Genomic DNA, 288,358 nt, shown 5'->3' on the forward strand with positions numbered 1-288,358 from the left:
ACTTCAAAGAGACTAATATGAAAAACATGGGAAAAAGGTCTTTTTCGACTGTTTCCACATAACAGGGTAAAAAGCAGCCCTCAAATTTAAAACAGCTCATGAAAAATTATCAATAGCGGATGAGGCCCCTCAACATTCCTCCGGTTTTAGCGAGTGACAGAGGGTTTTCATTACCTCACTGCTCGCAAATCTCAAACATCAACTTTGATTATGTTTCATAGAAGCTGGAAAAGGGACAATTAGAGGGTGCTGTGGGCAGGTCTCATGGTCAGTGCCACTTGGTAAAGTAATAGCTTTATGTGCTTTTTATTTTACGTACTGTTTAGAGGGCAGATAAAAAAAAAACAAAAAACAAAAAACAAAAACTACCTTGCTTTCACTGACATGTGGCAATCTGAATGGGTGATCCTAGTTAAAGCTCCTCAGCTGTGTGGAAAGAGGAACTTGTAACTGAGCATACACAGCTCTCTTGGCTAAAACACCCCACCCCATCTACCCTCCCCACAAACACCCCATCTCCTTGTGCTGTTTGGCGTCAGCTGCAATGAGCTCCAGATGTTGCCTGGCACCCCTCCAGTTACGGCATGGATGTGGTTTGAAGGTAGTTTGGAAACACCACCCACCAGCAGACCCAATGAAAGTTCCTCAGACTTCGACGAGAGCTTTCTCTCGTAGGTTCCTATTTATGTAGATTGTGGAAAACAGACTAAGAGTGGTAACGCTTCCACATCTATGAAGGGCTGAGGGGGAAAAGTATCTTCCTTCTGCATGTGTTACCTATGGAGCAACCTTACTTTGAATGAGTATGTAAAGTGCCTAAGGGAAGCATTTCCATCTGTTTCAGGTGACAAATATGAATATAAGTTCATTCTTTGTCCCACTGTGTTATAAGCCCATGCATCCTGTAACTGTTTTAGACAAGTCACTTCAGTAAGAGTGGCAGGACAAGATTTGATCAAAGGATATCCAGGTTAATGAATACATGGAGGTTATAAATAACTTCACTAAAATGAGAAAAAAAACATTAAATTTTCCAATCTGTATCAGGAATACTTTTGCATCAGCTGCAGTGCTTTACATGGAGAGATAAAGATGCAACTGTTACACAGATCCCTTTCTCCATTTTAAACATTTACACTGTTTAGTTTTCCAACAGTGTGCTGGGAGGATCGAATGAGGTCACCCTGTGTGCTGCAATCACACAGAATATTTTCTTTTTCCCCCCTTTGGTTTTTGAGACAATAGCGCCCCCTAGTGCCAGAGATTTTACAACCTTTCCCCTCCATCTTCCTGCCTGTGACCCCCAAATCGTTCAGAAAAAATAATGTTTTAAACTACATGTAAATTCCCAAAATACACCCTAAGGTGTCAGGAGATTTCTCCGTAGTGCACTGGTATACTGTTTGTGGAATATTTTGTGGCATCTGTGAAGTGTGATGGGGTGTAACGCATTTTCCCACATTTTAAACTGAATTTAAAATAAATATCTACATTTCCCTTGACTAATTTAATGCTTTTCTGATAGATGCTGCAACCATCCAGTATTTAGATGCAGCTGTGATTTTGATTTGGATTATAGCTTGGGAAATAGGAGGGGACAGATCTTACAAGGGTTTCTCAATAAACCAAAGTAGACATGTTGGCCTGTTAGAACAAGCATGACACATGCTCAGAACAAACAACCATTTCTGTTGCCAACTACTTTCAATGTGATTTAGTTAAAGGCTTTTAAATGAAATAACTTTCATTTACACCATGTCACCATGTTACATTTGCGTTCTGCTTGGTTCCAGTGCTGTACCTTTGTTTTTTCCTGTGCTATCAGTATACAAATCTGAACAAGTTTCAGAAGCTGAGCAATCAGAGCAGAAACCATGAATAAAACTTATTTTAAAACACACTGGTTTTCATGTTCTAATATCTGGTTAATCCTGTGCAGATATAAAACGAATGAAGAACATAGTTTTAGGACTTTGCCTAATCATTAGGTTAAGAAGAAATACAGAAATTAAATGTTTGTTGCCTTTTTAGAAGTTAGACTGGAGAAAAGTAAGTGAGCCAGAGGAGATGAAGAGTGCAACAGACAGCTGAAGAAGAGGAGGGTTATGGATGAATATGATACAGCCACAGTTCTTCAGTTACAGGGAAGAAACCCTGCAGTAAAATATATGGCACAGTTCTGTCATTTGTCAGGTTTTACAGTTTCCAGAGTATGTGAGGTGTAATTTTCCCTTTGTAAAATCAGAAATCAAAGCATGCCCCTGCTGCTCTGTATCTATCCTAAGCAGGATGGTTTTAAGAGTTCCTGTAGGTCTCCCTGCTGTGCCAGCTGGTAGGGTAGCTGAAGCCTCTTGTTCTCCTGATGACAGAGTGCTGGACAGTGCTCAAATAGCAGGCGACACACCTCATGATGACCACGTTCTGCAGCCTGTTCAAATATTTCACAGAAAGATTAACCAAGGCACTGATCAAACAATCATGCAACTCTCTCTGAAAAGGTTTGAAGTTATTGCAGGCAGTTTGTACCTTATGTAAAGGGGAAGCCCCATCATCGTCGCAGATCATTGGATCTGCTCTGTGTTGCAGAAGAAGTCTAACTACATCAATATGACCACAGTAAGCTGCTCGATGGAGTGGCGTGGCCCCGCCTGGTGTCTGAGGTGATGCACATGCACCATTCTCAAGAAGAAACTTGCATACAGCAAGATGAGCACTACGGCTTCCATAGTGCTAAAAGAAAGGACAAAAATAAGGCATGGTAAATTTGTATAAATGAGCACATTCTGCACAGAAAGAACAGCCAAAGATAATCTCACTAAACTTACCAGAGCTGTGTACCCAGCAGAATCTCTCAGGTTTGGGTCTGTCCCCTTTTGAACAAGGGACTTTACTCTCTTCAAGTCCCCATCCATTGCAGCAGACCAGATACCTGCAGAGGGATGACACACAGCTTAAACGAGAAGAAGAAGAAGAAGAACAAGAAGAAGAAGAGGAAGAGGAAGCAGAAGAGGAAGAAGAAGAAGAAGCAGAAGAAACAACAGGTAGCATATGCTACTTTTACTTTAGTAAAAACCTCGTTCAAAATCCATTTCACTCAGTGTCTGATGAACACTGGGAGATGAGGTAGGGTGGGAGCAACAGGAACAGTTGTGTTTTTCGGCCATGGCTGTAAAAAAATAGGATAATCGGATTTTAATCCAGTAATGAACGCTAGTTTAAATAGACATAAAAGCGGAAACACAATATCTGTCAGATATTAGTAGTCGACAACTTTGTCTTGCATTACGGACAAGTTTCCTAACTAATTCGCACGAAACAGAACTAAAGGCATAATGATGTTTAAGCCGGAAACACGAATATTAAATGTAAACTCATATTGTAAATGTTACAATGTGAACTACTGTTGTTTTGGCCATAAAAAAATAACTTCAGGGTGGCTACGCGTTAGCTCCAGTTACCATACCGCTTGACGCACAAAACGTGTATACGTAGAACTCGTTGACCAATTGCAGATTTGTAGGCGGAAAGTTCCCTTCAGGTTCTGTAGGATTTTTTTTAGGTTAGTTTGACTAGAATTGTTTAAATAAAAGACACAGTGGCATAACATATCAGGCTTTTAGATTGTATTAAAATGCTATTGCACTATGGTTTTATTTTACTAGTAATATTCTCATCATCAATTCTCTCATCACCTAATCTGACACTTTGATAATATTTGTTAAAACAGGGGTGTAAACAAATGTACATTTTCAATGTAACCAATTTTTACAATGTAAAAAAAACTTAATTTTGAAATAAACAATCTAAAACTTATTATATGCATTTTAGAAGCTTTTGCTGACAAAAATTTTAAAATATCTGCGAATCACTAATACGAACGTAAAAGAAATCTCCCCATCAATTTTGTCTTTTCCGGTAACATTTGAAGGAATCTTTTGTCTCGTGTTGCTGTCTGGTGCAGCTAGCTGGTCAGCTTCATTTGTCTCGTAGAGCAAATAGCTAGCTGACTAACATAACGTTAGTATTAAAATTATATGAAATTACCCCGGAACGAAAGCGAGTAAAGAATGAGAAGAGTTACCTTGTTTGTTAACGGGACATCTAAAAATGGCAAGGTGGGTAAGAAGTCAGGGTGTTGAGTGTGGGCACCTGGGCCGCAGAGTGACTATATTTTTCCACTGAACATATTGTACAGTAGATTTAGTATGATAATTAGTAATACAAGTATACGGCAAATGTTAACATTTGCCTTTATGACATTGTTTTTACCCAACCTTCTTTTTTCAGCTAACTCATTAATTTCCCATTACATTGGGGTGACTCATTCAGTTTTAGACTTTAACCCTTCGCTTACTTTTTTTTTTTTAATAGGTTGTAGCAGTGTATGGGACCTTGTCTGACTTGCTGTCCGTAGCAAGCAATAAGCTGGGAATCAAAGCGTCCTGTTTATACAATGCAAAGGGTGGACTTATAGATGATATTGCCCTAATTCGGTAAGCTAATTATGGCAACAACAAATGTTTCAACAAGATGAGTGTATTTCCTCACAGTGTGTTTGACTTTTCTATGTGTGACTGTAACAGAGATGATGACGTGCTGTATGTGTCCGAAGGAGAGCCATTCATTGGTAAGTGCAGTCTTTGCTGCAGGAGCTTATTGTCCAAGTGTCCACATGGTCTCAGCACCACTTAAATCTTTTTATGACAGACCCTCAAAATGAAGCCAAAGCTACATCTGAGCAGCATGGAGGCCACACTGACTGGCTAACCCTTAATATTGGTGGGCGTCTCTTCACCACCACCAGGTATTTGTGGTTGAAATGTTTTCACTAAATGTCAGAAAAAGGGAAAACGTAAGCATTAAAGTCCATGCATGTATACTGTAAATATGATTAATATTTGTGTGTTTAATGTCTTTGTTCTGTATCCAGGAGCACCTTGGTCAGCAAGGAGCCAGAGAGTATGCTCGCTCACATGTTCCGTGAGAAAGGTACCAGGAAATTGCTGATCATTAAACATTTAAGTCTTGTTTCACATTTTTTTAAAGGGTTTTGTCTGTGTTCACTTCAGATGTGTGGGGAAACAAGCAGGACGAGCATGGGGCTTATTTAATCGACCGCAGCCCTGAATACTTTGAGCCTATTCTCAACTACTTGAGACATGGTCAGCTCATTATTAATGAGGGCATAAATATACGAGGTAAATTTTTTTAAAGTGAGACTTAAATGATGAGGGGAAAAATCGCTTTATATAACAATCAGCTTTAGACAAACACAAGCTTGATATCTTTGTCATAAATGTCTTCTAGGAGTCCTCGAGGAGGCTCGGTTCTTTGGAATTGAGCAGCTGGCTGAGCAGCTGGAAGTAGCAATCAAGGTGGTATGAAATGTACTGCTAAACAACACGATGGCTCCTGTAAATCTGTCATGACTTACAAGTTCTTTTCTAAACAGAACTCACAACCACCTGAGGACCACTCTCCCATTTCCCGAAAGGAGTTTGTCCGTTTTCTTTTGGCAACGCCCACCAAGTCAGAGCTCCGCTGTCAGGTACAACCAGCTAAAACCGTTTCTTTACACCCATCACATTATCATGTGTAGTTAATATTTGACGCCGTTTGCTCCTACTGTTCTTAGGGACTCAATTTCAGTGGTGCTGATCTGTCCCGACTTGATCTGCGCTATATCAATTTCAAGATGGCTAATCTCAGTCGCTGCAATCTCTCCCATGCTAACCTGTGCTGTTCCAATCTAGAGCGGGCTGACCTCTCTGGAGCCAATCTGGATGTGAGTTTATTAGTATTAGCAGACAGACAATATGGTCTGAGGACATCTTGTCTTGCGGTCTTAAACTTGTGTATCACGTATATGTTTTTAATGGCTAGTCTAAATATTGCCAAGCAGTTTACTTGATTTTTAGTCACTTTTCAGCTACTGCCCCCTCAGTTGTATAGAAAGAGAATAATGATTTTTCTCAGATTTGTCTCATTGTCCAATATAAGCAAAAATATGCTGAATATTTTAGATCTTTGAATTGTCATTTGAAGGGGGCTAACTTACAAGGAGTGAAGATGCTTTGTTCCAATGCTGAGGGAGCTTCCCTCAAAGGATGCAACTTTGAAGATCCATCTGGACTGAAGGCCAATTTAGAAGGTAATTTGTCGCAGGTCTTTATCAAAGAACACACAGTCCCATATGTGTGCTCTCATTTTAACGACATGCTTTTGTCATCAGGTGCAAACCTGAAAGGAGTGGACATGGAAGGAAGCCAAATGACCGGTATCAACCTGCGTGTGGCCACTCTGAAAAATGCAAAGCTGAAGAACTGTAACCTGCGGGGGGCCACTTTAGCAGGGACGGATCTCGAGGTAAATTAAGCTTATCAGACATGATTATCTCTTAAAAAAAAAAAAAAAAAAAAAGGTCACTCGAGTTGACTCAGACAGCAGGCTTATTTATGGGAACTCATCAGAGGAAAAAGTGAAGAATCCTCATTATTACCCCCCCCCCCCCCCCCCCCCCCCCATCTTTATTTATGTTCACAAGATGTCAACTTTACGGCCTTAATGTTCACTTGCTGCCTTATATCTACAGCCAGGTGTTACTCTAACAAAGTGACATTTTTCATTTTAATCTGTCCGTGGTCGTAATGTTATGGCTAATGAGTGTAAGCCATAGATACGTATCTGTATAGAAGAATTGATGAAATAATAATTAAATGGTTGACCTTTAATATCCATCAGATTCTCTCTCTTTTTTTTTTTATAATTATATAATTCTTTACTTAATGTGTGGGGTCGTACAGTGATGTGGTTGTTTGCACTGTTGCTTCATAGCAAGATGGTTCCTGGTTGGAGCCTCAGCTGTGTGGAGTTTGGATTTTCTCCAGTGCATGCCTGAGTTCTTCAGGTACTTCATCATCCACCCACAGTCCCAAAAAACATGCATTTTGGCTTGACTGGGGATTCTAAATTGACCCTGGGAGTGAGTGGTTGTTTGTCTCAGTGTTGATTCTGTGATGGTCTGCAATCTGTCCAGGGTGTACCCTGCCTCATGCCTGATAGCAGAAACTTCAGCCCCCTTACGACCTTGAATTAAACTAAGCAGGCATAGAAGATGGATGGATGGTTGGAATTAAATATGTTAGGGGTTTGAGACTATTGCTTAGGTTAAACAAGCAATCTAAACAAGTAAGCTCTACCTCCCTGAAAAGATGTGTTAATATATTGTTACACAATGCTTGAGATTTAAATGATGAATCATGTAGAAGGGATTTAATCATTCATAATATCTGCAAGGTGTTGGCCATTTTAGTACCTCTGACAGGAATAAAATTCATAAATATTTTCCCAACTATGTCTGTATAACAATAATACACCACTGTCCTCCAGATTCTTTCCAGGTTTTTTGCTGACTGAACTATTGACTGTGGGAGCGCTGCTGTTTTAATGCTTTTTGACCTGCATGCAGTCGGGACAGTTTGTTGGTATCAAACGTTCAGTTCTGACTTGGTCAAATCAGACCACATTTTTTTCCTTTGTTCCTTTTCTACTACCTCTCTCACTATATGAAGGATCCTTCTTAAATCCAATGTTTTACAATTTGTATGTTTATCAGGTAACAACAATTCCTTTCTATGATGACCGGGTCTTGTCAGCTGTCTGTTCAGATTGCAGTGATCCACTGCAGTCGTGGCTGAGGGGAAAACCTGGATGATCTTTCCTCAGTTGTTAACTATATAACAAAAAGGGGTTTTATTTGCAGCTCTTTTAAATTGGATTAGCAAAGCCAACAAACAAAGCAAAAAACATTTTTTTTCTAACTTAATAATTGCCAAGATAAATCTTTTTCTTTCCCTTTAAAGAACTGGAAAAACTTTTTCTCACACACGTCGCCTCTCCACTACTTCGCTGTCTGATGGTTTGGATCCGTCTTCCCTGCGTCATTTACAAATTCTTCAGAACATGGCAGCTTGTCTTTTTACTACTTTGATGAAGTGTGAAGACGTAACTTCAGTCTTGGCATCTCTACGCTGCCTCCAGTCTGTTTTCAGATTGATTTTAAAGTTTTGTTGCTTTCTTTTAAAGTTTAAAGAGATTTGGCTCCATCCAAATTTTGAAGTTTGGATTAAAACACATAGATGCTTGTTCTTTTGCAGTGGCTGTCACAAGTCTGTGGAACAGTTTACCCCTCCATCTATTCACCACTCAAATTTTAGATACATTGAAGTTCCTGTTCTGGTCTCTCCATTTAACCTGCCTGACTCAGTTTTGTTTCTGCTTTTTCTTGCAGAACTGCGACCTGTCTGGCTGTGATCTACAAGAGGCCAACCTGAGAGGGTCGAATGTTAAAGGAGCCATTTTTGAAGAGATGCTGACCCCTTTGCACATGTCACAAAGTGTTAGATAACTCTCCCCACACACACCTGCACATCCAGCGGGCTTCTTTCTTGCTCTTTCTCCAGCCTATCTTATAGTATACTCCATCTTTTAGTCTTTCTTTACCTGAGTGTGGTGCAGGTAATTGTATGCACATCCCTGGCATTCCACCAATATTGTGTTAGCTTTAAAAAATCTTGCACTAGATTTTACCCAGGGTTGCCAGTGTTGTGGTTTATTAATGTTCAGCTGCATATATCACCAAATCAAAGTAATGTTTTTAGTGTGTGCGTGTTGTGTCTGGTTGTACTCCAGTGTTTATACTCATTTTATGTTTTGCATAATTAATATTTACTTCATAGTACTTGACATGTTAAGAGTTCAAATCCAATTACCCACAAGCAGTAAAGCTAAGCTTCACTGAATGCTGCTGTAGCAGAAATAGAAGGGGCTACTTTACCAATTACTGTGTTCATAGACAACATATCTCTCCTTGAATATTTAACTTCATTTTGCTAGATTTAACAAGCAATGCAAGCCAAAGCCATACAGTACAATTACAGTCTAAAAGACTCCAAGTGCTGTAAAACTATGCTACAGGCGACTTCGAAAGAGCTTGAGTATGCAATACATGATGAAGAGCTGCAGGGTTTCTCTTTTCCTACTTTAAGAAGTTGCTTCCTTTGTTTTGTGCTCTGTGAATCTACCTCTTTTATTAATCCAGTGTTTAAGTGATCCACAGTTGCATGCAATTGAACGAACCACATATATGTATGTCATCCGTTATTCCTTAGATTCCTGTGAGAAGATATTTCAGCGCTTTAACAGGAAGCCATTTTCATGTGTTCAAATTGATAATGACTTCCTCACGCATTTCACTTAATCATGCTTTAAAGTTATTTGCACATTTTTATGTTACATGGTATAAACTTTCACCAAAAATGCTTGGTGCTTTTTCTTATGTACTTTTATGTAAATCAAATCCTGTTCTTCCAAACCTTCCCCAAAAATGTCTTTGTTAGAGTAGTTGGATGTTTTTTATTTGTTGTTTGTTTCATTAAGGATCTCCCTCCCTCTGTTCCTATTAGACGGTGTCCGTTTGCATGTGTGAAGAGCTGTTTGTCTTTGACTGGTGAAGTTTCTCCGGCTGCAGCTCAAAGCTGCTCCAATGCAATATTATTCACTCAGTTAAATATTAGGTACTCAGCCTGTGAGAATGAATGATGAAGGCAATCTCATTATGTATTTCAATTTGAGTGTACAAATCGATGGAAGAGTTATGGTTATTTATTTTAATACATCTCACTGAATGCAATATGGGGAAGATGTTGATTTGTGTTGAAGACAGGGAGTGGTGTGGTTATCCCTGATTATTGCACTCAACCTTGGAAATGTGTTTCCGTAAATGACTGTTAAAAATAAACTGCAATGAAGAAGAAAAAGTCTTTGTTCTTTATTTTTAAGACATCTGTTGTGATTTTCTCATGAATGACTGCATGTTGGAGATGTGCTGGCTGAAAATGGCCATGTTTGTGGAACACACAGTACAAATCACGATGCAAGTGTTATCTTCTAAACAGCCCTGCAGGATGCCAGTGATGCCCCACGTTGCTTAATCCCACTTTGCGACTCCCTGCAGTGAAGTGCTGGAGGGAACAAAGCAGCGCAGGCTTATATAAACCATAGTGTGCAGCAGGCTTCACAAAGGACAGCAGAGCAGGAGAAGTTCCCTGGCTTAAGAACAAAAGGTAAAACAGTGAAGGGCTGAGAAAAATGAGAATTTGAGCTTAACAAAGACAATAAAGCTGACTAACATAGGTACGCGATTTGTATAATACTTTTTCCTCTCAGAATGGCTGTGATAATGTGGCCGTTGTGTCTGCTGCTGGTGGGGAGCCTATTGCTGCAGGGTAGCTGTCAGCACTGGTCGTTTGGGCTAAGCCCAGGAGGGAAGAGAGATTTGGAAAGTTTTACAGACAAGCTGGACAATGTAAGCATTTTTCTCAATTATTTGACATCTTTTTGATATTTACTGTCCTCTTTACTTATTCTTTGTGACTTTTTTTTCTCTGTCTTGCTTCAGATAGAGGGATTTCCACACATGGATGCACCTTGCAGTGTTCTAACTTGTGCAGAGAAGTCACCCTTTGCCAGAATCTACCGAATGAAAGGACTTCTTGTAAGTATTTTTTTAATTTATTTATAATTTGCTGATTAGTTTTATTTATGCATCTACCATTACTGTCAAAGACTGACAGAAGTTATTTACATAATGATTTTGATAAAATGTTGGATTTTTCTTTCCTTTCTTTTCTTTTTTCTTTCAGGCGAGTGTTACCGACAGGGAAAATGGACAAAGATTATACAAAAAATGATGTTTAATTCTGGAATAAATTAGCATATCACACTTGTTTGAATGACTTACTGTTTATTTAAATCGTGAATAAAAGCTATAAAATCTTTTGCTTTAAAATTTCTGCTTGATATTTTCTGCAACACATTACTGGAAATCCACAGACAGAAGATTTGCATTAATAATACTGATGTTAGCTTCATTGCCCTCAGTTAAGTGGGTTATCTGCATGACGTTAATAGAATAGAATAGATCATCATATAGATTAAATCAAAATCCTCACAAATTCATGCATGTGCACATGTTTTTCTAACCAGTTGCTGGTGCTGTGCCCCATATAATAGCTAGACGATTAGTATCACTCCATATTTAAAAAATAAAGAGCATCTCACCTGGTAGGGCTGAGGGAATGACTGGGATCAGGCCTGCTCTTCTTCACTTTCTAACTTTCTTCAAGTAGATCCCCTCCTTTCTTCTTCTTCAATTCTTAATACCCAGTCAATATTTTTTTTTTTTTTTTTTTTTTAAAGTTTTTAAATAAACTTGTTTCACCTTTATTTTACCCGGTTAAAAGGTGTGAGAACAAATTCTCATTCATAAACATGACCTGACCAAGAGGCCCCAGTAGAGAGAAAAATATGAAAATACAGAAACACATAAAAATACCAAATACATTAAAAACACACATCTTCTTAAAAACAAGCATGTAAATCAATGAACATAAAAATGACAAGACTAATTACAAAATGTATTAAGCTAGTATCAACAGGAAACAAGAGAGAAGAAATATCTATATATATATATATATATATATATATATATATTTATATATTTATATATGCTTGTGTGCATGTATGTATGTGTGTACACATGCAAGAGTGATCCGGGATGATTAGAAGGAGTAATAATCAGTTTTAATCTGTTGCAGTGTGAACTGGTAAAAGTGGTAAGAGATGTCAAAGTTGTGAGTTTGAGGATATTTTGTAAATTGTTCTTGTCATTTGCTGTCGCAAAACAAAGGGATGTGAGGCCAAAGATGAGGAACTGGGAATAAAGAACTTGATACATTTACCTGACCTAGTGCGATATGCATTACAGGCAAGGTGAAGAAGAGGTGTCAGGCATGGTGGTGTCAGGCCCAGGATTGACTCATAGACAAAGTTAAGCCAGCAATGGAGCTGGTGAGTATGAAAAGAGGACCAACACACCAATTTATAAAGATCACAATGGTGAGTGTGATCTAGTGGTAAAAGAAATACCTAAGTAAAGAAACTGTGTCTAGTTTATTGAGAGCTGTGTTAGATCTCATCTTTAGATGATGTAATATAGGCAAGAATTGGGAGTATTGTCATCTTAAAAAGGGTGTGTTTGGTAGTGAATAAAGAAAGCTTTATGTGGGAAAAGAACATCTTATCTAGCTTTGACTTTTGTCTGAAGGTTGTAGATGTGTGTGGAAAAAGACAGGGATGAATCCAACCAGATGTCTAGATATTTGTAAGTTTTAACATAATCCAGGGCCGACCCATCAGCACAGCAGGTCTTGGAGAGTTTTCGAGTGGATACTGCAGAGTGAAGAGAAGGACCAACTGAATATAAGACTGTATCATCGTCATATAGATGGATCACTGAACTGTTAACATCATTAATGTAGATGGAAACAAGGCTGGGCCCAAGACAGTTACCAAGGTAGCTGGCGAACCAGTGGCAGTTGGTAGACAGACCAATGTTAGACAGCCCACATAAAAGGATAACATAATCATCTGAGCCTTAGGCTTTAGCGAGGTCAGTGAAGGTGACCATGCAGACATGCTTACTGTCTATTGCTATGGTAATGTCATCAAGGACCTTCAGACACCCTTGTCCAGTCCAGAAACCAGATTGCAGGTCAAAGAAATTGTGATTTGAAAGAAAGAAATTACTTAGCTGTTTGTGAACCAGCTTCTTTAGGACTTTAGTTAAACATGGCAAAATAGAAATGGGTTGATAGCAGTTGGGGTCAGAGCCAGAGACACCTTTAAAGAGAGGTAAGAAAATGGCCATTTTCCAGACAGGAGAAAAGGCAGAGAGCTGTAGAGACAAGATTCTTGTAATGGGAACAGCAATAATATGAGCAGATGCTGTTAAGAACATGGGACCAAGCCAGTCAAAGCCAATAGATTTGTTTGGATCAAGCTTGGAGAGTTCATCCTGCACTTCAGAAATAGAGAGAGATTTGAAGGAGAACCCAGTACTACTGGATGGAGAAGTCTAAGTAAAGAAAGAGGTCACAGTGGAATATGGGATAGTGAAAACTTTGGTTTAGTTAACATAGAGATGCTTCAGTAGTGATTAAAATGCCATTAAAAAGCCATAGAGATTGGCATGTGTGGAAAGTAAATTTGTTTTCCATAGACTTGACTGGTTTTATTCCTACACTGCCTAAAGGTGAGCCAGTCCTCAGCAGTCTGAGAAGTAAGGCTTTCCACCAAAGGGTGTTCTTTTGGTGGATAAGTTTTGCCGAATTTTCAGTCCTAAATCTATTCAGAGGAGCATGTTTATCAATGATGCATTCTTAAAATAAAACCAAAGCATCATCTAAGGAAGGAATAGCATTGACATAGTCCCAAAACACAGCTGCGACATCTTGAAGAAATCCCTGCATGTCAAGGTTATTCAGGAAAGGCTTGGCCACAATCTCTGGGGTCTGTTAAACTGAGTAGCCAGAACATTTACAAGCAATGGCACAGTGTGCACTTTGAGGGGATGTTGGTAGGGATCAGGTCAGTCAGTGTGGAGGATGAGGGAATTTTGGGGATTGGGTTTGGTTGGCTCAGATATGATTTGGGAGAAGTTTTGATTGTTGCAATACTACATCTGGGGTGTTGATCATTTTAATTATTTTTTTCAGTGTTGGATTGTCTGTAATGTTGATGCACAGCAAATCTGAATATTTTTTCTGAAATGAAGTCATGTTTTTGACTCCAACATCACGGGCAGTAGAAATTGACTATAAGGTTGTATGTTTGGCCACCAGAGGGCAAAAGAAATCCACACTCAGACTCCATCCTTGAAGTTTCCTACCTCACATTGTGTTATTGTTGTCTTTGAGAAACAATTTGGCATAAACTAAAGAATCTCTGCGATCGGTCAACCACTGCTCATGTTTCATAGTAAGTATCCTCCATATTACTGGATCAGATTCTGTCAATAACAATTTACTGAAACTTCTGTCCTTTATCATGTTTGTTAATCAACAGAAAATGTCCCTGAAGCCAGTTCATTAGCACATTGCTTGTTTGGCTAATATCACATACACTTCCCAATCTCCTCTGGATTATAAAACTGTTCCATTATTATTGGACTGGACATGGCAATTATTTGAACAGGTGATGAGCATGTTTGCCAACAGCACATGGAAGTAAACAAACTGAATAAGAAATCGAAATTTATTCATCATGATGATTTGACAGGAAAACAACAGCCTGTGGGATCATGGTGACGAGCATATGGGGTGATCACACTCTTATCTTCAATAGAAAGTGTTTGTTTTATTTTTTTTTTCAGAGATGTTCAGTCTGTCAGGTGGCACTCAGAAAACACACGTGACGGAAAATTCTTTCTGTTGGTTTCATGTTGATAATGAGATTGTAGAGACTTTCACTAAACATGCACCAAACACTACACGAGTCATGTATTGCATTTTAATGGAAAGTGGCTTGATGAGCGATAAATATATGCAAGGCAACATCCCAGCAGAAGAGTGAGTTTCTGTACCAATATCATCTGTCTTAAATCAGAGATGTGTCACAAACATTAATGGCAGTTAATTTCAGACCTTAAATAATACCTTTAGACAAATGCAATGTGGTTTTGATGATTTCAAATAGCACCAATCTGGGAAATACATGCTGAAGATGCACACCCTGCTGAGCATTACTCCCACAGCTGCAAGGTCCACTAATTATTTCTAATTAGTCTCAGTGAGACCAGTCTGAGCACATTCAACTAATCAAAGATAACATTAATTTTGCTGCTTTGACACGCTGTGTGTGGATGAATTAGCAACATGTGTGTTACTACAATAAGAGATCAAATGGAAGTTGCAACCTAGTAAAACATTTTCGCTACATGTCTAAATTTATAATAAAAAAACAAACAAACAAACAAAAAACAACAACAACAACAACAAAACCAAACCAAACCAAACCAAAACAAAAAACAAAACAGACACATCCAGTGGAGTTAGCCTTGATTTCAAGTCAGAGGATTACATGTGTAACCCAGGTCTGGCTCATAAGCAGGCTTTTTATAAATGCAAAGTAATAGATCGATAGAAGCAGCAACGATAACCTGAAATAAACTCTGATGAATGGGGAATAACCTGATACAAGGTGGAACCATTAGGGCAATTCAATAGAAAGATAAGAGAGCAAGAAAATATTGACAGAGCTAATATGTGTGTTTGACCCATAAATGAACTACCCACCTGTTTGAGAGCCTCCTACAGATGTTAGTATGTATCATATGAAGATAAGAGGAGCACCGCGGATCACTGACCTTTTCATCTGCTTGTTTAAAAGGATAAATTTGTTCTTACAAGGATAGATAAGGTACATGTTCCCTGTCTGACAATACAAAAAAAAAAGAAGTTTCAGTAGTTTTTTTTAAATGTAAATATATATTTTTCTATATTAGCGTACATTTTAACAGAATTTTCAGCTCTGCACAGACCCTTCAGATTGTTTCTGTAAATCCTTTTACTATTTACATAAGCAAAAGTTGAAACATGATTAATGATTCCCTGTTTTTCTGAGAACAATTTAAATGCTCAGAACAACAGCTTGAGCAAATCTCTGACTGACTAGGTCGTGTTGTTCCTGTGATCTGAAGAGATGCTTATATGAGAGTCTCGCTAAATTAAAATGCAGGGAGCCAAGATGCTAATCTTTCTGGAACTGCTCCACTGACAGGGAGAGTTTGGCCCTGTGGACTCCTTAAGTGTTTGTCTCCAGCTGACTTTCATTTCATAGCACTGTAATGTGCCCCCAGCCTGGTTAAATGGGTACCGATGCAAAATGGTATAATTTGAGTTCCATTCGTTGCCAAGTTTCACTGGAGCACAACAGCACCTCCGGCATCTTTGTTAGAAACAAAATGAGCAGTGCTACTTCACTTTGTGGGGCTCTAAAAGGAGAGACAGGTAGGAGGAGTGAAAAATGAAGGAACAGAAAGGATTGAAACTGTGTAAAGGTCAGCTCAAGCCAGGACAGCGGAAGCACCCAGTTGGTTATGCTGACAAGGACCCACGAGAGCTTCCTTATGGGCTAAATTGCCTCAGGAGGCAGAAAAACAGGTTTTGCTTTCTATGCAGTACACTTGACCTCCCCACATGTCAAAGTTAAAAAGCAACCAGCCAGAAAAAAAAGCCCCAGAAACAAAAACTTACCTTTTCCTTTATCTATTTTCTTCTATTTGATCTGTTTTTAGACAGATGAAAATATTACAGCTAATGTGGTTTTCCCCATCATGAATATTAATCAACAATTCCCAATGAGCTTTCTTATTTTTTCCTCATGCTGGTAACATCTCCTGCACCAAAGAGAACACTGATGTATTCAACACTAGATGCACATCTAAAAATGTTGTGATCCCAGACATCGTCCTAAATAATGCACACCACGGCAGCGCACCAAGTTTGACCCCAGAACCGTCTTGAAATATTTATAGTGAGGAAAAAAGTGCTTGAATTTTGTATACTGCCATCCACGGTAAGATTTAACATTGTCATGTCATTTAGGTGATGACGGGTTAGTGGTGCAATATGTAAATTTGTTTTGGAAAAACATCACCACAAGGGGGCAGAGTTTTACCAAAGTTAATGTTATTCCTGTTCAAATTGATTCATTTTCAAGTCTTTCTGACTAAAACAAATCTCCAATAGGAAGACTACAACTAAGAATAAGACAAGGGTGCACTATTTTTTTACCTTAGGGGTGTTACTGTCCAGGCTGGTGTTACAGTTCCATCTCCCCCCCCCCCCCCCCCCCCCCCCCCTTTTTTTAAAGGTTAAACATTTGTGATTGATTGTTGCTAGCTATGAAAGCTCATGGATGCCACATAGCTCTCTTTGCCAACGCATTCAAGTATAGCGTGGTCAGAGGTCACAGCAAACTGTCGCATAGAGGAAATATTTAGTTGTATTGGCATTGTTGCAGATCATTGGGAGCCCAGTAAGCTACTCAAGTGTTCCAGTATCTAAAAGCAAGCACAAATATATAATTTTTTCCACATAAAAACAGGCTGAACTGTAACACCAGTTATGATAACACAACTACGATAACATACTGTATGCACAGTTTACATTATTATCCTGGTTTTGCACACAGTTGCAAACACATTAACACTGGCAATTTTCATATATAGTTTCTGCTTCATCAGCACAAAAAAGATTTCCCACCTTAACAATTCAAGCTACTGACTTGCCAGTCCAGAAAAAGGTATGCAAGCTCTGTAGCATCTTCACAGCCGAGCGGGTGCTGACAAAGACCAAGCTGACCTGCAAGGAGCTTCCACCGTTTTTGTAATTGTAATTGTTTTTTTCACAAACTTTTATTAATCTCATTGTTGTTAATTCACCGTTTGTTTGTTTGCTGCTTCTGTCCCCCAGTGGTTTCCTTTTCTTCTTCTATTGGCTCCCATTACGTCTGGTAGTTCAAGTAGTATTAGAAGAGTAGTATTAGAAGAAGATCTGTGTTGGCCAGAGTCAGCTGTTGAAAGCAGGTCCTTTTTAAACCCAAATATTACAAGACAAATATCACCAATAAAGTATATGTTTAATGCAATTAAACTCCACAAAGTGACTGACAACAGGTTACCAAGAGATACTTACTATGCTACAAAGTGAGCTTTATTGCAGATCCCACCATAAACTGGAACTCTGTTGTATGATATATATATATATATATATATATATATATATATATACAGCAGACGAGACCTGCTCTGCTCTGACAAAGTCCTTTACTGTCACATTTATTTTGTTTTATTGCAGCTGATATATGATTATTGTATGGCACATTTTACGAGACACCATCCCAAACATACATTCAGGAGTTTAAGACCTTGACTGACAGCATGAGATGTATGCAGCTCTTACCAAGGTTCTCTGCAAGAGTTCATTACAACAGAGGTGATTTTAGGTAATAAAAAAAGCATTAAGATGATGCAAGTTAAGCGACTACATCCAGTTCACTGATATGCTCGTCTCCAGTTATGTAATAAGCGTCTCTTCTGACAACCAGTAACACATCACAGTTTGCAAACCCCTTAATATTTCATTAATATCATTAACATAAAACAGCTATATTGAAAAGAACATTTGCTGTGGCTTTTGTTTCCTCCAGTACTTTCCGGTGGGTCACATATTTACTGCAGTTGAAGTGTAAAAAGATGGTGATATCAGCTGATTTTTATTTAAACATGACCTCTGGCCAGACTGCAGAGCTTCAGACAGAAAACACAACATAAGTATGACAGATTCAAGGCTGTCTCGTAATTTGTACTGTATGTTGTGACAGCCTGCGTGCAGACGACAGCTGAAAATGTGTTTATGTAAAGTGTCCTCCATTGTCCTACAATACTTAAACTTGTCCAACATTTGCACCATGATTTTATCTACTTCCTCTTCTGTGCAACTTCATAATGATTCAAGAACACTGTCCAAAGCTGAATAAGTGTCCCCAGTTAGCTTTGTTTGCACTGCTGTTTAGAGTTTTAAAGGTACAAATGTCAACTTTTCTCTTGCCTAAAAACAAAGCACAAGAAAGCTCCAAATGATGACATGATAGGGGTCAAGAGGCATCCTCTGCTTCCCTTGATTTTCACTTCAGACTCTTATCTATGTATTGATGCTGATAGATCCATTACCTGTCACTGACCCCTTGGTGACTTCTGTGCTGACAGTGGACAATGGAACAATCTCGTATCTCTCCGCCACCCCCCAGCAGCGACAGCGTAACAGGGTGGACTTGAGCTGTTTCTGGAAATTTCTGTTGAGGAAACCATAGATGATGGGGTTGACACAGGTGGAGGCCATGGCTGCGAGGTGACAGAATGAAAAGATGACGTCATGACCACAGGAAGGGATAGCCTCATGGTTCCAGTCAAACACAGTGTTGAAGATGTTGAGAGGGAGCCAGCAGAGGGCAAAGACCACCACTATGGAGAATAGCATAATGTTGATCCTTGCAGAGCCCTTGTTATTTTTTTCAGTTACGCTCCTGCCACGCTCCACCATATCCTTCCTCCTCCTGAGGCGTAGGTAGATTTGCAGGTAGCAGACCATGATGAGGGCAAGGGGGAGTAAAAATTGGAAAATGAGCAGGGAGGTGGTGTAAGCTCGCCGAACTTTAACCGATGGCCACAGCTCCATGCAAATAAGGTGGTCGCTGACTGGCAAAGGGATGCTCAGGTTCTGAAAAGGCAAGGTAAGCACGCTATACAAGAGGAAAGGCACTGAGATAAGGCAGGCTACAATCCAGGTCACAGCCACTGCCAAATAGGACTGTCTTACCAAAGGTTTCCATCCAGTCGGGTGGACAATCAGCTGGTAGCGCTCCATGGCGATGAGTATGAGGGAGAAGATGGAAACAGTTATTGAAATACACTGGATGTAGGGAGTGAGCTTACACAGGGTGTTTCCAAGGATCCAGTGATCCATGAGTGTATAGATAATAGTCACCGGCAGGCATATGATGCACATTAGAATGTCAGAACAAGACAGGTTGACGATGAAGATGTTGGTAACGTTGTGCATCTCCTTGTGCCGTGTAATCACGAACACCAAGCAAGAGTTCCCAATGAGACCCACGGCCAAAACTGTGCTGTAAGCAATGATGAGGAAAGTGGTGCCGCTGACTGAGAGCGAGCAGTCCTCAGTGAGATCCCATGGTATCTCTTTCCACAAGGCTTGGTTGTGATTGGTGCTGTGCTGCAGTTCCATGATGGCTTTTGTGGTCTCACCTCAAAGCCAGAGGACTAAATGAATTTATTTTGTCACACCTGCTAAAACTACTTCATGAATAACATTTACATCTTTCAGTTTTTCCTTATCCTTAATCTCTGCTAGTCCTTACAGCTGTCTTCATTTGTAGCCTGGAAGAAGAGAGGGGGGGGAAAAGAAATAAGTAAACTAAAACAAATGTATGTTTGGTTTATTCATCAAAGGTAAACTTGCCCTGACATACTGAAGGATAATTTAATCATTAGACTCACTCTTTTTTTTCCCTTTTCTTTTACAAATGAGCACAACTGATTCTGATGCTGCAGGATAGGATTTTAAAGTTGCAGCATTTTGGATGTACATCAACAAAGCTCTGCAAGTCGGTGCAGCAATTTGCTTTGTAGCCAAGTGTCACCTTTGCACAGACTGGTTCTGGATTTAATATCACAAAAACAAAAATTTATGAGGGAAATAATTTATGTAAGTTGGCAGATTTGAGGCTGTGAGCAGAACGCAGATTGTCTTTCTCCTCAAGAGCAGACTATGAGAATAACTGACGCACTCATGAAATATCATCAGCAAAGACTCTATAATAGCCTGCTGATTTAAATTTCCATCACAATAACAGTGATAATGACAGCTCTTTCTGAGACAATCATTTCCTCTCACTGTTTTCTTCCCTTTTCAGCGGTGAGAATTTAATCTGTTTCTGTCCATAAATGACACCTTTCATTGTCACTAAACATTCACAGCAGCTGCACACCCTTAGCAGCGCATGTGGTCTGTACAAGCTTCAACAGTACAAATTAATGTACCGGAAAACATTACAGAGACACAATTTCATTACACCATGGCCTAGAACATTTGAATAGTGTGTGTGTATGTGTCCATTTATGTGCATTTTTCTAAATGTGTGCACACAACGAAGAAAACAGCCCTGATTACCTGATATGGTTTGCCCTCGGCTCAACTCTCCACAAATTAGTTTTGTGGCACAACTATGCAAACTGAATTACATCTGGAGGATTTCAAGGATTTATCATTTTTAATGGAGGACTCTTTAACTATGACAAACGTTGACAGGTAGGACATTAATTACTTGTGGCTGTCTCTGTTATGAGCCCATAATATCCTGTTAGGATTTGCTGTTTCATCTATGGTGATTATCCAGCCTATTCCCAACAAAAGAAATAGTTGCACAAAGAACTTCAAGCACCAATTGCATTCCTTTGTGGAGCACAACATGTCTTCCTGGAGATTAATCCAGCTGATTTTTTGATTATGTGGCTCACACATATCCTGCAGCCTTGATGTTGATCATTTATGGCAGAATTTGGACACCTAAAGTGATGCACTGCGTGTTGGATGAAATTTACCAAAGTGATCACTATTCATTATACATGTTTCGTAACAAATTATACTGATTGCAACTTACACGATCATGCAGAAAAAGGTACCACACACAAAAACAACCTTTTACCTAATTTTTTTTTCATGTATATTTGATTTAATAACTCCCTTCTTTAAATCGACCACATGAAATAATTTGTATCCTACCCGTGGTTTCTGCAGCCGTCCTGGATCTAAATGTGGATTTGCTCCCACTGATTGAGGTGGACCCTACAGGGAGAGGGGAGACTCCTGTGTCCGCGTGGGCTCACTGCTCTCCTGTCAGGGAAAACTTAACATAATTTCCACCTTAAAAATATTTATATTTATAAAATTTAAACTTTTGTCTCATGATAATAATAATTAAAAAAATAAACAAGTCTCGTTTGGAATAATGAGCAGGTTGTGCTACAGTTATTAAAGACGGAAATAATCATTTCTTTAAGATAACCTACCCCACCAGTAACAGAGTCAAAGTCTAGAGCAAAACACAGCATCATAATAACCAAATATCAAATTTGACGTCGTTTCTTACCGAAATATTCTTCTTTATGGGACTTCTGGCGCTGTTGTGCATCAGGTGAGACACGGTGGAGGTTTTAAATTTTCTTCTTTTATTTTTTTCTGGAGGAGAAGCTGGAAGGTGTCTTGTCAGGACAGGAGCTCAGATATCTCTTAAAGCGACTTCAGACTCATGCGGCTTCAGACTCTCCGGCAGGGATGTGATTGGGAACATCTTACATAATAACTTCTGCGCGGCTTGCACGCGCGCTCGAGCGCACGTACATGCAGCGCGCGCCAGCATAAGGGGTCGACAGTGAAATTTAGTTATTTGAAATCTGTCTGTGTGCGGTCTGGTTCACCCACCTGAAATTCATCAAACAAAACAAATGTTTTAGTGAAGAAAGGATGATTCTTTAAGGAACATGCCGAGACTTCATGGACTGAGTTTAACTTTGAGAAGTTGCTCTAATATCCAAGTGATGTAATATTCATAAAGGACATTAGTGATTAAAAGTCCTGTGGGGCTCGCAGATTATATTCATAATAATAAGTCTGAAACAAATTTGGTGTTTTTCCTTTCCCCGTGTAGAGTATTTCAGAGAAAAGAACACAATCCTGTGGATTAAGAGATGGAGCTGCAGAGAAATTCAAACAGACTTAACTCATTGTTATTTTACAGAGGGAATGTGGGATTTATTTGATGCAAAACATTATCAAAGAAAAACACATCAACGCGATGCAAAAGCCCTAAAAGATACTGATCTTTATCTGGCAATATCTGAAACAATTATCCTTATCGTTCATAAAGATAATTAACCTTGACCAGCCATCCGGATGCAGTCTTGTCAGCTAATTTTTCAAATCCAGATCAAATGAAACATCATCATGATTTAAGTCCCAGTCCAGATCCCTCTGCTGCTAACACCTAGAGCTATTTAAACCCATTTTTTGCACCTCCTTTGCTTGTGCAACAGATTAACTGCTTCTTCACACTGTCCCCACACACTCCTGTTTCAAGCGGAGACTGTTTGAGAGAAAAGTAATAGCTTTTTGTCTGAGAGGCAGACCGGTGAGATGACTTGCCACCAACAACAGCTCTGTGGGTGTTTACTTGACATGAAGATATGGGCGTCAGGTTTAAGATGACAAATCTAGGCACAGAGTTCTCAGTGTACAGTAGGAATGAAAATACAGGGAGGGTGGCAAATCACTGGATGAGCTACAACTGCAGGATTCACAAAGGATGACTGTTGCTCCTCTCCCCTTGAGCAATCAACAGTGCCAACAATTAATTTTCTTTTTTTTTCACACTGGTGTTTTGATGAAAGGAGGGAATAAACATTTCTCACATGTCATGACAGCTGGACATGACGGTGAGACGAAATTGCTTGTTTGACAGTGTGTCCACCACTTTAATATGATTGAAAAGTGACAGCTTGATTGAGCACAGGGGATGGTGTCTGTGAGGTTTGTACAGTCTGAAAAGAAAAATGCTTTTCAACAAGGAATATTGTTTCTAAAAAGGAACATTTCTCTCAAAACAGAGAGCGGGTGGGCTTTGTCCAGCAATACTTGATAAGGTAAAGTAGTAAGAATATGTTCCAAACATTTTTGAGTCATTATCTCACTATTGCATGATACATCTTGATGGTTGATTGTATTTGGCACATCAGCTGTTTAGTTTCTCATCCAGTGTCCCTTTATCTTATGCCTAATGTAACCTGATTCAACATGGCCATATTTGGATATGGAGAGACACTTGTAAGGCCTTGGTACAAACCGTTCTTGTGGGAAAACTGTTAATAATCTTCTTTTTTGTGTGTGAGTGGCATTCTAATGTGCTCTGCCCCCATTAACAACAAATGGTTCCCCTGCTGTAGTTTCACATATTGTGGGGTTTAATCATGACTGGGCAGCCACAGAAGCTGTGTATGTGTAAGTTCATAGCCCTTTTTGTATGTGTGTGTGATTTATTTGTGTTGACAGAAACTCTCACTTTAACAGACTTTTAAAAACTGTGCTGTGCAGTGGGGCTGCATGAGTGTTTAACACTAATTAAGCCAAACAAATGGTAGCTCTGTGGAAAGAAAGACAGAGAAAAGAAAGAAGAAAAGAAAGATGCATTGTGCCACTAAGGCATGAAGACTTACATAAAAAAACACATTTGTATTTTAATAAAGATGAGCGAATATTCATCCAGACTGAAAACATTACTCATGGGTAAAAAAGTTCATTATTGCTGGAGCTCAAAAACATTAATATGGTTGTAATCAAAAGAAATTGCTTGTCAGGACATTGCAAAGACACAGAAGATAATAAAATGACATGATTATAGTGCAATGCAAATATCCAGTTCTTATGTGGGGGGCATCATAGCTCAGCTATGATGTAAATATAAAAAAGCTCAGAAAGATTTACAGTTTCTCATGAAAGCATAGGAATATTGTTCCAGTGCATAAAGTACATTATATAGAATTAACACTCCTATTTATAAGATAGTGATTGAGAACATACATACAGCAGATAGACTCATTTTAGAAATAAAGAAAATACAATTCCCTTCAAGCTCTGTCTATTTTGTACAACTCTGTCAGAAAATTGCATACCCACAATGAAACGAGTATATATCTGCACCTACATGGTCTATTTGAAAACTTCTGGTTTAATAGTAAAGGGAGTAAAATGTGTGATTATCAGTATATATCTTACTGGTGAAAAATAAATTGTGATTACACACAGCACGATTAAAAAAAAAGTTTCAGGCTCACCTGAAAGAAACAAGCACTTTAAGGATGAATATTAATTTAAAATGATGCATCTGTAACTCTAAATCTTTGACAAATCAGTGAACAGTATGTGAGCATTATGCCTGCTATGTCCAACTCTGATAAAGTGAAACAGATCAAAATTAGAAAGGTTTTAAGTCAAGGTCTCCATTGTAGACATTTTGCCACAGTTTGGCATCATCTGTTCTCAACATGCCACAACTGGAGACCTCTGGTTTTAGAAGGTCAAAGCATAAACAAAGTAAATGTCTGTTCACAGTTTCAGGCAAGTGTGGAAATGCATTATGTTTGTATATTTTGTGCATTGAGTCATACCGAACACTTGCTTCATTACAATATTTTATAAACATGTACACAAATGCACAGTTTATGGCTTTTGATTGCAATATTTTGCGAAGCAAAGCTTTGATCCCCTTTTTTCAAAGCAGTGCCTAAAGATAAAATAAACTCAAACATACCCACAAGAAAACATCAATATATGTAATATTGTTCTGTGGAGTAGCAAACTGTTATTAGGTTAAACATTCAACAGAAAAAAAAAAACGTTAAAAAGTCTTTATCACCACCATCTTTAGGAAAATTTTCAAAAGGAGTTTGTTTGAGTATCTTCCTGGATACTCTGCCTTCCTCCCACGATTCAGACATAGGAGTGAGTGTCTCTCTGTGTTGGCCCTACCATGGACTGGCGATCCAGGATGTAATAAACTACTTGCTTGCTAATTGCCGAGATAGGCTCAAACTAACTCATGATCCTGAATTGGAATAAGCGGTAGAGAAAATGGATAGATGAATGTATGGATGGAAAGCCTGATTAGTCACCTTTACAATGAGGTATAACATGAGGACCATGCTTTTGTGGAATGAGCAACACAGCCAAAGGTGTGGGTAGCACCTTCCCCACCAAAAAATGTACAAAATTACCTTGCAATATTATGCTGTTGGTATTCAGTCTTAGTTTGAGTTACTTGGTAGGTTGGATGACTACACTTTCTCACAGAAATATGGGGAAAACAACACATATTGGTCATTTTTACATTTCATTTCTTTGGGTCAGGCTCTCAGTAGCATGTAAAAGATCCATTTGCTGCCACAACAGTTCAGCACATGCTGGTCACTCCTCAGCCTGGAGCACTTGAATCAGCACTCACTGGAATTCTAAAACTAGAGTGAATACCAACAGGAGAATATTCCTGGGAATTTTGGTACATTTTTAGGGGAAACTACCCTGTTGTTTAGCTATGTCTTCACAAGTTGTACCTCATTGTAAAGATGAGTAATCAGACTTTCCAAAAATCAATAATTATACATCAATTGGTATCATTTAAAAAGAGAAATACTCCACCAAACACAAATGTCCTTACTTTTATTTTAAGATGGTGAAAAAATTCAATCCCTGCATGACTTAATACCATTCACAACCTATTTTTTCTGAGGGCCTTTTCAGAGCTTGGCATGATAACACCTCCCACTTTAATAGCAAAGATAACACCAAGTAATAGATGTCACAGGTTTACATGAAGGTTCACACTTAATCTGGGACCTCTGTTTCTAATTTATTTGCACCTGAAGGTGTGACATATATAACGGATAATACAGCAATGGAAATAATGTCAAATATAGGAATCAGAACTCTGTTTAATTTTAATGTGGGATTATGCGACCATGAACACTTTCTGTGAGCAGCAAGGAATTGGATGGATTGAAAGGCTGACAGCTAGAATAAAAAAAGTCTACATGTGGTTTAAGACTAAAGAATTCATTGTCACATTATTAATTCATCATAAGGAACAATTGTGCTTCCAACATGAGAAAACTACAGTGACAGACCAAGCCAGTACTTTCTACTCCCTTTCTCGTGCTTTCTATCCTTCCGCCTCACCTGTTTCCACTTTGCTCATCACCTCCCTCGACTTAAACCTTTTTAACCTTACTTTTTTGTGTTTTAAGTCTAATTATGTGCTCCTTTTTTGAAGTTTTAAAGAATTCCAAGTCCCCTAACCTCTTCAAGTAAGTCTTGGTTGTTTCTGGTGTCATGCTTTGAACTGTGACACAATCTCCCCTGCAGTATTACAACCTCTTACATGAACAAAGTTGAAATGATCCTTGACACCATCACAGCAACACAGTTCTATAAATCCCCTGGGGCTTTAAATAACCCCGGCCGAGAACAAATGCCACAATGCCTCAGGTAGTGTGGGATGACAAACAACCTTCAGATGCACAGATCAAATCTGACATGGAGCTCACCCTGATGCTCTCCTCTTAAAATGTGACATTTTGGTAGCAGCATGTACTGACGAGTAAAAGAAGTGAAAATGAAGGCTTTTTAATCACAATTAGGTGAAAATCTGCATATTTATACAAATAATGGATCAAAGTGTAATTAAAGTGTTATCAGTCTCACTTCTTGGGATAAACCTACAGTGCAGCTAGCAGATTTCTTGAAATTAAAACTAAGAACGATTTAGGTCGTGCAGATGGAATTCATGAAAATGTTAAACTGAAATATGAAAAAGAAAAGAAATTGCCATGAGTAAATATTAAACAGCACCAGGATTGAAACCATGAACAGGTGTGGTGAATATCTAGTTACAATAGCACGTGTCCACAGACAGCATAAATTATCTGTCTGAGCAAGTTTAGGACCAAGGACTGGGCTAGACAGCTGGAGGGTGGCAAGTCTGGTGTTTCATGGATGTTGTAGTTGGTGTCAACCAAAGGAAGAAGAACAGCTTTTGAACCTGTGTTGGGCATCCACAGCACACTAACAAAAGTGTAAACAGCATGACTGAAGGCTGTTTAGTTTGGTCAAGTCTAATAGAAAAGCTGCTGCAGCACAAGCTGCTTTAAACCGTGATGCATCGCTTTGACCCACCTGAGCTGCAGGTGGGTCTGCAAAAACATTTGGACAGCTTGCTACATGTGCACTATTTAACTGGGAGAGAGGTGGCAGCTGAATGCAATACTATGGGAACCAGGCATGTTGGGTCCTCCGCTGGCAAACAATGAGACAGATCTTGTAAAACAAGAAAACAGCTGCAGACAGAATCCTGGTTGTTGTGTTAACATCAAGAACGTTCCAGCCAGCAAAAGCAAGCGTTACAAAGCAATATTTATTTTAAATAAATACCAAGTGGACCAGTCGTAGTTATTGTGGTATGTTTTGCTGTGTTGTACAGCTATACCTCTGGAGAGGTGCGTTTCAGGTTGTGGGGAAGTTACGGTGCAAGTTTTGACATATACAGCTACACTGTTCACTCTCATTCTAAGGTTAGATTTAATGTTACAAGCAGAGGTTTTATATCATTTTATAACAACTATTTGAAATACAGATTTTACTGATTTTAGACATAATCAAGCTTTTTCTCCTGTTTCCATGTTTTTGTGCCATAAAGGTAGTTTTACTAATGTAGAGACATAATCACTATTAACTTCAGGGGGTTATCTAATCTTTCCTATTTCCTTAAAGCCTATTTCACACATGAACACCAGAGATCTTCGGAGGCGCACAGTTTGTTCTGGACTTTCTTGCAGTTGTTCACACATTTGCTTCACAGCAAGAGATTCTATGTTTGCGATGACGCACAGCTGGAAATGTGAGAGATGGGAGGTCTGGGCTGAATGCTCCAGATGCAGGATATAATGATGATGGATTTTGCTTGCGCCATGGTAAGATTCCCAAATTCACTCAGCAAGTGAAACCCAACAGAGCCTGCAGAGAACAATGACTAATAAATGGACTCTTACCTGCATATACACATGCTTACAGTAGATGCTAAACCTTTGTTAAATCTGACTATTTTAACCAGTGAAATTACAACAAAGCTAACAAGAAAACAATGATGGCAGGTGTAGCTAGATGGAGTTTCCATCTCAACATGCCACACAGCATGAAGACTGCATTTTCATTGTTACTCTGCAGTTTTCCAAATATATTAATATGAAGCTATCCAGAATTTCTCCATAATAAGTCTACAGAGAATTTTGCCTGTCCACCATAGTCTAGAGGTTTTGATTCTGTTTTGGTGTTGCCGCTGTGATCTTTGTATGTGCATTCTGTTATCTTAGGAGGCTCAAAAGACCAAGCTGTCGTCATGGGCATCTGATCAAACTACGGAACAAACAAATTAAGTGCTGTTAACAAGATTTATTTTTTAAAGGACAAAAAAAAGCCAAATGAGGCCAATAAATAAAAAAATAAAAAAATAAAAATGCCTAAAGTGCAGTCCTTAAATACTACCTACAGGTGGGATTAACCAGGGTGTGACAGGTAATGACACATATTTGCATGCTATCTGACAGTGTACACCAGTTAGGCACTTTTGGGTAGAAATATTAGAATGCCACATCCCTTTATCCCCACAAGGTTGTATCCTCTGTGATTTAGCAACACTACAACTGCCAAACAGCATGGCAACCAGCCTTGTGGCAGCTCTAACTATGGCCAAGAAAACAATTCTTTTTTGAATTTTTTGAAAAAAAAATATTCTAAATATTACAATGTGGGAAAATCTGCAAATTCAGTGGAAAAATTGTATGCCTCACACAAATGTATTTATTATTAATGGTGATAGAGAATAAAAAAATGATAACGATTGTTATTGCTATTTGTTTTTGTTATCATCAATGTTGTCCTTGAAATTATTGTTGTTGTTGTTACAACTATTTCAGTACTTGTTGTTATAGTTGTGATTATTATTAACGTACTCTTTTTACTACCGTAATGACAGTCAATGGGATGGTTGCGGAAGTAATTGTAGGGAAAGTGGTAATAATTGTGATTATTATTAACATTATGGTTATTATTATGGTTATTGTTAATCTCACCTTTATCTCATTTCATTTACTCTTTATTGAGCAAGGCAAATTTATTTGTATAGCACACTTCATGTACAAGACAATTCAAAGTGCTTTACATAAAACATTACAGCAGGGTGCAGAAAGCAATTCAAGCACATTTAAAAAAGAAACAAAGATTAAAAGAAATACAATTAATGAAATAAAAACAGAATGTCATATGCAATATCCCCTGGATAAGCTGAGCTACACACATACCCAGTTCACTAAACAACAGACATTAAGTAATTGCTGCTTATATATTTGGTTGTTTGTAGTCTTCTTTTTTTCTGTGTTCCTGTACATTACACGTATGTCTTGTCTTGTCATCTATGTGTTGGGAAAAACAAAAGGTGTGACAGGAACAGAAGGGAAGAGCTGATGGAAAAAAAGTTGTTAGGAAAGGTGAAAAATAAAAGGAACACAAATGTGAATATATACTTGTTTTCTGTTGAGTTTTTTTTTTTAGTTTATCTTGGGTTTTCTGTTTCATGTTCCTCTCCTTTGGGTGCTCAGTTCCCCCACACACTAGCTTCTCTGATGACCACACCTACTGTCTGTCATTAGCTCTCTGTATAAACACACCATCTTTTTCTTTGGTCCGTGCCAGGTCCTCTGCTGATGCCACCGGTGCTTTCAAATGTCAGCTCCATCTTGCTTTTCCTTGAGCCTGTATTTTTTTAAGACTCTTTATTTATAGGTTTTTTTTTGTAACAATAAAATAATAACAATTATCAGACCAACATGTCAAATATAGCAACTAGAACTGTATGCACTCCCCTCCCCCACTCCCACCACAGATAAAAGAAAATAAATAAGTAATATTAATAACAGCAATAAGGGTAAAATAAGTAAATAGGGACATGGGAAAATAAAAGAAAGAGAAGCTGGATCAGGTATATCACCACATCACAGTATGAGATGGCTGCCCACTCAGCATTTATCCTCAAACTGTTAAATCTAATCTGCATTTTTTTCAACAAATGATATGAATGGCTGCCAGGTCTCATAGAATCTGCTCCTTGGACATCTCAGTCTAATTTTCTCCAGATGCAAAACCTGCAGTAGCTCCTAAATCCGGTGACTGTGGAAGGGTGATTTCTCATCTTTCCATCTAAGATGTGAAGGCTATTCCATTTCATTTATATTTTGGATTGGCCTCATCAGGGGCCACTCCAAATAATGCTGTCAGCAGGGACAGAGTTTAAGAAATTTTAAATGCCCCTGAAAGAGGAGTAAATACTTCTCCCCAGTATTCAGAGGGTCTGGGGCAAGTTCAAAAAGTGTTCCTGGTTGATTTCTACACCTTGCACGCACCGGGTTCACATCAGAATATATCTTGGCTAATTTCTCTTTATTACAATATAAACGGTGGAGAATTTTGAATTGTGACAGCCCATGTCGCATGCAGATAGGAGAGGAGTGGACCCTGCTCAGGATCAGATCCCGGGTATTGTCACATTAATGCAGTTTTAAATCCTCCTGCCATGAGCTTTTGATTATAGATAAGCAGGGAATGTCAGAGCGGGAAATTGTTTAATAGATTTGGGTGACTACACCTCCCCCAAGCGGTTTTATGTCCAGAATGACCTGCAGGTATCTGAAAAACGGGTTATCAGCCAAAATATATCTCTGTTTTAACTGGGTGAAAGAGGCAAATATGCCATCAATGGACAAATCTCCAAAAGTGCTTAACCCTGACTTTTTGTGTGTAATTGTTCATGTTTTGGGTTCCCTGCGTCAGCTTTGTGATTTAGGTCTTGTTTAAATAAAGATAATTTCAGTTTCCTGCTTGTCTGCCTCCAGAATGCTGGTCCTGTGTTTGAGTCCTTCTAACACCTCTCCTCTGAAACATCGCTGGAAAATATCACAGCTGCTGTAAATGTGTGAAAATGGTTTAAGCATTTTACCCTTTCTTGGTGTTGAAGACATTTCTTCTTTGCCTCCCGGTCACACCAAACTGGAACATGTGCTAAGTATTATATTAAAAAACGTATTTCACTTTAGGAACATGCTTCCTGAAAATGTGGAATCAACAGATTTAAGTCTGGAAAGAGATGAGACACACAGAGCAAGAATCATAAGAAATAAATAAAACAGAGCCTGAAATTGGAGTTTATTAAACCACAATTATATTAGCGGACGGAAAGACAGAATCAATCCAGAGTTCATTAATCTCACTGATCCTTATATTTTAATTCATATAAATGGTCAACATGTCCTCCCTGCTTTCTTAATCCACATAAATATTCTGCTCTGTGCCAACACATCTATGTGCAGCAGGGTTTTTGCCCTTTACATTTTAGCTCAGTCCTCCCGACATACGGTAGATTTTATAATAACACTGCCACTGCAAATAGGATGGTAGATGTCACACCTCAGAAGAACCCATATCCCGATTTCAAGAGGTGAAAACTGATTGAAGTGATGGCCTAATGTGGCGGAAGAGAGACGCTAAATTTCCTTTAATCCCTAAATGCCTTGTTCAGTGTGAGCCCAAATACACTTCCACATGACTAATATGACCACTAATCCATTCAGGTTTTTGGCCACCATTCCAATTAAAAATTTAATCCCCAATCAGTCCCATTTCTCTTTGCTACTTTACAAGTGTTAAAGAAGATGGCAGTTATCATTAATTTGTCCATATATTGATCTGAAACACAAAGTCTCAGTAACACACATCCATCAGTCTTGCATGAGTGTAATGCAAATGAATTATTTCATCATCTCCATGAACATCCTGCAGCAGTGAGTGTAAAATGCTTGTGACAAGGACCAAAGCACCCCTTGCATGGCTGCTGTCAAGGCAGAGTCTAGCCAAGCTATCTGGTGCTATCATGTCCCTGCTTGCTGTCTTGTGTAATACTTTCCTCTGGGAGATGCCCAGCTTCCTGACGCGTGTAGGCCATGTGTGAAAAAGCGATGATCCACCCTCAGTCTGTCTCTACAAGAAGCAACAACACTGCTGCCCCAGCTTTTTGCAGTGTTTGCATGTAGAATATAGCATATAAAAGCTTGAATTTCTCCATATTTTTCTCTCAGTACTGTTAACAAGTTACAATTCAGCCAACCTCTAAAGCTCCACATATTGTGGGGAGGTTTAAATATTTCAGCAGCATTGATTTGTTTTCTCCGCCTCCTCAGTCAGGAAGGAAATCTCTCTGCCTTTTTTTTCTTTTTTATGAAGACTCTGAGAAAGACAGACATGCTGCTTTTGAGTGAATTGGGAGCTAACATGATGGTCAAACAATACATTTACATTATTTCTTATTTAACTGAGAGAATAATTTGCATATTTTTCTCTTTAAATGATTACACTATGAAGCCAAGTGTAATTTTTCACAAAATGATTCATAATAGCACCAATCGCTGAAGCAGATCTGTCTCATGGCAGAGTAAATGACCCCACACTGCTTATCATTTAGGCAGAACCATAAATTACCAAGTGGCTGCTGTCTTAAAGCAGGTGGCAGGCTTCATCAAACAGCAGCACTGGAAGTTGTGTTGCAGGACTTTAGTGTAAAGGAAAATTGATTGCTCCCTCTCACAATCACCAAGCAGCCCCAAGAAAATTGCACCTGCCACGGCTCCACCTACAGTAAGTCACTTTACAACGATCCTATTAACGTATGAGTCGCACACGAGGTGGTGTGTATTGTGTAGTATACTGCTTTCGCTCCTTTATGAGCTATCTAAGTTTGATTTTGGATGTAAGTAATTCACACTGTTTTGCTCCCTCCTTATTCTTCAGTTAAGCTTAAGGATTCTATGTGTGTGTGTCATATTTTGCTAGTCAGATTTACTGTGCCAGACAAAAGATGGATGTGAGCCAAATGGCTGTCACTGCTGGAGCTCTGCTGTCCCAAACTAATCAGCGATGTTGTCCTTGACTCTTATCAGATGTGGACCATGGCTGTTGCATTCCCTTTTTTGTTCTAACAGCATGCTATATGCACTGCACTTTTCCTTGTTATAGTCTGAATGCTCATTCCAGGCACACTGTACCCATCCTTTCTTGGAGTTTGTTGCTTCTGTAATGGCACCTTAAGATAATCTTCTTCAAAACTGATTTGAGTGGGGCCTAAGTGTGTACCATTAGCAGAAGAGCCCAAGGTCATGGACTGGGCTAATCTGTGTCTTGGCAAGTGCTGCTTCCAACATCCTTTTTAAATATCTGTGTGTGGTATAACTTGACAGCTAATTCTGTAAATGCTACCCACTTTGCTTTCATTTGTCATTTCTTCCTGCAGACTATGGTGCACCTTCTGCACAGCTCTTCCCTGATGAAAGGAGATACTCTGCTAATGCACTGGAATGCTGTAATTTCAGTAATGGCCAAATTAAACAGGCCCTTTCTGACCATTACAGTCCAATAACAACATAACAATAAGAACACAAATTTATTCGACCTGGCTGACTTCTTGTGAAGAGGGAACTTTAATCTGGAAGCCCTACATGAAAATTTGGAAAATGTGTATGTGTGTGCACATGTGTTATGATCAGTTACAACATATATGCTGATTTGTACCTGGGCACGACTGCAGTAGGGTGTCAGATTGAACATATAGCATATAAAAATGCTTTGATGTGCTTTTAATTGCAAAATTACAAAAGCTCGGCCCTTCTCTGCTTCTCAGTATTTCTTGTGTACTCCTCAGTTATGTATATTGGACTGGAAATTTTATCAAGTGATGGATTATTCTGACAGTATTTTCTGCAAGTGAGAAAAAAAATCTTTTTCCCATCTTTCATTTCAGAAAATGATGTATGCAAATTGAAGCCTTGACAAAAGATAAATGAGACTGTAAAGCCTAACCAACATGCAAACTGTAGCAATTAAAGTATGTATATTGAGGAGGAAAAAAACAAACAAAAAAAAAAACATCATGACTTGCTGTCTTAGGGAATCTAGGGAAATTAAGAAGCAAAAAGGACAATTAAATTAAATTAAATTAAATTAATTAAAAACTCTTTAGATGTAGTGCATCAAAATATCCTTATATATTATCATTATGATTTGATTTTTACCACTATGTAATTAATTACTTTGTGGAGTAACTTGTTGAGTTAAAAAAACAAAAATTTGTTTACCCCAAACTTTAAAAACCTAAAACTGAAAAGCCGCGAGTAAAAAAGAAAAAAAAAATATTTATAATAAAGTTATATGCACAGGGATCACTTTGTACAACTCTTCAGTATACGACAACCAAGTTTGACAGAGAAATAAAATTAATTTTGTTATCAAACAGCACCCTCTTGTGTTCAGTACAGTCACAAAACTAAATCCATTAAGTCGCTAATGGATTATTTCACCCACGTAAAACATCAAAAGTGAATCATAACTTAAGCAGAATATGATTATCAAGTCGACACAAGACAACACAAACACGTACTTTCGAAGTTAAACTGAAACTTTCATATTTGCTTCATGTAAAAGACGTTTCTGATTGGTTGATCTGTAGAAAGTGGGCGGGACAATAAGACAGAAAGGACCAATAATGTCTGAGCTCTCATTCTGATACCAAAAGTAAACAAGAGTTGTTTTTGACCTGCCGAAACAATCAAAAGGCTCTGCTAACTACACCGGACTAGGGATTTCGATTCTTTTTGACCAAGCTGTTGAGCGGGTTTGACTTGATGAATACGACGACATTCCTTTGCTATGTTTTGTGTTTTTAATGGTCTTGCTTGATTGCGTTACATCAGCCAAGAGGCTAACCAGCCTTTAGCTTGCATAACATTTGACATTAACTGACCCCTTGGCAGCGGAGTAACAACTAGCAGTGGGTTAATAGTAGGAAATATATACGTAAGAATACACTTTCAAAGCTATAATGGGTGGAAGGCATGCCATTAATCTGTAATGTCACACTGACTATGCACTTACGAAACGACCAGTCTTTAGTTGTTAGCTGCTGGGCTCATACTTCCTCTCTTTATTATTCTGCGTTCCGCTGTGACTTAACTCCGACAAAAGAAGAAGACTTTGAATAATGTTGGCGCTAGACATATGAAAACAATGAGACCTGAACGCCACTGCCTTGACATGGCTGAGGATGGAGCGCTGAGTCCAACGGGAGGACGTGCTGAATCATCATCAGGCCGTTCTGGTCGACAAATCTTCAGAAGTTCAGCCCATTTCCGCAGCCTGCTGGACGGCCTGCTCTCTCTCAGACAGGGAGACATCCTGTATGATGTTGAGCTGGTGGTGGAGGGTCGACCTCTCCGGGCCCACCGTGTACTTCTGGCAGCCTCTTGTGATTATTTCAGGTAAAACTCACCGAGACTTGTCACTGATGCTCAACCTGCATCTTCACTTTGCTTCACTTTGTGTCATTTTGATTACAATCAGGTTGTGCAACTGAGGCTGTATGATCAAAAAAATCTCTGACCTTTAGAGTTTATATTGTTAAATTTTTTCATATTGCATCATTTCCTTATGTTTCCCCTTACCACAATTCATAAAATGTATGAATTCAATCTAATCAGTTAGTGCAGGCTTCTGCAGCCCATTGTCACAGGACCTAGACAAGTCTTGGTAGAGCGACCAGTTTAAACAAAGATTATCCTTTTCTAGATAATGATGCAGCTTATCAACATTGTCATATGATAACCACATGAACATTTGGGTTCGGTCACCTCTGAGCTGTGATTCCAGTTTTCATACAGGATACTGAGAAGAGTTTTTGTCGGTCTTTATGTTTTTTTTGCATAAAAACAAAACATAAAGATGTGTCCTCAGAGGCTGGCATATAAACAGCTGAGATTTAGTTAAAAAAAAAAAAAAACAAACCCCTATAAACATAATTTTTTGAAGGCAGTAGTTTCAGAATGCATTACACGACATAACACCAATCACAAAGCAAAAAGACATAAAATGATCATATTAATTACAGCTTGTATGTGTGAGTATGTCAAACATACCTTAACTCTCATGTCTCTGCTTACATACCTGGCCTCAAACTGTTTGTTTAGCACTTCCCCTAGACCTACTGAGAAATATGTTCAGTAGGAGGTTTGTGTTGTCTTTTGTCCAAATGTAAGAAGCCGCTCATGATGCAGCATCATGGAAAGCAATAGCCAAAACCTTTACATATGTGTGTGTATATATATATATATATATATATATATATATATATATATATATGTATATATAAATAAATAAAGATCATAAAGTAGAAAATGATCCAGGGAGTAAGAATGGTGCATATTGTGCGTAAGTACATCGGCTAGAATTCCATTTGAATGCACTGTGACTGGATGGTGTGAGCCTCCTCATCAGTGGGAGACCAGGTTAAATTATGTTTCACCTTCTCCACTAGGGGGATGTTTACTGGAGGTCTCCGGGAGGTGCAGCAAAAGGAGATTCCAATCCATGGAGTGTCCTACATTGCCATGAAAAAAGTACTTGACTACATCTACACATCAGAGATCGAGTTAGACATGGAGTGTGTTCAGGAAGTCCTGACAGCTGCCACGTTAATACAGGTAAGCCGATTTGATCTAAGTCCATTTTCTTTGCTCTGCTTTGTTTAGCTTAACCTCAACGTTTTGTTTTAACAGCTTGAAAATGTCATCAGCTTCTGCTGCGACTTCCTGTTCTCCTGGCTGGACGAGAGCAACATTTTAGAGGTGCATCACATTGCCGATCTCTACGGACTGGAGCAGCTTAAAGCCAGAGTCCACTGCTTCATCCTCAGGAATATCCAGACTTTGTCTCAAACAGATGAGTATCGACAACTCCCACAAGATGTAGTCTTCAGAGCGCTAAACAGTGATGAGCTCCAGGTGACCAGTGAGAATGAGGTGTACGAGGCCGCTCTCCACTATCACTACAGTCCAGAGGAGGTGGAAACTGACCAGGTGTACTTGCAGGTCAGTCTAAAGGTGTGTCTTTATTTTGTTCTCAGCTGTTATTGAAAATAAATCAGTGGCATTTTTACTGAATGCCAGTTAATCATATTCATCTTTCTCATGCAAAAGGAAAATCTAAAGATGCTCCAAGCTGTACGTTTCTGCCTGATTGAGAAGCAAGTGCTGCAGAGACTGCACAGCAGACTGGATCAGTGTCCACTGAAAGACTCAGTTTCAGCTGCGCTTCGGTACCACGAGCAGGAGGTGTTGCAGCCCGTCCTGCAGAGTCCTCTCACACAGCCGCGGTCCACCTTCCACTGCATCCTGGGCTTCGGCGGGATGTTCAGCTCCAGCACCCTTGCAGAAAGCGAGCACCTGTTTCAGGTGTACCTCCCGAGCTGGGGGGAGTGGAGGACTCTCACTGCAGCTCATGCTCCTCGAATGTCCAATCAGGGCGTTGCTGTGCTCAACAACTTTGTTTATCTTATCGGGGGCGATAAGAACACCAGTGGATTTCGTGCAGAGAACCGTTGCTGGAGGTGAGAGCCCATCTGAATATTTTTAATCTACTTAACATCTTAGCTGCCTGTTCTTGTGATTAAATTTTAGATTTTAGTGACTTTTGTTTTTATAATACATCATCTGTAATCAGCTGGGGAACGTTTAACTGGGATCTTTCTCACTAAAAAAATGTTTCCAGTCTTGCAGCAAAGTTTGGTTAGCAGTTGTTTTTGTGCTTTTGATTGCATCCCATGATCTTCATCAGTGCATGGACTTGGTTTTTTTTAGAGCCAAGTTCCTTGTACACATTAGCTTAATAGAGTTTATTTCTGCTTTTGGAAATGGCAACTAGGAAACAGCTACACTAAAAGGTCAGTTTGTCATTACTTTGGAGCTTTTGATCATATTTCTTTAAGTAAAAGGTTCCATACACACCACAATGTCATTTTGTTCAGTAAACTGAGTAAAAAAAGAAAAAAAAAAAAAAAAAAAAAAAACAATACACTGGTGATCACTTGTGAGATGGAGAGATGTTTGCTCCTGCTCGGATTTTTTGAGTTCTTCTTTTCCTGATTGCTTGTCCACTCTCTTAAGATACGACCCTCGTCATAACAGCTGGTGCTCCATCCAGCCTATGCAGCAGCAGCATGCTGACCACTGTGTCTGTGTGGCGGGCGGCTATATCTACGCCATCGCAGGGCGAGACTACAGCAGCGAGCTGGACTCAGTGGAGCGCTACGACCCACACACCAACATGTGGGAATTTGTATCACCTTTGAGGAGAGAAGTATGAGTTTACAGGGTTGGAAGATAAACAAGAAAGTGCATGTGATGCCTCTGCTGTCCACATGATGGCGCCATATACTCATCTGTTCCTCTGTTGATTTCTTTTTTTTTTTTTTACTCCTCCTTAAATACTTTCTCTCCAGGTGTATGCCCATGCTGGAGCAGTGGTAGATGGGAAGATTTATATAACATGTGGGCGTCGAGGAATGGCATACCTCAGAGAGACCTACTGTTTTGATCTTGCAGCCAATGCGTGGACAGCATGTGCAGAAGGACCAGTGGAGCGAGCGTGGCATGGCATGGCTGCTGTTAACAGACGTGTGTATGTTATTGGCGGAAGTAATGATGAGCGTGGATATCGGCGTGATGTCCTAAAGGTACAGTGTCACCAGTCATCACTGCCGTTTACTACTGCACGATAAGAGCAGTATAAATGTCACCTGCACTTTTTAAACTGCCCTCACATTTTTCTGTCATATACTTAAAATAAAAATTTTCCATCCAGTTCAGCTTCTTTTAGATTATCTCAAAGCATGAGGGCTTTAAATGTAGAGCTAATCTGTTTAAACAATTTTTTCTTCTGTTTTTTTTTTAAAGTAGGGAGTCAATAATTTTCTTTTCTTTTTCAGGTGGCTTGCTTTGACCCTGGAACCAACTCTTGGTCTTTAATGACCCCCCTCCCCGCTGGACATGGAGAGCCTGGTGTTGCTGTGCTGAACAATCGCATCTATATACTGGGTGGGCGCTCACATAACAAAGGCAACAGGATGAATTATGTTCACGTGTACAACCCTGACACAGGCGAGTGGGAAAAGGACACTGAATTTAAAGAGCGCGTCTCTGGCCTGGCAGCCTGCGTGGCACTCATGCCCCCTGCTGTGATCGCTCAGGCCAGAAACTGGGAGCAGCGCACCAAGGCTTCATGGGAAGATGTGGACAGAGACAGCTCAGAGGACTCTATTGAGGACTGAAGCAGCTATGTTGAACTAAATCCCCCAACTCTCATGCACTTTTCTTATTGTAACATATGTTGTGACTGTGCTCGTGGCCACATTGTTCCCTTTATTTTTCGTTTGCATGTTGACCACTTTGAGTGCCTCCATACTAAAGTGTCTTTTAAGATCTTTGCACATGTTTTGTCGGTTTCTCAGATTTAAGAACTTGCACAAATGTTCTACCTTCATTCTTTCTATTTTTACCTGAATTCTGATGGCTATGCAAAACTGTGGACTACGTTCAGCTGCAGAGATTTATTATTACAGGACTTTTGGAAAATGGACCTTCTAATACTGGTTTTAGATGAGTTTTTGACAGGCAGCTGCTGTTGTTTCATAGTTTGCTACTTCAAAGTTATTTCCAGGATCTAATAATCATAAAAACCAGACTACTTTGGGGTATCTACACAAATGTTTCATTATGTGTGTAATCATCACATTTCAATGTTTAATTGTGGGCCTAATCCTCAGCCTCTTTCTTCTCTGTTATTGGAGCAGATTGAGATGAGCCTTAGATTTAATATAGTATTTACTGTATGTTTATAACTTGAGTGATGAGAAGGTGGTGCCAATGGGTGGAGATCTCACCTTATTTTATGTTGCCATGCCCATTAATTTCATGCAAACCAAGCCCCTCTTTTTGTGTGTCTTTTGATTCATTTTGTATACAGTACAACTGTAAATCTAAATGAATTTCTGTTGACAGAATCGGGCCGTACTTCTTTCTTCTGTGTTTTCTTAATGACATTTAATAGAGGCAGAAAGTAGGACAGATGACACCTCTGCCCTTATGCATCTACTCATGAAATATATTTTTCATTCTTAATATTATGTTTAGGTTTTTTTTAACCAGTGAGCATGGGGCGTGCAAGTATCCAAATCTTCATAATTAAATAAATGAATATAATTTTTTTTTTGTCTCACGTAATGTCATTAGGGACTGGGGATATAGTTATCCAGGGGTATTATGTTGGGTGTTTAAAATAAGACCTCAAAAACTCCCCAAAAGCTAAAAAGACTCAATTTAGGTTTGTATGTGATAATGATAACATTACAAAATGTCTTGAAATGGTCTAGGAAAGAAGCAATGAAAAATTAAGGCAAAGGCGATTATATTTCAGCTCGCAACAAGTTATTTAACCCCATATGATGCAATGAGCAGTTTCTCATTTCTTAAATAACCATGTAGAAAGACACATCCCGTAGTCATGGAGACGATGTTAGTCTGTTTAAGAAGAGTCAAATCAATGGCATCAAGCAGTGAAAACTTCTAAGGAGATTGCAGAAACTAATAAAAATTAAGTTAATAACTGTTCAACGCATTATTAAATACTGGAAGGATAGTGGGGAACCATTGTGTTCCAGGAAAAAATCAATTATCCTGAATGATGGCGATCGGCGATCACTTAAATCAGATGGAAGAAAAACAACAGTGGAACTCAGGGCTATGTTTAATAGTGAAAGTAAGAGCATTTCTACATGCACAATGCAAAGAGAACTCGAGGGATTGGGACTGAACAGCTGTGTAGCCATGAGAAAACCACAAATCAGTGAGGCAAGCTGGAGGAAAAGGCTTCAATTTGCTAAGGAGCATAAAGATTGGCCTCTTGAGCAATGGAAAGTCATGTGGTCTGATGAGTCCAGATTAACCCTGTTCCAGAGTGATGGGAGCATCAAGGTAAGAAGAGAGGTAGATAAAGTGATGGAGCCATCATGCACTCAGCACTACTGTACAAGCCTGTGGGGACAGTCTATGGTCTGCTGCAGATGGTCAGGTCTAGGTTCAGCAACATTATGTGCCCAAAGAATATCAGCTGATACTTGAATATGGTGAATGACCAGGTTATTCCATCGATTGCTTTTTTTATTCCTGGTGGCATGGGCGTATTATAAGATGACAATGCCAGGATTCATTGGTCTTAAATCATGAAAGAGTGGTTCAAGGAGCATGTCATTTTCACACTACAGAGTCTAGACCTGAATTCCACTGAGACTCTTTGGGATGTGCTGGAGAAGGCTTTGTGGAGTGGTTGGACTCTCCTACCATCAATAAAAGTTCTTGGTAAAAATGAATGCAGCACTGGATGGAAATAAATTTTGTGACATTGTGAAGCTTATTGAAACAATGACAGCGAATCCACGCTATAATTAAAGCTAAAGGAGGTCCAAATAGACCAATTAGAAGGTGTGACTGTTCTTTTTGGTGGCAACTTTTTTCTTTTTTTTTTTTTCGGACAGGCAGTGTAGAAGGTCTTATTATGAGTTTAGTGTGGCCGTTTATTCCCTTCAGGACAGTTTAATAAACATGATGTAAAATCTCCACAGCTGGTTGTCCTTGTTTGAACTCCTGACAGCAGTGGTTGTTACCATCCACCTTTTATTCCACCCAGTCTCCGCTAGTTCCTCTCCATTTGGCTCTAAACTCCATCAGCTTTATGAAGGCTGACTGCTGCTTTCCTCTCTCTTTGGCTGTTTCATCTACATCTGTTACCCCCCACCAGCTCTAAGTGAGCGCCCCCCTCCCTCCTTCTGTTTCACACTATTGTGCCAGCCCCCAGCAAGTTGTCTGGTAGGATCTGCTGACACCAGCACTGGGCATCCTGGATCAACACTCTGTTGTGTTTTATGCATCAGTCTTTTTATTCCAAAAGCTATAGTACCACCTGGGGGACACTTAAGACACGTCTTAACCACTTAACCAAGTCAGTGGTCTTTACAAACATCTGAGTGCTGGTCGATCTGGTGCTCTTTGTCACACCATTATCAGAGCAATTAAAAGGTCCACATTTGCCATTGATGTAGAGCTATGCAGATTAAACCCAGAGGAGTTGAGGATGTGTGGGAGTCAGGGGAATTTTTTAGTGCCCACTTTTACTCTTGTTTCTCCTGCTGTGCTGGAGAAGAGGAGGGGAATAATAGGAATCAGTAGAGAAGAAAGAATACCACTGGTGGATAGAAATCTATATTCTGTGATGTTCGGTCTGATTTACCTGGTGACTTCAAACTGGAACCTAGTCTGCAAAAGGTGTTTTGCATCACTTGAATTTTAACAGATGTTGAAGTTTGCTGTACATGTTCCTGGTGAAATTAGCCCAATATTCTGTTTAAATTGCATTTCTCACTCTCACTGTTCTTGTCCTCAAAAATAATACAGCCAAAAATGGTTCACAGTGGATTTTTTTTTTATCTATAATGTACAAACTGACCTCAGACTCTCTGGCAGCTTCTACCAGCAGCCTTTCGAAATAGGTTTTTACATCAGATCCATGTAATCAAACACAAGGATAACACAGTATTACCAACACAAAAAAGACCAACGGAATACACTTATGTACTGAGACAAATACTGCAATTAGGACTTTCTTCATATCATTTAAAATGTATAAAAACCTACAAAATGGTTTTATTTCAGGCTCAGTGACAATATCCTGTTGTCTCCTAAATATTTGTGTAACAACACTGGCTTTACAAGCAACTTATTGTGCATTGAATGTACGTAGGGATTACTTACATAAACAACATATAACAAATGTCTAATGTACTATTATGAATAAAGCTGGTGTAAAACTCTGTTGCAAAGCCATATTTATGTTTTAAAGATTTTATTTTCCCACGTCCAAGCAGTTTGACCTCAGATTTATTTAAGTCAAAAGAAAATAACATTTTCACAATGCCCCTGAATTTAAGCTTCTTCAGCCTGACCTGTTAAGATCAGTATAAAATGCTTGAATTAAGAAGTCAGAGTTAGGAAACGTTGCTCCAGCAAGGCTCTTAGATAATGAATAGCACAAAATAAAACCACACTAGATTGTTCCTGAAGGATCATCCCCTCCTCTTCCTACCCCCCTCTTTGGATTTTACAACAGTCATTAGCAGCTCATATCCACTCAGGGTGAAAGCGATAGACCCTGCCTGTGTTTTTCAGTTGTGAAAAGGAGCCGACTGCCCCCCATTTTCATGCTTTTTAAGGCTCATTGACATGGAGAACGAGGGTCGTGCATTGCTTTATGTGCCGGTGGGTAAACCTCAGCAGGTGAGCCGGAGTCACTATAATACAATGTCTTTAATGCATGCTGGGCCTGTCGAAACCACAGAGTAGTCCCCATTAGTGGAAACACAAACAAACAGCACCAAAGGCTGTGCTGCTTGACCCAGTAGAAGGCACGGAGATGTGCACCCACTCATATTACATTAAGTACTGCATGCAAAATATCGACTGGAAGGAAAAAAAAATCACTTTGAAATTACTTTAGAAACTTTGATCCACAATTTACAGAAAGATTTGTGACCGAATCAGAGACTCTGTAGCCTTTATATTAACAACTATCTGAAGCAACATATTTTGTTTGTGTGTAAACCAAATGAGGAATAAAGATGCAAATATGATACAGAAACCATCCAGTAACTTTTATGCACCAGAATAAGCCAAATATTATTTGCTTTAGGCCTATGTTTCAGTTCAGCCAGGTGATGTTGACCACTTTAATAACTGGTAACTATTTTCATGACTGTAAAACAAAAATAGAAATTCCAGATGATTTGAAGAAATGTACTGAAATATGTATTCACACTTAAGACAATGAATCTTGTTACTTTAGATTTTTATTCTTAGTTCACATCACAGTTCAGACAGGCATAAATTGCACACTTATGTTTGATTAATTTTTACAAAAATATTATTTACGCTAGGGGATGAGACAAAATACAAAATAAATAAACAATAAAACAGCATGGCTCAGCAAACTTTCACTCAAAACAAAAGAAGTCTGAAACCTGCCCATTTGAGCAAAATACAGTGGCAAGCTGCTATCCTCGCAGGCCCCTCAGCCTTGCTCGGGCATGCATTCGCTGCATCAGCCACAAGATGCAGCGGCGTTTTGTTAAGTCTCATCTCAGTCAGTTAACACCAAGGATCTCCTTCACCAGCAGGAATAAGAGAACAGCGGGTACTGGCTCCACTCAGTCACATTGCCATGGTGATAGCCATGGTGCACAGCTTGCGTGGTGTAATCAGCGGTCAGATGGTGAGGAGGGGGATACTGTGCCGGGCTGGGGCCGCTCCACTGGCCCAGGGGCTGCTCTGTGCTGTAGGGACTGTAAATGTGGTGGCTTATCACCCCTGGCTTGCCAGCCTGGGTCATGGCCATGTTAAGCACCCCGGTGTAGTCCTGGGGACCTGGAAGATGCTGGGGGCCACAGTGGGATGGATTAGCTTCATGTGATCGAGGCTTTGAAGAATCATGATCTGGAACAGTGGCGACATCAGGAACTCTGGACTCAAAACTGCTGCGTCCTGATCCACTGTTGCTGCTGCCAGTGCTGGAGGAGGGGGATGGGGACTTTCCATACTCGTGACCCCTGGAGTGTAAAATATATCGGTCAGTGTTTTCCCCTCTCAAAAAACACATCATTTGCTTATAAACTGATGTAGTATTTACCTGTATGGCTGGTAGGAGGCTGGAGCAGGGACAAGCTGCTCTGAGTTGTACACGTCTCTGGTGTCCACCCCAGCCGGAGAGTTGTTTCTCACATTTTGATCCGTCTCAGCACCCCATGGGGAGTAACGCTCCTCTTTGACGGCATCCTCATTTTTCCTTTTGGGCAAGTTGCCTTCATCTCCATCGTAACCATCATATGATGATGGGCAAAAATCTGAAAAGGCACAAATTATCAGAAAAACAGAGACAGAAAGGAAAAACATGAACAGAAGGAAAGTCTTAAAGTGGTACCTGGTGAACTGTCCTCTTTAGCGTCCCTACTCAAAGTATCTGATATCTTTGCTCTTTTCTCAAGGCACGCTGGGTTTTTGTTTGAACGCCTGTAGAGGAGAATCACCTTCATTAAAATGACACGGCAATCAGCATCTTCCAGGCTGCAGGCTTTTGCATCAGCATCTGTATGTGTCATGTATGAAACCCACCTTTTTTTATTTGTGCCCTCGTCCCTAAAACCTTTTGCAAATGGGTTGTGATCAATCTTCAACTTTGTAATCTGCAGGAAGAAAACTTCATTTAATACCTCAGTGATGTGTGGTGAGCTTGGCAGAGGTTTGTGTGGGTGTTTTTTGTGGCAGTAACTAACCTTGGTGTTCTGGTAGGCAGTGACTGCAGTGAAAGAAGTCTCTGGGAAGGTGAAAGTTTGGAAAACACTCCAGCGGACACTGAACAGGTCATCTGCTTGGACAACATGGAAGCGCGGGTGGTAGCGGTGCATAGAGTGCAAAATGATCTGCAGATGGAAAGATGATAGTTAACGGACTTCACACATAAAGCGTCCTCTATGACATCAATCCTCCAGCATCTTTCAATAATATATCCTGGATATCATTTGGTGTTTCTTGTGTGCTCACACTTACATGGCCATGCTGGTCAAGCGTATTGTTGGTAAGCTTGAGCTTGAGGAAAGACACGCTCTGCTTCATCCAGTGGCTCCCTGGAGCCGGAGAGTCGGGGTGAAGGTAGGTCCTGCAGGGAGGCTGGGGCTCTGCTTTTCCAGCCACCTCCCATTTTTCTTTATTCCACTGCAGAGTAGAGAGAGTGAGTAAAATGGTCTTAAAGGAAGCAGATTTACAGAAGAAACTTAGACTTTTTTTTTTATTTCACATGGTAGAGTGGACTGTGATGGATGGTTGATACCACCCACAGAGAAAGGGGTTGTACAGTGATCTCCCAGCAGGGGATACAAAAACAGGAAGAGATAGCACCCTTTGATGTACAATGTAAGGAGAGGGGTGGTGATAAACAGGGGTGATTCGTCTGGGGGTGCTTGAAGATATCTACAGCCAAAGGTGCTAAAAGTTAAGGCAAAGTAGAGGACTGTGAAGCTTTACCTTGTACCTGAAACCATCCTCAGGGACCATGTCAACTAATAAGATGTACTTGGCACACGGAATAAGACCAGATAGACTCATTTTACAGTGCGGAAACATCCTCCTGGAAAACAGAAGAGAATACATGAGCGTGAAGAAGATACAAACACAGAAACTGCAATTATTTTATATTTTTGGCATAGAATCTCATCTTTTGTTGTCTTACCTGCCAGGCTTAGTGATAATCATTTCTGTTCCTATTTCACTGAAAGTTTTCCAGAGTTCGGAGTCTTCCAGAGTCATCCTGATGTTGCCCTGGAGATAGGCTTCAGAGCTGGCAGCCATGGAGGTGGGAGGAGGACCACTAAAGTTGGACTTTAGGTCTGGAAAATATAAGATTGGCTTTAACCATGCATTGCTCAAAGTGATCACACTAACTATATATTCAGAATGTCTCTTGTTAGTAAATAGAAGTGTAGGCACAGCAAAAGTAAATTAACACTCACCTCTGATAGACTGCATTCTTCAGCTTCAGAACTGGAAAAGCTTGAAAAGATTTTTTGCATGAAAGGCTGACAAGAAATCCAAGAGCCAGCCTCTTCCAAGATATGACCTCAGCTCTGCGCTCGACCTCCTGTCTCATGTGTAGAAGAAAAATCCAGCAGCACAAAGAGGTCAGGCAGCTCAGTCCCTATGGTGGCAGATATTTTAGAGATATGCTGCAAGAGAGGGTGACCATGACTTTTAAGGGGAAACCTGGAGTAGGTGGGGCCAGATGGGCCATTCTCAGGCTTTGAAGTGCCACAATGATGAGTCAGTGTCCTGCTGTGATTGGAAGGAGCTGGAAATCAAAGAGACTTAACAGAGCCTTGATACCGTCCCCACAGGAAGGGGGACGGAGGAAATGCATCTTTATTAACTGCTAAGAGACTTTAAAACAAATATGGATGGACTTCCCTGCAGCAAATCTGATCTTGCAGCGGCACCAGAAGTTGTGTGAATATCATTGACACACACATAACTACACACAAAAATACTACTCAGAGTATTTGTGCAGTGTGGTTAAATTTATTTGACATATTTGAGACAAATGAAATCTAAAGTGCATTCAAATGTGAGGTATTCCCCAAAATTCCTCTCAGAGTTGAAAGATTTTGCTTGTGTTCACTGACAACACAAAACAGTGGCAAAATGAGCATGGATATGGAAGTGTGTAAAATTTCACATTACATAACGATCAGCTTTACACTTTTTTTGCACTCTCGGCTTTGACCATCAAATTACAGAGTGGGTGGGAAACCCAGTGTAAACCCATAATGGTGTGATGATAACATGTACTCTTTCTGCAGGTAACTTTTACCTGAGGGCATCCTCAGAGGCCGGCAGGGACTGCAGGGAGAGGGTGATGATGATGGTGGTTGTGTATTGGGCTGTCTAGACAGGCCCATGCGCTGCTAGATAATCTCATTAGGCTGGTTTCCCTTGAAGAAGTCAGTTTCTGCATGTGGAGAAAGGCCAGTGTATAGGTAGGCAATTAACAGCCAGTTAGCACCACAAGCTCAAGTCAACCATGAATGGGACAGGAGGGGTCAGAGAATAAAGACCTGGCACAACAACCCGGCCATCTTCCCAAACATCCACATCCAGGCAAAATCCACGGGTGTCACAATTCGTCAGCCTGCATCATACTATGTTTACTACATTCAAAGGCATGCATTAGCATAGAGGGAGGAAGAGTTAAAGCACAATTCCCTTTCTTGTTTCCACAGACATGAATTAAATCTGGTTTGAATCCCTCTAGCACAGACACACCACTTTCACACAGGTTTTTAATTGTATTCCCATGCCTGTGTGCTGAATACAATGCCTTCTGTAGGCACAGCATTTTAACACCCATGTACTAAGGAATGTTTCATGTAACCGTATGGGTAACAGGTTAAAAACCAAAGTAAGGGTTTTTGAAAGCAATGCAAAGAGCACAGTCATGCAGTTTACGAGTCATCACGGCTCTCTGTAGAGTTTGTGGCCAAGTGTGCATACAGAGGAGCAAGAAGTATTCCCTGTCAATATATTGACAGGCTTTGTGCTGGATCAATGTTAAATAAAAAGGTTAACACTCAGCTCTTAATGATGCACTTAAACTGGAGACATTTAAATCTGATCATTTAGCTGCTCAGATGCAGAACTTTACTTGCACTCTCCACTTCAATGTAACTCAGAGACACAAAACTGGCCCTAGAAGAGCCAAGGAAGAAAGAAGAGTTTTAATCTTGACATGAAACCAGTTGTTAAAAGCAGGGTTAGAGCAACTCTCCTCATTTAGCACTCAGTTGGCTCTTCTGATCCTACATGGGGGTCACGGAGGTCACAGTTTTTTTTTTTGTTATTTTATTATTTTTTTAAGTCTTTGGAAGCGTGCTGAGATAAATTAAAGAGCTCAGTTCCCTTCAGATGAGGTGCAGCAGAGTGCACAACAGTGTCAGAGCAGAGGTGTACATTTCAGCAGCGGCAGTGTCAATCCCATTATGCAGCGGGTCTGAATGTGACAGGTGTGACAGGAGAAGGCTTCTGTACATGGCCAAGGCACAAAGGCAAGGGCATAGAGAGCTTCCCTACCTAACAGCCGTCTGAAGGGGATTTAGGCTGGGTGCCAAATCAGAGAGGTTGTCTGGGTAAGACTGATAGAGGCTGCACAAAGGTGGATTTTATTTAAGGCTCAAATATACTGGAGTGTATGTTCGCAAATGATTTCTGGAGTCTCTCACTGCAAGATGTGTGATCAGAGGGGAGTTATGTTAAATGGTTAATCCCTCCGGGTTACACTGAAGCTCCATATCTAATGTCTGATTCCACTGTGGCTTATCTCCTTGGGCAAATTCACCTTCATCGGTGATGTTTCACCTCCCAGGTGTCAGTCCTTGGCCATTTGCTTTAACTACGCAGAACTCCATGTGCTTAACAGTTAACAGCTGCCAATATACAGCCAGGGCCTGGGGATCAGACGGCTCTCCAGCAACCCAATAAAGAGCCCCTGGAGTGGATTGACGAGAAATCTCACACCTTTTGCTCACATTAGCCATGCAGCATGCTCTTTTGATGCTTACAGGGCCACTTTGGCAGTACAGTGGCTGCAAACAACCTGATGTGGCCAGAGAGAGGGCTTTACCTGACCACAGGTTGATTATTATTTCATTTTTTATGCATGCAGATGCTGTAATAGGTGTAGAGTTTTTATCATAATCAAGCATAATGCGGCAGTACCAAGGAATACTGTGTTTCTTGGTATGAAGACATTCCCAATGAATCAGATTTCATAAAGGGAAGACATATGAATAGTTTTCTTTACCGGTTATTGAGAAAACCCTAATCTGAGAAAAATAAAATAAAATAAAAAACGTTTCCTCTTTCCTCTTTCATTGGTGTCCTGCATCCAGTGACCATGATCTGATATGCACAAACTAGGGGCTGGGTGAGCTCACATTTGGTCCTCCACATAAGAAAACAAACCTCACATTTAGTTTTCCTGGCAAAGTGGGCAAATGACAACTTCACAGCACTTCATAAGAAACTCCTGGAAGTTGCTAATGAAGACTAATGACTTCCCTCGTGTCAGAGAATTCACACCTGAATGTACAACCCCTTTGACCACAAACTCAGAGTGGTCAGCAGGAAGGTCTGCCAGCTTCAGGAGTTTAGAAACTCCTCAGAAACTGCAGGGTGATCGGAAGAAGATATGTTGTATTTCTAAGTTATTTGTTTTAGTTTTCAAGACAAGAAAGATGTACGCTGTACTGTGAACCTATTAGAGGCAAAAATTAGACAAGAACTGGCTCGTAATAATTCAGTATCACATGTTCTGAAGTGTGCCATGTATGTAGAATTTGTAAATTTGAAAACAAAGTTTTTGCAGAACATAGTACAATAGGTTCAAAAACTAAGTTTAAGGCAATTATTTGTTAAGTTTTTGATTTGTGTCCCTGTCCGCTGAGCTTTTAAGTTTAGTATTGTGAATAAATAATAAGTAATGAACACTTTGCATTTCCCAACTAGAAATAATTTCCCATAAGCCTTGTTTCTCAATAAAGAAATGTAAGAGAAAAAAATATATTAAAACATTAAAGCAATTCCTGGGACAGCCCTTAGCCTCAGGCCCCTGAACAGAATAGGCTTGTATGGAAAATGGATGAATGGATGGACAGATAAATGCAATAAAAGTAACCTAAATAGGAAATACACTTGTTAAATTCTGAGTGAAATTACCCTTGTTTAGAACCAGTAGTCTAAATGTTTAGAAGTGAAATGTCTACATACATTACTGCAAATTAAGTTCTTTTCTTTAATAGTAAGGAGGACACTACTATTGTAAAAGGTAAAACCTATGTCTTTTTTAAATAAGGGAAAACTAAAGTGCACCAGTTTGTTTACGGGAGAAAAATTAAACTCAAAGAAAACAGCAGCATAAAAAGTTTAAGTTTAGTCATGATGTGGATTGTTTCTGGGAGCACTAAATATATTAGAAGGACAACAAAGTCAGAGGATTTACAAAGGCATTTTAGAGATGTGTTATGCTAAATGGACTGTACTGTACCACTCAAAGGGGTTTTATACTACATGTGTGAGGCGATGCAGCAGAGAGCTGGGGTTCATTGTCTGGCCCAAGGACACTTTAGCGTGTAGTCCTGGGAAGTCTGGAATCAAACTACCTACTTTCAGGTTAGCAGGCAACTGCTCTTCTTCCAGAGCTACAGCCACCCCTGTCACTTAGCATTACAGGGGTGGGTCAATGACCCAACACAGTACAGGACAAATAAATGTCTGAGATGTTCAGGATGGACTGTTTAAAACTCAAGTCCTGACATGAGATCTGCCACTGAAAAGGTGAGCGCCGCAGACCTAAATGAGTAATGCGCAAAGAACAAACCAGTAGACGGGTGGCAGAGCCTTGTGGAGGGCTGCATGAAACTTCTTTCTTTAACAATTTGACATTTATAAATAGAAACTTGGTTCATTTACATGATTTTAACTTAAGATATTGTAAATAATGTGCACACACCTTAGAGTAACAATAATTTTGATCAGGATTGTTTGTGTTTGTTGCTAAAAAAGGTAAATTAGGGTCTAGCTTCTTTTGCATTCTGTCCACTTTAAACACAAAACACATTTTGTTGATAAAATAACCAGACAATGATCTCTCAATACTTCAGTTTAAAATCTAACGCACTGCATTATTGATGTTTAGAAATAAATAACAATAATGAAAGATTAGAGGTTTGCAGGTTTTATACTAAATCTTGGATATGGGAGTTGTCAGGTGGTCTTACCTTCGTGTTTTTTGACAAGTTGTGGAACATTTGAGCCCTACAAACAAAACCACCATATTATATGATGAAAAGACTCAAAACAACACATGCATGTTTCTGAAATATATTTTTGGTTTGACATTTATAATGCATTCAGTCCAGACATATAGAACATGTTCCACTCCAGGGGGGTCTGGGTCTATAACCTGGTCACCTTTTTAGATGTGGTACATTCCTAGAAGCCCACCAGAACGATTGAAAAAAGCTTCACATCTCTCCTCCCAAAAATAAGATATATAATAAACAAAAATACAAAACTTTTTCTTTTTTTAAATCAAGGGTAATAAGTTTACATTTTTTATTTGTGTCCTTTTTTCTAAAAGTGCTTTCAAGAAAACATAATCGGTAAATCTTTCTTCTTGTAGAAAACAACCTCTAAAAAACATTCTGCCGTCTTCCTCGGAGATACCCAGGAATTGTAATGAATTTACCCAAATATTTTCAATGAAAGGCATCACAATTAGAAAGTCATCATCATGCATTTCAAATCCTCAAATCAGGAAAGATCACATCAAGTGGCTGTAAGTGGTGTCGTTTCCTGAGCTGACCCTCACCTTAAAGTTCACACATTTCTCCATTCAACTCCTCAACCCATCAAAGCCAAAAATACTGGAAAGATTTCTGGATAATATGTACAAATAGTCATTTCTAGTAAGTGAAAGGCCCTCTTTATATCGTTCAGATCAATGCTGGTGACAGGAAGTCCTCCTGTAAAGAACCACTCTTCTTAGCTACAAATGCACATGAAAATTTACACAAGAAAAACAGTTCGTACAAAAATAGCACAAAGTGCAAACTGAAATCATCCCAAATGTTAAGTGTAAACATTTCCAATCTGCTACAGGTTGTGGGGCTTTGTCACCCACTTGCTCCACAGACGAATCCTGTCCTCATATCATCTTTCTCTTTAAAGAAATACATCATGTGATGTGTCTCAGAGAAAAAAAATGTCATGCTAGAGTAAACTATGAAAGTGGAGGACAGTAAGTGCATGCTGCTGAGTGTCGATCTGCACTGAGGCACCTCAGATGGGTAGGCTCTCTAAACGAGCATTTAGCTGCAGCTTGGAGTTAGAGTTAGCACGCAACATATGAACAACATACAAAAGATGCATAAACATGATGCTGGTAGGCTTTAAAGGCTGACACTTTTTTCCCAGATCCAGTGTACAGCAAAAGAGCTGAAGAAGCTGATGTGGAATATGCATAAAAATGGCACAATTCAGGCATGCTGTTCAGAGTCTGTCATACAGCATGACTGCAGACAACCAGAGCAACACGGTGGCCAGACAGATGATGAGAATACTGCATTTTCCGGTTTGAAATTTTCTTTTTCTTTTTGAGTGAACAAAAGCATTAATACAGAAAGCTGCAGATCGATCATTCCTTTTTTTTAAGACAAGCAGAAACAAGGTTTGGCAGAGTCAGGCCAGAATGTGACAAGAGTTTAGTTTCAGCGTGCACTCTGAGACTCAGATGTCCATGTAATCGTCCTCCTCGTCCGACTCGCTCTCCAGAGACGACTCCTGGCTGGATGTCTCTTGCACCTCCAGCGCCGGCTGGCTCAGAGTGTCCTTTTTGACTGTGGCAGCAGACTGGGACGATAAGATAACGTTCTGTACGAGAGCAGACAGCAGGGGTCACTGTTGAGTGTGAAATCAGACAGGCTACTGGTACAGAGAGCTTCATGAATGGTGTTCATATTCAGAGACAGAGCATACCTTTAGTCTTTGTTTGGTTTCCTCTGAAATGCTGCCTTTAGGGGAGAGAAGTGTGGGTGTGGGAGGTGTTACTGTGATTTCTGGTGGGAACTTGGTTACGGTGGAAGGAATAAAAAGCTTTGGCATGTTTGCTGGGACTCTGGAGCGGATTCGGCTGGGGTCTGGAAGCTTTGACAGCTCACTGCTGGCGTACACTTGTTGGTCTAAGAGAGGGATGTCAAAAGGATATTAATTCATGTTTGAACAAGTCTTAAAAAGTCATTAAATCTTCTGGTTGGCTGCGTTTTAAAATGAAGTCACATCCTGTTATAACCTTCTTCAGAAAGAATGCAACTGAAAGGCTCTGACCTGGACCGGGTTGTGTGGTGCTACATGTTGCAGTTTCCTCCTGGAACCAACCAGCTGCTGGTTCTTGCCCCTGGGAAACAGTGGCGAGTTTCATCTGCTGACAAAGGTGCGACTCCTGCTGCCGATACAAAAGTCCCTCCGAGAGCTCCTCCCGTTCCTCTGTGAGATGAAACAATGCATTACAGTCAACACTTCTGATATGTTTGGCTAATTTACAGTTATTATGTATTTATTTTTTTTATAATAAACAAAACTTGCAATTTAGTCTTTAAAAAACCCATAAAACTTACAACCTGATAGTTTGACTTGTGTTGTTATCTAATGACTCAAAGAGAAACTTAACTGGAAAGGAACTCAAGGCTTGATTCCCAGAACAGCTGATCCATAAAGCAGTTTTTAAAAAACATCCCACCATCTAAATGAAATGTATGAAATAACTTACACTTTCAATGCTGGTCATCACATAGATACATCATTTAGATCTTCAGTAAATGCTGTCATGTCAATTTTAGACAATAACTGACAATCATACTGAGCGTTTTGCATCTGACGGGGAATTTAAAGGCTTGTTTATTAGATAAGCATTTGTAACGACTGCATGAGAACTACCTGCAGAAATTCCCTGCAGCTCTGGCAGACAAATATGAAAACATTTCTACTCATTTTTCACACTTGTCCTGTAATGTTGCCTTGGAAACCATTGGTGAGGTGTTGCGTAATGCAAACCTACGACTACATGCATGTAAATGCTTAAGCAAACAAACATTTGCATGCATCCACACAAACTTCAAAGGTCATCAGACTTCAGGAAATTGATAGTAAGAAGGCAATGGTTGTAAACAAACTGGGTTCAATGATGTGAAACTGTAAAAACTAATTGTAGGTTTTAACAAAATGTTTCTTTTCTCTTCTTTGTGGCAGAGCTGGCTCTCAGCTTCTGCCAATGAGTCTAGCAGAGCTCCTCTGTAGAAGAATCAAGTAAAGGAACTGACTTAGAAAATGACTTAAGTTTGCTGTAATGATTCAGTCGATCATTCTACATGTGTAAACAAAATCAGAGACTGGTTTAAAAACCCATGATCACGTACTTATAATGACACATATAATAATAAAAAAAAGACACATCATCTGGATAGAAGACCTCCACTTAACATAAACAATAAAGGAGTTGTTCTAAAATGCACACAAATAAATGACAAAACAATATGATTATTAAATGTAGCATCATAAAAGAAGAGGATAGACCACTGAAAGGAAAATACAGCCAAGCATGTGCCTATTAGCAATTCTAGCTCACAGTTTCTCCAAGAATATGAGAGGAATTCCTGCTGCAAACACCGGGTGAAGGATTAGCATCTTTAGATATTGGCATAAACTAATTATTCATGATGAGATCAGTGATGGATATTCCAAAATCACTTGAGCTCATTAAGGTGAAAAGGAGTTACAATTTGGGGGATGAAATAAATAGCCAACAAAGCCCAAGAGGCAAAATATGAGCAGGACAGAGACTGGTGTTATGTAATATATTTGTGGAAGACTACAGACGCCCCCTACTGGTCAGATGGACTAAAGCATCTTATTTTTGCGAACACACGTCTGCAGCTCAACCTAAGCAACAATGTTACAGATTTGTACAAAAACAGAGTTTCATTTTAAAAAAATTACATAAGTGACAGAGGCTGGAGTATCATTGGTTAATGTGTTCACTGAGAGAAATACCAAGAAATAAACCTGTAGTGGTGAAATGTGGCTTGAGAGAAGGTTGCTGTACCTGTATGAGGTAGGAAGGCCATGGCTGCAGCAGCCTGGCCGGCTGTTCTCCTCGGCTGCAGCTGATCGAGAAAGCCTGAGGTGGGAGGTCTGGACAGCTTGCTCAGGGGCTCGTACAGCGCTTTGGCTTGGCTGTCCTGAGTGGACAGCGGGTGGCAGGTGGAGTGGCTGAGCAGGACGGGCGTCGGCAGGGAGGTGGGGAAGAAGATGTCTCGGTGCTCCTTGGTGTACTTTGGTGTGGTCGGGGCATCGCCTGCAGACTGCTGGAGACAGAAGAAAGCCAGCTTTTACAGCAGTTTGCCAAGAGGAGGTGAAACTGACACTGGAGGTCCTTCTGAAAAGCTAACCAGTGCCTACTCCGGCAGATTTCTGAGAACAGTACATCTTCTTCCTTTGAGACTCTGTCATGAAGATACAGAGTGATCCACACTCAATACTACAGCATCTTTTTAAACAACAAACATCTCCATTATTAGTCCAGACTCTTTCATATAAGAGGTAATGGTATCCCCTTACAGAGATGTGCTGTTGTCCCTCAGGGATTCAGACGCCTTCAGTACCTGGACAGTGTGTTGGGAGCTGGTGAGGAGCTCAGCTCTACACTACACTAACATCCCTCTGAGCTACTATCCTGGGTGTCCTTTTGAGGACCACTTATAAACACAAGAGCTGCACAAACAACCTGTGACAGCTGCCCTGCTTCTACAGCCGCTGTCATGGTAACAGAGGAGCACAGCAAAAATAAATGAATAAACCTTCTCTAGTTTTCAATTCAAAATGGATGAAAAGTTGGATGAAAATAAACCAGTCTAAGCATGAAAATCCAGCACCGCATTATGGCAAATTTAACAAGATGAAAAAAAAAAAGAATCTTTCATTGACTGAACGGCTAAACAGAATTTTACACAATTAATTAAGCAGGCTGTGCAGTAAGTAAATAAGACTTCAGATATGCCAGTGTGTTTCTTTAGCACAGGTTAATTAGATGATTAAATTCATTACAGATTTGTGAAGATGTTAAAAGCTTAGGGTCAATGCTCACATCCACATTCCATATGGTCACAATGAACAAGCTTTAACAGACGCAGAATGCACAAGATAATTAGCCAATAACAAAGCTCTTATATCATTTATTTCAGGCTGTCTGCTGGGAGTTAGAATGAAATTGTGCTCTGATTCACAGCTGCATGGACATGGGCAAATTAAACAGAGTGGCATTAGACAGGAGTAGATCCTCTAACCCAGCACAGAGCATGCACCAGCTCTAAAGCCAGCTTTGATGAGTCATGACTCATGAATTAAACATCACCAACTAAGAAACTAACAAGTCAGCTGGACTGTACACATTAGAGAAACACTGTACCTGAGAAAATTGAAGCACATATGCATGCAGAACGTAGCCTCACCGAGCACTGCTGAGTGATGTCAGCTAAACACAGGCCAACTATGTGAACATTTATGGATTGGGCTTTAAATCAGTCGGAGATGTTGTTGCTCATTTTTGTAAAACAATGGAAAGACTAACCAACCAAATGTTTAATTTAAGTGCTTGGCCAACCACAGAAAAAGTGAGTGACACTGGGGCTGCCTTGTGAAGAGATGACTACATTCTTTAATGAATAAACCTTAATAGTATTCAAACAGGGCGAGAGAAAACTGGGCATTTTAATCAAGTACCTCCATTTAGTCTCCCAAATAGCTAAAACTTACCTCATGCAGGGGAGTGTAAAAAGTAAAAAGATGATGAAATCAAACAGTGACAGAAAGACGAATGTTGTTCCTGATATAGCATCAAACAAAGCAAACACACACACATCATAGCAGCTGATTTTCCAGCTCAGCACTATGAGGGCTGATCTTTCTGTGGGACTTTTAGGAAGCAGGGATGAATTTTCCTCATCTTTGAGCTGACATCTCCATTACCCACTACATAAAAGTGCAGCCAAATGCAAACCGCAGCATGAGCTGGTGGCACAATAACAACCAATTAACAGAAGTTAGATAATACCACAAGATTAATATTTATGCAAAATTACCTTTTTTTTTTTAATTCACATTTTGGGTACAGATAAATATCGACCATCATACTATGCAGGATAATTATTCTAACACCTAAAACATCAGCCACCATGCCATCTATATGCGACTATTCTAACAGCAACGATGCTATATGACAGAAAGAAGACATAACTGCATCTCCTTACAACTCTGTGGTACTTTTACCTCCGTGTAAAGGATCGTATTCAAATAAGAAAATGACTCAAAACACTGTAACAAAATCTCAGCGAAAAATAAGATGGTGAGATCGCTGAGCTGGGAAAATGGATTTATTTTGCCCATATCTACTTCTCATGAGCCTGAGGTTCAGGGAACATCACCGTGACAACAGGATGTGGGCAGAGAGGCCCTTGATGACTGTGTGGGCAGGAGGAGGGATGAGAGGAAGAGGGAGACACCGACACAGAATGAGGCAGAGCGACTAATGAATGGATAAGGAAAATGGAAACTAAAGACAAAGACTGAGATAACTTTCTGTAACTCAAGAGTAATGCAGTAGATTTACTACAATGAAGACGTTCATATTTAGAGAATTTAAATGGCTCCTTCATTTGAACTTGAAAATTAGCTGTGCTTATAAGAAAACATGCATACCAGTGCTGGTCAGAAAACAATAATGAGTTTGGCTGAAGAATCAACATAAACCATGTTTTGGATTATATTTAGCATTGGCAGTCTGTGGCAGGACAGACTGTAAGTCTGGGAATTACCAAGTTAGCCAACAATTTGGCTAATTTCACAACAGAAGCTGCATTTTTAACTCCACAAACAACGCAGAACATCTGTGGTTAAACATGTAGCTATGAACTAAACAGCAGACAGGTAAAGGCATTTAACCTACTGGCTAAATTTAGGCTTGCTGGAAAAACAAAAGGTGTGCAAGGCTGATAATTAGCAGCCTTTTTAAGCCAAAACAAAAAACTTAATAATTTCAAGGCTACTTATGTCTTTTTATTAAAGTTTCTTTTTTTTTTTTCCAATGTGTAATCAAGTCAATAAAAATTTGAACCCAGTCTGTTATAATAAATCCTTAAATCCTTTTTGTTTCACTTTATAGACCAATTCCTCGGTTTAAGAAAAAAATGCATTAATTTAGACAAAGATAGGAAGAGACCTGAGGAGTGTGCTGTAGATAAATGTGTAGTGTAGTTAAATATACACCACAATGTGTGCTATGACTCAGAGAGGAAAGAAAGGAGGAGGTAAAGAAAATGTCAGAATACAACGAGCTACACAGCTTTACCTGTCTTTGTGCAGAAGTGGCCAGCTGTATCTGACAGAACTTCACAGCTTGGTCCAGAGCGACATCTTCATCAACCTGAGAAAAAGTCAGACATTACAGCAGAACATCATGATGCATGTATTTCATATTTAATAGTGTTCATAAATCACCCAATGAAACACCAAAGAATCTGGCAATGATTCCTCATTATGCACCAATGCCAAATCAACAAGTTAATCTGATTCTGGATCAAAAGCAGCAGGATTTCATCTGAGCTTCTGCTTCCGATAATTAGCACAGATAAAGAAAGGTCCACATCATGGCCCACTTCAGCTGCTGGTTGTGTGGGAGCTGGCAAGCTTTGCTACAGCACAACACTGCAGACCTAAAAGCAGTGAGAACATGATTACTGCTACATTCCCTCCAGCAGCCTGTTTGCAGCAGTTCACAGACCCCCAAAGGAAGGGATTTTACAGCATTCACGTTTGACTTTTTCAAACTGCTTCAGCTGTTACACGACCTGAGTCTAGTTTCAGGGCATCATGGCTCTGTGCTTTTATGTCTACCTTCCTGCAAGCCTTGCTTGTCTAACTGCACACACACACACCTACTGAGGACTTCTTAAAGTCACATGAGAAGTACTTTTATGAGGAAAATGTGGGGAAAAAAAAGACACGCAAACACACACACAGAGGAACATCATGGTTAGGCAGCAAATCTGAACTCTGTAGATCCACACAACCATTCCCAGAGAGAACAGACAGAGCTGCCTTACACAAAACTTTAAAAGGGATGTTGGATATTGTACTATGTAAATGAGATAAGGGGAAGTGAATGCAGGTTGACATTATCTAAAACAAAGACAGGCTTAAACAACAGTTGTCATCTGATGAATTTAACTGAAGAAAGTCCAAAGGAACACCATGACTTTCCAGAGATGGAATAAATGCCACACGTCATTAACGCACACAAGTTTGATATTACCCAAGAGCTTCATTTAAACTCTTTCTGAAGCAATAGTCTGGGCTGTGTATAGTGGAAAAGCTGCTTGAAGGACGTGTAGCTAGACTTCGATATTGCCAAAGTTGAGCAGCCTTTATTCTTACTTTCAAGCTGAAATACTTTGATGGCAGGAAATGCAAATGATTTTGTGGCTTTTTACTTTACCACCTTAGAAGTGCACCAAAGACAGAAGCACTGACATATAAAAGAATATAAACATTGCAAGGAACAGGTAAGAGGAAACCTATGTGCAGCTGTGCACAGCAATAGACCACAAAACCATAAAGCTTCTGCAGTTTGTACACGTAGGTACACAATAAGAAGATGGCTGAATAATATCCTTCTATATAATTTGCATAGTTTATTTGATTATAAAACAATACTATACTGTGGCTTCTTTCTCTTACAGGCAGTTTGTTGTTTTTTGCTTATCACAGGAAAAACTAGGGCAGTCAAATGAGTAAAATTTTTAATCAGATTAATCACAGCTTACAAATTAGTTAATCGTGATTAATCACTTTTCACAACTATACCTAAAATATGCCCATTTTTTACTGTATTGTATCAACAGAAAGAGCAAACCAATGCTCAAGTGGGTTTTTCTTCGTATTTTACATTAGATGATCACTATAGTTGTAATAATCAGTTCAATATTACATAAAATCAAGACCTTATAAAATATATCCCCTTCGTTCCAACCTTTATCTGGCCAGTGCCCCAGCCTGGCCCCCCATCTAAACTTTTCTAGACTAAATTACCAAAAATCCCAGGGTCACTCATTGCAGTTTATGAGTTTGGTTTGCAATAACTGATATCTCAACCCCTTAAGACTTAATAAAAAAAGAAGTCACGTTAAAAATACTAATTTGTACTCCATTTAGTCAACTACCTGTTTCCAGAGTAACCACAAAAAGACCAGTCACAGGCTGAATTTAGGTTGAGAGTAAAAATAACACCTTTTTTTTGTGGCAGTGCTTGAAGTGAAAAAGGGGGAAGCCCCTTTTCTCAGGTGACTAATTCTGTTAACAGAGGGGTTTCCCAAGTTTGAATTATTTGAGGGTTCATGCCAAACATGCATGACTTTGCAAATAAAAAAAGACAGAAAAAAAATGCATATAGCTGCAGTAATAATGTTATCCGTTTATGTGTCTCAGGTGTCTGCTGCGAGATTTACCTGTTTCATGAGCATGTAAGTCTCAGACATGATCTTCTCAATGCGCCCCAGGTCGTACGTCATGATTTTCTGGCCTTGCTGCCACACTCTATAAGCGTCAAGCAGGAGAGCTTTTCCGGACTCCACATCCTCAAGAAGTTTCCTTTTCCTGTTTGGCTTTCGTAGCACCCCCTGATCAGTCCCGCTGGCTGCCACAGTAACCTTTGGTGCTGAGGCTTGAAGCTGCTGCTGTCTTGAACTGATACTCAGCTCTTCTAGAGACAGCTCTGGTGTCCGGCTGCTTTCAGTCACTTTCTGCTGGGATTCCCCGCCACTCAGCGATGTCTCTGCCTCCGCCTGGTTGCCCTGAGAATCTGTGGTAGTAGAGGGCTTCCTCCAGTGGCCAGTGTCCAGCTCCATGGGTTCCTCTGGCCCTGCTTTGTGCCCTTCATTTCCAGTAGTCTCCACCTTTCCAGGGAAGCCCTCTTGAATTTTACTTCGTTTATCTGCTGACAGTGGTAGAGGGGTAAGTTGTGTCTGGGTAGCTTCCCTGGGGCCAGTGTCAGTAGCACAGGCTCCCTCTGTGAGTCCAGGCTTTTTAGGCATTGCATGTTTGCTGTCCTCTGAACTGGGCCTGTTGGATATGTCTGTTGTGGTCATCTCCCCCATGGAGGGCGCAGGCGCTTTGTGAAGCTGCTCAGACACCTGAAAAAGAACAGAACCTGTCAAACCATGAAGTGGGTGCATGCCAGATGTCTACAACACTGAGCGGCTCTCAGCTGTTAGTCTGTGTATACAGTGGGATGTGCCTCCTTACCCCTGTGAGACTGTTCAGATTGTCCTCCAGCACTTTTACAGTTAGGAAAAATGCTCTCTTGGCCAAAACCTGGCGATCAACATCTCGCAAATACTTCCTTCATGGAAGAGGAGGACAAATGTTGTAACACAAATGCATAGTACACAACGTAAATAAGAGTTTCATATAAAGCTGGTCCTTACTTTCCCTGGTCAGGGGTTCTGTGCAGCATAAAAGAGACTTTTAGAAGAGTATCGTGATCCTTGAGCTGAGACAGCACCTCCAGCAAAAGGACAATAGATCGGTTCATATGAGATGCAAAACTTCCTGGGCGATCAATCTCATCTACTGGAATACGCCAGATTCCCTTAAAAAACAAGAAGTAAAAAGAAATGTGGGTTAAGTTTTACTGTGCTAGTAAGATCAGTGTTTTTACTGTTACCGCCACTAGTATTATTTTTCAATCATTGTGAATTGCTGTAATAAAAATAACTACTAAGTAAAAAATACAGTGCAGCCACACAGAATTACTGAAAATTAATCAAGGTGGAGGAATGATCTTAAGGAAGAGATGCCAAAATGTACCTGATCAGTACCCCATCAGGCTACTTTACAATATTTGAAGTTAGTGTTTCAATATGTGCTCCCTGCTGCAAAGGCCTGGGGAGTGTATGACACATGGCAACAATTAACAGTAAGACATGGAAAAACTGAAAGGAAAGAAAGTAGTGCAGAAAGCAAGGGGAATTACTGAGAGTGCAACACATGGCATTCAGAGAAAGCCCTAATGAGGGGAAGGAAAGGCTGCAGGCCAGATCTGTGGACTGGCTGACCACATAGCAGGTGGAAAGGAGGCATATGGGGGGGGGGGGGGGGGGGGGGTTCTCTTTGGGTGCATATGATAGGCAGCCTCATTAGTGTTCAATTCTGTCCAAGCTGTGTAGCAGACCAGCGGAATAGCTGCCAAAACACTGTCCTGCTTTGCAGAATGCCTGAAGAGCTGTTTTTCTTTTCCTTCTCCTGATGGAAGAGTCCACCTTTTCAGTGAGCACATGTCCTCTCAGCAGGTAAACTCAAGTGAGGATCGTCACTCTGAAGTTACTGATGCAAGTGCAGATGGTGGCTTGGGCAACATACAGGCTACAGTCAGAAAGCACATGGCACGGAGCGCAGTCACGGACTCAAAATGTGTGTGAGACAAAACAAAGATGACCATATCAGGATGGAACTAAACAAACGAGTTGCCGGAGGCAAAGTGAGCTGGGTGCTCCTAACAGACAGCTCCAGTTTGTCAGATGACATTTTCAAAGTCAGTTAAGAAGAACACAACAAAGTACATTCCTGAGGATGGACTTTTATCTTTCAAACCAAAAAAGGTGTCAGATCTGGTCATCTAAAAGAAGAACACAGAAACTCCTCTGAGAAAACCCACACATTTTATTCTTCAGCCTTGGTCTTTATAGTAAGGATTAAAAACAAGTGGATGGAGTAAACTAATTTTTAAGCCAGATGTCTAATAAAACAAATAATTTAAAAGAAAGAAAAATCCTAAGAAAAATATGCTACTAAGGCCTGTATGAAAATTAGAAGATTTATTATTGTTATATAATGAAATAAAGGCTTGGAAAGGTTTTAATCCATCAATGCAGAGATTATGGAAAGCCCTCAACAGGGGCAGGAAAAGTATGAGGGGGGTGGTGCTCACTTAGAAAGACATCTCTAATGCAGCAGAGTTGTTGTTCATCAGAAAATCATCCAATGACAGCAAATCTCTTCAGGGAAAACCGAGCCATGGCTTTACACAGATTATGCTGCAGCACAACAGCTAAAGCAGATTTGTAAGACTTTAAATGCAATAATTTTAAGCATCTTTTTTTCCAATTTTAGTGACAGAAAACATAACCACGACTTGATATCTGGAGTGACAGCTTTGGAACACGTGACTGGAAAAATCACGCAAGTATCAAACTAAGATCAATATGCAACACAAACAAGGAAAAGATACAAAAAGAATCATTTGATGCAAAATGAATTTCTTCAAACTAGTTTAAAAAAAAATAAAAAAAATATTGAGATTAGGCAGAGGATATGATAAATCATAAATATGAGAAAGAGTTTTGATAAAGATTAACAAATAGGCTTCTTTATATTTCTAATATGGACCCTGAAAAACATTTAAAGAAAAATCCCTGATATTTTTCCTTCCCTAATTCATTAATTCATGTTTTAACATGCCACTCATGGCAAGAGACATGAAGCAAAAATAACAGTGGCAAAGTTGCACAACCTGAGTAGTGAATGTGTCTTGTAACAGCTAGCAGTCAAATGCACCACCGTACTTGTCAAAATCTTTTTACAATATTAATTAAAACGTTTGGAAAAGTTAACCAGTAAAAGAAAAAAAAGAGCTTTTCTTTGTGAGTTCTGTACGTTTCAGTGTATGTTTGGATCTTGTAAAAGTCAGTAGGAAAAAGAGAAAGCCACTCACCATCACCAAAGAAAGCTACTCCACGGTGCCTGTGCTAGTATTCTTTTGGACAGTTTACTGCTGGTCGGTAGCAGAACCAGCAGCGCCTCCACCCTGAACCAGGCTCACGCTCTGAGAGCGAGTGATGGGCTGCACTCGGGTGCTAGGGCAGCGAGAGTTGCTGGAGAGGAAAAGAGGGAAGCACAGCTGCACATGGCAGAGCAGGGATAGAAAGAGAGAATGGCAGCTGCCTTGGCAAGACGAGAAACAGCGCTGAAGTCAGGGCCTATAAGCTCAGTGTGCCACTGACAGACAAGCTGACTCGTTCCTCTCCCGTTTTCAAACCCTGCCATCTCAAAACAAAAACACCCACGCACTTAAGCTCAGCTCTCCCCCTGACCCCAGCCCGCTGGAGTTCTTCCCCCTCCTCTCTTTCTTTCTCTCCCACTATATACAGCACACAACCAATCACTATAGGCCTTCGTCAGCCAATCACAGGCTTTTGGAGTAAATCCCTCCCATTAGTGTACACCCACATAATATACACACAAACATGGGAGTGACAGAGAGAAAGTAATGAGGGGGAAAAAAACCAAGCTCAACACAGCGAGGAGATGAGTAGAGCAAAAAGAGCCAGTGGGAGGGGTAGAGCGTGAGCACCCTGAAGACTGAGCAACAGGAAAAGAAAGAGAGAACATAAACAGGCTGAAAAATGAATTCAGCACTACCTCATCTGTGTCGTGAAAGGCATCAAGATGATGAACAACCTTAAAACTTACGGGAAAATTAAAAATATTTACAGATAACTGCAACCCACATATTGCCACAGAAAGAGCAGCACTGCCTGAACAGGTTGTTCAGCATACACATTTCCTCCGTCAGACAGTCAGCCCTGCACTGACAGCAGCTCTCACCTTCCATTTCCTGTCTTTCAACTCTTGTCGTGCCTCTCCAGCTGGCCACCAAACACAGACAAAGCAAACACACCTTGTTTTTCCTACTTCGTGTTGTGTTAAATGCGTGAGAGGGGGGAAAAAGAAAGGAAAAAAAAAACAGGACAGAAAAATTCATTGGAAAACATACTGGCAGCCAGAGTTAACCTTCACAACATGCAAATCTAAATATCAGCTTAAACTAAATATACTGGCTTGACTAGAACTCCTCCTCTAAGAAAGAAAAACCAAACCAAAACACAAGGTTCTCCTGAGTGAGGCTCCACCTACAACACATGGCACAGCTGAACACACAAATGTTTGAGTCATACATCAAACCAAGGCAAAGTAATGCAAGTATAACTGTTTCTCAGAAGACTCGCTTCACCTAATGTAACAAGACACTCTGGCCTGCCTATAAGCAGCTTGATCAGTTATGGATGCTCACTGTGTTACGACACTAGTTGAAAATGCTCTGAAAAGACGAGAAAAGGAAAAGAAACAACAAACATTTGCATTGGTCTGAAAATGACGCAATAAGGACATCCATTTTCTGGAGCTGTGTGAGAGTGGGTGGAAGACTATGTAAGCAAGATGTAAGTATGTATGTGGGGTGTGCCACATAGGAGCTAACACTGTGCCTGAGTAAATGCACAGCAGCAACTCCTCAAACTAATGCTGAACAGCAAGAGGGCTGGTGTTACTGTTGTATTAAACCCAACACAATTAAATTTACCTCTGATATTCTGTTACAAAGACTGAGAATAAATGCATTACTCTAATTTTGTGTCATTTCACAACATTCATTTTGCTGATTCAAAACTTTGCAAGGTCTATATTACATAACTCTGAATGCATAATTTCAGAATGAAGCAATTCTACCAAAACATAATATATTCTGGGTTTTACTGAGTATTTTTAGCCTTATTGCAGGCAGAAAAAAAAGATGCTTCTTAACATGCATGACTACAAATATACATCCAATAGTAAAAAAGTAGACTTCAGATGACGGGTGAAAGGAGAAAACAGCTGCTAGGAGTACTACAATAATGTACTGAAATAATTTTCTATCAGCTGTCAAGCATGTTGACAATCAGGCAGATGGATTATGCAACACAACCTCATCTGGATCATTTCTTTACAGCAGTATGTAGGTTACTTCACGGAGGCCCCAGTTATTGTAACCCAGCCAAGGCGAGAAGGAAAAGTAGGGCATCATGACCTACATTGGGGAACTTACTATTAAAGCTCCAGTGCAAAACATTTAGGGCAACCTATTGGCAGAAGCTTGCACCTATGTTTTCATTAGTGTGCAATGTGGAAATAAGAATAGCAGTATTGTCATGACCTCACACTGCTTATTGTATAATCCAGAAACCCCTAGGGCTTCCAAATTTCTCTTCCATGTTACTAAAGTGAATAAAAAAGAGACAAACCAAATACTGGCTCAAAAACTAAGCTTGTTGTGTTCTATGTTATGTCAGTGGTTCCCAACCTGGGGTCGGAGCACAGGGGGTCCCAGAGACTTTGAACATTCAGAGCCATTGTAATTAATGTCCACACATTGTCCCCTATTTTAACAAAAAAAACAGTAAGGCTATATGTTGTTAATTTGCCAGAACACAAGGTGAGAATCTCACTTTTGAAAGCATAAATTCAAGCATGGTTTCAGCATGAAGTGGGGCAGGGGATCCATGGTTATGTTATGTTAAGCAGAAGTAACCCATCTGCCCCCAAGAATACCTGGGCGTAAGTGAAAGCAAACTATAAAAACATTCTTGAACTGGTAAGAATTTCTCATCTGCACCTTAAAATAGATCCCTCCATATTTCCATATTGCTGTAGGGCTCAGCGCAAAGGAGTATACCCATTTCACAGCCAACAAGAAGACATCTGCAACAACCCTTCACCCCTGTGGAGGAGCTCGCAGTGAGCAACAACTGGGCCCCCGATGATGACGGGCATCCCAGTTACGGAACAGGCCCAGATGACTGCAAAATAACTCCATAAATTCCACCTACAGAGCCAGATCGCAAAGGCAGACCTGGAAATTAAATACTTAAAACTGAAGATAAGAAATCCATGGAGACGTGAGCCAAAATGTCAGTGAATGATGAAGTGTTTCTCTTTTCAGGCAAAGAAGCATGCAATGGCGAAGTTGCCCGACAAAAATTGAAACAAAAAAATACTGAAAATGGAATTGTCTGTTCGTTTCTTTAAATCAAAGCAGTTTTGATAGATTTGATCATTCATATGGTGACCTTTCCTCAAATCATTATGCTAGAGATATGCTGGGCATAGCCTGAACAAAACCTACTCCCTACCAGGCTTTGTTCGCAGCATGTATTTCCCGATCAACTTACCTAGATTAGCCATTTTGGAACAGAAAAGCCAATATTACCATTTAGTCTAAGTTAACATAGCCAGCTAAACCTGTAAACCAGCTTTTTGAAGGAAGCTTTTTTTAAGGATCAGCAGCACATGTGCATTAAAACAGCTGACTGAAATTAAAGTACCTTTATGTTAAATTTAATGCTCCTAAAACAAAATAAATTAAAAATACTTTTCAATGACCATAACAAAAACACAGCTGTGCAAAATGCAAAAGAGAAGATGCTTTTCACTCAAAACAAGCCATCTCGATATAAACGATATTGCTTCCTTCTATATTGCATCTGATAAAGTCTCGATATAGTTGAAAATCTCGATATATTGCCCAGCCCTATTTGCAGCCACAGTAGTTTGGAAGTAAGGTGATGAGGTTTGATTGGCTGCAATTTGTGTCACTAGATGTCAATGCATCCTACTCTCCCTAGGAAGACATTTACCCACCAATGTCAGTATCTTACCCCAACCTTTCTGTCTGTAAGTGTAAAATCTGTTAACTTCAAATGTTTATTGGAGGAACAGTTGTTCATTTTTGTGCATGAAGCTTAATATGTTAAATCAGTTTATACAATGGATGGTACTATGTCTGCCCTAAACAGACTCAAGATTAAATTTTTTAAATATTTCCATTGTCGTATGGTGGAGACAGAGGCCTTGGTTTAAAGAGGACAGTAAAGCTCCAACAGTTGGTGTGCCACAGTGGCAGGTTTGCCTCCAGAAGGGGCTCTGTAAGAACCCAGTGGGAGCCAGAGCACAGCAGAGCTCTTCTCCAGCTTAGGCCTGGCCCACATCACGTCTATAGTCTGTTACCAGAATCCTTCTGAAAACAGCATTTAACTCTACAGTTCACAAATTCAACAGAATAAAAAAAAAAAAATCTGTTTTCTGCTAAAACATGCCTAATAATTGAATGACTGCATGAGCTTCTGACTTGATGTTATATTTTGCAAGCACAATCCTCTGTACTATGTATATAAATATATAAACCTGAGAACCCTTAGGGTGTGAGAAAGAAAACTGTGCAAATTAAATAGTTACCAAATTTCTAGAAGCACTGAAGTCATAAAAACTGCTGCAAGTGAAAAGATGTAAATAAACTAACAGAACAGAAAATGGATTCAGACAGTTAACGCTCCCACAGCAACCCTACAGAGCCTTTGTAATACTGAGACAGATAATTCAACAATCTCTCACTGTGTGATTGCAATTATAGATGTGTCTGCATCCAGTGATCCTTATAGAGGGATGATTTTTGTGCGTCCGGTCGATTTAAGACAATTATGAGTAAGAGGTTAAACTCGACTGTGGTAAGCCAGTCACTGACAGCAAACAAACAGATAATTAGACAAAACAAATATAACAATGGTAGAGTGAAGCAGGAAATTTCCAAAAGACACCTGTTTCCACAAAAACTGTTGGAAATTAAACAATCAATTATTTAGAAAACAGCTTGTAGCAGAGTAGCAGGTACCTCCAGTTAAATGCATCAATACTGCTACATCATAACCACCAACATGCTCACAATCTTGGAATAAAGCATTCCTAGATCACTTTCAGTTAATATTTAACTATTATAAGAATTAAGAAAAAAAATAATTAGAAAAAAGAACAAAGAAACAGCTATAAAAGAGGATGTTATGCTGGTTGCTTGGCAACAGTAGAAGAAAAGAAGTTGCGAGAGACTATGAGCCACTTTTCATTATGTGTGAAATTCATGAAAATACTCCAGAGTCAGTGGCTCATAAAGGGTAAATATTCAAGTGTGATGTAGCTGTGCACATGAACAGAAAAGGCAACGACATGAGGGTGATGGCATAAAAGTCACGGCAGAGGAGAAACAGAGTCTCCTTCCTAGCTGGACCTTAATGCAGGTATTTTAACCAGGCCCCACACTCAAATGAGCATGTTTGTTTTTTTGTTTTTTTTTTTTAAATCAAGAGCATAGTTTGATTTGGTGTAAATGCTGTGTGTGTAAGAGCTGACAAATAGCATCAGTAACAAGCATTACATGTATATATTAATTTGCTAATTATTTATGTGCTTGGTTGTCTCTACTGTACAAGTGATGTCTGCGACAGTTATGTGTGGTTGCAAAGGAGTCTGATAATGGTTTGAACTGAAAATACTTAACTCACAATTACATTATGTTGACTTCACTCGTGAGCTTCATATTTATATCTGGTTTTTGTTATGGATTTTTGGGTGACAATCAACTGGAAAACATCATTAATGGAAACTAATGGAACGAGTGACGAGGTTGTCCTCAATTATACCAGGAAGAACATTGTAAGAAAAGAATGACTCATGTTTATAAACACATTTGGCCACGTGTACAAGACCACCACAGAATGTGGTCTTAGTAAGCATTTCGGATGCACTTCAGATTCAGTTACTAAGTGCCTCTACACCTGTACTCAGCGCCATCCACTTATGAAAAGCACCCAGGATGCATGTTTGTACCTGGTTCAAATAGTCTGGGACAAGAGTTTGTTTTTAAGTGGTGAGATCAGAAAATACACAGCGACTGGCTATAGAGCCTAAGTTTATTTTATGTTATGTAAAAAGTGCTACTATTACAATTAAACTGAAGAATTTGAAACCCTCTAAGACTAAGGACTCTAGCAGTGTACACAGCTGACAAACTAGTTTAATGTCCAATCAAATGTTTTCCACAAAGTATATTTTTATTATTACAACAGATTCTGCTCAGTGGAGTTGACCAATTAGAGCAAGCTGGATTTCTTGGGAGGAAGGCATTCTCCTAGCTCTCTTTTATCAAATTTACACACGTAAATATGCAAAAGAGAATTTCCCTTTGCTAGCCCTAAAGGTTGACAAGAGTATATTCTTTTACAAAAGGAAAATTTAAAAACCAAATATATTCTAAGGCACAAACATGCAAAAGCCTCTAGTTACTTGAATGGCCTCCTGAGGTAAGTCATTTAAAGATATGGTGATATTTGTATTGTCAGTGTTATGAGTTATATGTTTTGGCACAACACTGGCAGGAATAATAAAAAATATTAATAATAAAAATATGCATGCATGTCAACTCTCACTTACATTAAACAGGTTTGTCTTGTTTCTTTCACAGAAAAGTCCTTGTGCTGGCATGTGCTTCAGCTGTTGCCATGGGACACTGCTTCCTAGCAACACATCTCTGGCCCACTGTAGGTTCTGCAATGAAAAATAAATAAATGAAAAAAGGAGGAAAAAAATAATGCATTTGCATGTACATTTTATATAGACACACAAACAAATTGTAAGTCTTAATGAGAAAGGGGCATATTGCTTATTTGCTATCAGTAAAAGGCAGACCTCTCCACAGCACAGTGACTCATAAATCAAGTGTCAATACGAGGGCTCTGTTAGAAAAGATAGCAAGCCAATGCCACTTCATGTTATCTTACACAATGCTACTGGCCTACAGCATGAAATCTTCCTCTACTATCTTTGGAAAAAAGGATAAAAATGTCCAGCCAGTGTAAGTGGAACAGTTTCCCTGAGAACAAAAAGAGGCTTTTAACACTGCATGAGTTTGGTCTGAGCAACCTGTGTCAACAGCAGCACATAAAACAACTCTTCCATCAAGTCAGTACCAGCGTACATTTCCCTTCATCCAAGCTGCTGGAAATTCAGGTGAATAAAAGAAAAAAAAAAGAAGAAGGAAGTATTACCAACAATCTCCTTGAACTTTACACTTGTACACTTTATAAATTAATACACTTTATAGGAAATCTTTATAGCACTTAACCCCATTTGACCACAAATAATAGAGTAAAAATAGAAATGCAGACAATCGCCAGATATCATGAAACCACAATGCTGCAGAGAAACTACCTTGGCTAAATGAGCATAATACAAAAGAGAAAAGACCTTTCCAAGCCCAAACATGCCCTTACTGAACACAGGCAGAGGCTGTATTAAATTCAGCAGAGTGCTGACAGAAGGTTGCCATCACAGTAAAGCTCAACGCTGTCTCCCTGTGCCAAACTGGCTGAGAGAGCACTGCGCTACCACCCACACACACACCTCTGCCCACAGAGCCTTATAGCCAACACAGGCTGTTTCAGCCACTCATGCAACACTGCAATGCTCACAAGAGGACTAAATAATGAAACGACCATCAGGGATCTGATATGCTTTCACAACAATAACACACTTTTGTGACTTTTGAGGAGACTGTGAGGAATTGGAAACACACTCATCTTCTGTAAATGTCATTATTATTGACGGGGATACTGATTATAAGTGCATTAACCTTTAAATGAAATATGAATGAAGTGCCATGAGTGAATAGTGTTGCACTGACCTGATGGGTCTTACTGTTAGTATAGAAAAAGGCCAGGCGGTAAAGACTCTTGTAGTGCTGAGGGAAGCGGCTGAGGCAGAGAAAAAGAGCACGGACACACATTTCCACTAGCATTCGTCTCTGATCTGCTCGTTCTGCAGGGAGGGCTTTGGGCACTTCGATCACCTCAGCAGGGGGCTCTGGCTTCTTTTTGCCCTCACAGGGTAGAATCTGAGTATTGGCCTGCTGAAAGGGAGCTGGCTTCGGAGGAGTGATGGGGACAGGAAGAGGTTGCAGACAAGGATCTGCAGAGACCTTAGGGACCAAAATCTCAGGAACCACCAGCACCACAGATCCTACTTCTTCTTGAATAATTTTCTCTTCTGTCTGAGTGCCAGTATGATCTTTATGTGGAGCTAGAGAATCAAATTCAAAACATCAGGGTTTGACCTTATCATTTTACTAAATCAACACGATTGCTTCTATTTGAGCTTAGTAGTCTTCCTGACTACCTGTATCCTCAGATGTTGGCTGTCCATCTTTCACAAGGGTTGTGTTTTCTGGCGACGATAAACCAGCTTTGACAAAGGCAGGTTTGTGACTACTGTCTTGAGAGCTGGCTGGATCAGTGAAGATGTCCTGGGTGGAGTTGGAGTCAGAAAGCAACACCACCTCACTGTCCTGACTGCGCTCTGCCAAAAACAGAAAACATAGGTTATGCATCATCATGCACAGAGAAATAATCTCAGCATCAGGGATATCATGAACAAATACACATAATTATGATATTTCTCTAAAAAAAAATAAATAAAAATAAAAATGAATTCACATAATTTTTTTGAAAAACTTTGGTCATTTTCGATGGGACAGTCTAATATGTAAATAGCTGCAATTTATTCCTTTAGACAAGGGCTACTCAATTCGGTCCTACGAGGGCCGCAATCCAGTAGGTTTTCCATGTATCCCTGCACCAACACACCTGAGTCAAATTAGGTGGCTCTAACAGCCAATCAGGTTCTACACAATGACTCATTAATTTGACTCAGGTGTGTTGGTGCAGGGATACATGGAAAACCTGCTGGATTGCGGCCCTTGTAGGACCGAATTGAGTAGCCCTGCTTTAGACCAATTTTTCTGGTTGCGTAAACTGCTGTGTATGCCTTTATTTTAAGCAAAAAAAAAAAAAAAAAAAAACAAACATTCCCTGCTGTAATGTGGGGGGAAAAAGAAGATATAATTATTTTAATAAAATAATTTAAAGGTCACAAATCTTTATTAATGCTGGTTGGGGTATAAGGTGGAACTGATATGTGAAAATGACAATTATTTAAAAGGTGAAATGGTTTGTTTTTGCAAATGGTCCAAAAAACAAACTGCCAGCATTCCTCTCAATTGCCATGTTTTGCAGCCTCAGCAACAACATCCTTGGCAGGGAACTGTTAATAAACAAGCAAGTCACTTTTGCTGTTCAGACAGTAATGCACACAAGGGGCTTTTCAGGAGATTTACAGTCATGAGTTAACAGCAAAGTTACTATGGTACTGTAAAATCTGTGTAAACTGACAGCTGTGTATTCAGTGCTTCCTACTAGACAGCACTTTATTTCGATGGGTTAGAAGAGCAGTACCATTGAGTGAAGCCAGCCATATTGCAGACCTGGGCAGGCAGTAATCATGGTCAAACTCTGGTGAGGCTGTTGAAGATATGAGGAAGCTGGTTTAAAAATAATAATAAAACAAAATTGCACCTCTAAATTTAGTAGAAAATATGATCTGCAATAGCCTTAAATGCAGTTATTTTTATTTGTTAATGAAGGACAGATTTGATGCCACACCCTTTGAAAATGTAGAACCTAATTCAGACAAGCATCTCCTCATATTAGACTACATAATCATTTCAGTGGTCTTCTCTGAATATTAAAAAGCCATTATCTTAGATATAAAGAACATTAAAAAGTTGATCATTTAGCAACTTAAATGTCCAAAACTGCCTTTCAATGATTTATAACAAGCATTCAGGTGGAATTCTTACAATGTAGACAATAAACATGTCAGAAATGACTATTTGTCCTCGATCATATTTTGAAAATGCATGTCTAAATCTGGTTCTACAGTTTAATCAGCTTGCTGCACTTTCAGCAGGACTCAAGTCAGAGATTAGACACCTACCAGCAACTATGTGCATAGTGGGGTATTTTCTGACTTCAGCCACAGAGTTGTGTTCCAATAACAAGGCAGCCACATTCTTTCTGACATTTTCAAACTAATTGGTCGTGATTAGAAATTGTATCCAATTAGGCAAAAAGAGCAAACATGATTCTTGTAAGAATTTGAAATATTTCCCATCACCCTTTCAGTAAAAATATCCCCCAAACCAAACAATGTGGTTGTATGATACACCAGACAGTTTAGTGGATTGTTATAAAAGGCTGACTTTGTCCACCTGTGAAAACAATCACCCCACTAGAACTACATGCATATAAATGGCAAAGCAGGTGGTAAAAGCAAGCAGGCAAAGAGGTAGCAGGCAGGTAGGTAGGTGGGTAGGTAGGTAGGTAGGAAGGAATCTGGAAAGGGGGACAAAACTGGCAACATGGGCAATATGGCTGCATCATTTGCACATTAAAGCGAAACATCATTTATGGATGGGGTGGGTGGACAAGCATTACCCTTTTTTAATAAAAAGTATGGCAAAGACTGATTTCTTCACACAGAAATTTACTTGTTAATGCCAACAATTGAAAATAAACTCTGCTGTATTCTTAGTGTGTAAATATGTTGCACAAACAAAAGCCCTCTTCTTTGTTCTTCCTTTAAAATCAAGCAAAACAGTTATGACCACAATATTTGCAAACATAAGAGATCCTGAATGTTTAATCTAAGAGATGTACAGTATCCAGAAGAATGTTGTGCATCTAACACATTTTACATCTAAATTTCAAATCAGATTTTCAGGAACAGAGATTTTCTATTCCAATCTCCAATCTTTTAACTGTGCAATACTTAACCAAAAACATTATGTACCCCATTTAGGCAGATATTCTTAAACTGACTGCAATCATTCAAGAAATTATTGATTTTGTCTGAAAGATATATAGTTTTAACAAAAACTTTATCACTGATATAACACTCAGGACAAGCCCCTGGAAACATTTGGTGTGGTGCCAATTCACAGCACATGAAGGATGCTGAAAAAAAAAACATCACAAATGCCTGCAACTGTGCCACTAAAGATATAAAGAAGCTTAAAAGAAACACCAATCTTAACTTACCAGGAGAGGCAGGATGAGAAAATAAGAACTTAATAAAGCAGCCAAAACACAGTGATGCTATACCACTAGCACACACTTGCACATGCAAACACACAAGCTCTGATGCTCTCAGGAAAAGCTCCACTTAGAAATCTGCTTGCTTTAAAGCTGGTGCCTTATCATGCAAATCAAATTAGTCAAATAATCAGTAGCCATATTGCCCATTTCACCACATCCCAATCAACCAGTGCACAGGGACCATAGTAACTGAAAAATGAAGCCATTGAGCATGGTGATTAGCAATCCCTGCACTCCCCAGTGGGCTTCCTGTCAGAGTGCGAAAAGGGCAGAGAGCCCAACCCCAGAGACAGTGTCTAGGACTGGGACTGTACCATCAGCCTGCTGCTCCTCATGCCGCTGCTGCTGCCACTGCTGCCTTCGGAGTGTTTTGCGTTTGGCGTAATCATGGTCAAATGGCGTGGCCACGTAAGGAGGAGATGTCAGACCTGGAGTGGCAACTGATGGAAGTGAGGAGCTGAGGACATTTCCTATGCAAACTGAGGAACAATTAAAGTCTTCGTCCATCATCAAGGAGGGTTTCTCTCTAAAAAGAAATGAAAATATATATTAATGTTCCACTGGAACATTTAAAAAAAATGAAAATTTCTTTTTTTTTGTAGGTTTTGTTGTGTTTTATTTATGCATTGCTTACTTTTCATGAGACCTTGGAATGGTCGGCATACTCTTTTCTTCCCCCCGGGCAAATGGCCCTGTAGCTGCCTCAACCAACAAAGTAAACAGGAGCTCGTGGTCCAGATCAGGCACCTCCGCCTCTAGTAATTTAAGGATTGTGGCGCTCAGACGAAAATGCAACTGGAGGAATTTAGAAAAGTAAGTTCAATGTTAAGAAGGTTAAAATATGACTCTAAATACAACTGAGCTACAAGTGGCACACAGCTTACCTCCAGTGCTTCCATGGCCAAGTCAGGAGGATTATGGTAATGGATTTTCCGGGGGTATCTGGCAGCTTCTTCATGCAGAAAGTGGGCTGCCTGTAAATACAATGGAGAGAGCAGTTAAGAGCACAACACAATCATCTGTCAATATGAATGAACTTCTAAGCTAGTAAAATGGAGTGTGAAAAGTAGAAGACAGCTACATGCGCTCACACCAGGTTTCACCGCATTCACAGTGCTGACCCATGACAGCACATTTCATATAGCTCACCTGCCTTCAGTGATCTAATCTTAGCAGCAGAGCAATGTCCTCTCATATATTGTTTATATAGAGGTAAAAGTTTGCAGGAGTGCAAAGACAGGGACCTTTGTTTCTGTGGGTGTATTATGAAACAACTCCATCCAACAGGTTCTGCGAATCAGATTGGTTCTGGTTGATTAACTGATATTATTGTGGATCGGGTGGAGCGGACTGGCTCCAATATCGTGACGAGTAGGTGGAGATAAAAAAGATTAAAAAAAAAATAAAAAAAAAACCGAGCCCACATATCACTAACAGCCACTGTATGTAGTTCACATTGAGGTCTGTAGCACTGTGTTAAAGATGTAAACGTAAACCACATTTAAAGCTTGAAAGCAGCATTTATTCACCTACTCTGAAACAGACCTGCAATTCAATTACAAAATTATCTAAATTGATGATAAGGACTTTTACCTTTTTGTAAAGCTGCAGATATTCCACAGGAGGATTTTTGCGCTTCGCTGCTATCTTTCCCAGCATGTAATGAATGAGCCACTCTTCTTCATCACTGTCACCCTCACAGCGGGAGGCACCTTGGAAACACTGAAATGCTGTCTCCAACATGGCATCTCTCCTTTCTTCCATCTGAAACAACGCAAACACACACAAACACACGAGGACTATGAGTAATTTATTTCAAGGTAACAGTTTAACTCCAAGAAAACTCCAGTTTTGTACAAGCAAAAGTGAGGAAAACACTGTCAAACTCAGAGATCTGACAAAAGCTGACATAAACAAACTTAAAAAGATTCATACTTCAAAAATATTTATTGTCATTGTCCAGAGAACGAGGCAGCAAGGCAACTGCTGGGCAACACCAAACAAGAAGAGCAATAAAAACAAAACAAAAAAAAACAAAAAATGACAACAATAAAAACAGAACAACACACACCCACGCACACAAGAATAAATAAAAATAAATACAAATAAACAGTATTACAGTTGGAGCAGATGTACTTTAAAAGCAGCATGAAGAAGCTTATGTATTAAAGATAAAGTGAATGCTGGTATGCAAAGATGTGACAATCTTAACTAATGCAGGGGGAATAAAAAGAATTAAGAGCTACAGGTGCCTCACCTGTTTAACAACCTCAGGCGGCAGCTCACTTTGCCACTGTTTGAGCTGTCGTGAGGCAAATGAATGCAGCGCATATGATATGGTGCCGTATTCAATCCACAGAGAAAGGTTGGAGATGTCTATCTCCAGGGCCCTTTTAAAGCAGTTAAGTACAGCCTGGGAGTGCTTCCATATGGGTACATCACTTTTCAGCTCATTGGAATTTAGTTTCTCTTGGATGCGGCTGGCCCTGGCTAAAGCCATACCTGCCCAGGAGTCAAACCTAAGGAGAGACAGTTCCTGCGTCATTCCAACTGAGAAAAAAAAGACACTGTACACTCTGAGAAAATTTCGTAGACTGGTGTAAATACTGAAAGCAGAATGAAGAAATGAGTTACCTGTTGGGACAGACACATATGTCATGCATATAGAACTTGATAGCTTTGGACTGCTCCTTGTTCTTGAAATGATAATCAGCTAGCAGATAGTAGATTTCGTTGATGATAGGAGGTGCAGGGGCACTACCCACAGGAAGGCAAGGGGTCTTACAGAAATAAAAATTCAACAAGTTTAATAATTATCTTTACAACAACAAACTTGAACTGAAGAAAAAAGTAATTTAAATGCAGATGTAAAACATGAAAATAAGGACAATGTTTCTTGTTTTCAGCATGGTCTCACTGACCTTTTCCGCCATGCCCTCAATGTAGGCTGCTACTTCATCCATGGTGAGGATGGGACCGTCACTTGAGGGGGCAATGCCGGCAAACCTCCTCAGGAGATTGGCCAGTTCTGCAGACACTGTGCTTGTCTTATAGCTGTCAAACTCAGGAAGTGACTTTGGTTTGAAATATTGGAACATAAAGACGGTGTCACTCCACAGAAGCTCAACCTACAAAACACAGATCAATTTCACAGTAATCTTTAGTGCCATGGTCCATTGAATTATGTGACTACAAGATGTAGTACCACAGAAATTTAGCTGTAACAAGCAGATTTCACTCTTGCACTGTGTTGGTCCATAACTAGTCAGTTTTCTGTCTTGAATGGACTGACACCCACCTGGTGGTTAGATACAAGAATTACAAAAATAGACAAAAAACACATGAGATCAGGGGCTGCACACAGAAGCCTGCAGACACCTTAAAATGACTTTCATTTCTAAACTAAAACTGAACAAACTTTCGATAGCAAACACATTTTGAAATATGAGATATTATAAGGATAAGAGTGTCAAATACTATAAACAGAACTGACAGAGTATTTGCAGTTAATACTATAAACCAATACTAATATTTCTCTATATTTGTTGGGATTTCTCAGTCACTGAATTAATGCTTTTATTACAACAATGCTATTACATGGCCTCAATTTATTTCAGTGACACCAGATATGTGTACTCCACCAAAAAAACATTAATGGATACAGCTGCCCCTTTTTATGTCATGAGGTTTAGTCAGAGCTAAGGTTTGCGTCATCAGCAGTCTGCTCCTTTTCATGGACTCTCCTAAAATAAGTTTGGTACAATTTCTCAATAGTATTGGCAATTACTCAAAGCCTTGAACTACCTCTTCACAACCATGCAGCTATTATCCAACCAGAAGCTCAGCTGAATTTGCTGTTTTTGTTTTTACATTTTCACTTAGATAACAAGCTAGTTAAACTGGGTCACACTGTACATGACTAAACTGATTCAAGACCAACTGGCAGAAATCTTTCAAGCTCTAATGATAAATTATAAAAGCCAAATCTAAGTTAGGACCTGTGGAGATGAGTGGTCCTCAAGGTAACGGGCCTTGCTCTTCTTGCTGGGGTAGGCATATAGACAGAAAAAGCATTGTTCCAAGGCCATTTCCAACTCTTCTTTATAGGGATGAGAGTCACAGCTGGAAGGTGCTGCAAACGCTTTTTCCAAAACTTGAACCTATAAATATTAAAACAACATTGCACAGCAGACAGAATAGTCACAGAGAAAACATTTAATTTCTTCTTTAAAATTTGAAACAAACATGCAACCTGTTGATTATCATGTAAAGTTTTTGATAAAATAAAATAAAAAAAAAAAAACTTACAAAAAACTTGAGGAGTGCACCATCTGAGCTGCAGCACAAGGAGCGGCGGCCAAGGTATTCATGAGCTGTGTTCAAAAGCATCAGAGAGGAGGGCAACATGGGGGTGTCTGCCTCATCTAGAAAAAAAAACATCACAAAATGTATCAACTGGCAACGTCATAGCAGTGTGAGAAAGCTACAGCATGAAAACCATGCACAAATACCTTCATCATCATCCAAAGACATATGCTGTCTGAGCATACAGTCAAATGCAGTCTCCTCGTGTTTGATGATGCGATACAGAATAATCCAGGGCAGAACTGAGAAGAAATAAGGCTCCTTGGGATCATCAGAAATGGTCATGCTAAGGTCAATCAGCTGGAAGGGGGAAAAAAAACAAAAAACACATTAATAAGTTTAATCAGTTTCCTATATAATCAGTTTCTTATTGTAGCACCAGTCAGTGTTTTCATTCTCTCCAAACCTGAATTAGATTGTTTGCCAGTCGGGCCATACAAGAGAAGTGAGGGACATTGCTTAGCAGCTCAGACTCTTTGGTGAAGCAGACTTCAATGCCATCTAGCAACTTTCCAATGGTGCTGACCCACTCCTCCTTGCTTGGGGGTGAACCGGTTGGAGCAGAGTTAAGCTGCTGCAGGGCTTCATGTAAAGCCAGCTCGCTGCACTCCAAACACTGCTGGTAGTCCTGCAGCTTTAAAAGCGAGTTCTAGGGTAGAGAAATAAAACCCAGGATGTCAACATGACAGCATACGAATACATATATCAAGATTTAGAGACCAAGTGAATATTAGACCCCTTTCCACACCAGGATCACAGGGCAGATATGAGGTCATTTATAAAGACCCCCTTTAACTTTTCTATCTTCTTTAAAGCAGATACGATACATGAAGCGTGACAAAATCTACAGAACTATGGATTGGTGAAACTAAAACAATGACAATAGAGGATGAATAGACATTGCTGTTTGTTGTGTAAGCCTATGAAACAAATTTTAGTTAAAACTGCCCACCCATTCCTGATGTAGGTAAGTCTTTTGTTGTGGTATTTCAAACCTGTAGCAGCATCAGCTGTGCAGGACGCTCTGGTGCTGAGCTCACAAACTCCAGAGTTTTGCTCCTGTTTCCATAATTAAGGGTGGGCTGCAGCAGGTGCACAACAGACTCAAAGTCTGCAGACTCAAAGAGACGCTGGATCTCTTCTAAAGACTGACAGCGCTCCAGAGATTTCAGCCTCTTGTCAATCTGTCCATGGGGAGAGAGAAAACAGAGACAAAAACGGCTTCAAAAGCTCTTCTTATAAACTTAAAAAAAATTACAGCAACCATCTCACTATTACAAAACTTTTTTTAATGGATTGGACAATAACAACAACAGATTACAAGTGACAGATACAATGAAATAAGTAATGTCTTCTGGTCCACTACACTGACCTCCTCCACAGATATGGCTGCATCAACACATAGGTTGGGCAGATTGATTGTGTAATGTTTTCCATCTGCAGTCTTTGGTTTGCTCTGCAACAGGCCTATACATACATCATAGCTCTCAAGGGCCAATTCCATGTCTCCCTAACAAGAGAAAAAATATAGTCTTACAGATCACATCTTGGCAAGTTGTGTGAAAAGAACTCACTCAAATATTGAACAATAACAAACAAAAAAAACTTTACCTGGAGGGCCAAGAATCGTGCCTTTAGCCAATAGACACGCACCATGACATCTAGCCAGTCATCTTCAAACAGATCCTTTTGGGAAGAACCAAGGGCAAGGAGTAACAAATCACCCTGGAAGTGCTGCCCTGGGAATTCTGAGTCAGTTGCATCCTTGCTGGGACCACCACAGCTTCTTCTTGGAGTAACTATACAAGGTTTTAAAACCAAATAAGAATAACTGAGGATATGCAGGTAAATCCTTGTTCTAGCTAGACACACCCCTGACATGACTGCCACCACTAGTCATGGGACTGAAAATATAACAAGTGAATATCATCTTAAATTAATGGCTGCTGGTCTCCACAAGGATCTCTGCTGCCTACTAAAGAATTTGTGCACCATGAATATTAACATCTGGCTAGAATTCGTTTTATATAAAAATCTTAATGTCTGGTTGTATTTCAAAGTGTGTATTGTTAGTAAAATTAAGACATGAAATGCTCCAATCAGCATTCTGGTTGTAACCAGAGAGGTTTGTCATAACAGTTTTATTTTACTCAAATCTTTGTAATGAAAAATGTAACAATTGAGAAAATTATAGAGTAGAATTCACTTTGCAACCAATTTCATATGAAAGCAAGTTATGAGATATTTAAAATGTTTTGGCAGAACACATCTTGCCTTTTTTTTTGTAATCTCTAGTAAATGTTTTCCTGTCAGTTCTCTCAATTCCTAACATTAGGAAAACAAATGACTTGTAAACCTGGTGATCAAGATTACAAAGGCAGGTTAAACGAGAGATTCAGCCACCACTAAAATTAAAATAATGAATTTAATTTGAACATTTTTGGTGCAAGCCTTTATTGTTTAGTAGCTAAATTCTGTAGCCGCTATCAGTCGAGAGAGATCACCAGTCCATCAGAGGGACAACACAGAGAGGCAAACAACCACTCACATTGACTCCTAGAGAGAATTGTGGGACCATAATTAACCTAGCATGCATGGTTTTGGACTGTGGGAGGAAGCCAGAATACCTAGAGAGAACCCATGCATACATGGTAAGAACATGTAAACTCCTCACAGAAAAGCCAGCCAAAGTTTGAACCAGTCCAACAGTCCATGGTTAATGAGCTAGCTATCTTTTTGCCACTGAGTGGGAGTAATCAGAGTACAGACACATGTCTATTAGCATCATGTACATCCCCTCTATTACTATTAATGTAGAATGAGTCAAATTTATGAAGCCAAAACAAAAGCAACACATTTATCATATTCACGTTTGACCACAACTTTTTCATTTCAATATGACATGCGGACAGGTTAACAGACTTCATGGCATCCCTCTGGACCATGTGATGTTATTTCAAATACTGTGGCACAATGCTGTAGTCCATCATGTTTAATCAAATTCCAGTATGCATGATGTGTGAGCTCACTGACTTACCAATCTTCCCTTTGCTGTGTAACCATTGCTCCAACTGCAACTCCATACAGGCCAAGCTCATTGCCAACATCTCCTGCATATGTAGTAGATACGAAAACTTTGTGAAATGAAAATTAAATTGAATTAAAAATAAGACTATACTAATTCCTGAGGGGAAATTATAATGTAGACCACTGTGAGCACAAAAAAAGGAGGCAGACCCTGGCAGGTACACTTTCCGCTTTGACCGATTTAATTAATTTTTCTAATATGCAAGATCCTGGATTATGTTGACATTTGATACAGAATCCACCATGGTTCTTGAAAAACATAAAATACCATAAGAATCTGGGACAATGCTTCAGAGATACTGCACACTTAAATGTGCTTCATGCGTTTGTATTTTAACTTAACCAAATCCTTTGACTTGGCTGTAGTAAACCACATCATGGTAAAATTCAAATTAAAATGTTGAAAAAAGAAAAAAGAAAATCGGCACTTATTTACAAACTTCAAGAATGTATTATTAAAAAAACATCAGTCTTTAATCATTATTGATAGGAGTTCACATGAAACATCTGGTTTATGCTAAAGATCTACTTATGCACAAGTCAGAGTGAAATGGTTCAGATTTGTGCTTCTGAGGGCATAAGAAATAATCTCCTCTAATGAATGATAAATCACTGCTCAAAGACTGCCTCAGATTACACCTCAGCTCCAAGAAAGAAACAGGAGCTGGAACTGTGGTCCATCAGACTGTTTTAGGAAAAGTCTTCCACCTCATAAAAAGCTCTGTGGTGATTCTGTTACACATCCTACCTGCTGCACTTCTCAAGGTCAACTTTGAGCAGTCATGAAATGAAGTTTCTTGTCATTTACCTGGATGTGTTGGTTGCTGCAGTCCCGAAGCATAGGGTTGGGCAGGCCACTGCTGTGCTTCCTCCAGGTCTGATAGACCTCTAGCACCACAATAGTCAGTCCCCGTGGCCACTCCTTCATGAACTTCTGACCCACTGCCTTCAGATAGCGCATCATCAGATCCAGTATGCCACCATTGGTCATATTATTGAGGAGGAAGTTGTGGACATCCTGTTGCTCTACAAAGGAAATGCACACCTTGTTAATTTAAACTAAATGCCAACACAGAACAACAATGTGATGTAAAAACATATGATGTAATTCTTACCAGATTCCATGTATTCAACTGAGTCAACAGGCAAGCAACTCCCATGTAGAGGCTGAATATCCTCCTTCCCATCACACTGTGTCTCAAGATTACTTAGACTCTCATCATCATTATCAGGATCAAACTTCTTTAGCCTAATGCAGACCAGAAAAATAAGTTTTAAAATCAGCAGAGCTATGGCATGAATAACACCTGCACTTTGTGTATAAAGTTTACTGCTGGTTACCTAGAAGGTAGGTATTTAAAAAGAAGTTCCTGAAAATCAATCTTCTCCTCCTTCTTGCATTTTGTGTTTCGAACACGTGCAGATCGACGCTTGGCTGTCTCCCCACTATCTTCTACTGTACGTTTCCTTTTTGGGGCTTTCTTCGCTTTATCTGTGAGAGAAATGTCCATTCCTGTAACTGGAGTCATATCAGAAGATTAGAAGATTATAGACACTGATAATATCACAGAATATTAGTAAATGACTAAATATTCAGTTTCCAAAAAGCATCATGTAGGCAGGGAGAGACAAAAAAAATGTTACTTTATAAACTAACCAGCAGGGGGAGCAGAAGTATTGACCTCCACTACAGTCTGGCTTGGTGTAATTTGAGGTTGAGAGCCAGACTGGGACAGAACTACTGGCTCAGAAAAGGCTAGTGGTGGCAAGGAAGAACTGGGGCTGCTGCTCAACACAGTGGTTTGGCCCATACTGACAGGACTGCTTGGATGGGGGAGATTCTGGATGAAGCTTGGGTCGCGGTACTCTGACAGGTCAATTCTGCGGCCAAGACTTGGGCGTGGTGGCTCACACGTGGTCTGATGTTTGTACATTGCCAGAAAGCTCTCACCAACATGTTTCCATCTGCCATAAACAGAAAGTGACATTTCTGATTCATAGCTAGAATGTGTGGGGAGACCAAATGCTTCTTGCATTAGGAGAGAATAAAGAGAAACTACTCTATGATAAGAGCATTTGTAAAAAAGTTTCTTTCTTCAAATCACTACATGTCATGGCTTTTAAAATTAAACTTCCAAACAAGAGTAGAAAATGTCTACTCACGAGAGGCAGCGGATGGGCTGAATCAGGACAAGGTCAGGTTTTGGTTCACAGTGAGAAATAGCCTGCCTGCGCCTCCTTATCTCTAGTGCCTCCTCCACAATGGATCTGCGCTCCTCTTCCTCCACTTCCACATAGTGAATTGACATATCGCTACAATTAATTCAGACCAAAGCACAAGAGGTTTTTCAGTGCTGTGAAATCAACGGAGTTGCAGCCAGAGCACATTATGAACAGATGGAGGACCAAAGAGTGAGCTGGCATCACCATTTCATGAACATCTGCATCGTATCCCTCTTCAAACATGGCTGCTCCTGAAAGATTTTTTCCTTCAGCACCAGACCTTTAGTGTAGCAATGATCCTTCTCCAAAGCTTTAGCAATGAAGTACAAACAGCCTAGAAAAATGCAGATTTTAGTTATTTCCCTTTCCAAGCTTGAGCTGTCTTGAGCAATGAACTTATGATGTATTACATACAGGTGTAGTCACTTAGAGTGTAGAGAATAGTTATGAGGTTGTCCAGACAGGGCCAGTGGTCTGGGTTACAGTGTAATCCCTCCTCAAAAGCATGACGAGCAAGAGGGATGCGTACCAGTCGCACAGCCACCTGACCAATTTTGTACCACATGTTCACATCAGTGGAATCCAACATAACGGCCTAAGACAAAAAAAAAAGAAAAACACAACATAAAAACAATCATACACAGAGCAGTTATTTTTCCATAATATACAAACAACAAAACACTTCTAAATTAGTAAAATGTTTAAATGCTCCTATCATTGTTATACCTCCAGATAAAACTCCATAGCATTCTGTAGGTCGTCCCGAGATGCAGCCATGCTCGCCAAGTTTTTAAATGTTGAATATTTCAACATCAGCCCAGGATGCTTAAGACCCACTCTCTGATTATCTGAAGGCAAGGCCTAAAACACAGTAACAAGATACTATAGATTAGGCAACAAGTAAAATGTAGTGATGCAACATGAATAATAACAGTTACAGCTTTTAAATGTGAACAAGTACAAACTGAAAACATTACAGGCTCAGACTATTAGTAGAACACCAATAGAAAATTAAATACATGTGGCACAACCAGACCTTTACACACTGTGCAAAAATAATAAAAGGCAAAGGCAAATTTATTTGTATAGCACATTTCATGTACAAGACAATTTAAAGTGTTTTAGATAAAACATAAAACATTACAGCAGGGTGCAGACAGCGATAACAAGTGCATTTAAAAAACAAAGATTAAAAGAAATAAACTGAGTGTTTCAGCTGATCTGAGGCTTTCTGGGAGTTTGTTCCAGACATGTGGAGCATAGAAGCTGAATGCAGCTTCTCCATGTCTGGTTCTGACTCTGGGAACTGATAGGAAACTGGAACCAGATGACCTGAGGGTTCTGGCAGGTTCATAATGGGTCAAGAGGTCACTGATGTATTTTGGTCCTAAACCATTCAGAGCTTTATAGACCAGCAGCAGAACTTTAAAGTCTATCCACTGACGAACAGGCAGCCAGTGTAAAGACCTCAGAGCTGGACTGATGTGGTCCACTTTCTTGGTCTTAGTGAGGACTCGAGCAGCAGAGTTCTGAATCAGCTGCAGGTGTCTAATTGATTTTTGAGGTAGGACCTGTAAAAACACTGTTACAATAATCAAGCCGACTATAGATGAAAGCATGGACTAGTTTTTCCAGGTTCTGCTGAGACATCAGATATTTTACTCTTGATATATTCTTGAGGTGACAATAGGCTGACTTTGTGACTCCCTTAACATGTTTCTCAAAGTTTAGGTCTAAGTCCATCAGATTTCTGGCCTGGTTGGTGGCTTTTAAGTGTATAGACTGAAGCTCTGTGGTGACCTTTAATCATTTCTCTTTGGCTCCAAAGACCATCATCTCAGATGAAACCTTGGGGAACTCCACATGTAATTCTTGTCTGCTCAGATGTAAAGTTACCTATTGACACAAAGTACTTTCTGTTCTCTAAATAAGATTTAAACCAGAGTAGTGCAGCACCAGAGAGGCCCACCTAGTTCTCCAGTCTTTTAAGTAATATATTGTGGTCAGCTGTATCAAATAAGCAGGATGTCATTCTCAAAATACTTTAGAAGAAGTTTCACTGATGATGACTTCACACTGAAAGATTTTCAAAATGTTGCTGAGTTTAACATTGTGAAAGTAAGGCTGCTATCTGACTATATGGAAATGATTATATAATGTACTGCATTGTATTTTACCTCTTTGAGCAGTGGAGTAGTGAGAAGCTCATGATAGGCCTTTGCAGACTGTTCAAACTTGTCATGTTTTTGCAGATCCAAAGCTTTGTGGTATAAAGCAAAGGCCTCAGCTTCCTGTGGAGACAAATTAAGTAAAATCAAATTCATATATATGAAATATTTACAGCTTTCAGCTGAAAGTTGGCTCAATATCATTAATTTATCTTTAAATGGAATATACTTGAGCTTCTTTTGTCTGACTCTTGCTGCTTTTCAAGGGATCTTGAGACTCATCTGCAGCTGTAGAGGCAGCATTTAGTGCTGCAATGCGAATCTGTAAAGATCATTAAAACACTTAATATATATCTTTGGTTGAGGGATGGAACCAAAAGAATAATGTGCACATACACAGTGTTTTTCCATCACCAAACAGCCTCACAGATATTACCTTTTCCAAAATAACAAAACTTACCATTTTAATATCTGGAAAGGAGATGTTCAGCCTCTTATAGTTTTGCAATTTTTGTCCGTTTCTGCAGAAATTGAGGACAGAGGAAAAAACATACAGAGAACAAAGCAATTAAGTAAGACACAAAGAAATCCTTTTATACGTCCTAGTAATATTTTATTAATTCCACCCGGATGCCACTGTTATTCATTTTGAATGCCTGGGTGTATGTCTTGGTAAAATGTCCCAGCAGACAGAAGGAAGCGCAAGACGAGCCGCAGTCAAGCGTTAACGCTACGCAGCTGCTCTGAGAGAGGGACTTGGGACCGACTTGGTAACCTTTTTGACCATTTACTTGTAACTAGCCCTGGCTAGCTTAACTGTAAGGTTGGATGAAGCTCAGTGTGAAATGAGCGATGGTGTACTGGTAACAAATGCGCAAAGTATTGTGCCGGCGACACTGCAAATCCAAATAAGGGAAGCTCAAATAGTTTCACAGCAAGTTAAAATTTTGTAAAAAAAAAATTTGTGAGCTAACATTAGCATCTGTTTCCCCGGGCAACCATTACTTGTGAAGCTAGGCGACCTACCGTTCACTCCCGACGTAACTGCATTTGTTAAGTTGCAAATACGTGAGCAAGACATTGAACTCTGGAACGACTGTGGTTATTAATCATGAAGGAATTTGGAAACTACATTTATTAACAATCCTTTGTTGTTGTAAAACGTGGATGTGACGCCTTAGCGTCACAGGAAGACGTTTGCTACCCGCCAATCAGTAAAATGGTCACTCATTGGTCAATTCGTTCTGGGTGGATCTATTTGACCAATGACATATCTCGATATTAAACCATAGACATAATATTATGTATATACTTCCATGCTTATATATATATATATATATATATATATATATATATATATATATATATATATATATATATATGTATGTATATACAGGAGCAGAGAACACAATGAGGTCAGAAGTATAACAACACTTTATTATTTAATTTCATTTGTAAGAACAGCTGCTTGTTACCTAGGGAGTCCACAGCTGAATTGTAATAAAAGCACTCGATAAATCGAAAAACAAGGTTTATCTAGATGAGAGTTGGCTGTCTGAAAGAGGTAGATGATATATATATATATATATATATATATATATATATATATATATATATATATATATATATATATATATTGAAGTGCAGCCTTACAAACAACTAGAGGGCGAACTTTTAACTAAAATGTAATGAAAGATGCTCCTGTGATTTGTGATCCCCCCCCCCCCCCTTCTTATGAATGTGAGATTCATGTAAGTCTTGAAATACACCTGCTGAACAATTAGGCACTTTTTATTTCTTCATTCATAGGTCTTAATTATAAATACATTTTATATTTTTTTTCTAATATAAATGGCAAGTAGTGCTTCCACAATGCCATTAGTTACATGAAAGATTATGTCTTTGTTAGCATTCATTTTTGCAAAAGGTAGCTTCTTTTGCCGTTTTTGGGAGTAAAAGTATACTGTTTCTGTCCTCAGTGCTTCTCAGTGCTTATTTCCATCTTATCTGGAGCTGGAGGTCAGACTCTGGCCGTGGTGGATACTCCAGGTCTGTTTGACACCAGCAAGACTGAAGAAGTTGTGAGGAAGGAGGTCGCCCACTGCATGTCCTACGCTTCTCCTGGTCCTCATGTGTTCCTGGTCGTCCTCCAGCCGGGACGATTCACCAAGGAAGAAAAAGAAACCGTGAAAATCATTCAGCAGATATTTGGCGATAAAGCAGGATGCTACACCATGACCTTGTTCACCCACGGAGATGACCTACAGGAAGAAGAACAGCCCATAGAAGATTTAATCTGAGAAAACCAGGCTCTCAACGAGTTTGTGAGTCAGTGTGATGGAGGATATCATGTCTTCAACAACAAAGACGAGAATCCCGACCAGGTGAGCGAGCTGCTGAAGAAGATCAACACCATGGTCCAGGGAAATGGGGGAAGTTCTTTCACCAACGAAATGTTCGAAGAGGCAGAGAAAGCCATCAAAGAAGAAATGGAGCGACGTCAGAAAGAAAATCCAAACATGGGATACAAGGAGGCCAGAAAACAGGCGGAGGAGGAAAATTCCTTCATCCTGGCTGTGAGACAGGGGGCTGTGATCGGGGCGCTCGCTGGGGTTGTGGGGGGACCGCTGGGATCAGCAGTGGGAGCAGCAGTGGGAGCCATAACTGGAGCTTTGGGGAGAAATAAATGTAGCATACAGTAATGATCAATAATCAGTAATGATCATTTATTAGCTTCATCACTTTTTCCTGGTTTTGATGGAGGTTTTAGTTCTGAAATCATTTTCATGTAAACTGTATAAATAAAGTCAAATGTAACAACCAGAAACCTGCATGGTGTTCTCTGTAGAAAAAAATTACCAAGAGTCTGGAACGAGTAAAAGTATAAAAAAGTTTATTGCAGGAAAATTATTGAATACAGAATTACTTGCAAGTAATGGGAGTGGTCGTCCTGACTCGCGTGAAGTCGAGAGAGACTCTGGGGAGGCAAGAGGAAAAACAATAGTTATACATTTCTCTAGAAAGAATCCTCCTTCCTGAAGGACCTTGGGTGGACACACAACTCCAAGAGCTGGCGCCAAAACAACCTCACATAGTTGTGTCTCCACCAGAACCAGTCTGACTAAGGGTCTGAGGCAGGACCAGGTAAAGGTCATCTTACCCTTGTAGTGAACTTTTAACAGCGCATGTATATGAAGAGAATAAACCTTAAAAGTGAATAAAAGCATGATGAGTAAAAATGTACAATGTAAAAAGTGTAAATGAATATAGTAAAGGAAGTAATTATAGGTGTGATTATAATATTATATATAGAGCATAATAAATAAAATTCCTTCCACAATTCCCCTCTTTTGATAAAAAGAAAAGCTTGTTTTTGTATTAATCACACAAAGCACAAAGAAATTTACCATAACACGCTTACACAGTTATAATCACATCAAGGGTCAAAATTCACACAGATTAATAAAAAAACCCTCATAATCAACACAAGTGGGAAATGAAGGAAGGATAAGAGCAGCTGGTCCCACATAAGCATAGACACCCCTAGGTTGTAGTGAAAGCAAAAATTTAGAAAACACACACTGACACCATAACATTACAATGAGGTTCAGAAATCATTATCATCACTATTAAAACCAGTAAACCAATATCATCAAAAGTACAAGTCATCACCTGCATGAGGTCTCGTAAATAATTTAAAACAGCTGAAATGTAGTTAGAAGCATCAGGAATCCAAATACAACACTCAGCACCTATTACCTGACAGGTTCCGCCCAGGTCAGGAGGAATCCAGAGCCATCTCATTCTCCAGGGACACGACACATAGAGCCATAAGCTCAGGGGTCAGGGACTCAAAACCAGATGAAACTGGTACAGAGAGATTCTCAAGTTCAATAGCCAACTGATCTATGTGAAAAGCATTACGACCAGTACCATAAGAGTGATTATACCACCTAGAAACTTAGACCATGGAGCCAACCTCCCCCTCTCATGGAGGCCAGACTGACGCCTGCAGGAATAGGGCAATAGTTAAATTAGAGGCCACACGTGCATAAGGAATGAGGAAAGCTAAGTAGCAAATTAAACAGCAGCAAAACATAAATGTTATTAGTAGGCACCAAATCCGCTCTCTCCAAATCTGACAGTTTCTCCATTCCCATCGATGATTCTTCCTATTCCCCCTACCCTCAGGTAAAGAGTCTGGGTGTCATCCTCGACAGCACTCTGTCTTTCACATCACATATCAATAACATAACCCGGTCAGCATATTTTCACCTTTGCAATATCAACCTCCTCCGCCCATCACATCACCCCTGTCTTGCAGCTGCTCCATTGGCTCTCCGTCACCTACCGCATCCTCTACAAAATCCTGCTGTTCACCTACAAGGTCATCCATAACCTAGCTCCTCCCTACCTCTCTGATCTCCATGTCTCCATACCACTCCGTTCCCTCAGATCTTCCTCCTCCATCAACCTCACTGTCCCCCCAGCCCGCCTTGTTACCATGGGGAGCAGAGCTTTCAGCTGCTCTGCTCCTCATCTCTGGAACTCACTCCCCCCAGACCTCCGTGACTCTGATTCTATACAACTGTTCAAATCCAGACTCAAAACACATCTGTTTAAACTGGCATGCTCACTGTAATACTTCACACTGCTTTTTATTATTATTTTATGCATCCTTTAATTTGAGTGTAGTTATTGATTTGTTTTATCCTGTAAGGTGACCTTGAGTGTCAAGAAAGGTGCCCACAAATAAAATTAGTTAAATAACAAGTTACCTGAAAAGAAGAGACAGTCAAGAACGGTGACCACAAACCCTCACAACACCTGTGGGACACCCAGAACCCCGAGAAAGTGTGTGTGAAACAGCATATTCATACCATGAAAACCCAAAGAAGTAAAATGCACATCATACAAAGCAGCAGCAGGACTAAATCAGACATGTGACATGGAAATTTGTTTTCACAATAAAACCAAGATGTGGGAAATATTACAGCGAGAGGTAGTCCTACGATAAAACGAGGATGCTCCACCCAGAAGGTGGAAACATACTGAGTGTCAAGGACCCGGAGATTGGACTCAATAAATATCAGGAACCCAGGGATAGGTAAAGGAGTTTTATTGAACAATGTGAATATGACAAGACTTGAAATCCGGTCACTCTTGGTCAGCTCCTCTGTGGGGGTACGAGAACAGATGTTAGGAGGCAGGAAGTCTGGCTAAGATGCAGGATAATATGATTCCATGTACCAGGTGTCGGTGTTTCTGGTTAATGGCATCAGAGTTAGCAGCATTATAAAACACAGCAATCATCCCTGTGTGGAAGCAGAGTAGCGTCCTGGAGAAAATCCTGCTGGAAGGAAAAGATCAAGTAAACCTCAGTCTGTTCGTTCAGGTCAGTCAGAACTTTGTCAGTTAGGTCACTTGTTCTGCGTAGAAAAGCCAAATCAGAGCAGGTAGATTTTCCCTGCATGTAGGAGGATCCATAAAGGCCAATATGGCTTTGTTGTGGAAAGACATGAAGTCTGCTGGAGTTTTCTTAATAAATTTATTAAACTCCAAGATGATATGGACATTAAACCAATTTTATTTTTTTTTATTATGTGTCCATCATCAGCCAAATTTTGCTCGAGCAGCTTTTTATCTTTTGTTCTTTACAAATCCTTTATTTTATTTTACAAGAGAATCAGTTTAAAACATCCATGGATATCAGATTATTAAATAGTTTGCATTTTCTCTCGGTACCTCTCTGTATTAATTCTTACAGTGCACTTTCCCGTGTTATTGCAGATAACAACAACAACAACAAAAACAATTTTATCTATATTAATGTAGGTTTCTTGAACTAGTTTTTCTTCTTTTACTTAAACTAATTTCCATCTGGTTATTTGCTGACAGTTAAAGGAGGAACTCCTTTAATTTGCTTTAATTTTTACCATTTATTAATCACCATTTTCTCTAAGTGCCAGGGATTTATTTTCCCCTAAGCCAATTGTTTATTAATCCATCCTCCTTCTTTTTAGACAAATTTCAGATCCTTCCGCTTGATTGGTCTTAATTATAAATACATTTTATAATTTTTTCTAATATAAATGGCAAGTAGTGCTTCCACAATGCCATTAGTTACATGAAAGATTATGTCTTTGTTAGCAGTTATTTTTGCAAAAGGTAGCTTCTTTTGCAGTTTTTGGAGTAATAGTATACTGTTTCTGTCCTCAGTGACCCCATCTTTTGCAGTCCCCTTTTTTTTTGCTTCATCCTTGCTTATTTCCACCTCCTCCACACTCATCTTTACCCCTCCCCTCTCCCTTGGCGGAGACTGGCTGGCTGGCTGGCTGGCATTGTAATCAATTCTTTCTGTCAGCATACTGGGAAAAAAAAAATCTTACGTCACAGTCATTTCTGGCTCTATAAAAGCCAGAGTAATGCAGATTCACCATGCAGTCAACCTAGCTGATTCCCTGACACAGAGCAGCCCATCTCTCAAGTCATGACTTCAACCGGCTTTGACCGTTACCTCCCTCCTACTTACAAGAGGAGAGTAGTTGTACGCAGTGCAGGATATGGAGCTGGAGGAGGAATGGGATCTAGGTCTGCCTACTCCTCCTACTCTGCCCCAATTACTTCCTATGCATCTTCACGCAGAAGTTATCCAACGTTTACCCGAGCTACTTCAGGTTTCTCCAGCATACTTTCTGCTCCAGGTCCTATATCTGCCACTGAGCTACGCCTTGACCAAGCAGCACAAGTCAGTTCTGAGTTTAAAGCATTAAGGACCGAGGAGAAGGCTGAGCTTCAGGACCTGAACGATCGATTTGCAAGCTTCATTGAGAGGGTACATGAACTGGAGCAGCAGAACAAGTTGCTGGAGACTGAGCTGCTGCTGCTCAGGCAGAGACAGGTACAGCCTTCAAGTCTTCGGGCCCTGTATGAGCATGAGATCCGCCAGCTTCATGCTGCTGTTGAAGAGGCCCGCCATGAGAAACAAGCAGCCCAAGACCACAGGGATGAGATGGAGGATGTCTTGAAGAACCTGCAAAAACGCTATGAGGATGAGGTTCTTGGTAAACAGGAAGCAGAGGGTCAGCTAATAGATACCAGAAAAGGAGCAGATGAAGCTGCACTAGGCCAGGCGGAGTTGGAGAAGAGAGTTGGGACCCTCCTAGATGAACTGGCCTTCTTGAAGCATCTCTGTGAAAGCGAGATTGCAGAGCTGCAGGTCCAAATACAATACAGTGCAGAGGTATCTGTGGAAATGGAGGTCTCCAAGCCAGACCTATCTGCTGCTCTTCGTGATATTCGAGGGCAGTATGAGAAGCTGGCACAACGTAACCTTCAATCAGCTGAAGAATGGTTCTGCAACAAGATGAGCGTGATGACCCTAGGCTCTGCTCGCAACACAGAGAGCGCCCGCAGTGCCAAGGATGAATCTGGAGAGTATCGTCGACTGCTCAAAGCTAGAACACTGGATATTGACGCCTGCCGTGAGATGAACCAAGTCCTGGAAAACCAGTTACAAGAAGTGGAGGAGAAACAGAGTGCTGAGATTTCTGCATTGCAGGTAAACCACATTGAGACACCAAAGCAGAAGAAAAGACTTTTTGTGATGAAAATAAGCTTGACCTCTGGCATGAATAGTTATTCAGTTCTTAGTTCTTCTCAAAAGATTTAGCAAGATTAATTTTTCATTATAATTTGCAGCTATGATATTTCCTTTTAAACAGGATACAATAAATCAACTGGAGGAAGAATTGAGGACAAATAAGAATGACATGGCTCGCCACTTAAAGGATTACCAAGACCTCTTGAATGTAAAGATGGCATTGGATATTGAAATTGCAGCATACAGGTAAGTGTTTTATTTACTGTCTTATCATTGGGATTTAAATAGATCCCATAAAATCCACAACTTATCATCTAATTTCCTTGCAATATGTGTTTTATTCCACCAGGAAACTGCTTGAAGGAGAGGAGAATCGTTTCAATGTGGAAGGGCCAGGATCTGTCGCTGTTTACTCCCAAACCATGTTTTCTGCTCCAAGAGCACAGATCTCCATGCATTCTCAGTTGAGCTCTGCAGCTCCGTACCTGCTGAGCTCCCGTTTCTATTCTTCATCGTACTCCACAGAGGAGGCAGTATCTGCAAGCCAAGCACCTCAGGTAGAAACCAGTCCTCCTCAAGAGGAGGAAGGAGAGCAGGTGGAGGAGGAAGAGGGGGAAATTGGAGATGAGAAGGAAGAAGAGGCAGAGCAGGAGCAGGGGGAAGGAGGGGAGGAAGAGGATGAGGAAAAACAAGAAGAGGAAGAGGAAGCAAATGGAGAAGGTTAGTATAATAGGTTTGTGTTATTAATTTGTTTATGTGTGTCTTTGGAAATTGTTTCTAACAATTTTCCCTCCTTAAAAAATATAAACGAAGAGAGTGAAATAAAAGAAGAAGGTAAAGAAGGTGAGGAAGAAGGAGAAGATGAAAGCCAACATCAAGAAGAGGACGGTGCTGAGCAGAAAGAAGACGAGGATAATGAAGAGGGGGTAAAGGAGGAGGAAGAAACTGCAGAAGAAGAGGTGGATGCTAAAAGGAAACATGGTGAAGCAACAGACAGAAAAGTTTAAACTCACTCTCCAAAGTTTTTGGTGCTTGATATGCAAAGATGTTTCATTCAAACCAAAAGAAAATCTCATGAACTCAGAAATCTTGATATGTATGATTCACTTGAGCAGCTCAGAGCATGAATGCACATGTGCAAAGAATTGAGATTTGTTTGCAGATCCTTGTCAAAAAAATGTGCTTATACAGCTGTCTATGCCCAACACCCTGTTTAAAAATGTCTTAATTCAAGTCCTCACTGAGCGCTTTAAGTCTGTAATGTGCTGCACTGAACTCCAATAAAACCTCAAAGCCTTGTCAACCTAAAGCTACCTCCAGGCATTTCATTTGTATTTATATAAACAAAAAGCTGCAATGATGAGTCCAATCAAATAACATTTAAGACACACACAGAGCATAGCCACAAAAATCATATTTAAAGTCAAAATTCTGAGAGTCAGAATGTTGAGGGAGCTTTCTACATTATTATTAGCCTGGAAGTACCTCTTCATTCAGCCTCTTTCTCAATGAAGGCTAATTGTGAAAAGTACATAAATGGCAGGCAAAAGACCTTCATTAATAAATCACTGCATAAAAGAGAAGGCAATGCTGTGGTGAACTCACACAGTCAGCAGGTCAATTTAAAAAGCAACAGACAGTTGCAGGCAGTTTAAAGCTTAATGTCAACATGACAAAGCAAAAAAGGGCCTTAGTCTTCTAATAACTTGCAGAAGGAAGATCTAGTAGAAGAGTTGAATTACAGAAACCATTTTGTCCTTATTTGATTCAGCAAATTGTCTCCTGACGTGTGTTTTTGTGATCAGTGAGCTGACACTAGTGTTTTTTCCGCTGCTTCACCCCCACTGTCCATAAATCAGGGCACACTGAAACCTTTATGACTCAGCTTCTGCTGCATCAGAGAATCTGGCCAAGTGTCAACTCAGGCAGAGTGGCAAGATGGAGAGGGGAAAAAAAGAGCAATTTCATTATTTCATTAGACAGAAAGCAAGAGGAGGAATTGAAGGGAAATGGAGAGAGAGACACATCCCACTAAACTAAACCATGACAGAGGACAGACTGTTTATTATTCACTAACGAGGTGGAATAATCAAGGGCTTCCTTTAGGCATTTGCAGAAAAGCAATCCCTATTAAGTGAAGTCTAGACCCACACTTACCTTCAGCCTTCTCACTGATTTAGATGAACACAAACGCACATGTAAGAACATAAAAGAATCAGAATGTAAGCACATAACTGCATTTTAACATATCTGGTAGATGTTTTACTATTGGTTGCACATTTAATGCACCACTCCCAAGATGAGTGCACTCTTCTTTTCCTCTTCCTATCCTCATTTCCCCCCACGTGAGCTGGACCACACTATCCTCCACATTTAGTCACTCTCACTTGCTTCAGGAAGACTAAAGCCAGTCCAAAGTGGCACTCAGTTTAATTGTAAGACATTATATTTTACAATGAATTTGACTTTGTCATACACGCACATTTCACTACCCAAAAAGACAGCTATACAGTAAATTCTTTTTTTTTTATCAGATTAAAAAAGCAGCAATAAAAATGATGAGGCTCCTCACCTCAGACACAGTGAGCATCTGTCGTACTTGCCTGACAAACAGAGGGATTTCCACAGCTCTCTGTGCGTGCCATGTGTTTTGGTGCATCTGAGGACACATTAGGAAATAAATCCCCTGTAACTGTAGCATATCAAAACACTGCTGTATTATTTGTATCACATATAATTTTTTAGATATCGAGTCTCCACCTGTGTTTCATCGGTCACCTCTGGGATATGAACTGACTGGTACATAAATCCCCACAACTCTCAACCCCTTCAGGGTGTACAATATGTCTGAGGGAGGGGGGCACACAGAGACCTCCCAGACTTGAAATCCTTTCATGAAAAGAAGACAAAGAACTTAGGTTGCAGCAGGAGGTATCAACAACAGCTGAGTTTCACTTAAAACAACAAGAAAAAGTTACTGTGCTAAGGAGTTACCCCCAAATTGGGGGTGAACCCCAAAATCTGGTTTTCCACTGACTTATGGAGTAAACTGGTATTAGATCTAAAAACTAGAATTATCTTTGAATAGATGCTGTTTTCATTTTGAAAGACACACTTTTCTTCTTCCAGTTCTTGACTTGTCTGTGTGGGATTATGGTCATGCTGCAGTCTGCCTTTTTAGATATCACACAGCTGTGCTTTGTTCACACAAAGAAAAGGAAATCTAGATAAGAGTTGGGGCTCCCTCTGCTGATCTGAGACAATCTCCAAATTAAAAAACTTCTGGAGAGCCTTTGCAATGTCCTGGAGGATAGCACGCACAGGATACTTTTTGAAATTATATTGAATTTTAATTTTAAACCCAATTACATGTTTCTTTTGGTGTACATGAAGGTTACAGCTGCAGCCGTCAGATAGTTTCATGTAAACAACATAAGAGGCCAACTGAGGTTTACAGCCTCAAGACACAATCTTTTGACTTGAAATGCAAACTGAAATGAAACATGGATAAAAATATGGAAATCAGACTTACAGTATGATAAAAAGTATTGAGTCACATTTGTTTCTTTATATTTAGTTTCCAAACAACCAGGATGTTTTCCACGCTGTCTGAAAGTTTTTTATGTATTTATTCTTGTCCCTGTGGCTGCTATTTTCATTTCCATTTCCATATATATATATATAAATATATATATATATATATATATATATATATATATATATATATATATAAACATATTTCACTGGGTCATCCACTTTCACTGACGCCTCATCAAAGCAGAAATAAGAAGAAATATGCCAAATCGAACAAAAACTGGACTGTAAATCAGTGCCAAACAGGTCAGATCTTCCCCAGAGCCCAGAACTCGTATTTATTAAAGCAGTGTGGTATCATAACAACAGAGAACTGAACAAAAAAAAAAAAACAAAAACAAAAAAAAAAAAAAACAACTTCCAAAAATGAACTTTGGAAAGGTACATTTAATAAATGAAAAGAAAACATTGCAAGTAGGGCTTAAACTGTGTTTAATGGTGATAATACCAAATATTGACTTTCAGACATGTAGAACAAACAGTTTTTGCCTTAACTACTGTTCTTCCTGACATGTTGCACATGTTGCAACAATTAGGTTTCCTCACCCCAGTTTCCTTGGATTAAATAAAAAAAAAAGATTTTTTTGCAAAAGTATGTGCAGAATCAAATTCTATGGTAAGATGTTGAATCTAGGCATGCCAGCGTCTCTTCAGACTAGTTGTTACCGAATTTTTTCTGTACAAAATGTCATTTTTCTGGTTTGCATTATTACACAGCAGCCATTAACACATGTTAAATTAGACATCATGTACTTAGCATAAAAAACAAGAAGAAAAAAGAGAAACCAAAAGAAAGAAGAAAGTTTTTGACATTTGCTGAAGTTGCTATGAAATATGAAAAGTTTGAACATGACTTCCTTTGTGAGAAGCCAACTCCTAGTGCCCCAGGATGTTCAGTCCTTGTGAGCAGACAGTGCATTGACCCATTCTCAAAGCACTGCTGGACGAAGCAATTACCTGATTCTGCAGCCAGACAGCCAGGTGGATGGTCGACCCCTATTTGCCTCAGGAATCATGTGGTTCTGGCGGTGTACCCAGAAATCCATTAGGCCCCCTCTTTTTTTGTCTGCTTGTGTCTGAGAAATTGAACCTCTTCAGTGAGGGCTGTACAACTACATGCTTAGATCCCTCTGACTATGAGGTATTGTAGTTTTCTCCCACCATAAAAATAATCACAGTTCACAGAGTTTAGTAATGTCATTCCCTGATGGAGTCCAGTCCAGTTATTTATATGCTGCATTTCATACATATGGATGCTTAATGTGCTTCATTTTTATGCAGCCCATAAAAGAAAACACTCACAAAGGCACAAGCACTCAAGCATGTGTGCACAGAAACACCACTAAAATGCTGTATATCTAGGGAAGAGGGTTGATAGATATGGAGCATATTTATTACTCTGTCTGTCATGCTAGATGTTCAATCATCTGTTTGGCAACACACTAAGAAGGCTGCAGGCAAGGTAAAATATACCCTCATGAGAGGACAGAAATAGTCCCTCTATCCCTTGCCTTATATCTACAAACTCTACAGCTCTCACCAGGACCTCATCATGCCTTTTAAGCTCTTCATCCACATGTGCACCTGTTTTTATTTAACACGCACATCTGCCTGACTCTGGATCCCAAATATAGATTCATGTAGATTTTTTTAAAAACCTTATTACCAACTGTGAGGTTGCACCCTGTGAGGTTTTACCAGCATGTCTGAGACATAGCACAACATGATCTGAATTAGAAAATGAAGGCAGTGAAGATTTGTGGTGAAGACCCAGCCTGTCTCCTCCTACTGTTTATGGGGCATTCAGTTTCAGGTGAACTCTTGCATTTAACAGTCTTGTCAAGCTTTTAAGACAAGGCATGCACAACACACAGATACACAGACAAACATACCATTAAACCACTGAATTAAGGAATACTAACATAAAAGTATGTAATAAATATGCGTGACAAAACTTGACAGTGCGATGCTTTCTTTTAAATAGTTTGCAGTAGCACAAAAGAGTCAGGTGATGGCAATATTGCATACTTTTTTGCAAATTTCTCTTTTTTTTCTTTTCTTTTTTTCCTTTTTGAAAGTCTAAAAGCAGCTCTTTATCTTTGCTATAGGAGATTTTGCCAAAAGTATAAGTAGAATCAAAGGTGAAACTGGCAAGAGCAGATGTGAAGGCCCCCTACAATAAATCCAAATACTCAGCAAGCACCTACAGCTCAGCCAGAAATAGGCCAACATAATCTTGCTTAAGTCCTAACCTGGAAAAATTCTACATATAGCTGCAAAAAAACATTTATAGTTCTTGTTATTTAGGATGTGTCCAATCAGTGAAACTGAATCCTTTAGCGGTATTAGATTTTTTACATATTACAGAAAGAATATGCAAAACTGGATTGAAGAGGTTGAGGGGGACAAACTCCGGTTTGTTTCATGAGATAAGAAAAAGGCAATAATTCAAAAGTTTAACACCCAGTAAAGCAGATAGAAGGTCTATTTCTTGTTTGATTGATTATAGTTTAGGATAGGAAATGACCTCTGGCTTGGTTAGTTAGTAGAACACTTTGTCCTATATAAGAATTTGATCATATATTATGCTGCAGCTTTAAATCACCACCTGAGCCATAGCATAATAGTCTAGATTAGGAGAAAAAGATTGACGGCACCCTGTCAGCAGTAACATCAAAAGCATTGGGCGGTCAATATTACTGACAACACCATTCCTTTTGACTGGTGGCAGCACGGAAAAATAAACACACATGATGAGCAAACAAAAGGCTGAGTAGACCCAATCTCACAGCCATGAGCTGTAAATGACTTCACAGGGCAGGGAGTGTTCCCTGAGTCCCATCTCACTAATGGGCAAGCCACCAGATTGTTCATTTAATTGTGTGGCCCGTATGAAATATTCTTCTCAGTTTAAAAATGAAGCCTGTGTGTGAGGATGTTGTGTCCATTTACGTTCAACAAGAATGCATAAACTCTCATTTAAAGCAGCCGGTGTGAGATTTTTTTTTCATTTAGCTTTTAATTAAAAACAATAATCCGGTAATCATTTATTTATGACGGTGATTTATAACTTTGTAACCCTCCAGAATGTTAAATAGTGAGCAACTCCACAGGCCTGCTAAAACTACAGGAGTCCCTGAAACAAAAGGGAGATAGTTCAGTAGTATTATAATTTCCTCTATATTCAATTTGAGCTCAGTTTTATGAGAAGCTGTTACAGTTATTGATAGATTGATGTCCAGAGCAAAATGGACAGAATTCCTGGGACCGTCAGGGAGTAGTCTGAGGGACTCACGCCCATCGCCGACTCCCCTCTCCCCGCCGCGCTGAGCCCTCCTCTCCCCTCCCTGCATAGAAGTCATGATGGCGGAACTGTAAGCTTCGGGGCGAGCAGCAGTGCACCGCCTGTCCTCGCTGAGCAAGTGTATATAATAATTTATTTATTCAGCCAACTTCACATCCTTTCCCGCTATGACCCGCTGGATTCCTACTAAAAAAGAGAAGTATGGAGTCGGTAAGTGCTCGTGTTAAACTGTGTTTTGTTAGTGGAAAGCTCGCCAAGTCAACTCCCAGAAACTCCACTAACTTCAAAAGAAACGGCACTCGGTAAAGTTGGGAAGCACAAAAATTCTCGAGTTTGTTGTTGTTGTTACGGTGGGCACTAACACTGTAGTCAAGCTCGTTTCCACAAACTTTTTTTTTGTCCACTTCGGGAACTGCTTTGGGATATTTACCCTCCTGGTTGTCTCTATAGTTTGTGTTTATAAGACATTACATAGGCTACATGATTGGTCCATAATAGGTGCTGTGGAAAAAGGGAAAAGTGCCAGGAGTTCAATGAGCATACCACTCATTCTTGTACTTAATCTCAATCCGAAAAGACATGCTGAAGTTACAGTAAGTTTAATTGAATCCACATTTTGCTTTGAGGTCTTCTAGTCCCCTCAAGGACTCCTAGACTCCACATGGAAGCAGATATAAGGGCTACTTTAGTGAGATAAGAAGAAGATTTGCATAGACATGAACTGGGCTCACAAGTGGTATAAAGCTACATTTACATAAGACTTTACTGCATCAGTTTAATGGTCATGTTGCATATTTTTCCATCTCCTCTCAAATTAATAATTTAAGCAGCAATGTCTTGCAACAGCTCATGGCCCGGTCACCTGTATTCATATTAGTGGGCTTGCAGTCTGCTGTACACGAATGTGCAAGCTATCAGGAAGCAATCCACACCCTCAAGGTAAATCTGCACTGTTGTCTCAGTGAGAAATGTCTTTCAGATTTACTGTTATGACTTTATTGCCTACACAGGATGGTTACAGGGTGGTTATTGCTGTCATATCTTGTGACTCAATAAATATGTTTAAAGCTACATACACCGTTAACAACATTTTCGATCATTTCGTGGTCTTTTTCAGCAGATGTGGCTTTCATGTTAAAAGCTGCATGTGATAGTAGTAAACACAACTGCATAGTTTCTACAAAACTGGCATGACTGAAGTCTAACTTGACTAACCTTTAACTTTGAATTTAAGGTGGTTCTAAGTGCTTTGTGCTCATTGCTTTTGTTGTGACAACAGCACAATTTCAGATGAAGCTCTGCAGCACAAACCCTCTCCCCCTTTGTTTATATATGAATATAGCTGCTGATGTTGAAGATCTCTTTTATGATAATCCGTTGATCTCAGTGTGATGTTCAAAATTGCCGCCCTGTTTGATTGTGTAGACTTTGCCATTCCCCCGCCATTCGCCCCAGAAACAGGGCAAGAGTCACTGACACTGTACTTAATCCTTAAAACGCCATCGAACCCTGTACAAGGGCTTATATTTTTAATCCGATTAGTTAACCTCGACTGCTCTCACATACAAGCAGTTACATTTCGGGAGGAAAGGAGTTTTTTTTAGATTTCCGATAATATCAATTGTATCTTACTTGCAAACAGGGAATGTTGATAAAATAAGACTTAAGATATCACAGCCTTTTATGGCTAATGTTTGACACTATCATAGTGGAATAGCTTCTTAATTTTCCATCATGAAATCATGAAAAGAAGCACAATGCTGCAGGCCCCCAAGAAGTATTGAAATCAGCAGGCCTTGGAACGAGAAGCTTCAGGTCTGAAAAGGATGTAAATATGGTAATCTGGAGGGGGAAAGAAGTTAATTTACCAGCTTATATATCTGCTTCTCATTCCTACTTGAGGCTAGATGTTTATAACTACTATATTTACCAGCATAGCATTTGCAGTTACTATGTAAACATCTCACAACTGAATATCAGATTACACGCCACAATGAAATATGCTACAGATTTTTTCTAAACTTCCTTCATTATGTCCCTTAATCTGCAGCACAGTTCTGCAGTTTTCTGCCTGTTGATCATGCACAGTGGTGTATGGAATAGCTGCATATAAAGCATAAACGGTTTAGATGAATGCTTGATCTTCTAGATGTTCCAAATGTTATTATACTGAATAGATGAAATGATCATTACAAGAGTGATTTTTGGGGGATTTCTATTGCTTGGAAAAATGCATTAATCATTCCTTTTCTAGTGATTTTTGTGTGTGCATAAAATGCTTTTAGGTCAGTGTGTATTAATAGACTTGATATAAAAGATAGGAGAAGCAACAGGGTTTCAGGAGTAGGGCCAATGGCATTATGGTTTCATTAGCTAAATGTACTCCATTTGATCAGTATGCTTGTGGTTCTTTGGAAAATAATAAAGAAGATATTTGTGTCAAAGAAAGATGCTTTTGGCCATCCAAGTTTCAAGCCTACCGTCTTGTCTGACTATGCATACTCCTAGCTCAAAAAAAAAAAAAAGAAAAAGAAAAGATGGCAAGAGCCAAATTTAAAACTCAAGTCTTTCAAAAGAGTGTCCACAAATCATCACAATGAGGAGTGATGCCTAGATAGGCACCAATTGCTATGTTCTTGCTTCTTTCTAATTTCAATTCTTGATTTTGTTTCTAAGAACTTAAATTGAACGAATATAAAATATTTTTCTAATAAAAATTATAGTCTTGTTCCAGGTTGTTTGCTCTTACTAGCTTTGATTTTAAATTTTAAATCATCTGACCTTGCTAGCTTTAAAACAAACTGGTATGTTTAAACAAAGCTGTTTTTAGATATTAGATATTTTTTTTCTGCTTCTTCATCCACTTTTAGTCGAAGGAGTTTAACTCTAGTTGGAAGAACGCAGGTTCGATCCCCAGCTTTCTCAGTTAACATGTCAAAAATTTCTGGGCAAAACAGATGTCGGATCAAACTTGTAGGATAACAGCATCTGCTTAAAGAATGAATTATAATATTTTTTCTTTACATACATTGCATATTGCAAGCTTCAGTTTCTCTTGATTTAGTGGTAAGCGCCTACATTGCAGAGACGCTTGGTAGAAGTGGCTTTCTTATTCCCTGTGTAAATTAATTTATTTTATTATTTTAAAAAGAAGTAATTTAGCTATATCAAATATGATGAGCAAAAAGATAGATTAAGAACCAAACAGGGATAGGAGGAGGAGTAGTTATATGTATTATGCTGCAAATGGAATGAATCCCGTCATCAGCTGAGCTAACTCTGCATCCCTACTAATCCCTCTGTCTTTCTATTAAATACATGAAGCATAAGCATGAAAAGATAAATGCGTAACTTGTTATAATCAAGTTTGGCCACTATGTTGGATTTCACACACATCCCATCGCCACCTCACTCTCACTCTCCGTGCCAGCTGTGGAGGTTGAGCTGCCTCCTGGGTGATGTCAACATCTGGCTCAGTGAGGAAGCACGATGTGTATAATTAGAAAATGAGTCCTATTGGTTTACATCAGTTTTGATCCCTTTTTAAGAAGCAGTGCAAATGAGAATTACGCTAAATTCATTAGGATAACTGTTACAAATTGTCTCAGTTTGCTCACAAATATCTCAAGCTTGAATTTTGTGCCATGGAGTTCAGACATCTGAGAGAATCAGTGTTGAGGGGTTTTTAAGTAAAGAGCCGATAAAAGTGTTGGTCAGATTGAAAACATTTTCTCCACATATGTTACTCTTTGAATTAGCATCTCATAAAAAAATATTTAAAATGAATGCTCTTGAGATTTCAATCTCATCCATAGATTGCAGTCTTTACATCCCTGATTGCTCACCTTGCAATGTCAGACTTGATTGCAGGCTGTGATTTGGAGATACATGTTTGAGGGTCAGTCTTGACTTTTAAAACTTAAAATAAGATTGATTCTTTTTTAAAAGCTAAGAGTTGTAGGGTCTGTGTAGATAGGACATTTGTAATCTTATCTCTGCTAAAGATTGTATCAGGGTTTTTAACCTGAATTGAAAGATGAAGCCTCTCACTGATCTAATTTAGTCTCTTTTTGCAAATTAGCTTTGAACTTTAGAGTTAATTCTCAGATTTATGAGTAGGCTATAAGGACTTATTAGCTGGAGCATGGTTTAAAGAGCACCAGCTCATTTTTGTCTGTCTAGACATTAAGTAGGAGGAACAAACCTTTACTACTGAGGCCTTTTCTGCGTTGTTTTATTTATTTATTTATTTTTTGGAGACATGCTGAACACAAACTTATCTAACAGTAAAATGCACCTCTTCCTGCCTTTGTAGCAACTAATATAAGTACAACTAATGTAATATAATTATTTACAAGTATAGTTATTTTGTGTAAGCTCTGTTATACATTATATCATAATCCTGTCTTTTAATAAGATGCTGCCATTTTATCTATTTATTTATATTTGAAAAAATTTCAACATTTGGTTCTTTATAAATGAAAATTCGGACACTGTGCTACTTCAGCATAGCATATATTTCCCCCATTGCTAACTTTACAATGTTAGACTGGGTCTGGCAAATGCATTTTCTATAGTCCCTACAGCTTTAGAGGATTATTTGCAAATTTCTTGTATTTTGCATCAGTTTTGAGGTGTTTTGTTTGTTTTGATTTATGTGTTTATGTTTTATGAAGTTAAAACCATGGTATACTTGGTTTATGTTTAGCTTCCTCTTTGAATTGGCAATGGGAACAACAGATTCTCATTGTGTTGTGTTAACTGTAATGAGCTGCCAGCAGCTGCTTAAACTGTACAGCCATGGTGTTCTTTAACTGTTGTGTAATCCACTTCTATGCTAAATCACTGAGAGAGAATCAGGTCGACTATGATTTTACATTAGTTTGCAAGCTAACTTGAACTCATGCCGATTAAGTTTTATTTAAATTTACTGGAGTAGCTACAGGCTCTGTATTTGTCTCAGAGCTGCACAGATGAGCTGTGCTGCCAAAGCCCAGAGTGATGCCTCTAGGACAGACAGTGTGGCATCACAACATGCTCAACTGGGCTGCTACCACTGGCGTGCTGCCATGTTGTTGCCAGGCCCGAATGCTGTGTTGACTTGGTGAATGGACCATTGTCACTCCTAGCATGACTAGAGGCAGATGTCATTTCTTCACTGTAATTTCCTGGTGATTCATGTGATTGTCTGTTTTCAAGAAAATAATTTCCAGCATATGTGTCTTTGATTTAAAGAAAATTAAAAAAGGAAAAAATTTTGTCTAATTTTAAAAATTTAGCTTTCTCTTGATGAATTGAAAAAAAAAATCTAATTTATTATACTCGCTTGCCCTCGTGCACACAGCCAACTGCGGGCACCGCAGATGACTATAATTAGGTCAACATGACATAACTTGTCCAGCATGGGTCTAACCTAATATTTTGTAGCTCATGGGCTGGTTAACCCAAACACAGTCTTAGACTAAAATGTAATTCCCTTTGGATATGTTTGTCTGTTTAAATATATGAAAAGCTGGAGTAATCTCACTTTGAGTAAGAAGTCATGGAGACGGAATCGCAGCCTCATTCAGAGTTTTATCAAGTTTTGGTATTCATACTGAGGTGTGATGAGCTGAGCCAGTTGAAGCATGCTGGGAAATCTGGCCTCCAGTAACAAGCAATATCACCATGCAAGTCAGGGCAGAGCTCTTCTCATAGTTTCTTTATCTCACTCCTAGAATCAGTGGTTGTACACTATTGCAGATCTCTCAAGTCAAGACAAAGACTTTTTATACAGTATTGCTTGCCAAGGTTTCTCTTTTGCAATATCTCTTTGGTTTTGGGTGTGTGTATGTTTGTGTGTAAAGGCACAGTCATGTATGATCCCTGCTATGTGTGTCCTGGTTAGAATTAAAAAACAAGAAATTTCAGTTTTCTTTAGGAAAGCTAGGAGGCTAAAATTAGAATAAGGACGGACATTGTTTGCAGGTGAGTTGCTTGGCCGAAATACAATTGGCAGTGTATTTATTGACCATGGGCCACACCTGTGTTAAAAAAGAAGCTCTTATGCCATTTTAGCTTGACAAGGAAGCGCCTTGCTCCAGCATAGTCCTTTCTGTCAAACCTTAAAGCCTCAAGGCACCGGATTCAATTAAAAATAGTCTAAATGCTTTTAAAGTCTGAGTCACACAGACATGCAGCAAAATCACTCCGTCTGGGCTTATAAAAGGCAAAAAGATGAGGAATGAATCAAAGCTCAAGCTCCTCTGTGCTTGGAGTTTAAGTCCTGCAACAGCATGGGTGAATTAGCTTCTTTTTTTTTTTTTTTTGAGGAAAAAAAACCTCTGAAGCAGAACTTTTTTCAAACAGACTTGCTGCTCTGTTCAGGGAGTGATTGAGAAGGGATTTGGGGTTTTTCTTAGTCCAGTGGTCCTTGAGAATAAACAAAATCATCAATCACTTTTCTAAAAGTTGTGTATTCCATATAATCAGACACTCCTGCTTTGTTCCTCAGCAATCTACAATTATGATCCCTGTGGCGAGCAGGAGCTGTGTCTACAGGTGGGGGACACGGTGCACATACTTGAGAAATTTGAAGGTGAGGAGAAACACACTGCATGCCCTGACACATCCCTTTGTTTTTTGAAAGCCCATCGACACAGAAGCTTAAATAAAATGTTGAGTTAGATGGTGCTCAGTCTGCTGTGTTTAATAGTGGAAATGAGTCGACCACATTGCCATAATTCCTGTCTTGTTCAGCTGCATCACCCTTAGTGTAACCTTTAATTCTGTTTATTCATATCCCCAGGCTGGTTTAGAGGTTACACCCTAAGAAAAAAATCACAGAAGGTATGGGGATCATTAGAGTTATATTACATAATAGCTAATAGTATGATCCACATATACTAATACTACCCAATTGTTTCCCTAGGGCATTTTCCCTGCTTCCTACATCCACTTGAAGGAAGCTACCGTCGAGGGAATAGGGTGAGATTATATATCCATAAACATTTAATTTAGTTGTTTATCCACTTTGCTTTTAGTTTGCTGCTGTGCCTTGTCATTTGACAGTAATATAGCACAACACTTTTCATTGTCATAAATGAGGATTCAGTAATGTGTTTGTTTTCTTTCTGTTTAGGGCAACCACCTAACCATTTATCATGCACATAAATGCACTTGAGTCTTTTGAAATTAAATGACACAATCTGTAAGCAATAAACCACTTTCCTAATGTGTTATTATTCTCTTTTTCTGGCTGATAGCCAGCAGGAAATAATTATTCCAGCAGACTTACCTCTGGTGCAGGAGCTTGGGGCTACCCTGAGGGAATGGGCACAGATATGGCAAAAGCTCTATGTGGTACGTGTCCCTCTTGTTTCTGGTACACACAGTTCTGAGAACCTTTCATCCTGAATGCATTTTTGTTAAAAAGTTGCAAGGCTGCTCATTCTTCCAAAGGAGGAATTATTTATAACAAAGTGTATGTGCTTGTTTATCTGACAGGGGAACAAGATAACCCTGTTCAGGAGTGTGCAGCAGATGGCTTATAGCCTCATCGAATATCGATCTCAGATAGTGTCAGGAACGCTGCCCAAGGATGACCTTGTAGAACTCAAAAAGAAAGTCACTGCAAAGATTGATTATGGAAACCGGTATGAAATCTTCTTTCACAATATACTGCAATGAAATACCCGCTATTTTAAACAGCGTTGTAAAGTTTTATATGCTTGAGTCACATTTTTAAGACTGTCTTTGGTTAAACTCATGTCATGCTGTGTGGTCCTCTCTGCTGGCAAGGATTCTGGGGTTGGACCTGGTGGTGCGAGATGAGGCGGGGAACATGCTGGATCCTGACCGGACCAGTACTGTCAGTCTCTTCCGGGCACATGAGACGGCTTCCCGCAGCGTGGATGACAGAATACAGGAAGAAAAGGCAGGAATCTGATTTGTCAATGCTCTTTGTCACTTCACTCCATTGCGACTGCCAATCTCAGTTAACCTTTATGTCTATGCACTCCCTATGGCTTTGTATTTATGCAGACGCGGCTACAAAACTTGGAAATGAGGCACCAGGCCCTGTTTAGCACAGTGCACACCTTCAGTCTCCTTATGAACCTGAAAAACTTTGTATGCAACATTGGAGAAGATGCTGAGCTGCTCATGTCCCTCTATGACCCTGACCAGCTGGAATTTATCAGGTCAGCAGAAAATATGTACATGATGTAATACGACAAACTGATATTGCTGTAGCTCCAAATAGGAGATTTACCTGATATTTCTTATTATAATAATTTTTCTACTACTACTTCAGCTGCTTTTTATCACTTGATTTAACAAAATTTCCAAAATACCAAATTAGGCTACTCTTCCCATCTAAGCTGCTGTTGCCTTTTCTGCTTGCAAGAAATTATGGCTGTGATAACAATTTTTTAAATTAACTAATGAACTGATTATAAAGTTCACTTTATGAATGTTTAATGCTGTAAAACTGAAAATAGAGCAAGAACACGAACACAGCTTCATTGCAGGAGCATTTCAGGTGTAACTAACACCTTTTACACTTGGGTTGTTTCCTGTAGAAGAGTCAGAATGTCATTCTTCATAAAGTCTATAGTGATCCACAGAATCTCACATTATTGATTTTCAAAGTATGCAACCATCCTACACTTTTTTTTTTGTGCCAGTGATTTTGTTCCTTCTTTGCCGCTATTTCTCCTGATGCCTGAAATAGCATGTCTAACTGTAATTCCTGTTTAAATTTATGCAGTGAGAACTTCCTGGTGCGCTGGGACAGTATGGGAATGCCTAAAGAAATTGAAAAACTCAACAACCTGCCAGGCTTATTCACGGTAACTGAATCCCAGCTTGCTGACTGTATTCCTTCTATTATAGATTGAAACCATCCAAATGCTGCCTGAAATCTGTGACGGAGATGATAATTTGCTCCTGGACAACCCTTTAATTTTCTCACAGCTTTGCTGAATGGCCCACAAGGACAGCACAACATCATCCATTGTACTGCTGCTGTTTGTTTTAAATGGTGTTAACTTGCATGTGTGCTGCCAGGTTAGATTGTAATGAAATCAGTTTAATCGAGGAAAAATGCTTTAATTGTGTAGTTTATATTTACTGCCTCAGTGACTACCTCAGTTACTGAAGGATAGAGCAGAAAACTAAACATATGAAATCTTGGACTGGTAGACTTTATTAGAGTTTTATAGTGGGCTTTCATTCTGTAATATTTGCCATCTGGTCTGCAGCTGTAACCTTGTGAAAGCACATAATAACCTGCTGATGATAGAAGAAGGCCTTTTGTTTATAATGCACTGCATGTGTCATAACAAAGCATTTTTGTGTGTCCAGGACCTGAGCAGCAGTGACTTGATGAGGCAACGACTCTTCCTGGTTTGTCAGATCATCAGAGTGGGCAGCATGGAGCTCAAAGAGGGCAAGAAACAAACCGGCGGGTTGAGGAGACCATTCGGTGTAGCTGGTGAGCAAGTGACCTTTTTAAATGTCCTAACATTTATTTAGTGGGAAAATCAGTAAAAGAAAAAAACATAGCCACCTCTTTATAGTGGTACAGATCCATGAGTGGTTCCACTGAGGTGTAGAATAAAATGGAAACTTGCTTTTTGACCCAGAAAATACCTTCCCTCTTCCTTGGCATGAGAGTTTGTGGAAAATGGTTTAACAACAGTCTTTTTTTTTGTTTTCTGGCCAGATGATTAGTGAGTACATTAAGAAATTGTTCCCTTTGGTTTTTCAACAAATAAACTGAAACCAGAGTCTTTCAAATCAAAAGTCACATTATTCGTAGCCGGGAAAGAAAAACACCAGCAAAAGAACTGCGTGGAACTCAGAAACATTCATAAGCTGGAGATCAAGAAACCTTAATCTGTTTTACTGTGCAGACTGGCTGCAGCGCTAGGCAACAGGTGAGTGAGATTCAATTCCTGGCTAAGCTCCTGACATAAACACGGAGAACACAATTTGCATTGTTACAGTGAGTAAATGAACTTGTGGAGCTCCTGAAACAAGATGAAATAACATTATGAAGTTGTTCTGTCAGGAACTAGAAAACTGCCTACTGCCTCGCCGTGATTCTTCCACTGTTTGTCATTGCAGTGATGGACATAACAGATATCGCCCATGGCAAAATAGACGATGAGGAAAAACAGCATTTCATCCCCTTTCAGCAGTGAGTGTCTTAAAGCTGGCATGCTTCAGCTCTTAGCAGGTTCAACCCTGTTGTGTAACTTTGCACAATAGACAAGAACTCATGTTTAAGAGTAAGAATAAGACTAGAATAGGATATGATTTGACTTTTTCCATGGTGCATGTCAAGGACAAATAAAGAAGAAACCACAGCGTTAGCTCCATATTTTTATGCAACAGAAGCCTGTTTACACACATCCTTGATAATAAAATATCCTGCAAAAATATGACCTGATTTTTGACTGATTCTGACTTTGTTGAACTTCTTCAAAGATGACAGTGTCACCTCTAAAAGCTACAGATAAACACATGCATTCACCAAACAAAATACACATAAGCATGCATTAAATGTTTGAATGAATTTTTAACATTAAATGTGTATATATTTTTTTTCACCAGAGGGTGTGTGAGTGTGTGTGTGTGTAATATGGGACTTGACTACATTTTCTGTTTGTAATTACACAATATTGCTTTGTGCTGCAGAACCCCTTGTTAAGCCTTTCAGCCTTGACAAATGAATTTCTAACCTTCACTAACAACAACAGACTTATTTGGCTCCCCACTAACAATAAATTCAATAATTACAAATTAAAGACAAAAAGGTCATGCCAAATAAATTTTTCAAAGAGTGAAAGACTAGAGTAACAAAGAGACATTGGTGTTTGTTCTGGTTTTTTAACCACATCCTCAAACCCTGGTCATGTCTGCATGAACAAGAATATTTCTATTATTACTTCTGAAGTAAAACAATATTCCATTTAGGGTTTGGACATGAGTTTTACAATGAATATTCCTTTCATAATCCTGTTAACCATTTATGTGCTGGGTTTTGTAAGTTTTAAGGCATACTGTAAATGAGAGAAATGTTGTATATAAACCAGAGTTTATGTTGGCAGTAAAATTACACATCTAATTTCATATTGTGGCATCACAGGTTTTAAAAACAATGAAAAGTTGAATTGGTGTTAGATAAGGGTGTCAGGATTGGGTATAAAAGGTCTTGTGCTTTCCAGGCAAGGATGGGTCACAGGTCACTTCTGAACAAGTTTTCTCAACTTTTCCAGAGAATCATTCGTAAATTCCAAAAAGTACTTTTCAGTGCAAGATTGTAAGGAACTTCGGTCTTTCACCGCCTGTGATGTATAATATTGTGAAAACATTTAAGGGAGTTTAAGTAAATGTCAGTGTTAAAAGGCCAAGTGCAGAAACCACTGCTGAATGTCTGTGATCTTTGAGCTCTTTGGAGGTTCAGCAGGAGAAACTGTCATACCGATATACGCAAGCAGGCAAATTTGATTAAATTGCCATGACTGTTTTTCAAATAATCCTATAATGATTATGGAGTAAAATGGGCTCAGGAATATCTTAGAAAACTATTTTCATTCGACTCAGTCTACTGTCACATCCAGAAAATGTACCCTGAAATACACGAGGAAGAGGCATATGTCAACTCTGCACAAACATAATGGCGAGTTCCCTGGAGACAAGGTCATCTAAGATGGACAGAAAAACAGTGGACACACGTCCTTTGGTCAGATGAGTTCGTTTCTGCTGCTTTTGGAAGAAAAAAATGAAATGACAAAAGTCTGACAATTGGTTTTAAATGCCAAAGATGTGAAAACTATCCAGATTATTATCAGAATTAAGATGCAAAAGCCAGCATCTGTGATGTTATGTTGGTGCATTGGTATCCATGGCGTGGCTTACATGTGGGCCAAGGTGCCACTGATGCACAAGCATAAAAGTAAAAGCATTAGAATTCTGGAGAACCATGCTGCTATCAGGGAGACGTTACCTAGGCGGGCAATATGTGCCTCTATGCGCTAGCATGATTTTTAAGTTTTATATTTTCTAAATACAACCAAGCTGGCCAACAAACACACTGAAAATAATTCTTTGGATTTGGTTTTGAATTTAATTTCTTTTTTAAAATTTACTGATTGAAGTTTTTATAGTATTTTTAACAATTTCCCAACTTTTCTGGAAATGAGTTTTGTTATCTGAAAGTCAGATGACTTACCAGCGCTGGTAGCTGACTAAACATTCTCTTAATGACATTCAGTTTGGTTGCTTTTCTAATTATTGCTTTCCAGATAGTTATAAAAACAGGAAGCTAATAATTCAAATATTTACTACAGCCAACTAAAAGGCATTAATCAAAATTAAAAGGTGTAAAGATACACCAGCAAGGGTTTTTCCCTGGTATCATCATCATTATTAGATAAAATGGCAAATAGTAGAAGGCCCCTGTGAGAAAGCTAACATTAATCTGTACATTAACAGTTATGTAAAATTCAGAAACTAAAAAGCCACAGTAAGATTCTTCTGTGAAGCAGAAACATCAGTAAATCCCATTTTATTGACCACACAGCTGACAAAGCTCTTTCAGTACAAAAGAAAGAAAGTAAGAAAAAACTTCTAGCTTTGTAAAGCCTTTGACTTCATATTTCTGCTTTCTCTTTTCCCTCTGACTAACTAACTACACTGTGTTGGCACATCCCCCAGTTTTTATGAATGACCCCTTGTTTATATTTGTTTTGTCAATTTTTTTTTTGTTTATTTACAAATCTGTGTTGAATTGAAATGTGAATGTCTTAACCCTTTTAGTGGTTATGCCCAGGAATGAGAACTTAGCTTAGCCCATGGTTGTCCTGCAGCTATGAGTTGAGCAAGAAACAAGAAAAACAACTAAAGCCTCTACTCTGTCTGAACATATAGTAACAGTAAACTTTTCCCATCCACTCCCACTTTGTTCAGCACAGTGCTGTGTGTTTTTAAGCTTCATATGAATTTTTATCCCACATATATCAATAAGGGCCCCATTCCACTGACAACCTATGCATGTTAGCTGGTTGTAGAACATGCACAAAAGCAGAGCTTTTTTTTTGAAAGAACTGCAGTCCTCATTAATACACAATATGCATATACAATATGCACTTGTGCTATTTCAGGGCAAAAACCGTCTTTGCAATATTGTATTTTCCCTTGTAATATTGATAATGCTTCAGTGATGCATTTTATACCACAAAGTTACACAATCCATCAGACAAATTGTGGAATATAAAGTGATCCCATCATTAACTTATATGGTTGAGATATTTGCACTTAGATTTAGCATTTAAATGAAAATGAAGGAAAATCACATATTTTAAGAATCATGATTTCATTTTGCCAATTTTTCTGAAAAGGAATTTTACTGCTAATTGTTATAAAAATATACAAGTGTTTTTTTTTTACTTTAGAAAACTTGGGAGTAGAATTTTTTTATTTAACATTTCGTGTTTGGAGGGATAATGGTGAGTCCTGTCAATAAATCCTGAGCGCCTCACTTTACCTGTACAGCGCCTCCTTCCATTTATTTGTCACCTGTCAGAGATGCTGGCAGCTGATTTTTCTTCTTCTTATCACGATATCTCTCCCCCAGGATAGCTATGGAAACCTACATCCGCCAGAGGCAGCTCATCGTGTCTCCTCTCATCCCTTCTCGAGTCATAGGAGACAACGAGCCGCTCACTGCTGTCTTCAACAAAGTCATTGCCACACGGGAGGTCAATCACAAAGGCCAGGGTAAAATGAAGTGCTCACAGACTGCTTTCCCCTGTGATTTCAGAGGGTCGTTCTGAATTAACCTTTTTGTTTGGAGGAAAATAAATGGTGTGTGAGTGATGTGCGTGATGTATCTTTTTAGTGTCTGCCTCGTTGAATTTCTTTACATGTCTGCTGCCAGGGCTTTTTGTGACCCTAAAGCTCCTCCCAGGCGACCTTGTCCAAGTCAGGAAGGACTACCCCCACTTTGTGGACCGCAGCACGGCAATTGTGAGGAAAATGGGCTTCCCGGAAATCATCCTCCCAGGTGGATTTAATTCTTTGTTGCTGGGCATTGCTCTTCAGTCAGCGTGCTTATATTAATTTTAATTGCGCACAGAGCCGTGACGGGGGCTCATGAATTGTCCACACACCCACCTGATGATTTCTTGTTCTTTCTCCAGGAAATGTGAGGAATGATATATATGTAAACCTGCTTCAGGGAGAGTTTGATCGCGGTAAAAAGAAGACCCCCAAAAATGTTGAGGTCATACTGAGTGTGCATGATGAGGAGGGCAATCCCATGGAGGTAAAGTAATCCAGTAAAAACAAGATTTTTCTTTGTCATTTATAAATAAATATTTTTTTATTTTCTTTTTTTAATGAAATAACCTTTGAATGTAATGGCTATTAATAGCTTTTGATGCTTGGCTTTAATGGAAATCACGTCAGGTGTTCAGGGTTTATGTGGGTCCATCAAAATGCTTGAAGCATAATTTATTTTGTATTTATGACCTAAAAGCTTCAAAATTAATGAGCCCTGAATATTCTTACTTGCTTTAGTTATAAATTGCAGAATTCTTACATGCCACACTAAAATAGAAAAGGAATAAATGATCTGATAAAAGATCACCATATTGGCATGTATTGTACTGCAGCATCAGACCTGTTAGCATTGCTCTTGTTTCTGTATTATCAACTAATTCCTTCTCTGTTACATTGGTTCATATTTCTATAAATATGATCTTTGTCAAAGTAGATGTCATACATAGAAAAATGTAACTGCCGAAACTGCTGTTGCTGTCATGTAATCTGATGCTCTTCCTTTCGTTTCTGTAGAAAGCAATATTTCCTGGAGCCGGTTATGATGGTATAACAGAGTACAAGTCTGTCATTTACTACCAGGTCAAGCAGCCTTGTTGGAATGAAACAGTAAAGGTAAGCTCACTTGTACAAATCTCCCCACTACATTATCTGTTGTGCATAGTCCTGTATTTACACATTTAACTTTTCCTGACCTCCCTTTTGTCTTTTTTAGGTGACGATTCCCATTGAAGACGTGTGTCGCTGCCACTTGAGGGTGATGTTTCGACACAGATCCTCCCAAGACTGTAAAATATTTCTATTAGAGATCCTGTTACCATATTAAATCCATCTAAAGAGTCTATGGATTGGTTAAATGCTTATTCTTTTATGTAACATTCAGCCAGGGACAAATCAGAGAAACCCTTTGGTATGGCCTTCGTCAAGCTCATGAGACTAGACGGGACAACACTGAAAGATGGCCGGCATGAACTTATCGTCTACAAGGTAGTGTTGCAAGACAGTGTTTCAGTATTTGTATTCTGTGTTGAATTTAATTCACAGAGCTTGACGATAACCATCATGATCTAATTATGCAGAGATCTGTCATAAATAGAAGACGGTGGGTAGATGGATTATGTATGAATCTCTACTCAATCAGTACATATGAGATTATATCTCCATCAATCAATATGCTTCATGGTTCATTCCCTGTGTTATGAATGTTTTAGGTTGATGCAAAAAAGGCAGAAGATGCAAAGGTTTATCTCACCTTGCCAGCAACCTGGGATGAAGTAGCAGAAAAGGAAAAGCAAACAGGGAAACAGTTTCAGCATTCAGGAGTGATTCCTGTGACGAAAGACAGCTTCCAGATCGCCACACTTACCTGCTCCACTAAACTCACTCAGAATGGTACCCTGGGGCTCATTCATCATTTTCACACTCCTCCTATCTTATACTCTGATTATTAAAATGTGTCCTGTCTTAAGTCATCTTTAAAACAAACCTGATACTGGAGCAGCTCCATCGTTATTGCCTCCCCACATATTGCTTTAAAATTAATTGAGCTAATCTGTGTTGCTAATATTTTGCTGATGTGTTGATGTTTTGTGGATGCAGATCTAATTAAGTTTGTATTGAAATTTCAGGCTTCTAACACAATTACGTTAACTGATGCTGTAGCAGAGGACATGTTATATAGCATCTATCATGAGAAGCTATTAGCTTTCTTTTTTTTCTGTAGTGGATCTGCTCGGCCTGTTGAACTGGAGGTCTAACCCTGAGAATCTTGAGCAGATTTTGCAAAGGCTCATGGAAGTTGAAGGAGGGGAGATTGTCAAGGTAAGTCCTCCAACATGTTACTTTAAACCAGGTTATAATTTAAGCTGTTACATTTTCTAGATGGTTTGTACTGCTTTAAAAACACTTTTGCAATATGACTATGCTTCATCCACAGTTCCTCCAGGACACTCTAGATGCGCTATTCAACATCATGATGGAGACCTCGGAAAAGGACACCTACGATACCTTGGTGTTCAATGCCTTGGTAAGTCTTTATTGAAGCCACAGTATTAGTGAGTGGTAATTCTTGCCGTACAAGTATCAACTGCAGCAAAAATGAAATATGTACAGGGCACATTTACTGGGTCAAGTCTATGTGAGGATGAAGCACATCACATACTGTTTATTACACATTAGTTGGCTGCTCTATGGATGATGCTGCTGCTCTAGAATGGTCAGACATACACATTTTAGTTATTTCCCCATTCAGCATTAAACTAGCATAGGCAGCCTTTAACCCCCTTATAACAATTAACTTCATAGAAGACATCTCATCCTTGATCAACATATATATTACTTCTATTTGTCCCTTCATTAAAAACAGCAATTTGTTATGGAAAAGCATACAAACAAAGTTTTGGTCTGGGCACGGTTTAATGGTAGGAGTGGGGCAGAATAGCTTGTTTTTTATTTAACAAATACAAGTAAGGACTTCTGAGAAGTTTCAGGATAGAATATACTTGTACAGTTTCTTTTCTTTTTTATTTATTACTTATAAAATGCTCCCTGAAGACACAATTTTAATCTTTTAGACTTCTTAAAAGTTGAGTTAGAGTCTTGTAAAATACCAAACAAAAGACAAGTGCTTAATTTTAAACACATTATTGGAAAATGATACATTCAGTTCAACCTTCAGTGATGCATTTCTTTACTTTTAAAAGCTACATTCACATATTGCAGACTGTGAGGACCACAGCACAGCTCTGACCTGCTTGTCAAATAACAGCTTCAGATCTCTTTTTCAGTCTCTGAACTGGAGATTTTCTGTCCATCTTTTTCTGTGACTTCTAAAAGCAATGATCTTACATTCACGCTCTTGTGTGATGACTAAAAGTGGGGATGGTTAAACCTTTTATTTTTTTCTCCATGTGTCACATAACTACTTGTGACACATTTCATTTGAGATTTATTGGAAACGTGTGACATCAGTTCTATATTTATATATATTTATATTTATATAAACACATTTGCTTCCTAATGATGTCTGACAATGCATCATATGAAGTATTACTTCTCTAGAGAAACTAATCGTTTAATGTAAAGCAGCAGATATATATACATTATATAGTTCCTGCTTACATTGGAAGTACCCTAAAAAAGATTAAACAAGCTCTGATAGGTCATTAGTAAACAGGAAACAGGTGGTGTATCGCCTGTATAAAATAATAAACAGTAAATGCTGGTTTTCCGTGAATCCCTCATGCACTTAAAGTCTGTTTTAAGTTGCCCAAGCTCTGATTCTGTTTTCTGCTCTTGTTTATTACCAGGTATTTATAATCACACTTATTGGTGACATCAAATTCCAACATTTTAATCCCGTTCTGGAAACTTACATCAACAAGCACTTCAGTGCTACTTTAGCTTACATGTGAGTACACCCTCTGGTTTTCCCACCTTTGATGGCTTATGCCTTTTTATTTTTAGTCATTTATGCTCCATTCATTCGTTCAGGAAGCTAACCAGGGTGCTTAACTACTATGTGGGGCAAGTAGCTGAGGATCCTGACCTGACAGAGAAGCTCTTCACAGCACTCAAAGCTCTCAAGTACCTATTCAGGTTCATTGTACAGTCCAGAGTCCTCTATCTCAGGTATCAGAAGCTCTGCCACACATGAATCCACTTAGCATTTAAATAATTTAAGAATGACTTCTTGTAATGCAGTTCCTGCCTTTCTCTTTCAGATTCTATGGGAACAGTGAAGATGGAGATGCTTTCTTCAACTCCATTCATGAGCTTTTTCTGTCATTCAACAATCTCATGGACAGACCTCTGGATGAGGGAGTGAAGATCAAGGTAAGATGTGTGCTTGATTTCTGTTAAATTTACCTCCTGATTTATAGAAATATCTTAGAATTTCACCAGTTATTTCACTATTTTGTAGCCTAAAAGTAAATCTGATGTGGTCCCTTGTGTTTTTCTTGTGCTGTGTCAAGATGCAGCAATCCAGCTGTGAAAATGTGTTGCATTTTGAAAGACAAGATATTGAAAAGTTGTACAAATTGACTGCAAAGTAGTGTGAGCTCCCTGTCGGTAGTCTTAGGAAGGTGAAGGAAAGGTTGGGTAAAATGCTTGTTTTCCTGCACAATGAAAAAAATCCTCATGCTTTCAACCTGATGGGATCCAATTCTTTGCTTTTTCAGGGTGCAATATTGAAATACCTCCCCACCATCATTAATGACATCCAGAATGTGTTTGATCCCATGGTACTCAGGTAACTCACTCGAGGGTTTGCACAGTAGGAAAGGATAATTGCCCATCTCAGTGAAAATTATGAGACTTTCTTCTGAGTAGATGTGTTATTCTCAATTCTTGCTGCTGTAAAATCAACCTGTCGTGTGCTCATTAGTTCTTCCTGACTATAATTACAAGATTTGCATTAGAATAGTAACAGCTGCTCTTTTTTCCTTTTCTTTTCTTATATACTCTTTTTAGCAATCTCCTTTCAAAGTTCATTGAGAGCATTCCTGACACGCAGTTTGTGCGTCAGAAGCTGGGCTGCATGTGTAAAATGGTGGAGAGTGACCTTTTCAGGCAACCAGGTAGGAGTTCTCAACTCCCTAAAACCACATAATGACATTTCAAGAAGCTGAAGCAGGAAAATAACATGTTCTGTCAAGTACACTTGCAATACAAACTTATCAGTTCATTGACTTAATTAACAGGGAATGATCTGTGTGATTCAGTTAGTACAGTTTTTCTCTTCTCTGTTGTCGCAGACTGTCGAGATGTTCTTCTTCCACTTGTCACTGACCAGCTGAGTGGACAGCTAGACGACCACTCCAGTAAACCAGACTATGAGGCCTGTGTTCAGCTGCTCAGCACAGTGTTAGATAACCTGGACCACAAAGATGTGGTAAGGAGTTCACCTTCAGACACACAGGAAGCGAAAAAAAAAGTTTAAAAGTTCAGCTTACCCTAATTAGAGAGGGAATTATTTAGTCAGAGTAATGTGGTGGATATAAGTGGCAAAAGTGAATTCATTCCACTTGGCAGCTGTGTTCATCCTCAGAGTCAAATATAAGTGCTCAGACATCTTTAGATACCTCAAACTATAACTGCTGGTTTGTGGAGCCTCTCTTTAGAGGTTATCCAAAAAAAGTTGAACCACGAGGGAATCCCTTGGGCAGACCCCGAGCGTGCTGGAGGGTTTACATATCCTATCTTGCATGGGAAAGTTGTGAGTTGCAGCTGAATGTTTTGCTTCTAAGGGAAATGAACTAAAAGTGTCTAAGTTGCAGCCATTATAAGTGCTGTTGGAAACCTTTAAATGCAAAGAGAATGTTATTCTGTGCTTCCTTTCTTATCTCCTTTATTATACGAGAAACTGGATCATGCTTCACTGAAGGAAATTAAGGTGACGCCGCCCCACTATTTCTTTAGCCTGCAACATTCGAAGCAACAGGCTAGGGATTTATAATCAGATGAGGATCAACAAATTAGCTTAAGAAAAAAAAGCGACAGGAAATTTGCTTTTTTGAAAATTGGTGTGTTTGATTAAACAGTTTTTACATTTTATACCTATCTTTATTACATTTAACAATGACTTTTTATATAGTCATCAATCGAGACACATGATTAAATGCATGTGGACAGGGTGAGTGTCAACAACCATTCTCAATGTGAAAGCTAACATATGACTGCTGGCCTATATTCCTTTTTTAATTTCAGTGCAGTGAAAGAGCATTCTCATTCTCTTTGGGTCATGACTGTTTTTTCTTTTGGGTTTTCCTTGATTTCACATTGTTTTCCACTGAAATCAAAGATGAATTTTCAGGAGAAAACAGAAGGTTTTGTATAAAGGAACATATACGTTGATCTTCTTAGGCTCTACTATTGTGTACCATTTTTAACATGAGAAGTTGGGAATGGATTGATAGAAAAATGGGGGAAAAGTTTACTTATCCAGACAATTTGGGATTTCTTCACCCAGGTATAGAATAAAAATTTGTCTTTTAGGACTTTTTCCAAAAACCGGATACATCAGAATTTCCTTTTGGAAGCGTGATGCATGAAACGATGGCAGCAACATCTTGTGTCAGGTGGCAGGATGTGTGGTTACTCTGAATAATCTGGCTAATAACTAAATTGGGTAGTTTTGCTTGCAAAATCACAAAATATTACTTGTCAAAGTAGCCATTGCTGCAACAGTTTTAATCAACATTCATTTTTCTATGCCACTTTATTGTATTCAGGGTTCTGGTGCCTAAGGGTATCATAAAACCAAATTTAATGTATCTCTAGAAAAAGGAAAAGAGAGGAAAACGAAACACTGTGAAATTGTAATGAATTATGTGAAGCGGCTCTTTTATTCTGGCAGCAGTCTGCCGTGTGTCTGTGTAGCTGTGTTTGAGCGGGTCACTCTCCTTAAGGCTGTTCTGTCTGTGCAGGGTCCCACCAGAGGGCATGTTCAGCTGATTATGGAGCGGCTTCTTCGCAGGGTTAATCGCACTGTCATCAGCATGGATAGATCCTCTCCTCTCATTGTAAGACACACTGCGATGATACAGCTGAAACATATCCTCAGCATTCATTTTGACTTTAATAACACTGACATACAGCACAGCTAAATTTGTGGAATATGTTCTGTAATATATCTCGTAAATACAGTTTCTTTGAGGGATAATTTCCTGTGAAATCTCTTGAGTAATAGATGTCACTTCTTTGGCAGGGCCACTATCTTGCCTGCATGACAGCTATCTTAAAGCAAATGGATGACATGCACTATACCCGCTACATCAGCACCTTCAAAACGGGACAGGATATCATTGTAAGTGCCATGGTTCTTCCCCTGTTGGCTACATATGGTCCTGAAGCATCTCATCAATAACGGGTATTAAACCACCCTGTCCACTTACTGCTACTTAAGAGAATATTGATTACAGACATTTCATGCAGTTGATTAAACTGACATGATGAGGATGTCAGTGGGCCTCCATTAAGCCGCAGGGCATCATGTGTGACTAACATGTAGCAGCAGTGCAGCTAATGTACCTAGTCCAGTTTTCGATTTTGTTAGTGCATTTCTTAACAGAGAGCTGATGCGTTTCCTGTGGAGATTTTATTATTCTTTTGATCTCCTAGGACTTCCTCATGGAGACATTCATCATGTTTAAAGACCTCATGGGAAATGTCTTTGCTTCTGACTGGATGACCATGAACCTGGTGCAGATGCAGGTCTTCCTCAGGGCCATCAACCAATATTCAGATGTCCTCAACAAGTATTTCCTGGACGAGGTGCATTTTGAACTGCAGGTGCGTCTCATCCTCCACTGCCTCTGTAGAGATGACATCTTTTATTAAAGACGAAATCAAAGTCAAGCTTTCTGGAAAGATAATTATAGCATCAATATTTGAATACTCCGTTTCCCTCGCAGCTGTGGAATAACTACTTTCATCTGACCGTGGCTTTCCTCACACACAAGACGCTGCAGCTGGAGTCCTTCTCACAAGAGAAACGAAATAAGATACTGAACAAGTGAGATCATTTACATTTTATCAAAGAAAATCATTTAGATGGTAAGAACCTAACTTCACACTTCTTTTATTTAAATTTGCTTTAGGTATGGAGACATGAGGAAAACAATTGGATTTAAGATCAGAGACATGTGGTATAACCTCGGTGAGTATTTTGCACCGGCGGACAACTACTACGATCAAGTTTGTGGAACTGTTTATTTACAACCTGCCAGTTATGCAGCAGAATAATAAGACAATATTTTTTTATTGTCCAGTTTCACTGTGTCTTGTTGTTTTGTTTGCCACATTATTAGATTTGTTCTCTTTGTAGAGAAGTAAAGGTGCAGCATATTGCATTCTTAAATCATGCTATGATATTAATGCATGGTAATATTTGTTGTCCCTTAGGGCCCCACAAAATGAAGTTCATCCCAGCCATGGTTGGACCCATTCTGGAGGTCACACTGGTGCCTGAGCCCGAACTGAGAAAAGCAACCATCCCCATTTTCTTTGATATGATGCAGTGTGAGCACAACTTCAGCCCTGGACGCACATTTGAAAAGGTATCTGTCTCACAACTTCAGCACTTTGATGTTGCTTCTGGCTAAATATGACACATGTGATGTTGTGATCATCAATTCTTTTTTTTTTTTGCTTCCTTCTTTGCAGTTTGAGAATGAATTGATCACAAAATTGGATCAAGAGGTAGAGGGAGGCCGAGGGGATGAGCAGTACAAAGTCCTGCTTGAGAAAACGTAAGGCAGTAGAGCAAATCAAACGGAAATCATTTCTTTCTTTCTAAAAGTTGTTTAAGTAGTACAACACACAAAGCAAAATTTTTGTAAAGATTAGTAGGGAATACACATAGGATTGTTTTTAAAATGTAACAAAGGCTTTTCGGATTGTGTGTGGATAAAATCCTCAATGAACAGTAATGAGAAGAGTGAAGGAATGAGAGTGTCTGTTAGATTTATGGGCTATCTCTAAAATCAATAGAAAAACGCCTTGACCACACAATGCAGGATTTCAAACCATTAACAAAACAAATGTGTTTCATTGGAAAGAATAATAGAATAAAGAATAATTTGACACACCAATAAACTACGCTAGTGGTCTGATGGATGGATCTGTTTGCATGTGCAGATTACTCGAGCATTGTAGACGCCACAGATACCTGTCCCAGTCAGGAGAGGAACTGGCTCTACTCCTGAGCAGCCAACTGGAGAATCTCCTGGCCTACCGCACCATCACACAAGACGAAAGCCCAGAGCACCGCATGAGCTGCACTGTCAATGTGCTGGTATGCTTCTTGCCTTTTAGCCTCTCTTTACTAGAGAATAAAACCCTGTTTTTGCACGTTGGAAAAGAAATTACTCATGAACTACTTCAGAAAAGTAGTTTTTATGAATGTGATATTAAAAACACTTTTTTTCCTGCAGAACTTCTACAAAGAAAAAAAGAGGGAGGACATTTACATCCGGTGAGTCAGAAGGAACCCCTTTTGTCCTGGCCCCATGAGCTATTTGTGTCTAACTGCTGTGGTATTGTAAACAGGTACTTGTACAAGCTGCGAGATTTACACCTGGACTGTGAGAACTACACAGAAGCTGCCTATACTCTGCTGCTGCATGCTGAATTACTGGAGGTCTCATTTACATTATGCATAGTTTTCTTCAGAACAAGACCCGATTTATATCTTTATTTTTAGTTTTAAACCATTTGCGCATATGACCTTGCCTCTGGGTGGTTATTTCCTTCCCCAGTGGTCAGACAAACCTTGCGCACCTCATCTGATCCCACGAGACGGGGAGCATGTGTGGACCCAGCAGGAGCTGAAGGAGAGGCTCTTCCATGATATCATATGTTACTTGGACAAGGGCAAGGTAATTTTAACTGATTTGCAGGTTCACGTAAGGTTTATGTAATGCATAACATAGACTGAAGTGGCATTTTTAAACTTCTTTGGATGTTACACAAGGTTACATATGTTGTTTTAAAAAGTAAATGAGGAAGTTATAAAACATGGGTTATATATCCAAGTTGCACTGGCACATTTTATTACAAACTTTAGGCATGCTGCCCTCAAACATGTAGCAAATAATCTCTCCTATCCTGAGCTGTATATCATCTATTATCTTTCAAAGTTATGAGGTGGTGGTTCATCAGCAGTGATGGAGTTGGATAAGTCTAGTCAGTAAATGTAATCCTATTTTCATGTGTTCTGTGTACTGTTCCCTTCTAACCGACTGCTTCATGGATCTTCACAGATGTGGGAGAAGGCCATTGAGCTGGGCAAACAGCTTGCTAAGATGCATGAAAGCCACATGTTTGACTTCATGGAGCTGAGCCAGCTGCTGGTAAAATGATGTGTTCACAGTAATTCAAACATATTCACTGAATTAAAAGAAGTCCACTTGATAAACTGATATGGAAATAGCTGCATTACAACTACTATTGTTATTCACATAATAAAGTCAAATGTTAAGAAATAGAATACCTCAAAGAATGGGAAAAGAAATAGTTGTGTAACCTAAACTACCTCCCTCTCAGATCATGTCTGCTGATACTGTATAAGCTTGATTTTAATCTAAATTCTCTTGTTATACATTAAACTGAAATGTGCTCCAAGTACGTTCTTAAAACTGCATAGAAGAAACTGAAAGATATATATTTTTTGAAGATTATTATAATAATTTGATTTTATACCCACTAACAGCCTTATTGTAACATACTTTATTATGTACTGTACTTTATTTTGTCCTCTGTTACAGAAAAAACAAGCTGAGTTCTATGAAAACATCATGCATGCAATGCGGCCACAGCCAGAGTACTTTGCAGTTGGATATTATGGACTTGGATTCCCTTCTTTCCTCAGGGTAAGAAAATGATTACCTATTTCAATAAATTGAGACTTAGAGAAACCCTCATGTTGCTGTGCTTACGCAATGAGCTGGCATTTTGAAATATTTCTTGGGGCGCTGTGCAATAATCTCAATAAAGGTTATTGCCTTTTTGATGTCACAAGAGAATGTCAGTATGAGTTCTGGGTTGTCAAAGCATTAATCATATATCACCCTTTCATAAATTTTGTAAGTCAACTTTGGTTGTAGTTCTATATTTTATATGCCTTAATTCAGTGTTACACAATTAAATTTGTTTGCTTTAGAACAAGATGTTTATCTACCGAGGCAAAGAGTACGAGTGGCTTGAAGACTTCAGTTTAAAGCTGCTGTCTCAGTTTCCAAATGCAGTCCGGATGACCAGCACAGCGCCACCTGGAGACGACATCAGCAACTCACCTGCACAGAGTATCCTTTGACGAGCTGCTTTAAAAGCTGCAGCCTTGACACTCAGTTCCAATAATAATCTCTTATTAGCAATTGTTAACATGTTAAAGTGGTAGCTATGATGGTAAACATGCTCATTATTTGCATGTTAGAATTATCACTCCAGGCTGGTTAATATAAAGAGTTAACTCGGTGCAAACATGTACCCTCACAATTACACAATTTATAGCAAAAAAAAAAGACAGAGTAAACTGACATGAGCTTGCTCTTTTTCATTGCTTTTGTTTGTTGCCTTAGCTGAATTTGACAGACATCCAGTGCTTTACCGTCAAGCCAGTTTTCACAGTGCCACGCCAGTTTAAAGACAAGGGGGTTCCAGAGCAGATATTAAAGTGTGTAACACAGCACTTACAGGCTGATTTATTTTCTTGTGAATATCCATGAGATTTATGGTTCTCTGGGCAAAGTGCTAACTCATTGCTGTCCTTTTCTGTTCTCTTGCAGCTATTACCGAACCAATAAGGTGGACCAGTTCCAGTACTCCAGGCCTTTCCGGAAAGGTGAAAAGGACCCAGACAATGAATTTGCAGTGAGGACTTATACAATTTACTTTACCACAATGAACTTGTTTCTTTAAGAAAATTCACTTTAAAAATGAATAAAGACATGGAAATGTCACCCTTGAATATTTTACTGATGTTTCTGCCTCACAGACGATGTGGATTGAGAGAACAACGTATATCACTGCCTATCGCTTCCCGGGGATTCTCAAGTGGTTTGAAGTCAGATCTGTCTCAGTGGTAAGAAGTAGACTCAGTGCTAAAAATATTGTTTTGAAGTGTATTTTTCCTGACTCAAACATTAATGTAATTACTGTCCTATTGGCAGGAAGAGATCAGTCCTTTGGAGAATGCCGTAGAAACCATGGAGATGGCCAATGAAAAGCTTAGTAACCTCGTGCAGCAGCAGGCCTGTGATCGCTCACTGTCCATCAACCCTCTGTCCATGATGCTCAGCGGCATCGTTGACCCCGCTGTTATGGGTGGCTTCTCCAACTATGAGAAGGTCCAACTTTGTGATTTAATATGACAGTTTCATTGCAGCGTACAGTTTTTGTGTCTTCTGTGACCAGACTCATAATTTTTTAATTTTGTCCACACATTTGTCCCATTCTTTAAACACTGTGTCTCAGGAAAACCTTGAGGGAAAGCGTTCAGATTTGCCACAAGCGTCCACTTGAACTTTGATGGTCAAAGGTCAACATCATTTTAACCTTTCAAAACACAAGCTTGGCCATTGTTAAAGAGTTCATAAGTTAATTATAGCACTCAAATGTCTAGTTGGATAAAGCTATGACATGATGACATTTTGCATTGAAAAGGTCAGGCTAACTGACACTGAAAAACAAGTTTACAGGTTAGTGGAAGCATACAGCTAAAACAAAGATATTTTAGTTAAAAGGAGACAGATTTGTGCCTTTCCATCCATAGTTTCACGGCATTTAAGAAGAATCTCAAGACCATTCAACTAAAACTGTAATACAGCTGAGAAGTTGGAGGGAAAAAAAAAGTTAAACACAACAGAAAAGATAAAAAAATTTGACGTTCCTTTAACCATTGTTTGAGATGACCTCTAAAGCTGGTGTTTGTAGAAGACCCTTTTAAAGCCATGGGTCGACTTTTCCATGATTGATTTTCTTTTCTTGGTCTAAATGCGATACTGCAAAACCAGGACTCTGTGGTACCAAAGTCCTTGTCTTGTGGTGGACTGGGTACCGCTGTCGGGCCTCTATTTAAAAAATTAATTTAAAGGAGGAAGAGCAAGCCCATGTAGAATCTTATGAATAAAACAAGAAAGTTTCAGATTTACAAATTTATTAAAGCTGAGAATATTATATGTTTTATGATGTTACAATGATGAAATGAAAACAGTGTCTTGTTCCTTCTGTAAATGACCACCAAATAATGCAATATTCAATGTGGGATTAATACAGGCTGCCATGTTTCTGTCAGTCTGCCCCAGCGTAGCTGTAGCTACCCACATGTAGCATCAAGTGTGAATGAGGAGTGAATGAATAATGGATACAAAATAGAGCACTTAGAGTGCTTTGAAAAGCACAATACTAATCTAATTTATTATTATTATTATTATTAATATTATTAAAGAATATAAGCTCATTTTAGCAATAATAAAAATGGCCTAATTTGTTTTAAGTTTTGTAAATTAATTTAAACAATTTTAGCAACTTGTTTTTCATGACCTTTAAATAAAAATTATCTAGTACAGCCACAAGTTAATTAAACACTTTCACAATGTCCAGTCCTCCACTCAGAAAAATATTTGAATGTGACATAACTTCTGGTTGCTTTGTAAACATCATGCACACAAGTTTTATTTTTAACATTCAACAAGAGACGTGACTTTAAAAGCCAGCTGTGCACTTAACACTTGCAACTCTAATAATTAAAGAAGGAATATTTTGGGATGGAAATTAAAGGATGATGATTTTTTTTTAGCAAATATTAGGGAAAAACATTAATGTACAGTGTAAATAAGTGTGGTCCAAGAATAGAAACATGAGGAACACCTACAGGATAACCAAGATACATAGACATTAACAAACTGCCTCTGGCCTTTTTAGACTTTATCTCATTATCTAATTTACTTATTTTATCAAATTTATTTTATTTACTATTATTTATTTATTGGTCATTTCTATTCATTTACTATATGTAATTGTAAATAAATTAGAGCTTAAACACGTTAAATCCTGTGCTTCAGCAGGTGTTGTCCACTGTGTTAAATGTTTTCAGAGGCTATTGTCAAGAACTGTTGTTTAAATCAATAAAGTTTAATCAATAATTGTTTCATAATGGCAGAGTGCTGTTGCATTCAATGACAAATTGGAAATTGACAATTCCCATCTTCCATCTGGAAAAAAATGCCATTTATAATTAAATGCAGTTAAAATCCCTATTTAACAGTTTGTGAGCATAAATTTGGGCTTCTGCTTTCACCACCAATAAAATAAATTCTGAGAAATTCAACCCCATTGACCAGTTTGAGGTAGTCTAAGGTTGAAAATATCTTCCAGTTAAAGAGTCAGATTTGCAATGGATTTTTACACTACTGTCCAGCTCAAAACAAAAAAAAATCCAGCTTTCTCATCTTTATCTTTACTCAGCTTTAACTGCTAATCATATTGCACTTGCTGTACCTCTGAAGTGGGATGTTAATGGTCTTGATTTTTGCAGCCAAGAGATTACTTAACTTTTTTTTTCACAACTAGGAAACATGCTCTTGTTTGGTATCAATTAATTTGGTCGATTTATAACCGTACATCAGAAAACAAGAATTCCTTTGTAAAACATGATTGAAACAGAATGTCTTATCAAACATGTAACTTAAGTTAATTTATATATTTTATACCTTAATCATGGTGTATTTAATAACATGATTTAATTTCACTTAATAACTCAATAGTTTAATAAAATCTTAGTCAGCACTCACCGTCTAAGTCCTTCTGTTATTCATAAGGCTTGGGCAATCAATGCTACACACTAAAAAGTACACAGCAGCTCAAAAAAATCATTTCTTCATGTCCGTATTTGAAGCCCCCATGGTTTTATTAAATTATTTATTTATCTACTTTGTCTTAGGTGTTGACTGAATCTGTTCAGCAGGGAATGTGATAAAATATTACCAAGCTACACTAGTAAAAGAAAATCTCACAGCTTGAAACACAGATGAATAAGTCTGTGTGTAAACCTTTTTATCATTCGAAGAATTTCTGGCTAGCCTTGTGTATGGGCTACAAATTTGTTTTCCACTGTGGACTCTTTGAAATGCTGTGGAAGCCTGTTCACTGCTGCTGGCAGCTACATTTCAAATGAGAGTACTTAAAATGCTGTCAAATTGTCATCCAGTTTTCATCTTCCGCAGGCATTCTTGACAGACACCTACATTCAACAGCACCCAGGTGACCATGGACGCATTGAGACCCTTAAACATCTTATCGCCCTGCAGGTAAATCCTTCCACCGTCATTGACGCTTACCTCAAGCAGCTTACATTTCTGCAACATTGAAGCACTTGAACCCCCACCATCCCCACCACCTCCCCTCCCCTCTGTTCGCCTCCCAGATCCCACTCTTGGCAGATGGAATTCGAATCCATGGAGAGAAAGCGACGGAGCAGCTGAAGCCCTTACACAATCGTCTAGTCACTTGCTTCCAAGACCTTCGGGAAAAAGTGGAGAAGCATTATGGCGTCATAACCTTGGTGCGTTGCCATCTGCAAACTCAATTTAATGTAAGAGGGTGCCAACTCTCGCTATTGGCCCTCTTGCCTTCCTATCAAATGCTTCTCAATCGAAGAAGAGTGTACATTATATTAGAGCAGGACCATAAATCTTCCTTTAGCCGGGCAATTACGACCCATGCTTTGCTTGCCATTCTGCCCCTTCCCTGCCAAGATTCCCCAGTGATGCTTAATCCCATTTGTGTGTCCCAGCCCTGCTCTCTGACTGAAAAGAAGAAAAGTCGCGTGGGCTCGGTGGTGATGCCCTACATCCTGTCTTCCACCCTGCGTCGCATGTCCACTGTCTCAACCCTCTCCAATGGCTCCTCAGGCCTCTCCAGCGGCTCTGCATCCACAGAGTCAGTTCCTGCATCCTCTCCCCACTAACTTTCCACCCTGTCTTATGTTTAAGTTCTGCTGTGATTACAAAAGAACAAATTTCCCTCTGATTGTACATCTTTCTGCATCTTTTTCTCTGCCCCTGGTCATTCACAAACAGTTCCTTGTTGTCCCGTCCCAGCGATCACAGGGCTTCTGTTCTTTCTCGCTCTGAGGAGGACAACAGGATCGCTCGAAAGAACAGGAAGGAGTGGAGCGTGAGCAAGTCTCAAGTTCTTCTGGAGACACAGTCAGATGCAGATGAAGTAAGCCTTACGTGCAAACATTCATTTATTTATTTTTTAAAATGGACAAGTGACTAAGAAAGGAGACCCTTCAGTTCTAAGGTTTTGACTGGTATGACTTGATAAAAAAATCTTCTGCTCATCACCAGGTCTTAATTAGGTGAATTTAGTGGGTAAGTAGCAGCCAGATGCTGCTTATTAAATGCACTTGAATAGCTGATCATCAGCAAGTGTGAGCGTGTCTATAAAAGCAGATGTTTTCGCTGATGTGGAGCATTCATGGATGTATTAACAAAATGTCAAAGAGGTAAGACCTCAGCAATTATCACTCTGGGAAGGGTTATAATCATTCCACAGTGAGAAAAAGTATTTAAAAGTGGAAAACTTTTAAAATCACGAGAACACAGTTAGCTTAGAAAGAGATTAAATAAGTGTGTCTTATTTAGAAGGGTTGTCCAGAGAAAGCCTCTTCTCTCTAAACAGAAAATGGTAACACAGATTAAGTTTGCAAACAAACTACAAGACTGAAACTTCTGGAACAATCTCTTTTGGTTGGATGAGACCAAATAGGCATATTTGGCCAAAATGCACAAAATAACAAATACAGCATATCATCTCATAAATGTCTTGCACCAGCTGTGAAACATGGTAAGAAATGGGGGATTGTTTAGTATTGTTTTGCAGCCAAGTATTCTTATGTGTCCGACAGCGAAGGTTAGGTTAAAAGTGGACAGTGCTGGAAATCCATTATTAACTACAGTATCACAGGATAAACCCCCTGAGGTAGGACGTCTCATTTTCAAAGGGGTCCAGACAGACAGTCATCTAACAATGACAATAACAACAATAATCCAAGCACATTGACTAATCTATCACACGATGGCCGAAAAAGATAAGAATCAAGGTTCTGCAAGTAAAACTCTCCACCTAAACTTGATTGAAATGCTGTGGTGGGATTTTTAATAAATTGCTTCCAAAATGCAACACTATAGAAAGTGGGATAAAATTCCTGCACAGTGATGAAATACATCATACATGATGCATCATGCAGAAAATGATTACATCAAAGCACTGGTTCTCAGGGTGGTTCTGCATGCTATTGAGTCATGGGGAATACTTTTTCTACACATTACTTCTGCATTTTTACTTAGTTTTTTTTTTTTTTTTTTTTTTTTTTTTTTTGTTTTTAAATAAATAATGGCATTTTCTATGTCTTGTGGTATGTTCAAAATCTGCTAAAACAAGATTTTTACTTTGTTTGATTAATTAATTGATTTATTTTTTTACTATGTTCAAATATATAATACCTTAAATCTAAGGAGGATTTTTTTTTATTTACACATTTTGTTATTTTCTCTCAGGAAGGAAGCAACACTGATTGACAATCAATTTCACATGCTGTTGTGCAAATGGAATAGACAACAGGTGGAAATTATAGGCAATTAGCAAGACACCCTCAATAAAAGAGTGGTTCTGCAGGTGGTGACCACAGACCACTTCTCAGTTCCTGCTTTCTGACTGATGTTTTGGTCACTTTTGAATGCTGGCGGTGCTTTCACTCTAGTGGTAGCATGAGATGGAGTCTTCCTTAAAGCACAGTTCAGCTCATCCAGGATGGCACATCAATGTGAGCTGTGGCAAGAAGGTTTGCTGTGTCTGTCAGCATAGTGTCCTTGGAGGCGCTGCCAGAAGACAGACCAGTACATCAGGAGACGTGGAGGAGGCCGTAGGAGGGCAACAACCCAGCAGCAGGATTGCTACCTCTGCCTTTGTACAAGAAGGAACAGGAGGAGCACTGCCAGAGCCCTGCAAAATTACCTCCAGCAGGCCACAAATGTGCATGTGTCTGCTCAAACGGTCAGAAACAGACTCCATGAGGGTGGTATGAGGGCCCGACGTCCACAGGTGGAGGTTGTGCTTACAGACCAACACCGTGCAGGACGTTTGGCATTTGCCAGAGAACACCAAGATTGGTAAATTCGCCACTGGCACCCTGTGCTCTTCACAGATGAAAGCAGGTTCACACTGAGCACATGTGACAGACGTGACAGAGTCTGGAGACACCGTGGAGAACGTTCTGTTGCCTGCAACATCCTCGAGCATGACTGGTTTGGCAGTGGGTCAGTAATGGTGTGGGGTGGCATTTCTTTGGGGGGTTGCACAGCCTTCCATGTGCTCACCAGAGGTAGCATGACTGCTATTAGGTACCGAGATGAGATCCTCGGACCCCTTGTGAGACCACATGCTGGTGCGGTTGGCCCTGGGTTCCTCCTAATGCAAGACAATGCTAGACCTCATGTAGGTGGAGTGTGTCACCAGTTCCTGCACGACGAAGCATTGATGCTATGGACTGGCCCGGCCGTTCCCCAGACCTGAATCCAATTGAGCACAGCATCTGGGACATCATGTCTCGCTCCATCCACCAACGCCATGTTGCACCACACACTGTCCAGGAGTTGGCGGATGCTTTAGTCCAGGTCTGGGAGGAGATCCCTCAGGAGACCATCTGCCACCTCACCAGGAGCATACCCAGGCATTGTAGGGAGGTCATACAGGCATGTGGAGGCCACACACGCTACTGAGCCTCATTTTGACATTACATCAATGCTTGGTCAGCCTGTAGTGTGTTTTTCCACTTTAATTTTGAGTGTGACTCCAATTCCAGACCTTCATAGGTTAATAAATGTGATTTTCCATTCATAATTTTTGTGTGATTTTTGTTATCAGCACATTCAACTATGTAAAGAACAAAGTGTTTAATAAGATTATTTCATTCATTTCATTTATTTTATTTTTTTTCTGTGTTGCAGACTCATCCAGAGAAGCAGCAGAGACCTAAAAGTTTACAGCTGGGAGACCGGCGGCTCACCCTCTCTCTGTTCCAGGGCAATTCATCTCAGCTCTGCTTGTCTAACCCACTCAGCCCACTTCCTGCCTCTCCACACACTCCAAACACACCACGCAGTTCCAGTATGTAGCAAAGTACCCTGGTTCTGACAAACATCACACTGCATGCCAGCATCTTGTTTTTTTTTCTTAAAGTTGTGTCTTTCACACAAAAAAGGCGGAATTTCTTGCAGACTATCTTTGTGTAAGCACATTCTAGTCTGTAGACCTAATCAGGTCACATATATTCACTGATGCATGCGGTCTGAAAAGCTTTTATTTCCTCTCCCCCATGCTAGGTTATTCATCACTTCTCAGTGACAATGATGCCAATACTATTGACACCCCAGGGACTCCCCCACCCATGCCTCCGAAGAAACACCCGCATGAGATTGACAACCTCGGGTTCTCTTCAGAGGTAAATCTGCTCAGAGAAAATAACAACCCCTTCCTGATGCATATTTAATAGCAAGTAAACGATCAAATATTCTGTTTTTATTTTTATTTAAAGTCTTAACACAAGCTCTCCTCTCTTTCTCTACAGTTCACTCCTCCATTACCAGTGAAAATTGAGAGCAAGCCTCCTCCACCGCCTCCAAAGACTCGAAAGTCAATGTTTCCCTCGTAAGAAAACACCCCCCCCAGTAAGGCTACACCTACGCACAGACCTTGAAGTTTCACTAATTCTCTGATTTGAGTGCGATGAAAGCAGTTTCATTTGTGGCATTGTGGAAATACCACAGTTGGATACAGATTGCAGGAATTTCTGCTACAATAATTTCTTTCCAATTCAGGTTACTTAGGACTCCAAGCAGTCATCTGCTCCTAAATTTTATAAGTCATTTTGTTGTTAAAGTGAAAGGATGAATAGATGCAGGGTCATAAGAGGATGCTGCTTTGTGGAGCTCTTTTTTTTTTTTTTTTTTTTCATGGTACGTTTTTAGATTTTTTTGTGATTTTTAAGGTAATGAAACAGTCATTCTTTAAAAATGAGTCACAATAAGGTTGTTTTTTAAAAATAAATTGCAGGGAAAAGGAATAAACAATGTTGCGAAGTCATGTTTTATTTTTATGTGCATATGGAGAAACACTGGATGACTCATTTCTTCCCCTGGCTGTTTAACAGCATTCCATATGGTCAGGAAAAGGCTGCGTTACATAAATGTAAAACTTGATTAAGAGCAGGGAATATCATGTACAGAATGTAACTGTTAGTTTACAATGTACTCGTGTTTAGTTCTGTTATGACCAAAGCAATTTTCCTAAACCACAAGGTTTCAGTAACACTGGATGGCATTATTGAATGTGGTGCAGATTCTGCATTTGTTTTGTTGTTTATGATGAACTCAGTGCTGTAACTGATGCTTCCTAAATTTATGTCCAATGGAAGTACAATTTTCCTTTAAGGAATTAGTTCTATATTTTGGGGAATACATGTTTGTTTTTTTGTGTACAGTACTTATAAAGAAATACTTGATACCTATCTCCCCATTATGTATTTGTAGGGTAAATATGTAGCTGAAGCCCACAGCATAGCTGAGCCTCGCATTAACTGGAGGAAACAACCAGTCTATTTCTTTACAGCAGTAACTGAAACAAAGGGATAAACCTTTGTTTTACAGCACAAAGTTTTATGTGTGGCTGCCATGGAACCACTCAATACTCCAAAAAAAAAAAAAAAAAAAAAAAAATAATGGTTCAAGGTGACCGAGGAGTGGTCCATCACATTACTTCCTGTTGATCTTTATGTAAACAGTAGCATCTGAGCTCTGATTGGCTGATTCAGTTGCCTTCTAACAGTGCCAAACTAGCTGTTTCTGAAATTTAAGCTAAGCTATCCTGATTCAGGCTTCGAGTACATACTTACCATGCAGACCTAACCCTGGCTTCTCATATGTAAATTGGCCCTTAACAGAGCCATCAATGCTGTAAGATTTAAACTTTTTGAAGTTCAGTTTAGTTGCATTTTCAAGTGGGGTTTCATCATTTAAATTTAGATCATTGCTATCTATTGACTGTAAAATTTCTTTATAGATTTACACACACAAGCTGTACAGAGATGGTTTATTTCTTATGCAGAGTAATTTTTAGTACATTTGCAACACACTACTTTGCACTGTAATTTGCAAGAGATTACGTATGTGCCTTCATATTGCTAAATCTATGCATGCATGATGTTTTAAGACTGATCAAATTGAGTTGATGTCAGTATTTGAGATTTATTTTTAGATTTTAGTTGTTTTTACAAGGGATTGATGTCATTGTGCAGTACAGATTTCTTAACCAGCATTGTAGAAAAATTTTCAAACAGTGCCTTGAGATATTTTTTAAATGAACAAGCTGTTGTCTGAACCAAATAAAGACTTTTTTCCCCTTTTCCTGTCTTTTTTTTTTTTTTTTTGATGACATTGACCTGATATTTATTTTAGAAAAGCATTATCTACATTACTTCACTGTAATCCTGTCAACAGAGAGGACTCGGATTACTCTGTGTGCTCAGTCAAACACTGCACTCATAGTCATTTGGATGCTGATAGCATGAAAAATTATGCATTCAAGCTCAAAACATCTAACAAGCTGGCATAAAACTTGTGATTTATGCATTTCAAATACAATTGGGATTGATGTAGGTAAATGATGTTGCTGTAGCTCAAAGTGATGCATGAGCTGAGAGGTTATTGTCTGTGGAGACCATCTGCAGGGAGGGGTTTATAAGATGTTTATGGTGGTTGTGTGATGGGTTCTAGTCTTGCTAATCTGGATTGTTAATGGCCTGTTCCCTCCTGTCAGATAGTGAGGTACAGGCTATCAGTATGCCAGCAGGTCTCAGGAGTAATGAACATTTGTAGGGATGTTCAGTCATGCAGAGAGAGCAGTGTTGTAACTGCCAACTCGAGCTGAATGCTCAGGAACATCTCCATAGAAACATTCTCTGTAATGTTATATATTTACAACTTCTTATTGAACTGATAGGACATTAAATCTTAGCAGTATTGTTCCTTTGTTCCAGCCTACTCACAGTGCCAGTGGCACATCTGTGGCTAACCTTGAGTTCTTCTTTTGTTTTCCTGTTTTCAACACAGTTTTACTTTAGTTGAACAATACTCAGTGAAAAGCATTTAGTTTTTCCACAACAATATTCCAGACTCTTACATAACTTCTCTAATAATTGGACATTACTCAGTGTATTATCTCAAGAATTATATTTCCAAACAAGATATTTTGACAGAGTTGCTTCAGGTTTTTTATTTTTCTTCATTCTTATATTCCATGACATTTCAGAGAGCTTTCTCAAATTAATAACTATTGCAGAAAAGAATTAAATACATAGTTATAAAGATGAAAGCAGTTTTTGGCATGTGACTTTTTGCTTGCAGCCAGTGTCTGGACTGTGTGTTCATTTTTTCATTTGATTATACATTTCACACAAGTTCCAGAACAGTCATTTTCCCTTTGAACTTCACCTTCATTTTATTCAGACCTATCATTTCTACCCATTTTCTGGCCAGTGGAAGTAGCTGTGGATCAAATATTAACATTTACTACAACTGTTACCTTTCCATTGTAAGCCCCACATAATTAAGTCCCACTCTTACGTTCTCCCTCTCTCTTTGCTATATAATACTTGGCATCTTGATGGTTTTTGTGAGGTTTATGTAAAACATGTTCTGATATATTTAAAGGTCTTTATAGAGAAAAAAAAAGTCAAACATCGAACTACAGATTTCAACAGATTTGGAACAAACACCAGCACTTTAGGGACTGGCATGCTTTACGATGTATGACAGATCTGTTTGTATATTCTGTGAGAGTAGGTGGAAGTGTATTATTGCACAAAATTTCAGTTTCCTATGTGTCCTACTTGAAATATTTACACATGAAAAGGAGAAAAAATAAGGACTCAGAAAAATGGCACCACAATTGACACACAACCCCTCATTTCATTGATTGGACATCAAAAAGTATGTGAGCAAACTAAAGTTTACAGTGTGCCTATTGGATAAATAGGGAACAACTGGTGAAAATTTCAACATTTTTTAAGACTCAGTTGTGATATAACCTTAAAAAATGCATTAAAATGACACAGAATTGCCCAGGCTTTATAAATACTGTATAAAACTTCTCTTTTAATCTAAAAGAGTGTCTATGTGTGTTGGTAGGTGGCATACAACTTAATAAAGTTTTAAACCATTCATCAAAATACAGTTCAAAGATTTTATTACTTTTATTTTTCCAACATTTCAGAGGTTTGTGTGTATAATTGATAAATACCTGTGTATTTATCATCTATCATCAGCAATGCATAAAACGAATTAAATATTTAATGGAGTAGCAACATGACCACCCAGAGCAATAAACTGTTGATGTATTCTTTTAGTACACCCTTTTTCTTTTACTAACTAGATACTAGTGTGTGTTTGAACTCATTTAAATGATCTGTCATCACCTAAACAAAAAAGTGAAATTATAGAGAATAATCTTTGTGTTTCTTTCCTGCTGCCATATTGGTCAGTGTAAAGTCATATTGAGTTTAATCATGTTGAGCCTGATTTCCTCCAGCGGTTATAGGAAGATGGCAGTGAAGAAAACCCAGGCCTTGGCATGTCTTGATTCCCCCTGCATCAAAGAAAAATATGCCCTTTTTTTTGCTTTGACCACATACTGTATCTGCTGGAGGGATCCAAATCCTCTGCGTGTAGTGGGATTAGCTGCACTATTGTATCTCTGCTTTGAACCTCACTAGGTGGTGCCAGAGGGTGTGAACTAATGTAGCATCACAAAGAAGTCTGCTGCATTTCTTTTTTCCTTTTTTTTTTTTTTTTTTTAAACTCAGGGTAGGTTTGTTAGGCATGAGTGCACTTTTAAGGAATGTCCAGCTTCACAGTCAGACACACACAGTTTATAGCTACACACAGTGACACCTGCGAGCTGTTAATGCATGAACACACACCCCTTGTTACAAACAGGAGGATATATTTTTCCTCTGCAGGTTTTATGTTTTCCCACTCAAAAGGTGCAGCTGGGTGCTTGGCCTGGCATCCTTCCAGTAACAAGCAGGCCACTGAGGTCCCCGCGTGCTTCTGCAACCATCTGAAACCTGGCTGAGAAAAACAATCTTAAAACCTCTGTCATGACATAAAAATTCAGGTTGTGTGTACAGTCTTGTTTTATTAATATGCTCTGTACTCTCACCACAGTCACATGCATTTTTTAACATTTTAGATGGGCACAGGCTTGCATCATGTCCAGGCAGCCACGCTTGGATATATGTTTTGCAGAGCTGACTATTATTTGTTCTGCTGAAATATTGATTTTATCAGGTGTAGTCTGATGAGGTTGAGATTTGCATGTCATGCTGGTTACAAGGGTACTGTATGTGTCACCTAAACAGTTCTACCTTTCACGCTTTTCCATGCTATTTAGTTTTTAGTTTACTGCTGAAAGTATCTTACTGATGATACAGCAGGATGTTGTATAAATTGCTAGCACTACGAGAAAAGAAAAAGTTGAATCACATTTTTTAATAGTTTTAGACAATGACTATTTGATGCTCAAGAAAGGCTTGTAGTACAAGTTGATTTGACCTTTCAGCTTTTAACTGAGTGTGCGGTTGTAACCTTATATTCAGGCAACTTCAGACAAGACAAACATGGAAATTCATCCACACAGACATTAAAGTCATGTATCAGAGCTTTACAAATAGTCTTTTTACCATAGATGAGTACAATGGCCGTTACAGTTGTGTAGACTGATATAATAAAGAATGCGACCCCCAGAGAATTGTCGTGGTGCACCACGATCTGATAGTTCACGTACAGATCAATAACGAGGAAGATGAGGAAGTTGGCCACTAGAGACAGAGCCATCCGGATCACTCTCATCTGAGTGCCGAGCTTTGGTGGGTGAGCACCATTGGTGCTGGCTTTCATTTGGCGGAGATGGATGGCCAGGTGAACAGAGATGGAGAAGCAGCACTTCAGCACGATGAACCCAGGCAGTACATCAGAGAGGAGCAGATAAATGACATTGTAAACCATACCAGAGTTGGTGTAAGGTACTAAAACTCCACAGTCCATGTTCGCCTCTGTGACGTTGTCAGGGTTAAACACGACAAGCATCGGCATGGAGATGGCCAGGCCACAAAGAGGGATGAGAACAAGCCCTAGGGTCACATGCTTGAGGATGATGGCCTGGATCTGTGTGTAGCAATGATTGGGAGTGCTGACCAGCTTAATGCTGTAGTAGAAAGTGAGAAAGCTGGTGTCCCACATGATGGTGAATTTGAAGCTGAAAATAAACAGCAGCAAGACGGTGTAGTACATTCCATCCACAAGGCACCCTGCATCCACTACATCCATGGTCTTCCATACGTAACACCCCAGCTGGTGAGTTACATCAGCCACTGACAGAGCCATGATGATCCTATCACTAGGACCCCTCTGTTTTTTCTCTTTCTTGTTCCACAGATTTGTCAAAAATATATAGCCATTGAAGAAGACAGTCGTGACGGCCAACAGGCCTGTCAACACCCAGATGATCAGTTTGGCCTCTGCTAACATGATGATAATCTTTACTTCAAACACGTGTGCAGCGCAAACTTCTGAGATCAATTTAATATTTCTGTATATAATTCTGTAAGCTGCATGGGGGTCTGAAGTGGCCTGTATGTGGTGCGTTCAAAGAGATGACAAGGAAAGAAAAAAATAAAAATAAATAAAAAATCACAGACACTCCAAGCCAGATGATTCTTCATTTGTGTCACATAATGGAATTGGTCACAGTTTGTCTTTGAGCCTGAGGAAAAGATTCACACATTAAGCTTTAGAAATATGTTAAACAAATACAAATAAGCTAAGGTAAAGTGTTCTCCCACAGATAAAAAAAATATGCGAAAAATTAAATTCAGGCAGTCACATGCAAAATGAAGCTTAAATAAGGTTAGACCAATCAAGGTGAAAAAGACCTATTTTCTTTGTTTTGTTTTTTTTTACCTCAAATGAAGCTCCTTTGTGTCAGATGAGGCTTCTTATCCCTTTGAATCCCACTGAAGGTTTCTGCTTATTTTCTTTTTGCCTACTAATAATCACAAAGTGCGTCTCTGAGTCAATGCTTTTCTTTGTTTGAAAAATTAATTACCTCCAGGAGCTCTGTGCACAGTGCAGACATAAAAGTGAGCCCCCTGGAAAATAAGTGTTCCCTCTCAGGGATTTATACATAAGCATTAGATTTGCATCACAGCTGACCACAGGTAGTGGTGGAGCGGAATTTGCATTGACTCAGGTTGGGCAGGTTACATGTTTTTTATGGTCTTTACTGTGTGTCTGTCAGTTCAGCTTGACAGCTGGAACCACATACTGTATGCAAATAGTTATTCCTGCAGCAGTTCCACATATTTACAAACCTCAGACCAACAGCAGGCCCATTTATCTAAGACCAGCAGATCACCTTAAGATCACCTTCAGGTTATGCAACACCTTATTACTGTAGATGGTGCACAGACTTTAACTAGATGACTACTTACATTTCATGTCTAATTTAATTTACTTGTGCAAAACAGAGTAAAGAGAATCCAAATTATCATGCCAACTCAAAATAGTTGCTTTATCAAGCAAGATTGGAAAAATATTTTGCTTTCAGAACTCCCTTCTTAGACTCTTATAGTGCTCTCAAAAGACGATGTTATGCAACAGTTTCCCAACTTTTTAGAAACATGTCACTGGCATCAGCCTCAGAGTGAGCATATATATTTCATAATCAATATATTTGTTTATTTTAATATTCTGTGTGTTATTTTTGTAATGCTCCAAATTAAATGTGGAGTTTATTTATCTGAATTATTGTAACCTGTTTTTGCATCCTGTCAGACACCTATATTGAATGTCTTTTCTGACTTATGTAGGAAGTGTTCACCATAAGCAGTTAGCATTGCTAACTAAGATTCAAAATGACACATTTCCTTAAAAACAGCACCATGTTTTAGTTTAAACATATACAAACAATCCACATTCAACTTTTGGGCTCAATTGCCTGAAACTCTTAATACAAAGTATCTTTAAACCTAGATGGGAAGAAAGACTCAGAAGGATTGGGGTTTTTCCCCCTCATTTTGATAAATGCCAGCCATGTTTAAGGTTCTGCTATGTTTAGAAACTTATTTAATTTTAATGATGTTGCAAGAATTGCAATTGTGAACCATTATTGTATCTCTTCACCTGCTGCCTGCGTGTTTGTCAAAAACAGAAAAATGGATGGATGTGTAATTACTGAAACATTTAATTTAGGCAAATAAAACAATCCAGATGCTCAAGGGGTCAATTTATTTCCTGGTGACAAACACAGCAGAGTTGTGTGTGAGTGTTTGAGGTGAGGATTGTTAAATATTTCAATAAAAATGGTGCTACCAATTAATACAACATGACCTATGTCTTTGAAGGGAGTAGGTAGGGAAAGAGTTTTTTTTGCCTAAAGCTCATCAACCCAAATCACTTGTAGCTGCTTTTTATTAATTCAACATGCACCTTTTGAAGATGAGATTAGGGCATCACAAGCTGTCTTTAAGAGAAGTGCGGCTGCAGGCATACTGCTGACTGCCTGCTGAAGGTGTGAGCTACAGCTTAGAGCCGCAACTGTTTGCAGTCAGATTAATACCTAGCTTCATGCAGCTTTGCAAAACACTGGAAAAACAACACGAAAAGTCCATTTTGCAACTCTTTCTTCTGCCGGAGAAAAAAATTTACTGTGGGCAAAGGCTGAGAATATGATAATGGGCAAAAAAAAAAAAAAAAAAAAAAAAAAAAAGACTCCCAATAGTCTGACTAACAAGCAGCTCAAATTTTAAATGTATATTGAAGAGCACCCACAAGATGGCTTTCTTGATACTCTAAAGTCAGAATGTTAAAATATAACTTTAAGGTTTCTCCAAGTCTTTTCCATTAATTCACTTTTCTAATTAAGCTGCTTTGACCCTTGTGAATGTTTTTCTATCATAATTTCCCAAACAAAAAGGTTACACAAAATTCTTGATTTCTGTACGGTGTTAAATCGTTTTACTTACAAAGAGAGTTGTGCCTCAAATGATATTTGGCTCTTAACCAGTCCAAATATCAAGCAAAGGAAAAAAAAAATGCACTCAAGTGAGCCAGGTATCGAATCTTCAGATTTATAGTTCTTTTTAATTTTATACATATTTTTAAAAGAATGATTGATATGTTCACCTCTTAGAAATAAAATACCTTCATAAAAATACTTTGTGTGCTATGTACATTTTACATACAGTTTAAGCAAACAGTCGAGTAATAGTGTCTCAGGAACCTGCTCTTTTTGTTTACATTAGCAGCATTGCATCATGATAGTCAGCCTGTCTGAGCCACACCAGCTCTCTTACTGGTTTCTATTTACCTTAAGACATTTACACATATTCCACAGGAGTTTATTACAAATAGATTTCAGCTTAAAAAATTTAGCATCAGAGATTGTCGCAAAATGCTTGCCTTTAGACAGGGTATCCATATGTAGGGTCATAGCTGAGGGAAGCAGTCTTGTTCCCTTCAGTGGTTGGCCCATCACTGCTACCTGTGTAGATTCGGCCAGTTTCGCTGACACTCGGCAGAGGACTGGCCACGGCATTGTACTGCGTCCCATGATGGGTGCGGTATCCCATCACTGAACGCAGACTGGAGTGCCTGCTGGAGAGTCTGCTGGGGGGTCTGCTCTCTGGGGCCTGAACGTCCTCCCTGAGAAAACAAAGTAAAACAGGTTTCAGTTTCATGAAGCTGTGATCTGAGATTTCCTTTTCCCTGAGGCTTGAAATAGACTCCAGCTCTGATGCAATACCTAATTTCATTTGCAACCTCCTTTTGGTAGCGTTTCTTATGGCAGCAGCAGACTAGAAGCCAGATGAGAAGCAAGAGGAGGAGAAGCAGCAACAGGGCGCCAATCACTGCACCAACTATGACGCCCACTTTATCGGTAGCTGGAAGAAACGGCATGACACACAGACATCAAACAGGTGCTGCTCCCTGTCTGTCAAATTATAAATTTCAGCTTGAACAAGAGACATGCATGGGATTTAACAGTTTTGCATGAATATTTGCAGCAAATGGAGAAGATCTAAGTGTTCAGAGTTCATATCAGTAAATCAGATGATGATTACATCACTGACTTATGTCTGTAAAGTGCCTTGAGATGACTTTGGTGTGAACTAGCACTATACAAATAAAGCTGAACAGAATTGAACTGACTTACGGTTGTATGCACGCAATGAATATTTACACTGTGCTTGGCCAACAGCGTTTTTTGCCTCACACATGTAAGTTCCCGTGTTGCTGTCTGTATGGTTCTTTATCAAGAGCTCGCCACTCTGTGAGTCTTATTGAAACGAGAGAGAAGAGTATTCAGAACAAAGATGACCTTCCAAACAGTATGCAGATCTGTTAATGTTGAGTTGCTTACTTTGGGTTGCAGTGGATGGCATTGCACCTCCACTCTCTCTGCTCCATACGTAACTGACAGGAGTGGATCCCTGAGAGGACTTACAGCGGAGGGAGACTGGTCCACCTTTCTCCTCGCTACCTTCAACCCAACACTTTGGTGCTGATGGGGGAACTAATGATAGAAAATAAATGGATGCATAAATTGCTGAGGCATATTTTTTTTTATTAATTTATTCATTCTGGTGGTCTAAGGTGAACATAACCTATATGTTCACCTTAGAAAGACCCAGAAAGACAGACAGGAAGAGCCGTCACATTCCATGTGAATGAGAACAACATTTTAAAGAATAGGAAGAGTGAGAAAACAAACAGGTAAAACCGGTAAAAAAAAAGTTCTCCTCACCCATTACCACCAGAGTAACTTTTCTCATGTCGACACCAGGTAGCTTTTTGACTTTACACTGGTATGTGCCTGTGTCTGACAGCTTCACATTAGAAAAGGAGATGGAAGCGTCTCCCTGATTTGGGTCTCCTGTAAAACTGATCCTGTTGGCGAGGCTGGGGTCATTGTAGTGGATCTGGCCTCCTGTATATGATAAGATCTGACATGCAACACTTGCATTGAGTGATAACAGTTCAGGTTATTCCACCAGAGTGGAAGAAAATATTTAATGAATACAACCTTGTGTTTACCCTTAAGTGAGTCATCCTTGGACATATCTTTCTGTTGCCAAGTCCTTACTCAATCACTCAACTTACCAAGTTATCTTTCTGTGTCATGTCCGGGCTGACGTTGGACCACTCAATATCCAGCTCTCCTGTATCTGCTGTGCCCGCCGTGAATGTGCATCCCAGGCTGACTGTCTCTGTCTCAGCTTTTTGAATGGTTTGTGGCCCAGAGGATGTTATCTGCATTGCCTCTGTCACACATAAGAAATCCCAAAAATAAATACAAATTCTAGTCAAATGAAAATGATACATAAAATACACTCTCTTCAGTTTTTATGCCAGTTTAACACAGGGTATATCTACCCTGGTTAAGAGGCAAACAGGAAAAGACAGAAGAAAATTAATTTCACTCTGAAATGCCTAATGTGCTTCTCAACTAATGACATGCAAGCTCTGGGATGTGCTCGTAAGCAGGGTGGAGAAGGAGAGCTGATGTGAGACTAATTGGCCTCTTAAGTCAAACTGAAAATTTGAGGGTTGCAAAAAACAGCAGAAGTGATATGTTTTTCTCAAATGAGTTACATCTTAATTTAATTCTGGGGGCTTGTTAACTGTAAGAAATCTATTGGTAAATGAGGATGAAAAATGAGTAGATGACCAATCTGAAAAACATACTTGACAAGTGGCAGTTACAAGCCGTCTCTGAGCCGACGCATACACAGCTGACTCACTATTTATGGCCATGGATTTTAATCATTGATGATTGCTTGCCGTGTATTAAAAGAATTCAGTGCAAATTAATATGAAGTGGCAGCATATTTCAAGGGATCAAAGTTATCTTAAAAATGTTTAACTTTAAAAATCTGAGATCTTTACACCTTAAATAAATATCTAAACAAAGCAGAAATCAGGCTTTCTCCTGTCAAAGCTCATTGTTCCACCGACTATAAAATTCTGAAAGGCACTGCAACAAAGTGCGTCAAAGAAATTCATGAAAGCATGTAAATGGAAGATGTGATGAAAGGAAGCTCAAAAAAACTAAAAGCAGAAATTAGTCATTCAAGTGTTTACACTGTGAAAGCCCCCCTGGGTAAAACCCTGTTGTAAGAAAGATGTGTTTTTGATGCACAGGCTTGCCAGCAAGCTAAGTCACTAAGCTTAATACAAAGAGTCGCAAATATTGAAATCCTGTGCACTTTCTCACTGGCCTGGTTGACACATAATTTCAGTGTGATACTGGCAGGTTGCATTTGAACTTGAAGAATCAATCAAGCTTTATAACACCGAGCAAGCAGCCAACAGTTTCTCTGATGAGATGGTGAGACGTAAAGATTTAGCGGTTCAGTTTTTTTATTATTTATTTTTTTATTGCAGAACTTGAAAAATATTGTATGTCACTGTTGATTTTATTTGCTTCTGCTTTTATGTTGTTTGCATATGAAAATGGACAGCTTGGAAGGGGGTCCAAGTCTCATTTCTCTCCTAGGTACATTAAAGTCTCTTTGGGTTTTCCACTGCAAATGCACACAGCTGTTCAATCCTTTGCAACGGCAAACCAGGTATGAATGTTATGCAAGGTGTTTATTAGACACCCACACTGTCTGTCTGTACGAGGTTCACTGACTGTCAGCAATGCAATTCTCCAGTCAGATCAGAGTATTGTGTGAATCACAGATCAAAACCCCAGAAAACACCTGTTCAGTGTGAGACAATCTTCCATGTACCCATCATAATCTTATTTTCCAAGTTCACAAAAAACTGAGGCAGTACATGTGGCAAAAAGAAAATTAAGAGAGAAGTCTTTAGCATATTACTCTTTATATAGAATTAAACTCACCTGTCCTTGGTTGAGTAATCAGAAACAGAAACAAAACAGCCAACCTTAGCTGCCTGCTTGTGAATCCAGCCTCCATTGTGACCCTGAGAGGAATTGCAGGCATGAAGAAAAATAATGACATTCAAGGATATCTTTTCAATCTGTTTTTCTTTGAGTGCTTGTCCTTCACAAATCTGAGGGAAACCATAACAGCTGTAGCTTTATAGGTTTTTATTACACAAACAAGGTCTAGATTGAATGATTATTTAGTTGAAGACGGCCAAACAGTGACTGAAATAACACACTAGCAACAATTAAAGATATTTTTTATCAATTCAGGAGCAGAATAGTTGTGATTTACCTCAAAACGAAGAAATAATCCAAAGAAAACATGTCTGTTGAGGCCAGTGTCAGTAATGGGGAAGCTTGCTTATTTTGTCAGGTAAACTCAGCAGGTGTAACTAAGGCCACACCCTCTCTGTCCAAAGTGCATCTACTGGCCAATCCTACTTTTAGGGCTGGGATCAAGTCGAAATTCCTTCAGACTTTATGTTTGAAAGCTCAGTTTTTGTAAACTGGAATAGAACATTTTTATTAATATTATAATTTAGATTGTGTATATATATATATATACATATATATATATATACACACATACATATACATATACATATATAAAGTAGCTTATAAAACTTTGTGAGTTTTGTTTTTAAATCAAAGATCTTTGTACAGTTGCTGATGACAGAGATTAATTATTTCCTAACTGTCATGACCTGTTGGACAACTCAACTATGTTGTTGTACTGCTTTTCCCACTTGATGAGTAACTCCCTAACAATGCATATCTTAAGTTCCCGTGTGCATATATACATATATATATATACGTGACACATTTGTTTGATGAGCAGCAGAGTTGACTCTTCTTCTGTGTTGTTTATTAGATTTGAAGACTGAAGTTGAAGAAACATGACATATTGGTGATTTCATTATTAGGCGCTTAGGCATCACACAGAAACCACATACAACCACAACAGTCTAACCCCTTTATTAAGTTAAAGGTAACAGACTGCTGTGAAACTATGTCTGAGAAGCATCACCACTTGTTAGGTTTCCCCTACCCTTTTGACACACCCTCCTGACGCAATCATAAGAAAACACTCATGCTATTGTTGCTCACAGGCGTTGTATACTGGCAGCTATGTTGATTTGATGCCAGAAAATTAATAGATCTTCAAACCACATTGGGATCAATGCTACTGTTATTGGGGCTCCAAATAAAGCTTTTACTAGCTAATTAAGCTTTTGGGGAGCTTCAGAAATTACTTGAATGTCTCAGAAATTAATTCATTTTTGATTTACAAAAAATGGATAGTTTGATTTTGAGGGAAGCAGAGGCAAGTGAGTGGCTATTGTCATTTGTAACATCTGTTTTAAAGCACAAAGACATACATTCTGAATGAAGAGCTGTTAAAATTATTCAGTATTGACTTCAGGAAAGTGGATGGTATGATGTGAGCACGAAGCATGACATTAGCCATTGGGAAATGTAAGTGCTGGGTTAATGTGTTCCTGTCAACAATGTTCATTAAGGAGATGAAGAAATTTGTAGCACTCAGTATGAAACATGATCAGAAAACAAATTCCAAATCAGCTTCTCTCCCCTCACCTTTTATTACAAGCTGTTCATTTGCAGGCTGTCTACCTGGGCTCCATGTGGCACGCCTGATTACCACCACACCCAAAAATCTGTTCAAGGTGTTCACAAGTTATCCTCCAAATCTCTGTTTGTGTGAGGCTACAAGGTATAGCTGCTTTACCAGCAGGTGGTTAATTGCCCCACTTCCTCCCCCCGGTGTTGGTGGTGTTGCTGGCACTGGAGCGCTAAGCTGAACAGACTGTGTGACAAGACAAGGTGGGATCAAACAGACATTAGTGGGACACTAAATAAAATAGCATTAACTTTGTAGGAGAGAGTAGGACAAGGATACTACATACAGGCATGACCAATGACCAAAATATCTGGTACGTGTTACATCTCTACAATCTTTTTTTAAAATATGCTTTCTTGATTATCCCACTATATCTGGTAGATGAGAAAAATCCAGACTTTTTTGTCTTTGCTGTCAAAACTTGCACTTGTCCACATATTGGATCTCCTCAGATTTGGCAAAGTTAGCCTAATCACACCATAGGGTAGCAAAAAGACCACCTTGACAGATGTCCAAATTACATGTAAACAGCTTAGCAGGGGTGTCAAACAAATGAACAAAGCAGGGAGGGGAGGAGGCTAGCGAAAGGCAGGGCTTGCCAGAAGCCATACTGAAATAGCACTGCAGTGTGACTCACCGTGTGTCAATGTCAGGGAGCCTGTTAGACACATTTATTTGTCTTTTAAATGTAGAAAGTCACTGAGACAAGGATGGTGATTCTGGCAGAAAGTAACACAGTCACTCAGCCCCTCAAGGAGTGACATGAGTGGAAAACAGCAAACATGCTCTGGGCCATGCACAATATTCATGACCCACTAAGGAAATTTGAACTTTGAAAGAAATGGGTGTTTTTTTTATATTTATCCATGTGTGTGTGTGTTTTTTTTATTTTTATTTTATTTTATTTATTTATTTATTTATTTTAAATTACAGCTGTCCTGCCCAGTATATATACACTCTGCAACCTGCTGGGTGATGCTACACTGTGTTATGTGACAGCTGTCATCCATTAAAGGATGACATTATAACAGAAAACAGATGAGGGCAAAGATGTATAAATGGTCAAGTATTAACTTCATGCAGCCTGTCAGCATTCCTTATGACCTGGAATAAAATCTGGGAAAGGTGAGTATGGGCACACATTGAGAGTTTGGCAGGAAATGACATCCTATTGAAATATGTCTCCATGTGCACAACTATACTGAATTATGTCATCAGCAGGGAGTATGTCCCCACCCCCCAAAAAAAAAGAGTGTGAGCCAAAACCTTATCCTGTCCATGCACATGCATCACCTTCAGAGGGCAGACATAAGAAAGCAAATGCTAAATCCATATGAAACAGGAAAAGCACTGAAGCCTTCAACTTCAAACCTACAGACATGAAAAGACAGGGCTCCGCGAAGAATGTCTACATATAAAATTCCTAGGTAAATTTAATAGGACTTTGGCATTTATCCTGCCCTTGGTTCACAAGCTGCTCCTATATACCCCCCACACACGCACACATAGCCTTCAGCAATATGAGCATAGACGGTGGACTCCATAATCCAATAAATTGTGCTACTTGTGCTAAACCCAGTGAAGTCTGGCACACAGAGGGTGTCCATGGAGAGTAAGGTCTTCTAAGCCTCGCCAATAGGACAGGGATCGAAGAAGTATTCTCCAATAAAGAACTTCAGATCTTCCTCCCTTTCTGTGGCACTGATAGCTCACATTTTCCAAACACATTGGTGAATTATAGTTTAATTATATAATTTCATGCTTGTTTTTTCTGTTTTAGAGATTAGAAATTAAGAGTAGAATAAAAGACTTGTCCACCAGCTGTGTTGTGGAGAATGACTGGTGATGAGAATGAGCATGGACGAAAGATGTCATGCCTCACTGTCTGTTCTATCCTCAGTCAATAAACAGCATGCATTCATTTGGAAGGGAAATTATTTCTGCAGAACTGAAGCCCAGTTGAATGGATTCGCCTATGCTCCTTGAAACTAAAGAAAGTAATTCTGATTTTCATCAACACACTAACAGTGGTTGAAGTAGAATTCATATTCTTTTGATGCTATTTTCTACTGTTTTCTCTTAAAGCTTCAAATTAGTGAACCTGACTTTGGTTACTGCAGCAAGATGCTCTTCATAACACAAAACCCTTTCACATAGCAATTACATGAACGCTTTTGCCTGTATTACACAGTTCAGATACACTTAATATGCACAAAGTACTATCCTTCAGTCTCGCTGTATTTCATGCCAAGTTAACCAAGAGCTAGTTGCAAATTGCATCCAACAGGATTGTAGAATACATTTTTATTATGTAAATGGTGTGTAAGCGGTTAAGATTGATTTGAGACTATATTTTGAAATATGCACAGTTGTGAGTTAAAATAACTTAGTATTATATATATATAATATATATATATATATATATATATATATATTAGTTACGATGTGAGTTGGTTGTATGGTGTTACCACTAGTGGGCGCAGAGTGTTCAGAGGTACTTGTAGCTAGCAGACTTTATGCTAACAGCTCTGGTAACTAGCAGCAGATCATGTAAGCAAACAAGACATGGTTGATGGGTTATGTCTGAGTTATGCTCTACATACATAGCTAAAGAGCCATTGTACCTCATTATTTTCTATGGGGTTAAATGTGTGATACTGGTAACAAGCCTGATGAAAAGTTAGCACTGTAGCTAATGGTGATTCACTGAAACATAGTCATGCTTATGTGAATACTTTCTCTTAGCCAAATAAGGGACTTTGTTTTGCATTTTGAAAAATACTAATACAAACAAAATAATCAACACAATGTTAAAAAGATACAATCTCAGATTTTTATCTAAAAATGCAGCATGCATAGAGACATTGGTATGGTATACTGGTGAGACTGTTGCAAATATTCAAATATTCGCTGGTGGTTTTTTGCTGTATCCTGGTTTACCTTCTGCTTTTCCTCCCAGCAAGCACAAAACTCTTCACAGAGTTGATCCATGTTGATGGTTTCTGTCATTTTCAGGGCAGTCACCACTTGTTCAGGTAAGTGAAGCTGAGCTCCTAGTAGAGTCCAATAGGCTTCAGTTTAAGCATCACATTCTCTGGAGAGAACTCAATCCATTTGTCAATATAAATAATGACAGTGTCATAGGACTTCAGAAAGTCCTGTTGCTGCTTTGATTTTTGTTTTGGCATTTGTTTGTCCATCAGCTGCTTGGTCCGATATCCAAAGAAGCTGACCTGTTCTGCACTTCTTCATAGACATCTGTAAAAGAGAGCTTTGTTTCCTCAAACTTTTTCACAAGTTGATCAAAAACATACCCCATGTTGTAAAAGAAGCACAGGTAAATCTCTGTTGCATGTGTTTTTTCTTCATCCTCAAGACATTTCTTTAGAACTACAGGACAGGTCTCCCCGAGTGACCTGAAGTATGAGGTGAGAGCTGGCCAGCTTTGCGAGAGGAGGTCAACAGCTGGATGAAGAGAATGCAAACGTGATGCAGAATTTCGCGCCACTTGATGTCAACAAAGTCAAAAAATCTCCTCAGTTCCTCTCTTCAGTTCCGCTCTACAAACCAACTTCACACAAAGTTTTAATTGGACATTACTAGTTGATGTGATTGGACTGACACCTTTCTCAGTCTCAGTCATCTGACAAATGAAATCTGTAACCTGTAGAGTTTGACTACCATAGTGTTACAGCAGCGTAAAATCCTTATATGTCAGAGGCAATGACAACAAGCAGCACTCAGAAAAAGGGACAAGAGTCATTCCGTACGGGACAATCCAGTTTAGATAAATATATGGGATGTCCTGGCTAATGTGGGATCACTAATGTACGGTGAAGCTTTACTGAGTAAATGCATAGAATATGGTTGTGGAACAAATTTGGATATATTTTCTTGTTCTCAACCAAGCGGCAACCTTAGCCGGTGAAATGTGAAGCCTATGCAAAAATGCAAAAAATTGCAGTTCACCCCTCATTCCCTTGGGGCTCGCTTCAAAACAGAGTCAATGCCCATAGACTCCCATGTTAAAAAGACCAACTTCACAGTAGAAATAAACATGTTTAAAGCCTGGTACAAAAAAACATTTTAGGATTAACAGGCAACTGTGAGGGGGGTGAATTTTTTTCTAACTCATCTATTTGGATGTTATTTAATCTTGAAATTGGGCATAATTAGGGGCATGTCCTTTTGATTGACAGGTATCCAATATCCACTGCAAGAAAGGAGAGTGCAGCACAACCACGGTTTTTTGCCGGCTAACAGCGCTCCTTAGCTTTAGCCAACCTACTTCCATTAGCTGGTTAGCTACCGTTAGCTCTGGGTTAGCTCGGTTAGCTCTTAGCTACAGGCGGCTTGATGAGTGTCAATCATCTACCGCCACCTTCACAGTCTCCCTCTCAGCTCCACCTCTTTGCCCATTTTTGGATTTTCCTGGAATGACAACACATCTGATGCTGCCAAGATGGCGACATTGGGAACCGCCCAATGAGCTTTAATTCAGCTGTTCAGAAACCTATGGGTGATGTCACGGAGGCTCCATCCATCTTTTATATACTGTCTATGTTCTCAATGGACTTTCTTACAGATCTTTGTTAGAGAATAAGTCCTGCCGCTGGTTGATCACAAGCTCCTGTTTTCTGCCTCTCTGATTTATAGCAACAGGATTTATCACCATATCCCGTATGACATTGGACAGGTTTTAGGGGCTCTTCCGCTGCTAATCATCACAACTGAACCTGACCCAAGTATCTGGACCAACATACTGTTTAGCGAGAGCCTGCTGAGATGTCTGCTATGACGAGGAATCCAGAAACAACTTCATCAACAATCAACATATCAACTTCATCAACGATCAAGATATCCTCCACCAGCTTGCGAACTCTATCAAGGATGAGTTAGAGGAAGAGCCACCAGGAGAAGATGTAGTAGAGGTGGAACTCCTTGACGTTATAATGGACTTCTTGAGAAGTGGCATGCTGGCAAGTCTAAAGGACCATGGCATGTCCCGCCTGCTAGCCTTCAATGATCTAATCACAGAGCTACAGCAGCTTCCTGTGGTGGTTGAAGAAAAGGATTCATAGTCAGAAGTGGAGACAGAAGCTGTTGTAGCACCTGCAGCGGTCAACAGAAAAGCAGAGCAACGTTCATCTTCACCCAGCAGGTTTACGGATATGGTAACATTGTCAGATGTCGCTGCCTTGCTACCCCACAGATAATTCAAGCTTCGCTGTGGCCAGATTTTCAACTGGGACTCCAATGTAAGCTATGGTTCATTGTGTAGAAAGATTGATGAGGGTCTGACTGAGAACTTTACGGTGCTGAAGTTATTTGTACAGTGTTAAAGATCATCAGACCAGGTACTTTTAAGACATGTTGATGACCAAACAGGGTTTAACTGTTACTGAGTTAAAATGGTTTCTAAGGGCTCATTTAAGAGACAAGAGTTGTGCTAAGTTGTTTCAAGAGATTAGTAATGCAAAACAACATGATAAAGAAACCCCACAACAGTTCATGTGTCGTTTAATGGGGTTAAAACAGCTCGTGCTGTTTGCTTCTCAGCAAAATAGTTCTGAGTCGACAGCAAACTTGTCCAAGGTGTATTGCTTCACTCCCATTACCAGGGAATAAGTGAAAAAATATGCCCATGTTCGTAGGGAGCTTAAATCTATTGCTGAAAACATGAAAACTGATGCCTTGATTTTAGAAACAATCACAAAATCAGTCAGTGAAGAGATTGAGAGACAAACACACCTAGGCCAAACACACAAAAGCAAAACCCTTACCATTAATTTAATGCATCAAGGAGAAAAACCAAATGTCTAACCTGAAGCTGAAGTCCAGGCCAGCATTCTTAAACCTTAAGCAGAAGTCCAGGCTCAGCTCACTGCCATTCAGGAACTCACAGCACATGTATCAGCCCTGGCCAAAACTCTTGAAAAAGCTCTTACTTTACATACCAGCCTCCCAGAATCCAGCCAAAAAAAAAAAAAAAAAAAAAGCCACAGCGGTTAACTTCCAACAGTCTGAGGCTCTTTCTCTTTGAGAGCTACAACTGTTTCTAGGTCCTTGGGGTGGCGACCAAGATAGCAGACCTCCCCTTTGAAAAGCTTGCACTTTGTGGGTCTTAGTCTGATTTCATGTTCCTTTATGTGGCTGAGGACTTGCCTGAGTTGTTTTACATGAGGAGTAGCACAACACATCATCAAGATAAGTAATGCAGCATTCGTCTCGCGTGCCCTCCAACACTCCCTCCATCTCTGAAATGCTGCATCCATTCATATAATCCCCATGGCATACTGAATGCTGTGAGATGTCTGAATTCTTCACTGACAAAACCTTGGTGATATGCACTCCCTTGATCTAGTATTGAGAACCATGTGTTACCTAGACTGTCAAGAAGATCCTGAATTTGAGGCAGAGGATGATGGTCTGCAATGGTCTTTTTATTTAGGCCGTGAAAGTCTACACAAAGCCGCAGACTGAGGAAAGTGGAAACAGAATTTCACAGTTTCCAGAGTTTCGTTGGATGTCATCAATGTCATCAATGTCATCAGCCATGAAGTAGTGAAATACGAGGTCCCGTGGATCTCTGAACCTTCATCCTTCCGGGATTATCCCAGGTGCAATAGAATCAAAGGATTTTGCAGTAATGATTCAGGAACTTGTAAGCAAACAAGACATGGTTGATGGGTTATGTCTGCGTTATGCCCTAAATACATAGCTAAAAAAAACCCATTGTACCTCATTATTTTCTGTGGCTTTTAATGTGTGATACTGTTAACAAGCCTGATGAAAAGTTAGCACTGTAGCTAATGGTGGTTCACTGAAATGTAGTCGTGCTTATGTGAATGTACGGTTAGCTGAAGGAAATGATGTTGACATGTAGATTTATTGTTTTATGCTGTGCAAATGCTAAATCTGTGGAATTGTTACAGATATGAAGCTATACTGAGTAAATGCATAGAATATGGTTGTGGAACATATATATGTGAGTTTATATATACTATTCTCAGTGGACTTTCTCACAGATCATTGTTAGAGAATAAATCCTTCCACTGGTTTATCACAAGCTCCTGTTTTCTGCCTCTCTGATTTATATCAGCAGGATTTATCACCATACCCCTTATGACCTTGGACAGGTTTTAGGGGCAACAGGTGTAGAGGTCTCAAAAACGTATGCATCAAATGTGATACTTTTGGTGTTTGTAAGGTTTGAAGCCATTTCAAGTAAGCCTACCATTCACACACGTGCGCATGACAGTGAACCATGCAATATCTGATTATTAGGGGCCATTTAAAGTCCAGTGGACTATCTAAAGCAGTGTTTCTAAGTAAATAGAAATTTGTCAAGAGAATAACAACTGAGGAAGGTAAGTTAAGTTACTGAATCAGTGAAACAGCTATTTTAATAGCATAAAATCACACATAAAAAGCTTAAAATGTACATCAACTACACATGAAAAGTGCTCAAAGTGCCTTTCTCTGCTTTTCATTTCTGCTGTTTTGATAATATACTGTATAAATAATTATTTTTTAAGTGTTTGGACCTGAGCATCTGGGGGAAATTCAGTGTCAGCTTGTTTCCTACAGTGACCTCTCATATTACTCTTGTCATCTGGTGAATTGTTAGTTTAGAATACTGATTAGAGTGGCCTATTTTAGTCTTAATGAAACCACATCGTAACTTTAACTGTAAATCAAACTACAATCCATGACAGGTTGTAAAAAAAGTAAGCACAGGCCAGAAGATTAATGACCTCACACAACACTCAAGATATAAAACTTTTTCAACAACAGAAATATACATCACAAGGCTATTCAGATGAATAGGGTGCCTGTGGTGGAAAACTGGCTCTAAACTGTCCATTTTCACTGGAAAGAAACAAAAAACAAGAATTTTGACACCGGCCTTACTCAACTCATAACACACAGATGGCCAATATCACAGTTCAGAGAGGACTAAGTGGGCTGAAACATCCAGTCTGAACAGTTTTCTTTGTAAACCAGATGAATTAAAAACAACAGTTGTGGTTTCCTGCTGTTTGTGAGACAATACAAACTTTTTTGATGCTAAACATATATCAAAATGTTGAGTCCTAATACCACCGGTAAGTCATTTAAAAAATGTGTTGCATTGATATGAAAACAGTTTACATAAAAATTCTGTATTATGGCTTCTGTCCTGCATCAAAATAATTAAACCAAGCTCTAGTGAGAATACACTGTTTAATTCATTGCACTACAGTTGGGACATTGCTGATGCCCGAGTCAATATCCAGACTATGCGATAAGGCACTGATACTTGAGCAGTTGCATGGGTTGTTCTACATGAAATTGTTTTAATGATTTATCTCTGAGAGGGTTTGATAAGGTTCTAGATGTAAAGAACTGATTAATTATGAGGCATTAGATATTTATACAGATGAGATAACCAATAGACCTTCAATGGTTTATTTAATTGAATTACTGGTCACAGACTCAACAGTCAAAATTGTATTAATCTTCATTTAGGAGAAATATTTAAAGCCCTGTCTACCGGATGCAAAATTTAATGTTAAGTGATATTCAGCTAACTACATTAAAAGACAAGCAATAGCTGCATTACAAATTTTTTATGAAGTTGATTATACTAAACATGTCATTGAATCCTGCTGTTAAACTGAATGATTTGTTACTTTATCTTAATAAAAATGAGCAATACTTCTAATTTAAATAAGTGTAAGAAAGTGTAGGGAATGAAACCTAAAAACCATGCTGGTGGCCTGGCTGCAGAAATAGTAAGGTCTGTTAGTCAAACAACCATTGGGTAAATTGCAATACCTTCAATTCTTACTAATGAGACATAACATGAACTGCCATTAAATTGGTCATAAACAACTGTGCATGAACAACATGTGAAACACTCACATTGGAACACGGACCAAATAAAAATAGACCATTTCCTAGTGGTTTACTTACTGTTTAAGCATGTATGCATGCATTTCCCCCTCAAGAATTAAAATAAATGAATGCATAAAATCTGTTTAAAATGTTAAAATATCTTTTGGGTTTAACAAAGCAAAGCAGCTTTCTTTGGCAACACTCACTACACATGACTACCCCAATTATCATAATATTACAAAGATCACTGCACTGAGAACAAAGTGCACAAAATCAACAGTAATGCATTTACATAAATATATTCACATATTGAATTAGGTATTAAAGTGTAAATTTTACCCAAATCAAATGTTTTCAGCAATATCCAACAGTAATGAACATAACTAAATCTGGTGTAATCAAACCGACATAAAGAAATCTCATCAGCTGGCTGCTAAAGAGTCAGTTAATTCAGCGTCTGTCGATGGCGTAATCACTTTACTAATGGTAATCTAGAGAAGCTCACTCCTGTCTCTGAGAAGCATACTGTTACACACATTCTATAGAAATATTTTCATTTATAAATGTCAGGAATTACAGAACAGAAACTACTTAAAATGATTAACGATTCAAGAAGAAGACATCTACATCTATACAGTACGAAGGGCATAAAACCTTACATAAAAGGGGGAAAGATGAGACCATTTATTGTATTGCACCGGCCCAGGAGACAATATAATATGCCACAAGGAGGTAGTCAGTCAAGCTTATATGTATATCTATGTACATACATTATTGTGTTGGTGAGCCCATCATATTCTACAGTTGATATTTGGGTGGTACAGGTATGTAACAGAAAAAAAATGGCAAACAAACAAAAACTCTGTATGCATGGAAGACAAAGCTAAACATCAATATTGAATGGCCATGACCTTTAAGCCTCTAGGCAGCAAATTCTGTGCTGGAAAGGGGCTCATTCAAAATGAATGGGTATTGTATTTGTGTGTAAACTTTTTATTGGTTTTGTATATGAACAAAATAAAGAAACACAAATGCCTTCCCTGTGTCCAAGTTCATTGTGACCACAATCTTAAACTCTTTTTGTAAATCATACATGACACGTATCCCGGCTAAAATAATAAAGACCACTTGTTTGTCAGCACACAATTCAGATGAAAATTGTGCAAAAATGTGTGTTGTTTTTTTGTTTAAAGAGCTACAATGGCCTCTATATTGGTCAGACAGATTATCATCTTAGCTTGACTGGAACCTTAAAAGGTCCCCTTTAAAATTATAACAAAGACAGCATTGTTAAACATTGACCGATGTCCTGTACCTGAGTCTAAACCAGGATATGCACAGCATCTAAAATATAATTTTCTGAAGGGGGGTGGGTAACTTCCTGATCTGATAACTATGATACAGCTGCCAGTCAGGAAGAGTTATATATCTCTACAGTATTCGCTACAGACATGGAACTTTTCAAAAATCATATGTAAGTTTTGTTACCTTGAGTGGCAACGACAAGTGAAATTTGGGCTCTGGCCCATGGACTAATTAGTACACCATTAATGCCCTATGCTTTAAAACAACATAGCAAAAGATGCCAAATGTAATTGTCAGAAAAAAAAATCCCTGGGATTGGGGAAGCATGGGACGAGGTGGAAGGACCCAAATGTAGGACTCACGGAGACACAGGTGGATGGATGGCTAAAGATGATTTAATTAAACAGAAAACACTGCAGAAGCAGGAACACAGGGACTGAACTAAAAACGACCAAACTATGAAAACTAGAACACTAAGACTGGAAGAACAAACACACACTATGGAAAAGACCAAACAGACTGAGAACTAAAGAGAGTCCTTGTCATCTTATCAAGTGGCTGTTAAGACAGCTAAAACCAATTATTTGGCTAATATTGTATTGATAAATTGTCAGAGACCTTGTGTTTTATTTAATACTATAAATTCTGTTATTGCTCCACCTGCAGCTTCTAGTCTTGTGGGTTCTTCTGCAACTTATGAAAGTTTTTTAAAGTTTCTTGTGGGCAAAATTGCCGATATCAGATCTCACATTGTTCTACCAACCCATGAGCCATTCATTTTCCAAATGTGCACTGCAGTTGTTGACCACTTTGGACCAGTGTCTTTATCCCTGCTCTCTGAACTAGTTGAAAAATTAAAAGCCAAAGCTTGTAGTCTCGACATCATTTTGTATTCCTAGTGGGAGAGGAGGAGGGGTGGTGGCAGTGCTGGGGGCAAGGTGGAAGCTAGTAGAATTGTAAATGGGGGAGTGACAGTGAAGGCCGGTTGTTGTGCAGTTGGAGGAGGGTTTCTGAGGGCTGTGGTGTGCTGGGGGGATAGTGGGTAAAGTTGAGGAGGTGCGAAGGCAGTGCGGGGGGACCAGAAACAATCCACAGCTGAGGGGTTGTCCCCACGACGCTGAATTGCAGTAAAACTGCAAAGGTATTTTGGCAATCCACCCTTTAATCCCCACTAAACCAGGGATTACCCTCCATGAAACCGATCATGTCTGAAACCAGGTACCAAGGTGGATAGGTTTGAGGACAGCATAACCGCATCACTAGAGGATGTGACGTCAGTGTGATGAACATGCACCAAACACAACAATAATGGTGTCCATGACCAACTGTGTTGTGGTGCTGTTCCAGACAGTCCTGGCTTGTGTATAGCTTTAGTACCAAAATGCACTGAGCAAGCAGATATGTCATTATCTGCACATGTGCTATGTCTTCTTCTAGCTCTAGAGTGTTACTCTTTAATCATCGTAGCGCCCCCCACAGCCTTGTAGTATGTACTACAGCGGTGTTGAAGATTTTTTCCTAGTTTCCGCCACTGTTTTCACACCTGAACCGGCTTCAGTGCCGTGTGGACATAGCCTGAATTTGTTGAAGAACAAATTCAGTTCGTTGGCTCTGTCCAGGCTGGTATCCTCCAGCTGCTGGTCTTTGGTGTTGAAGCCAGTGATCTTCTTCAACCACTGGTATCTGTAGGATTTTTCCTACCTGTAGACATTCCTTCACAGTTACATGTTCAGGATTGCCCCACCTTTCATTCACGTACATTACAATCCCGCTGCTCTTCCTTTTGTCTCATGTCTCAGTGAAGCACATCGTGCTGCCCTCTCGGTATTGCAGACCTCACGTTTCCTGTAATGATCAATGAAACTGAGGGTTTATATATTCTCCTCCTTACCCGGACTTTCACTCCAGCTCTGCAGCCATAGTGTCTCCTCTTGAGCTCTGCAGGGATCACGGGTCGAGCTGCAGGCAGGCATGGTGGCCTGGAGAGAGCTAACTCGTGTGTGTACCTGTACACGACCCCCCTCAGGTCAGCACAGCCAACAAAAAAATGCAAAAAGGACGAGGAGAACCAGAGAAAAGGGATGGAAGCTGAAGATGTGCAGTTTAAGTGAGAAAAGAAATTTAGTGAAGAAAAGGACCATAATAAAACAATAACAAGATTAAAGAACACATATAGCTGCTTAAACTATCTCCCACACTTGCGGAGCCATCTTAAAAAAAAAATAAAAAAAAAATAAATTATTACAATTAAAGGGGTAGTACACCCAAAAATGTGTCTTTACCTAGTCTTAACCCAGGTAAAGAATAAAGTCCGGTGTTACTTTTACACCCTTCAAAAGCACAAATCCGTCCCACTGCATGAATATTTAACCAGAAACTCTGTGAAAGAACAGAAGTCTGAAACTAGCAAATCTACACCATATAAGTTCACATCGCTTCATAAGCGTTGGTGGGTGTGGTTTTCTATGTCTGCAAGGCAGGGACCCATCTGTTTGCATCTGGAGGAAAGGGGCTGTGGGGTTTTTAAAATTTCTCGTGGTGTAGATAACATCTCCATGACATGAAAACATAACCTGGTTTAATCCTGTAGAGGGCGCTATGAGCCATTTTTTTTTACCCACAAATACCCCTTTTTAAGATAAACTTAAAAATACAAATTTTATCAACAGTACATATGATTTTCACCACAATTAAGTAATTATGGGTTGTTTACAGCTCAAAAAACTAATTTTTGGGTTCACTACCCCTTTAATAACCAGAAGCTGGGAACAGGAAGTAAATTACACAGAATACACAAGGGAACAACTCTACCAAATAAAACAGGAAACAAACCAGAACATGAAAAAAATGACAAATAAGAAAACTAAATAGACAGCAACAGAACAAGAACAAAAACAGGCATCATGACAGAAAAGATAGCACTGTTGACCCTAAAGGCAAATGCACTGCAGTTCAAGCAGAAACTGATCCTGATTTCAGGCTATTTTTTAAATTTAGTACATTATGAATCTACAATTTATATCGTAAAATGTGCAGTATTCCAACTAAGCTTGCAACTAGGACAGATTTTACAAATGGGTGAACACAGCCCAATTCAGCAACCTTAAAAAAAAATTTACTACAGCGATTTAAACCTGCAAAATAAACAAACTGCAAAAACATTGTAAATAAATAAATGATCACCCTTCATTAAATTAGAAATCGTATGATATTATATCTTTTAGCACTGGCACCCTTTCCTTGTGACCTGGAGTGTGATTTCGGTATAATCTGTACATTATATATTACTCCAGTAATATTTCATGAACTGAACTCTCTGACTCCCTGATAATATATACATACATTTATGGGTTAACTGTAGTCAGGCTGATGTCATCTGCATGCTACACTGCAAACATACATTTACAAGACTGAGTAATTTCTATTCTCACTAATGTAACTTTTGTACTCAGTATTACTGTTTTCATATCAAACTCATGTTTCATTTAAGTTACGCAAGTGTTACTGAATGACTTTTAACAGTCTAAACTATCCATCCATCTATCTGCCATACCCACTTTATCCGATTTGGACCCAAACCCATCTGCCATCGGGCGAGAGGCAGAATACAACCGCATAGTTCAACAACTATGAACATGCTAAAGTCCAAAGTCAGTTCACAGAAGCAACGAGAGAGAAAGCCTGACACACCCCTCCCCAGCTGAAGAAGGAATATACAATCCCTCTTACATGTTCTGAATCTCCCCTGTGGTCCCCCTGATAAAATGATAATGATTCTGATAAAAATGATCTTAATATAGGCAAATAATAAAAAATGTACACACTGTTGTTAAATAATTTTGTTTTCTGAAACATTTCCCTTTTTATTCCTATCCATCAGTAATCTCCTTTAACATGGTGCAACAAGAAACAATTACTAAGAGGAAATCAGATTGTCACAATAATTTAATAAAAAGATATAAAAAAAATTTTTTACTTTTAAGGGCAACAGTGGTATGCTTATGTTGTATATATACATTTATATAGGGTTTAGATGATTTGTAAATCATTGCAGTCATTCTTTATTTACATTTTATTTAATTCCCACCAGTATTATGAAAACATCAAGAAATCAGCTGTGAGGAGGCTGAGGCTGCTCTGTGACAGCAACGGTAGTGATGAAAGATGAGTTGGAGTCCTTGATTGGACCTTCAGTCTTATAAACACAAGATTGTGCATCTGTGCATCTGAACATTGATGTCAACAAGTGAGAGCTTTATTGTTCTTTTGGCCACAATCAATAAAATATTGTTGATGGATTAAATAAAAGGGAGCTGAAACAAAGATATTTAAATCTCAAGCCAAAGAAGATAAGAAAGCAAGATGACTCTTCTCTCCATTATCTGTTTCTGCTGATGGACATTAGATCAAACCAACAAATAAGCCCTAATGAAAAATGTGGTTTTGATATTTATGCCAGTGCCAGTGGTGCCAGATCAATGCTGATGCTGTCACAGCTCAGCGTTTGCCAACAGTGATCAATAGATGCCGTGGATTTCTAAATGCACTTTCATATGCAAGGGAAAGGAATCTTCTGCAGTAAAATCAGAGTATGCTGTAGGGGAAATTTCAGCTGCCATAAAGATCATGTTGGTAAAGGCAGTCAAACCTCATCAACACAACAGCCAAATCATTTCTACATAGCCCCCCTGTCCCCACTGCCCTTTAACAACCTTCACTGTCTAAATTAAGATGGGTTTGATACTTTTTCTCCTTAAGATGTTACAGACTGCCATGGTACTATGTACCACTGCTGCACTAATGTTGCCATTATTTATGCAGTAGCTTAGAAGCCCTCAGCAATGAGCTGCTGGGTCTTCTATCAAAAGGACTCCCTGCACAGAAAAATCAGTCTTTCATAATGGCAATTTTTGTGGTTTTGCTGTTTCATGCAGCAGAGCTGGCCCTAGTCACTTTGGTACCTAGGAGAGATTATGGTGACCATGTACAGCTTGCCGGTAGATATGAGGTGAAGCTAGTGGACGTAGTACTGAACAAACAACCTTATATCTACCCTCTGTCACATTGTGATGGAGCTGCTAAAAAAAACTTCATAAAAACCACCAACATGTTTGTTTTTGTTACTGTACTGTTACTGTAACCAGTCATTTTATGGTATTATTGGCAGCAATACAAAAACAACCATAAGTTTTAAACAGTAATATAATAAATGTTTTCCTCTCCAGCCACAAAATTACTGAACATATTCTTGAAAACTTCGAATACTTCAAAGGATCAACGCTAAAAATCCAAAGGTGTTATGCTTTAGCAACCTTTTGTTTTCACTGGCAAAAATCCCAGATGTGACAAAGTGCATGTGTCCGGGTGTTTCTTTACACTTGTAAAGAATCTTTAAAAAATTCCTGAATCCAGGCAATGATCCGGATTACTACAAAAATCTAATTACTTGCTCCTTATTCCATTTCGGAGACTTTCTGAAAAAGTCATCACAATCTGTCCATTACTTTTTGAGTTATTTTGCTAACAGACAGACAGACAAACCGTCGCCGCCAAAAACATAAACCCGGCGTTGGCAGAGGTAACAAACTAACAAGCGCATTAGATGAATAGACCAGAGTGAGCTCCATGTGTGCCTGATGGGAATATTGTAAGAGTTGTTGTAACCATGTGAAAGGATTTTATCCAAAATGTATTTGAATTTGGCAGTACTGACACTAGAAACATGACTGCTTAAACCGTTTAAACTTTTAGGCAGCAGGTCTACTTACAACAGAAGAAACACAATCCTACATTCTTTTTTGAAACAGGTGATTTTTTCAATAAACAAATTTCAAAAAGTGCTCCACGACAGCTTCATGTGCTGCGTGTTAGTACTTTGCAGACCACTTCAGACGTAAAATCAATACTATTTGATCAAGTGCAAAATGTTGATTTTAACTGGTGCTGGGCAACGTTTAAAATGTTTTAATCACAGTTAATTGCATAATATGTTGTGATTAATTGTGATTAACTGGATTGGTACTCGCAAAAAGTCCTTTACCTTTAAGAGAAAGTGTGCTGCTATATGAAGAAAATGCAGTAAATCAGGGGTCTGCAACCTACAGCTCTGGAGCAGCAAGTGACTCTCTGGACCTTCCACAATGACTCTTAATACATAGATATGATAGAATGTTTTTAAATATAGATATAATAACAAATGCAGGTTTTTTAAGCAACTTTTCAGTTTCTTTTATTGAGTAATTGAGTAAAATTCACACAACATAACAGATTATATATATATACAGTCATGGACAAAATTGTTGGTACCCTTCGATTAATGAAAGAAAATATCACAATGGTCACAGAAATAACTTGAATCTGACAAAAGTAATAATAAATAAAAATTCTATGAAATTTAACCAGTGAAAATCAGGCACTGCTTTTCAACCATGTTTCAACAGAATTATTTAAAAAAATAAACTCATGAAACAGGCCTTTTGTGAGATTCAAGTTATTTCTGTGACCATTGTGATATTTTCTTTCATTAACCGAAGGGTACCAACAATTTTGTCCATGACTGTATATATATATATATATATCTTTTTCCTCTTATTTTTCTATATTGGAAACTATTGGCTTTTATTTTATCTACATCCTACATCCTACATTTTTTTTTTTGCTAAAGTTTTATGTTTTTCTTTATTTTAAAACATGAAAATAGAAATAAAAATGTGGTTCTTCAAAAACGGCTATATAAAAAATTTTAAGTTGTCTTCTTTCGAAAGGTCTCATAACATTTGCGTCTCTAAAGGGTTGCAGACCCCTGCACTAAACACATAAACAGATTTAGCAGCAGTTTTCTCTTTAAACAGCAACAGCTAAAATATTTCTTCATGTATATCTATAAAATCAAATATTTATGCCAAAGAATGATGAAATATTCAGGATTTACTAAGTAAAAGGTAAAAAGTCGGCAGGATGAATTTAAAGCTGTGAAGCTGCTTCCTTCTAAACACAGAAGGAACAATATGTGACATGGACAAATGTCACCTCTACTGAAAGCACACATCTTACAGATTCCAATACTGTAAGTTTCTTCTTGCTATGACAAAGATTTACTGAACCAGAGGCAAAAGAAGGCCCAATTAATGCTTCACGTTTGTAAAACATAGTCATAAAATGTCTTTGCTGTCTTGCCTCAAAACTTATATCCACCAGGATAAAATTGCATTTAGTTTAAAAACAAAACAAAAGCAAAACTTTCCAAAATGTTCCTCCCATTTGCATGGGTTTTGACCGACAAAGAGAAGTGTTGGTTCTTTTTCTTCTTTCTTAAGTGCCAGACAGAAAGTTTTTCTAAACCCGCTCTCTCCTGATTACATCAGATGTCTAGCTGTAGCAGGACCAGACATGGAGGTGGAGGCATTGGACAGCAAGCATCTGCATGTGGTTTCTCTGTGTTCAGAGCTAGTGAGCAAGAACTTTGAAAAAAAAAAAAAAGAAAAGAAGAAGCTTAATGTGATAGTAACATCCCCAGCCCTAATATATATATATATGTATTTTCTTTTCAAAAACATAAAAAAAAAAATTATTATGTAAAACACTTTGCACTGCTTTTTCATTCAAAGTACTTTATAAATAAAGTTTGATTTGATGTGATACAGAACATCTGCACTGTTACACCACAGTAGTAAGTCTGTTGTGTTATTTTATTTCATTTAAAGAAGGCGTTTAAACAAACTTTTACTATGATCTATGTTTACAGTTATTATATAACCAAGTTTAACTGTAACATTTGGTTATATAATAACAAAATTAATAACTGAAAATAAAGATGACATACAGTGATGTCAAACAACACAAATAACAGCTAAGCCTCCATTTTTCAGCAGGTGGTGAAGATATGAGTGAAGCAGCTTCTAGAGCAATGATTCCCAAACTTTTTGAGCCAAGACCCCAAAGATAGTACACGATTTTGTTTATGCAATAATAGGTTAAAAGATTACTGCATTAATTTCACAGCTTAATCTTTTTGCCTTAACAAGCTCATTTTAACAGCTCTTTTAAAAATCCCAAATCTTTTTGATAAATGCAGCCAAAATGTATTTATTTTTCTTTACAATGATCTGGTGAACCCCTTGAAATTCTCTTGGGAACCTCAGTTTGGGAAAGGCTGTTCTAGAGGCATCTGAAGCAGTGAATCTGGACAGATTTAGAGTAGATTTAACTGTTCCTGTACAGTGCAAGCAAAACATGTAGCTGCAGCAGACAGACTAAAACTTATGTTAAACAACATAAATCATCATCCAGCTATGTCACTAAAATATGAGGTAGAACCAGTTATCTAGACCAGTGTTTCTCAATCCTCGTCCTCAGCGACCACTACCCTGCATGTTTTAGTCCTTTCCAACTCCAGTACACCTGGTTCAGATTAATTGAACTCCTTGTCAAGTTCTTTGCAAGCCTGCTAACGAGCCAGTCATTTGATTCGGGTGTGTTAAAGATGGACACCTTTAAAACATGCAGGGCAGCGGTCCCCGAGGACCAGGATTGAGAAACACTGATCTAGACCCATAGCAGCTGCAGCAGCAACAGTGTATGGTGTAGGCCAGGTCAATCAAACAATGAGAAACAATATAGGGGTACATATATGGCTTTTATTTTCAAGACAGTAAGAGGAAAGGACCCCAGTTGGGGGTCTAAATTATTTCCATTTATTATTATTATTATTATTATTATTATTATTATTATTATTATTATTATTATTATTATTATTATTATTATTATTTCCTTTCACGTTGTGTGTATGTGTTTGTGAACCTACTAGATGCCTAGAATTTCTTTTGCAGTTCTGAATAATTATCCTTGTTTTTTTAGCTATCAACAGACCATCTGTGGACACTTCATGTGTCATGGGTACTATGTTAATGTTCTGTTACTGAGGGAACAACCAAATGACTGGACACCCTTCTTATAAATCTTATACGTGTAATTGTCATTGGCTTTATGTTGATTTCCCTGGTGCAGGTAGCAGAGCTGTTGAAGAATCAGAGGAAATAAATCAGTGAAACACAGAGGAGACATCTCAAAAGAATGCAGCATAAAACTGGTACATTATACAGTCTGCATGTACGGCATGTGTTAGAAAGTGGATAATTTAATTTAGGTTGTATATAAATTTTACTTCAGGCACTATACACTGTTGAAATTTTGTTAAAGGAAACTAAAAATGCAGCTATAAAGGTCAAGCTGTCAGTTGAGTTTCTGCCTGAAATGATTTCCTGATGTTAAGTAAACTAAAGTGGCTGTGGGATCACTTTTTATGGACAAGGAAGTGACTCATAAAATGTAATATTATTATAGGGGATGTTTGCAACAGCCTTTTTACCTCTGCTTCACATTAAGTCATAAAACATTGTTGACAGGATTTTACAGTAATAGAAAGAGTTTTTATTGGTAAAAACCATGTGAATATCAGAACGATTTGAAACACAAATCACTTATGTAGACAAGACCATGTGATGATGAATATATCTGTTAACGAAAAAAATACTTGACAGGAAATACTATACTTGTTTTATATATTAAGCTACTAATATTCATATTCAAGTATTCAGTCAATAAGGAAGTGGACAAATGAAAGTGAGGGAATATGTAATAATACAAAATAATTTTCTTGAAAGCAATTTTCCGGCTGAAACAGTTATATTTCTTAAACAAAAGCAACACCAAAAGAAAAATCTTCATCTTATTGCATATTTGATGGTGCATTTGGCCACCACCTTCATATGAAAAGAAAAGCAAAAGCCTTTTTTTTTTTCTGTTCAGCGAGCCTACTGGGACATGCGACAAAGGCTGTCAAGCATTACTATTCAAATGAATTTTACAGGTGACATACAGTGTACAAAAGGTGGACTCAGAGAAATCCTGTTGTGGAGCACAGGAGTCTACAACTTTTCTCCCCAAATTGTGACAACTTCCTTTGAATACTTTCATACTTCACTGACTCTATTTTCAGCTGACGTTAATCATTTGGATTTAACAGCCTGGAACTCATTATTTTGACTTGCCAGCTTAAAGGTAATACATGCTAGAAATTCATCTTAGCAGTGGACAGAGGGAAGGGAAGAAAGAATGAAAAAGAAAGACTCTTCTGTCTACGGAACCCCTTTTAGAAAATGGCTTAAACATCCTTGAAGAAATCCTTTTCAGTATATAGTCTGTTGGAAATGCAGTAGAGCATGGCGTTATGGAATATCCTCAAGAGAAGAAGCGGTGAGAATCCATAGACCTTAACAGTCATTAGCATTATTGATGATCTGGTAGTTATTTTCTTCAAGCAAGTTCTGACGTCTTGTTTGATATACAAGGCAATTACCTGATAAAACACCAGTATTTAATTTTTAAACCTTTTGATTTTTCTTTTTTATGAATGAATGAATCAGGTATTAGGTATAATACATTTTGTCACCTCTGAACAAAGCCAGGCTAGTTGTTCAACATTACACTAAGCAATTCCTGGGTGTTTGCTTTGAATTAATCAGACAGACAGGGAAGTGGTGTAGATTTTCTATGTACCACTTGGCAACAACACAAATAAGCTTGTTTGCAAAGAGTTGAATTATCACATTTCTTTCTGTGTGCTGTGAGAGGAAAACTGACAATCAGATGAACATTGTTTATGCAGGGATGAAATATCATCACTGATGCTTAAGCAAGATTGTGTCCACCTTTAAATTACTAATGTAACCTTCGGCAAAGATAAGCTAACCATTATCGACCTTCGAAAAGTCCCCAGTGAGAGATATAATTGAAATCTTACATCTGGTAATAAAGGCTGAGCAGGTGGTTGCATAAAAGTATATGTAACTGCTTGTCCAGGTTTTTTCCTGCATGAATTTCACACACTATTTGACCTTTATCATCTTTTCAGAGCAGGGATTAACAATCTCAGTCCCTGAGGGCCACCTTCATGCAGGTTTTAGTTGTTTCCCTGCTCCAACTCACCTGATTCACGTTAAACAGATTGCCTCAACAGCTTGCTGTCAAGTTCTACACAAGCCTGTAAATGAAGGTGAGTTGAAGCAGGAAACATCACGAACCTGCAGGCCAGTGGCCCTTAAGGACTGAAATGGGGCATCCTTGTTTAAGAGAGCTTTGCTGTGCATAAGGTACTTCGATTTAACAACTTTTCTTTTGCCTCGGAATGTATATTTTTATATTTTGCCTCCTGAGTGCGTTCCTTTTGTTCATTGTTGTGTTCAAGTCAATAATGCAACCTCCCACAATTTTTCATCCAAACAATATTCTCAATAATGATCAGCAGGATGCAGACCACAGCTCTCTAGTCGGCATTCCTCTCTCAGCTACACATCACCAAAAGGTTTCAGAACATACTAAATTACTTTTCATCAGTCACAATATGACAAATCAAACACTAATTACAATATCTGCCAAAATTAGGCCAACAAATCATTTTTTTCTGCTTATATTACATTTTTTGTTTGGCTTACAGGTTTTCCCACTGGCCCCCGAAAGAAATTCATAATTTATGCAAGAGCTGGAGACTAAATATATGGATATAAATTCTGTTGGCAGCATGCCTCTTTGCCTGCCCAGAGCATAAAGAAAGGCTGAATCATGTTTAAATATGGACTGTGGGAGATCATAAATCCTTATCTGAACAACCTTTGACTAGTCAGAAACTTTATACTTACTACACAAGAGCTGTGAACATGCTAATAGCTGATAATGAGCAGAGGGAATTAAATGTGTACTTACTGCACAAAAGGGCTGACCGCTGTAAGGAAAAGACTGTAGTGAGAAGGTAAAAGCTGCAAGAAAACACCTTTATAGGTATTACATGCTAGCACCAGTGCTGCCTCTGCATGCCTGGCTTAACTTATGCTCGTCTCCTTGCTAAGGTTAATTTTTCTCTGCTCACAATGAACATACTAAAAAGAAAAAAAAAAAGGAAAAGCAAATTGAAGCTGGGAGAAAATGAAGGAGTTGATGGGGAAAAGGCAGAACAAGGTGAGTGATAACTTCATTATAGAATGACCTCAGTAGCCAGCCTTTATGCTCGCCTTCGTTTCACTACACTGGAATAATATTTCCAAAGTGACAGAGAACATTGGTTACATAAACCAGAGCTTCTTAATCTGTTTTTGGTTTCAGGGACTGCAATGTCTTTTGTCTCATGGACAAGCAAAGAATAGCACTGCCTCCTTAAGCTCCACTGGCACTAAAAGCAAACCTGTTTACAAGAAAACTGAGAGTATAAAACCACTCTTTTCCAGATGAGTTTAGTCTCAGCTACAGTCTTGGTCCCCTATTCTGAGTCTGAGGTGTGTGTAATCCAGATACAATCAGTACTGTTGTTGGTGGTGCTACAGCTCCAGAAGAGGATAGACAACAACCAGAAAAGAAGGCACGTGAAACTGTCAGCTCCTTTGCATGCAGCAGGAAATCCACTGAAATGTGTGACATCCAAAGCACAATGCATGGATTTAAAGAGATTTCTTTCTCTCCGTGAATGGGCTCCAGCCATCGATGGTCTCAACACAAGCACATTTTCTTTCAGCAGCTCTCAGTATTTCTTTTAATTGTACAGTTAAAATCACAAAAAAAGAGAAAATAACAACCTAGAATCCATATAACTATACCTTTACACAAACAATGCATACTTATCATGACAGGAATAATCAATACAAAATTTATTACTAAAATTAACATTGTCATTTTTGACACATACACACGCACACACAAAAAGCCTTACCTTAATCTGACATATTTGTACATCTTAAGACTAATACATCCTGAGATAAGACTTGTGGGTTGGTAATATGCTCCATTTGTGGCTTGTAACACAACAAAAAAAGAGACACACACATTTTTTTTCTTTTGTCAGTAAAAACTAATTAATTATGTGAGAGAGAAGCATCTGTTTTAAGGAGAATGGCTTCATGCAAATGATGCTCTTTGTGATTGTTCCCCCACTTTTTATGCTACTGCTACAGCTTAACTTGTCTGCCAAATGCAAAATTACTTAACAGGACAATTAGTATGGGTGAGAAGAAGGTGCAACACTTTGAACTTCTCCATCCAGCTATCAGTAAACCAAGGGATTATCAGCTCATCCTTATAATGCACTCACACACACATAAACTTAAATACTCACACACATCCTAATGCTTCACAGGCTACATGACATTATAAACAAAACTAGCAAGGAAATAGCTCTTTTGTTGGCTCATGATGATAAACTCTCTAAACAGTCTTCCTACAGAGCCTTCCCTGCTGTGAAAGTCCAGTTAAAATCTTGTACTGAACACAGCTAACCTGGCCACTTTCTCCATGTGAGTCACGTCAGGGTGATAATCAGCTCTCTCCATTCCAATCATCTTTTCTGTTCACATAATTAAGTTGTATTATCCCCCAAGTATTTTCTTCGGTGCAGCAGAATCTATCGCCTTACATCAAAGATAAAACCAGGAAAAAAACATTTATCTCAGCTTAGTAGTTGCACCTTATGTCTCTTAAAGATGAAACGCTCACACCTCACATTCTATGGATCCTGATATAGTGCACGTGCATGGCCGTGTCTCATTCACCAAGGAGTCCATCGCCTCAGAGTTTGAATGGTAGCTCAGATAATACTCTTGCAACTGAGAATTAAGGTCCTGCTCTTGCTTGAGAGCCTTTTTCCTGCGCTTATGGTTGACTGAGTGCTGCTGCAGCTGCCTCATGGTGTTGGGGTAGCGCCTCCATGAGACATACATAACCAGTAGGATCAATGACACTGACAGGAACAGGGCTACACTGCCTGCAATGATTTTATGGAAAGACATATGTTCAAACTGTAGCTCTGGGATAAATGATGTTGGGGTTTCAGGAGAGATGTGGGCTGTAAAGCTCATGGTTGTGGACTCTGCTATCTTCCTGTCTGTCCCACTTGGACGGGCAGGTGAAGTGGTTAATTTCTGTGAGGGTGACATAGTGTGGGTCAGTTCTGTAACTCCAGAGGAAGCTGGCCAAGTTGTGATGTTCACATTTTGGGTTGAGCGCAATAAGATGAGAGCTGTAGTTGAAAACACATACGATGCATCCACACATATAGAGTAATTCCTCATCACGTCCACCACTCTTTCACCCTGCACAGACTTGGGACTGCTGCAAATCATGCTGATGTCCTTGGAGTCCCTGAAGGTCCTGAGCCATCCCATAAGAGGGCAGATGCTGGGGCTGCAGTCCCAGGCATTGCCTGCCAGGCTAACAGTGGTCAGGGAGGTCCACGCTGCCACAACTTCCACAGACACACTACTCAGTTTATTTGATTCAAGGTTCAGCATTTCTAAGCTTGGCATGCACTGGAAAACAGCAGGATCCAACATTTGGATTTCATTCCCTGAAAGGTCCAGTTTCTGCAGTTTCAGCCAGGTCCATGGCACACCTTGACTAATGGATCGGATCCGGTTCCACTGCAAATAAAGAGCCTGGAGGTTGGAAAGTCGTGGGAAAATAAAGAAATTAATCCTAGAGAATTGATTGTGTTCCAAATGAAGCTCTCTCAGCTTGAACAGCCCTAAAAATGCTGTGCGAGTGAGGCTGCGCAAGCGATTATAACCCAGGTCTAGAAACTCCAAACTGCGGCATTCCAGAAAGGTGCGAATGAGGATCTGCTTTAGTCCATTAGATCGAAGGTGAAGATTCTGGAGCTTGCGCAGGCCATAGAAATGTCCTGGGTGCAGAAACTGCAGCTGATTATAAGATAAGTCCAGATTTCTCAGGTTTGGTATTGCACTGAATGTGTTATTGTGCAGATGTGCTATTTTGTTGGAGCTGAGGATCAGTTCTTTCAGCCTGCGTACACCATGGAAAGCTAAAGCATCTATAGCATTGATGGAATTGTGGTCCAAGTAAAGCCAGATTAGCTGGTTGAGATGAGCAAACTGGTATGGCAAAAGAACCAGCAGGTTATTATAACGCAGGGACAGACCTTGGCATCCTGTGGTGATGTTTACTGGGATGTCTTGAAAGATGCCAGACTCGCAATAAACAATCTTTCCTTCACAGCGACAACTCGCAGGACACATCCTCTCCCCCTTGCTGAGCAGCAGCAAAACAGCTGCCTGCAGAAGAAAGCATGATAACCTCCAGTCCAACATCACAGAACCTGTTGGAGGTAGAGTAGGGCACAGGCAATCAAAGGGAGGACTTGGTTTTTTAAATGTTTGCTCAAAGACATTTGAATAAGTAAAGGTAAAACACTGATCCCTCAAACAGGAGATCATGTAGTGTGTAGCAGCTTTAAGTCTGATGTCTGAGACTGCAGACCTGATTCATGAAGAATTAATAACCATCTGACGTTGGCTACTTTTAAGGTATGCACATGTGAATACATTAACAAATGCACAGAAAAAAATATTGAGAAGAGACAGTTTATTTCCAGTTACAGGAATTAAAATAAATTAAACTAAATTCAGGTTAGTAACTAAGAAATTGTCAGTTAAAACTGATCATAGCTGCCTTCTTTGCGCGGAAGAGCCTGAAGAGGAGAAATTGTGTCACTTAATTTTGATGAACGTAATGACTTACCCATCGTCACTGATGGAAGGAGTGCTCCTCCGGTGGGGGGAGAAAAAGGATAAAGAGCGCGTTAAACTGCGCTCATACGCAGTTTATGCATCCGCATACTGAGCAATACTTGCAAAGCAAATCCAAGTTTTCCGCAGAGCTCCAAGCCCCCGCTGATCTCTGGATGACGCTCAGAAATAGGACGCTTTCACACTTGGGTCGTAGTTGGAGTCGGCGCTACAGTTCAGTTCGCTGTGTGCGCAATTACCCATTTGAGCGCCAACAGACTGATGCACAAGCCTCCACTCCATGCAGACCCACTCTCTCTCTCCCTTCATGTCTCTCCCATCTCTCTATAACTCTCTCCTTTCTCAGAGGCGTAGGCGTCCTCAATATAAGCTTAAAAATGTTTTATTCCTGTCATGAAAATCCTGCCATTAAATTTGTTAGTTACATCATAACATCGTTTGCGTGTTTTACGTCCAGTTGTGTGTGATTAATATCTATATGTCAATGAACCTGGTCTGAAAATAATCAGTTACCCTTAGATTCGTTTAGGTTTTAGACTTGAACTCGTTATTGAAATGTAGGGGTGAACAGAGGAGATCAGATGGGTTCATGCGTAGTTTAATATAGCATGCACCCCAATGATAATGACAATAAAAAACCTTTAATATAAAAAGTGTGAGGTATTAATATCCAAATTCACCATTCATTCATCAGTAGCAAACCATTCTGAGTCATTCTGAACAGGAATGAACAGTCTTGGATAATTAGGACTTTTTTGTTGCTTGCTGGTGGCTTGATTATGCTGACAGCTCAAGTGTGATGTTGACACATTTATGTGGACAAACAGTTCACACCTTTTGGTGTCTTGATATACAATCCTATGAGATGATGTTGACTAAAGAGATGCCAACATCAGTATAAATAGTTTTCAAATGGGCCTAAAATAAAGCAGTCAGCAGACAGCAGAGGAAGGACAAGGATTTCTCTTATTATCTGGTTGTTTCATACTTATTGTTCACACTCAGCTCGTTTTGCATTGAGCTGGCACTGGCCACACTGGGAAAGTGGATATTTTTGACTTCACAGCTTTGAACAGTTTGAGTTCAAACATGTGCTGACAGCGACCCCTTGTGAAAGCAAAGAGAAATGTCTCGTTATAAGGAGCTGATGACACTGATGCCCTATTACATGACTTCAGCAAAGTTAAGGGAGAAAGCATCCAGGTCAGTTGTGGTTTAAGGAAATAATGAGTTGATGAATTTGCATCAGCATTTGACTGGGAGTGTGATGTTACTTGGTCAAACATGAGCTCCAGTGATGCAGATTGCATAATGACAAGGTGATTTTGCATCTGCTCCTGGAGCAAGGCAGTCGGAGAAGATCTAAGACTAAGACAAGCCTCCCAGACTTAAAATTGCAACATCTGTGACTGACTGACAAAAGAAAAATAAAACATAAATAAATAAAATAAAACTGCTCTTCAAAGGTTAATCTGCCACACATACTGTATGTCTGAGGAGCTCAAGTCATTTCTAACAGCCCCCCTACGAATGGGAAAATGTGCTGCTTGACGACGCTGCTTCAGCACTGAAAATGAAACCTGTTTGATGTGGGGGAGGGTTAGCTGCGATCACTGTCATCTCCACAAAAAGGTTATCAGCTGGATTGCATATTGGATATGAAAAATAAAAAGTGACTGCGTGTGTACACCAGCTGCAGCTAACAAACTAATAATATAATGATTTCTTTTTAGGGCGACAACAACAATCTTTTCACTGACAGCAGGAGACACATTAATTAGCTCTTTCAAACCCTTCTTTGGAGATCAAAATATGCGTTCATTATTTTAAAGTTATGCAAATTGAGATTGAAGTAACAGTGTGAGCTAATGAAAAGCTGAATTTGAATCCATATAAGTTCTAGAACATGTAAACATTTAAACTGACTTATTTATAGGTCCAGGCCTGCCTTGTGGCTCTACATAATGTGTAATACAAACAGACATACTTACTCATACATTAGGTCATCTTCCACTGGCCTTTTTTTTCCTTCTTGTTCAAATATGCCAAAAATTGCATTTCATGATATTGAAAATATTTAAGATGGATGATAATCTCTTCATTACAGTGAGCAACCTCTGTACTGAAAAATAGCATTAATCCTCCAGAGCCATTTTAATCTAATATCTTGTGATACATGCATCAGAGTGAATGAGAACAGCATGTGATGCTGAAGATAAATATGGTGTCACGTGACTATTGTCCATTATGTCCATGTTGAAAATCAGAAGCACAGAGCTGGGAAATAAATGCAGTTGATAATGGGAGACTGATGTGGCTCTTTGCACTTTGTAGACTACTTGATAACTTTTTACTTAGATCGGACAAAGTGCACTTAATTTAAACAACCTCCATTATTTCTTTGCCATCTCATTGCTCATGCAAAAACTCAACTTTCCATTTGTCAGGCTCATTGCCACTTTGTCTGCACATAAAGTACAAACAAGGCATGAGCAACTCTACAACATTTTGATAACATTAAGCAATAAAATGGGGAAGTAATCGGTATTTTACAGAAGAACAAACATTTGAGGTGCTAATGTACTGACTCATTTTTTTCTGTTGACTTTTGAAGTCATTTTCAGATTTATATTAAAGCAATATATTATATAAAATGACAAATTTATTTTACATGGTATGACCTTTAATCCCGCCTACCTGAGAAGCATGAATGGCAGCGACAATCAAGGTTTGGTGGAATAATTTCTTTAAAATGGACTTTTCAAAACTGCCTAAACATTTGTTTGTAACTTTAGGAAGAAAAATTTAATTTAATTTAATTTAATTTAATTTAATTTAATTTAATTTAATTTAATTTAATTTAATACCTTTGTCATATTTATTTATCTATTTATTTATTCATTCATTGTTTTTGTTTGTTTGTTTATTAGTTTCAGCTGTTTATTACTAATCCAGCCAGACTAACTTGTTGATCCACATCAGAGTGAAGCAGGATTAATGCTTCTTGGAAGCTATATTAGTTAATGCACCGATGTTCTCAAATTTAGAAGCGTGTGATGAGACAGAGTGTGCCAGACCTCTCTTTCCCAGGTAACTAATAATATGATGGACTGGGTCAGGTTATACCCTCTCTCAACAGGATGCATTTCTCTCCTCACATTACCCATATGAACACAAATATTGAATTGGAGCCCAGCTGTTCATCACAATGCTTGATATTTATACCATCACCTCAAAATGATATTAAAAAACATTGCCTAACATTGTCTGAAGTCAAACCAGGAACTATCTCGCTGTGAGGTGTCAGCATATAGCACCACACCACCATGCAGCCAGTGAAAAATGTTTCACTGGCAAGAAACTTTCAAATATCATCTATTTGACTCAGGATTTAAACACAGAAGTCCATTATCATAATCTCTATAATGCAGTGCCAGCTGATCCTCACGGCCTTCCTAGCATACGTATGTTTTCTTATGCATGAGCATGACATGAAAATGTAGACTATAATATGAAGTGAGGGTTTATTTCATTCTCTGATGAATGGCTCTTGAGATAAGGCTGAACATTGTGACCTTTTATGCAAAGATAATTCAGTGGGGCTTTAACATTGTTTTCATCACTGGTTCATCTATGATGTAGCTTCCATGCTGCTACTGTTTGAGCATGTTTTAAGCTGGCATAAAGAGAAATCATGTTGTACGTCCTCCAATGTAAACTTCAACAGTCTCCTCAGTTTCTATGTTTAATTCATTAGAGGTAAAACTTAAAGATGTATTAATATTACTGAAATGAGAATAAGGAAGATTGACAAACAATCAATAAATAGTGGTAGGATGCTGATTGACTGGAGAGAATACCCTTTTTCTGTAATCAATATACAGTTTATTGTATGTATTATTCTGTCTGAATACAGAATACTGAATACAGCACATCGAGTTGCCTTATGTATGAAATGTGCTATATAAATAAATTTGCTTTGCCAAAATTCCCCTACAAATGGCATATTTGGGTAAAAATAATCTTTTTAGCCACTTTTGAAAGTCTGAGCTTTGTAATTTTTTTTAAACATAACCCTAATTATAATTAGGGTTAATTATAAAATTAATTATAATTAATTGTAAGTTTTTTTTAATTGTTATTTTATTTAATTTAATTAAAAATGTTCATCTGTATAATTTCACTATATAACTTCCACCAAATAAATGAATAAACAAAAAGCAGAAATAAGGCTTTGTAAACATCTTCAGATGTTCTGATAGCACTGATGAGTGCTGCTAACTCTGAAGGACGTCACATTCAGAGCTGTACCATCGTCAGTCATGCTTGCAGTCACCTTGATGCGTGCAAGTGTGTGAGTGAAAGAGAAAGTTTGACACAGAGATGTGTGTGTGTGCAGATTTCTCCCCTGCCCTTCAACCCCAGTTATTTGATTGATCTAACAATGGAAATTAAACCAGTGATTGCAGTGGAAATGATGGATGTGTCAGTTTTATTCTTGTTTCCAGTAATTTCTTTGTCACAAACTATCTGTGATTTGAGCTAAAATGTTCATAATGTCCATTACTGGTAATTACGCTATTCATTAAATGCAGTAGAAGAGGGACTCATTAGAAATGATGGCTTTGACCCTGTCTCAAAATCCCATTATGAAGCCTTTAGAGCACCCTTTGTTTACGCATGATAAATTTCGGTGTCAATACACACCATCAGGGACTAAACCAAATAACACTGCACCCCACAACAAAATACATGCATACATGCATACATACATACATATATATATATATATATATATATATATATATATCCTTAGCATCACATGTGTTTTCAAAATAAGATTAACAAAAAAATAAATAAAAAAAAAAAAAAATGAAGCAAGAAAAGAACACTGTCCAGTGAAACTTGAAGGAGACTTAAGTCTGGGGCTGTTTTGCTGCATCTGACACATGGGTGTCTTGAATCTTTGCAGGAAACAATGAAATCTCAAGATTATCAAGGCATCTGGAGCAAAATGTGCTGCCTACTGTAGTGTCAGAAAGCTTGGTCTCAGGCACAGGTCATGGGTCTTCCAACAAGATAATGACCCAAAACACACAGCCAAAAACACCCTAGAATGACTAAAAGCAAAACCTTGGACTATTCTGAAGAGGGCTTCTATGAGCCCTGACCCAAACCTTTTGAACATCTATGGAAGGAGCTGAAACATGCTGTCAGGAGAGGGCACCCTTCAAACCTGAGACAACTGAAGAAGTTTGTTCACGAGCAGTTGAGCCAAAATACATGTTGACAGGTGCAGAAGTGTCATTGACCATTACAGAAATCGATTGACTGCAATAATTGCCTCAAAAGATTGTGCATAATTTTTGCTACAATTGAACTATTTTTTTTTCCAATTTCATTCATGCAATATTATACTATATAACACCTAATCCTTAACAATCTGATCTGTCTGTTACACCCTCACATGCCCAAGAACTGAACAATCATGTTATTATCTGAGGTTTTCAAAAGATCAATTTGCTTCTCTAATATAGGCCTGGTTTACAGATGTCTTTTCCAAACTGACCCTTTAATTAATCTGTTCACAGATATGACACATTCTGTTTTACATAAACTATTAACATTAACACAACTGCCTCCAGCAAATTCTTAAAGAGTAGTAGAAATAATCTAACATAAGTTTTCAAAATAGCGTTAAAGCAACATTTAACCAATTCATATGCAAAATGACTCCCTATTTTGACACTTGTGTGGACTTGTGGGCCTCATAAAAGTTGTAGTCTATGATGTGTCTTTAATATTAGTCAGGTCCTTAATTACCAGTTTTAAGGTTTTTAAGCTTTATCTTAAAGAATCCGAGAGAAATGGTGGTTCTGAGGCGTATGACTGGGAGTACAGCTTCACATATATCCAAACCCCGAGCAAACAGTGCTCCCATTCCTCCGCTTTAATTGATATGCAGGCTGTGCTCCTGCAGAACAATGAGGACTAGTTTAAAGTAGGCTGCGGAGCGCCACTGTTACCAGAAGAGGGCATCTCAAGTCCTCAAACGGAGTAAGAGCGAGCTCAATCCTCTTATTCTACACCAGCATCATTCCTGTTGCTATAGTACAACTGATTTATTCTTGATACCATGGTCAACGCGTCTAATCTTCATCAGCTTGCATCTTCTCCCTCTACGCCTGAGGCTGGATACACGCAACTTGTCGACTTTTGGACCACAGCTCTTCTCTCAGATTGCTTGACTGTTATTTGTCTCCCAGTGTCTTTTCTGCCACTTAGAATCAACAATTGGTGATCGGGTGTTCAGGACGTATTCATAGCTTCTCACAACATGCGCTGAATAGTGTGCTTCAATCCCAGAGGTTTGTAAGACACCCAGATGTATGCGTAATCAAGCTGATGTGGTGCGGTAACGTATCAAACTACAGCCAGAGGTTAATGCACACCTTGTGGAGCCGCTGTCATCTCCGACAGGTGTGCGAATGGGAGCAGAGCGGATCTAAGTACGGCGCAAAGTACGTGCATTTTCCGCGCAGACGGGCGTCCTGGTTGAGTGTGCAACTATTTGAGCAAAACGCCGAGTGAATGTAACATGTGGAGCTGGAACGCGCGCAACAGAGAGCCGTGCACATGAGGAAGAGCAGTCACCGCGCAAATATGGGTATGTTCACTGTTCTGAACATTTATTTCTGCGTAGACGTTTAGTCGTTTGTCTAAGTACAATTCAGTTACAGCTGATGTTGCTGGTGTCTCAACCCCCCCTGTGGTTTATCAATGATGGCTGCAGGCTTGGAAATCTGAGGGAGGCTTTTCTCTTGACAACTAGTTGACAAATTATACCTCATGTAGTGGTTATGTGTTAGCAGACAGTAAAACATTAGAATGCAAATTTGAATAACCTTTTTTCCAAGCCTTATGCCAAGTATAAGTATTTAATTTCCTAATTCAAATCAATTTAGCTCTGCTGTAATGTTTGGTGCTTACTTATGCCCTTACATTTATCACTTTTCTGTGTCTCCAGGACTTTCTGTGCTTTTCAGATGGCTTGTATTCACAGTGGTGGTACCCACCTGGCTTCTTGCTGCTCCAAGCGGCATCCGGGAGCGGCCCTGCCCCCAGAGCTGTAGATGTGATGGGAAAATAATATATTGTGAATCCAATGCCTTCCGTGATGTGCCAAACAATGTGTCTGTAGGTACGCAGGGCCTGTCTCTTCGTTACAACAGCTTGGTAAACCTCAGAGCCCATCAGTTTGCAGGCCTGAGCCAACTGGTGTGGCTCTACCTCGACCACAATTACATTAATGCAGTGGATGGCCAGGCTTTCCATGGGATAAGGAGGCTCAAAGAACTGATTCTCAGCTCGAATAAGATCACACAGCTAAAAAACAACACGTTCCATGATGTCCCCAATCTACGCAATCTTGATCTGTCTTACAATAAACTGCAGGTTGTTCAGCTTAATCAGTTCACAGGTTTACGAAAGCTACTCAGTTTACACTTGAGGTCAAACTCCTTAAAAACAGTCCCCATGCGCGTTTTTCTTGACTGTCGCAACCTGGAATTTCTTGATATTGGTTACAACAGGCTGAGGAGCCTCACACGTAACGCCTTTGCAGGACTCCTAAAGCTCATCGAGCTTCATTTGGAGCACAATCAGTTTTCAAAGATAAACTTTGCTCATTTTCCCCGCTTGACAAACCTGAGAGCGCTCTATCTGCAGTGGAACCGTATCAAACTGCTAACCCAGGGACTGCCATGGATGTGGACCTCTTTGCAAAAGTTGGACCTCTCAGGAAATGAGCTGCAAGTGTTGGATCCAAGCACATTTCAGTGCCTACCTAATCTCCAGACCTTGAACCTGGACTCCAACAAACTCAGCAACATCTCTCAGCAGGCAGTGGAAACATGGATCTCCCTGACCACCATAAGTCTGGCTGGTAATTTGTGGCACTGTAACCCCAACATATGCCCTCTGGTGTCCTGGCTTAAAGCCTTCAAGGGTAACAAGGAGACTACTATGATTTGTGCCAGCCCTAAGGAGGCACAAGGAGAGAAAGTAACAGATGTGGTGGAGACTTACAACATCTGTACAGCAACACCAACTCCTATCCCCTCAACGACATTGCCCTTCACTTCTGCGTTTCAGCCTGAACTGCCTCCTCTTCCCACACAGTCTGTGGTTGATGAAAAGCTGACCTGGAATAGGACAGCATCTCCGAGTCCTTCTGAGGCCTCCCCCACCATCACCTTGCCAGACACTGAGTATGTGTCCTTCCACAAGATCATAGCTGGAAGCGTGGCCCTCTTCTTATCCGTGGCTATAATTCTGCTGGTTATATATGTCTCATGGAAACGCTATCCGAGCAGTCTTAAACAACTTCAGGAGCGCTCAGCAGTCAAAAAGCGGCAGAAAAAGACATGGGAGACCGAGCGCTCCTTTAATTCACCACTGCAAGAGTACTATGTGGACTATAAGCCTTCACACTCAGAGACTATGGATGTGCTGGTTAATGGGACAGGACCTTACACATACACCATCTCAGGCTCCAGGGAATGCGAGGTATGAGTGTTGCCCTCCAAAAATCCATTTCCACTGCGAGGCGTGAGAGGTAAATTTTCTAACACTCTGTCGGGGAAAATACTTATTTTCTCCTCTGCTCTTGTCTGCTTTGGGATAAGGGAACAAAGGTCAGTGCATGGTGACTTGTTTTGCAATATGCTAGTTTGTTCAGTTCCATATGATTACCCAGCTGCTGCTTTAAATCATGCAGTGTTACTACTAAAATATGATTCCCATTAGCTGAAACTGCAGTGGCAGCTCTACTTTCTGGGTACCTTGCATACAGCAAAATCCATTACACACAAAGTAGGTTTGTCTGTCATTACTTACATGAAAGAGCCCCTTGATTAATCTGTGTATTATCAGCCAGCCTGTTATTTTTTCACAAATGGCATGCTGTCCTGAACCGAATGAAAATTATCTTAGTTCAAGTCACTGTGCAGGTGGTCCTCTCCTATCCTGTGTGTTTGTTAAAACAACTGTTATAACAAATGCACAAGTTATGTGAGTCTTGATATTTGTTTTCTACTGTGTAAAATGTGTATATTTCTAAAATCATACCAGCTGATGATCATATATCTCATTCTCTTTTTCTGCCTCTAGCAATTGTGTACTTAGCATTTTCCTCATTAGTTTAATTTACTAAGTTCAAACAGTCACCGCAGGCTGAAGAACACCATGAGGGCCTGAAGCCAAATAAAAGATAAATTATGCATTTGGGCTCAATTTCTGCCTGGCTCTGGTGTGCTACTGCAGTAAGAAACTGCATTATGCTACTTTAGTTTAATCTCAGAAATATGAAGAAACTATTCAGACTCACAAATGAAACTTTTTTCTATAAAGTTTCAAATTGAAATTCTCATCCTAAAGCTGGACTAAAGACAGAGATTCTTGACAGAAAGCCTAATCAATTTGCTCATGCTTAATTAGGCACTTTTTTTGTCTGTGTACCCACAAATGCTCTGCATCTGTCTTCTTCTCTTTTCATTTGGCACTGTGGTTAAGTGTGATTAACAGGACATGTTGTGCTGGGAAAGATGTAGCGTCAAAGGAATCTTTTTGTATTACTAACCGGAGTACAGAAGACATCTTTCCTCTGCATTGTAACTGTCAGTGCAGCTCAGAGACAAAGTTTTATCTCTCTCTGCCACACAGCTCATTTCCTATATTCTACATGGAGCCTATAAATCATTTTAGGAAATGTTTTATGTCAGTGGATTGTCCTGTTGGACCAATTCTTGCTGTGCCCTTTGCTGTGGTCAATGGAGAAGCTGGCACAAATGTGCATCATTGTTATTTTAGTAATGTCACACGCTACAAGGTACAGGGGCAGCCAAATCAGCTGTTTGCCAGATTATCTGTGCCAGAGCATTTCTTGAGCAGAGGGGAAGCTTGAGGTGAGATGGTCGACTTATCAATCTTGTAGCTTTCATGTGAGAATGTGGCGTGGGAGCATTAAATGGCAGACTTAATGGGGCTTCTGCTAGCTAGAATAACTAATAACCCTTCAGAGGTAAGGAGCCCAGACTTTCCTCAGCTTTGTTATTCCTTGGCCTCTTCAGCTTTAAGGGAGCAGCTTGAGTTTTTAAAGGTGTAATGGGATTTTTTTCCTCGTGTATGTGTTGCATTTAATATTAGACAGTGCAATGCAATGCAAGAACAGACACTTTTAAAGTGTCTCCAGATTTTTATGCATGTTTAAGTTTGAGTAGTGTATTTACATAGATCGCTACTTTTGCAATCCAACCCAGTTTGTGGGCTGTAGCAAAAAGTTAGACTGGCACTGTGGTTAAAAAATAAATAAAATATATGGGGACTTTATTTCCATAAAATTTAAATTGAGTTAATTTCCATGAGATGAAATGCACAAGGAAAAACTGTGACCCCTCGGCAACCCTCACCATGCAAGCCTCTAATCACCTTTTTTCCTGTATAAAATGCAGTACAAAATGTGATATACCACAGTCTCCTCTGACACGTTAAAATGCTTTCATTAAACAATGACTGGCACACAGTGCAGAGTGTCACAACAGATGAAAGTGGGACAGATACTGCATCCAAAACTGCAGCTTCAGAGGTAAAACCCACACTCAGAGACATATAGTAAAAGCTGGTATCCAGTTCACCTCCTCCACAATTTTTCCCCTTTCCTAGATAGCAAGCACTTAAGCTATTAGCTGCATTTTCAATTAGGAGAAAGAGCTTTGTAATTGAAGCCCGTTATCTTGTGCACATGCCCAGACCAACAGACGTGGAGTTAATTTGTTTCTATAGATTTCTTCCAGCACAGCTCAGCATGTTGGTTTCAACACTGCAAAGTGAACTTGCAGGGTGTGAATTTTGATTAACTCTTTGAACTGTGTGGTTCCATGGTCTTCCTGTAGCACATTGTTTTTTTTTTTTTTGTTTTTTTTTTGTTTTTTTTTGGGGGGGGGGGGGGGGGGGGGGGTTGTTTTTTAAGTCTTAAAAAGAGACTGAGAAGAGAAATGGAAAAAAAATCATGCCATCCACTTCTTTGTACTCAGAGCTGCTGTGATGGTCGCTGTCCACCCACAGATCATTCCCTGCAAAGTTAGTTCAGAAAATATTTGGGTGAAAATACCACTATTTCAGCCGAAAATGATCCTTGTACTTGGACAAAATGTGCATCAGTAAAGTGAGGAGTTTGTGATCACAGGTAACTAAAGTAGGTTGTGTAAAGGTAGAAAGGTGTTCCCCTGCAGCCTGAATCTAACAACAACTAATAGGTTTTAAAGTCAGATAATTTCCAACCTAGAAGGGTGGCAAGCATTTTCTTAAAAATACAAACAACAACAAGAAAAAAACAAAAACAAAAAAAAAAACTAATCAACACTGATGAGGTTATGGAAGGGTGAGACTTATTCATAAAGTTAGATTTTTTTTCCTTGCATTTGCGCTCAGAGAATGTCCTTCCTTCTGGTTATTTTAAAAACCGATGGCTATATGGACCTAATCAGTTTGCCTCTGACAAACCCTGTGTGCAATATGTGCGCTCGTTTTTTCCTGCAAACATTTGTTTAATTTGCAAGCAGGATAATACGAACCCTGCTTTCAAAATGTCAGGAATAAGAAAGATGATGGATGATCAAACTGCGCTATCTCTGCTTGCCAAAGTGGCAGATTGCACTTCTTCTGTGCGTAAATGCACAGAAGGCAGGCTTCCATCAAGTGAGAGAAGTTTTGACAAGTTGTAATATTTGTTGCCAAATTAATGCTTTCCACATCAGTAAAATAGCCTGTAAGAATAGTGACGTAACTCTTACACATTTGTGATGATACAACACAAAATACTATTGTCATAAAAAGCATACATGAGAATGACAAAAGAAACATCTTTTTTTTTCTCTGAAAAAAAGCTGCATCTTCTGCTATTAATTCTCATTTTGCCTGGTTGTCTTCTTGTTTAGTGGAATTGAAAATTACTGTAACTGCAAGACTAGGTGGCAATGATCTATGGATCCACAGAAGTAGACTACTTAGCTTTTATCATACCTGATGATTTTGTGAAAAATGGGCTCTGGTCGGCTCCATTCATAACCAACTGCAGCAAAAAGCAGGAAGAAACAGCCTATTAAGTGGATTGGTTGTAATGGCTATTACACAATAAAACTTTTAGAGTTTTCCATCACATGGCATTTTGTAAGTGGTAATTTATTTAGGAAATTAAGGTTATTTACTAAACTGACTCAAGGTGCTTTCATCCACTGAGGATATATAACTATAAACATGTAATGAATTCGTTTTTTGGATTTTAAAGGAATGCTTTTAGGGACCCTAATCCAAAGTAGTCAGATGGATGGCTAGATGGACGGATGGACGGACGGATGGATGGATGGACGGATGGATGGACGGATGGATGGATGGACGAATGGATGGATGGACGGATGGATGGACGAATGGATGGATGGATGGATGGATGGATAGATGGATGGATGGATATGAGCTGATAAAATCAAATAACACTTATTTAAGTCACCTTCTGGTGCTTTGTTGTGTTCAAAGCTTATACTCAAGTTAAAGTAGACTTTTAAGCCCCTGGGCCAAATACCAGCAGCCCTACTCATAGAGAGTTTATTGTGATCCTGCTTAGCTGATGAAATAAATAAATAGATAAATAAAAGCTACAGTGGCCTTTAATCTATCATTTGTCATTTAAATTCATCTTATAAATACAACAGAACCGAGAATCAGTAAAAAACAAAAAAATAAAAACATAAGTCCTTTGTCATAAAGATGCATATGGCAAAACATATAGCCCAATTTCTGGTTGAGCTCTGTTTGCCCAGTATCTTCCAGCCACAACATATTGATCAATATTCATGCTAAGCTAAACCTTTCCCTAACTACTGATTACAAGCAAACAACTGCCTTCCTTAAATTAAATATTAAAGTATCCCCAACATGGAACAATTCATACTATATGTTATCAATTCATTCAGTTTATAGAACTTAAACTGTGAGACCACAGTATCTGCCCCTGAATATGGAGCACTTGGGTAGAATATTAAAACACATATCTGCACTTGCACAGTAAAATCCCAACACACTCCAGTCAAGGCTGAGAATTCAAGCTGAGTTAAAATGTTCCACTGGGATTCATTTGCACAAATGCACATAATCAGACCACAGACCTATCTTTGGTTAAGCGCTGCTCTGGCTGCTGTGTGCGTGGGGTGAGATCTCCTCCAAATAAATATACTCAGCACTGTGTATGATTCAGACTTTTGACAGATGTTCCTCTTGGGGGTGTGATGTCTGTTCTGGTGAGGAGGTGGAATACATAAAAAAATAAATGAATAAAGAAGCTCAACTGCAAGAAGAGGGAACAGGAGATCTGTATAATGATAGCTTGTAGTCTTGCAAAGCCTGTTTAAATGAATGTGACAACTCTTTCTTTTCATAATGATTAATTTTGGCATCTCTTCTTCATCCAATAGATGTTTTTGTGATTTTATTATTCTCATTATGATGTGCTAATAGCACATGTCACAGCCAGTTAATGGCTTAATCTGGCACAGGCAGAAAATATTATGTTGTTTCTCCATGCTTCAGCACAGACAATATTGAATTTCACTCGAGGTTAGATGTCCTTATTTACAGAAGACATGTAATGAACTGCTGTTTGCATCTATGATCACTGATCATTAGAGATTCTTAAAGAGCCAGACAAGCGGTAGATCACTGAGAATGTGCTGTGCTGCCGAGGAAAGAGAGCAACGAAAGTCATGCCTTTGTTCACTTCCAAACTTCAATTTTAGATTGAGGTTGTCATTGATTGACACCATCATTAACTCCAACGTGCAACTGATGTTACATGATAATGCTGTCCTTCATTTAAATCCAACATCAAATTACCTAAATGAAGTGACTAGTTAGGCAATACTGAACAGTGTAATGTAACAAAGAACTGGAAGTTTTGATGTGGGTTTTTAAAAAAAAAATTAGCACAAACTAATCTGGGATAAAGTGAAAAGATCACAAGAATGAGTCAGGCTAATTAATCCTTTTCCATCACACAATCTCCACTGTTCCTACCCCTTCACAGCCCACACACAAACCATGATTAATATTTTATGTTACATTAAACTTCTCAGTTTTGTTATAATAATTAAATTGTAAATCAGCTAAAAGCAAGTTTCTGTTAGATTGAGAGATGAAAATGTCACATTTCAGCAGACCTAAGTAAATTTGTGTATTCATTATTACAAAAAGAAATTAGTGAAAACAAAAGAAAAAAGTTCTTAAAACTGAAAAATATCCTTTTGTTTGTCTTCATATTAGTGCATCATCACTTTTGCAAAAAGGGAAGATCTTTTAAATGTACATTTTATCCCTATTTCCACACATTTACTGAAAACAGTGTGTTCTCTAGAGTGGTCATCCTGTAGTCCAAAGGTTGCCGGTTCGACCCTGGCTGGAGAAATCATGTCGAGGTGTCCCTGAGCAAGACATCGAACCCCTAATTGCTCCTGATGGGTCATGGTTGAGCGCCTTGAATGGCAGCTTCTGCCATCAGTGTGTGAATGAATAATGGATACACAATGTAAACCACTTTGGGTGCCTTGAAAAGCGCTAAATAAATCTATACCATTAATATTATTACAACCAGCAGTTTATGTTTTTTCTTCTTGGCATTTGACTATAAACAACTAAAAATCCACTGTGTATGTAAACATGGCACTTGTCCTACTTTGTTCATATTGCTAAGTCACATGGAAAGTCATGATTCTTTTGACCAGCCAATAGATTAGGTTAAAAAAAAGTAGGACAGATCTGATCGGATATTCTGGCACCCTTCCCAGTTTTTGCCTGTAGAAATGCAAATAATAAATAAATAAATAAATAAATAAGCTTAGTGTACCGTCCTGTACTGTACCGAACTAGACCCCTCGCTGCAAATGAGGCCATAGAAGAACCTTAACCTCATGACCTGAAATGTCAAACACAGGTTAAACACAGGTTTGAATGTTAATTAATTATTTTTACTCAATTAAGCAAGTTAAAGGTCTACAGCTCTCAGTGCATGAGAAACAGGCCATATATAGCTTGCAATAAATAACCCAATCTAAAAGATAGCCAGAGCATTAGAAGCCAGTGGAAGATTGCAGGATCTTTTACACGTTAAAGAAAAACAAAATCCCTTCTAACATTCAGACAAATGAAGAATGCTCATAGGAATAGAGTCTAGATTTGTCTTTTTTTCAATAACATCCATTTCAATGTAATCTGATCGGTTGGAAGAAGAAAGAATGGATAAGCGTGCAAGATTATTTGAGAAGCACGCAGAGGCAGTGTAAGGACATGGGCACGCATGGCTACCACTGGCGTGCTCATTTTAATTGATGATGTGGCAGAAGAAAGAAGAATGGTGGTGTATGGGGATAAACTGTCTGTTAAAATGCAGACAAACATTAAAATGTATTTCATAAGTAGTAAAACATACTGCAAATTGCAAATTGTCACAAAGAAATAAATGTTCCCATTTTTCACTGATGCTTATTGACTGTGGCTTCCACACTTCAGGTATTCATGGCTTGCTAATAATTATGGACAATGTAGATCTGAATAATGGATTCATTCATTTATATTTATGTTAATGAGTCCAATTACATTTGAGGCTCTACAAATGAAAATCTGTCGTTAATTTGAATGTTAATATAGTGTGAAACAGAAGCACTTCAGGCACATATCATATGTTAAATGCAACTTGAATATATATTAGTAATCTCCTATGATAAAACTAGTTATGATGAATTATTCCTTAACAATCCCTATCTTAGAAAAATTGTATGACTTATATTAAAATTAAGTCAGAGTCTGTGATTTCTGAACCCATCAGCAAATATTTATTGTATAATCTTCACTATGTTCACCATTTTTGTTGGCGTTAACAGGCTAAAGTTTCTGAATAATACTGAACATAAAGTAGAATTCAAGCTAATGTAAGATCTAATTAATTAATCAAGTAGTACAGCTGTAGCAGTACTCTGATCTTTAAATTAAATGATCAACAAGTTAATAACATTGACCCAAATGGAAAATATCTATTTATTAATGTAGTAATCAATATGGTTAAACAAGGAACATGTGGAATTGTTCTAATAATAAAAGTCCTTATTTTAATGAAATCAGGGAAATGTTGATATCCAAAGTTGTGGTGTGTAACTATGACGAAGTCTGACTAACTTGATTATTATGACTAAGCTCTCAAAATATTTAGTTTGAAACTCTAAATCTGAGTGACGTTTACACTATATGGGCTTCTGCTGTGATGTATTCAAATAAAAATGTATTCTTTTACAGTGAGTATGAATTTTAAAGCCAAAGATTTGTAGTGCCATTTAAAGCTCAATATACAGAATAAAATATACAGAATGACGCAATCTATTAAAACAGGGACCCTCAATCCTGGTCCTTCAGGGCTGCGGTGTCCTGCAGGTTTTAGAAGTTTTCCTGCTGGATCTAAATCAGGTGTGTTACAGCAGAAAAACATGTTAAACTTCTTAAGCTCTCAAGTACCAGGACTGAGGATCCCTGTTTTAACTGATTTTGTATTAAAAGATCAAAAGAAAAAATTGTTGTTTCTTTAAATGTCTGATTGAGCGCAGGTATAAATCATATTTTGATATTTGAGTTGCTTTTTGTGATTTGATATGAAGTGATTCAGAAATAAATATTGTCTCATTTCCATCATTGGCTCCTGAATTAAACAGAATCAGCATAATTTGGTAGAGTATGTGATATCAGAAAACAATGATTCGTCATCCATTAAAGGCATATAATATTGTGTCATGGTCAAACTTGTCATTTACACCCCTACCAAGTAAGTTACCATTTTGTCAGGCTCCTCTTCCAGAGACCGTGAAGGCCTGTACACTTTCATCCAGCAGACGTTGACATGCTTCAGACAGAAAATAAAACCCACTCTTTTACCTCTTTCATGTTAAACCCACTTCCCTGCCTTCCTTGTTGTGGTCTCAACATGCAACAGTTATAATGATATCTGTTACTTCAGTATTGTAGTTTTGAGGATTGTACATTTTTTTCAGAGCAGTCCACAAAATGAAGTATTCATCAGTTTTCAGTTTTATTTAAACTTTTAATGAATGCCTTCAAGGAATTACTCCTTCAACCAGTTTTAATGTGCTGCTGTTGAGGAATCTACTGTTCTTCTCCAGACTGATTGTGTTGTTTGGAGAATTAATGTGTTATGCGTTGCAACATTTCCATTCTGCTATAACTCCAGGGTTGGACATCAAGTCTTGGTGTCAGACGCTCTGACAAATTATCCCACAATTTCACACAGGCTTTCAACAATCCATCATAAAAGAGAAATGCATTTCAGAAGAGGCAGAGAAACCAATTTCTCTGTTGACAGCAGCCTCAATAGACCACAATGCAATGCAGCCTCTTGATATGTGGTGGTTTGAGAGAGGGATATGACTTTTCTGACTTTCACACTCACTATCGCTGCTGCTATACCCTCTCTGACCCTACTTCTCAGATGGTTGTTAAAAGGCATTTAGGGAAATGCATGAAATTACTAACTAAAGTTAAAGCAGATGAGGTCATTTCAAGGAAGTTAACCCCACCCCACCTCTCCAAAAAAGAAAAAAAAATATATATACTGGCCAACACTGAATATCACAGATTAAAGATACATAGCAGTGGTGGATATTATGATTTTCAGACTGCGTCAGAATTGAGGAACAACTGAACTATTTTAGTTCTACAAAAAATGTCCTCTTTGAAAAAAGTGTTGCAGATATTAGTGAATTTCTAATAACTTCATAATAATCCAAATCCCAGTATCCTTATTACTATGACATATCTATCTATCAGTAATCACATGGCCTGGATTCACTCCATTTAAGCTTCTGTTCACTCAGTCACCGACACTTCTCCTTAAATGGGATTTGACAGCTTATCTAGCACTTTATGAAAAGCTGAGCACTGCAGACAGAATGAATAATATAACAAGAAAATATTAGACATAATAATTTATGCCATTTCTGGCCACAGCAGTCACGCTCATTTTTTAACTTAGCTTGAAGCAGTTACTGCCTGTTCTGTCTTTCATTTTATTATGATTCATTTTATTGGACTTGTTAAGACAGTCAGAAACAGTGTAATTCTGCTTGCTGTTCTCTTTGATTTTCTGCAGGTGTGCTTGGAAGTCATGCTCACTGTAAAAGAGAATGAAATGTCCAAAAAAGTTGGTGGACTTTAATTTGTAACTCCACCCTTCTCTTTATAATAGTAATATTTCTTTTCTCTCTCTCTCTCTCTCTCTTTCTCTTTCTCTCTCTCTCTCTTTTTTTTTTTTTTTAATTGCTGAAGCATTTTGATTTAATGTTCATTTCTACCTCAAAAATAGTATTTCCCCAGCAGAAACTAAAACTCCTTCATCATCTAGCTTCAACACCTCAGTCGGTCTAAAGAGACAAAGTGGTGAGTCTGTCAGCAGAAACTGAGAATGATGCAGCATCTCTGCCATCTTTACCAGGGGATACGGTGAAATATGAGTATCAATGCACAGACAAGCTCCCAGAGACAATGCTAATGTTTTTTAACTGTTAACCATGCTTTTCATCAGTGTATATTAGAGGTCTGTCAATGCAAAGTGTGTGTATTACAGCTACCTCGGTGGCAAGATTCACCACAAAATTGGTTGGGTGGACTAACACAGCAGTGAGACAGTTTGATGTCAAACTTAGCAAAGAAAATGCAATTAGATGAAAATAAGACTGAGGTCTAAGTTTGTCATAGATAAATTTCAGTTATATGATCATTTGCGTTTAATGCATTAACATGCTAACAATTTCTAAACTACAGATGATCTTGTAACAAGATTCCATGTTTTAAGACACAGATAATGGATATGGACTGTTATGAATGCATGTTAGTTGAAAAGTACTTTGGGAAAAGGATCTAAAGTCAGAAGGGGTCATGGCTCCTCTCCACTTGAGGCAACTCTTAATTAGCAAAACAGCATGTGTAGCTGAGGTTGATGTCTTAAGTCTGTAATTAGTTTAGTAGCTAATTGGTCATACACTAAACTGACAAAATCTGAACACATGCTGTATCTGAGCGTACAAAGCAAGGGCGCCTACACTTTATCGTTGAACAGTAAACTTAACTAGAATGTTTTTAACTGAGTAAAGTGACGTTCAGTGTAAACAACAGCTTAGCTTTTCTGCTTCAAACCTGTTACTACCAGTTCACATGAACATTTGAAGTTTTATAAAAGAATCAGAACAATTTCCACCTAAAAAAAAAAAAGAAAATCTCAAATTGCGATGCAGATTACATTCAGTGGGTCAGAACATCAGACAAATAGACAGCTAGTCAAAGACTAAGACCCTTTGCCAACAACCAAGGGCTGAGCTACATCTGTAAAATGATGTGGTTTTAGTTTTCCAGCTTCATCGTACATAAACTGTGCATCCCTTCCCACATGATGCAACTGTAAACTGATGCATCCGTTATCTAAATATCTGCACAACAGCAATAGATAGGTCTTAATTAAGACTATCCATTCAGAGGAATCCAACAAGTTTTACTGTTAAAAACAGTGTTGTCCAAACTTTAGTCCTCCATGGTTTATAATAATAATAATTAGCTGCATCACATTTTTTTTAAATCAGCTTCTGAGCCAAATAAACAATAACAAAAAAAAAGTGTTTAAGCTGTTGCAAAAGCTTTTGCTCCCTGACCCCATATCAATATGTTCAGCTTCTCCTGCTGTTTTGTTAAACACAAAGCTCTGTGTTCGTTAGCTCCATTTAAACTGTTATGGAAAAACAAAAACTAACTCTTGAAGGACTTACAAAGTTTTACACAGCGGTCCAGCTTCTCATCAGGCAAGCAGCTGGGATGGTGGAAAAGGTGTCCTTGGGTGACATAAACATCACGTTTTCATAAAGCTAATAACAACAACGCTGTTGCTGTGGTGCAATTAAACCCTGTCAAGTGTAACAATAACCGCTGTCAGCCTAAACATTTAGAAAGAGGATATTTTTAGCAGCTTCCATCCATCGCTGTCATGTTTCACACAACCATTTCACCGCTTAGCATATGAACCACAATGGTTATGTTGTTTTAAGTGACTCAGTAAGAATTGTTATGCTCCATTTCATGTCCTAAATCTCACGTGAATTAAAAATATTCCATAGCAGCTCTTGATCTGTCACCTTTACAGCAATACCTGAATGAAATCTTGAGGAACAATAACAGAAAAGTGACCCGTGTGTGAATGAGTGAATGACATCACTTAATGAAACAGAATAAACCATTAACATTTCATTCATCGTGTGACAAGGGCTTATATGGATGTGACATTGATGGGTTGGAACATTTGCTAAAGAATAGCTCACGACTCATGTAAATGAACTTGAAATAGTTTATTTTTGTAAATTGTGAACTTCCAAAAAACTTCAGGTGATGTTGCTAAATTATTAGTTGTGGAATTGTCATTTCAAAATAATCATAAGTTTGACAACTACCAGGTTTTAAAAAGTTTTAGAAAAGTCAACATATTTCACAAAAAAAGGTTAATATGACTGTAGGAAAAGACAGGGAACCTTGTGGTTAGGTAGAATTATCTTCTAGGGATTGTTTACATATTTTGATCATTCAGTGATCATTGAGATGTTTCAATGTTGAATAAAGTCATAAAGCCGTGCCACTAGTGTTGGTTATAGAGACCACAGGTGGAAAAAAACCCACCTTATTCCCCATATCTATCAAATGTTTAATCTAAATCTTGTCATCGGATTTAGGTTATAATTCCACAGATGTCACAGCACTCTGAGCAAATTGACCTGAGGAATGAAATGTTGCCAGTATCGCATGATCTCTGTGTGATAAGGATGATGACGGCTTTAGAAACATTTAAGTATTTGCTGCCGTGTAATTTATAGTGGCATGTCTTGTGTACAGGTGGCGGGAGAGGAGTTCATTTCTGCTTTCACTCGCAGTGCTACTGCATATTTTCAAGTCAACCAAGTGGGTCAGCCCTTTGTTCCGCCAGAATATTTTTACTTGCCCTATCTAAACAGCATAAAATGCATTCTGATCAGCGGGGTGTTTCAGCAACAAAATTTAAAATGATTTTTGGATTTGAGTGAGTAGCCAAGAAACAAATAAATCCACTCCATGCTGGGTGAAATTATACTTAATTTGGTCATTCACCGAAAAGAAAAACAACACTATCTACACAATACAGTATGTGGGGCACATCATCCTCTTAGGATTATCCTTGCTCTGACTGAACAGAATTTAAACGGGCCTTTACCGATTTTAGACTTTCTTTCCGTTCAGTTCTCCACTCCCCAGGTACCTTGTTCCATGTTTTCATGCCATTTCTTTTCTGCAACATCCTATTCCAGTTATGTTTCCTCAGACAAACAGGAAAAACAAGCAGGCCAACAGAGCAGGTAACGTGCAGCAGATCTGCTACCAAACACAATTTTATGTTTCTGCACACAGTTGACAGGTCACCTTTGCAAATTTGGTTGTTTTTGTCAGCAAGAAGTGTGTGTGTGTGTGGCTAAAAGTGAAGGATGTTTTACAAGAAATCATTACAGCGGAAAAACACATTGGACTTTAACGTGAATGCTACAGTCTGTTCTTTTTAAAGGGTCACATTTAGTAAACATTGACAAGTGGGGTTGCAGGCAGGACTAAAAATGTCAGTTGAACTGGATATTTTACTGAGTTAAACTTAGTAGGTCCATGGTTTTAAGTCCAAAAATTGTCTCAATGAGCCATTGTGTCAATAGATCTGGGAATTCTAAAGAGTTTAAGGTGATTAGATGTGCAACGGTAGTTGTATGTGATACTTGCTTTTATTTTGCCTGTTCATTCATCAGTTGGCACAGAAGCAGGCATCATTACTAATAAGGGGGAAGTCTTGTTTATCATGCTTGATGTGCTATAAAAAAGTATAGAAATTCTGCTCCATACTTTTTGCAACCTGCACTTTTCTGTGTGCTCCACCCAGGTGCCGCTCTGAAGTATTCCCTGTTGTGAAAGTACATTTCACATGGAGAATCTGATGTTTAGATTCACAGAAATTCTACAGTTTAAAGCTTAAAGCTTAAAGCTTGATATTATATATCATATAATTATACAATATTTGTATCCTTTGCACATCCAACATTCTGTATCATCTTTGCACATCCTTTATTTACATAGTCATATTGACATATTAATATCTGATAGCTAGTTTCATTATTACTGCCACTGCACTTTATCTGCCAATCCACTCTGTATTCATATTTTATTTATTTCTAATTTTATTCCACTCTGGATTTCTATCTTTATTTTATTTCTACTTCTATTCCACTTTACTTATATTGTATATTTTACTTCTATTTTTTATTCATAGTTTATGCCACGTATGACACTGGACTACTGTAACAACGCAATTTCCCTTCGGGGATAAATAAAGTTGTCTGTCTGTCTGTCTGTCTAAATGATTCATACAGTACCAGTTCAAAAATTGGACACACCTTCTTAAGCTACAGTTTGACTGGAAGCAGATGGAAATTAAAATCTTGGGGCTTTTTAAAAGAGCTAATAGATTATTTCAGTCATGGGTATTTTGCATTTCCATTGACGTCTAAGATGTTGGGTAAATTACAGTAGAAGCATCTCTTCTCATTGGAGTGTTGGAGCTACAGAGCTGTCCGCAAAGACATGTAGAACTGTGGAAGTAGTAAAAACAACTGTGCCTTATCTTTGAGTCAAAATCTGTTAATGATATTCATTTCAGCAAGTTGTGGGTGTTTTTAAAATCATAACAGCTGTGAAATGCCTTTTTTTGCAGGCATTAACCTTTTTTTTCACTTATATTCACAGCTTATTCATCATGATCGGCAATCTCTCTCCTCATTTGATTTGAACTTATTCAACCACCGCTGCATGCACAGGGACTTCTCGGCTGATTTAAGAAAGTATAAATAGTTTAGTTTAAGTGGTGTGATTACAAACAGTATCAACTACTCCTGCAGTACATAGAGTGAACAGATTATAAAAGTGGTTGTGGATGTTATAGGGTGAGAAAGGCTGCAGAGTTTGACCTGATCATTTAACTCTTCTTATCCTAGTATACATACATGTATAGGGGGAATCAAATTATTGATCAAAGAAAACACTGAAGATACTCTGCAGCTTCAAAGATTGTCTTTGGGAGATCATCATACATGTGTAGCTGAAATTACTGCACAGACATTGTCTTTGAGTTACATAAAAAAGAATTAAGACAAGATGTTGCTGCAGTTATACAATCAGAATTTCATTAGAACATAAAAGTGAAAATGCTTTACGCAACTGCGAGTTACATGGATTCTTTATGAGCTGCTTTGTAACACAATTTTCTGATGCTTTTTACCATCCGACAAAAGAAACAGAGAAATGTGTAAATGAAAGCAGCTCTATTTGGAATTTTGACATATTAATATATGCTTATGCTTCATTGTTAAAGATGCAAAAACTTTGGAGGATGTGGGGACTTTCAAACTTTGTTTGAATCTTGTGCATACACATGACAATTTAATCTGCAACTGCATGATTTAGATGTGTTAGTCTGATTTGTTGAGGGCTTCTGTCATACATTTTTTGTCAGACTAAGACGTTTATATGCACTTTAAAAGTCCAGTTTTGGGTTAACTGACACATTTTCTGTTTGTTTGTTTTTTTTGTTTTTACGTAAACACCCTCCATCCTGAAAGCTTTAGGGTAATCTCATAAGTAAAGCACTCCCTCTTTACCACCACCTGGTTTGAAGGTGAAATATATCCCTTGGCACTTTGCTAGTTCCTGCAGGTGGATCAAGAATAAGAAAAAATGTCTTTATTTTATTGTTTCCAAGGAAGCCAGATTTTCTTCTTTCTTTTTTTTTAAGTGGCCTTGAGCAATAATTTTCCAGGCTATCTGAAAATCTTTTAAATATTTTTCTGCCTCACTCATTTTCAATCCATGTACCCCATGATTTTCAATGTAATGGTTATTTTTATTTTTATTTTTTTTATTGATTTTTAATTGTTGTTGTTTGTTTGTGGGAGGGGGGCTAATCATTTTAGCTTAAAAAATGGCACCTAAGCAAAGCCATAGGCCCTAAGTGTTGTGTCGACACATCATTGATTACTTAGCAAAGAACCTAATTTTCCAGGTAATATAATAAGAAATAGGGGTGGCTCAAGACTCAATCATTATTATGATGACTAATGGCCATAAGCATATGAGAGTGGGGATTATCCATAATGATTTAGACAGTCAAAATCTTCTTTTACTGTTCATTTTGGTACTTCAACATCCTAAAGAGTAGACCATGAACTCCATTGCAATCCCCCCTAATATTACTGTTATCATACCTTGTTCTTCCTGTCTGTGTCTCAAATGTTGCTTATGATAAGTTTCTTGATCCAGAACCTTTAATGGGCTGCATGAGCTATAGTGTTAGTCCCATAGAAACAATGTGTGACCTGTAGCATGATGTTGTTGGTTAGTTCGTCCCAAAATCAGAACAAATTGAGTCTTAGAAAGGCCCTGTGGTTATAAATGTGTCTATACAGAGCACATTGGCTCTGAACCCTGCTGGGCTGACTATTCATTGTTTTGTAGAAAACAGGAGAGCTGTAAACCACTCCAATCAGCAGGTGGTTGTACCTCACCAAAGCCCTACATGTGTTCATGGTAACATTTGAAGCCTCAGATATTCAGCTTTTTAAATGTAATGAGAGAATATTACCTACTTGGTTTGTTAAAGAATGACAGCAGCTACGGTCAATGTAAAGTAGCTAATCATGAACAGATTAAAAAGTGAGCCTATTTTTTTGTCATTCTGCAAAGCATTCCAACTGCTGATAAATCAGTGAGATTATTCATGCTGCCAGAAGCATTTCATCAATTTGAGCTGGAGACTTTGTATTGATTTCATGGCACATACATATCTGACATTACTGTTTGGTGACTCTTGGATCTCAGTCAAACCCCGTATTCATAGAACACAGAGGCTCAGAATCTGGAGGTCGTGTGCTTTTGTTTTTCCAGGAATAGTTTTTTTTCTCTTTTTCTTCCACCCACATGTCATGCAGTTTTTTGTTTTTTTTTTGTTGTTTTTTTTTGGATAGTGTAACTGTACTGCACAGACACAAATGTAGTATATTTTTTTAATTTATATTCTATTTATTTTTTATTTTTCTAGACTAGAACTAGATTTTGTTGTCTTCTGTAAAATTGAATTGCAGAAAAGGGACCACTCTCAAATGGAATATGTTGTCCTCCATATTAAAATAGCTTAATTCAAACTTTGATGTCTGCTGAGGATATCATGGGGTTATGGAAACTATCATCCTCCAAAGCATTTTATTGCCTCCAGTTAATTTTTGTGGTAATGTTTTCTATCCACAGTCCCTATATTACAGTACATTAGATTTTCTAAAATATCTCTTTAGTGGTATAACTTGACATTTTAGTGCCACAACATACTTGAAATATTCAAGACAAGGGCTCCAGCATCTAGAGTGAACAGAAAACAAAGCTGTTGATATGAATCACTAGCTGCTGCTTTTAGTTCAGTCTGCATCACAACAACCCACAAGTCAGATGCATGCACAATTCAAAGATATTACTGGTGTCATGCAAGAGCGAATGCACGCCCACAACATTCACAGGGGCATTTATCATTCATTACCAAAGGGTTGTGGACATGGTAGCAGTCACTTCCAACTGCAAAGGGAGGAAATCAAGTGTTTTATGATTAAGCTCTTCATTTTGTGCTCTCTGTCAGATTAAGCTTGTGGTGTTTTATTCAGTTCAGTAACAGTTACTTCAAATTATGCTGGAAGTTCATAAAAAAGGCTTCTAAAGCAGCCCTAAGGACTTGTAACTATAGGACTGAGCAAAAGATTACCTCTTATTTTTCACATTTTGCTACCAAGAGGCCGAATGTCCTTGCTATTATTTAAAGTGTTCTTGCGCAATAGTTCTCCAGGTTTTCTGAGAGTCCTCCAAAGGTTTTCTTTGAAAATTTACTACTTCTACTAAATCTACTTTTTCAGTCATTTTCAGTTCAGGTCTTGTAACTATATGAACAATTTGTTTTTGTTTCTTTTTTTTCTTTTGCTAGGCCCCGTAACACTGACCTTTTAATTATGCAAACATAAAAAACCCCACCTAACAAGAGATGAGTCAGTGTTGTGTCAATAGCGAAAAGAACAAATGGCAGCCAACTTTCAAAGAAGAGCTTTACTGATTTTGCCTTATATAATTCATTTGAACTTATGCTTGTGTGTTAATAAATCCTTGCACCTATTTTCCATTTTCCATGCAGTCTATTGCTGGCTCAAGACTTTTGAAAGAGCACTGTATGCAAGCTGACACCCCATCACATTTAGTGAGATGTCCATCCATGCATCCATCAATCTATGTGTTTATACCTGCTCGTTCCAGTGCAGGGTCACAGGGGGCTGGAGCCTTTCCCAGCCTTTCCCTAGGTGAGAGGCAGGGTACACTCTAGACAGGTCGCCAGTCTGTCACAGGGCCAACAGAGAAACAAACAACTACTCACTCTCACACTATTTAGTGAGATTTGCTGACGGAAATAAAAAAAAAGTTAAATTTTTTTCTCCCCATTTAGTGTAATTATTGTAACTTATACACTCACAGAGAGGCTTTTGCCAGCTGGTTATGAAGGATGTATGGTCATTTTACACTTACTGAAAACTGCTGCACGTGTTTGTGGTAATAATGTAATCATTTTCAGCTAAATAGCATTCGGATTATTTTTGGAATCATGAAAAAATGGCTACGCCAATATGAGTGAGAAATCCAAGGAAAGAAAATCCCCAATTTGAACTTCCTGACATCTCAAAATGACTTCTATTTATCATAAGCCAACAACTGCTGGCTCTATTTACAAGAATCAATGCTGCAGTTTATCAGGTTCCTAAAAAACCTCAGCTGGCCTTCTCAACAGAGTGGTTGCAGGACTGAGCTCTGCTCACATCATTGAACTTCTCACCTTATTATGCAAAGCAAGTCCAGTCAGTCGGCCTGCAAAGAAATTCCATTTGGCTGCTTGTGATGGTAATGACGAGGTTTAAGTCCTTCGTAGCTAGAAGCAGGAATAAAGAACAACTAGCATGGCTGAAGCTTTTTTGATCTTATTTGATTTTGGTTTAAAAAAGAAACAAAAGCAACATTTTTTTTGTCTGCATCTGTCTGTTTATAATAGGATTAGCAATATAAATTTTAAAAGGACAAGGTTAACAATATTTACCACTTATTAATATTTTTAAATGTACTTCAGACACAAAAGAGACAAATAAATAAATAAATGTTATAAACCCTCTCTAAACAAATCTTTGCTGTGCTGAAATCATTTCCTTGTTTTCTCATAGATTATTAATTTTACATTACCCAACATATTTGTGGCACCATGAGGATAGAGCTCAGGCAGAGGTCAGCTAGGGTGGGCTTACTGGTCATGCAATTATTCATGAGTAAGTCATAAACCCAGACCCTTGGGAGGGTGATGGAGCGTTGGTGATTTGTATGGCAATTTTGCAAACATGCCCCAAAAACCTAAGCCTGCTCATTCTGGACAGAATTTTCCTTGTTTATGCCTCATTTGTGGTTCAACCAAGAGTCCAAAACCTTAAATATACTAGTAATGTTTTCTTGGTAAAGCTGCACTATTTCCAAGTATTAGCCATTTTAAAAAGGAATTTTCATTTACCCACAGACCATGCTGGTGGAGCTGAAAGGCACTGACCTTCCATTGTGAGCAATTTGGATTTCAGTTGTGATTAGTGGTTCACCCACTCCACCAGCTGAGCCACAGCTCAACTTATTACCCCTTGTGTGTCGTTTGGGTCACCCTGACCCACTTCCAACATTGACCAAAAGAAAAAGACTTTGATGAAATGTTTACAGTGTCCCAGCACAACATAAGATGTATCTGAGATTTTAACAGAGTTATCAGCCTGCTCACCTTAAGAGTTTTATTTGTGGAAATGGGAACAGTACAGTGAACAAACAAAGTGGTATGCTTAATTTCCTTTCTTTTTTTCCTTTAACCTTTAATGTTCAGCTGTGTAACACTGATACAAGTGCTATACCTAATTATCTAAATAGTCACAGCAGTGTCTCTTGTTTTCAACAGAACTTTACACAGCACACACAGCCACCCACAAACCAGAAAATACTTAGATAAGTGTATACTTTACCCATAAAATCAACATGAAACTTGTCATAGGTACACATTGCACTCATGCAGACACTGAAACCAAGTCAGATGCAATCCTGAGTCATGATGGCCATGCTGTATGTGTGTATGATAGTGACTGTGTCTTTGTATGTGTGTTTGCAATTGACAGCAGGCCTGTCCTCTGAGTATTCTGCCTTCTGCCCAAAGCACACTGGGACTGGGTCCAGCCATTGGCCATGGATGTGGCTTACAGTGCAGGACAATGAAAACAGATGTTTGCTGTCATTGTGGAAAGGCAAGGCTGTCCAAGTGCATCTGCATGTTGACAGGTACAATGTGGACAACCCAGAGGAAATACAGATTGATTAAAAAAATAATTAATGTTGACTAATTTTATCTGAAAGTAAATTTTATTATTTTATTTTATCGAGCTTTTACTTATACAGGTCATCTCATTTCCAAGAAAGACTTGTTAATGTGAAGCAGATTTGAATGAGAAAACAAAAAGATTCCATAAATGATTTTGCAAATATAGTTAGAAAATTAACCATGAGGAATGAGGTTGGATGTTTTGCAAGCCTATGGACTTAAATTACCTTGGTGATACTGGCAGTGGTGGTAGATTTGAAGATGACTACTTTATCCAAGGAAGCTAAGACGACACCAACTGTGTGCTGTGTGCATCACCTCCTGCCCACATTACACAATCATGAAAGTGACTCACATGCAGGGGGCAGTAATCTTTAGAAAGGAAAACCACACACACAAAGGGGAATAAAAGGCAGATACACAGCACAGTAGCTCTTCATTAACTGGGGTTTATTTCTCTAAACGCACAGCAAAAGAATTTGTTGGAAGCAAGTATGAGATTATGTCCTTGTTGTCATCCATACTGAAGAATAAGCCTGAATTCTTTTTGGCTAATTACCATTAGAAATATAGTACATTAGAGGTGTATGAATGGAACACAACAGCCTGGACTGTTGTGAGAAAGACTAAGTGTTAATTCCAAAATTTTCCTTAAACCACACTTACACAGATAATTGGTTTGACAAATGCAGCAGGAAATTCAATTAGTTTGATTTCTTCACACTATAGGCCTGCCTGAGTCTTATCCACAGTTACCTCACAAAATGGCTGAGTTTACATCCTTTCTACTTTTCATCTTTGTTTTTCATACTGTGGCTTGTCCAGAGCTAAGACCACAGCAATAATTTGCGGTACTGAAATGGCTGATATCAAGGGTATAGGCACTTGCCAAATGAATAAATCCTGTGATGAGTCATGTCAGGATTGAGCCTTGAAGTTTCAGCATTGTTTATGTAGAACAAAGATGTCAGATTTTTGGGGAAAAAACATTTGTGATTTAAGCCAAGTCCTTGATGACGCAGAAAGCCATTTCTTTTGCAATTTTAAGAAAAATAGCATGTGAACATGAGGCTGAGAAAAATGTTTAGTTTTTGCACTTCCAGCAAAATATGGACAAATTTGCAAAACAATACTACTAATGGATAAAATTAATCAACAACAGACAACAGATAATACAACAACAAAAAGTAAAATGGTAGATAATGAAGAGAGACCAGTGTGTTGTATGTCTCAAAATATTTGCATCTGACAATATGAAGCCAAACAAGTTTCAACACCACTTGAAGACATCTAATCCTGAACACAAAGAAAAACTACTAAAAAATTGCAGAAATAAACTACTCAACTGTTGTACATAGAGTTGTTTGACTAAAGCAGCATCCATCTCACCGAATGCTCAACTCACCTCATAAAGTTTACTGGTCTAAAAAGCTTCATACAAAAGCAGAGGAAATAATACTTCCCTCCACCACTGACATTGTTCTAACTGAAGTAGCAGCCAATAAACTAAAACACCTGATTGTTTCTCTGCTCAGCAATGCTGTTTCGCAGCACATTTCTTCATACGCTTCAAGTGTTGGGGTGCACTGGTAGTGGTGGTGGGATTGAGGGCTTGATATTATTGTTGTCGATGAAAAGAGGATCCCGCAGAAAAAGTTTGGGAACCATTACCCTAAAGCATGATCAGTTTTACATGTTTTATTGTTTAAATTACACATTGAAATGATCGTACTGTAAAAGACAATGACCACAATGAACATTAATGGAGCAAAATATGTATATTCAGCACATACTTTCTGAAACTCACTGCATGTGGTTCTCTTGATAAAACATAGGAAAGTACCTCAATTGTGAAAAAAAACTTAAAATGTTTTGATACAAAAGTATTTTTGAGCTCGAGCACATATTTCATTAGATATGAACAAAATGTCCAGCAGAGATTTCTACATGGAGTGGTTATTATGACCAGCTCTCTAAAAATGAAAGTGCTTTTCACTGTGCACAACCATTGGCTGGACCAAATTCTGGTAGTATAATTTAAGTGTGTGCCATTTGGTCCACATGTTTGATGTTGTTGAGTGTTTATTTTGAGGGAATTATGCAAGATAAATATTTATCTTGTTTTTATGGACTTTAGGTGTGTAGTTTTGTGGATTGTGTCAAGTGTATTGAGTAATTTCTTCCAACAAATAATTGCATATGAAAATGCTGTAGGTAAGAGGCAGTATTATTGTAGGTGACAATTTCTGGTGTCTCTTTGTAATCCGAGAAGCTGTTTGAGGGAGCTGTTGTTGCATTAATCTTAAAACTGTTAGATTTGATTTACCATAGAAAATATACACTGGATAAGTACCTCATGCAACCCTACTACAAAAAAACTGAACCTTCTTTTAAGGGGTAGTTAAAAAATACCAATTAATTTGTTGGCTTAAAGGCAGGATGCTGTTAATTACTGTTTCTGCTTCCTAAAGCAATGTACATGTTATTTTCTCTTATGTATGTGCTAATGCCTGAGCTGAACCAAGCCTCGGAAACATTCTACCTTCTCTCATCACACTTCGGTAATTAACATAACAATGACTGACCAAATTAAGTGATATCAAACCATGTAACCCATACATGCAAAGAAATCCTATTTCCTGGAGAGTCTAGGATGTCTAATTTTTAATCAGCTAAAATTAGCCATCAAATCTGAACAAAGGCAAAGTTGGCTAAAAACAAACTTCATGCAAAGTATTACCTGTTTTTATTTATTATTTTTTTTGCTTTTTAGTTGTCTCCAGTTTGATGGAGCATCTTATTATCTTTCAGGAAGAGCTCACTATTTTTATTTTTTTGTCTCATTTCCAGCAGCAGCTGTTAGCTTAAGCAGGAGATTTGTTACTGCGATCATTTAAATAACGTCTATTATTGTACCGTACAGCAGGTTTTCACAACCTACTTATGTGAATGCATTTGATACAAAAACCAATTGATGACCAGAACAAGTGTACTGCATGGTTAAAGGTTTCACACTAAACGTGACACTGTGTGCTTGGTTATTGCTCAGACTCCACTCCTGGAGATTATTTTATATTTTAAAAAATACAGTGTTCTCACATCAGCTCAAACTGTGGTTTGATTTCAATAATCTCAATGTGTAACTAAGGAAATATAGTTTCTGTGTATTTAATTATTAAGAAATGGGTAAGTGTTCAATATTCACTGAAGCTAAAAAGACATCCTCTAATGCTATTGAAAGAGGTGCCGTTCCTCTTCCCTCCCGCTGCACTGGGCTGAATGTCTTAGGGCAGCTGATCCAGGATAAATTTGCTGTCATCTTGAATTTCCACCACACCATTTGTAGATGATTCTCCTTAAAGTGCAAGGATTTATTGCAAATAAGATCAAATAAGACCAGCTAAGAACTTTATATATTCCTTGACAGTCGTAAACATCGGCAGCATTTATTATGTTGCTTTAGTTTAGAACTTTGCATGATGGTATGCTGGATATGAGAGGTTTTAATAAACTTCAATGAACTGATTAGTCCCCATTTTAATAGCATTTCAAGAAAACCTTTTCAGACTTTGTATCAATGCTTTTCATAGGTTTTCATATTCACTAATTTCCTGTTTTGATCTCAAATCCAGTTAACTTTCCTGAGGCATGCAGCAAACATTTCTAAGGCCCTTGTGGCCTAGGCACTCACTAACCATCTCATTGCAACATAAAATGAGATCTGTGCCCTTATTTGCACCAAGGTTCCTGCAGCTCAGTCTTGGCTACAATGAGAGAAAATGGTCAAAAGGCTGGGAGATCACATCCTTGGCTAGAGGTTCAATTACTTCAGTTGTCATGGAGCAATAAATGACAAATTAAGTGCCTGGCACTGAACACAGCTTGAAGGAGGATGTATCAGAATACTAATGTCAGCTGTGTCTGACAGCGCGTAAATAGACAGACAAAACTGCAAGCTGGGCAAAAGAAAAAAAAAACAGCAGTTTTTCAGCAGGATATATTCAGAATGATTAGGCCTGGTGCCTCCTTCGTTGCCTGAAAGACAACATAGTGATGTTTTTAATTGCCTTTTCAAAGGACCTGCTTGTTATTTAGAGGAACCATATAGAGCAAATTATATTGTTACATCGTATTCATTTCATCTACCATCCATGTCTTCACATGCTTTTCAGCTGTCTAAGATCTTTGCTTCAACACTCCAGGAGAAGAATTTTAATCCTGTAATTAATAACGTTTGCATACAGAATATTGACACGACTAATTAAAGCGTTCTGTTGTGCCAGTTTCCATTACACTAAGAATCTCTGTACAAAAGTTGATAGCTTTAGCTGCTCTGCAAAGCTCTGATGCAGATAACATTTTGCTACTTTCACCGTTTCAGCCCTAGCAGGAAAAGACTGGCGCTGCTTGAAATGCCACATTTTTTATCTAAATCACTTAGGCAGCGCTTGTCAAGCTCAGCTCCATGCTGTCAGACGTGAAGTCAAAGTGAAACAGAGGCTGGAACATCTTTGTCCTCAGTAATGTGTTTCATCAGGTAAGAGAGAAAACAGATGAAGAGCTGTGGTGAGATATGAGCTTTAGACGTCTGTTGCACTACACTCAAACCTCCCTCTCTTGCTTTATTAGTGCAGACAGAGAAAAAACGAGAAGGGGAATAAATTTGACCTCAGCCACACCCTGTACCAACTAAGTCTCAAACATACACCTCTGCTTACTATGACCTACTAACTAACAGTCAAGCATGATTTTATACTAATGATGGGATTAGCAGGTGCCCCAAGTCATATTTGATTGAATAACTGTGTGTATGCTGCCCAGGGTTGAAGATAAGACATTAAAAGGTTTGTAACAGGGAGTAAGAGTGAGATTTGACATTATAATGATGGTTATTTAAGATAATAATGATAAAAAAGAAATTATATGATAAATTTAGCAGCATGCATTAATAACTATGATTTTACACATGGAGTAGGCATGGAGCACTATTCATTTGGAGATGTGTGTTTACCACCAAGTAAATGAAGGTCATATTTGACCCTTTTTTTCTGACTGTTTTGGCCTGAAAGCAGCTAATTTAAACAAAGATAATTTCTGATTTAAAACAGTGACCTGGAAGAAGTAAAAATGTTCTGCACAAATGAGCAGGAAGGTTACAATAGTTAGGTTATATTGCTGTGGGTGGGTTTTTTTGTGGCTGCTATTTTCTGTTGGGCATATGAAGGGAAATTGCAATTTATAAACCTAGAAATATGTAGAATTTATTTATTCAGATTTCTATCTAACAAATCAAAATGACTGAAAGAGTAACTGTACAACTCGGCATTGGGCAGGTTACTGGTATAGCTAACCGTGAGGAATTTAAACTATTTTAAACCCTCTGCAAGTTACAGTGATTGCTGTGTATAGCAGATTAACATCACCCTCTAACTTGCTTGTTTGTTTCTCAATGAGTACAGCTTTATAATCAAGCTGAGACCAAACTGAAGCACTACAGCTTGTAATTAATTGCATATACTGTTTCTAGTCCTCCAGGGCTAGATGAACAGATGCAGGGTTGTGCCTCTGTCCAAAAAATAGAACATCATGTTGTACAGTATTACTGTAGGGCAAATGCAGACAGCAGTGGCATCCTGAACACTCTCCTATCCTCCATCTTATCAGTAATTTTAAATGTTTCTTCTTCAAAAACACCAAGGTTGCTGACCTCTACTCCTTTGTTCCCTTCTTTCTCCACACTGGCTTTTCTTAAGTGATTTATTACTGTACATTCTGCTGCTTACATTGCACCCTGTTCACTGGATGGACGGTGTAACTGAGTCATGCTGCAGCAGTTTTGTCAGGGAAACAAAACGTTTGCAATGGGACTGTGGACTCACATCAGCAAGGTGACTTTCAGGGAGATTCCTGTCAGGCTCCCCCAAGGTGACAGCTGATCACCTGAAGTACGCCTCGCACACAGAGAATGAATGCAGTAAAATGAAGGAGGGCATCTCGCGGACAAGATTCATTCATCTTAATAAAGTGGACCATCAAAGTGATGTGGCTGCAGAGCTGCTAGTTAAACAGAGGAAGAAATGCAGGGAGACAGGGAGAGAAGGGAAGAGAGGAGAGGTAGACAGGGCTGAGGGAAAGGCTTTTCAACTGCAAACACAATGTTCTTTTCCCAGCATCAATCTCCTGAATAGAACAGTCTATCTGTGGGCAACATATGAACAAATGCTGCAAAGCATATTTTAATTTGACACTCCATATGCTTGGCAGCACAATTATTCAGGTAAATAAAAAATCTGTTGCAGTTTATATAAATGAATGTGTTTTCCTACTCTTTATTATTGGCTGACACACTGTAGCACCATAGTGATTAAAAAAATTATCACATCACAAAGGCTGTTGAATTCCTGGTGTGAACACCGATGTCTGTGAGGTCTCTCTGTAGGATATCTTGTGGTATACAGGGAGTGATAAATTTGCTAGCATTAGGTGGTAAATTTAAGGTAGTTAGCTCAAGGAGTGTACAGTTAAAGAAAACGGTAGAAAAATGAAAGGGTCTGGATAGCACAGTGATAGGATGAGGAGAAAAGTGACTTAATTAATCCCATAAGCCACCTCCTTGCTGAACAAAATGCCTCCTCCTCCTCCTTTGTAAAAAGTTCCAGGTATGTATATGATTAGATCAATACGGATTGCTGAACTGTATGTGGTTAAAAAGTCTTTTTTTTCTCTTTTCCTTTAGAGCACTTGGTTTTGATTAGGTTTGGAAGGAAAAAATCATACTTACTTGATATTTTCACTTTGTTATGGTAAAAATACTGGATGCCTGTGCAAGATCATAATGATCAATTTTAATACCACACACACTCATGAAATTTCCCAGTCTGGGATCAATAAAGTACATTTGATTCTGACTCTTTGCATGTGAGACAAGATAATCACGTATTGCTGTTCAACATGTTCTGATTTAATTACATAATTAATGGCTGGTCTAAAGGTTTTTATTCAGTTAAATTCCCCTAGAACTACAATATATTGTATCTAAGCTTTTCAACCACATCACAAACATTAAATGTATACTTTTGATAACTGACACTCCCCTGACACTGCGTGGAGCTCCCTAAAGGACAACCTCAGACTGTAAAGCCCTATGCTGTAGAAGACTATTCTTGGTAGATGATTGTCAAAATTGATTTGGGCGATAAATATTATAATAATAAATAATAAAATACTTAATAAAACTCTAAATCTACATTTGTCCTGACCTTTGTTTGGTGCTCCTACATCTTCAAAAATGTAAAGCTGTATAAATTATAGTAGTTAAGGAGTATATGCAGTCTGCTTTCTAGGAGCAAAAATGACCTTTTTAGAGGTAATGTCGGATTCTGGTCATCTGCAGGTAAATGTTTCGTTCTGCTCTCCACCTTTTCACTGCGAAAATATGAGCTACCATTGCTCGCATGCACTAGCCTTTCATAGGGAGGAAGGGCCGAGGGCTCCGGTAAACATGAACGACTCATGTTTACCGATCGGCCAGTAAACACAAAGCTGGCGATACAATACAAAGAGACGGTGTGTGACGTCATGCTATACTCCAGATGCAATTACACTTCTAGTTTTTTTACACAGACTTTTTAAATCCTTCAGTATAGAAATGAAGAATTTCTGCTTTTTGCCCCTTTAAAGAAAATATCTACAGGATTTTATGTGCTTGCTCTGCTATGAACTGGTTACCTGCAGCAGATGTACCGACTCTCACATGATGTAGCATGGGATTGGCTTCAGTCCACTACACACTCATTACAACCCTGAACAGGATGAAGTGAGCATGAAAAATGGATTTATCAATGGATGGATCATATGTACCCTTGCGTGTGATCCATGCATGTGCAAACCTGTTACCGTCATTGTGCACAGCTGTCATAGGGAGTAATACCAACACAAAATGTTTTGCAATGGGATCTGTCATTACATTTAATACAACCAACAGTGAGGCCATGAGCTTCAACAGGGTTACTTCACTAATTAAACATTGTACTCCACATACATTACTGAACTCACAGTACACAACTCTCATCTCTTGTTTTTTGTTCAGTGAGACTCTGTACAGAGGTTTGGATGTACCATGATAATAGTAACAAATGTGACTTCTGGTTTCTAGCAGAAATTAAGGACAAGGCTCCCAAAGACCTACAGTAGAAACAGACTTTCATGTGTAAACGTGTCAGTGTATATCTCCTTTAAGCTAAACGCAAGATCAGAAATGTAAGAGATGAATAAAACTACAAAAACCATCTGTCACCAGTGCTTTACAGATCAAAGGTCATCACACCAAGCTTGGGTGATATTCTCTGTGATGTTTCCTACCTACTTCACTGCACAGTTACACACTGAGCAGGCTAAAACAGTTAAGTGACAGTAAAGTGATCTGCTGTTATGGGGGTGCAGCTGTATTTAAGACATGCATTGATAAAGTTGCTTCTTGCATTCTCTGTCTGTAGGGAAGTGACATGCACAGCACCAGTGACTCCATATTAAAACCAAACCCATTCATCTTGAAGATCAGTTGCACGGAAATGACAAGAGACTACTAAAAGTGGGGCAACACAATCCCTTAGTTTGACAGGGGGAAGAACGACAAGTTAATGTGATTCCTTGCTGCAGCTACTGTATCACAGCTCTGGCTTCACGCCATTTCGCTTGAGTTGCATAATATCCTTCTTCAATTTTCACATCTCATCACAGCAGATGAATCTTTGCTGGGTCTTGGCCCTCAACATCAACCCAATCCTCACAGTGCAGATTGTTCCTCTGTGGAGATATTACAGGGGGCCAACAGCTGGCTGTGGTTCATCTCTTGTCGACTCCTATTTTCAGTCACATCAATATAGGACAAGCCTGTTCAAGTTTAGAGACAGATGTCCGTCCTCTAGGCCTCTTCTGAGAAAAAACTTAAACTAAACAAGGAAAAACCAAAAGTGAAGATTTTTTTTTCGCCTTAATTTCTTTGTCTTGAATATTTTGTGCAGTCATTTAATCTGTCATAATGAGAAGACTAAAATTATGGGCATATTTTTGTGCTTGTTCAGTGCTGTTCTAAATTATTTATTATCTGAATAAATACTAAGGAGGATGTTAAAGCAATGGTGCAGCACCTACACTATCAGGTGGTGTGTACTGACACACATGCATGTGTAATGGCACATGCACAATCTTCCACTGTATTAAGAGTTAGACATACAACCCATTCTGTTGAGTTATCACCATGGAAACTGGACAGGAGTGAAAAGTCTGTACTGTGGTGGATGGAACAACAGCACCACAACATTCTGGGTCCTACATCGTGACTTTTATATGAGATGCTTTCCTATAGCACATAAACTTCATGTGTCAACTTGTCTATGATGCAAAACCTACATTCATGGCTTGATTTGTATAAACCATTGTATAAAAATGATTTGATTTTTAAGTGGTCAATTATAAATCAATGCAACTGTTTAACAGTTTAACAGATTTTGTAACTTTAGCTATTATGTTCAATCATTAGATATTAAATTAGTTGCCATAGTTATTTGGTTTGTTTTTTTCCATGATATTCCAGAGTCGGCTCTTTCAGTACATCATTAATTACTAGCTAAATTTAACACATGTCCACAGAAATAAAAAACAAGCTCATTTACCACTGCATTTCCAGATCCAGATGGCCATGCAAGTGATGGATGATTTGAAATTGTTAGATAAAAGTTTGGAGTCAATGAAACATGCAGTGTGAAGGCTGCCTGTTATAATGATGAACTCACTCCTCTGCAGTTCTCCTCTGTTCTATGGAAGTCTTTCATCTCTCTGTTTTAGATATGCTGTGTTCAGCTTCAGTTATCTATCATTGCCTTCACTTTTAAAGCTCTAAAAAAAGAAAATACTAAAACCTAGCTTCTTCTCAAAAACATCAGAACAAGCTGCAGCAATCTCATGAGTCCTGCGGAACATTTAGCACAAAAAAAAAAGGCCAAAACTTCCCTCAGGTGTTCCCTAGAGTTTAAAGAAAAAAGCATTTTATGGCTTGTTATCCAATTTATATTTTTTCTTTAATTAAGCTTACAATGATTATTGGTCATTTGCTGATAATCAGTTCATAAAAGATACTGAGCATTAAGAAACAAAAAAATGTTCTTGACTACTACACTAAATGAATGCAGTCTGCCTGTAAATGACACTTTGTCAACTGTTTAGGTGGCTTAGGTGGTAGAGGGGGTTGTCCAATAATCATAAGATTTGTGGTTTGAATCCTGCTTCCCCAGTACCCCAGTAAATTTGTCATTGTGTCCTTGGGCAAGGCAAGTTTATATGTATAGCACATTTCATGTAGAAGACAATTTAAATTGCTTTACATAAAACATTAAAAGCATTACAGCAGGGTGCAGGAAGCAATAACAAGTGCATTAAAAACAAACTGTAAAATAAATAAAAGAAATCAAATAAAAACAGAAAGAAAAAAGCTAAAATAAAATAGATAAAATGCAAGAAATAAAGTTCCAGTGTGGGGAAATTAACAGTTGTTTTTGATCCAGGTCATGTTTGCAAATGAGAACTGGTTCTCAAATATTTTTTTACCTGGTTAAATAAAGGTTAAATAAATAAAAAAAATAAAAGGCAGCAAACAGAAAAGTTTTTAACCCTGATGTAAAACTACTGAGTCTTAGCAGACCTGCAGTTTTCTGGGAGTTTGTTCCACATGTGAGGAACATAAAAGCTGAACGTTGCCTCTTCACGTTTAGTTCTGACTCTGGAAACAAAAAGTAGATTTGACCCTGTTGACCTGAGGGATCTGGCTGGTTCATAACGAACCGGAAGATCCTGAATGTATTTTGGTCCTGAACCATTCAGTGTTTTAAAGCTAACAGCAGGATTTTGGATTCAATTCTTTAACAGACAGAAAGCCAGTGTAAAGATCTGAGGACTGGAGTTATAAGATCTACTTTCTTGGTCTTGAGGACTCTAACAGCAGCGCTCTGGACTAACTACAGACTAATGTAGCCTCGTAACGTTAAATTTAATCCCAACTCCATTTTTTTTATCCTAGCCCGCACCATAATCCGCTCCCTATTTACAAATTCATCTGTAATCCCCAAATTAACCTTTAGCCCAAACCTTCACTTTACTTTTTCATTTTATGTTTAGTTTTAGCTGAACTCTGCAGACTTCTTACTAACAAATGCAACCACTTAATTGGACTATCTATGTAAGCTGTGAGTGAATTACCATATCTCTGATGTCCTGGAAAACCTCCATATCAGCAGATTTCCACAGAGTTTAGATTTTTCATAAAAGACTAACCCCAACTTCAGATACTCTCTGCATCTGTAAAATCTTTCTATTTAACACCGTTTTGTCCACCTCTTCTTAAGCAGCAATCTGCACAATCAGTAAGCATTTAACTTTAACTGAGATGACTATATTATGTCAGTCCAGTCTTTCATAACTGGCTAAATTATCTGTTTTGAAGTATTAGTCGAACATCTCATCTGGGCAAAGTAAAAATGGTAATATCCAGAAATCCAGTGAAATGGTTTGAACATGATGAATTCTTCTTTATTTATTTATTTTTAGTTTGACTAACAGAATACCAGGCAATTTTTGATTATCCTAGAAATGCTTTGTCCTTCAGTGTCTGTTTTTTGTCCTTTGTTCTGTACGATGTTCAGTTGTTTTTGAAGAAATGTTATTTCTCAAAAATACATTTTCATTTAAATTTTTACTTCAGGTAAAATACCTTAAGATACCTTTACTTCAGGTATCTCTGTTATCTTCAAATGTTTGCATTTTGAAAAACTGCCATAGATGTAACAAAATCCTACATAGAGGGTTTTTCATAGTTGTTTGTGACTATTGAATAGGACAGTGGTTTTCAATCTTTTCGAGCCACGACCCCCAAGATAAGATGCGTTGGTGTTCACGACCCCCACCCCCACGCAGCGACTTAGTGATTAATTGTGTAATGTATCAAATGAGTCATCTTGCAGCCATCCTCTAAATGCTAGAAAACTGTCAGAATCATCATAAATAAGTGATACAAATAATAATAAGGTGTTTTAAAACTGTGACAAGGCACCTACATGCCCCAAATCAGCTTCTTTTGTCAATGTAATGTCAAATTCAGATTTTTTTTAATCTGGCATGTGTACTAATTTTGTTGTTTATGTGTTATTGTGTTAAAAAAGTTAATGTGCTAATTTCCAAGATTAATTCTTCACTAATGGCTTATTTTGACTGTCCTAGAAAAAAAACCTAAATTTATTTGATAAATGTAGACTAAATATTTTTTAAATGGTCTGGCAACCCCCTGAAATGATCTCACTACCCTCAGTTTAAAAACCACTGGTATAGGAGATATGAGCAAGGCAAACTGAAAGGATAAATACAAAAGGTTTTCATTTGCAGAAGAGTGTATGCATTCAGTTGAGGTGTTTAGGGAAAGGAAACAACTTTGCAAATAATGTTACCTATCAAACTTTTTTTTTTTTTTTTTAAAGTGATGGAGATTTTCTGGCTCATAAGATCCTGAAAGATCACACACATGTGGCCTCAACAACTTGTAGAGTTGTTAAGGTCACACATGGGACAAAGACTCATATGACTGATCACAGGTGACTGTGATGTGACCTGCTGCATTGTGCACCCTGGCTGTATTATAACAAGCCTTTCTCCCCAGGTGGTCTCACAATTATTGGTACATTGGACCTTCTGACTATAACATATTTGGTCAAGGGGACTCACCAGATTTTAATAAGTGCGAATGTTCTTTCAACAATTTATAAGACTGAAGCTCCTCATTAATTAGTTAGAACTGAAGAAGCCTGTCATTTCAAAGGTAAAACTTCTTCAAAGAGTCCAGCAGCTATTCAGTCTCTTAGGATTTAGACACCTTGAATGAGTGAGAACAACCACACAGCATACACTGCCTGGCTTGTTTGTTTCAAACCAGTTCATGGTAATGTGCCTAATTCACTTTATTTTCAAATAACAGGTTTAGGTTTGCTTCATTAGTGAATGGAAAACTACTTCTTTCTTTCTTTCTTTCTTTCTTTCTTTCTTTCTTTCTTTCTTTCTTTCTTTCTTTCTTTCTTTCTTTATTCTTTCTAATTAATGTGGTACATATATTATCAGTAAATTAAATGTTTTTATTTATTTTATGCAGCACTTTTCCACGCTAATAATAGTTTTCAAAGCTTAAAGTATGTTAAAGTGGTAGGTAACAATTCCCTCTGTCTTCACTTGAATACGGGGAAGAGTTTTCTTAAAAACAAAAACCAAAAAAAGAAAACTGAGAGTTAAAAAAATGTATATACATTTTTAAACTTCTGAGCTAGTAATACATAACACAGTGAAGATGCCTGAAAGCCCTCTAGAGTCGAAGTAAACAGCAGTGGTGGGTGTTAATTATCTATGGTTTCATCGCTAAGAGAGACCCCTTTTACATACAAGTACCCATTCTGTATTTAAAAAAATTACTCACAGCAGCTCTAAGTTAATTTCAGCTACCTGAAAAGGATATTCAATATTTAACATTTGTGCATAGTTTCAAATTATTTTATTAATGCTGCTAAGTCTTTAGTTATTTGGATTTGGGGGAGAACTGTTTAAAACAATGAAAAATGTATGTAAAAGGGGTCTTAGTGATGAAACCATAGACAATTGACACCCACCACTGCTGTTTACTTTCTTTTTCAGACATCTTCATTGTATATATATATATATAGATAGATATATAGATAGATAGATAGCATGTCATGTCTGATCTGATTTTGATATATCTCATGTTCTCAATACATTACAGCATGAATGCAGCCTTTAATTTGACTAATGTTATATTTGTTGCATTAATTAACAATAAACATATGAATAAAACAAATTACACAGTGATAACATCAGATTTCCAAGTAAACAACTATGACCTTAGAAGCAACATGTTTTTCATTTTTCTGGAACTAAGCTTTCTAATGGCTGTTTTGACAGTCAGCAGTAGCACTACTGTGTGCACGACTGTGCATGTGTGCACTTAGAAAGACATGTGGGAGTGTAAAGAGAGGAAAAAACAGTCAACAAGGGAGGAGGAACCAAACAGTGAATTGCACATCTAAGCCTGCTGATGAATATATCGATTAATCTATCATTTATATTTTTTAGCATCTATGTTCAGGTTACCTGTATCTGCTTATATCAGAAAAGACAACAGAATGACTCATAAATTGTCCATCCAGTAAATAACTGTAAATCCCAGCATGCATTGCCAACATTGATAAGCAGAAAATGGGATGAGCAGCATTAGGAGGGGATAAATCCCCACATCTGAAGGATTATGGTTATTTTGACAAATGCGAGACGCTTTTCAAATAGAAATGTAATTACATGGTGAATATTAAAGTCAGCAAAAGATGATCTTTCTGGAATTCTAGCACACACCGTATTAAATTGTACAACTTTCAGTTGCCTTTCAGATTGATGTCACTTTTCACTCTCCTCAACGCTGGTAAAGCCTTTAGGGAGGACACAATCTGTCGTCTCGTATGATTTATGTGTGGTTTATTGAATATTATGCTGAGAAACGGTTGTCCCGTCACCTGTTTGAGTATTCCCAATCCCCTACCATTGACAGTGGTGAATTTTATGATTGCTTAGATCACGCACTTTACCTTTTTTTTTATTTGTTTATATTATGGAATTACCTAGGTAGGTAAAAGAGATGTATGTAAAAGGGGTCTCTTTTAGTGATGAAACCATAGATAATGAAGAGCATACCCATCTGTCAGCTATGGAGGAGCTCAGTAAAATTGATGGGAGATGGAAAAATAGGTGGTGGTGGACTTCTCCTTAGTCTACTTCTTCCCCCTTACGTTTATAAATAAACTTAATATAAAACCAACAAAAAATAATAAAAAATAATTGAAAACAAGAAGCAACAGTTAAGAAAAATTCATGTAATAAAACTTTGTGACAAGCAAAGATGCAAAGAGCGATACTGTGTTCGGCTTCCAGACAGGATGTTCCACATCTGGGGAGTTCAGTCATGTTTGGTGAAGCATCAAGGAAGCCACATTTACTTTTGCAATAATCATATTGTCTCAGTTTACATTAATACTTGTTAATTACCAGTTCATGGGGGATAGTTTCATTGGCAGTGATTAGAGTCACTAGGAATTATCTCCTGTCTTCCTTGTTCAATTCGATGGTTGAGATGTCTCCTGGTGAGCAGATAGATGAGAATACTGGGACGTGGTATCCCAGCAAGAGAGACAGCAACTAAATTATGCCATTTTAATTGGTGTTCAGTGACAGGTAGTAAGAACATAGCTCTATCAGCATGTTTGTGTGCAATGTGAATATATTTCTGATGTGAACAGGTTTTATTAATTGAAGCAAATTTTGTAGGATTGCGTTCTGTGAAGTTTTAAATTGACATTTTTAAGTCGTAACATACTTCCTTTATTGTTTTTTTTTTTTTTTTTTTTTCATTTTTTTGAGGAATTTGTATGAAGAATTCCAGAAAATGCTTGCTCCTGTTTTGTTGGTCATTTGGAGAATGCCTGATATGATTGAAATATTATTTTATTTAGTCCATAGTCATAAATTCTAATTAGCTTTAGATTGATTTAGATCTAAGTTGCAAATATTAAGAAACAATGTTCACTCTGATGCTTAATTTATTCCAAATGATAATGCACATGTATTTTCTGTACAGCATAGTTTACCCACTTAATTAAATTTACCATCCACTTGTTATCAGCTTCATGTCTGTGCCACCGACCCTGAAATCATTTTTCAATTTATCCATGCTAAGCAACAATCAGAAGGGGGTCTTGTGGCCATTAGCATGCCATTCAGCATCCATGGGTGTGTAGCAATAGACAGCTACGATAATAGAAGCTTGTCTGTGCTCTCTCGCCACAGCATTGACCACTGAGTGAATTATCCAGCTGACAGAGAGCGGCAGTACAGCTCAAGCCAAGGATGTTGTTAATATGCCAATGAGAGCTCATGTCTCCTGTGCTAGTCTGAGGCATGCTGGCATGGTGCAGCTGCCTGTCAACTAATTGGGAATCATTTTGCTGCAGCTTGACCTACATTCAGAGTAGTACAAAGGGGGGACCACCTATGTGAATGTTTTCATTAGCAATCTAAAGCTAACAGCTCCAGAATTAAAATTAATTGATGTGTGCTGTGTCACAAGAGTCTTCATTATTGTCTTCTTCCGCTTCTCCAGTAAAGTCATTTAAAGGGGGCAGAGGGTGTTATTAGAATCCTGTGACTTCTTTAATTAACTCAAAAATTGGAAAATGTCTGACATTAGAATCAGGCTTATTTTCTTTCCAAATGAAAAGTCTGACATGTCTTGTGTTTTTATCATTTAGATTAGAAAAAGTGATGGGGTCTGTAAATATGAAACCTCAGCTAGCTGGTTAGTTAAGCTAGTTTCTCATGAAGTATGAAATATTAGGTTAGAGAAAGCAAACAAATTTCTCTGTTCTTGCAGGGTATGTAAAGGCCTTTATAGATATTTCTGATTGGTTAGTACTGTTGCCTTCATTGGTATAGTTGTTTAGGCATGAGGTGTGATTTTAACCAGTCACAGGCAGGTCAGAGATATTTGTATGAATGAAATTAATAAGAAACCACCCAAACATAAGTTTATTTTAAGAATTACAAAGAGCCCTATATGTTGAAGCTAATCAGCTCATTGTAGCCACAAACCACCTTCTAATAGTTATAAATTAGAAGGGCTAGCTACAAAATCTGCATCTTCTGTGGCTGATGCTTCCACAATGATGCTCGCTTTTAAAGTCAAGCAGCTAAAATTATATGATAATCTGCAAACACTAGTGGATCATTTTTGGGTCAGCTGAATATGGCAGACAGTTTTTATAACTTAAGATTTTTAACTTTGGTAAATACACCATTTAAAAAGAAAATGATGGGTGTTCCCTCTTTTTAGCACTACAACACTGATAGCTTAGCTTCATATTTAGCTTTGTTTAAAGTAAACTGGCATGAAAATTGACTTGCTGGCTTCTCTTCTCACTCTGCAAAAAGGCAAATTAGTTTTGTTTTGATTTGTTTCACTTTTTACAGACTTTTTCCTTTTTATTTTTTCTTGTCAGAACTACAGAGCTACTTCTTTAGCTTGAAAGTATGAACTAGTGCACAGCAGGCAACTTGACAAACATTGCAGTCTTGAGTGAAAATGTGTGGTAAGAACTGGTAATGAATAATTTGTGGCATTGGCTAAGGCAGGAAGTTCAGTGCTTATGTTTTTCTGCATTCATTTGTGTATTTGCATTTAAACCACGTCTGTTTTACTTTCCTCAGTTGCTCATTTTGCAAGTTCTGCCCACAGTTTTTGTCATCTATATTTGATCATTTTGGCTGCACAGTTACATTCTTCCTCTTTAAAGAAGCATTAATATTTTTTTCTTTTTATTATCAACAACCCTATCCAAAAACCTACAACCAAAATTATTTATTTGTCTATTTAGTGTGTTGTTGTTTAATCCAGTAGCTGTTTTCAGTTGAAGCTCCAAGCAATTCCCAGGACATTTGAGATACACTTTAAACACTTATAAGTAAAATGAGAAAAAGGATGCTAAACGGAAATGGGATATAGTAGAGGCTCTGAAAGAGCAGCTTCAACTGGTAGCAGGTTTTACATTGGACATTTAGGGTATTTTCTTCTCTTGAAATTCACTTCAGGGTAAATAGGTCGAGCAGTATTTTAAACAGTTAACAGAGAGAAGGCGGGAACAGGCTGATGCCAGATGTCTGCTCTATTACTTTGGCTAGTAGCCAACAACTTACTGAATAATGACCTATACTTATCAAGAGGAAACAAGGCTATTTTTAGACTCTTTTTACAATCAAGAGATTTCAGCTTATTCTATTTTTATCTGTTAATGCATTGTGCAATTAAATTGGAAAAGATTTCCTGAGCTATTACTGTTGAGGAAAGGTAGCAATTGTGCTTCCAGCAAACTCCAGCTGAATGAAGCCTTTAGCTTTAAGCAGATCTGCTGGCAGATATTCAAGCTATGCCAGCCAATGACTCACGTCTTAAAGAGCTCCAACCATAACAGCCAGCATTTCCCCAATACTCCTGATTAAACCTAAATGCTCAGTCAGCTTGGTTGGCCAAAAAGACTTTTATTCTTTCTTCGATGCAAAGATATGGAACTGATCCTATGCAGATATTACGACTTTATCTCACTCATGAGACATAAAGTTTCTTAGCGTGAATAAAAACCTTTAAATGAGGTGGCATACAGTTAAAACAGTATGGTATTTACCACAGTTTTAATGGCTTCTAGCTGCATAGAGACTTCATTTGGCTTATGAAGAAGGGTGACATGAAGTTAATTGGGTTTGTTTTGACATCTTATTTTGTAGTCATCAGTGGATGCTCGTGTCCTGAGAGACAGACAACAAGTGGGAAAAGCTGTTGAATCTTTTGACAATAATGGAGAAAGAATTTAGGTTGGTAATTAAAAGACAATGGGGCATTGCAGAAGGAAAAACGTGCCTGCTGATGTACTGGGCAGCTGTTTGAACAGTTAGGCTACATCAACCTCTGACTGCAACTACATCTAAGCTGTATATGCACCTCTTCGGCCTTATTTTCAATCATGTTGTTAGTATGATTCTTTGGTTTTTAAGGGGCTTTAGGGCACATCACCAAAGCAGTACTACTGCACTCAGAATTTTATAATTTCCAATAACTTGTGCCAAACTCATGTCTTCAAATAAATTGCAGCATGCCATTTAGTTTGTGCCTGCTTTACAGTCACAGTTGAGCTTGGCTTAACCTCGGCCAGCGCACACGATGACAAACACGTGCTCATCAAATCAAAACAAGCCACCCATGCAGTATCGTCCTAATTATGTGATAAGTTTTCACTTGTATTGTGTGGGAGGAGAATGCAATATCCAGGAAACAGATTTTCATCTAAGTGGGTTTCCAGGTGATTTCACACTGTCAGATGATTTGAGCGTATGTAGGCAAAATCTAGAATAACATTTTATTATACTTTTTCTTTTTTAGTTTGCACTTACTGAGCAAAGTGTGCTGAAACCAGCAATGAGAGTAGTGCAAATTAACATGTCTGAAACGAGTTTACAGACAAAACACAAAACAAGCTCTGATACCTATTATTTGTGCTGGATTGTCAAGTCAGTGCTGCATCAAGCAAGACACAGCTTAGTGTCTTGCTTGATACAAGGTTTAATCTAGATGGACTTTGACTTCTGCTTTTGAGAAACACTATGAAAGGGACCCATCTGGCCAAGCACCAGAGGCAAATCAGAATTTTCTGAATTCTCTGGGTTTTGATTTGATGAAAGAGGTTGTTGTAACTTTGGATTTGCTTGTGGAAACAGTGCAGCCCCTTCAATGACCCTGATGAAGAGCTAGTTGGTTGCAACATGTTGGTCTTTTTTAAAAATCCTTTTGCCATATAAAGAAATAAAGGCTTTTAATAAGTTTGAAAACCACTCTAGAGAGTGCTTCTGAATATTTTTATAGGTACAAAGTTTTTGCACTTTAAGCAAGAAGTCCCACATAATGCAAAAAAGCAGCCTCTTCATTCATTTTGTTATAAGTGAATAAAGCATGGGCAGTCAGTAAAAAAGTTGAATACAGGTCAGTAGCAGTGTTTTGTCACCAGATAAGCCTTTAATTTAATTCTTTGCTTAAACTGGATCACCTGGATTGTATTTAATTTATTCATTACATCTCAAAAGTGCCTGAAGGAACATTATGTTTGTGTTATTCAGCCTTGTACATTAGAAGCTCCCAAAAATATACAGTACAGCAAATAATGTTCATTAAAGGTCATTTGAGCAAACTCATACTGTAAGTGTAAAATCCAAGTTTCCACCTCTTGCTTCGTCATATCTTACTTCCACACTCAGTGTTTCAGTGAAAACTGTTCTCAGTGATGTGTGTACTAAAGAGCTAGAAATGTTTGGTTTTTTTTGTTTGTTTGTTTTTTTTTTTTTGTTTTTTTTTAACACCACAGAATACCCACTATTACAAATTCATAATAAATAAGAAGAAAGGCTTTAGAGGGCAAATCTAGAGCAAGTCAGATGAGCTCAAATGTTTCTGTTTCAGTTTACAACAGTTACAAGAGAAAAGCTGCAGATTATCCACTCCCACCCCCCCAGCTGTCAATGAAAAATACTGCGGAGAGCCTTACTAAAATTTAAAGACCCCATTAAGTAGAAATTATTGTATATTTCATGGTGAGCAGCTCTATGTGAGAAGAAAATGCAAGTGCATCTTGGGGAACTGCAAGCCGAGAGTGCATTTTATGTAAGCTACAGTAGGTGACAGTTCAAGCGAGGTGTTGAAAAAGGTAGCAGCTGATGAAAGTTTTTGAGGAGGAGGCAATAAAAAAGAGAAAATCTGCGATACAGTGTGGTTGTTTTTTAGCAGACAATATAAAACTTGCTGGGGAGAATTGCATATTTTCTGCCCAGAATTCATTCTTATATCATGATTAGTAGCTTTTGTGACAAACAAACCAGACATCTTCATTCATACGTACATAGTTTGGGGGTAAACAAAACAAACTTTAAGTGTTGGTAGGTTCCAGATTCCAAAAAAAAAAAAAAAAAAAAAAAGCCATGATGTTGCCAAACCTGCCCTGGACTTATTATAATGATAAAAAATGAGCAGCTATTTTCTTCAGGTTCTTTGAAAACATTTAAATCAAACTGCAGAGTGAAGTGAGACTTACTCTAATTTAAGCACAGCAGAAACAGACTGGCAGCAAGCAGCTGCTCTCAAAGCTGAAACTTCTTCACATTCCTTCGTGCATGACACAAATCCTTCCAGGGTCTTAATAAGCCTTCTCTTTTACATCTTTTATAAGCTTTCTGGACTGTTCATATTTTTTATAATGAGACAACCTGTATAAAATTATCTTTACCTTGGAAAGGATGTTTTGTTATAGGGTTAACAGATGCGTAGATATTCCTAAAGCTTAGCAGTGATGGCCAAAAAAAAGCATTTGTATTCTGAGTAAGCTAGTTTATTTTATGACACCTTTTGGTCTTCAAAATTGACTGGAAATGTTAAAAAGAGGAGACGAGAAGGTGTTGAGGAGGCAGAGATTGTTAACACTTGGCCAACTATTGTTGTACAGATCGAGTGAGAGCCACTGGTTCATCTGCCCAAATTTATATCGACTTCTCAGCCTACATGTTTGACTTCTTCTGTTGCAATAATTGGAAAACAAGTCTGTAGTGTAGCTTTTCCCATTAACAGTCTACAGAGAACTCCCTGATCCAGACCCCCCTTCATCAAACTTATTGTGCATTCGGAGCATTGTTGTTCATGAATTTTTATGAAGTCGTCTGAAGCAGTGTGCAAAGTTCAGCACTTGAATTAGGCAACAGTGTTTTCAACTAATCCTGTTATTAAAGAAGAGAATAAACTGAGTCCTTTCACTTCGGAATGGGAAATCTAACCTTTAAAATAATGTGAATTTTGAGGGTCTAAATGGTGAATCTTGACCAAAGCAGACCAAGATTATGCAGAAAAGCCATTTTTACATCAAATCAGCTTTATGTAAATCCTTTGTGATCCAATAAAATGAATGACTACAACATACAGCATTTGGGATGTTCTGCCTGCATTTTATTACTTTTACTCACAGACACTTAGCGTATATGTTCAGCTTTGTCCCACTAACAAAAAGATTAATAACCAAATTTTCAAGCATAACAATATATTGCAAAAATAAATGAAAAAAAAAAAAATCCCTTGTGTATGTTTATATCACTGCAGGTCAGTATTATAGCCAATAAGTATACTTCTTTGTATTCAAATACTGCGTGTGTTCTAATATGATCTAATAAATGAGGATATTTTTTGCATCATATTGCATTTGAAGATGCATGAGTGCATTCATATTTTGTTTGAAAGCATTAATGTACATTTGTATATTAATATCAATATTACACAGCCCGTGTTGTAGCTTTATTCCGTTTAATTGACATAATTCAGACCACACTAGCGCATAAAATGAAGAGTGCTTTTGAATCAGCAAAGTGCTTGTAATGTAATAAGCACTGTCTTCTAAAGGGAGCCTTGGCTCCATTTAAAAAAGGGCAAAAAATATGTGTGCACTATTGCTTAAGGCTTTCATCTTGCATGTAAATCATTCCAGCTGAAAGTGGGTGTTTGAGCACCACAGATTTTAGGTCTTGGGACTCAACACTGTATCACTGGCCAAGTCTCCATTAATGACAGAGCTGTGCCATGACAGCATGATGTGAATTAATCCAATTCCAAATATTGATAAATGTTGGCAGGGAGGCTTTTTTGGCTCTTTTGACATCTTATACGTGACTCTCTTTTTCTCTCCTTTCTATTTCTTGCTTTCTGTTCTGTCTAGATACCGCGGCAGCTGAGTCCCCTGACACTGTACAGGTGTGAGCAGTTGGTTCTGGATTATTGCCATGCCCACCTGTCGCTGCAGCACAATGTGGGCACGCAGCCCTCCACTCAGGCACTGGGAGGTCCACGGCCAGCCTTCTGCCACCCGAGCCTAATGGCTGCCCTCCCATCTGAGCCTGTGCTGCCTTGCCCCCAGACTTTCTCCCATCACCAGTGAACTGAGCACACCGCCAGGCTTTGTCTCCAAACTACTGGATTTCTGCTGCACAGAATCAGTGGACTGTTTAAATGACATAAAAGGTTGTGTGGGAGGGACATGGGACTGGTAAAGAAGCAAAGGAGATAATTAATCTGCTGCAGAGTATCCTGGACCCAGGGTAATGAAAATGAAACAATTTTTCAGTGGAAATAAAGGAGTGCAGCAGTATTGATTAGTGAGCATCTGACCTACCTGACCCTCAGTGTCCTCAATTAACAAAGGAGGCTGAACAGCAGCATGACTTTCCACGTTCTGCTTTGCCTCTCGAGGATTATTAAAGGATGATAATTTAATGATTTGTTAATCTTATTAAACACATTTCCTCGGCTTTTCATAATCTGGGCACCTCTCTGCTGTGCAGGTAAAATAATGAAATGCTATAAACAGAGCAGGGGAACAGTGTGATAAGCAGTTGAGTAGCAGAACAAATGAAAGATTGGCCAAGCTAAAAGTTTTTCTACTGCTTCTCGTGACCACGCTGTCAGTCAAGTTAAAACCTCTGACTGACATCGTTTTCAAGCAAGGAGCCACTCAAGTTAGATTACCTACAACACAAAAAACAAATCGTAATATAACGATTGCCACATAAAATGTACAGCCTACAGAAATTGCTGGCACAACAGTAAGTATAATTTTCATGTTAACTTTTGATTTGTGCTGTTGATCATATTTGAATTCACATAATTGAGCTGAAATAAACTAAGAAAAATAAACAGCTAGACGCTGCAGTGGGATGTTCAGTTTACTTTTCATTGTCATTAGAATCACTCCTGTGGTTAATGTTTTTTTATTTTATTTTATTTTTTTATAATGTATTATTAAAGCAGTTATCTGATTGTGCACTCGTATATATACATGTGTGCTTTTTACAACCTGTTTCATTATAATATATGGTAAATAAACTGTGGTAAATGACTGGTAAAAGTGTCATTCATTGAGTTCACTGGAATCCAGACAATTGTCTTCTTTATTTAGACAGCTGAGCAGGTGGTTGAAGAGGAGCACACTGTGGAAGGCAAGTCTGTTTTTTTAAATATTGTTTTATATTATTATTATTATTATTATTATTATTATTGGATTAGTGATTAACCCCAGTGCCAACTTCCATCTATTTTTTAATCACCTTATGTGACTGTGTGACTTTTATCCCAATTCAGTCCACTCAACTCTCAGATCATGACGGGGACATATTAAGGAAAACAAAGATTATTTCTTTTTGTTTGTGTTTGAGAGGATCTATCTGGGTATCTGAAGTCACTACCAATAACAAACACAGATAAAGCATAACCCTGGCATTTTGTTTTGGGCCCCATATGTCTGAAACAGATTCAGTGATCCATACAGATTTGCAGAATAAAGTCATCAAATTTCCAATTTGTTATTGAATGCATCATTAGTGCAGCACTGGTCAAATACAAAAATCAGTAAAATATTGGCCAAAAAGGAAATTATTCTGAATGTCAGCTGCTAAAAACTGAAACAAAACACAAAGAAATAAAGCAACAGGGGAGTTCACAGTTTATGGAGCAGATACATGAAGGAGGTATTACAATGTGAGTCTTAATGGTGTTATTAAATGTCCAGTATTTGTTATCTTCTGCATCTTCTGTTATCTTATTTTATGCGTTGATTCTCTCCAGCTTCATCCTGTATTCCAGAAACACGCATGTTAGGTTAATTGGTTATTATAAATTGACCCTAGGAGTGAGCGTGAGTGGTTATGTGTCTTGTTTGTCTATGTGGTGGCCCTGTGATGGACTGAGATGGAACCATGATAGACTGGTGACCTGTCCAGGGTGTATTCCACCTCTCGCCTGATAGCAGCACCCTCACGACCCTGAATTGGATTAAGCAGGTATACAGAAATGGATGGATGGATGGCTCCCCTGTGTATGGAGGCTGGTTGTAGATACTAATGCAATAGCAGCTATGTAATGCCTCTTTTCTGTAACCTTTGCCACACTAGTTACAGGGTATAGCTATAACTAGCCATTAAAAGAAAAATATTTTCTCATGTAATGTAAAAACAAACCATATCTTATCCAACTATACAATACAGGATAAATCAAACCTGTTTAATTTCAATAATCATCCTTTGGAACAAATAACTAACAAAAAGTGACTCTTTCTGTATTTCTCTTTCTGTATTTCTCTGGCTTGTGAATTCCAGTTGCAACTGTAGATAGTGAATATTATCAGGGACACATACCTTTACTATCAATGTTTTAGCAGGATATAACATCTGGAATGCAGCTATTCAATTCATATTACTCAATTGAATTTAAGCCCATTTATGCAATTCATAAATCAAGCATTACATTTTTCTTGCTTACTTATCTATTTAGCTACAGCTGATCAAATATGCTCATTACCGCTGAATAAACCATCTAAAATGTAGGAGCTTTTTTGTGTTCATCGGTCTGAAATCAAGAATGCATTGTTTCAAAAGTGACTAAGATCTTAATGTGGGAAGTCTGATGTTGTTTGATACTGTACAAGAATCGTGACCTTGATAAGAAGTCACAATAGCAAATAGCGAGTTGATTTAATAGTTAATTGTGTATTAGCAATTTTATAATCAAACCCAATATTTTTTGTTTTTAAGCTTATTTTTACTGTGTTTGTAGGGATGTAATATGTCCAGCAATGTACAACTTTCTTTCATATTTGAAGCTGAATGTTAACCTTAACCTGAATATTGCATATCTGGCTGTATAAAATAAGACAGTCACAACTAAATGAAGCATACATTGTGTACACCTGTACCTGTATGTCAAGAGTTTTTTTTTTTCCTTTTGCTTCATAACAGAAATTTTTCTGAATGCTCTGCCTTGTGTTCCTCACTAAGAAGAAAACGATAAATAGGCAGTGCAAGATATATCTGCCAATGACAACGCGTACTGACACATGACAGATTCACGCTGCAGGATTTGCTGCTCTGTAGCTGCACACATGAAACAGTTTAACGACACTGAAAGATTGAACACTGCACTCACCTCAAGTGTTCAGAAAAGCCTTGAGGGAATCAGAACAGGGAGGGGGATGCTCGCAACTGCAACAAAAAACACATAAAAAAGACCTAATTCTTATGTGTTTGCATAGATTTATTCCAGCAGGCTGATGACTCATGACATTTCAATTGATAACTAACTCTGGAGCAGTTCTGATTGTACAAGCTTACCCAAACACAAGAAAGATTATCACCTTCATTACCTTTTAAATCAAGTGTGTGACTCATAGAAATACATATGAAATGTAGTGTTTTTTTCTTAAAGTTATAAGTTTGCCTAAAAGAGGGGCTTTGCTAGGTCATGAGAGAATGATTGCATACAAAAAAATCATCCCACATGCAGAACCCTGGACATCTGAAGACATGAAATCTAGCCAGCCTTTATCAAAATATTGACTGTAGTAATGTATAAAAAAAATAGCTAAACTGTTCGGTGTTTTGCACATGCTCATTGAAGTTAGAAGGACACAGAGCATGAATCTTCCTTTTTTAAAAAGACAATGTCTCTGCCTGTAGTGCGCATGAACAACATGCTCAGTGCTTCTTCTAGAGTCTGACTGACTTATTCATTTCCAATTCTATCAGGGGCTTAATTTGCAGAAATGAAAAGTGTCAACATAATGACAACAGATGCTTCTTGGTTTGTTATTCACTTGACATTTTCTTTATTTGAACAACATATTGGTCCTTCTCAGAATGTGTTGGCATTTTCTGGGAAAGAAGAGACAAGCTATTTTCTCCTTGTGCAGAACTGTCAAAGTAAGCCAGACAGTGTAGCACTTTCTAGTGTATGGGCTTCAAATCCTCTCATCCCTCATGCTGTTTCATTGATTTCATCCAGTGATCCTATTTCAGTAGAATTCAGCACGTCATCAAGAGCTCTCTGCATTTACAAGACTCATAACAGTCCAATAAGGTGAAGGTTAGAGGAAGTGTAAAAACGTATGATAGCTTCCTCCCTCTATGGACACATAATGCTTCTTTCGTTATACTTACAAATTATGCATGAAATTAGCATAAATGAATTTGCTCTAGGCGGAATCAGACCTTTATTTCTCCTGTGGATGTATAATTGTTGGGTTTGATTAAATATTTTCCAGATTACATTATTGAAACTGTCACAGGTGTATGGTCAATCTCAAACTTGCAAGACTAAAGGCACGAGCTGTCATACGTGGCTGCATCCAGGGCAGCTGTGAAACCTGTGGCTTTGTCTCACACATGAGACTTTGGTGTATTTCAACTGTTTTAGTTTAAGGTCAAACTAAAGTTTCTGTCTCTCTTCATCCGCGTGCGCGTTGCCCTGTCATTTCAGAGTTGAGTACCAGCCTGCTGGCGGGCAGGGCAGCCGTGAAAGCGCTTGATTTCCCTTGGGAGTTGCTGCTATGCCCACACTTTGAGATTACCTTTACCATCTCACAAGACCAATATGACACTGTTGCTGCTAGTTTATTTTCAAACTGCCTCCCAAATCACAAGGCAATCGACCACTTTCCTGATCTGTTTCAGGGTCAAAGGTTTAACCACTTTATACCTCTTAATGACTTATAACTTTGGCACATTAAAAGTTGCTGTAAATGCTGATCACTACAGAAATGAAATAGGAGCGGGATAAGATAGAATTAATGTTTCATGTAAAAGGAAGGGAAACCAGTCTTTAAAACTCTGTTTTCTGTTTTTTTCTCCAATCTTTTATTACACTACAAAGATTATTGATGTGCTTTTGGACATGAGGACATGACAAAACAGTGTTGCATTAGTACAAATAGTTTACTCCTGTACTTTAGTGTAAAACTCTTAAGAAAGAAATACCTTATTAATCCCTTTGGAGAGTCCTCAGGGAAATTTGGGTACCAGCAGCAATACAACACCAACAGTAAAGCAGGACAAGCACAAGACACAATATATACAGGTACAAAGCAAAAGGTGCTTGCAAGAAAAGCACAAATAGAATGCAATAAATAACAATAAGATAAATTAAATAAAACAATATAAACAAGCATTGCACACAGTAGAGATGGTACAGATTCCCAGTTCACTATTGCACGTATAAGTTATTGCAACTGTTTGTATGGGTTATTGTGCATGTGTTGTATCAGGCAGACTGCACACCTCCCTCTCCCCCTCCTTCTCCCCCTCCTGCCTAATGCAGAGTTGTACAGTTTGATGGCTCGGGGGACAAAGGAGTCTCTGAGCCGGTTGGTCCTACTCTTGGGGAGGAGCAGCCTGTTACTGGTCAGGCTTCTCTGTGCACTGATGACAGTGTGCAGAGGGTGACTGGCATCATTCACAATAGCCAGTAGTTTTTTAGTGTTCGCCTCTCTGCCACTGTCACCAGGGAGTCCAGCTTCATGCCAACCACAGAGCCCGCCCGCCTGATGAGTTTTTCCAGCCTGTTAGCACACCTTTTTGTCATGTTACCCCCCCAGCAGACAACAGCATAAAAAAGCGTACTAGCCACCACAGACTGATAGAACATCCACAGGAGTTTCCTGCAGATGTTAGAAGATCCCAGTCTTCGCAGGAAGTACAGACGGCTTTGGCCCTTCTTGTACAGGTGATCTGTACAGCATGTCCAGTCCAGCTTGTTATCCAGCCACAACCCGAGGTACCTGTAGTTGTTTACAATCTCCACCTTGTCGTCCCTGATGGTCACTGGACGTAGTTGTGGGTTGGACTTCCTGAAGTCAATAACCAGCTCCTTAGTCTTTGAGGTGTTAAGCTGGAGATGGTTCATCTGACTCCAGGTGACAAAGTCACTGACCAGATTCCTGTACTCGTCCTCTCCATCATCCCTGATACACCCCACGATGGCTGTGTCATCTGCAAACTTCTGGATGTGACACAGCTTTGAGTTGTAACAGAAGTCTGAGGTGTAAAGTGTGAAGAGGAGGGGAGCCAGCACCGTCCCCTGGGGTGCTCCTGTGCTGCTAATAACAGTGTCAGATGTGGTGTCCTTTAGCCTGACGTACTGCGGTCTCTCTGTGAGGTAGTTACCAATCCAGGACACCAAGCAGGGGTCCACATGCATCTCCCTCAGTTTGTCCAGAAGCATCAGGGGCTGGATTGTGTTGAAGGCACTTGAAAAATCCAAGAAGAGAATCCTCACTGTGCCCCTCCCCTTATCCAGATGTACTTGGACATGGTGTAGGAGGTAGAGAATAGCATCCTCCACACCCACACCTGCGCGATAGGCAAACTGTAGGGGGTCCTGGGCCTGTTGCATTTGGGCTTGAGGAGATTTAGGACACTGATGATGATGGATGTTTATGGGCTGGAGCAGGGTTCGAATTACACTGGGGCTTTCAGGAAAGCCTTTATTTTTGGGCGTGTATCGTAGCTTCACAGGTCACATGCAAGTCGCATGCATTGTGCACGTAAGCATAGTCAATAAATATGGTTAATGCCAAAAAGCTGATACAATCACAAAAATCTCATTTAGAGTGGAAAGTCCTTTCAAAGAAACAGTTATTACTGGTGCTCTTTTAAAAATCAGAATTTGGACCTATCTTAGCCAGAGAAGCTGATTTTATGGCATAATGACACAATGGTGAACCAAATCCACAAAAAACAACACTTTATCCTCTTTATCATTTTCATGCCTTACATTTAAAATATTTATCATCAGGTGTCCATAAACAAAGCTGAAATATCCCAGTTTGATTCTATGTGATAAAACTTTAACTTGTTGCTGCTTCTTCACTGTGGTGAACAGAAGCCATCAAAAACCACTTCATCCTTTTTATTTATGAAAATTTGGATACTTTTCAAGCCTCACATTTACAAGATGCTGCAGGATGACCTATTTGATATGACACAATTAACCACTTAGTCATTCTATCTGACATTCTGGTCCACACTTCTTACCAGTGAACTGTAATGGGATTTATTAGTTGCCTATACAAATCAGTACTTAGTATCGGAAAGTACTACTTGTACTCTGATAAAAATGTTATATTGGTGCATCCCTGTTTTTAAGAAACATCAGGAACCTTATGGAAAAATTAAATGTAAACTGAATGTGGAATGTTTTTAGGGCCCCTCCCCCCCCTAGAGTATCCGTCGTTTTCAAGGGTGCTCCTTTACTTTTCAGGAAAGCCAAGCTCCCCTTAGCTCCCAGTAAACTGTGGGCTGGAGGTCTCTATTAGCTTGTAGGTCCTCGGAGTTTATGTGGATAAATGTGAAGTAAGGGTTTCTTTGCTTTTAGACACACCTCATAAACAGCCTTTCCAACAATGACTTCACTAACACAAATATATTTTACCTTATCTCTACTCTAAGTGTTGATTGCAAAAAGAAATCCTGCAATCTACAGTATCTGTGGAATCACCAACAAGCAAACGCAGCCTAACAAATAACAAAAGGACGAGGAAAGAACCTAAATGATGTCTGACACAGTGAGGCCAGTGGCTTGACTCTGAGGGGCATCTCCAGGGGAAAAGGAAAGAAGGCTGGTAATGAGAAGGAGGAATTCCAACAAAAACCTGCCAGGAAAGTGAATAGATGTGGACACATAGCTTGTAAAAGTTACACTTTTAGAGAAGCAGCTTGTATAAGCTACATGACCTTACATACAGCTGTTTAAATAGCATGTAGAACCCATTACTCTGAAAATGATCAGTTACAGTTACCTTTTAATGTTTGTCAAATCATAATTTCTTAATATTTTAAAATCATGATTACATCTATGTTTTACTGAATGATCTTTATATGTTGATGAGTGGGCACTCTAGAAGCCTGATGATAATGTAGAACATCTCGTGACTTCAGGCTATTAAATAAGTGGATAAAATAATAACACGTGAAGTAAGCAAACTTGTTGGATAAATAATTAGGCCCAAGCACTGAAGGTGGTGCGAAGGCCTATTGTAATGCAAGCATTTTTTCTTCTTCTTCTTATTCTTCTCCGAAATCAAACGCATTTTTGGGGTACCGGCCTACCTACCCCCCCCAAAGGAATGCATAAATTTACATATGGTGGGGTTCTCGGGACTGTTCGAGCAAAATTGAAAGAGAGCACCACCTATTTATGGTGCCCTGCCACTACATGTCATCAAACTTTATGAAATTCACTACACATGTTCTAAGTGGTGGGGTGAACAAAAAATCCTCTTGCAGTACTGCTCTAAAAAAAACAGGAAGTTGGCCATTTTGGGTCAAAGTTGCCATTTTGGGTCAAAGTCACCATTTTGGCGTTTTACTGACCTCGCATTTGAACAAACTCCTCCTAGAGATATTATCGTACTGACACCAAAATGGCCCAGGATCTTCAGAAGGCATGTGTAATCAAAAGTTATCAAAAACTTTCTCAAAGGAGTAAGGGTGTAGAGGGGGTGTGGCCTCAAAGTTTAATGTGTCGCCATGAAAGACGAAATTGATATAACTCCCACATAAATCAACATATCTGAACCAAAATGGCCACGTATGATGCTAGTCCCATCTTCAAGACAACTAGTTGGTCATTATTGGATTACGAATAGGCCACGCCCCCTGGCGACAGGAAGTCATGTTTTTTACTCCAAGACCCACTTCGCAGATGTTTTGAAAACAACCGGGGTCAAACTGGGTCAGACACCTGAAAACAAGTTGGTGATGATATCCGGTGAAAACTGTTGCTCTACGCTGCAAGGCAAGACCGTGGCACCATGGCGAACTTCGATAAGACGCCATGACATCATAAATCATTATAAGTTCCTGAATTTTCACCCAATCACCACTAAACTCACAGGGTTTAGAAATGGTCCGGTCCCGAACACACCCATATGACCACTTCCGGTCTAGCCCTAAGCCCCGCCCACTTTCAACAGCATGAACTCCAGATGCTTGAAAGTACTTCACAACAGGTCAAACCCTTTCATGATACCACAATAAAAATCTCAAGTGCCTTCGCCAAACGTAACCATGGCGAATATTGGTCTGACGCCATCAAACAGGAAGTACTTGTAACTCACGCGTTGTACCATCGATCTCCACCAAACTTGACAGGAAGGATCGTAGTCTGACGTGGAACTGAGCCAAATTGGCATATGCTGGAATACTTGCAATAGGGCTCTATAGTGCCCCCTACAAAATTTTAATCAACCAGCCCCACCCACTACGTGGACCGAAATGCAAGAAATTCACCACATTGATTTACCATGCCAGGATGTACAAAATTGTCCATTAGACCTCTAGGCTAATTGCAACAGGAAGTTGAAAAAAAAGTGTCATTTTTAGGGTCATTTTTGCCATAATCTTGCCACTGCATTTGAACGAACTCCTCTTACAAATTTTATTGTATTTACCTCAAAATCACCCTGAAGCTTCCAGAGGCATGTATAATCAAAAGTTATCAAAAACTTTCTGAAAGGAGAAAGGGCATGGCAGGGGCGTGGCCTCAAACTTTGATATCTCGCCATGAAAGATGAAATAGATATAACTTATACAGAAACCAATATATCTGAACCAAAATGGCCACGTATGATGTCATTTCCATGCTGACCACATCTACATGTCCAGATGTTGTCAATGCCATAGCCCCGCCCCCTGGAAACAGGAAGTACCTCATTTTTTACCATTGAAAACCTAAAAACCTACTCAAACTCATCAATATCCTTCTTGGACACCTCATCATTGAAAATATACAATCTCCTTACACCATCATGATTAAAATGGCTGCCTGGGAGGTTTCAGTCCCTCGCCATCAAACAGGAAGTGGCTATAACTTGATTGGGTTGAACAAAGGATGTGATATTTGGCAGTTGTCATTAAAGTCCCAACCTCAACATGTTAGTACATGATCAAACACTATAGCGCCACCTGCTGGCCATGTTGATATCTGCAGATCTTAAAACTATGCTTTTGTTTGTATTTATTTCACATAATTGGTCAGAACATGGACGTGAACACTTCTGAGGTCATTAGTGGGCCCATTGATGTACCAGGTGATCCTCAGAGGGAGACAATCACAATCCAAGGCAGAAAACCTGGAGACGAGTGAGCGTACGGCTGCAAGCGAGCGGTGCAATAGGCTGGAGCTGCGCCAGATGTGCGAGGGCCTTCATTGCTGCTTGCAGCTTTAATTATCCCTTACATTGCATTAGAGCAGTGTTTCTCAATCCTGGTCCTCAGGGACCACTGCCCTGCATGTTTTAGTTCTGTCCAACTCCGGTACACCTGATTCAGATTAACTGAACTGCTTGTCAAGTTCTTTGCAGGCCTGCTAACGAGCCATTCATTTGAGACAGGTGTGTTAAAGAAGGATACCTCTAAAACATGCAAGGCAGTGGTCCCCGAGGACCAGGATTGAGAAACACTGCATTAGAGCATCCTAAAAACTTATTTTCTATTTCTATTATGCAATAAATTTAGAAAACTCTGAAAGAGAAACAAATGTACTGTTTTCAGCATATAGGAAAGAATGATACCTTTATATGAAAAGCAACCATTGTACATAAACCTATTAATTATATTACAAAGAGTGGATTGAGGACTCAGCCTGCCAGTAATTCAAGCTAACAATTACAATACCCTCCCTTCTCTGCTTAAACCTAATAGTTTTTATACAATCCTTTGCCCAATGTGACCTTGTTATGCTAAATAAATAAATAAACAAAATCCTTATAAAAAAAAAGCATTTCCCACGAGGATGTCCGCCTTACTGGATGAAGAGTTAATATCAAAATCCAATATGAGGCGTAGGCTTTTCCTTTATTCCACAGATTTCTTGTGCTGTGCAGAACAGGGCTTCAGTAAACCCAATTGGGAAAATACTTGTTGACATGGTAAAGACAGGGCTGCTGCAGGAAGATGCTTGAGTGAAGGCACTTTAGGGAGAGGGGGTGATTGAAATGTTTGGCTTATTAAGTTTAAAATCTCAAGCTGAAACCACAGCTGTTTCAGCTATAGACAAAGCAAGGATACTGCGTAGGCACTTGCTACAATTTATAGTGTTTCAGAATTACCGGCCTTCTGAAATTAGTCAGTGTTGAAGAGAGAGAGAAAGGAAAAAGAACCCCTGATTTTATTATACCAAACATGGCTAAAGTTATATTTTTTTTAAAATTCTGTTTATTAGGGACCACGTACAACTTCAAACATAAGGTGGCCATTTGATGGCTTGTCAATGTTTCCCTGCTCCAACACACCTGATTCAAATCAGATGGATTCAACATCTTCTGTTCTGCAGTGAGTCATTCTTTTGAATCAGGTGTTTTGTAACAGGGAAACATTAGGAATTTGCTGGACGAGGGTGAAGGTTCCCCACCACTGCATTAAAGGATGAATGCCACTTGCTGTACCAGACACATATTCACCTCAAGGTTATATTATAAATGTGAGAATCCTCCATCTTGCCTATAAAAGTATGTAATTTAGTTGCACATTCAGCTGAAAGGCAATTAAGCTGTCTTGTTTCAAAGATTTCTAAAAAACTCATTCCTCTCCAGTGACATCAATGCTGCCTCAGTGACTTTTTCCACCTTAGTAAAGTTAGAAAAGATTCAGTTATAGCCAGTGCTGGTTGAAAGTAACGTGGAGCCCTATGTGAACCTCAACTGTGGTCCCCAAAAAACAAATTATGAAAAAAAATGAACACATTGTTGTTTATCATCACAAAGACATATATTTATCACATGTACGTGAAACTGCACAAACAACAAGATGCCCAATAGAATAATAATTCACAAAATAAGCAAAAAACTATTTAAAAGCTCAAGTCAGGCTTATAAACACAAATTCTACTAAATAAAAGCTCTTAACAGGAAATAAATAGAAAATAAATTTAACGAAACTTAAGTTAAAGGGGTAGTGCACCCAAAAATGTGTTTTTTGAGCTCTAAACAACACAGTATTAGTTAATTGTAATGAAAACCACATATACTGTTGATAAAATTTGTAAAAAAAAAAACTGGATTTTTGTGGGTAAAAAATGGCTCATAACACCCTCTACAGGTAAAACTGGTTTTGTTTTTCAAGACAGAGCCGTCTCTACGTCACGAGAAATTTTTAAAAACTCCACGGTCTCTCCTTCCAGATGCAGATTGGCGGGTCCTTGCCTAACAGGCATAAAAAACCATGCCCACCAACGCAAGTGAAGGGATGTTATGTAGATTTGCTAGTTTCAGACTTCTGTTCTTTCAAAGAGTTTCTAATTAAATGATCCTGCAATGGGATGGATTTGTGCTTTTGAGGGATGTAAATGTAACACCGGACTTTAGTCTTAGGGGCCGACCCACAGAGCAGTAAAACAGCTAAGTATTTTAGTAATCCACCCTTTCATCCCCACGAAACCAGGGATTAGCCCCCATGAAACGGATCATGTCTGAAACCAAGTGAATAGGTTCGAAACCTCACTGTCTGTGTTACGTGAGGACAGCGTAGCTGCACAAATGGAAGATATGACGTCAATGTGACAAACATGCGCCGATTCCTAATCCTTTTTTTTTTTTTTTTTTTTTTGCTTTGTAGTCCAGCGTTACTCGAAGAAGAAGCTCAACTTCTTCATCAGTTCAAACAAATGTTTCTCATGGGCCTCACAGTGAACCCTCAGTCATCTTCTCTTTTCTTCTTCCATGTGAACTTCCTGCAACACACAATGAGCCTTTATCTGTGCATGCACCACGTCTTGTTCTAGCTTTGGAGTGTTACTCTTTAGCTTCCCCCACAACCTTGTAGTATGTGCTACAGTGGTTTCATGGGGGATGGTGAAGTCTTTCTCCTAGTTTTTGCCACTGGTTTCACACCTGAACCGGCTTCGGTGCCGTGTGGATATAGCCTTAATCTCCTGATCCTCATTTGGCTGCAGACAGCAGCTCAAGTCATAGCTTACAGTGGCACTTCCTGCAGCTGCCACAGCCTGCCATGAGTCACCACAGCTTTCCAGAGCCTGCCGGAGCTGTTGACAAGCCAGTGTAACAGTGCTAATGGCTCAGACTGATACGGTTCAGGAGCACCTTGTTGTATAGTTTATATATATTTAAATACAAAAAATTTTATTAAATTATTTAATAAATTTTTCTTATAATTCTTTTAAGATTTACCAGACATTTTCTGCATCTGTAACTCTCTATTTTTGTGTTTTGTTTATTTGTTAAAAATTCCAGCAGCTTTTCCACAAGTGTGGGATATTTGGTTGCTAAATGTTGCTTTAGTGTTTAGGCTTCAGAGCTGGATAGCATTAGCTAGTTCTTCATACACACCTCTCAGGTCTGCTTTGTTACCTCAGTTTACAAAACCGTACTTAATTAACTGGATTGTTCTTGCACAATATTTTTAACTTTTATGGGGGTTGCCACCATTTTTGTCTTTGTTTTTTCATTTTAAATATTTCTTCATAACTTTTACTACATGCTAGCAGCTAGCTGAGTCTGCCTATGTGAGTCTGTTGAACAACTGACACATTGCCAACATCAAGTGGTGGGAGACTCCATTGCATCTGAGCTTCTCATGATAATGCTAAATTATCTCTTGTGTTGATAAGAGGGCTACTACATGTAACTACCAACAGTTTATGCCTCTTTATTTTGATGCCCATTAACTACATCAATTGGGCAAAGCATGAATTGCAGTGTTTGGATTTGGCTTGGAAGTGCATGTAATTGCTACGAAAATGTAGCAATACATTTTCTTAAATGTCCATCTAAAAGCAGATAAAGTAAGTTCTGCTTGGTGGTTAGAGGCATTGGCAAACAGCATAATTCGACATTGAACTTTGCAAGGCAGATTTTTACTGCTCGAAGCTGCTTCTTTATCCTCTCACTCTTTAAGACACACTTGCAAACATTCTCCTATTTATGGTGTGTCATCTATTCTTGTAGTAAATATTTTGTCAGTGCATAAGTGGTATGATTTCTATAACTGTAATGCTTTTTAATGTGTTGCATTTCTGGTTAGTCTCCTTGAATAATAATTACACTGGTCACCATTTGCTGGTGAGTGCACAGATTGGTATTTGTACAGAGGAAAAAGGTTGCTAGGCAATCCACTGAGATCTAAGAAAAGGTCTGTATGAGAGGTGGCAAAGACAGAGAGCTGGCAGTTGCTGGGTAAATTGCAAGTAGACAATCAAAGTCATATCACACTGAGCTGGGGAGCAGAATGATTGGAGCGAGCTGCTGAATGAAACTGTTTACCTCCTGTCCTTGTACACAGCAGCAAGTGCTTGATATCATCAACAAAACAAGGCAACTAAATGCACTCCATAAATTAATATGTGGGTGATTATTTTATTTTAAAAAGGGTGGGAAAGGCTTAACGATTATCACACCCTACTCAGATTATTACATGCTTATGTTCACAAGTGACATAGACAAGGTTCAGGAAGTGGCTTTGAAAACAACTGCTTTGATTTTGAGAGGGACAAATAAAGAAGGTGGTATAACTGGATTCATACTCAGTGGAAGATGAATGTATCCCAACCCTGCTCTTCAGTCGCCCATGCATCTAAACAAATAAAACATACCAAAAATAAATAACAAGCTGTTCTTGAAACAGTGTGTTCTTACAACCCAAACAGGTTCACCCAGTGACATGGCCATAACTGGGCATATTAATATAGCTATCTTTCAACTTAATACACAGGTGCAGCTGTGTGCCCTGTGGAATGTGGGGGGGATTTATGGCTGGGAAGACTGTAACTGTCATGTCCCTGCAGCAGCATCACCAGTACTGCTCAGCATCTCTGCCAAGGCACAGTTTACTCTTCCAACATTAACCTCGCATCCCAATGAGCTGCATGCAGGAAACAGCTAATGTTACAGCCTCTCACCATGTATCCTGGGATATGAGCTCAATTAACTTAACATAAACACAGTCAGTTGGGATGAAAATGGATACATGCCTCACATTCAGGAGAGCCCATGATCTCAGTTTAGGTTACAAAGTGAGAGCCAAAAAAGCATTACAGGAGCATCATGATTGATAGCTGTGATGTTGAAGTTCTTTGTTTCACAATTCTCTTCTTTGCCTGTAATCCATCTTACAGTGTCTGTACACACTGGCAGGGGCATTCAGGGTGATCTCAGGAGTCAGGAATAAAACCAGAGGATGCTCCATCAATTTTAGCACCCCTCGCTGATTTACATCTCACCAGCAGAAGGCAATGCATGACTTGCGGCATCCGGCCGTTTCCCACATATTTTTTTCCACATGACTTGTAATCTATCATATCAGATCTAATCAAGAACTTCAAGAATTGCGATGGAAGAATCTCTTCTGCTCAATCAGCAAGACTACACATTAAAATTAGTTAGAAGCTGAACCAACCAGGTAAATAGAAGGTGTACTGCAGTTAAGTTTGCAATGATGATTGGAGGTCAGATTACCAAAAGCCTTTTGTAACTGGCAGGATTTTACACATAAGTTATCACTTTAGGCTTTACACAACACCTGGCAGGAAGGAAATCCATTAGAGAATGTCTGTGATCAACATCATTTTAAGCTGTTCTATGCATTGCTTTTGTCCCTTTGAAATCACATCCGTTTTAAACTCTTGAATCCCAACAGGTCAGTGACATGTTTCACAACTCCTTTGTGTTAAAATTATGCTTACCTTTGTTGTAATATCATTACAATACTTAATATTCAATAGAAAGTGTATTGAAGTTGCCTCACACAAACATTGTGTTATAAATATGTCATTATACTGGAATGCTGTATGTGTAACCAGAATGCCAGTTTAAATCATTGGTTCACTTTAAGATTAGGCCGTCCCCCGCCCCCACCCTTTTCCTATTCTTATTACAACTACTCATTAAATTAATCTACAACTAATCTCTTATTTTTCTATTATGTTGATGAGAAATTTACAATTAATTTGAAATTGCTCAGATGTATAAAAAGGATTGTGAACCAGCAAATGTGGCTGAAAATTATTAATTTTATTACTGTTAAGTCCAGTCATTACAGCTACTGCTTCACATATCTTTAGCACCAACCTAGGAATATAAATGTTGCTATGTGGAGTAGAAATTGGCCTTCCTTAGAAGGACTGTTTAAAAGTTGCTTTCTCATCCATCTTTTCAGACCCTTTAGATGCTATAGCATGTTGCTTGCTTGTAAAGCCCTGGGGGCATCGTGTTGGCTGAAATGAACTGATTTATTAAATTGTTTGCCTCGCAGCAGCTACAAATATCCCCCACATTACAAGGGAGCAGGAAACTATTGATGGTGCATCGGTGCGACTAAATGATGAATTGTTTCAAGAGCAGCTGAGTAAGATTTGACACAGGAACACTTTCATTGTCAATGCTTGCACAGGCAGACCTACTGAGGTTCTAGTTAGTTAAAAGTCAAATTCAATATAGAAAGATGAAAATGTTGAGCGTTTCCCGTCCAATAAGAATCACTGTCAAGTTGTACATGTTGCAAACGTCAGTCAAAACTTATTTCTATGCATTTAAACTCAGGCAAAGATGATAAATGATAACTGAAATGATCTTGCTGCTGCATACAAAATGCTTTACTTTAAATTGCTGTAATGATTCTGTAATGCAGTCCACATTCTCACTTTTACTGGTTTTTTCCTTCTTTCTTAATCTGAAATTTATCAATAGAATGTGAGTCCTATTAATAATTTATGGCATTTTTTCTCGCAGTTCTGCTACGTTGACTGAACTTTAACTTTTTTTCTGGTCCATTTATTATTTGAGCAAGTTCAGAGACTAAAGCTGTGCATAAAAATAAGTTAAAATATTAAACTAACCATGATAAATGTAGAATATCACAAACACAATGTTGACTTCATTATGGGTGAATAAAATAATTGACAATAAGTACAAAATAAAGGCTACTTTAAATTTCTTTGTAAATTTAAATAATATTACAACACAATGTTATAACAATATATTAAGATAAAAAGCCTACGTGTAAAATATAACTAGCTTTGATGTAAAGTAAACCGTACCAGCAGAAATTTTAATAGAATATATTTGGTTTCGTGTAGCTGGGGGCTTGCTAGAATAGAGCCTTGAAATTAAAAAATTGAAAGTTAACATTTTTAGGATAAAATATCATAATCTTTTATTTTCCCTCAGATGGGAAATTTGAATTATAAAGCAGCATTGGGAAAAACCAAATTCAGAAATACAATATTTGAGCAAGTTATAAATAAATATATAAAGATACTAAAATAAATACAACTAAAAAAATACAGAAAATAGCTTACAAAATAAACAATGCAAAAATGTAAATAAACTATTATGTATAAATAAATAAAAATTTGGCACACATTTTAAATCTTGGAGAAAAATAAAACATTTACTTAGTAGGACACCTTATGCATCCAATCCATTTTTGTACACATACTGTATGGCTTAGTGAAGTCAGTGAGCTAGTGTGCTATGGCTGTGGAGTAGCTCTATAAGTAATATACTCTATAAGTAATATACTCTATATTACTTATAAATATTTAATTTAATAAGTATTTAATTTAAATAGTAGATGTAATAAACAAAACAAAAAAATATTTGGCAAGATATAAGCAAAATAAATTTTGGCTCCATTTTTTAACATTTAGGATGTTCTGTTGGCAGAAATATAATATATTATTCATAACGATGTTTTTATTGAGGATGTTTTCATTACTGTAGAACTGTTTTTATCATCTTAATTTTGTGTAGTTTTAACTTCTTTTTGTTGTTGTTGTCTTTTTTTTTCTTCTTCTTCTCTTTTTTACTGATTTGATTGTCGTTATACAATTTGGTCAGCTCTAGTTTGGTAGTAGCTGGCAGGGGAGCAACAGTTGATTGCACTTTGCACTGCTGGATGTCACTGCACTTTCACCAGCAGGCCCTTTTAAATCATCAAGCTTGTAAAAAAAGATGGTGTGTCTCAAAAGCAGGTCTGACACAACAAGGATAGATTTTTCACCTTGTTTGAAGCACGGTGGGAGTCATTTGTCGTCAAACCAGTCTAAGGATTACACTTTTTAAAACCGGCTAAAAATGACCAGAAATGCCTCTTAGTCCTCATACATATTCACTCTTTTTATTGTTTCTGGATATTCTTGTGTGTGTAAACTCCATTAATTTTTAAATATTTAAATATGCATTCCAATCATTTTAAGAAAATTTGATGCTATAATTTTTCTAGTGTGAACACAAGATTCGGCAGCTTGCACTTTGGTACTGTATGCTGTGAAGAAATGGGAACAGCTGGTGACTGGCTTTTAGTTTTGGCATCACTATACCTGTGACCAATTCCCAGTGATGAGGAATTAAATTGTTTGAATATTTCTGTTTAAACTGGAATTTGGCCTAAAGACTGTTTGCCATAAAACATTCAAATGTAATTAGCAGTAACATCTCTATATATATGTTTCAGTGCATGTGCTCAAGTAAGACAATCAAGCACTGTATGTGTAAATAATATGAACATTATGTTGGATGTGTATTTTGTGGCGAGTGAATCTGTGCCTAAGTGAAGGTCTGTGTCGTTAACGTGAGCAGCATAGAACCTGAACAGAGGGGGGAAATGTGTGGCTCTCCTACCTGTTCAGGCTCATAAACACCACATATACACCACAGGAATCAGCATCAAAGATGTCGCTAAATCTCAAGGTTACCACTGAGTGTTAGTACCAAACCCAATACCTTTGAAACTCTTTGATGTTTGCTCAGGTGGCTGTAAAAACAACATGCTGCCTTCATGCTGCTTTTTTCTCTGTGTGTATTTAAAAAGTTACCTGCTTAAAACTGCACTAAAGTTCCTCGAGTTTTTTTTTTAAATCAACATGAAACCTAATTTTTCTAAAACATTTAAAGCCTGGTCAAGTCTCATAAAAAAAAAACTCATAACCTATTTAATAAAAAATAGTTTCATATATTTTAACCTATTTTAATAAAATCTAAAAAAAAAAATTCCCTCAAGTACTTAAAAAAAATGCTTTTATGAAATGTTTGCGGTGTGAAGCGTCACATTATAAGATTTTTGCATTTGTCCCTTGCTAATATGAACCACCACCTTTTCTGCCAAAACCTCCAGATTCTTGAAGTTAGAAGATTTTCTTTACCATTACCGTTGCCTCCCAAGGCCACATTTTCTGAATTTTTCTGAACTTTTCCCTCAGAATCTTAATGTAGTCTGTTTTTCTTGAACAGTCAAAGTCTCATACGCAAGGCTATCATGACGCAAATGAACAGTTCTACTATTATTTCTGAACAGGAACCTCAGTAAGCACTACAAAAAAAAATGGTTTCCATTACTGCTGACTGAAGTATAACAGCTTGCCCAGCTTTTGTAAAAGTTCACCTTGACAAAGAATAAAGCTTTTTTCCCTCATTGTATAGTTATATATTTTAAAAAAAATATATTGGGATGTGCTCTTTGTTAGGTCAGCGGGAGTACATGCATTATCCCCGTGGTCAAGCATAAATTATAATGTTTGGGATACTTATTTGAATCCAGTGAATCAGAAAATCCGAAGGACATATACATATTTGTAAAAGGGAAACAAGAAATTGGAGAGGACAGTCTGCAGAAAAGTTGATCTCTGTATTTATCATGTTGTTAATCATCGTTGTTATAGTTACACCTACGCTGACAGAGGCGCGCATAAGAATCACCAGAGGGTAAACATTTTTTCATGTATTACACACAGTGTAAGGTCTGACAAGCACAGGTTAAATACAACATTTTTAAAAAGTGCATGAGAATGCAACACTACGTACAATATCCTCTGGGTCCATAAACAAATTAATTGATGTACACTACAGAAGCAATGATCCTAAAGCTGCTAGGCTATGTTAAAAGCAGACAAACCATGAGGATCAGAAGTTCAGAGCCCACTGAGAAGAAGGCTGGAATCAAACATCAAGGCAGTTAAGAAATAGTTTGAAATACAACAAACTGTTCATACCTATATTAAGTCACTAAGCTACTAAACACTGCCCAACAAATACTCACAAATCTGGCTGTTTGCCTCACAAATTAAACTACAGAAGCTGAAACCAGCTGGATAAGAATCATCCAGTCATTCAGTGAATGAACCTGTGTTCTGTCAGTGACAGAGTTATAAGATGAGAACAGATCCATCGAGGGCTGAGACCAAACAACACTTGAAGAGCAAGAGATGTCATGGTCTGAATTTTTGGTTCTGTTAAGTTTATTAGATTTATGTGTTTTGTCTTGTTCCCTGTTTCATTTTATAGTTTATTTCCTGTTTTATTCTGTTAGGTTTACATCCTGTTCCCCTATTACACCTGCTTCTCTGTTGCTGATTCCCACCACTGATACTCATTCAACTTTAGTCCATCATCTGCTCAGTGTCCATGTTCTCTGCCAGTTCGTTGATTCTCACCACTGTTTAGTCACTTTTTTTGTCACTGCTGTCTTCTTGTTCAGTCAGTCAGTCTGTCTGTTAATTGTTTATGTTCACCTGAGTTTGATTTTGTTTTTGGTTTAAGTTTAGTTTCTGGAAAATCCCTTTGCAACACTTTATTTTATTATACCGTAGTTCCTATGTTGTAGTCAGTGTTTGTCTTTCCTTCTTCACCATGTATCATGACAAAAACAAGTAGCACATAACACTAAAGCTCTTCGGCCAGTAGATATAAACCTGACCACAGCAAACCTTCATCACTTTCTTGGAATCTAAAATGAATAATTGGACAATTCACACCCTGATATGATCCATTTACTACTGGTTAAAGAAGATTATTGTGCTCCATAAATGCCTAGCTGGACAAAAGAACCAGCTGTTAATGAATAGGACCGCTTCCTTCCATGCCAAAGAAGGAAAATCTCAATTTTCAGTTCTTCTAGAGTTCCCGTATATTGTATTATCTATTAGAAATGCTCCTACACAAGCAGCCCAGGATCACACCTGTCAGCTTCAGAGATCACCCACACAGTTTCTGCATTTGTCTGTCTGCCCTGAGAAACAGCTCATCAGCTACCGGGCTCCATGGACAACTACTACACCTCAAACAAACACACATTTCACCGCCTCCACTGCCACCCAGCCCCTTGCACATCCATCATAATTATACACAGCAGGAATTCAAACAAGTTCAGAGCAGAGGAACCTTGTGCCTATTTACCTCTATATTATACAACACAAACAAAACAGGAAACATAAGAATCTATTTTTCTTGGTTTACTTACTGACAGATGAATTGCTTAAGTTAATTTAATACAAACCTGCAGAAATCTGTTGTTTCTTCCTGTGGTTTCCTTATCAAACTTACACGTATCAACTTAAAAAAAAAAAAGAAAAAAAAATCAAGTACCTTGAGGATATACTGAGTTACTAAACAAACTCATTTCCGCCATTCTAATATATCCTGTGTGGAACAAATCTTTTTCTGATGTTTTTACTTATATACACAACATCTTGAAGCTGTGCTTCCCTGCTAGCAGCATCTTCACTTTCTCAATTCCATCTGGGACTAAGATGACCTATGAGCAGTATACATAAATCTCCCCTAGTGCCACCCAGACTTGTGTGGCCTCTCACAGGGAGGATGCAATAGAAGGTAAAGGTAAAGACAAAGGAAAGATGAAATGGAAAAAAAAAGGAAAATGGGGAAAAGAGGGAAAAATTTTGACTCAGAAGTGTTGTGCTCAAAGTTGGGCTGTTCTCTTTGCTCAAACCTCCTTTGGTTGAATGACTTAATTTCCTTTTGAAACCATTTCTTTAAATATATAACCTATATTATTTGATTGAAAATAAACAAATTGTTTGATTTACACACCTCACACACCACCTTCACCTCACACACCACCTTCTCCAGTTGTTTAAGGACATCTGAAGTTTGTTGGGTTGGTTGCACAAATATTTTTATCTTATGTTTCATATACTGAATGTATTATAAACAGGCTTGAATATTTAGCACCATTTCAGGAACATGATCAGTCCAATGTAGATGCAACTCTGTGGAGTTATTTCAGTTTGGATTGTGTCACTTATGTGCAGTTTTCATGGATAGCACATATAAAGTCACAGAACACTGTATAAAAAACACGGCTATAGAAAAATGTAATTGTATTTCATGAAAACGGAATGATTGTTTATTTTATTTACACAAATAAAGTTTATTTGTGTAAGAACTTAAATTCTTGAAGAATTAGTACACTAATACTAATATATATATATATATATTTATATATATATATATATATATATATATATATATATATATATATATATATATAATATTTTATTACAATAATTTATCTAATTAATTAAAGACTTTGTAATTAATTAACCTTGATTAATCACATTTTAATTGCATAACAACATTTGCCCCAAAAAGCAACATTTGTTCATTTAAATGGATTTTAGTGGACAACTGAATCAAAAAATAGACACAGACATTAAAATTGTAAATTCAAACTCTAGTATTGTCTGGAAAAATTCATTTAATTGCTTTTCAATTGAAAACAGAGAAAAAAAAATTTAAAAAAATATCCCTGGCCAAAAGTGAGCAGACCTAAAGTCATAGTGTCTTTTTAAGTAATTTAACAGCTCCAGTTGTTCTCTAAACATGTTACAGTACTTTTAACTTTTTCAAATATTGTCGTCCACAGTCTTCACTAATATGCATTAATATCTGACAGTAATCCAGTGCGGAATCAGCCAGTGGCAATTGTGCACGTTTCACTTTTAGTCAGGAGCAGAAGGATACAACTGCTGCAGCTGGGAATGCTGCGTAAGGACCGAGCCGCTTGTGTGTTCTTTTGCATGGGGGCGGGGCCTGCTGCAGCACCCAGTGCTCATTGAGAAGAGTAAACTTTCACATCAGTCTCCAAAAGTCTCCAAAAACACCAGAAAAGGTGGTAGATTTGTTGTTAGGTGCTTATTTGAATTTGCTGGAGAGGTCTGAGAACTTGATAAATATGGCACCAAAAGCTCTGGCGTGTGTACCCATGTATTCGTGTACCAGGAACTTGTGCACTGACAAACATTCTGTATTGATCAGAATTTAAACTGCAATTAAATGCGTTATTTTTTTTTAACTCATTCACTTTTATGTAATCAATTAATCGTAATTAACTCATAAAAGTCCCAACCGAAGATTGGGATATTTGATGGTTTGTATGATGTCAGAAGGAACCGTTTTTAATACACATGTAAAGCTTTTCAATGTTGAAATCTTTATTTCATGACAAGCTCTCCCAAGATGATTAACCACAAAAACTAAATAAATAAATAAAACTAACAACAACAAGTGTCTCAACCATGTTTGGACCACTAAATGATATGGTTCCTGCAGCAGTCCTCTTCATCATACTGTTCACATTTAGACATCATTAGACCAAAACAACACCTAAGAAAAGACAAGTTAATGATATAATTACATTTACGTCGAGGTATACCCACCACTGTTGTTAGGTTTTGTTTCAGCACATTTTTTGAGATGAAGGAATCACCATCCCATGATTCTACTGAAATGCCCTACATTCATGACATAATAACAGTGTAGCATCAAGTTTTTAAATTTTCTGTAAATTTCACCCAAATGTTGAATATATATATATATATATATGTGTGTGTGTGTGGAAGGGGAAGGCTGGATGAAACTTGGGGGAGATTAAGTGAGATTAAAATGCTTAATACCTGGCAGCTCATCATTGGGCAGCTTTCCATGAAGCTGTGACATGAAAGGTGACTTTGACATGAAGAGTAGGACTTTAGATGACACTCTGTCATTTGAGAGTAAGTCATTTTCTTTTCAAATTCACTGCATTTGTGTCTAATAAACACTAAATGTTGTGTTCATTGGGATGTTTTTGTATAAACACAGGTCTTAACATTTTTGCTGATGTATAACGTGATTAAAGTGCTTTTTTCAACCAACTGTTAATTTTAAATTGTATTCTGAGAGTCGTGTTGTACTTTTAAACTCACTACTACTGGAGTTTTATGTTTAAAATCACAATTCCTTTACTTCTAGTTCTTTTATAAATGTTAAATGAAACCTATAATAGCAGCAATATTTTATGGGTGTCAGTGCTCTCAGTGGGTTGCACAGTAGTTCCACACACTGTAAGTGTTGGCTCTATATCTTAAGGTTTCATTGACTTTGGCACAGACAGGTCTTGTTCAATTTCCCTCCACAGTAATGTTCCCCTGAGTTAAATGGGTTTGTGAAATTGAGAATATAGGAAACCATTTTGGAAAGATAAAATTATTTTGGTACAGTGAAAGCAAAGCGTATATCCTCCTTCTAAGTGATTTCAGGGCTGCAAAAATCAATAGCCCTCTAGTTGCATTTCTGCCAAGGAGATGGAGGCGGTTGAGTAAAGGTGCAAAGATAGATCAACTTGGAGATCAATCAAATTTAAAATGTTTTATTAGAAAAGCAAGAAATGTAGGGCACTGAAGTGAGCATGAGTCAAATTTTAAGGTCCAAAGGTTTACTCATGTTGGAAAGGCATATGTCACTTTGTCAAACAGGGTGGTTAGTTTTGGTTGATTGACTGATATGTTGTTTCTTTTTCTAAAGTCAAATATCATATAATTTAACTGCCTACTGTTTGGTAGAGCAAAATTTTCAGTGACTATAATTTATCCTGAAATTTGTGAAAATAAACCTGCCTGAGCCATCTTTACCACTTGGTTTGGGTATGTAATGTGTACGTAAAGTGTGTGTTACCCAACTGTTTAGGTTTTGATAATGTAAGTATTGTTTTTATATTATCAACAGTTACCTCAACCATTTGTTAAAACGCATTAACTGCTGGGCCTTGTGATTGATTACATAATAACATTGAAAACATTACAAAGTAAATTAGATATTTATTAATGAGTCAACATGTCCTCTGTTAGAGGTTCTTTTGCATTACTGTCACTATATATATTGATCTTTGTTGCATTACTATTGATTTTAAACCTAAAGAGTATTTGAAGGGGGAAGAATGGGCAGATGATTGTTTATTGTTTTGACTTTTGTCTCTACTGTAGCTGTGGGAGATTTTAGCTAGGACCAGGGGGAGGGAGGGGAATGCCATTGATGTTCAATGAACTACATTGTGTTGAATTGTATTGTATGTACCTGTTAGATAAACAAAATAAAATGGAAAAGCTGAAAAAAAGAAAAAAAATCTATTACTATTATTATCCCAAGGAAATGAAAAAATGCAAAGAACAAAATTTCCATTGCTTTTTTCCTCATGTAAACATTAAGAGGTTAAAAGGCAAATTAATGGTGGGTAACACAGTGTTTGAGGAATTTGTCCTCCATCTTCAAGTGAAAAGATGGATTAGTTTTTGTTTGTGTTTTTCAACCAAAATTTTGCCTTACACAGCATTGATTTTTATTATCACTCAATGTGACCTTTTGGTTGGTTGAAAACCTCCACTCGCCTGATTCTACTCATGTAGAAAATAGTGGAATAACCCGAGAGATCATTTAAAGCTCATAGTGAAATCTGACAGAATAGAAATGTGGAGAAGTTTCAAACTTCTTATTTACTCCTTGTAAACTCCAAGCTTATCCGGGCTGTCTTCACTTTAATTATTAAAGGGATGAAAAGCTCCATTCTGTGAACCAGAACTAACTTGTGAGCAGCTGTTCATTGTCATTTGTTGGTTACTGTGGCTTTGTTACCTAAATCAAACCCACTAGTGACTTGCTCTCAAACATTTGCTTCACTGTCTCTGTCTCTGGATTTCCATGCCTTCTTTAATAAACATGACATTAATTTTATCTGTTTAAACAAATATACTGACTTGAATAACAGAACTCACATTTTTAGGGTGAGACTTCTTGTTAAGTCCTTCAGACTCCTCTCAAACCCTGTCCTGTCTCAGTCTGTTTACAAATGACAGAAGTGATGGAGTGATAATTATTCAGATATTTTAACTGATGTTAACAGCTAGAGAACAATCTGAGCTCTATTTTCAGAGCAAACCAGACAATAACAGAACTCACCATTATGCTAAGATTTTAACTAAACAGTGCTAGCAAATGTTTTAGAAATAAGGGAACACTTACTTTATCGATAATAACCAAGTTATTACTGTTAACTAGCTACCTTTATTGACAACTACTTACTTTCATCTTTTAAAAAAAATTCCTGTGAATCCATTTAGATGACAAATGGTGTTGCTGCAGCTGAAAGGTGGGAATGAAAACGTGGAGCAGAGCGGATTTGGCTGTCAGGACTACAAATGGGAAACTTCCCTCCACTGTGTTCCAGACATGGATGAACACAGCTCAAAGGATCACCAACACCACAATAATTACAGCTAATAACAGACTAAATAAATTCATGATTTTATTGGGAAGCTTAAGAACATTTTAGGGTGGCTCCAGACTTCTTAAAGTAGACAGAATGATGCTCATGAATAAAATGCTTTCAGTTCTCTGTTTGTTTTAACAAAAAACAGTAACTGGACTGACATCATCAAAACATTATCTTTTAGGCATGCCTATAAATTTCTGCATTACTTTGTCATTTTACACTGCAAAAATCATGTTTTACTGATTGCGATGTAAAAAAGAAAAGTTGTAAAGAAATATGGGACAGCTGTAATAAAGTATTTTCTAGATTTATGACAATGAATCCGTACATTGTTAGCTACACACCAGTACAGTGACATCTGAAATAGTTTTCCACCATAGCACTGTTATGTTAGCAAGCACAAGTCACTCCTTATTGTGTTACTGGACCTGATGAGACACAGAAACCCTAAATGAATTTACACTAATATAAAAAATTAAATGAAATAATAAGTTACTACCGGTCTCACTAATTACATTATCAAAGTTTTTGCTCTGTTCAGGGACCGAACCTCAATTTATGCCATTATTTACACCCCTACTGACCTACTGGTTTATGGCAGAATAGTTTCTATAAAAAAGGTTCCATTACTTTGTCTGGAAAATGAAAACAACATAAAAACAAAGACTGTGAGAGTTGCAAATCTGAAACTATGAATTAGGAAATGAATTGTTATTAGTGAGTACTGTTAGTGTACCATTCTGTAGAGTATGTATCAGTCCATTCAAACTGAATGAGCTAATGTCATGAAGCCAATTTTTTTGTGGTCTTAACAATCTTTAGACTGTTTTATGACTGAGACCACAGGTCCGTGCCTTGCTGCTAGACACAGTATTTGACAAGTATGAATAACTGTTTGTGAGAGTCGCCATAATTGCACCGATAGGAACCATTACCTGTTCCTCCCAGGTGAGATTATCAAGTCAATGGTCTTGAACTAATGACCAGAACGTTGAGCCCAGACCTGTGCAAGCTGCTCCAAGCTTTAGTGGCTAAAAGAATATGAGTCTGCAATGGAGCTCCAATCTGCCTTTTCTGCAGTTTCTGGTTGGAAACAAATTACCAGTATTTACAATGGCAGAAAGTGAAACGTTAACCCCCGGCCAAAAGCGTAATGATTTCCAGTTCAACTTTAAGTCACTTGATTAAATACTGCAGCTGGAAGAATATGTTGAATCATTTCCATTATGATAGTCATTTAAGTGTCTCTGCTGCATTCATAGATGAGGACAGAATTTAAATAAATAAATAATTTAGATTAATGTCACTTTAATCACAGAAAAATCATACCAAAATCATCTTACTTCATTTCAGCCACACAGAACACATCAAACAATGCAAGCTAATTTTCACTATTTACACACTCCAGCATTTACATTTTCAGGTGACAGCAGAGTACCTGGTTACTACAGAGCAGGTAGCTACTCTCTGAAAAATCCTCCAAAAACAGTTGTACACAACTTGTTCAGGACTAAACAACACTTAGGCAAAGATAGAGAACAGCAATTGAACACAAGGGAGTATGAGCTCAGCTACTAGACAGTATGACCCTTGACAATAAGTGGGGGTGGTATCATGCTTAAGTCCTGTCCAGCATTTCAGCGTCCTACGCTGGAGCCTAGGTCCTTTCCAGTGCTTCAGTGCTACTGTCACGATCTGTGCATTTTTGGTGTGGGTTTGTGTTAGTTTTTATCTTGTTTCCTGTAAGTTCACCCGCTTAGTTTCATTTATCACCTGGCAGATCATTGTCATGTTTCCCCAGTGTTGTTTTTGTAAGTCAATCAGTTCTTTTCATTAAAACCTTTATTCCTGCACCAGTCTTGCCTGCCCCGTCTTGCACTTGGGCCCTCACATTTAGGCAACAGTTTATGAAGTTAGCAAATTGTTGCATTTTGTTTCTGTTTATATTTCATACAGTATCCCAACTTTTTTAGGAATTGGTGTTGTATAATATTAAATTCACAACAGAAAATTTGCTCACATTTTAGATGGGCTATAAGCAACAGTGCAAATGCCTGATTTGTAATAATCTACATTCATGTGTTTTCCATCTGTAATGTAAGGATTTTAAGCATATTTGCTCATTTTTACAAAGACACAGCTGGACTGTTAATACAGTTAAACTACAGATATTTTAACACTCTTTAAATACCGTATTACATGCAAGTGGTCACATTTCCTGATCTCTTTTTCATGATCTCAAAAATGCTACCAAACCAGCTGCATGGTTTCATGGTGAAGCCCTATAGATGGATGATAAGAAGGATAGAAAAAAGCAGCTTTTGTATCTGGAAAAGCTTTAGTGGCATCACATCTGCTCACCTCAAAATAAGAGCAAACTATAATCTCACACCTGCTGTTGGCCCCCACTCAACTGCAGCTGCAGACAAATCTCATGGACTGGCACACAGTCAAGCATGCAGACATCCATGTGTATGCACACACAAACAAAATGTCAGTGTGAATCCGGCATGTGAAGCCAAACATCTGGAACAAATGCTCAAGAAGGGTATCTCTGGTTTTATTGAATTATTCTCCATCCGAGGAGAACTGTATTTGGTAAAAACTTCAGGAAGGGGGAAGAGTAGACCCGACATCTGCAGAACATCACCCTGAAGCGACAGAACATGAAGTGTAGCTGTCCTGTTTGTGAGGGCTAAAATTAATATTATGTTTCCAAGGCAATCCTTTCAGCACTGTCTAATCCGACTCAGATTGGCAGACTTTAAGACGGGTCTCAGAGGCAGTATGAGGATTACCTAGTTTTAAGACACCATATTTGCTGGTTGCTATGTTTTTGATGAGAAATAAAAACACACCACTATGCATATAAAAGCAAAACATTTGTGGTCACTGACATTCTCAAACTATTATCTTTATTGCTCTCAACCTAAACACACACGCACAGGCTGATATGACTGATATGATGAAAGAGTGCAGAATAACAGCTGCTTAAGTCAATGCAGCACAAGCAACATGTGCCATCCTCACTCTGGGGGCCTGCAGTCTCACTGAAGGCTGTCAGTGTTTGATATAGACCACTCTGTTTACATCTGTTCCTCTTGTCTTTGTGGGTATTAGAAACTTCTGTGCAGCAGCTCTAAGTTCACTTTTCTTTTAAACTCCTTTACCAACATATCTTTCTGTTAAGCTTTGTGCTGTCTATTTGACAGCCCACAAGGAGAACAGAAAAATAAAAAAAAAGAAAACTCTGCTAAACTATTCAACTTTAAGTCAAGTCATTACACACAATGCAGCTTATAAATTATTTCCTCTTCATCTACTTACATGGCATTCATCAGAGAGTAGAATACGTTAAAGCTAATTGAGCGTTTTTGCCATTTGGGTTGTATTAATTGAAAAGCCATCACTTCCAGCCATGCACCAAATGACCACATTAACTGTCAACATTATGTTTGACATCTTTCTAGATGAAGTAGTGCTTGGGGAGCTTTCAGTTGGCTCTTGGAAACATCATAAGAGAGAGAGAGAGAGAGAGGGAAGCCATGCTAAGCTTGTGTGTAGGTGGTTGGGTCCAAAGTCAAAGAACAAATTGCTGTGTCTTTGCATCACATGTGCTAATGACCAATGAATGGATTTGCTGTGTTGTCCAGGATTTCTTTCTGTTTGAATGAAACAGTTAAAACTTTCATAGTGGGTTGTTTGATCATGTAGCAACAAAACAGAAAATAGAAAACAAGCTCCTTGGTCTATTTAGAGACATGAGCTTGCAAACTGTTTACCTCTATTTGCACCTCATTTCTGTTTGCAGTGCATCTGTCATGTCATATCTTCTGCCTGCAAGATACTCTTACCCTCATTGTTTCTCTGGTCTCACCCTGTTGGAGCATCTGAGCTTGTGTTTCAGAACAGGTAGCCTGGGGAATAAAATGCAGATAACTGTCTCCTTTAGTTATCTCTGCACTCAATCATACGCGGCTCTGTGGAATGCGTTGCTTGTAAGATGAGATCAGTGCTTAATTTTTTAACATAAAGGTACATGCCCGATCCCCCCAGACACTCTTTGACTTGTGTATTTGCTCATGGATTATTTGGCATTGCACTATGTAATGTCTACTGGAGGCAAAAATACTTAAAACCCTTCATTTAAAATGACTTGAATGATTGAAATGCAAAAATTATTGAAGACAAATAAGCACTCAGATAAGTTTTCAGTGACAAAGCCAGGCAGTAGGTAAAGCTTTACAAATGAAATGCAATCACTATCACTACAACTAGTCGTACAACATTAAATAACAACCTTTGTCTAGGTGATAATTTTAGAATAATGATGAGTAATAAATGAACTACCCAGCTGTGTCACATTAAACACAGACAGAAATACCAGAGAGTGAGGACAATACAGTAATCTGTTTATGAAGTATTTCCCATATTAACATAGATACTTCAGGAAAATACAATATCTGACAGTTAAATGCATTTGTAAATAATATATTTTGTGACAGATTAGTGTGTTAGTTACGTAGTCATACTGCAGCATGTGACACCCTGTGTGGATGTGTCTCTAGCGTAAAAGAAAAAAAAGTAACTGTGGCTTAATCCCTCCTCAAGGACATTCCCAAAGCCGCTACAAGCCTCCAGGGAAGCCTTCATCTGAATATGCCTCAGAGACCCAAGTTCAGGCTTCATTAGAATTTCTCTGCTGAACCCAATTTTCAGGTTGACGTCACTGAAAACAGCAAATGGTAACAGGTAGAGAGACAGATGGGGATACCATGCTGAATCGAGATAAAAAGCTCATGGTGCACTGTGCAGGTACAATTTTGAAGGTGGATGTAAAAACTAACATGGGGTCAGGTTAGGATTAGGAAGAATTCATTATCATAAATTATCAGTAGGTTAGTGAGAGGCTGGAAATAACTATTTTAAAACACATTCCTTTTCACACAGTGAAGCATTACCAGTTTGATTGTAAAAATGTAGGAAGCTATGATTTGTGTATTTTTACAGTAAGCATATTATGTTTTACTCGTGTTTACCACATTAGCATGCATTACAACCCTCAACACATTATATTTTATTGTAAAGAAAAGAGGGTTTAAATATAGTAAATATTGTAATATATATATGTATGTTATACAGCCACATGCTAAAGGAAGTACACTGTCTCTCAAATTCTCAGGACATAATAAAAAATAATCTGGTTCTCACTAGATTGTTATGAAAAAGACGACTCAAACAGACTTGCTCAGGTAAAGCAAGGTATATTTGATTATGTTGATGAGTCTTTATGAAGCAGAAGCTACAAGTTATATCACAGGCACAGATGCTCCCATATTCACACATACAGACTAGTAATTAACCACAGACCTGGGAGAAAAGGAAAGTTTTCAATTTGCTTTTGACAAATAAAACAGATAGTTCGGCAGAATAACTGAGCACTTCAGTAGCGAAAAAGGTTCAAACAGGCTTGAGTTTATCTATTAAATCCCCCAGCTTCATCATTTCCATTTTCTTTACTTTTCAGTTACTAGGTAATGCCAATAAATAACCTGAAGTTTCAATGATTAGCTACCCCTCACTTTAGATTTAAAATGTATAATCAAACTAAAAAATGTTATAAACAGACTACCTATGAGTATGAACTTTATGTTAAATAAGACTAAAGAACATAATTTATTTAAAATAAAAATGTAGGACACGATTATGGACTAACATACCTGCTCAAGCTTTCTGAAACACAGAGGTCTGCAGACAATTTTCCAACAGCCAGATTGCAATCCTATTATATTAAGCACTCTGCTCAGACAAATGAAATCATCTGCTGCTGCTGGAGGGAGGCCAAGTTTACATAAATGAATTAAGAAACAGATTCACTTCCACCCCCCACAGTGGTTGCACCTGGATTCCCTAAACCCAAAAATAATTCAGCTGATTAAAGCCTCTAAATAAATTGCACCCTAATTGTATTTGATTCTGATGGGTCTTTATATTTTGACCCTCTTAAATGTGTAATGTAGTGCTCATTGTATGCAAACTTAATTAGAAAGAAACAAATAAACTGAGAAATCACTGCTTAGAACTAACCAAGTGTAAATTTGTTAATTGTGAGCAGCAATTATTTACAGCCGCTTCACTCTTTAAAGCTTAACTATTTGCTGTACCTTTATTATTGCATATACGGTGCAATAGAGAGACAGACATACATTTTTTCATCACTTTATTTATACCACTGCGACCTGTGCCTTACTTTTTTAATCTGCTCAACCATATAGGGTAAAAGAAAAAACAAGAGTATTTGTGTTGCACCACCTGAGTATTGTATTTTGTGATCATTATGATATCTAATTTGCTTGAAAAGATGTTACTATTATAATAATTAATAGAAGTTAATACAGGTGATGAAAAGACTGCATGATATGTAAATGATGTGTGTTAGATACGTAAACAATAAAATTGGCTGACCTTAGTGAGGTATAGATAATATAGATATAAAACAAACAGCCAAGAGTAGCAAGTAAAAACATTAAGATTTCTTGCAAAAGTCCTTTTTCTTTAATCTAAGAACTGGCAGTTCAGCTGTATGGAAAGTGCAATGCATTGTAGTTTCCAGTTAAATAAGACTGATTAGGTTTAACATAATCATTGTGTTGAATATCACCGTCATATCAATCAACAGTATGGGTCTGATGGTACAGAAAATCCTTGTGATTCAAGTGCTTCATGCAAAATAGATGCCTGTTGATAGCAGGGCATTAATACAGGTGCACATCATTGCAAAGCATCAAAGAAGGAGTCCACAACAATGTCTGAGAGAGTTGATGAATTTGAGCGACAGTTTCAACAGGACGTGTGTGGATGGATGGATGGATGGATGGGTGAATGGATGGATGGATGGAGCTGTTTGATCACTTATTAACAAGGTGTGCCCCTCTAAGGTTGTTGAGCTTATGCATCTGGCCTAACTATGCAAAGTCAAAAATAAAGTCTATTCACATGTGGATTCATTAGATTTGGTAAAGACCCTCCTCCCCTTCACTGTCGCTAAATTGACTTCTGGGTTTTTTTTTCTAACCATGATTTATATTCCAGTTGAGTTGAGCCTTGGAAGTTAACTTAATTGTCAGGGTATATATTTATCAGTTGTATTTTTTCAGTTCTTTCTTTCTTTCTTTCTTTCTTTCTTTCTTTCTTTCTTTCTTTCTTTCTTTCTTTCTTTCTTTCTTTCTTTCTCTCTTTCTTTCTTTCTTTCTTTCTTTCCAAATGTCAAATTACATTTATTTATTTCACGGCAAGTTGTGAAAGCAGTTGTTTAAAGTAACAATAGCCTTTGTTCCTCGAAATAGACGGTGTCATCTCCAGAATAAGCTATAAGATAAATTGATTCATTATAATCTAAAGAGAAAAGAGACGAATATTGTGGAAAATTCTCCATTATCCTGGCCCTAAAGAACTAATAAGAAGAATTATAACAGGAATTAAAATGAGAGCTCTGCTGGCACTGTGAGAATTCCCATTAGTGGCCAAGAAAATTAAAGATCTTTCATCAAAGCCTGAGATGACAGTACTGGATCATTCCCTTCTAGTGGCTGGATTTGCCTTCTTCTCTGTACCAACCTTGGTTGCTTATCTCTGGTTTAACAATGAAATACTTGAGATTTCTTCCACTACTTATAATCTGATTATTAAGTGCACCCATGGAGAGAAAAACACACCTCCCTTTGTAGTAGTCGGTTGCTCTTCTAAGAGAGTGCCCCTTCGTCTTTTTGTTTATTTATTATTTGTATAATGGATTAATCACCAGCGTTAGAGCTGTTGTAACTGAAGCACTTGTTTTCTATCTTTGTCCTGCAACACTCAACTGTATCAAATGTGAAGTAATGATCCTAAGTGTATTACATTTTAATAGTGTTATTACAGCATACCAGTACAATTAGTTCATCTGCAGAAAAAGGAGATAATTTCCGGCAGCTCAGCCACATTTAATGGCCATCCCAGAGATGCTGGCGCAGCAGAATATGGCCCTGTAGTGGCGGACTGCAACAGTGGATGACATTTAGAACCATAAACAGCTGTGAATAAGTTGTGGTTGCAGGCAATTTACCTGAAGAGCCTCTGCTGAGCCACTGCAAAAGCTGCTGTGAGAAAACATTTAGATAAAATATTTAGACAGTGATTATCTAATTATCACCTTCTATTGTTTTTTATACATACAAAATCACCCATACATATATAAAATTCTATTTACAGTCTTTAGCAAGCATTTCTGCTAACATTCATTTGAATGTTGCCACTTCATTATATCAAGACCCATCCTACAGAAAGCTGGTTGGGATCACATCATGTAGAGCATCAGCAACATCCATCCATGACACTAATAACTCTTTGACACTTTCAAGGCTGTCGGGCTAGCCGTAATGATATCTGATGGGTCAAGTTGAAATTGGACAGGTGAGACAGTATGTCATCTTGACATAAGGACAATGAAAAACAGAAGAAGCATTGAAGGCTACAAGATTTGATCATTTTTTTCTTTTTTAACCAACATTTCTCATAAGTGTGAAGATCATACTTATAGTTGGTTTAAAAAACATTTTCAGATAGATTAGGAGTCTGCAACCTGTGACTCTTGAGCTGCATGCAGCTCTTCAGTCCTTCCTTCCTGGCTCAAGAGGAGAATGTAATTCTGTGTGGACAGATTCATTTGCATTCATTGCTACTGATGCTAGCTTACCCAAATGCTTGTTTGCACCAAAAAATGAGCAAACAACAAAAAATGTAACATTGAAAGACATCTCCAAAAAAACATAGCATTTGCTGAAAAAGCACCAAGATGAAGATGATGGAAAAATTTTATTTCAGAGGTTCTATAAGAAACTGAACCGTGCAAGTCCCCAAACTCAACTACTGCTGCAGGTTTTGTTGCAGCTCAGGAGATAGTAGCACAAATGGAGAATACATGAAAGAACCATTCGTTATATCGTGAGATGTTATAAAGACAATTAAGGGAAGGACCATGAAAAGGACAACAAACATCATGATTCAGCAAACTGATTCATCTCCCGCAGAATCAACTATTTAGGATGAGTTGGGTAATGTTGAAGATACTGAGCAGAGAGCATTATTGTGTAGGTATGTGAACTCTGATGGTGCACGGGTTTGATATTTTCCTTTAGACATGATGCATACAATAGAGTTGTTTTTTTTTTTATTTTAAGTTATTTTTAAGAGAGAAATGTGTTTGGCGTCTCTAAACAAATTTTAGTGGGATGGTGGTAAAGATGGCTCTTTTATTAGTTAAAGACCCCTAATATAGATTAATAGGGAGTCAGCAGCTGATCATGTTTATCAAAAAGCCTTGAATTTGTTATGAAGTTTAATCAAGGAAAAAAAAAACTTAGTTAATTTTATTTAAATAAAGTTTGATTTCTGTCATTTATAATTCAGTTATCAAATTTAGTTACCAGCCAATGGAAGAGGAAAAAAACATTTAAAAACTGTAAAGCTATGTCAGATTTGTTTCCTAATTAAAATTTTAGCTAGTTCTCTTCAGGTGCTCCAGCTTCCTCGCACAGTCCAAAAACATTCATGTTAGGTTGAATGGTGTCTCTAAGTGTACCCTAGGATTGAGCATGCGTGTTTGTTTGTCTCATTTGCCACTTTCTTTTTGTTTGTTGGCTCTGTGATGGACTGGCAAGTTATCTAGCTGACAGCAGCTGGGAAAGGCTCCAGCCCCCAACCTGCAAAGCTGAATTGGATGAAGTAGTTATAGAAAATCATTGATGAATTCTCATATTTCAATGATTAAAGTGTACAACACTACGTTGTATGTTATAAATGTGATGCTGCCAGTTCATATCAAAGAAAAGACAGAGCTGAACTCCAGCTGTGAGAAGCCGCACGGCCACATAGTAAAGATCTCTTAAAGCTTATGTCTGCCAGTACTTTTGAGACAGGAAATACTTATCAGATGCAGAGTCCTTTCATTACAGGGAAGAATCATGTAGGTGCTGCTTTGCTCCTGTCAGTCCTTAAAAGTGATAAATGATTTTGCAATGTATTAAATAAATTACCGTAAGTGCTATGAGACAGAGAGAATCAAGATCTGTGGGTGGGAGCTGGATATAGGTATCCTGAGACGCTTCATGCTGGAAAAATTCACTAATGAAAGAAAAAAAATGTATAGTTATTTTGCTTAGGGTGACTTGTCTTAAAGGGACATTGTGTAACATTTTCTGTTGTTTACTGGTCAGAATTGATGTCTGCATGTATATATGTGTTATCATTATCATTGGTGTATTATGACCTCTGCTAATGATCTACTAACATTCCTGATACAAAGAAGTTTAGATTTGTTTATACATCTGACCTGTAAGCACAGGAGCTTATTTCACCACCAACAAGAAAGCGAGAAAGGTCACTTAAAAAGCAACGTGAGCAGACGATTAAAAAGGAACAAATACTAAAAAGAAAAACATCGGACTAACTTTCCTCAGGTCGAAGGAGCTAACTTTTTTCATTTGTTTATTTTTTTAGACAGTGTTGCTTGTTACCATGTGATGCATGACAGTAGTTTCTGCTAAAATAAACCAACCTCGTTGGTACAGAAGTGTATGTTTAAGTGGTTTCAGTCACTTTGATAGTTATGGTAAATGCCGCCTTTCAGCTGCGGTAAAGCCAAACTAAGAGTTGGTGCGAAGTCTTTAAAGGCTGGCTTTTACTGTGGCAAAAGGTCATTGCTGTGTTGAGGCCAGTTTCCCCCTCAAGATCTGTTCCCCCTGTGAGATCTATTCTTTCTTCTGAACACAGAGAAACGATATAGAATAGAATAGAATAGAATAGAATAGAATAGAATAGAATAGAAATACTTTATTAATCCCTTTGGAGAGTCCTCAGGGAAATTTGGGTACCAGCAGCAACACAACACCAACAGTAAAGCAGGACAAGCACAAGACACAATATATACAGGTACAAAGCAAAATAGAGGCAACAAGGTGCAGGAAAAGCATAAATAGAATGCAATAAATAACAATAAGATAAGTTAAATAAAACAATATAAACAAGCACTGCACACAGTAGAGGTGGTACAGATTCTCAGTTCACTATTGCACGTATAAGTTATTGCAACTGTTTGTATGGGTTATTGTGCATGTGTTGTATCAGGCAGACTGCACACCTCCCTCTCCCCCCCTCCTTCTCCCCCTCCTGCCTAATGCAGAGTTGTACAGTTTAAAGGCTCGGGGTACAAAGGAGTCTCTGAGCTGGTTGGTCCTACTCTTGGGGAGGAGCAGCCTGTTACTGGTCAGGCTTCTCTGTGCACTGATGACAGTGTGCAGAGGGTGACTGGCATCATTCACATTCCTCTCTGCCACTGTCACCAGGGAGTCCAGCTTCATGCCAACCACAGAGCCCACCCGCCTGATGAGTTTTTCCAGCCTGTTAGCACACCTTTTTGTCATGTTACCCCCCCCAGCAGACAACAGCATAAAAAAGCGTACTAGCCACCACAGACTGATAGAACATCCACAGGAGTTTCCTGCACATGTTAAAAGATCCCAGTCTTCGCAGGAAGTACAGACGGCTTTGGCCCTTCTTGTACAGGTGATCTGTACAGCATGTCCAGTCCAGCTTGTTGTCCAGCCACAACCCGAGGTACCTGTAGTTGTCTACAATCTCCACCTTGTCGTCCCTGATGGTCACTGGACGTGGTTGTGGGCTGGACTTCCTGAAGTCAATAACCAGCTCCTTAGTCTTTGAGGTGTTAAGCTGGAGATGGTTCATCTGACTCCAGGTGACAAAGTCACTGACCAGATTCCTGTACTCGTCCTCTCCATCATCCCTGATACACCCCACGATGGCTGTGTCATCTGCAAACTTCTGGATGTGACACAGCTCTGAGTTGTAACAGAAGTCTGAGGTGTAGAGTGTGAAGAGGAGGGGGGCCAGCACCGTCCCCTGGGGTGCTCCTGTGCTGCTCCTGTGCTGCTAATAACAGTGTCAGATGTGGTGTCCTTTAGCCTGATGTACTGCGGTCTCTCTGTGAGGTAGTTACCAATCCAGGACACCAAGCAGCGGTCCACATGCATCTCCCTCAGTTTGTCCAGAAGCATCAGGGGCTGGATTGTGTTGAAGGCACTTGAAAAATCCAAGAAGAGGATCCTCACTGTGCCCCTCCCCTTATCCAGATGTACTTGGACACGGTGTAGGAGGTAGAGAATAGCATCCTCCACACCCACACCTGCGCGATAGACAAACTGTAGGGGGTCCTGGGCCTGTTGCACTTGGGGCTTGAGGAGATTGAGGATGAGCTGCTCCATCGTCTTCATCAGCTGGGATGTAAGTGCCACCGGTCTGTAATCGTTCAGCTCACCAGGGCGGTTTTTCTTTGGAACTGGAACAATACAGGATGTTTTCCACAGGGTAGGCACTTTCCCAGCTGTAGACTGTGGTTGAAGACATGCTGGAGTGGTTGCTAACTCAAAAATATTACAATGACTTGGGGGAGGTATGTGCTTCTAGTCAAAATATGTAATAATTCCATTAATGACATTTACTGTCTTGTAGGCTAATGTTAGTTCATCTGACTGTTTCATTTATTTTTTTTATTTATTGTAAGTTAAAACAGATAGTCATATAATGAATGCATATGACTGTAACAGGTGATCTGGCCCCAACAGTGAGAAAATTTGTAATAAGAAATGGAGAGGTAGTTTTAGCAAACCCTAGCACTGACTTAATTAACAGAGTGCATCCATTACTCATGTTAATGATGATACTGATGTTAATCTCCCCCTTCCTTAAATACAGTGGAACCTGACTTGTCCATGCAGTTTGTCAATCACGTCAGCTTCTGGTCATCAGTTAAAAAATTCACACCCACAAACAGAACTGTAAAGTCTAATATTGACTTAATCATGAAATTATTGTCAGAAAGCCCACCAGCACACGGATCATAATCAAAGAAAATTGCTAATCACAGCATAATTACTTGTAGGAAAGATATAATGGCTCGGAACTTCATTACAGAATTACCCACTTTTTGAATGTGAATCTATTGGACCCTGTGTTTAGGAGAGAACATCTGTCACCATCAGTGGTGGTGTACTTCATTGAAGTTTTGGCATGGTTTCATTTCGTGAACATTCATATGTCTGTATCTTAAATGCAGTCCACAGAAATTACAAGATAATATGTTAGTTGTACTTTAGAGACAATATAGTTGCACTGAACCAGATATGTAAAAATTACTAAACAAATAAATAAAATCATTTTTGTTCTATCAAGATCAGTAAGCAAAGCTACAGAAATAGAAACAAAAAAAATGTGTGTCTTGAGTGGTGTCTTTAATGTGGAGCAAACTACAGGAAGACTACAGCTAAAACTGGGTACTGTGGTTTTATGCATGTATTTCATGGATGCAGACTTAAATGGATTGTGAAAGTGGATGGGGTAAATTGATGTACATCTATGAGTTTTTTTTTCTTCTTATTTTAAAAGTGCTTAATTTTTGCATAAAATAAATGGCTTATGTCATCTTGAATAAAACAGCATATTGGCTCTATTTTCTTTGTAAAATTGGTGCAAAATTATAAGATCCAATCCAGAAAAAAAAAACAGAGTTTAATAAAAATGCATGTTGCTTCCAGGCATTTTTGTTTATGGCTCTATAATGAATAATAACGATTCTTACAAGACATTTTCATGGTATTAAAGCACCCACTCAGGCACACACCCACACTAACTCAGATGCACAAACAAGCACAAACAATACAGGCTCAACAAACCAAACAAGCTTCCCAGAAAAGGAAATCCACAAGCATACACAAGCAACTGCCACATTTCTGTCTGTGGATACTTAATGTGATGAAATGGGACCAACTGCACTGTCACAGACTTTGTTCATGCTCTTCAAGCCCATAAAACTGTTAACACTTCAGCACTGTGAACAAAATAATTATAAAAAATAAAAACGGCTCAAGGTCCAAGCTGAAAATCTGCAAAGAGGCTGAAATGAGCAGCTATCGCATACATGCAAAGTTAAATGCCGCCTGCAGTCAAATAAACAACATGTCCTCTCACATAAGGTCCATAAGCTTCAGGTCAATCTTGTTCCTTCTTTAAAATCCATTAAGCCCTTAAGATTATTTTATGTTTTTGTTATTCTTCAAACTTCTGCCAATATGAGAGCCAAGAAGCAGCTATGGGATTGTTGTTGTTTGTTTGTGTGTTTGTAAAAAAAGATTACATAAATCCTTCGAGGCAAATTTCATGAAACTTGGTGGAGAGGTGAGGTGTGAGCAAAGGAAGATTCTAATAAATTTTGATGCAGATTTGGATCATTTTCTGTAAATCTGATAAGAATCTGGAGCATATTTAATGTATCACTGGGCTTTGAAAATATGCAGCAATTATTTCATATATTTTTTTAAATATTTTTTATCTCAGATTTTGCAAAGTTGAAGCAAAATTTTAAAAAAGGCATATTTACACTGAAGTTCATGGAGTATATTTTTATTCAGTCCCCTGAATGTGTTATTAATGTAGGAGTCAAACACTTTTAAGGAATTACAGAGGGCATGACCATATCTTACTGCAGATGAGAAAGGAGGGAGAGAGAAAGTTGCAATAAAACCTAAGTAAATCCCTCTGATACATTTGGCAGACACTTACTTGATATACCTCAGGCTGGATATTAAAAATCTCAGATGGGCTGTCCAACTGACAACTTAATCCATTTAGAGTCACTGAGTAAGCAGCAGGAAGCTGAGTCAGGGTCAGCGTAAATGGAGGTCTGTCATTTTCTCACATGAGACACAATGATTTTATTTTTGGTCATCTATTTCTGTACTCAAGTCAGAAAGAACTAGCAAAGAAGTTAAATGCATTTATCTAATTTTCATAGAATAACAATTAAAATAAGAGGCAAGATAAAGAAACATCAACTCATACTGATGTTACAGGATACACACACACAAAAAAAAATCCCATACAAATATGGTCACCCTGAAATCATATCATTTTACTGGCTTGACGTAAATTTTTGGCTCAGGAAAAATCCTTGAATTGTGAAGATTTGAAAAGTAGAGCAGTTGAATATGTTAATCAAGGCCGTGTTCCATGGCAGCACAAGATCATCAAGGGGCTTAGGCATCTCAGTAACTCTGTTTAGCATCCTCATAAACATGGAGGGGAGGTGTGAAAGTGTGCAGTTGCTGAATTTTAAATAGGTGTTAAAAAGTTAGAGCAAAATTTACCGACAACAACAACAGCCGGTTTTAACAAGAGGGAAGAGTAATGAATGTGATATGAACATGTAGTGACTATTTTCCTCCTCAAAATATGCCTATGTGGCATATGTGCGTATAGACAGACAGAAAAGTTACATTAGAAGAATAGGCACCTCTAGTGGTCATGAGAGCTACTGCATGGAATGGTAAAAGTGGTGTCTACGACGGGTGATTGTCGAGCTGTAGAAGGAGTCAGTGGTAGTTTTAAGGGGAAAAGGTTTGAGAGGTGCAAGGACCACCCCTGAAATTTCACTGCACTCCAGTTCTGATTGATAAGTTTATTAATATGAGTTATAAAATTAACCAAAGTAAACTCATATCTTCCTATTTGAATCTTATGTTATTATTTGCAACTTGTTTTTTTTTTTTATATATAGTTAATTACCTATCTCCACCAGTTTTAATTGGTTTATTTCACTTGCATTTATTGTTGTGTCATTTTCTTTTTTGTACTGTAAGGCACTCAGGCTGTGCTAAATAAAGGTTTGTTTAATATTAATATGAAATGTAAATCTGTTTTTATTATTATGTTTTTTAATGACAAAAGGTGGCAACATATGTTACAGGTGCATGTGTTAAAATATAACCAATGTTAGAAATGTGACTGTGAAATAGAGGCAGACTTGCATTCATGTTACTTGTTTGATCACTGGTTTTTCTGCACTGAAATGTAAATATTTTTTAAAGCCCTCTTTCCTCTAGGAGATAAAGTACTTTGTGTTTGTAATACCAACTAGCTCTTTTTCAATATTCATATACAGTGTGTGCAGAATTATTAAGCAAATGGGTATTTTGACCACATCATCCTCTTTATGCATGTTTTCCTACGCCAACCGGTACAGGCTTGAAAGCCTACTACCAATTAAGCATATCAGGTGATGTGCATCTCTGTAATGAGAAGGGGTGTGGTCTAATGACATCAACACCCTATATCAGGTGTGCATAATTATTAGGCAACTTCCATTCCTTTGGCAAAATGGGTCAGAAGAGAGATTTGACGGACTCTAAAAAGTCAAAAATAGTGAGATGTCTTGCAGAGGGATGCAGCACTCTTAAAATTGCCAAGCTTTTGAGGCGTGATCATCGAACAATCAAGTGTTTCATTCAAAATAGTCAACAAGGCGCAAAATAACTGCCCATGAACTGAGGAAAATTAAGCGTGAAGCTGCCAAGATGCCATTGGCCACCAGTTTTGCCATATTTCAGAGCTGCAACATCACTGGAGTGCCAAGAAGCACAAGGTGTGCAATACTCAGGGACATGGCCAAGGTAAGGAAGGCTGAAAAACGACCACCACTGAACAAGACACACAAGATAAAACATCAAGACTGGGCCAAGAAATATCATAAGACTGATTTTTCTAAGGTTTTGTGGACTGATGAAATGAGAGTGAGTCTTGATGGGCCAGATGGATGGGCCCGTGGCTGGATCAGTACAGGGCAGAGAGTTCCACTCCGACTCAGATGCCAGCAAGGTGGAGGTGGGATACTGGTATAGGCTGGTATCATCAAAGATGAGCTTGTGGGACCTTTTCGGGTTGAGGATGGAATCAAGCTCAACTCCCAGTCCTACTGCCAGTTTCTGGAAGACACCTTCTTCAAGCAGTGGTACAGGAAGAAGTCAGCATCGTTCAAGAAAAACATGATTTTCATGCAGGACAATGCTCCATCACACGCATCCAAGTACTCCACTGTGTGGCTGGCAAGAAAAGGTCTAAAAGAAGAAAAAATAATGACATGGCCTCCTTGTTCACCTGATCTTAACCCCATAGAGAACCTGTGGTCCCTCATCAAATGTGAGATCTACAGGGAGGGAAAACGGTACACCTCTCTGAACAGTGTCTGGGAGGCTGTGGTTGCTGCTGCACACAATGTTGATCGTGAACAGATCAAGACACTGACAGAATCTATGGATGGCAGGCTTTTGAGTGTCCTCGCAAAGAAAGGTGGTTATATTGGTCACTGATTTGTTTTTGTTTTGTTTTTGAATGCCAGAAATGTATATTTGTAAATTTTGAGTTGTTATATTGGTTTCCCTGGTGAAAATAAATAAGTGAAATGGGTATATATTTGGTTTTTGTTAAGTTGCCTAATAATTATGCACAGTAATAGTCACCTGCACACACAAATATCCTCCTAAGATACTAAAACTAAAAAAGCCCCACTCCAACTTCCAAAAATATTCAGCTTTGATATTTATGAGTCTTGTGTTTTCATCGCGAACATAGTAGTTGTTCTATAATAAAATTAATCCTTAAAAATACAACTTGCCTAATAATTCTGCACACACTGTAGTGTATAATATTCTTCGAAATATGTAAACGGTGTATGGGTTTTGACATTGGAAAGGGCTGAATGCTGTTATTTAAGGGTTTCCAGAGACCCAGTAATCCTGTACGATTTCACACAGTGTTTGTAACCAAAGTAAACAGGGAACCTGCTGGACATTGTAGTTTGTCATATCTATCGATTAGCCACCCCACAACAACTAGCATCTTATCTTGGCCACCCCGTTAAAAGTTTCCTGGATACGCCCCTAGAACGTATGTGTTGTTGATTTTTTTCCTAACTGTATTGTTAAGTTTTGTTACAGCCTAAAGCCAACAAAGACATGACAAACTTTTGTTGTGTAAACATGTAACCATGGCAATCTGTAAAACAGCAGGCATGACAGTAACAATCGTGTTGTTAAAAAAAAGCCTTGATCATGATCCCTTTAAAGGCAATGTCATGGCCTAAATCCAAGCACGAAATAACAGTTTTAAGTGTAACATACTGTGTTTACGTGAAACCGTGGCAACCTGTAAATGGAAGCCATGACAAGCGTGTTGTACAAATAATGCATTTTAGCTCAAACATGACAGTTTCTTTTTTTATATTTTTGTGAATTTCCCACCTGATTGTTAGGAAAGTGCTTTAGTTAAGTGCTGTCAGTGGTTTGTGAAACAACAGATTTGACAATGACAGCTTTGATGTGGAAACAGTCAAATGAGAAATATTGTCCTTATGCCTTTTTTTTAGGGGCAGAACCTTTAGGCACTATGAGTCATATTTGAAGGAAGGAATAAACAACAGATATGACACTTTCAGTTGGACGCCTGGTTGATTTTTCAGCTCTTAGAGAAACTATACTGCCTTTATCCTGACAAGCAATGTGCAGTCTGCAATGCATTGCTTGCAATTACCAGGTACATTTATGCTTTAACATATTTTCACCTACCTTCATTGTGTTTTACAGTTCATTGTGCATGTAAAAGGTCAGAAATACAAAACCACACTGAAAATAGTTCTTTTATTGCTGAAGACAATGCTTCTGTCAATTATTGACAGTCCTGTTCACATTGCATGTTTAGTGTGGGACTGGTTTGCCTTTGTTGTGTATCATTGTCTTGTTTGTAAGGCACAGATGTGGAATGGAAGCTTGAGGTTGATGTGCCTCTGAGCCAGCAACAGAAGTGTTCACAGAGTTGAATTGGGGTGTATGTGTTAAATGGGAGGGGGCACTGGTGAAGTACACACACTATGTTGAGCCCCCTCTATTTGATCTGTGTGAATTACCAAAGGGAAACAGCAGCAGCTATTGAGAACATTTCTTCTGTGTGGGTATGAGTGCTGTGTGAAAATGGCTTTCACATCAACCACCTAAAAGTTATGCATAATGCATAACCAGTTCTGCCCACCTCAAACAAAGAATGAGCAGCTCTTGTACTCTGGACTTGAAGAGATAGAAACCAAAATGAAGCATTTCATACACAAGGTGACAATATGAGCAGTAATAATGTTCAGTAACGATAATAATAATGTTTTTGAACATCATTCTTTGCACAATCATTTTAGTAGACCCTGTTCAAATAAATATTGTAGCTAAAATTTACCTAATGTGTTTCTAAGATATATATCTGATAGCATTTTCTAGCTGTCAGCAATGCAAAAATGTGTCATCTGGCTAAATTTTATTTTCTTGTTATAGTATAAAAAAAAAAAAAAATCAGATCCCCTTTTTAAATTTTAAATATGTGGCCAGAACAGAGGTCATAGATACCTTGCAGTATAGAGTATGTATATAAAATGGATGGATGAATTTTAAAGTATATTTTAGGTTGTGGAAAACCTTTTGGTAAATACTTACTGAAGAAAGTTTAAACCATGTCTTTGCACCACCCGCTGTATATAAGGAATGAGCAGTAGCTACAATGACTTGTAAATGCTGTCTTGAGTCCTGGAAACCTGGTAATTAAATTTGTTTAACCATGATTTATTCAAAAGATGACCACCAATACTGATCAGATTGACTCAGTCAATGGCATTATACATTAGACGTGTTGGAAAAAAACATTAACTTGGATTTTCTAGAGGCAAACTAGTAAATGGAGCTTAAAACCAGAAGTGTCCTGGTAAGTTCACTAAAATCTACGTGCAATGCAAGTTTATTTGTAGGCTATAGCACTTTTTATGTTCAGGACCATTCGAAGTGTTTTTCATAAAACATTAAAAAAGCATTGCAACAGGGTGCAGTAGAGGCATTAAAAAGTACAAAAAAGAACAAAAACAGAAACAAAATCACATTAAAAAATCATAATAAAATCATATTAAATTCAATTAAAATTATTAGAAGCAAGCAACTGTATAGATAAGTTCATAAAAAAACATCATACAGATTTCATGCATATGTGCCTGAGAAATATATACTAAATAAATATTTTAAAACATTTTAACCTACATTTTAAAATGTCTACATTTGTTGAAAGTTTAATCTCAACTGGCAGTTTGTACTTGTTTGCAGCATAACAGCTAAATGCTGCTTCTCCATGTTTAGTTAAAACCATGCCTTTGCATCACAAGCTGTACACAGTTTGGACTGGACTATCTGATCTAAGTCCTTGAATCTAAAAACCCTGCTGGGTTTATATTCTCTGAACACATCACAGAAGTAATCTGGCCCTAAACCTTTCTGGGCTCAATTTCTTATTTACGCTTTAGTTTTGCTGTATGTTTTAGGGACATATAACATTAGTGTTACATTTATCATACAGACGTATTGTTTTTCTTTTTGAAAAGAAACATCTTCTGCAAGAAAATTTGCTCCATTTGTCAGCTTCTATGTGACACATCCTAAGCCATTGCAACTATAATTTATTTGGATTTTCTTGAATAATGCCATAGTTCTGCAGATAACTCAGATCTGTGAGCTTATCTGGAGAAATAATATGATGCTCTAAAGTTTATTGTTGCCCAGAGATAAAGACTGTATAAACTGCTTTGAATAAACTTTTGTCAAAAGCCTGGGTCAATGAAATTCAGTGACAGCAGTTTTTTTACAGCTCAAATTAACTGCACAGATTTAGCTTTCTTACTGTTTATTCCTTTTATATGAAATACTCATATAAAATCATTCATGTTGGACTGACGGGCAGACAGTTTTACATCAAAGTCAAAGTCAAACTTTTTTGTTATTCATTGCTTTCCAGTTTGTTTGTGTTTTTCCTGAACATCAAGCATCCAACAAACTCAGCCATCATACAGCTGGCAATGTTAGCTTACAATGACTCATTTCTTGACAGAAGCATTTATAGTCAATAGATTGAAGCTTTTCAGTATATATCAACTCAGACGGGTTTGTTGTTTGTCTACTGACTTCACCTCAACAAGAATGTGACAGAGTGAGAGGAATGGGGACAGAGCCCTGGTTCTGTCTCCTGATTAGGGGACACATATCCGACTGGATCAATAGTGCCATCTTCTGGGAGAGATTACCTCTGTTACTTTCTTTTCTTGTGTTTTTCTCTCATTTATGATCTAGGGTCTTCTTTCATATTGCACTGCCTCTTGATATTCCCAACATAACCAGTAATGATTTTTCCCAACTCCAAACCCCAAACTATAACACAACATATCGGTGATATAAAAAATGCAATAGGATTATTTCTTCAGAAAAGGCACACTAATGCAACTTTCTTTTAGGCAGTTATATTATTATTTTATTATTCTGTCATTTTAAGTCAAAGACATAACTGTCACAAGGTAAAACATGCACATATCAGAGTATATAAACAGAAACTTAGGGTTATATGTTTAACATTGTGAATCCTTCATAAAACTGTGTTATTAGCAGTATGTAAACAAGGCTAAAAAATAATTATTTATCATTTTTATAATTAACGTTTAAACCTAAATAACCTGAAGGACAGAAAATAACTGTAGAAAAAGAAAATGCAGGGTTCTTCATTACATTTTTAGATTCCATTACCATACTACATATTAATTTTACAGTATTTAAATAAACAATGCGATATTTAGTATGAATGCATGAATACTTTAAATGCTGTACATGCTTTTTTTTAACTTAAAACTATCTCAATAAATTATATTGTTATGCAGTGTGACGCTTAATATATTGTTATATATTTTATGTGCATAGAATATTTTAAAAATTGCATGTCTAAAGGTGAAGAATATAATTTAGCTTTATCAACCTTTGGAAACCCTCTTTTAACCTAATTCCCTTTTCATGTGACAAGAACACTTGTGACATTAATCTCACTTCAAGTGAGACACTCTTATAAATCTTAAATATCTTACTTTTGCAAGGATATTCAAATTTTATAAAAATCTAGAAATAAATGGATTCTTAGTGTTTTTATTATTCAGCGTTTCATTTTGAAAGTATAGACTGAACTTTTGAAGTATGGAGGTTTATTAATTTACACCGTCCTCAGGGGGTCACAGGTTGCAACCACATGCCAAGAGCCCTTGGGCTCTGCACATGGCTACCAACTTTGTAAATCAGGGATCAACAAATATGGACTTCTTGGGCCAGTCTCCTGCATATTTCCAATGCGCAACTACTATAACACACCTTACTCAAATGAATGAGTCATTGTGCAGAATTTTATAGGCTGTTGGATCCATGTAATTTGATGTTAAACTGTGCAGTTGTAATGATACAACGTGACCACTAGAGAGCAGTGTTTACTCATAGTTGAACCCAGCTGTTTTTGTACTGCTTCAATGATTAGTGGATGTTGCTGAGCTCTTAAAAGGAACATACAGTTTTCAGAACGCGTTTGTTATACACTGTGGCCTCTGGAAGTCAATAAACAAAATAACCACTAACTTCTGAGCAGATCTCAGCTGCTGTCAATATAAGGGAGTCAAAAGCGACACATATTCACTTCCGATTCCAGCCTTCGAAATAAAAGTGTATGTCCGGATCCCGGGTGTTTGTTCATATTGGACTGCTCTGTGTGTACTGTGTCAGATAATGTTGACATTTAAGAGATGAAAAGAATATTTTTTTAACTCCATTATAAAGATTTTTTTTATTGTCTCAGCTTTCCTTGTAATATGTTTGATTGAAACAAAATGGCAAACGCCTATTTATGACGTATATTTTAAGGCGACAGAAGGAGGGCGGTTTGAAAGGAAGAGGGGGTTCTTGTAAACTTGCTTGCACAAATTATGTGGCGAGACCGATAATATCTGCATGCTCTAAATACTAGATGTGATGTGCAAGTTGGATGAGGACAAACGCTTGTGTAATTTATCTTTTTTAAGCGACTCAGTCAACGTTAAAGTGACTTTGTAAAGGTAGCTAACTAGCTAACTGCTTGTGGTGGTCTTCAGTTGTCTGCGTAACAGCGCATTGTATTTAACTTTAACTCCTGTGGATGTTGGATTAGAGTAAACTGAAGATGGCGAGCGTGCATGAAAGTTTGTACTTCAACCCTATGATGACAAACGGTGTGGTCCACGCTAACGTGTTTGGCATTAAAGACTGGGTGACTCCGTATAAAATCTCCGTCTTGGCGCTGCTGCATGAGATGACCGCTTCCAAGATGACACTTCCAGAAAGAAGACGACTGAACAAGCTTATTCTTCCCCTTCAGCAGGTTGGTTTTTAACATTGCAGTTACCTTTACTATGTTGTAGCCGATGTTTACTCATTTTATTGTGATTATTTTTTTTCAGGGTCCAGATTTGACACTCGGTCAGTTCCTCAAGACGGTGGAGGAGTGTTGTCCTCAGACTGCATATGCTGTCAAAATCAGGTGTGTTGCTTCAGTTTGATCCTCCCTGGCGCTAACTCGTATATCAGCTGGTAGCCTCGTTGTTAAAAGAAATCTCAATATTTTGCTAATGCTACGGTAGCTTTTGCTGGCCTTGGGTTCAACACATTGTAGGATCCTGATCCTAAAAAGGTTTAAGCATTATAAAATGTAAATCTTCTAATTAAATTCTATAAAACAGATTATTAAAGATCAACATTCTTTACAAATAACTAACTTAATTAATCATGTTGAATTGTTTGTCCATACAGTCTTTGACAGAATGAAAAACTCATACTCATCTCTTGATTTTGTAACTGTGGCCTCTCTCTTCCCTGACATAAGTTAATGGAAAAAACAGCTGTATATTCTAATTTCTTTTTCCACAACGTCCTTTAAATTCAACTTTTTATAAGCAGTGTTTGTCTACTTAATTCCCATCCTCTTTAACTAAAACAATTACATAATAACATAGAAGCCAGACAATATTTGGACATGATATTAGAATAGCATTTAAATATGAATGTATGTAGCTGATGATGCTGTTGATTTCTCCTCCAAAGGCTACATGAAATGGCAGATGGAGAACTGAAAGATATGGAGTCCTTTTTTTCAACTCTTCCCACCCCATTCACTGCTTTTGACTCTGAAGCTTATAAAACCAGTGTTGTGGGTAAGTAACACTTCATATGACAGTCCTTAGAGTCTGATTTGAAAGTCGTTTGTCTTTCTCCTCAAGATGTTTTGGGTTAAGCTAATATTTTTCCTGCCTTGTAGGTCTTTTTATGAGGCACATGCTGCTGGCGTACAACAAGCTATCTTTCAGTCAAGTTTACAAACTGTACAAGTCTCTGCAGCACTACTATCACAGTCACTATGCCAAGCCTGCACATGGGCGAGTGGGTTTGCCGGTGCTGGTTGCAGATGTCTCAGATATGGACCTCACCAGCACTGAGGACACAGTGGGAGACAGAGTGGACAAAGAGGAGGTGGATGCCCCATTGCATGTGTCAGAGCTACGGTTAGTGGCAATGTTCTTGAATGAAATAGCTGACTGACTCAGAGAATGATATGTTGTTTTTGAATGCACAGTGTCTTCTTTCTTTCCCAGCTCTGATTTATTTAATCAGATAAAACTTCACTGAGATTAGAAATCTCTTACCTGGTCAAAACGGCAGCTCAACCACAAATTTAAAATGGACCACAAAACAAACGAACAGGCAACTATTATAAACAACAAGTAAAACAACAATAGGTTAATGAAATGCAGCATGGGATGAATGATGCAATGATTTTTAAAATAAACACACACATTGACTTAGGGAGTTTTCACCTCAAGCCCTCGTGGTAAGTTTAAATAGCCCTCCAGGGACAAATAATATTTTTTTTAAATTTGAAATAGCTGTTTCTTGTGGGAAAAGCAGCTTATTTAATTGGGTATTATTATTATTGTTATTGGGTCTAAGCATGATAAAATAAAGATATGTCTGGACCAGCTGATTTGTTAAGATCTATTAACTTTAAATCTCTACAAACATACATCACATCCAAAGGAGTAAAACTAAATGAGGGGGGCTGTAGAGTTGACTTAATACTCTGTATTGAGTCTACAGATAAAGATTCAATAGGGAACCTGATGAAATAAAAAAGTTAATTAAAACTAATTTTAAAATATTAAAATTTTCAGTAAAATGAGTCTTTTATAATACAGGCCAGCAGTTAATTTCTAGTTACAGTCCCACATGAAGATTTTTTTACTTTCCAGAGTTTAATGGGAGTCTCTGAGGTTAGCAGTAGTTTTGGTTAAATAAAAGTCTGACTTAATCTTTCTAACAAAGTAACTCTGACCAATTATATGGATGGATTACTATTTTTAAACAACTTTATTTTTTTTCTATTTGGCAGCAGAATAAGATGAGAAAACTTCAAATATTGTGTCAATGAAGTGGCTGCTTTGTCTCCCCCTTAAATAGGTCTGCACACTTCTGTTCATATTGGACTGCAAACGCAAAGCTGCTCAGTTTGTGTTTGAGTTGTTGCATGTGTTGACATTTATTATGGAACAAAATGAACTGATATTCAATCTGTAAAAATCTAGGAACAATCAAGCAGTCCTGACATACACACACATGCTGCAGCTTACATATAGTACTATTACTTTATTTATATATATATATATATATATATATATATATATATATATATATACACACTCAGTTGGCTGGGAGTTTTGATTTTGAGTAACCTGAAAATCCAGGGGAAGTTTTATCAGGGCACAGAAGTCTTTATGCAAGGAGCTCTGAAGGTGCAGGATATTTTTTGTAAGCAACAGTGAAATGTGGTTTTGAGATGAAATGTCATTCTTGTGAGTGAGGGCAGTATAAGTGAGCATGAAATCAAATATTCCTGCTCCTAAATACAGAAAAGAAAACTTTTGATTTAAGGCAGAAATTTATACCTATACTTACTACTTTGTGAAATGTTTTGACCTTCTGCATGCAAAGAGTCAAACAAAAACCCAACCCAGCTTCCTCATGAAAAAGACTGTTGTTCTGATGGAGATTGTTAAAGGTTAAAGGGGGTTTTTATTTGTTTTGTTTTTGTTTTAGAAGTGACAATGCTCCAAGCAAAGGTCCGCTATCACAAAAACAAGCGGAGTATTTTCTTGCAAGACAGGTCAGTGTTAAGATTTTTTTTTTCTTCTTTTTTTAAACCAGTAAATTTTCAACAGAAGATTTAAAATATGATTTTCTATCAAACTTAGATGTATTGTTGTTGCACGAAAGGGCTCTCATATTTTTTAAAAACATCTCTCTGCAGGCATATCTCCTGAAGAACGACGAGAACAAAGCTCTAAAGCCTGCTTCACTGCAAGAAGAGCTCAATAACATGTTGAAGTTTAACCCAGATTTTGCTGAAGCTGTGAGGTCCATCCCCCTAACCTCCATCTTTTAATTTAGACTGTCAGAGGAACTGTGTTTCCTTCATGAGCCCTGTTCTCTTCCATTTGTCCATAGCACTATCTGAACTACTTGAACAGCATGAGAGTCCAGGACATCTTCATCTCTGCTCACAGCCTCTTACATTATTTTGACCGCCTCATTTTGTCAGTTAATGAGGGAAAAAGCAACGGCGATGAAGGCTACGGTCGAAGTCTTCGCTACGCTGCTCTTAACTTAGCGAGCCTACACTGTCGCTTTGGCCACTAGTAAGTAAAAGAGCCGGTGCTGTCTGATGAGTGTTTAAATAAAAAAAAAAAGCATTTCTTACACTGATGGGCTTTCTTTTTCTAATTTTCTAGCCAGCAGGCGGATTTGGCTCTGCAGGAGGCCATTCGCATAGCCCAGGAGTCCAATGATCATGTGTGCTTGCAGCACTGTTTGGTAAAACAAACAATTCCCTACTTTTATCCCAAACATTTTCAGAAACTGCAGCTCTTAAGCACAATTCCTACACAATTCATTTGTCAAAACTTGACAAATCTCTTGTCAAATGACAGACAGTACTCAGAACCATGGCATCTCCTCTCAGAAGTTCCACCAAAATAATACCCACCGCTATTTTATGTTTACGTCAGACACACAACCATCAGTGTTTTTATCCATGTTTTGGCTTCATGAAGTCACGTTACACAGTCAGATACATCCATGTGTGTGGAAATGAGCTTTGTTTTATCTCAGTGAACTGTAGGAATGGAGTAGCATTTACTGAACTACATGTATATGCAACACAAAGATTGCATATACATGAGCATGCATTATGTATTTTGCAGTCATTTCACATATGGGAACCACCAAAAATATTTGTTGCTGCAAGGCAAAAACAAAAAGGTGATCTGACAAAGAAATGCAAAGGAACATCAATGCAGCTCACATCTGGTCCTGGTCATTACAAATATTTGCTCATCTTCACCATCTCCTTCCTAGATTACCTTCATCATCTACTAGGCCTCCTCTTGTTCTTCCTTTGCTTTCTTGTTGTTCCATCTTATTGATTAACATCAGTATAAGCCACCTGATGCTTTTTTTTAATACTCTGATTTCCAGTTGAGTTTGTGCAGGTGTAAAATGAGTTGACTTATTGGTAATCAGGGCGCTGCATTAGAATGAGTTTGTGAAATTGTGCTTAGAGTTAAGCAGTTTGGACTCTATTTGCTTATAAATTAACTTCACTTTTTTAGAATCGTGTGTAATGTTTTTTTTTTTTTTTGTTTGTTTGTTTTTTCCTCCTGTGTATACAGTTGGAAAAACTTTGTTGATTATATCCAAATCTAACGCTACTCTTCTCCTGCAGAGTTGGCTCTACACACTTAAACAGATGAAGGGTTCGGACAGCACAGTGTTAACAGAGGACTCTGTGAAAATGGCCGCCCATTTCTGCCTCCCAGTGAGTTCAACATGAGGTCTTAGATAAGAATGCTTTCAAGTGGTTTGCGCTGTGATTATATTGAATTTGTTTAGCTTAAATTCTTTCTAAACATATTTTAATCTGCTTTACCCAAGATGAATCAAGAGTTATAGTAGTGCGAGTATTGCATCATAAACAGTGCAGATGAAAAATGTTCAGTCACTGAAGTTTTCCTCTTTTTGTTTTGTTTCAGAATAATCACTTGCTAACACAAAAAACGATAAAGATAAAGGTGTTTGGGGTTTTGCAACAACAGGCACATAAAGACACAGTTGAGCTCTGATACATCTTGCTACTATCAGTGGCCATTGCAGTGCTTTTAGAACTTGAACAGGTCATCTGTGCTTATTTGGGCATAGTTAAAAAGGCACACACTTCTTAATGTCAGGTCTCACAGCTGATTTTGTGTGTTAAAGTGAAAACTAAGCTATTGCCCAGAGAACTGTCTGTAAATATGCGTGACAGGATTACATCAAGGCACAGACCTGGGGGAAGGTTGCAAGAACCTGATTAAAATTAGATGACACTGCAGACTGTTTAAATAATTTACATCAAAACAATCTTAAGCTAGCTTTATTAGTTTGCTCAAGTGAAAACATTCAGTCATTCAAACAAAAGGGCACCTTTATGTTAATGTTGTTCAGTCATTCAGTTCAGCCTACATCAAAAACAATCAGGTAGAACTACAGTACATGTACAATATACATTATTAACATATGATAGAGCATCTCATATTAAAGTTAATGTTTTTATTGAATTGCAATTTACAAATTTATTTCAATTACTTGGTTATCGTCAGCTGTACTGGGTATAAGGTCTGTCGGTCAAAGAGCTTAGCTTGATGAAAAATCTGTTCTGTCAAGTCAACAATTAAGTCTCCCCCACTTTTATGTTCTTATATGTGCATCTTTTAAAGTTGCTGCATGTAATTCAGTCTTGTGAAAGTGCTGGAAGTGTATATTTTTATATTACAGACTTGGACCAAAACTGCTGCCACAACATTTTAATGGAAAAGCACTGGAGTGTTCATTCATATTTGACACCCACACATTTATTTGCCATGAGATTAAGGAAAGCAGTGCATGTCTAGAAAGGACTTTACTATAATTTTATGCATCATTACACCCCCTCACCAGCCAAAGCTGCACATCTTGTGTTTTCTGATTGTTTGTACTTATTTACACCCATATCATCTCTGTGGGGGGAAAGCAACTCTTCAGAGAGCACCTTGAGAGAATTTCTAAATATGATTTAAAGGTGCAGCATGTAGCAAAATAAAAGATTAAGGACAGAAAAATGTAATGTATAATTAAAAACTGCACTTCTGTTAGTGTCTTATCACTTCACTAAAATAACATATTCTCTTTGAATGACCCATATATATCCACATACATGGTAGCTGCAATATTTGTGCCAACATTTTCACTATGGTGTCTCTGAATGGACAACAAGCTGTGTGTGAAGTGAGAATCCTCTGACCTTTAAAACAACAGTACCAGCTTTGTTTGAAAGGTGCTAGAGCACAGTCTGGAATAAGTAGCACCTTAAAAAGCCTGAGGCCTTTGGATCCACTTGCAGATGAAAACATGTTTATGTCTGAAAGAATTTTGGTCACTGACTACCATCCATTCACAACTGTGCCTGGCATTTGAAACCATTTCTATACCCATTTTTACCACTAGATCACAGTAATACTTACATACTGTACCTTTAACGTTCAGTCAGAGTTTATGACTTTGTTTGTTAAAGGTGTTACCTTTTTCCTTGTAAATTAGGTGTTTTGTTGTCATTATTTTTTTTTTTTTTTTTTTTTTTTTTTTTTTTTAAAGCATTTGTATTTGAAGTTGAAATGAGTTCATTGATACTCCTGTGAAAATGAAACCACCAACATGTTGATTGTTGCACTTCTCCGTAGTATCTAGCATCTCTGGGCATTCAGTCGTTAGTCCAGCAGGGGGCGACACAGGGTAAGACTGCCCACAAACTGATGGATGCACTGAAGGACACAGACATCCTGCACTGGAAGCACAGTCTGTCGGAGCTGATCGAGATCAGCTTGGCTCAGACTACATCCATATGGAGGATGTACGGGAAGAGGTCAGCTAGGTCACCATACCCCTCTAACACACACTTGTCAGTTCCTCTAACTCAACTTTATACAAGTTCATATTCAATCAAATTAGTGAAACGGCTTACACATCTTATGCACGGAATAACATTTTTGGTTTTGTAAATGCCCTTTCTGCGCATTCAAGAGCATGCCATAGATACTTTTTGTTTTTAATGAGACCTCCCATGTTTTGTGCAGCACCATGGCTCTGCAGCAGGCCCAGCTGCTTCTCAACATGAGCAGTCTGGAGTCGGTCAACTTCGGGGTCCAGCAAAACAACACAGAGGCGTTTGCCGTGGTTCTCTGTCACTTGGCCGAGCTGCATGCTGAGCAGGTAGCACATTTGATTTGATGTCATCTGTCTGCTCTCTGTCCTACTGTTAGTCATTTACTGGGAAGGTTTATTATCTTCCCACTATTGTATGAAGGTTGTGAACATTAATTACTTCTGCTTTCCAGCTCCTGGGTGGAGTTTAGGACTTGACACATAGTCTTCTGTTCCTTTGTTTCTGTTGCAGGGCCTCTACAATGCTGTTACAGAGATTTTTCAGCATTTGAAAGAACAGTTTCCTTCTCACACACAACATGCAAAGGTGCTTTGTTTCAACCACGATTTGTTACTCAGTGCTGATATTCTGCAATGATAACTGCAGAGAGAGGAGATAAAAAGCACAACTCTGACCTTTTCAGGCTGGCAGGCTCAGTCAGGCCTATTTAAAATGGCCTTGTAGATTTTATTACAGAAAAAAAATATTTTTTACAAAAAGGGACATAATAAAGATTGCAGATTATGCTTTAGAGGATGCTGATTTAATGCAAGCAGATGGTCTTCTTAAAACAGAAAAAAAACATCTTTTTTTTTTCTTTTTTTTTTCCATCTGCTTTTTCATCATGGCTTTGAAGCCTAAAGATGTTTTAAAATAATGGTGCAAGGGAAATGTGCTAAGTCATTTTCATCATTTCTGTTTTTGTAAATCCTCGTGCAGCTCTGGATGCTGTGTGACCTGAAAATCCAGTTTGAGAGACATATGAACGAAGGGAAATTCCATTTGGCAGAACTGCTAGTAACGGCTATCTCTGCCTTGAACAAAACAGAAGGCCTATACAGGTATCACCAAAGCCCAGATGGTCTGTTAATTGTTTCATACATGTGTAAATCATGCTGTGAGTAATGGTGTGTTCAATGACAGGAAAGCTCTAGTTCTGAAGGCTCTCAACCGCAGCACTGAAGCGTACAGCATCTTACAGCGGCTGCAGGTTCAATGTGAGAAGACCAAGACCACAGAGATAATTATCAGGTAGCAAACTTCATGGTTATTCCAGGAAAACATGCTTTCTGATAACTTTGCCCCTTCCTGTAGCTTGGAGAGGGGTGGTTTATCGTTAATTTTATCTATGTAACTAGATTCTCCCACTGTTAATGTTCATGAATCAGTCAAAGCCACGTTTTTAAACTCTTTTTTTGGTAATTTCTCTTATATTACAGAGTGATGCTGTCCACTGCTGAGCTTCACTGGGAGTCATCTGGCTTCGCCACAGCTCTTCCTATCCTCCTGCAGGCCTTGGCTCTGGCCAGACAGCACCACCTACAGTCCCTGGCCTCAGAAGCCATCCTTCATCTGGCTTTCACTCAGGTCAGCCATATCAGGAAAACAGATTTTTTTTTCTTAAAACATTTTTTTAAGTTAATGTCTAGGTGTTGAAACAAAGTAGAACCAGTACAACTGTACAAATGGTCATCTTTTTCTTTTCTTTCATTCTTAAAAGTTAGTTATTCTCTTTGTGCTTCCACTCTAGCTGATGCTGGGAGTCCCTGAGCAGGCTCTGAGTGTACTTCATGAAGCCATGGAGCCCGTTCTGGCCCACGGAGCTGTCATTGACAAAGGCCGTGCCTTGCTGCTGGCAGCTCGTTGTCAGATGGCAGTGGCTGGATTCAGGCCAAACATACAAGGTCAACCAGGTAACATTTCACCCCTAAGCCTGCTCTATACCACAATCCACCTCTCACAGTATCATGGGGTTGTTTGTTTCCATTTACACTCTGCTGGGTTTTTTTTGTTTGTCCTGACAGATTTGCACTTGGCAGCTTTGGCTGTTGACACGCTTAACGAGGCTACCGCCTATTTCATCAAGCTGAACTGTAAGGAGCGGCTTCGGGACGTCCACTACCTGCAGGCTCAGCTCCACCGCTCCCTCGGACACACCTCACAGAGCAACAAAAGCGCCATGCTGTTCCGACTGCTGGACAGGGAGCTGCAGTCGCCAGCACCTCCTGTCTCTATGAGACTTTAGCCACGCACTCGTTCCAATAAAACCAAGACTTCTCCTTTTAACTGTGGGGTTGAGTTGCAGCAACTCACCACTAGATGGTAGTGAGATTCTGTTCTGCCTTTCTTCAAACTGAAGCATTTCATTTATAAATATTTTGAAGTGGCGATAAATTTAACTCATGGCAGATGGTGCCTAGATGATAATTTAACAAAACAATGTCAGCAGCCATGAATAAAATGAATTTCAAATAAATGAAGAATGTATACATTGTGTCATAACTTGTGGTTAGGTAGGTTTGAGCGATGGTCTTAAACATAGCATGCGGTTTGGTAGCTTCTGCCAACCGCTGAGGTTGGTCTGGCAGACACAAATGTTCGGTTACTAAATGATGAAAAAATGTTACAAGTTTATCAGAGGCTGTCACAGCTCTGCTGATTTATCTGGTACTTTTTGATGAATGAGGGTGATTATCACAGTTCGCTGCTGGATGAATGTGCTTCATTTGCCTAGATGATCCATATTTTGCCCATAAGAATACAGATGAAGCTAGAATTTTAAAGAATCATGCTCACGTTAGGTTATGATGGGACTGCACGCGCTTGTTTATCCTCAACCCTCCAAACCTTCCTGCTGCATCAGTTTAAGTACCATTTTTGATTTTGTTACTTTCTGTTGATTAAAGATTTCAGGAATTTGTTTATTTACCACATAAAAACCAGAAGGATGTGTGATAGACCCGGCTCTCGATGTGGCTTCAGGAATGCAGTATGTTTTGCCTGTATTTACACATTTAGTGTGATTACAACTAACAATGGGTAGATTATGTAGGCCATGCCAGATAAGTAAAAGCAGGGTGTTGCAGAGATTTTTGCATGTAGTACTCTGTGTATGCTTTTAGCCAGAGGGGGGATTCTTGGCAGTCCAATTCAAACTTTTAAATTTTATATACATGTTTATTGTGTGCCTCATAAATCAGTAGAGGAAATTAAATCTGAATACAGCTGAGAATTTCTTCACAATACACATATTATGGCAAAATGCTGGTATTTTTGGGTTTGAGATTTCTATTCAGAGGCAATGAAGCATTGTCGTCTCCGGTTCATTCTTTTAAAAGCATATTATAAAATATATTTACAGAATGCTTGTTGAAATGAACAGAAGGTGAGATGGAGGTCAGGCTTCTTAGGGCCTCTGAATCCTCTTTAGGTTTTAAATCCTTGGGCCATAACTGAAAAGCTAAAATCTTTATTCTCTCTGGTCTAGGTTTTAGTGCTGAAACTATTTCTTGTTGGATTAGTCTCAAAATCAGTTCAATTTATCAATCTTTTAAGTCATTAATAAAAAGCATGGTAGTTTGATTTTAGAGGTGGCTCTTGGTTAACCATGCACTTGGATGTATCAGCAGGAAATTTGGTGCATTGTCTTAATTAAAATGGAATCTTATTGAGTCACTTGTTTTTCTTCCATTAAGGTAACACTTTTATTTTATAGTGAAACCAACCAGTAGTTTTTTTCTTTTCGTTTTTGTTTCTTTGTTTCATGATTTCATGTTTCATGATGAAGTTACAGACCTCCGTCTCTGCCTCCCAACTTCTGACTTCTCGGTCAAATACGCTTTGTTTGCAGCAAATCCTTGCAGCTGACGTCCTCAACAACCTCGGCTGTATTTATTTTGAATTAGCTCATGTTACCGTGTTATTGCGGCAAGACAAGATCAATCAAATCTTAAATTTTACGTTTCAAACTGACATTAAACACTAAAGAAATCAAGAGATAAAATCACTGCATCACTGTAGCTGTAGTCTGTTAAATTGTTGTCAGGTTGTTAACTTCTGGTAAAAATGTGATAAACTGTCCTACCACTGACGTCATTGCTTATTATTGATATTGTACATGGAGGGAATTTAAATTTAATCACAAGAATATGTGCTAACTCAAAATAAGGAAAGAAAGATTTCATGCCTAACATTCCAGTACAGAAACAGCTCAGTCTCTGTAGTAAAATATCTCATTTTCAAAATGTTTAATAACAAGCATGGCAACAAACATGGCATAAGAACAATGCATGTTTAGAAAAATATATCTGCAAATGTATTTTTTAGAATACACTATACATTCACTTATCCTCTACTCGATATTAAACATTAACAATTAATGTCACTGTAGAGTCACGGTAGAAAACAACACTTTGAGTTTCCTATAATAATGTCCTTTTCAGGATCAGCTTACATCAGGAGAAAGATGTAGGTAGACATTTTGGTAGAACAGGCAAACAACCTGAGATGCCCTTATTCTGATTGGTATACCTGCTTGCTCATCCAGTTTTTATTTGGTTATTTTTCACCTATTAACATGGAAACAAATCTTCCTTTTCCAGAAAAACTGTCCAAATAATTACAATATCTTTTTCTTACAAAAGAAATGAATACCACATTGACAACCTACCACTCAGATTCTCCGGAATGAAACCAACATTTCTTTGTTGGCTTAGTTGCAGGGATGTGTGGCTTGTTTTTATTAAAATCTCGGATGCTGTCATACATGAACTGAATATAATGCTAAAAGAATAAAAACTTTGGTCTTCGGATTTCTTCAAACATCATTTTCTTGACCAGTATCCATTGAGGATCTTACAAGAGTCAAACTATATTAAACCTCTTACTTCTAAACTTATTGCTGAGAAGATAAATAAATAAATAAATAAATAAATAAATAAATAAATAAAGGAGTCAGGCTGAATAATTGGGTTAGAATTAAGAGGTATAGAAATGAAGTCTATTTCCATCTTTGAATAAAAGAAAATGGAAGGGTGGCTGTGTCTCCGTAGCTTAATCATAGCTCAAGTCTTCAGTGCAGGTATTTTTTTTAAATCGTAGTTCTGTCTTTGAGGAGACTGTCTACGCTGAAGGTAGCAGAGAAGAACCTGAAGCGATGCTCAGTATCCAGCTGGATAGCCTCCTTTCCTGGGGTCGGACTCTGCACACAGACGTTCTCCCTGCCGCACCACAGCCTGGACCACAGAGTCTGGAGTCCTCAGCAGCTGTGTTACATGGTTCTTCTGGGCCAGCCCCTCCATGACACTCTGCCAAGGGACCATTGCACGTAAATATAAAAATGTAATCTTATACAGGAGCTGAAGATGTTGTACTCTAAAAATGATTTTTTTTAAAAAATGCCTAGACCTGGTCAGTGTTTCTGTTAGTCTGAGTAGCTGAGATAGTAAAATATCTTGAAGCCTTTAAAATCTTCTTTACAGGATTTTTGTCAACTCTTCCTGCAAAAAGGCTTCCTGCTCAGAGATATTCTTGGCTCATTTTGCATGGCTCTTTTGATGTCTATTCACAGATTTTTCTACTTTTTTATCATATGTGAATTTTTAGGTGTTTGTAGGTTTGCTGCTCTGTTGTAGATGCCATCCGCTTCTCATTTTCAGCCTTTTTCTAGATGATGTGATATTTGTTTTTAGAATTTGCTGGTATTTCATTGAATCTATTCATCCCATCACCAGTGAAATAGTGGAGAGGATGAGGGATTCTGGCTGCAACATAAGCTCAAATTAATCCACCCCCACACTGAACACTTAAAGGGATGATCTTTTTGTGAATCTGCAACATCTTTCCTCCATTGCAGCTAAAATCTCTGTATGCAGCTGTCTGACTTAATTATTCATTGGCAAACTCATGACCAGGAACTTCATGGTGAGTACATAGAGATGTTTGTTCAGGTGTGGCTGCAAAGTGAAACAGTGCACCACTACTGAAGAGGCTGCTAAATCCTTTTAGTTTATTTAAAGTATATAAGTTGCTTTGATTTGCCTTTCTGGTAAATATGTTAACAGCTACTACTGAAAGATTTTTGGTGCTCGAAACCTGAACTTGGCCTCCACCATTTTTTCCCCCTTCCTCTTGTTTCAGGGTGCTAGGCTGCTGCTTAGAAGAGTCCATGGTTGCTCATGGTTTGGACCATGAGCAACCATTGGACCATATTCATAAAGTTTTGAATTTGTGGACGTTTCTTGATT

At 38.4% G+C, this 288,358-nt stretch overlaps 15 protein-coding genes and 1 pseudogene across 27 annotated transcripts in view; 8 read left to right on the forward strand and 8 right to left on the reverse strand.

Moving 5' to 3' along the window:
• Positions 1–2,020: 2,020 nt before the first annotated feature.
• On the reverse strand, positions 2,021–3,487 carry ankrd39 (ankyrin repeat domain 39). The gene is made up of 4 exons (XM_041998317.1): positions 3,074–3,487; positions 2,826–2,929; positions 2,527–2,730; positions 2,021–2,428 (listed from the first exon to the last, which is right to left on the reverse strand). The coding sequence occupies exons 1-4, from the start codon at positions 3,162–3,164 to the stop codon at positions 2,276–2,278; spliced, it is 552 nt and encodes a 183-aa protein (XP_041854251.1). The 5' UTR covers positions 3,165–3,487; the 3' UTR covers positions 2,021–2,275.
• Positions 3,488–3,916: 429 nt separating this feature from the next.
• Positions 3,917–9,812, forward strand: kctd9a (potassium channel tetramerization domain containing 9a). Its single transcript, XM_042000225.1, has 12 exons — positions 3,917–4,115; positions 4,372–4,493; positions 4,584–4,627; positions 4,708–4,804; positions 4,931–4,989; positions 5,070–5,198; positions 5,308–5,375; positions 5,453–5,548; positions 5,636–5,785; positions 6,046–6,151; positions 6,233–6,366; positions 8,291–9,812. Exons 1-12 carry the CDS (start codon positions 4,068–4,070, stop codon positions 8,405–8,407), a joined length of 1,170 nt encoding a protein of 389 aa, XP_041856159.1. The 5' UTR covers positions 3,917–4,067; the 3' UTR covers positions 8,408–9,812.
• Positions 9,813–9,933: 121 nt separating this feature from the next.
• On the forward strand, positions 9,934–10,794 carry LOC121649405 (progonadoliberin-1-like). Of its 2 annotated transcripts, XM_042000226.1 has the most exons (4): positions 9,934–10,124; positions 10,228–10,366; positions 10,460–10,555; positions 10,704–10,794. In XM_042000226.1, exons 2-4 carry the CDS (start codon positions 10,229–10,231, stop codon positions 10,749–10,751), a joined length of 282 nt encoding a protein of 93 aa, XP_041856160.1. In that variant the 5' UTR covers positions 9,934–10,124; position 10,228; the 3' UTR covers positions 10,752–10,794. The 2 variants fall into 2 exon arrangements, with proteins under 2 accessions (XP_041856160.1, XP_041856161.1); XM_042000227.1 differs by lacking the exon at positions 9,934–10,124 and having other exon boundaries at positions 10,168–10,366.
• Positions 10,795–17,534: 6,740 nt separating this feature from the next.
• Positions 17,535–21,821, reverse strand: npy8br (neuropeptide Y receptor Y8b). Of its 2 annotated transcripts, none has more exons than XM_041998431.1 (3): positions 21,634–21,821; positions 21,267–21,377; positions 17,535–19,861 (listed from the first exon to the last, which is right to left on the reverse strand). In XM_041998431.1, exon 3 carries the CDS (start codon positions 19,707–19,709, stop codon positions 18,606–18,608), a length of 1,104 nt encoding a protein of 367 aa, XP_041854365.1. In that variant the 5' UTR covers positions 19,710–19,861; positions 21,267–21,377; positions 21,634–21,821; the 3' UTR covers positions 17,535–18,605. The 2 variants fall into 2 exon arrangements, with proteins under 2 accessions (XP_041854365.1, XP_041854366.1); XM_041998432.1 differs by having other exon boundaries at positions 21,267–21,390.
• A 12,934-nt stretch (positions 21,822–34,755) lies between these two features.
• klhl22 (kelch-like family member 22) lies at positions 34,756–40,275 on the forward strand. 2 transcript variants are annotated; one of them, XM_041999942.1, is made up of 7 exons: positions 34,756–35,497; positions 36,550–36,715; positions 36,791–37,114; positions 37,211–37,620; positions 38,177–38,369; positions 38,512–38,745; positions 38,998–40,275. In XM_041999942.1, exons 1-7 carry the CDS (start codon positions 35,238–35,240, stop codon positions 39,337–39,339), a joined length of 1,929 nt encoding a protein of 642 aa, XP_041855876.1. In that variant the 5' UTR covers positions 34,756–35,237; the 3' UTR covers positions 39,340–40,275. The 2 variants fall into 2 exon arrangements, with proteins under 2 accessions (XP_041855876.1, XP_041855877.1); XM_041999943.1 differs by having other exon boundaries at positions 36,791–37,102.
• A 3,829-nt stretch (positions 40,276–44,104) lies between these two features.
• On the reverse strand, positions 44,105–46,693 carry tbx16 (T-box transcription factor 16). Its single transcript, XM_041999946.1, has 9 exons — positions 46,678–46,693; positions 46,398–46,554; positions 46,193–46,295; positions 45,719–45,883; positions 45,445–45,591; positions 45,284–45,354; positions 45,093–45,181; positions 44,802–45,015; positions 44,105–44,721 (listed from the first exon to the last, which is right to left on the reverse strand). Exons 1-9 carry the CDS (start codon positions 46,691–46,693, stop codon positions 44,283–44,285), a joined length of 1,401 nt encoding a protein of 466 aa, XP_041855880.1. The 3' UTR covers positions 44,105–44,282.
• A 4,888-nt stretch (positions 46,694–51,581) lies between these two features.
• On the reverse strand, positions 51,582–88,045 carry cabin1 (calcineurin binding protein 1). 6 transcript variants are annotated; one of them, XM_041998504.1, is made up of 39 exons: positions 87,879–88,044; positions 87,313–87,373; positions 87,082–87,174; positions 86,862–86,975; positions 85,411–85,545; positions 85,099–85,279; positions 84,889–85,018; positions 84,625–84,774; positions 84,119–84,426; positions 83,803–83,980; positions 83,577–83,710; positions 83,270–83,487; positions 82,412–82,484; positions 80,986–81,173; positions 80,747–80,884; positions 80,370–80,558; positions 79,781–80,023; positions 79,521–79,674; positions 79,318–79,433; positions 79,008–79,169; positions 77,931–78,137; positions 77,644–77,789; positions 77,267–77,528; positions 76,603–76,773; positions 75,894–75,983; positions 75,644–75,804; positions 75,438–75,535; positions 73,309–73,374; positions 72,194–72,373; positions 71,703–72,097; positions 70,454–70,567; positions 61,807–61,970; positions 61,625–61,721; positions 60,829–61,512; positions 58,674–58,748; positions 55,374–55,635; positions 53,600–53,758; positions 53,252–53,454; positions 51,582–53,146 (listed from the first exon to the last, which is right to left on the reverse strand). In XM_041998504.1, exons 2-39 carry the CDS (start codon positions 87,313–87,315, stop codon positions 53,003–53,005), a joined length of 6,585 nt encoding a protein of 2,194 aa, XP_041854438.1. In that variant the 5' UTR covers positions 87,316–87,373; positions 87,879–88,044; the 3' UTR covers positions 51,582–53,002. The 6 variants fall into 6 exon arrangements, with proteins under 6 accessions (XP_041854438.1, XP_041854436.1, XP_041854435.1 ...); XM_041998502.1 differs by having other exon boundaries at positions 55,374–55,632; positions 75,324–75,535; XM_041998501.1 differs by having other exon boundaries at positions 75,324–75,535.
• A 347-nt stretch (positions 88,046–88,392) lies between these two features.
• Positions 88,393–89,619, forward strand: LOC121649027 (annotated as a pseudogene).
• Positions 89,620–93,131: 3,512 nt separating this feature from the next.
• Positions 93,132–95,515, forward strand: neflb (neurofilament light chain b). The gene is made up of 4 exons (XM_041998511.1): positions 93,132–94,413; positions 94,577–94,701; positions 94,805–95,175; positions 95,284–95,515. The coding sequence occupies exons 1-4, from the start codon at positions 93,343–93,345 to the stop codon at positions 95,460–95,462; spliced, it is 1,746 nt and encodes a 581-aa protein (XP_041854445.1). The 5' UTR covers positions 93,132–93,342; the 3' UTR covers positions 95,463–95,515.
• A 5,897-nt stretch (positions 95,516–101,412) lies between these two features.
• On the forward strand, positions 101,413–136,650 carry dock5 (dedicator of cytokinesis 5). Of its 3 annotated transcripts, none has more exons than XM_041998508.1 (51): positions 101,413–101,563; positions 107,847–107,930; positions 108,141–108,181; positions 108,264–108,319; positions 108,598–108,694; positions 108,839–108,987; positions 109,133–109,268; positions 109,376–109,533; positions 110,103–110,184; positions 110,699–110,828; positions 111,464–111,536; positions 114,978–115,120; positions 115,281–115,406; positions 115,543–115,667; positions 116,198–116,296; positions 116,397–116,469; positions 116,565–116,668; positions 116,893–117,073; positions 117,405–117,502; positions 117,618–117,707; positions 118,990–119,090; positions 119,174–119,311; positions 119,404–119,515; positions 119,863–119,933; positions 120,155–120,261; positions 120,439–120,575; positions 122,110–122,205; positions 122,391–122,489; positions 122,804–122,974; positions 123,097–123,197; positions 123,283–123,341; positions 123,587–123,741; positions 123,848–123,933; positions 124,322–124,478; positions 124,618–124,658; positions 124,733–124,823; positions 124,942–125,061; positions 125,446–125,535; positions 125,950–126,054; positions 126,345–126,486; positions 126,776–126,857; positions 126,970–127,054; positions 127,179–127,265; positions 127,354–127,530; positions 130,408–130,491; positions 130,608–130,745; positions 130,977–131,122; positions 131,263–131,407; positions 134,197–134,356; positions 134,572–134,690; positions 134,817–136,650. In XM_041998508.1, the coding sequence occupies exons 1-51, from the start codon at positions 101,521–101,523 to the stop codon at positions 134,898–134,900; spliced, it is 5,574 nt and encodes a 1,857-aa protein (XP_041854442.1). In that variant the 5' UTR covers positions 101,413–101,520; the 3' UTR covers positions 134,901–136,650. The 3 variants fall into 3 exon arrangements, with proteins under 3 accessions (XP_041854442.1, XP_041854443.1, XP_041854444.1); XM_041998509.1 differs by having other exon boundaries at positions 131,284–131,407; XM_041998510.1 differs by having other exon boundaries at positions 131,293–131,407.
• Positions 136,651–137,863: 1,213 nt separating this feature from the next.
• On the reverse strand, positions 137,864–143,309 carry LOC121649697. Its single transcript, XM_042000702.1, has one exon. The coding sequence runs from the start codon at positions 140,830–140,832 to the stop codon at positions 139,861–139,863; it is 972 nt and encodes a 323-aa protein (XP_041856636.1). The 5' UTR covers positions 140,833–143,309; the 3' UTR covers positions 137,864–139,860.
• Positions 143,310–143,418: 109 nt separating this feature from the next.
• vsig8b (V-set and immunoglobulin domain containing 8b) lies at positions 143,419–147,657 on the reverse strand. Its single transcript, XM_042000700.1, has 8 exons — positions 147,552–147,657; positions 147,212–147,294; positions 145,465–145,625; positions 145,109–145,307; positions 144,725–144,877; positions 144,518–144,640; positions 144,107–144,245; positions 143,419–144,006 (listed from the first exon to the last, which is right to left on the reverse strand). Exons 1-8 carry the CDS (start codon positions 147,581–147,583, stop codon positions 143,766–143,768), a joined length of 1,131 nt encoding a protein of 376 aa, XP_041856634.1. The 5' UTR covers positions 147,584–147,657; the 3' UTR covers positions 143,419–143,765.
• Positions 147,658–168,463: 20,806 nt separating this feature from the next.
• On the reverse strand, positions 168,464–174,927 carry lrrtm4l2 (leucine rich repeat transmembrane neuronal 4 like 2). The gene is made up of 2 exons (XM_042000718.1): positions 174,660–174,927; positions 168,464–174,237 (listed from the first exon to the last, which is right to left on the reverse strand). The coding sequence occupies exons 1-2, from the start codon at positions 174,661–174,663 to the stop codon at positions 172,616–172,618; spliced, it is 1,626 nt and encodes a 541-aa protein (XP_041856652.1). The 5' UTR covers positions 174,664–174,927; the 3' UTR covers positions 168,464–172,615.
• A 5,861-nt stretch (positions 174,928–180,788) lies between these two features.
• LOC121649710 (leucine-rich repeat transmembrane neuronal protein 4) lies at positions 180,789–226,957 on the forward strand. 2 transcript variants are annotated; one of them, XM_042000721.1, is made up of 3 exons: positions 180,789–181,334; positions 181,695–183,235; positions 225,782–226,957. In XM_042000721.1, the coding sequence occupies exons 1-3, from the start codon at positions 181,304–181,306 to the stop codon at positions 225,998–226,000; spliced, it is 1,791 nt and encodes a 596-aa protein (XP_041856655.1). In that variant the 5' UTR covers positions 180,789–181,303; the 3' UTR covers positions 226,001–226,957. The 2 variants fall into 2 exon arrangements, with proteins under 2 accessions (XP_041856655.1, XP_041856656.1); XM_042000722.1 differs by having other exon boundaries at positions 181,695–183,284; positions 225,782–225,895.
• Positions 226,958–274,759: 47,802 nt separating this feature from the next.
• Positions 274,760–285,032, forward strand: anapc5 (anaphase promoting complex subunit 5). Of its 2 annotated transcripts, none has more exons than XM_042000224.1 (18): positions 274,760–274,782; positions 275,184–275,393; positions 275,473–275,552; positions 276,113–276,222; positions 276,327–276,570; positions 278,159–278,225; positions 278,370–278,471; positions 278,567–278,757; positions 278,851–278,932; positions 279,843–279,935; positions 281,872–282,053; positions 282,265–282,400; positions 282,585–282,659; positions 283,053–283,174; positions 283,257–283,364; positions 283,553–283,700; positions 283,864–284,026; positions 284,138–285,032. In XM_042000224.1, exons 2-18 carry the CDS (start codon positions 275,196–275,198, stop codon positions 284,356–284,358), a joined length of 2,322 nt encoding a protein of 773 aa, XP_041856158.1. In that variant the 5' UTR covers positions 274,760–274,782; positions 275,184–275,195; the 3' UTR covers positions 284,359–285,032. The 2 variants fall into 2 exon arrangements, with proteins under 2 accessions (XP_041856158.1, XP_041856157.1); XM_042000223.1 differs by lacking the exon at positions 274,760–274,782 and adding an exon at positions 274,913–275,053.
• A 2,125-nt stretch (positions 285,033–287,157) lies between these two features.
• The window catches only part of ggt1a (gamma-glutamyltransferase 1a), a 6,851-nt gene continuing 5,650 nt past the window's right edge, over positions 287,158–288,358 (reverse strand). Inside the window, exon 12 of the mRNA XM_041999961.1 lies at positions 287,158–287,419. Coding sequence (XP_041855895.1) covers positions 287,273–287,419 — 147 coding nt within the window. The 3' untranslated portion in view covers positions 287,158–287,272. The remainder of the gene's footprint in view (positions 287,420–288,358) is intronic.

This window comes from Melanotaenia boesemani, chromosome 11 (assembly GCF_017639745.1).
Source record: "Melanotaenia boesemani isolate fMelBoe1 chromosome 11, fMelBoe1.pri, whole genome shotgun sequence".
NCBI lineage: Eukaryota > Metazoa > Chordata > Actinopteri > Atheriniformes > Melanotaeniidae > Melanotaenia > Melanotaenia boesemani.

Bases quoted from the DNA above. Each gene is read 5' to 3' on its own strand.
- LOC121649710 (XM_042000721.1), top strand. From the start codon at position 181,304: ATGAGGAAGAGCAGTCACCGCGCAAATATGG. The intron at 181,335-181,694 runs GTATGTTCACTG...CTGTGTCTCCAG, and splicing joins CAGTCACCGCGCAAATATGG to GACTTTCTGTGCTTTTCAGA. The intron at 183,236-225,781 runs GTATGAGTGTTG...TGTTCTGTCTAG, and splicing joins CAGGCTCCAGGGAATGCGAG to ATACCGCGGCAGCTGAGTCC.
- vsig8b (XM_042000700.1), bottom strand. From the start codon at position 147,583: ATGTTTTCTTTGGATTATTTCTTCGTTTTGAG. The intron at 147,295-147,551 runs GTAAATCACAAC...AATTCCTCTCAG, and splicing joins GATTATTTCTTCGTTTTGAG to GGTCACAATGGAGGCTGGAT. The intron at 144,246-144,517 runs GTAAGTCAGTTC...CGTTTCTTCCAG, and splicing joins TTCATTGCGTGCATACAACC to CTACCGATAAAGTGGGCGTC.
- LOC121649405 (XM_042000226.1), top strand. From the start codon at position 10,229: ATGGCTGTGATAATGTGGCCGTTGTGTCTGCTGCTGGTGGGGAGCCTA. The intron at 10,367-10,459 runs GTAAGCATTTTT...GTCTTGCTTCAG, and splicing joins TTACAGACAAGCTGGACAAT to ATAGAGGGATTTCCACACAT. The intron at 10,556-10,703 runs GTAAGTATTTTT...TTTTTCTTTCAG, and splicing joins ACCGAATGAAAGGACTTCTT to GCGAGTGTTACCGACAGGGA.
- npy8br (XM_041998431.1), bottom strand. From the start codon at position 19,709: ATGGAACTGCAGCACAGCACCAATCACAACCAAGCCTTGTGGAAAGAG.
- LOC121649697 (XM_042000702.1), bottom strand. From the start codon at position 140,832: ATGTTAGCAGAGGCCAAACTGATCATCTGGGTGTTGACAGGCCTGTTG.
- kctd9a (XM_042000225.1), top strand. From the start codon at position 4,068: ATGAGAAGAGTTACCTTGTTTGTTAACGGGACATCTAAAAATGGCAAG. The intron at 4,494-4,583 runs GTAAGCTAATTA...TGACTGTAACAG, and splicing joins GATGATATTGCCCTAATTCG to AGATGATGACGTGCTGTATG. The intron at 4,628-4,707 runs GTAAGTGCAGTC...TTTTTATGACAG, and splicing joins CGAAGGAGAGCCATTCATTG to ACCCTCAAAATGAAGCCAAA.
- klhl22 (XM_041999942.1), top strand. From the start codon at position 35,238: ATGAAAACAATGAGACCTGAACGCCACTGCCTTGACATGGCTGAGGAT. The intron at 36,716-36,790 runs GTAAGCCGATTT...TTGTTTTAACAG, and splicing joins CAGCTGCCACGTTAATACAG to CTTGAAAATGTCATCAGCTT. The intron at 38,370-38,511 runs GTATGAGTTTAC...CTTTCTCTCCAG, and splicing joins TATCACCTTTGAGGAGAGAA to GTGTATGCCCATGCTGGAGC.
- anapc5 (XM_042000223.1), top strand. From the start codon at position 275,009: ATGTGCAAGTTGGATGAGGACAAACGCTTGTGTAATTTATCTTTT. The intron at 275,054-275,183 runs TTAAGCGACTCA...ATGTTGGATTAG, and splicing joins GCTTGTGTAATTTATCTTTT to AGTAAACTGAAGATGGCGAG. The intron at 278,226-278,369 runs GTCAGTGTTAAG...ATCTCTCTGCAG, and splicing joins AGTATTTTCTTGCAAGACAG to GCATATCTCCTGAAGAACGA.
- ankrd39 (XM_041998317.1), bottom strand. From the start codon at position 3,164: ATGGCCGAAAAACACAACTGTTCCTGTTGCTCCCACCCTACCTCATCT. The intron at 2,930-3,073 runs GTTTTTACTAAA...ATCCCTCTGCAG, and splicing joins TGAAATGGATTTTGAACGAG to GTATCTGGTCTGCTGCAATG. The intron at 2,429-2,526 runs GTACAAACTGCC...ATATTTGAACAG, and splicing joins GGGCTTCCCCTTTACATAAG to GCTGCAGAACGTGGTCATCA.
- dock5 (XM_041998508.1), top strand. From the start codon at position 101,521: ATGACCCGCTGGATTCCTACTAAAAAAGAGAAGTATGGAGTCG. The intron at 127,531-130,407 runs GTCCAACTTTGT...CATCTTCCGCAG, and splicing joins GCTTCTCCAACTATGAGAAG to GCATTCTTGACAGACACCTA. The intron at 131,123-131,262 runs GTCAGTTCCTGC...ATTCACAAACAG, and splicing joins AGCGGCTCTGCATCCACAGA to TTCCTTGTTGTCCCGTCCCA.
- cabin1 (XM_041998501.1), bottom strand. The intron at 81,174-82,411 runs GTAAGTCAGTGA...AACCTTGTATAG, and splicing joins ACACAGCAAAGGGAAGATTG to TTACTCCAAGAAGAAGCTGT. The intron at 73,375-75,323 runs GTACAGTCCCAG...TATCTTCAACAG, and splicing joins TGAGGAGCAGCAGGCTGATG to CCTCACCAGAGTTTGACCAT.
- tbx16 (XM_041999946.1), bottom strand. The intron at 45,592-45,718 runs GTAAGTGTGAGC...TTCCATCTGCAG, and splicing joins CGCTTGACCAGCATGGCCAT to ATCATTTTGCACTCTATGCA. The intron at 45,355-45,444 runs GTTAGTTACTGC...TTCTTCCTGCAG, and splicing joins CTGCCTACCAGAACACCAAG to ATTACAAAGTTGAAGATTGA.
- neflb (XM_041998511.1), top strand. From the start codon at position 93,343: ATGACTTCAACCGGCTTTGACCGTTACCTCCCTCCTACTTACAAGAGG. The intron at 94,414-94,576 runs GTAAACCACATT...CCTTTTAAACAG, and splicing joins CTGAGATTTCTGCATTGCAG to GATACAATAAATCAACTGGA. The intron at 94,702-94,804 runs GTAAGTGTTTTA...TTATTCCACCAG, and splicing joins ATTGAAATTGCAGCATACAG to GAAACTGCTTGAAGGAGAGG.